The following is a 288,358-nucleotide window of genomic DNA, read 5'->3' as shown; positions in this document are numbered from 1 at the left end:
TCTAGCCTAAAATCACTGCTCATAAAATTGCCTTAAAATAAGCCACACAAGAATTATAAGAACATTTAGAATGAAATGTTAAGACTTTGCTACATATTAGTATGTGTGAGCTGCAGTTAAATAGTACTCAAGATTAAATTTATAGATTTAATTGTGTTTATTTAAAAAGCCAGGGACGTGTGAACTATATCTCAGTTAGAGGAAAAAAAAACCCTAGAGAGAACATAAATCACAAGCCACAAAGAATGAAGTCACAGTGAGAGTTAGAAGATAAACAAAAAGGCAGAATCATATGTGAGAAGTCTGCAGATATGAAAACTCTCATTACAGAGATAAGGGATGTCACTATGTTATAATTAAAAGCTTATTATTTGAGGGAAATGAAATAACTCTGAACTTTTATGCACCCAATAACGTGGCTTTAAATGATATAAAGCAAATAATTGGAAAAAAATGTAAGAGGTAATCAACAAATCCCCCATTATCAATTATTTGCATTTTTTTTCTGGAGGTCAAACCAATGTAATAATGTGAGAAAACAGAAATGGTATCTAAGTTTTGGAGATAAAAAGACACATTTATTTTATTTGCAGTGATATGATCCCTTACAAAGAAAATGAAACCAAGTCTTCAGACAAATTATAAAAATAAATTAGATAGTTTGAAACAACAAAGAAACAACATAAATTAAGTTAAATTTCAAAAGTCAATGGTGTTCCTACATGCTAGCAAACTGCCAGTTAGAAACTGACTAGACAAGCAGAGAGAGTCAATTATCATATGGTTTCACTTACTTGTGGAACATAAGGAACAGCACTGAGGATATTAGGAGAAGGAAGGGAAAAATGAAGGGGGGTAAATCAGAGGGGGAGATGAACCATGAGAGACTGTGGATTCTGAGAAATGAACTGAGGGTTTTAGCGGAGGTGGGGGGGAGGATGTGTTGGCCTGGTGATGGGTATTAAGGGGGGCACATATTGCACGGAGCACTGGGTGTTATATGCAAACAATGAATCTTGGAACACTACATCAAAAACTAATGATGTACTGTATGCTGATGAACATACCATAAAAAAAACCACACACACATGGGATACAGATACAAGGGAATACTACTCAGCCATCGAAAAGAATGAAATCTTGCCATTTGCAATAATGTGGATGGAACTGATGAGTATTATGCTAAGTGAAAAAAGTCAGTCATAGAAAGACAAATACTGTATGATTTCACTCATGTGGAATTTAAGAAACAGAATTGAGGAACATAGGGGAAGGGAAGGAAAAATAAGATAAAAACAGGGAGACAAGTCATAAGAGACTCTTAACTATACAGAACAGACTGAGGATTGCCAGAGGGGAAATTAGTGGGGGAAGGAGGAATTGGGTGATGGGCATTAAGGAGAACACTTGAACTAATGAGCACTGGGTATTGTGTGAAACTGATCAATCATTAAATTCTACCTCTGAAACTAACAACAACAAAAAGGAAACTGACTAGAAAATAGAATATGTAATGGAACATAGAAAAAAATCAGGTTTGTAATTATAGCATGAAGGTACTTGAATAAATTAATGAATGATATGAAAATTTTTCACAGAGAAAGTTATAAAATATTGTGGAAATATTATATTAATATGTGTCTCCAAAGCAACTTTAATAAAAATCCCCAAGATAATTTTTATTTTTAGATTGAAATTAATATATTATAGCTCTTTGAGGAAGAAAAATATGGAATTGGAAATTGTACTCTCTCTTTGGGAAGAAAAAAGTTAAAGGAGAATTATAAAAACAAAACTTTGGTCATGAAACTAATTTATTGCATTCTGGACTGTTGAATGTTCTAGTCTCTGTTGTTTTTTAATCTTAAACTAATAAGCAAAAAAAAATTTTTTTTGGTAAAAGATACCTAATGAGATTGAAGCAAAGATCTCATATAAAATTAAATGTGACTAAACTCTGTTATCTTTAATAAGTTAAGGATTTCTCTAGAAAATAAACACAGTACAGAGTGTCTAAAAATCTTGGCAACATAAGGAAAATAGTACATTTATTGTACTATTTTCAGATTGATAATTAGATTCATTGCTTTATATGTAAAGATATAAAATAGCCGGTATCAGCTGAAGGCTGATAACAAATAAATTGAGCATATGATTTGAAGAATGCAATGAATCTATTATTTAAAAATTAATTTATTTTTGGACACCTGAATGGCTCAGTAGGTTAGGTGTCGGATTCTTGATCTCAGCTCAGGTCTTAATCTCAGGAACACGAGTTAAAGCTCTGTTTTGGGCTCCACACTGGGTATGGATCCTACTTAAAAAAAAAAGAGAGAGAAATAAATAAATATATTTCATGTTTCTTAATTTTTCAGACATGCTGTAAATGACATAACAGGATAAAGAGACTAGAAACAGATTTACACAAAATTGGGCACTTGATATATGATGGAGATGACTGTGGGAAGAGGACTATTTCATAAGTGTTTAAAATGTAGAGTTGTTGGAATTAGCTTGTCAGAAGGAAAAAATGGATTCCTTCTTTGCACTATTTATAGAAAACAAATTCCAGAAGGTTTGAAACTCTCAATGTAGAAAAGCAAAATTTTTATAACTTGAAAAGCAGACATAGGAGAATAAGTTTTAGATTCAGTGTGATATCTAGTAAGTGAGGGCTAGGCTCTATTGAGATTACAAATAAAATATCTGACGATGGGGGTCTAAAACAAGTGTTTCTTTTTTCTCTCTTTTTTAAAGTTTATTTATTTATTTATTTATTTATTTATTTATTTATATTTTCAGCTTAACAGTATTCATTGTTTTTGCACCACACCCAGTGCTCCATGCAGTACGTACCCTCCCTATTACCCACCACCGGGTTCCTCAACCTCCCACTCCCCGCCCCATCAAAACCCTCTGGTTGTTTTTCAGAGTCCATAGTCTCTCATGGTTCATCTCCCCTTCCAGTTTCCCTCAACTCCCTTCTCCTCTCCATCTCCCCATGTCCTCCATGTTCTTTGTTATGCTCCATAAATAAGTGAGACCATATGATACTTGACTCTCTCTGCTTAACTTATTTCGCTCAGCATAATCTCTTCCAGTCCCATCCATGTTGCTACAAAAGTTGGGTATTCATCCCTTCTCATGGAGGCATAATACTCCATTGTGTATATGGACCACATCTTCCTTATCCATTCGTCCCTTGAAGGTCATCTTGGTTCTTTCCACAGTTTGGCGACCATGGCCATTTCTGCAATAAGCATTGGGGTACAGATGGCTCTTCTTTTCACTATATCTGTATCTTTGGGTTAAATACCCTGTAGTGCAATTGCAGGGTCATAAGGAAGCTCTATTTTTAATTTCTTGAGGAATCTCCACACTGTTCTCCAAAGTGGCTGTACCAACTTGCATTCCCACCAACAGTGTAAGAGGGTTCCCTTTCTCCACATCCTCTCCAACACACGTTGTTTCCTGTCTTGCTAATTTTGGCCATTCTAACTGGTGTACGGTGGTATCTCAATGCGGTTTTAATTTGAATCTCCCTGATGACTTGTTATGATGAACATTTTTTCATGTGTCTGATAGCCATTTGTATGTCTTCATTGGAGAAGTGTCTGTTCATATCTTCTGCCCATTTTTCGATATGATTATCTCTTGTGTGTGTTGAGTTTGAGGAGTTCTTTATAGATCCTGGATATCAACCTTTTGTCTGTACTGTCATTTGCAAATATCTTCTCCCATTCCGTGGGTTGCCTTTTTGTTTTGTTGACTGTTTCCTTTGCTGTGCGAAGCTTCTGATCTTGATGAAGTCCCACAAGTGTTTCTTACTCATACTACAGTTCAGCTGGGTGTTCATGAGAAGCCTTCCAGCGGGTGATCCAGGATATTTTTTGTCTGTTGGCTCCATCATACCCTAGGGCCTGGCGTCCTCTCTGGCTTTTCTGCATTTTCCTTACTGAGGAAGGAAGAACGAGCATGGGGAACTACACAGGAGGTTTTAGAGGCCAGGCCTGGAAGTGAGACAGCACCCTCCTACCAGCACACTAGCCAATGACAGAGGGGGGGTAACTGGAAAAGAGAACATGAGTTCTGGTCAATGGTTAGCCAGAGTGTCCCAAGGAGAGAATATGCTTTTAAGTAAGATACAAAAATCTGGAATTATAAATGAAACCTTTGAGATGTTTGACTATGTCAAAAGTTAAAGTTCTTAATGGGAAAGGCAATGTGTGCAAAATTAAAATTAAGCGAAGACTGAAAGCAGCAACATGTATTATAGACTTAGTAGTCAGGGTAAGCACATACACACATTCTTCTTTTTTGTTTTTGGATAAATTTAAAAAATTCGAGTATAGTTAACACACAATGTTACATTAATTTCCGGTGTACAACATAGTGATTCAACATCTTTATGTTATGTCATGCTTACAGGTGTGGCTGCCACCTGTTGCCACACAATGCTGTTACAATATCATTGACTATAGTCCCTATGCTGTACGTCTTATGCCCATGATTTATTCATTCCCAAACTGGAAGCTTGTATCTTCTACTCCCCTTTGACCATTTTGCCCATTCCCCACCTCCTGTCCCTCTGGCAACCATCAGTTTATTCTCTGTATTTATAGGTCTAATTCTGCTTTTTATTTGTTTATTTATTCATTTTTTAGATTCACACTTACTCATTTTTTAGATTTACCTTTGAGTGAAATCATATGGTATTTGTCTTTCTCTGACTTGTTTCACTTAGCCTAATACTCTCTAGGTCCCCCTCATGTTGTTTCATTCTTTTTTATGGCTGGCTGTATGTGTCTATACATATATACACATATTCCACATATGCTTTATCCATATAAATGTGTGTGTGTAATACGTGTATACATATACACACACCACAATTCTTTATACATTCATCTACTGATGGACACTTATGTTGCTTCCATATCTTGGTTATTGTAAATGATGTTGCAGTAAACATAAGGATGCATGTATCTTTTTTTTAAAAATTTTATTTATTTATTTGACACAGAGAGAGAGAGAGAGATCACAAGTAGGCAGAGAGGCAGGCAGAGAGAGAGAGGGGGAAGCAGGCTCCTGCTGAGCAGAAAGCCCAATGCAGGTCTTGATCCCAGGACCCTGAGATCATGACCTGAGCCGAAGGCAGAGGCTTAACCCACTGAGCCACCCAGGTGCCCCCACACACATTCTTTGAGTCAACAATATATAGGCAACATAATAGAAACATGTACGTAATCCTATCACAGGCATTCCGGAATTGTATTCACATATAAATATGAGACAAGATGTTCACCTTTACCAGTAAATCATGGGGATGCAAATTAAACAACAAAATAAGACACCATTCTAACTGGTGTCAGGTGGTATCTCAATGTAGTTTTAATTTGAATTTCCCTGATGGCTAGTGATGATGAATATTTTTTCATGTGTCTGATAGCCATTTGTATGTCTTCGTTGGAGAAGTGTCTGTTCATATCTTCTGCCCCTTTTTTGATATGATTATCTGTTTTGTGTGTGTTGAGTTTGAGAAGTTCTTTATAGATCCTGGATATCAACCTTTTGTCTCTACTGTCATTTGCAAATATCTTCTCCCATTCTGTGGGTTGCCTTTTTGTTTTGTTGACTGTTTCCTTTGCTGTGTAGAAGCTTTTGATCTTGATGAAGTCCCAAAAGTTCATTTTCGATTTTGTTTCCTTGGCCTTTGGAGACATATCTTGAAAGAAGTTGCTGTGGCTGATATCGAAGAGGTTACTGCCTATGTTCTCCTCTAGGATTCTGATAGATTCCTGTCTCATGTTGAGGTCTTTTATCCATTTCGAGTTTATCTTTATGTACGGTGTAAGAGAATGGTCGAGTTTCATTCTTCTACATATCGCTGTCCAGTTTTCCCAGCACCATTTATTGAAGAGATTGTCTTTTTTCCATTGAATATTTTTTCCTGTTTTGTCGAAGCACTGCTGGGTATTTACCGCAAAGATACAGATATAGTGAAAAGAAGGGCCATCTGTACCCCAATGTTTATTGCAGCAATGGCTACGGTTGCCAAACTGTGGAAAGAACAAAGATGCCCTTCAACGGATGAATGGATAAGGAAGATGTGGTACATATACACAATGGAGTATTATGCCTCCATCAGAAAGGATGAATACCCAACTTTTGTAGCAACATGGACGGGACTGGAAGAGATTATGCTGAGCGAAATAAGTCAAGGAGAGAGAGTCAAGTATCATATGGTCTCACTTATTTGTGGAGCATAACAAAGAACATGGAGGACATGGGGAGATGGAGAGGAGAGGGAGTTGAGGGAAACTGGAAGGGGAGATGAACCATGAGAGACTATGGACTCTGAAAAACAACCAGAGGGTTTTGAAGGGGCGGGGGGGTGGGAGGTTGAGGAACCAGGTGGTGGGTAATAGGGAGGGCACGTACTGCATGGAGCACTGGGTGTGATGCCAAAACAATGAACACTGTAATGCTGTAAATAAACAAACAAAAAAAATAAGACACCATTTCACACCCATAAGCTTGGCAAAATTTTAAAAATTCTGAAAATACTAAGTTTTGCCCAAGGTGGGAGGAAGCAAAAAATTTCATGTATTGCTGGTGGGATTGTAAATTGCAACCACCACCTTGGAAAACAGTTTGATAATATCTAGAAAAACTGAGTATGTGCACATCCTAGAGAACATACTTTGCATTTCCAACTATATCCTTAATGAATGGTTCATATATAGTTACAGGGAGAGTTACATAAGGTTAGTTGTTGAAGCAAAGTTATTAATGGCACCAATCTAGAGACAATCTATTTGCCCATCAGTGGGTTAAGTGGAGAAAGGAGTACATTCATAGTAGTTAGAATGAATAAAATAGATCTATATGTATGGATATATTTTAATAATGTTGAGTAAAATAAGGTTATAGAGGAATTAATATAATGTATTATTTACATAAATTAGGAAAACAAACACTTATATACATTTATGGATTGATCTTGTAGCAGAATTATGTCTGTATAGACTGAAAGGTCCCACATGAAATTCATGATAATGGGTACTTTGGGGGAAGAAGGATAAAGAATTAGAATAGGGAGGGTGACATAAGGGGTTTTGACTTATTTGCATATTTTTACATCTTTTTTTTTAGAAAAGTAAGGAAACTGGAAGTAAGCCTAATATAATTTGTTAATTATGGGTGCTTATTATAATAGTCATTGTATTTTTGTGTATTTCAACATTATAACTTGCAAAAAGAAATCCTCGCCTCACCCCCATTTGCCATATGCCTCACCAGTGATATTATTTGGTTTTAACACTGAAATCATTTGCTTGCTTAGAGAAAACAATAAATGGGGTGTGTTCATGAAACATTAATAAACCATTGTATTGTCGTGTCTTAAACATTACTCTGTTGGTAAGTCATGACCAAAGGCCTTATCCTGACCAAAGAAGACAAGAGGAAGAAATTAAGGGATATTTTAACAAGTAAATGTGTGATATCTGAGCAAAACAAAATTCCAAATTAGCATGATAGCAGAATACATTAGACCTGAAGAACATAAAGCCATAGCTGCAGTTTTCTTGATCTGCTAGGAAGAAAGGGCTCCTTTGACATTGGAGTCAAAGCGAACTTGACTAGAAGCTCTCCTCTCTGCCTCCCCAAGTACCAGGCAGACGGGGGACTTTTGGAGGATGGAAACCCTGCTGTAGCAGTCAGGGTTCAAGTATATCCAACAAACCACTTCAGTGATTTTGATTAGAAAAGGATTTGATCGGGGTGCCTGGGTGGCTCAGTCAATTAAGCCGCTGCCTTCGGCTCAGGTCATGATCCCAGGGTTCTGGGATAGAGTCCCACATTGGGCTCCTTGATCAGAGGGTAGCCTGCTTCTCCCTCTGCCTCTGCCTGCCACTCTGCCTGCTTGTGTGTTCTCTTTCTCTCTCTCTCTCTCAACAAATAAATAAAGAAATGAAAAGAAAAAAAAGGATTTGGTGCAAGGAATTACTGCTTGAAGAATTTTTGTTAGTGCTACAGGAGCTGGGTCTGGGCTGGGTCTCCAGAATGACTCCCAGAAAAATAGTGCAGAAGTGGTCTGGTAAGGGAATAATTACATCCGGCTGATTCTGCATGCTGGGTGTCTTAATTTGGCCTTCTGAAAAGCAGAATCTGAGATCAAACTGGTGGTTTACTTGGAAGGTTATTCCAGAAAACTAGGATGAGGGACCAGGGAGAGCAAAACAGAGAAGGGAAAGCCAGTAGTGTGCAATCGTGGGTAGGTTACCACTGTGGTCATCTGGGGTATTCCTCTGGGGACCCTAAAAGGAAACAAGCGGAATGTACCTTGGTATTATCCTTCCTAAGGTGAGAAGCTGGGGCATTTACTCATGGCATGTGTTCCTTATTGGTTGAGGGTGGGCCCCCAGGATGTGAACACCTTATAACTGGTGGGTTGCATCTTTATGGACTGAGCAAACTTCAGTGACTTTGGATGAAGTGCTGAGGCAGAGAAACAGAGACATGCCATGGTGGGGACTTGGGGTGGGATAAGGGCAACATGCACAGAACTGGCCACCAAAGTCATGCTAAACCTAGCTAGGCTGAGGGGACATGGCAGAGGGCACACAAAATGGCTGCTACTACTACTTTGGGATATCAATATCTCTTTCTCAACACTTGGTTCCAAACTCTTACTCTACCTAGATCTTCTACTGGTCTTGAGCTAGAGTTCGGTAAGACACTTTTGCCACTACTGGCTCAGAGCTGTGCCATCCCCTCTAGATCAGCTCCAGCAAGATGACGTCTTCCCCACTGCCTTCTCTTTCCCCCACGAACTTGGTTCTGGACTTGTGTCCTGAGTTGCCGCCAAAACCCTTGTGGCAAGGGAGACTGAGAAATGTGCTGCTCAGATTTCCAGCTGCAGGAGTACCAGAAGTGACCGTAGAAAGTTGAGAGAGAGGTTGAGTCAGTTGGGCTTATCGCATCTGCTTCATATAGCTGACCTGAAGAGGCTTCCCTCCCAGTTCCCTTGCTTCATGACTTTGGTTGGGCAGCATTGTCTTTGAAGCTATCCCTGCACACCAGGCTCTTCTCCACGTCCAGCTCAATGAATGAGGGAGAGAGCATCAACCTTCAGGGACTATACTGGCGACTTGTTCAACACCTAAAGCCCCTCAATTCATTCACTCAGCTCTTATCACAATTGCAGTTACACAATCATTTAAAAAATAGTGATTTACTATCTCTGTGTTAGACCAGAGGTCTATGCAGGTAGAAGCCATGTCCCTGACTTGCTCACTCTTGTTCCTCGTGCCTAGCACACACCTGGCACTGACATGTACGCACTCAATACGTGTTATTTGTACACATGAATAGAAGAAAGTGAACACTAGGGGTGGTGTTTCCCTTATCTGGATATGGACATTTCATCAACATGTAAGGAATAAAACCTGTATGTAACATTGCTTTTGAAAATGAGGATAGGAAAAGAAGGGTCTGGTCTAAAGTGGCTAAATCATTTCACTGAGGGAATGTGATATTTTTCGCTCCTGCTATTAACTAAGGGCTGCTATTTTTCCAGTCCTGGGCTGGAACAGACATTAATGAGCCAGGCAGGTGGTCACAGACAGTATTTGAGAAGAAAAAGCAATGTGACAATCTCCTACTCTGACTGGTCTGGGGAACCTAGAAAATGTTTTGTGATACAAGAAAATATCAAGAAAGAAGGAATGCTCTTGTTTATGAGATTTAACTGAAAGAAAGTGTCAAAATAATTGGATTTAAAGGAAAAAAAATATGACCTTTGAAATTGGGAGGCTTATTTTACTAGATCTCCTCTAAGTTCTACTCCAGTTTCAATCTAGCTGACTCTCTGAATAGCTACAGACCTTCTTCAATATTAGGGTGGGGCCATTGTTATGTAATACTAGCTACCATTATTTGAGCTGTTTCCAGGAACTATTTTAGACATCTTCTCTTTTCTAATTCTTGGAATAGGTCTACATGGCCGGTGTCATTAATATCCTCATTTTATAAAGAAAAACACTGAGGCTTGGAAAGGTTAATGACCTGCCCAATGTCACATAGCTAGCAAGTGAGGATTTCTAATTCAGGTTAACCTGAGTCCAGAGCTCATGCTCTTAATCACCGCATAGTGCGGAGAAGAGCCCCAGGCTTCAGGGCTAGCAGACCTGGGTTCAAATTTAGAGTTTTCTCTTTCTTTACTGGTTGTGTGGCTAAAAATGACAGCTTCAGTTGCCCAGCAGCAAAATGTAGACAACATCATTCTTGCAGACAATGAATGTAGAACACCTAGTACACAGCGGGTGTTCCATCTGTAGCACTGCCTCTTTGGGAAGACCACTAGGCTAGACAGTGAAAAGATAGACTGGAATCTGGGGTGAGAACTTATGAATGGGAGGGAAAGGGAAGGAAAACCCACTTGTCTGCTGATTCTCAACAAGTAGGCTGTGAGCTTTTTACCTTTTATGTACTCTTGCCTCCCCCAAATTTGCAAGTGGTGGTCATGCATTTGGAGTGTGGGGCTAATTTCAAGGTGCTTCTTTAACCATTCAACCACTGATGGACATTTAGATTTTCCTATCTTGTTTACTATGAATAATCCTGCACTAAACATGGGAGTCAGATATCTTTTCCATATCTTGTTTTCATTTCCTTTGGATATAAACCCAGAAACGGAATTGCTGGATTTTACAAAAGCTCTATTTGTATTTTTTGAGGAAACACCATATTGTTTTCCATAGTGGACGCACCAACTTACATTCCCATCAACAGTGAGCAAGGGGTCCCTTTTTCCCATTCCCTTGCCAAGACTTACCTCTCGTCTTCTTGATGACAGCCATTCTAATAGGTATAATGTGATATCTCATGGTAGTTTTTATTTGCATTTTCCTGATGATTAGTGATGAGCAGCTTTTCATGTGAGTTGTTTTAATTCATTTTACTTTTTTATTATTTTATTTTAATTTTAACTAAGGGCATTGTAAATTCTAAAGCTCTCTCTACTAATTATTGTTACTACCAGGAAGCGAATATAAAATACGTCACATAATCATGACAACTGAATCTTGAATTCCTTCCTTCATCATTGCCCTATGAAGCCCACTTCATAGTACCTGGCACACAGTAGGTCCTCAGAAATATATGGTCAACTAATCTGAAAGGATGCAACCAGACACCTTCATTTTACAGACGGGGGAAGGCCAGAAATTAACTTCTTCAGTCATTTAGAACATCACTGTCATTTTTTTCTGAACTTCTCTCACATCCAGAGACCTATGAGGTCTTTGATATTTAATTGCATGCATCAAGGCTGGGAGGTGAGGAGGGTGGAGAAATGGCAGAAGCTCTTATCTTTGGCAATCCAGAGTCAGAGCAGCATATTTGTAGGCCTGGGACCTTGATTTTATTGGTTCATCCAGGTGGAACCAGATCCAGGGCCTGCTCCACACCACCCAAATGGCCAAGAGCCTGATAGGTGGACCAGTGTGCCCATGTGTAATGTTCTCAATGACTGGAGCACTGGCACAATGGGTGCTCGTGGAACACTTCCTCTTGGAGAAATGTCATCTCCGGAGACGAAACCACCGATCAGAAGGATGTTTAAGAGGTGTGAAATTGAACACATAGAGAGATTTATGAAGGCCTGTGCACCAGGCCATTGATTTCTTTTTTGGCTTTAGGGACATTTTTGTTCATCTGTCCATGTATTTATTCATCTCATATCTTTTGACCCTGCTCTGTGCTAGGAACTGTGAATAACAGAATGAATATATTTCTACCTCAAGGTTTCATTTACTGGGGAAGATGGACAAAGAAAGAAACAGCACATTTGGATCTCCTTGGTCCTAAGATGCTATTGAATTAACACATACTGTTAATCCAGTTACTCTAGTTTATGAGGACAAAAGAAACACTATATTAAATGCACAAGTGCTTTTAAGACACATCCCAATTTTAGAAACATTTCAATATGGAAGAATTTGTGGATCTTAGAATTGGGGGTACAGCATTCTTGCTGGAGCATGTGACATGTGCTAAGATGAAAGTATGAACCCCAAAAGGGAAGATGGGAGGGGATTCCATCCTAGGAGAGTGTCCCTCATGAACACTAGGGATGATTCTACATGGTGACCATTTACATTCATGCTTGTATGACCTCTGTCTAAAGGCTTGGACTCTCATCCTGGAAGACAGTGCTGGGGAAACACAGACAAACACTTTCCCTCCATGGCCTCTTTCTAACATCCAGAATCTAACTTCAGAAACAAGCTAGGGCATAACTTAAATGGTCACTTCAGCATGTTGCTAGGCAGGCCAGGCAGCTCTCTGTACATATTTCAATCTCTACCTTGACACCAGCTCTGGGAGTTTGAGCAGGTCAGAGGAGGAGAAAGACGATTACCCCGGAGTTCTGCTGTGAGATACATGCAGTACACGGTCTGTTTTAAGACCCGGTAGATGTTTCTCCCATGACCCTCTGTCATGTGCTTTTCAGGGTGCTGGTTCTCTTATTAGCTCCTCCAGGTAAGCCACAAGAAATTCCCCTCACTCTGCTCTGAGTTGCTTACCATGCTTTGGAAGCAGGATGTGGATCCCACCGAAATACCACCATGTTGAGAACACTCTGTTCAAGTCTGGCCCATGACACTTCCCTCCAGGTCCTATCAGCCACAATGACTCATGAGGGAGAAGCAGAACTTATTTTGATGCCTCAGTGCTGAGATCAAGCCCCATAAAGCAATAATCTGAGAGAGATCCTTGTTCTCTGATGCTCTTGGGAGCACAGCAGCTGTGTTCTCTAGGAAAGGTAGAGACCAAAGAATCTTAGAATCCTAGGGGTGGAAGGGACTTCAAGGACCCTCTGTTAGATCTCCATTCCATGAAGGAGGCCAGCCAGGGAGTTGCCATGTTTGGATCCTTCTGATTTGGAGAGTTCCCTCCTCCTAAAGCTTAATTGGGTCATCTGGTCAGAATCTCTCAAGGCTGGACCACGTTCTTTTCAGGAGCTTGGGGTTTATTTTAGTGCATTCAGGCTCCTATAAAAAAAATACCAGAGGCTGAGTGGCTTATAAACAACAGGAATTTATTTCTCACAGTTCTGGAGGCTGAAAGTCTAAGATAAGGTGATGGCAGGTTCAGTATCTGGTGATAGCCACTTCCTGGTTCAACAATGGCTATTTTCTACCCGTGTCCTCACATGGTGAAAGTGATGAGGGAGCTCTCTGGGGGTCCCTTTTATAAGGACACTGAATCCATTCCTGAGAGCCCCACCCTCACGACCTAATTACCTCCTAAAGGCTACATCTCTTAATACCATGCCTTGGGGGACTAAGATTCCAATACAAATTTTGTGGGGGCCCAAAGGTTCAGTCCATTTTAGGGTCCCCTTCCAAGATTACCTGGTTGTTGGCTGAATACAGTTCCTTGCAGCTATAGGACTGAGGTCCCTGCTTCCATGCTGGCTGTCAGCCTGGGTCTGATCTCAGATCCTAGAAGCTGCCCTGATTCCCTGCCATATGACCCTTCCACAACATGGCTGCTCACTTCTTCAAGGTGGCAGGAGAACCTCTTGCTCCTGTTTGCTAAGGTGGAGTCTTACATAATGAAATGTAATCATGGGAGTGACCATGCCATCGTTTTTGCTGCACTCTGTTGGTTATATTGGCTAAACGCAAGTCACAGATTCCACCCGCACTCCAGGAGGGGGGAATCTGCACAGACAGGACTAATGGAGGGTCACCTTAATGTGATCATGGATACATGATCAGGGTTTTAATTTTTTAAATAGCAAAGACTCTGAAATATTGTATTTCAAACAGAGTCTGTTGAGTAGAGCTGAGTTTCAAACATCAGAGTTAACCTATTTAAATTCAGAGGGCCATGTAGCTATCAAGATAGAGTTCATAGATATGAGTGGAGAACAAGTAAGAGTCAAGACTGATGGGCAAGGAGAAGAAGCTGATGACTTGATAATTTTCTCAGATAGCTTCTTGTGTTCCTGACTGTATCAGGTATCCAATGATGGATAACAAATTCCCCTGAACCACGTGAGTTAAAATACCCACAAATTACTGTTGCTCATGGGTCTATGCTTCAGCTGGATAGTTCTGGTTTCAGAGTCATTCCCATCTGTCTGCCATCAGCTGAAGGTCATCTGGAAGCTCTGCTTCTGCACGTTGGTTGGTGTTCCTCGGCCTTCCTCTACATGGTTTCCCATCTTCCAGTGGGCTAGTATGCATTTGTTCACAAAGCAATTATGGATTTCCCAAAGGATAGTGAAGGTGTGCAGGGGTTCTTGAAACCTAACCTTGGAACTGGGAGCCCATTGCTTTAACCATATTCCATTGGCCTAAGCAAGTCACAAGGCTAGCCCAGACAAAAAGGTCTCAGAAACTGAGTTCCTTTTTTTTGATGGGAGGATTTGCAAAGTGACATCTGCAAGTGGACAGATGCAAGGAGAAGTGAAGAACGTTAGTAGCTATCTGCTGTTGATGGTTGAGGTTGGCTGACTTTCAGGACCCTGGGGCAGGAAGGAAAGTTTGATAATTGAAAAAAATAAGGTTATAAAACACCTCATTAAATAATGTGTTATCACGCTTCTCTTACGTGTTTTTCTAAAGCCCTAGAGCCAATCTGGGAAGGACAGTGAGACATAGAGGTCGGTTTCGCCTGGCCAACCTGACATGATGGCCTTTACAGGAAGACTGTGATGAGGGGATTAACCTCCAGGACACAGATCCTCATCAATGTCTGGGAGTAGGTGCAGGCTGGGGGAGAGAGGAGAAAGGTTTTCAAGTTGTCAGCAAGTTGGGACAGCAGAGCTGGACACGATCTAGAGATTCGAACTCGGGGCTGGAAAATAGATGGTTAGGTAAGATGACATTTGAATAAGCTGAGGACTGAATTTTTGTAAATTCCAAGCAACCACCGTATTGTTTTTCCTGTGTGTGGCTTGCAGCATTTTGCTGTGCGGGGGACACCTGCTAAGGTTCCAGTGTAATAACTTGGCAATGAGTCGGTGAGACATTTCAGTACTTTTAAAAGTACTTTTTTTTTTTTTTTTTTTTTTTTTTTTTTTTTTTTTTTTTAGCTTTTCATTTTATTTATTTTTTCAGCGTAACAGTATTCATTCTTTTTGCACAACACCCAGTGCTCCATGCAAAACGTGCCCTCCCCATTACCCACCACCTGTTCCCCCAACCTCCCACCCCTGACCCTTCAAAACCCTCAGGTTGTTTTTCAGAGTCCATAGTCTCTTATGGTTCGCCTCCCCTCCCCAATGTCCATAGCCCGCTCCCCCTCTCCCAATCCCACCTCCCCCCAGCAACCCCCAGTTTGTTTTGTGAGATTAAGAGTCATTTATGGTTTGTCTCCCTCCCAATCCCATCTTGTTTCATTTATTCTTCTCCTATCCCCCTACCCCCCCATGTTGCTTCTCCATGTCCTCATATCAGGGAGATCATATGATAGTTGTCTTTCTCCGATTGACTTATTTCACTAAGCATGATACGCTCTAGTTCCATCCACGTCGTCGCAAATGGCAAGATTTCATTTCTTTTGATGGCTGCATAGTATTCCATTGTGTATATATACCACATCTTCTTGATCCATTCATCTGTTGATGGACATCTAGGTTCTTTCCATAGTCTGGCTATTGTAGACATTGCTGCTATAAACATTCGGGTACACGTGCCCCTTCGGATCACTATGTTTGTATCTTTAGGGTAAATACCCAGTAGTGCAATTGCTGGGTCATAGGGTAGTTCTATTTTCAACATTTTGAGGAACCTCCATGCTGTTTTCCAGAGTGGTTGCACCAGCTTGCATTCCCACCAACAGTGGAGGAGGGTTCCCCTTTCTCCACATCCTCTCCAGCATCTGTCATTTCCTGACTTGTTAATTTTAGCCATTCTGACTGGTGTGAGGTGATATCTCATTGTGGTTTTGATTTGTATTTCCCTGATGCCGAGTGACGTGGAGCACTTTTTCATGTGTCTGTTGGCCATCTGGATGTCTTCTTTGCAGAAATGTCTGTTCATGTCCTCTGCCCATTTCTTGATTGGATTGTTTGTTCTTTGGGTGTTGAGTTTGCTAAGTTCCTTATAGATTTTGGATACTAGCCCTTTATCTGATATGTCGTTTGCAAATATCTTCTCCCATTCTGTCAGCTGTCTTTTGGTTTTGTTAACTGTTTCCTTTGCTGTGCAAAAGCTTTTGATCTTGATGAAATCCCAATAGTTCATTTTCGCCCTTGCTTCCCTTGCCTTTGCCGTTGTTCCTAGGAAGATGTTGCTGCGGCTGAGGTCGAAGAGGTTGCTGCCTGCATTCTCCTCAAGGATTTTGATGGATTCCTTTCTCACATTGAGGTCCTTCATCCATTTGGAGTCTATTTTCGTGTGTGGTGTAAGGAAGTGGTCCAATTTCATTTTTCTGCATGTGGCTGTCCAATTTTCCCAGCACCATTTATTGAAGAGGCTGTCTTTTTTCCATTGGACATTCTTTCCTGCTTTGTCGAAGATGAGTTGGCCATAGAGTTGAGGGTCGATTTCTGGGCTCTCTATTCTGTTCCACTGATCTATGTGTCTGTTTTTGTGCCAGTACCATGCTGTCTTGATGATGACAGCTTTGTAATAGAGCTTGAAGTCCGGAATTGTGATGCCACCAACTTTGGCTTTGTTCTTCAATATTCCTTTGGCTATTCGAGGTCTTTTCTGGTTCCATATAAATTTTAGGATTATTTGTTCCATTTCTTTGAAAAAAATGGATGGTATTTTGATAGGGATTGCATTAAATGTGTAGATTGCTTTAGGTAGCATAGACATTTTCACAATATTTATTCTTCCAATCCAGGAGCATGGAACATTTTTCCATTTTTTTGTGTCTTCCTCAATTTCTTTCATGAGTACTTTATAATTTTCTGCGTATAGATTCTTAGTCTCTTTGGTTAGGTTTATTCCTAGGTATCTTATAGTTTTGGGTACAATTGTGAATGGGATTGACTCCTTAATTTCTCTTTCTTCTGTCTTGTTGTTGGTGTACAGAAATGCAACTGATTTCTGTGCATTGATTTTATATCCTGACACTTTACTGAATTCCTGTACAAGTTCTAGCAGTTTTGGAGTGGAGTCTTTTGGGTTTTCCACATATAGTATCATATCATCTGCGAAGAGTGATAGTTTGACTTCTTCTTTACCAATTTGGATGCCTTTAATTTCTTTTTGTTGTCTGATTGCTGAGGCTAGGACTTCTAATACTATGTTGAATAGCAATGGTGATAATGGACATCCCTGCCGTGTTCCTGACCTTAATGGAAAAGCTTTCAGTTTTTCTCCATTGAGAATGATATTTGCGGTGGGTTTTTCATAGATGGCTTTGATAATATTGAGGTATGTGCCCTCTATCCCTACACTTTGAAGAGTTTTGATCAGGAAGGGATGCTGTACTTTGTCAAATGCTTTTTCAGCATCTATTGAGAGTATCATATGGTTCTTGTTCTTTCTTTTATTAATGTGTTCTATCACATTGATTGATTTGCGGATGTTGAACCAACCCTGCAGCCCTGGAATAAATCCCACTTGATCGTGGTGAATAATCCTTTTAATGTACTGTTGAATCCTATTGGCTAGGATTTTGGCGAGAATTTTTGCGTCTGTGTTCATCAAGGATATTGGTCTGTAGTTCTCTTTTTTGGTGGGATCCTTGTCTGGTTTTGGGATCAAGGTGATGCTGGCCTCGTAGAATGAGTTTGGAAGTTTTCCTTCCATTTCTATTTTTTGGAACAGTTTCAGGAGAATAGGAATGAGTTCTTCTTTAAATGTTTGGTAGAATTCCCCTGGGAAGCCATCTGGCCCTGGGCTTTTGTTTGTTTGGAGATTTTTGATGACTGTTTCAATCTCCTTACTGGTTATGGGCCTGTTCAGGTTTTCTATTTCTTCCTGGTTCAGTTGTGGTAGTTTATATGTCTCTAGGAATGCATCCATTTCTTCCAGATTGTCCAATTTGTTGGCGTAGAGTTGCTCATAGTATGTTCTTATAATTGTCTGTATTTCTTTGGTGTTAGTTGTGATCTCTCCTCTTTCATTCATGATTTTATTGATTTGGGTCCTTTCTCTTTTCTTTTTGATGAGTCTGGCCAGGGGTTTATCAATCCTATTGATTCTTTCAAAGAACCAGCTCCTAGTTTCATTGATTTTTTCTATTGTTTTTTTGGTTTCTATTTCATTGATTTCTGCTCTGATCTTTATGATTTCTCTTCTCCTGCTGGGTTTAGGGTTTCTTTCTTGTTCTTTCTCCAGCTCCTTTACGCGTAGGGTTAGGTTGTGTACTTGAGACCTTTCTTGTTTCTTGAGAAAGGCTTGTACCGCTATATATTTTCCTCTCAGGACTGCCTTTGCTGTGTCCCACAGATTTTGAACTGTTGTGTTTTCATTATCATTTGTTTCCATGAATTTTTTCAATTCTTCTTTAATTTCCTGGTTAGCCCATTCATTCTTTAGAAGGATGCTGTTTAGTCTCCATGTATTTGGGTTCTTTCCAGCTTTCGTCTTGTGATTGAGTTCTAGCATCAGAGCATTGTGGTCTGAAAATATGCAGGGAATAATCCTAATCTTTTGATACCGGTTGAGACCTGATTTGTGACCCAGGATGTGATCTATTCTGGAGAAGGTTCCATGTGCACTAGAGAAGAATGTGTATTCTGTTGCTTTGGGATGAAATGTTCTGAATATATCTGTGATGTCCATCTGGTCCAGTGTGTCATTTAAGGCCTTTATTTCCTTGTTGATCTTTTGCTTGGATGATCTGTCCATTTCAGTGAGGGGAGTGTTAAAGTCCCCTACTATTATTGTATTATTATTGATGTGTTTCTTTGATTTTGTTATTAATTGGTTGATATAGTTGGCTGCTCCCACGTTAGGGGCATAGATATTTAAAATTGTTAGATCTTCTTGTTGGACAGACCCTTTGAGTAGGATATAGTGTCCTTCCTCATCTCTTATTATAGTCTTTGGCTTAAAATCTAATTGATCTGATATAAGGATTGCCACCCCAGCTTTCTTCTGATGCCCATTAGCATGGTAAATGGTTTTCCACCCCCTCACTTTAAATCTGGAGGTGTCTTCGCGTCTAAAATGAGTTTCTTGTAGGCAACATACTGATGGGTTTTGTTTTTTTATCCATTCTGATACCCTGTGTCTTTTGATTGGGGCATTTAGCCCATTAACATTCAGGGTAACTATTGAGAGATATGAATTTAGTGCCATTATTAGCCTGTAAGGTGACTGTTACTATATATTGTCTCTGTACCTTTCTGATCTACTACTTTTAGGCTCTCTCTTTGCTTAGAGGACCCCTTTCAATATTTCCTGGAGACCTGGTTTGGTGTTTGCAAATTCTTTCAGTTTTTGTTTGTCCTGGAAGATTTTGATCTCTCCTTCTATTTTCAATGATAGCCTAGCTGGATAGAGTATTCTTGGCTGCATGTTTTTCTCGTTGAGTGCTCTGAATATATCATGCCAGCTCTTCCTGGCCTGCCAGGTCTCTGTGGATAAGTCTGCTGCCAATCTAATATTTTTACCATTGTATGTTACAGACTTCTTTTCTCGGGCTGCTTTCAGGATTTTCTCTTTGTCACTAAGACTTGTCAATTTTACTATTAGGTGACGGGGTGTGGACCTATTCTTGTTGACTTTGAGGGGGGTTCTCTGCATCTCCTGGATTTTGATGCTTGTTCCCTTTGCCATATTAGGGAAATTCTCTCCAATGATTCTCTCCAATAGACCTTCTGCTCCCCTCTCTGTTTCTTCTTCTTCTGGAATCCCAATTATTCTAATGTTGTTTCGTCTTATGGTGTCACTTATCTCTCGAATTCTCCCCTCATGGTCCAGTAGCTGTTTGTCCCTCTTTTGCTCGGCTTCCTTATTCTCTGTCATTTGGTCTTCTATATCACTAATTCTTTCTTCTGCCTCATTTATCCTAGCAGTGAGAGCCTCCATTTTTGATTGCACCTCATTAATAGCTTTTTTGATTTCAACTTGGTTAGATTTTAGTTCTTTAATTTCTCCAGAAAGGGCTTTAATATCTCCAGAGAGGGTTTCTCTAATATCTTCCATGCCTTTTTCGAGCCCGGCTAGAATGTTCAGAATCGTCATTCTGAACTCTTGATCTGACATAGTACCAATGTCTGTGTTGATTAGGTCCCTAGCCTTCGGTACTGTCTCTTGTTCTTTTGTTTGTGGTGATTTTTTCCGCCTTGTCATTTTGTCCAGATAAGAGGATATGAAGGAGCAAATAAACTACTAATAGGGTGGCAAAGACCCCGGAAAAATGCGCTGTAACCAAATCAGAAGAGACCCCAAATTGTGGGGGGGAGAAAGGGGATAAAAAACAGGTTCTGAAAAAAAAAGGAAAAAAAAGAAAAGAAAAAAATTTAAAAAATAAAACAAATAAAAAAATATAAAAAAGAAAGAAAAAATATATATATTTAGATGAACTAGTCAAAAAATGTTAAAAAAGAAAAGGGTAAAAGTTTTAAAAAAATTTAGCAGAAGAAGAAAAAAGAAAAAAGAAAAAAAAAATTGAAAAAAGAAAAAAAAATTGAAAAAAGAAAAAAAAATTGAAGTAGCCGCAAGACTAAAGAATCATGGGGAGAAAGCCATGAGTTCCGTGCTTTGCTTTCTCCTCCTCTGGAATTGCTCTGCTGTCTTAGGAATTGAATCTGCTTTCTCCTTGATAGATGAACTTCGTCCTGGCTGGATATTTTGTTGATCTTCTGGGGGAGGGGCCTGTTGTAGTGATTCTCAAGTGTCTTTGCCCGAGGCGGGATTGCACCGCCCTTACCGGCGGCCGGACTAAGTAATCGGCTCGGGTTCGCTTTTGGGAGCTTCTGTTCCCTGAACGCTTTCCGTAGAGTTCCGGAGGACGGGAATGAAAATGGCGGCCTCCCAGTCTCCGGCCCGGAGGAGCCGAGAGCCTGGGGCCCCACTCCTCAGTGCGCCCCCAGAGGACAGCACCCAATCACTCCCGTATCCCCAGCCTCTAGCCGCGCTCCGAGCTCACCCAGCCCGCGACCAGTTCAAGGTAACCCCGAGCTGAGAGTTCAGTCCTCGGCTCTGTCTTTGCAGCCGGTTTTCCGTTCTAATACCTGCGAGCTCTCCGACACTCTGACACCCCCGATCCTTCTGTGACCTTGCGGGGCCTGGGGCCACGCTGGCCCCGCGTGGGCTTCACCCCGGTTTAGCCCCTGGAGCAATGTCCCTCAGTGGAACAGACTTTTAAAAGTCCTGATTTTGTGCTCCGTTCCTCCGCCGCTTGCCGGGAGCCGGCCCCTCCCCCCGCGGTCTATCTTCCCGTCGTTTTAGATTCACTTCTCCGCCAGTCCTACCTTTCAGAAAGTGGTTGATTTTCTGTTTCTAGAGTTGCTGTTCTTCTTCTCTTCGCTCTCCCGTTGTATTTGTAGGTGTTTGCAATGTTTAGATAAGCTATCGAGCTGATCTCCTGTTACCTGATTTAGTCTCAGGCTGCTACTTCTCCGCCATCTTGACTCCCTCTAAAAGTACTTTTTAAGAGTACTTTTTAAAAGAGTACTTTTAAAAGTACTCTTTTCATAGTGCCTGGCCCATAGCAAGCTCTCAATAAGTGATACCTATTATGTTGTTATTACTATTTTCTGCTTAGGTACAATTCTGCATATTGGATGTTTTTGGTTTTCATCATTCTCCTCACCAAGATGCTCCGTCCCCATGAGAACTGCTGTCAGTCAGGTGAGTGGAGACTCAGCTTGAGAAAGCAGCTGGGAGGGGGTGGAATGGAGGAGGTAGAGTAAGACACAATCTGTATCCTTCCTAAAAATGGCTCTCATGGGAGAAAATTACTAATCACTGCCATTATTCTGCATCTGGTGTTAATTATTCCAGGTAACCGACACTATAAATGGAATGTTCAGTCCTTAAATTAGAGAGTTTAGGCCAGGGTGAGGGAGTTGTTAATGTTATTAGTCATTATTCAGGGCATTGAAAAGAGCAAACATTTTGATGTTAAAGGAAATTGCTAACTTTGAAGGGCGATAAGGTTGTTCTTTTGCATACCCCGCCCTATGTTTAGAAATAGTTGTGCCCTTGTGGGTTTTATGAATGGTTTGCTCTAATATGAGAAGGGTAAGATTGGAGGAAGGAAGGTAAGTAACATGGATGAACACAGTTACATGGACTATTGCAGTAGCCCTCCACCCATATGTGACCACTTTATTCCTGTCCAACCTAGTCTGTATATGGTAGCCAGAGTGGTCCTCTTAAAATCAGATGTGGACACTTCTCATCAAAAGCAAATTTCCATTACATCGAGTAAAAGCCCAGTCCTTATTTAAGACTTCAGAGCCTGGTCTGCAATTACTCCTATCTTCAAATGCTTTGTTGCCTGTCTCCTCTTGGTTTACTAAGTTCTACCCAAATTGGTCTCCTTTTAGCTTTGTTTCTGCACCTGTAATCCTCCTTCTCATACCTGCCTTCTTCATATTCTTTAGTCCTCAGTTTATATCATCTTCTTAGAGAGATTTTCCCTGTGCACCATTTTCAAAGTAGAACCTCTTTGTTATTTTGAATCTTACCCACAGTGCGTTTCCCTCTCCCAAATAGAAAGGAAAGCTACCAATGGGTAATGATTTTAATTGTTAAATTGTACGGTGTCTCTCTATCCCACTAGACTTTATGTTCCGTTTTGGAAGAAATGGTATTTGTCTTATTATAGCCTAGCAACAGAAACCCCATAGCCAGACTGCCTGGGTTCAAATCCCAGTACTCCCCATTACTAGCTGTGCACCTGATCTTGGAGCAAGTTATACAACTTCCTGATTGCTTTAATTTCCTCATTTGTAAAGTGGGGACATAGAACCTGGCTTGACCTGTGAAAGAACCTCAATTAGCATTTATTGAAAATAATAATAATTAAAATATAGTAAGAAAGAAACAAAAAAGTATTTATTATAAAGTTTTTTAAATGTAGGTAGGGGATGAGTGGGTGTTCAGAAGGGAAGTCCTTTAGGTTACAAAATCCCTGGGCATAAAACAGGAGGCCTCTATGGGGAATACAAAGACAAGTGTTGAGTCATTGTCATTATCACTGGCTGACAGACATAAGGTAACAGGTGCGGTACCTGTTTTTAAGCATATTGAGACCTCAGTCAGGTGGCTTGATTATTTATTTTGATCTATCTATCTATCTATCTAACAGAAAACATTTTTTGATGGCTTTTTATAAGCTGAATACTGTGCAGCTGTTAAATAAATATACTTCTTGTCCTAGAGCTGTTGAGTGTGGATATATAGAGGAGAAAGTGGTACATTTGGATGAGTGCTGCAGTTGGGGTCTGAGCCCTGTCTGGGAATGATGAAGGATGGAGGGATGAACCCTGCTCAGGATGAGAACTGCCAAGGAACTGGATTTCCAGTATGGTAGGAATCCACTGCCTATCTTTCCATGCCTGGATTCCTCCAGCTGCTGGGAGTGTTGGTTGCTGAGGATGGTGTCAGTGTCCTTCTCTGGGAACCATCTACGGCCTCATCCTCATTTCCCCCCGCTCCCATCCCAGGGAAGCCTGCATCCAGTGATATCAATATGATGAAGGCTGGGGTCCCTCTCCTCCATTTGGGGCAACCTTGAAGGACCATCCTAATTCCAGGCTGCAGGACAAGCAGCTCAGTGATTTGGGTCATATAATCTGATAGCCCTTAAGGTATGGGGAGTATTTGCATGAGAAGACTCCGTGAAGAGTTTATGGGAAGCCACAGTAGGACAGTCACAATGTAATGCTTTGAAGTAAGATTATGTCATCTACAGCAGAGAACCACATGCTGTTCAAAAAGCATAATCTGACTCTTGATGACTTGGGAGAGCAAGTGACCCCTGTGGCCGGGATCTCTAAACACATAGAGTCCAGGGTTACAGGCATGGGAAGGAAAAATGGCCCCGAGGATCACTGAGAGTGATGCAATCATGACCTTCCCTACTTCTACTCCTGTGCTGCTGGTCCCCTGGATCCTAACTACTGGGACCACACACTATATAATGATTGTTGATTTATGGTGTATCCTGGAGACCGGCACTCGCTTCTTAGAAGGCATTTCCCCAAACTGGTGCTTCCTTTGTATCTTCAACAGGCCATTTCATTTATCTGTTAGGATGTAAGATTCTGGGTGGGATGGTATGGGAAAAGAGCAGTGGGTCCCATGGTCTTGTGTCCACTGATACCCTTCCTTTGCTGTAGAGTGGGTACTCTGGTCCATGTTGATGTTATGAAGCATTTTATGTTAGTGGATCAATTCTTTTATAAGCTCTTAGACTGTGGTGCTGTCCTATATCTGATGGGTGAGAAAAACACATAGCCAAGGAGATGGGATTCCATTGTAAGCATCAGTATTGTACTTGGCAACTAGTCAGCACTTGGTAAATGTTAGATGCACTGATATTTTTAAAAATATATATATTTTTAAAGATTTTATTTATTTATTTGACAGATAGAGATCACAAGGAGGCGGAGAGAGAGCGGGGGAAGCAGCCTCCTGCTGAGCAGAGAGCCCGATGTGGGGCTCAATCCCAGGACCCTGGAATCATGACTTGAGCCGAAGGCAGAGGCTTAACCCACTGAGCCATGCAGGCGCCCCATAGCTACACTGATACTTTATCCATCATAGGTAGCTGTCAAAATGGTAATTTGCCCTGAAGTAGGTAGAATTGATTGAATCTATCTATCCTCCCTGTGGGGTGGCTGTTAATAAATGTCTTTGTTGAGATCTTCAAACAGACAAAAACGGATAATTTAATGGTGAAGTCAATGGTTTAAATTTGCCCGCTGTATTTCCAACATAAGAGACAGAGGGCTCCTGCATGAAAAGCAGCTCCAGATATGAACCTGTTTTCCTTTCACAGGTCCAGAGTGCTAGAGAAAGGCTGGACTGATCAAAATGGGGATGATACAAAATTAACATTTAGTCAGGGGACTTATGGTCACTAAATTAATTTAAATGCTTCAGGATCCACAAATTTTTTTTTTATTTTTTATAATTTTTTTTTTTAGATTTTATCTATTTATTTGACAGAGATCACAAGTAGGCAGAAAGGCAGGCAGAGAGAGAGGAGGAAGCAGGTTCCATGCTGAGCAGAGAGCTTGATGTGGGGCTCGATCCCAGGACCCTGGGATCATGACCCGAGCCGAAAGGCACAGGCTTTAACCCACTGAGCCACCCAGGCGCCCCGAGGATCCACAAATTCTTATTCAGAGTCCAAGCTATTTGGCAAATATATGAATCCATCAATGAAAAACTTCCAGGATATATATAGATCTATATAGATACATACCCATCTATCTATATCTATACTTTTTTTTACTTTGAACATGTTTGGAGAGTTCCTGTGAGGAACTTAACATGACAAGAATCAGTGACCTGAGGGGGTTGACCTACCTGGAGTCTCTGTCTGTTGTTGGAATGGCTTTTAGCTTTCACTGGTCCTGTGAAACAAACAAAAAAATTGACCATATCTAAGAATATGGAAAGCTAGGGCAATGCTTTGTCAGTTACAAAGGAAGCATTTTGTACTTGAGAACTGTGAGAAATAAATAAATCATTTGTCTTCTATCATTTTAACAGCACCTTGCCCTCTGTTTTCTTCCCTTGAATGACTTCAACCTAATCTGATTGTTTTTGTTGCCAGAATCAGCACTAATGTTGGACTGGGGTTTTTAATCCATCCTATAAGATCAGGGGACATGAAGTTGGAAGAGAAACCACGCTCGCCAGCACTCTTAATTTTGCAGTGAAGGAAATTGAGTCCAGAACAGGTTAGCTGGTGGCCCAAATCTATGTGCGAGTTGGCCAAGGGACTGGGATCTGAATAGGACGATGTCTCATCTTGTCATGTGCTTTCTGCTACATCAGCGCTCCTGTTCCTGTTCTAGAAGAATGGAAGGAGAGACGAGCAGAGACTGAAAGGAAGAGGTGGCAGTGGAAACCACCCAAAAGGTCAGGTCCCTGTTCTGGTCATACTTGCACACGACTCCCCAGTTGATGCATCAGTGCTCCATTTTGGGGGTGCAGTCACGAGGCCATCTCAGAGGGACTGTCTGTTGGCATGTCTTAATTAAGATCCCTTGACAAGAATCAAGATAATGATTAATAACTAGCTAATATTTTTGGAATACTGACTATGAGCCAGCTGTCTACAAACTGTACCCCTTAATCCTTCATGACAGCTTTGTGAGGCGAGTGCTCTGATGATCCCATGGACGGGTAAGAAACTGAGGCACAGAAGTGAATAACTGCCCAAGGTCGCCCCAATGAAAAATAACAGAGCTGAGATACAAGTTCTGCCCTGTTGTCCCTGGGACTTTATGGAGGTTCACATTGTCACTGGTGCCAATCAGGAGCTGAAGGGACATAGGGACAGTGAGTACACCCCTCAGCTCCAATTCCCTGTGTCACAATGTCCGCCCCAGACATAACTGCCAGCATAAACATCTGCCCTAGAAACACAGTGTGATGTTAAGGGACACTCCACCGGCTCTGCCCTCTTTTGCTTTCTATTTTTGATAACGAAAAACATGCACTTTTAAAGACAACTAAACATGCCGTGGGATAATTAATTCACTGTTAGATTTTTTTAAAAAAGCAAAAACAAAACAAAAAAGGAAACCAGAGTTTTAAGACATTACTAAGACAATTGGGGAGATTTAAATATGGATTGTGTATTAGATAACACGATTAGATCCATATTAAATTTCTCGAACATGTTAATTGTGCTGTGGTTATGCTCCGGGTCTTAGGAGTTGGAAGAACTTTGAGGTAAAGGGCCACCATGGCTGGCCCTAATTGGAGAATCTAGGGTATAGATATACCCTATATTATATACCAAAGGGTATAGAGGAGGAGGGTCTTAGGAGTTGGAAGAACTTTGAGATAAAGGGCCACCATGGCTGGCCCTAATTGGAGAATCTAGGGTATAGATATACCCTATATTATATACCAAAGGGTATAGAGGAGGAGGGTCTTAGGAGTTGGAAGAACTTTGAGGTAAAGGGCCACCATGGCTGGCCCTAACTGGAGAATCTAACTGAAGGGTATAGAGGGTTGATCATATTCTTTCAATTTATTTGTACAACAGAATATTTTTCAAAATGAAAAATGAAAAAAAACCCCCTCTTTTTATGGTTGTCACAAAAGCAAAAAAACTTTGTTGTAGAAAATTCAGAACCCTCGCGAAGAAAAATGAGTAACAGAAACACAAAATCCTGTTACCTAAAGCACTGGTTTTCAAAATTCGAAACAGCTCCTTGCAGATAGAAACAGACGCTACATGATGACTCTGTACTGCTCATGTTGTGTATTTGTGTTTGTTGACTCAAATAAAAGTGTGACAAAATTATACCCGTTCTCCCTGTTTGCACTGCTGTCCACATTTCCACCCAATTTCCTTAAAAAATGCTTGATTTGCAAACCCTCTAGGTAGTTTAAAACACACCATCTAGAATGAATTGCTCTTAGGTGGAAAGAGTCCTGGACTCCAGCTTTCCCCTCCACAAACTTCCCCTTCTCTGTTCTTTTATCTGAGGACTTCCTGAACTTCCTAGGCTAATTTAGGACAGAAACCGTTTGCCTTTCCAAATCTCCAGAGATTTTTTTGACTTCATGATGCCTGGAGGCAATGTGTCTCTGGTGGGCTTGGCTGCCCTCCAGCGAAAGAACCTTTATCAAATCTTACAGAAACTATGTCCCCCTCCAGATGGCAAACTCTTCCTTCCCCTCCCCTTCCTGCCAGCATCACCAGAACAACACAGGGCTCATTACAGGCTGATGGAAGCTTAGCAGGAAAAACCAGAGAAAGGAGCCAGCATCATCCACTCTTCTCTTTAGACGTATTTGCCCCTATGGATCCAATTTGGCGATTTCCAAGGAACTTGGACAGTCTGAGCCCGAAAGCTGGGCCAGCATGTTTCTTGCTTCTTGATGCCCTGGTACGGCTTGAGCCATAGAGTGTCCTCGAAATATACAGCATCAAAAGTTGGAGTAGAACAGCAAGATTACGTAAATGCTCCATGGCAAATATGGGGAGGATGACTAATCCCAGCTCTCTTTACATGTCTAAAGGTGGCCCAAGCATAGAGGAGGGTTTCTTCCTCCCTTCCTCCTTCCCCTCTTCCCTTCCCCCATCCCTTCTTCTCTCCTTCCCTCTTCTCCCTTCCTCCCTTCCTCCTTATCTTTCTTTCTTTCCCTTCCTTTTCTTTCTTTCTTTCTTCCTCCCTCCTTCCTTCCCACCTTCCCTCACTTCCTTCCTTCTTTCCTCCTCTCTCTCCCTCTTTCTCTTTCTTCCTGTCTTTCTTCCAGTCTTCCTTTCTTTCTTTCTTCCTTCCTTTCTCTCTTTCTCCCTCCTTCCCTCTCTCCCTCCCTTCCTTCCTCTTTTTCTTTTTTCTTTCTTCCTATCTTTCTTTTAGAACATAGCTTGACATCCTGCATTCTCTCACTGTGGCAATCATCCCATTCAATTATCATTACTTGCCTTTTCTGCTAATATGTAGGTTTGGGAAAAGGAGGGATGCTGTGAATGGCCCCCTGCCCCATATTCTGAATACCTAACACAGATTCAAGTCATTTGTCAAATGAAAAAATGAACGAGTCTTGGATGTAGTGACACATTTTCAAGGATATATAAAGAAACACAGGCCACCGGGGAGATTTTGCAGCACCAGCTAGTTGAACAAAGGGGAGAGAAGTGCTAACTTAACATTGCTGGCTGGGAGGTCCTCAAGCAAAGTGCTCAGGATGGCCCTTTCCCTTTCCATTTGCAGGTCCCTCTCTGTTTGCTCAACAGGAACATTTTGATGGGCACAAACTTTCAGAAGTGAGCACTGGTCATGGTCCTAGCTTTCTCCATCACAACCCTGACTCTAGTCTCAAACTCTGGTCTTTACATAGACATGGCAAGAATTGGTTGATGCTGTGGAATAAACTATATCGTGGTGGTTAATTGATGGTTTAGGCAAGAGAGTGTACATGCACACACATAATGAATCTGTATATCTTCTTCAAGGGACTTTGAGGCCTTCCAGTTGTGGTGGCTTGAAGAGAAGGGGAAATCCTCTTGGCCAAAAACAAGTATGAAACTGACAAAAATCATCAAACAGTCCATTTCAGGGCTCTGAAAACCAACCATAGAAAGACAAGAAATTGAAAAGTTTATTTTTTAACAGCTTTATTGAGATGTCATTTACATACCATAAAGTTAACCTGCTTAAAGCCTTGGATGTAATAATTATTTTTGGCATGTGAATGGAATTGTGCAAGAGAAATGTTGATTTTGAAAGCCTGTACACTTGGAAAAGAGGGTGTGAGTCAGTGGCCTTCCCACCTGGAGCTGTCCCCTGGGCTCCTCCAGTTTGGGGCTGGCCTCAAACACCCACAGCTGTGCTGAAACAGGGGCCGTGTGAGTTGGGATAGTGGCTGAACACCTGTCCTGTGCCAAGGGACAGTGGCAGACATAAATGGAAGAGGAAACCGCACCATTAATTTACGAGCCACCAAGAAGGAAAACAAATCCCATTAATGAAACCTGACATTGATGTATGATGCATCTGGATTTCAGAGATGTTAACGTGTGGATCTTGGAATGGGTGGAATTGTGCTATGGAATCACGGTCAAGAACACGCAAGGGGCAGAGAAGGCTGACTTTGAGTTACCTGCAGGACAGACCAGTGGAGATGTTGCTCAAGTTGTCCAAAGCTCAGAAGATGGAGTCTTCTCATCCAACATCTGTTTGAATACAGAGTTGGTGTGTCACCTAGAGGGGGTTTTTTGAACCATAGGCTAGGACAACCCAGGGGAATGTGGGGAGCAGGGACTAACACTAACCACTACTGCCACTCTCACCCCCAGCATCCTGCAAACTGGGACAAACAAACATTTCTGTAGATGCTGCCAACTGTCCTTGAGGGGTAGATTTGCCCCTGCCCCACTCTTTTTGAGAACTACTGGGGTAGAGGCAGACAAGAAGAAGGAAGAATGAGCCCCGAGGATGCTAATGTATAAGAGAAACTTATGCGGGTAGTGGACACACGGAGACCGAGAAGAAACTTGGTGTTGATTAAAAAATGGCAAGTTGGGGCACCTGGGTGGCTCAGCGGGTTAAGCCGCTGCCTTCAGCTCAGGTCATGATCTCGGGGTCCTGGGATCGAGTCCCGCATTGGGGTCTCTGCTCAGCAGGGAGCCTGCTTCCCTCTCTCTCTCTCTGCCTGCCTCTCTACTTTGGATCTCTCTCTGTCAAATAAATAAAATCTTTAAAAAAAATGGCAAGCTGAGTTTGTTTGATTTCTGTTTTCATTTCACCTGGCAAGGGTTTTCTGGCCTTACAGTAAACAAGCGGGGCTGCATTTCTGTTAGTGGTCTGGAGCCCGGCTTCCAGGTGCCACTTCCCAAGCTGGACCACCCATGGCTGCATGGCCCTAACCACTGTCCAGCTGCATGGCCTTGACTACTCAGCATTGCATGGCCTTGACCACTGTCCAGTCGCATGGTCATGACCACCCAAGGCTGCATAACCTAGACCACTGTCCAGTCGTATGGTTGTGACCACCCATGGCCGTCCATGGGAAGACCATGACGATGTGATCATACAAATGAATGTATTATTAGCCGTTGTAATAATGGCTATGAAGGAAACCTACTCCTGATACCCTCAAAAATCCCCATTAATTCTCAGTTCCATGAATAACATATATTTAAGTGACTTCATGACCTCTCAGGATTGACTTGTTGATATAGTGTCTCTGTCAGTGAGTTTCAGAGGATGCATGTTATGCATAGGAGGGAAGTTTTGGAGATAGAGTGCCCCACTTATGAGTTTTGTGACCTTGGCTGAGCTCCTCAGTCTTATCTGGGATAAGCCTAAACTGGGATATAATAGCATACCATCCTTATAATAGGATTGTTGAGAGGCATAGATGAGACAACTGAAGAGAGATGCTCAGATCAGAGCCAAGAATGTAGTCTGTATTCAGTAAATGCTATGCAACCAGAAGGGTCTTAGAACACATTGCTAAGGACTGGGGTCAGGAGTGGGTGTCAGGCAGGGGAAAACCTAGACTACAGGCATGGGATTGAACTTCTCAGCAGAGCTATTTGACCAGGCTCCTCATACAAACAGTGAATCAGGGCAGAGTGTTCGAGACAAGAGAATATGATGGGCTTGGAGCCAGGGAGGAGAAGCTATCAAGATGTTGCAGGCAGGCTGGGTGGAGTTATGTACAGCAAGAGTATCAAGGGGACTTTGTACCAAGGAGGAGACAAGGAAAGATAAGTCAGCTTGCAGAGAACCCTCAGTGAGGCAGTGAGACTAGGAGAGTGGACAGCTCCAGCCAGAGGTGTATGTGGGCGAGGAGTGATCCAGATTCAGTGGCTTAAGGGGATGGTGCCTATAGGGATGGGGAAAGGAGGACATATTTCAGATAGAGCTGGTAGGTAAGAATGGGGCCAAAGGAGTGTGGAGATAAGAAGTCTGGATAGGCACAGCATCAGCAACGATGGTGTTCAGTCAGGGTTGATGCCCGGGGCAGGACAAGTGTAAGGGTGGGAGCTGTTACTTTGACTGATCATGGAAATCATGCAAAGGGCAAGCACATGATGATAGGAGGAGGCAGCCAGACTGGGAGCTCCTGGAGGGGCCAAAAGGGCCAGCAGCCCTGGAACAACACAGAGAGGGTGAGCTCTGGGGGGCTGGGTTTAGGACTGAGGCTGTTTCAGCATGGGAAGGGACCTGGAGGAAGCAAAGACTCAACCAGCTTTGGGGTCAACTCCCAGCACAATCCCACCTTATGCTCGGTGCTCAAAAAAAAGCAGGCAACGGAATGAAGAAACCATAGACGGACTAGGTAACATAGGTCCTGCTTTTCTCACTTTGTAGACGATCAGAGACAGCGTTTTGCTCAAGGTCACAGGGCAAGAAAGTGGTAGGGCCAAGACTCAAATTCAGGTCCTCAGGGTCCTGGCCTGGTGCTCTTTCCTGGCCTGGAGCACATTGTGGTTCCCTTAGGATTTGTTGTCTGGCCCCCGACTCAGAAACAACCTACCATCCTCCTGACAGACTATGGGAAGGCAAAACAGTGCTGGGTCAAAGGGGTTCTCAGCTCTAATTCTACGTTTCCATGTACAAGGTGTGTGGTCTGGGCAAAAATGTTTTCCTCAAAATCTTGTCACTTCCTCTGTCAAATGGGAATGATTCCACCTTTATGTAGCAGGATCTGGCAGCCAGCTAGAATGCAAACCCCGTGAGGTCAGGGACTTTGCCTACTGCTCTATGTCCCTCACCAGCACCTAGAACAGTGCCTGGTCCTTGCTCAAGTCAACCATAGTTGAGCGCCCCACACTTTAGGCTTTTGTTCCCAAATTCAACCACAAGATGGCAGCAAAGGAAAGCGGGTCCCAATGACAAGGCCCTGGTGGTTCCAAAGACCTCTCAGACTTCTAGGCTGTTGGTCTCCCAGAATTAGGAAAGGGAGGGCTCTCACTGCTCCATGAGCTCCCCTGACCTGGGGGCCGTGCAGAGCCTAATCACTACTCTGTCTGAAGAGTCCTGGTGCTGCTCACATGTGAAAGGTCAGCTTTCTGAACTTGGTCTTCTGGAGCCTTCAACCGGAGCTTGTGTTTTAACTGGTCCCCACTGGGGCATTGGGGGCGGGGACGAGGTCAGACTGGGACTGTGGGCTAGATGCCCACATGAGGAATGTCATCGCGGCTTATATGGATTGATTACGGATCTTTACACCATCATCTCATTTGGAGTCAGGTGTCACTATTATGGCCGTGTCCTTCAGGTTTCAGCTCAAATATTTGTTCCTCCATGATGACTCCCCTTATTTAAAGTAGCCCCTGCTTTCTACCTCACTTCTTCAAGGCGCTCACCTATATCAGGTGCAATTTTGTTTGTACTTTCTAAGTTGTTGTTGTGTTTCTGTGGTTTCCAACTCACGAGGACTTTAGGAAAGAGTCGGTCATGATTCTCATGGTATTTCCAGAGGTAGAGTGGCTCCTGGCGCACACAGAAGTGCCCAGACGAGAACCAGTGAGTGCGGCTCGTGGTCCCCAGTGTGTGGCCATCCCTCTTGATTGTGACATCCTGAACGTTCCGGTGGGCGCATGGATCCCATTGTTCTCTGGGCATTCATTTGTCTCTTGGGTCTGCAAACTCAAGGAGGGAAGGACCACCCCCATATAATTCAGTTCCCTGACTGGTTTCTTGCAGAGCGCCTGGCACATGACATGGCCAAAACACATTTGGGGGCTGAATTTGGCAAGGACTTGTTAAGGTAGACATGGTCAAGTTTGGGTCTGGGATGATCTTATACTTTTCTCTCCTTCCTTCCTTCCTTCTCTCTATTCCATCCCTCCTTCCTTTCTTTTACATTTTTAAAAAAATCAGGATAGTTGACACAATGTTACATTAGTTTCAGATGTACAACTTAGAGATTGGATAAGTTTATCCATTATTCTATGCGCAGCACAAGGGTGGCTACCATCCGTCTGGTCACATCACTACTATAATGTCATTGATGGTATTCCCTGTGATGTACCTTTTATTCCCATGAGTTATTCATTCCACAACTGAAAGCCTGTATCTCCCACTCCCGTTCACCCATACACCCCTCTCCTTCCTCCCGGCAGCCATAAGTTTGTTCTCTGTATTTATAAGGTCTGCTTCTGCTTTTTGTTTTATTCATTTCCTTTTTTTTTTTGATTCCACTTATGAGTGGAATCATATGGTATTTGTCTCTCTCAGTCTGACTTATTTTACTTAGCGTAATATGTTCTAGGTCCATCCATGTTGTCTCAGATGGCAGGATATCATCCTTTTTTATGACTGTGTAATAGTCCATTGTACATACACACCAGTTTTCCTTAACAGTTTGTCTATTTGTGAACACTTGGGTTGTTTCCGTATTTTGGTTATTGCAAGTAATGTTACGATGAACAAAAGCCTACACTTCCTTTTCTGTCCAGGGATGATCCCCGCACTCCTGGAGAGGTTCTGGGAGCCAGAAGAGCATCCACCTGCCAATCTTCATGGGAAACTTGCCTCTGGACCAGTTTGCTCTCGTCCTGGCTCAGGAGCTAAGCAGCTGGGCGTGGTTACCGGTGGCTTTCTACACAGGATCATGTTGAACTGACATACGAATCTCACGAGAGAGGAACAGCTAGTCCCTTTCTACATATGGGAAACTGAGGCTTGGAAATATTAAGTAACTATCCCAAACATTGCCGCTCGGAAGAGGTGAAGGCAGCCTTTGAACCTGGGACTCCATTGCCTCTGAGTGCAGCTGTGAGGCGAGGCAAAAAAAGATAAACAGAAGAATTCTGACTTCTGCTCATTCTCTCTCTTTTCTTGGCTCCTTTTACTGTGTCTCTTCACCTTACCTCAATCCTATTATCTGCAATTTTGATCTCCAAAGAGGATTCAGATCTTCTTGTCTCTCAAGCATTTTCATCAAGATACCGCACTCCCTGTAATTGGTAGTTACGTGCACACTTGAAATAGCCTTCCTTCTCCCCTGCCTGCTCTCTGTCTGTCCCCTTTTTCTGTGCTGGGCAGGAGTGCTCTGCCAGCTCCCAGCCTCCTCAGGGACTGGATTCAGGTGCCCCAGGCTTTCCTGTCCCCTGCTGATCCCCGGGCCCCTCCCCTCAGGGAGCTTAGCCTTGGGTGGCCCAGGCCAGCCTCCCTTCCTGCCTATGGCTCTGCAGCTAGCGGCATTTCCTCTGCGGCTCTGGAGGTGTGCCAAGCCGACCCCATGCTGCTCTCCGCAGTCTCTCCGCCCAGCCCTCACACAACGGGTGGAGAAAAAGAAATGAAATTGTGGCCAGCCGAGAGCGAATTTAATGAGCAGGGGAAAGACTGCAATCTGAGACTGAGGCTTGAGCTAAATGGGGCTGTGGGATCTTAAAGCAACAAAGAAAATGAGCAGCCTGAGCACAGCAAAGGGTAACAGAACCCAGAAGCCCAGGGCTGTGGCCAGGGGCCATCTTGAACATGCAAGGTTGCCTCTGAAAGAGATGCTGGACTGGGCTCTCACCAAGGACAGGGACTGGGGGCTCCAAGTCCAGGGTGGGGTGGGTTATCTACATTCCTTCCTCAGCTTCCCTGCTCTCGCGCCCAGGATGCCTCCTTGGAAGACTTTTTGGATCCATATGTCATCCATATGGTTGGAAGACTGTCACGGATGGTGTGGAACACTCTGTCTCTCTTCCCCATCCGCTTGCTCTCCCTGTTCCCAAGAGGAAAGAAGGGTCGCCATTTGAAAGAGTTCAGAACGCCCACTGGGCAATGACTGACTAGCTGCAGAGTGGCATCCATGATGCAGGAGCCTATTCTCTAGCCTGAGACTTTCTGTCCCACTCCATGTGGCAAATTTGGTCAACTGAACCAGGACCCGCCCCTCAGCCCCTTCCAGCTTGAGATCTGGCCCTCTCTTTCTTCCGTCACTCTGCCCTACTCTGCTGGTCCCCACGTTTCCACTGTTTGGAGAAGCAGGAGGCTAGGTGCTAAAGCTGCCAGCACACCCCAGCTTTACCCAGAGGGCAGTCCTCTGGGGTCACTGCCGGCTGGACCAGCAGCTAAGAAAGCCGTACTGTGACTCCTCTGCTGCTATGATGTGTGTGTGTGTGTGTGTGTGTGTGTGTGTGCACATGCATGTTGACTTTCCTTGACGACAATCTCTTATGGCTCCTCTGAGCCTTCGTCTCCACTGGGACTGCACCTCGACCGTTGGTGTCTGTCCTGTCCTTGCTGCATTTGCATAGGGAAGGGTTAGCAAGATTCCTGCTAAGTCATCACTCTCATCCTCGATACATGATCGGGTTCCTCCATTCCACACTTGTGTCTATGTCCTCAGCCCGTCTCTGGCAAGAACACTTTTATGTCAGCTTTGCAGAAACCCTCCTGCCCAACACCCCGCCCCCACCCCCCCCAGCCCTTCATATCCCTTGGTTGTAAATCCTCACCTGTCTTGTCCTGTTTGGAGTGGAGTCCCTTCTCTCTCTCTCCCTATTGCAATAGTCTTGAATAAAGCCTTCCTTACCATTTTAATACATGTCAGAATAATTTTCCTTTAATACTGTGTGTTCGTGTGTTAAGTCTGTGTAGACAGTTTTCTCAGCTTATCCTTGGGGAGGAAGGTGAAAAGGGAAAGACAGGATTAGGGCACCTCTGGGTCCTCTGCTCTAAGAGCATCATTTTGAAATTCAAATATATTCAAACAATTCTAACAGGTCACACTGATCCGTACAGTGCAAGTTCCACGAAGGTGGAAGCTGTAGGTTTTGTTTGCCATTACATCCTCACTACCTAGAAGAGAATGAATACTTCTTTGAAGAGAGAATAACTATATGTGCAAGGGCCAACACAAAGGGTGGAGTGTCAGCTGGGTTGGGGGGGGGTGTCCATGGTGTTTTTGCAGGTGGGACAACATGGGGTACTGTCAGGCATGGAGTGACCTGAGCATAAATTGGATGGAAGGAACTGCCAGGAAGGAGGACCCTCCTTCCTGGCAGTTACGGTCTACTGGAAGGAAGTCAACAATGAAACAAGCAATGATGCAAAGTCTGGCAATGTTGTATAGGCAAAGGACAGCAAGATTGGAAGCCCACATGACTACAGCTAATCCAGTGTGGCAGGGTGGATGAGGAGGGTGCCCCAGAGGAATTAACTTCTGGAGTAAATCCTGGACCCAGCGTCAGCAGCCCAGGGAAAGGAGTGAAAGTACAAAGAAAGCAGGGAGCGATCCTAGCAGATTGGAGGGAAGGAGTGGTTTCTGTCTTCCTGGGGCATGGAAGGAATGTTTGAATAGAGAGATGGCTGGAGAGGGGTCTGGGACCAGGTCTGGAAGGGCTTTCTGGAGAGTTTGGGCTATATCCTCTGAGCAGGCATACCTGGATCTTATTCATTTACGTGTTCTCTCCTGTGTTCATTTAGTGGTTCGTTTGTTCATTCATTCACTCAACAAATGAAGTTGAGGACCTACCATGGCTAGCCACTGCATTAGCCACAGTGTTAGGAGCAAGAACGTGACAAGGTCCTAGTCTCAAGGAATTCATATCTGATGCGGAATCTTGGGGTGCCATCAATTAGTTATTTGGGCTCTGCACCTCCAATGTATCCATTCCTATATGAGGTCTGGATGCTATTGGCCTTGATGTTGGCCAAGGTACTGTTTTCAGTGGTTGGATTCTCTATAAGAGATTGATTCCTTCTATTTAAGCAAGGGAGACTCAGAACATCACATTTTAAGCTGTTAATGTGAACTATGATCTCATCTGTAATTAGCAGATGGGGAAGTCACAGACAATTAGCAGTAAAGTGTGAGAGCATATACACCTGGGCTGAGAAGCAGTGGGATGAATTACAGTGCACACTGGAGAGCTGCAGAGGACAGGCCTGCTGTGCTGGTTGTCGGTGTTAACTTGGCACCACTCTCACCCTCTTCTAAGGTCTTCTCTGCATCACAGAGAAACCAGGGGCTGCACCCCAAAATTGCCTTCCTCATGCAGTTCTGGGCTATCGTTTACTAAGATGCACAGTGTTTGAGGGATTTGGGGTCTGCTCCAGCAAAATAAGTGATCACAAAATGGTAATAGTTTGCACAGGCTTTGTATGGGCAACATGTGGATAAGTTTGCAAAACAGTTCACCTGGGCCCCAAAGTCCACACATTTAACCTCTAGATGACACAGTTTTACTGGCTTCCAAGAAGGTAGACTTAAAGTCAAAGTTATTATGGGCGGAGAAACAAGCCTATTCACTGCAGGTTCTTAATCAGGAATAATTCTCTGTGTGTGTGTGTGTGTGTGTGTGTGTGTGTGTTTAGTTGTGTCAGTAAGGGAAGGAGAAGGGGAAGGGAGGTTAGAGAACCAGCTGGATGGGCCACAGCTAAGCTGGGATTCAGGGAGGTGCTTTTAGGGCCACAGAGCAAAAAGAAGCTAGAGGAATGGAAGATGGGCTCCTTCACAGATGATTTGACCAGAAGCTCATGGGCATCCAGGTGATGGCGCCTGGAAACACTTGGATGTCTGATTTCCCAGTTCAGGAGAGAGGTCTGGGCTTACTATCTAGGTTTGAGAATCATCAGCAGAGGTGTGGATGATGTCACGGGAAGTTTATGATGGATCTGGGTAGAGTGGAAGGGAAGAAGGCAGCTTAGGCTCATGGAGTCAGACAACAGCTCTAAGAAGCTTGACTGAGGTCGGAGAGGCCAAAGTAACACCAGCAGGGGTGGGCTGTGGCTGCAAATAGCAAGGGAGGCCAGTGGTCCACAGGGAGAGAGTAGTGGCCTGGGTCAAAATCTCCATCAGGGTCAAGCATCATGACTGTATTTCCAGCTTGGACCTTTCCTCTGAACTCCATTCAGATGGAATCCAGTGGACAGTAGACATCTCAGCTATACCTGTGTGGGAGCAAACCTGTGCCCTCCCCTCCTCTCTACCCAAACTTGGTTCCCCCTTTCGTCCTCTGTATCTCAGCACCCTTTCCAGTTCCCTAGGCCTCAAACTTTGGGAATCACCCTGGCCTCTTCTCTTCCATATCTTGCATCCAATCCATCATAACTATCATGAGCTCGGTGCTAATCTATCCAGATATACCCAGAATCTGACCACTTCTCACCCCCACATCTACCAGCCTGGTGCAGGCACATCAATGTTCACAGTTATTGTACTGGTCTCCTGACTCGTCACTCTGCTTCCACCCTTGTCCCTAAGCTGTATCACAACATGGCAGACAGATGCTACCTCAAAAGCTTAAACCCAAACATGTGACTCCTTTGCCCCAAACCCTTCATTGGCAGCCCATCTCATTTGGAGGAAAGTCCTTAGTGTTGAGGAGGCCAGATGGTGTGGGCAGGTGAGGCAGTCTCTTTCTGACCCAGCTGCTGAGGGATTTGTTTCAAACCTCAGGATTTGCCCAGTTGCTTGCCTTCTTACCCATGCCTTCACCAAATACAATTGAACAATCCCAAGTACAGGTCTTCTGAACAAAAGAGATGTATTATTTTCAATGAAGACGATATTTATTTCAACAGGAACGTGGGAAGTGTCAGGGGAGATAAGTCCCCGTTTGTGAGGTCTTCTATAGACAGTGGGGGTTTCCCTTGCTAGGTCCGCATACTCATCAAAGACCACCCTGCAGCCCCCAAGTGCCAGCAAGAGAGAACACTTCTCTCAGAGGCTGGTGCCCAAGGGAAGGTGTTCTAAAGGGTCCATAACTTGGGCAACTTCAACAGTTTCTTTTTGGGTTAGTTTGGTCATTTCTGCAGAATAGCAAGTTGTCACTCAAAAGATCCTCAGTCCGTTGTTTGCTGGTTACTTCCGGCATATAATTGAACTGTCCCTCCAGTTGTTAATAATCTCTACCCACTGGGGATGGTGAACGTGGTTCCTGGTGGGACTTGAGGTGTTAAGGAAAGATGGTTGGCTGCATTTGTAATAATCACCAGTTTGATAAAGTTGTGTAGGAGGGAAGGAGTTAAGACGAGTGACAAGAACTGCTTTCCAAGGAACAGCATTACCTTATTTTTCTCATATTGCTGAAATGTTTCTTTGGACTGAGAACCAGAACCACTCTCCTGGTTATAGAGGAAGCATGAGTGCACTGGACAAGTCCTTTGAAGTGGCAGGTGCCCTGTGTGTGTATGTGTCTTGGGGGTGGTGCAGGGATGCTAATCCTTGGACACAGGCCTTGCAGAGTTCCTCTGTGAGGGGTCTGGGTGGAACTCTGAAGGAGTATATAGGCAGAGTTCAGTATGGATTGTTCTGCTAGGTTCTTTCTAAAAATCTTCTGTGCAAAAAGAGAAACACCATCCTAATGGAATAGCTTGGGAATTTCCAGTCCTTTGGATTATAAGGAGAATTTGGTACACACCATAATGAATTTAAAATTTTATTGTACATCTAGCTGGGATCAGCATTCTTCGCCTGAAGGGCACAGTTTTTCAGAAAATACTTTAAGTAACTTGGAGCTAAGAACTTTGGAGGTGAGATAGTTGACTGGAGCTCAAACAAATGAATTAAAAATGACTTGTCAGGGTGGGCTCCTGGCCCCTACTCTGACCTCATCTCACACACACTCACTCTCCCTAACTCTGCTTCAGTTCCAGGCCTCATATGTCCTGCCACACGGCCCTGGAACCTGTTCTTGAAATGGAGAGGGAGGGAGGAGTGAGGAAGGGCAGAGAAGGGAAGAGAAGGGTGAGCAAATAGGGTGATGAGGGAAGTCTGGGTGGATGGGAAGTGGCCTGGGGGGGATGATTAAAAGACTCTTTAAGAGGGAGGATACTTAATATTTCTTTTGAGGTTAATTTTTATTTCAAGAGTGTTAACCACTCCTTTGTCTTCTGTCTCTAAATTTTCAGTCTATTGTATGCATGGATGCTTTGTTCAGGTTGTGTGTATGAGTGTGTGTATGTGTGTGGGGAAGTGTATACGCACGTGAGTGTGTGCAAGTGTATGTGCATGTGTTTAGTAAGTGTATGTGTACACAAGTGGGTGGATGTTAGTATAAGTACATGTGAGTGTGTGTGGAAATGTATGTGTGTGCAAGTGTGTGTGTATGGAGATGTACGTGCATTGCACGTGCTGAAGTGTATGTGCATATGAGCGTATATGGGTGTGTGTGTGGAAGTGAGTGGGTATATGGGTGTGTGAGCATGTACGCATGTGAGTGTGTGTTAGGCGTATATGCATGTGTGTGTATGTGGAAGTGTACGTGCGTGTGAGCATGTGTGGGTGTGGAAGTGTAAAGGCATGTGAGAGTGTGGGTGTGTGCAAGGGTATGTGTATATGCATGCATGTAAGTGTGCATGCATGCAAGCGGGTGGTTGTGAGTGTGAGTATATGTGCACATGTGTGGGAGTGTATGCATGTGAGTGTGTATGGGTATGTATGGAAGTGTCATGTGTATGTATGTGTGTCTGCATGTGCATGTTTACACAAACCGAGGAGGGGCCGAGTTTCGGGTTAGGTCCCCATGGCGTGGAGCAGAAATGGACTGTGGAACAGTGGGCACCAGAAGTAGGGTTATGACGAGCACTGTGGGGGCTGGAAGTAGGGTACGACGAGCGTTGTGGGAGCTGCAGGCACTGTGGGTCTCAGGGGACTTCGAGCCAACCTCATTTAGGCTCACGGGGTGGGGAGAACCGATAGTGACAGGGTGGACTTATTTATAGTGAGCAAAGGAGAGGAGGTCAGAGTGCGAGTCAAAGGACATGAGACTGGGATCTGGTTCTCTGCACTGGCTCTATTTCGACTTCTGCTTGTTGGATCTTGGCCAAACGTGTCTCCCCACTTTAGGCTTTCATTTTCACATGTGCGAAATCAAGTCTTTGGACCACGTACGATCTTTAAGCTCTTTCCAGTTTTAATGCTGTATTTTTAGAGGTTTTTAAAAATTTATTTTTATTCATTTTCATGAGCCCTGGATTGCTGGAACATTGAGATAATAAAATTTCTCCCCGAGAGTTGTCATGAAGATCGACTGAAATCATTTTTGGAAATGGACTTTATAAACTGTAAAGCACTCTGAAAATGGTTCTCATTACCATTATTGTTACAATCATGTCAAGATAGGAGTCGGTGCATTACGAAAGAACCACATTTGAAATTATTTCCAAACAGAAGCTGATTGCACTCGAGTCAAGCTGTCTGTTTTTATAAAAGGAAAAGGCAGGGGCATGGCGTTGACTCAGGTCGTTCATCAGAATGGTGACTCGGAATGATGATATTATCATCCTGGGGCCAGAGGGGCAGGATGGTGGCGGGAGGTGTGTGGCTGACATACAATTAATAATTCAGATTGGCACAGGGCACTGTTCTGTAGGGAACCCTGCCCCCCCGGTAACTCATCAATAAAATATTGGGTTCAGTTGTTTGGAGCCCACAGCTCATCTAAGAGCAACGTTCTCACTTGGAAATGCTGGTTGGCAAGGAAGCAGAGTGTCAGAAAAGCCTGCAGGTCTGGAATAAAAATGTCAGGGGAGGAAATGAGTCTCCGGCACCCCTTCTCTCACTGCATCCAAAAGGACAGCCTTGAAATCTGGGTCAGCAGTGGGGACTGCATCACTGGGAAAATTCTGCATTGGGGCAGGGGAATGCCACACACCCTATCGAGCTGACCCCTTCGGTGAGGTGTCCACCTCTATTCTGGGAGTGGTCCAGACCCTCTGGCTCAGCGTGCAATCTCCAAGGGTCCCGTGAAATCCTTTGCCTGCCTTTAAGGCAATCCACATTCTTTACTTTTGCTGAATTATCCATTTTTTCATGATTAAAGTAACATACTTTCTTTAAAGAAAATTTTATAAATGTGGACAAATAACCAAGACTTAAAGATAAAGGTAAAGGGCAGATGCCCATTGTTTCAGAAAAGCCGGCGTGTGTAATAATAGCAACAAACTGTGCTGGGTGGGGCAGAGGGCCAGGCTGCTGGGCAAGGAGACGCGTTGTCACGTGTCGTCCACACGGCAGCCTTGTGAGGCGTTGTGAGGTGTGGAGGACCATTGTTTATCGACACTTCAAATCCCGCAGTGCTCTAAAAACTGATGTTTGTTTTATGAAGAATTTGGGGGCAAAACACGCCCTACAGCAAGTCCTATTTACAGACTCTAGTTAGGGTACTTGGTGTGAATATTCGTGTATGGTGAGAACATTTTTATGAACAGATTTAATTACTGCCTCAGACCCCTCTGGGGATGTTCCCTAGGACACGATATTTTAACCATAGTTCTCAAATCTAAAAACTTCAAAATTCGAAATCACAGTGGCTTCCATGACTATCCCCATGCGGCAGGGAAGAATCCGTGGTATCCACAGTTGATGCTGCCGACCCAACACCATATCACCGATAGGTGGGGGATTCAAACCTCAGTCTCCACACCTGGAGGAACGGAGCTCGGAACTCTCAATGCAGTACGTCGGGACCTTTTCCACATCACACCCCACTGAGAGAATGAGAAGCTGTCTGACCTCTTGGGGACAGGGAGGCTGATTAGGATCAGGGCAGTGGTGCTGGGCTGTCCTGCCTGTTGCCGTTTCAGACTTCTGCCCTGGTCCTCCTGTCTTCTCAGCCTTCAGGCTGTTGGCAGAGAGTCTGCTCACACTTTCAGCTCTCATTCAATGACTATTACGCAGCCACCGAAGGGCTGGGCTGTGATGCTGCAGGGCAGGACTCCGGAACGAGAGCTCCTGGACTTGAATGCTATCACCCCTATTTCCCAGCTTTAAGATCTTACCAGGGAAGCTGCTCAGATCTCTGGACCTCAGTTTCTTCATCTGTGAAATGGGGATGATAACACACTGCTAACTTCCAACAGAGAGCAGCTATGCTTACATGGTCCTTAAGAAGAAGGGAAGCAGTGGAGATGGTGTGGAGCATTTCTGAGCTCCCGGCCATCCACCTGACTTTACAGGAGGGCAGAATGGTAGGCAATAGGTTCTCAGATCCAGCCCTTGGAGGAATGCCTTACTTCTTCTCTAAGAAGGGCTGTGCTCATCTCATAGGAAGCTGTGCATCATTTACACAGGCTGAAAAACGTGGTTGGGGGGCAACTGGGATCAACATCTAGAAGATGTCAAGACTGTCAAGAATACAGAGTTATTGAGAAAGCCCCTCTCTTGGGCTTGAACACATGGAGACTAAGCAGTCCCTATTCTGTGTTTCTCTTTGTATTTCACTGTTTGGGGCATGGTTCTCTCTGCCAGAGTTTACACCTGGCATTAACAAGATCAAACCTAAAACTGTCACAAGCAGAATCCAGTGGGGGACACATGAGTTTGAAGCCCCTGGTTGGAGTATTATGCCGGGTTTGTTTCTGAGTTACACCAGGTTTCTAGAAATCACGTGACATTTGAAGTTCTTTTAATAAATGAGATCAACAGACCAAGAAGTAGGCAAAGAGAAAACATTATCTCCAACACCAGGAAGACTGCCTTTCTTGCCGCCCCTCTAGCCTTATACAAAACCCAAGAAGCGGTGTGTTTCTTAGCTAGTCAACCGCAGGCCAGCTTCCTGGCTCTGTCTCTTACTCTTTACCCTTTATGGGAAGACTGAGTACCCACCAGTGCCACAGAATGGGCTGACCCAGGGGCAGGGACTCAGTGATTTGGGGATGTATAGGAGCAGAGACCAGAAGCCAACATGGTAGGGTTCTTGATGATCAAATGAAGATATTTGGCACCATCTTGCCCTGTTGCTCCTCTGTTTGATAGAGCCCATACGGAGCCACACCATCCAGACTCAGGATGGGGTCTCCATCACCTCCATCTATTTCAGACCCTGTCATCACTGAGCCAGGGATAGGTTCTGGGTGAAGTTTGACAGCAGCAGCCCCACCATCACCCCTAAACTGGCAGCATGAGACAGGGGCTGGCCCAATGCCTCCTACCTTGGTTTCTGCCCAGTTATCTTACTTAGAACCACATTCTGCTTCTAGCCCAGGGACTCTGTCCGAAGTCCTAGCCCAGGGTTTAGTGACAATGACTATGCTTAGTAAACTCTCTCCTTGGGGCTGAATCCATCTCCCCATAGCCTGTCTGCTTCCTGGGGCCTCTTCTGAACATGGCCCATTGATTCCAGAAGGACCCTGTGCTGTGGATCAGACCAAAGCTTGATGGCCCACACGAAGTTTCCTCTGTCTTTGGGGTGTCAGAACCTGATGACCATCTCTGAGGCTGGACTCATTGCTGGGACGTTTGTGGAGTCTCTAGCCAACCTGAACTCAGCTTCCCCCCATCTTTCCTGTGGTTCCAAGTCTTAGCACACTCTGAGATTGACTTTGTTTAAATGTCCTCAGCAGCCTCCACTGAATACATCTGGTGGGTTTCTCTGTGTCTATGGAGGTAATAATGAAGCCTGGTGTTTGGGAGGCTTTATATTTGACAAAGGCTTTCACTTGATACCCTCTTCTCACTCCATTGGGACCTCGAGTATTTATTTGATACATGTATAGTTTCTGAGAGCAAAGGCCATTCCAAACATGGCTCAGAGTTCAAGCCCCCATCCCCACCCTGTGCTTTGGGCTTCTCTGGATACGATAGTCTCTCTTCTACTGGGACCGGGGTGGGTGGTGCTCTTACCTGAGATACATCAAGTAGGTATTTCCTTGACAGCGTGTCCCCTGAGCTAAGTTTCTTCTAAGTGGCCAGCTGTTAAGAGTCAAGAATTTAGAGAATGGTTGGGATTTCATACTTTTCCTTCCATTGCTTCAACCTTGTACATTCTCCTAACACAGAACTTACCAGAATATCTCAGGGTTTGCAAAGGTGGACTTAGAGAAGTGTAGATTTTTATGGAAGAGATAATGGGTCTCACTACATTTCGCTTTCCTTTGCATAGTAAACACAGGAAGAATCCTTTCCCTAACCTCCCCTGTAGTGAGTGGGGCCAGTGACTGAGCTCTGGCCGAGGACAGAGCAAGAATGTGCCACTTCCAGGGGGGGCTAAGACCTCTGAGCCACACCCCTTCCTTCCTGTCTTCTCTTCAGCTGGCTGGATGTCAAGGATCAAGCAGAGTGCTCTACATCCCCAGAAACAGGAGGTTAAGTCCTGAAATCATGGCATGGAGGCACTCCCCTACCACCACCATATGCCCAATGTGTGATGGATGTGAATGAGAGAAATCTGTGTTTTAGCCACTAAAGTGGGAGTTTTCTTTGATAGCAAAATGCTGACTGATCAATAGAATTCTGATCTTAGTCTGGCAACTAACTACGTGACCTCGGGAAGATCCTTTAGTTTTCTGAGCTCTCTTGTCTGCCCAAAGCTTTCCCAGGAATCTTTGTGGTCAGGGGAGAAGAGCACAGGTTGCAGTCTTCTCAGGAGAGGGTATAACCTGCCTGCAACTGCTTCCCCACCCATGACTTTGTCACTGTTCCTCTAACAGGTCTCCTCGGCTTGATCCCACTTCTGGGCCTTTCTGAGTCTTTCTGACTCCTTCACTTTTCCCCAGCGTGCTCCTTTCCCATTGTTTAAAGTGAATCTTCAACATGAAGGCCTCGAAGAAGTCTTCCTTGTGGATTCCAGCTCAACAGCCTCCCTGACCCCCCAATTCTTTTTCCCCACTGTCTTACCTGATTTTCTTTACTGTCTCTACCCCTACCTGGAGGTAGACCATTATAAGAACATGATCTATTATCCCCACTCTGAATTCTAGCTCTGTGAGGGTAAGACTTATGCCAGGATTTCTCTGGAGCTTAGGAAAGCAGGGGCACATTGTAGGCGCTCAGTATATGCTGGTTGAAGGGACGTACCAAGTACTGTGGGGATTACATGAGGTCATTATGGAAAGAGTTGGGCATTGGGCCCTGAACACTGCAGGAGTTCAATAAAAGGCAGGTGTGTCAAATGTCTAATTACAAGTCCCTCTTTCACACTCAACTGTGAACCTCTCAACGTCAGGGACTGGGCCTTATTTATCTGTGCTTCTCAAAGAACCTTGCACATAAGAGGTGGTCAGTAAAGTTCTGTGATGGAAGAGAAACTCAACTCCTATCTTCAGTTTAGTGTAGCCAAAGACTAATGAACCATCCTTGTTTTAAAAAAAATTAAACCTTTTTATTAGTATATTTATTTTATATATAAAAGAAATACAAAAAAAGAAACACAAAGAAAATGCTTTTATGGCAAATCAGACTTGTCGGTGCCTTCGGCTTGGGCTCCAGGCTCTGGCCCACTGGGTGTCAACAAAGTCCGCCGGTTGTAATGACCCTTGATAATCCCCGTGTTGTTGTTCTCGTTGAGTAGCTGCTTCTGCCTTTGCCTATTGAGAGACTGGACAAGGCCCAGGACGACTGCGGCCAAGGAGTATTGCCCGGGCAGTCTTCTTGGGGGCAGGATGAATGGATTGGGTTGGACTCTTCCCAGCAGAAAGTATGTTTTGATTTTTCCTTCCTGTTCACTGATGCCCTTCACATAGATCTCCCCTCGGTAGTCAAAGGCAAAGCCCTGGTCCTTCAGGATGAGATAGGTCTCCTCGGGGACTTGGATCCTGCCACTGACCCCTGTGCTGTCCATTCGACTTGCCAGGTTCACGGTTTTGCCCCAAATGTCATATTGTGGTTTCTTAGCGCCGATAACGCCAGCTACCACGGAGCCATGGCTGATGCCTGCAGGTGACCAAAGGAGGAGAGATGAGAGAAGAGGGACAACCCTGAGATGGCTGCACCCCTGCCTGGGACAGTGACCAGTGAGGGGGTCTTCCCTGAGGATACATCATAGGGTCCAGATCCTGCCTCAGTCACTCATTACATATATGGCCAGTGTCCATTCTTTAGCCTATGTGGACCTCACTTTTCCCATCTGCAATATAGAAGATGAATTGACATTATGGAAGTAAGGCCTTGGCATGGTGCCTGAAAACGAAGGAGGACTCAAGAAGAAACTGTTATTATTATTCTCACGTGGACAATGACTTATTTCAGCTACTGGGACAGACAGAGCACTGGACCATGAGTCAGGATGTTGAGTGTCCTCCAGCCTCTGCTACTACAGAGCTCTGAGAACTTGGGTAGGCATTTTCCTTCTCTGTCTGCTTTCAGGTCCTGAGTTTCATTCCCTTGGTTCATGGCAAAAGACTCCCAACTGGCTTCCCCACCCCTGTCTTGTCTTCCTGCAGACTGTCCTCCATACCGCTGCTGAAGGGCATCTGACCAAGCTCCAGCCCACTTCAACACCTGCCATGGCTCCTTTGGCCTATAGGATGATGCCCAGGAACCTTGGAATCGCAGCCAAGGGCCTCTTGAATCTGGCTCTTGCCTGCTTTGTCAGCCTCCTTCACTACCACTCTCCCCTTCACCTTCACCTTCTCATCCTTCACCTTGCCTTGATTGCTGGAGTTGCCCTCACCTGCCAGCTCTTACGCACCTCCGTGCCTTTGTCCCTGCTCATCTCCTGGCTTGGACTGTCATGTCTGCCCAATCCCATGGTTAATTTGGCAAATGTCTTTGAAGTCAGTTTCAATGACTCCTCTTTTATGCAGCATGGGCTTCTTCTAGGAATGACAGCATTTTACTAATCACGTTGGTGGGCATGTCTGTCTCCTTCTAGTAGACTTGGAATTTCTCATGTGTTCTACCAAACTGACTAGACACCTGCTCAGGACCAACACTATTCCTGGCATGGGGGATATGCTGGAAAGGAAAAGAGACATAGTCCCAGCCCTCATGGAGCTTACCTTCTACTGGAGAGAGACAGAAACAAACAAACAAAAAAGTAATTTATCGGGGTGCCTGGGTGGCTCAGTGGGTTAAAGCCTCTGCCTTTCGCTCAGGTCATGATCCCAGGGTCCTGGCATCGAGCCCCGCTTCGGGCTCTCTGCTTGGCAGGGAGCTGCTTCTTCCTCTCTCTCTCTCTGCCTGCCTCTCTCCCTACTTGTGATCTCTATCTGTCAAATAAATCAAATAAAATCTTTTAAAAAAAAGTAATTTATCAATGAATCATAAGGGCTGTAAAGAAGAACCAGTTGGGTTAGAGGGAGAGAGGTGGGAGGGGACATTCTGGGAGAGGGTAGTGAGGAAAGGCCTATCTGAGTGGACATCTGAAGACAGTGACAGGACAAACCATGCAGATATCTGGGTTAGATCATTCCAGGCAGAGGCAAGAGCAAACCCCTCCCTGCCCTATACAAAATCAGATAGAACTGACTAAGAAATTGGGGATGCAGACATTTTGGACCACATGGGAACTACAGTGACGGAGATATCTCTATGATTTGAAGACCACCTCACAGGCATCTGATTCCACGTTACTACCCTGAGGTGGGGGTGATGGGTGGGGGTAAATAATATGCCCAGTTTGCACATGAGGAAACTGACATTCAGAGGGTTCAAATGGCTTGCCCAATGTTGTAGAACCAGCCTCAGTGGACCCCAAACACAAACTGAGATGCCCAGGGAAGCTAGCAAAATGATCTTCTAAGCCCTGAACGATGCCAGAACTCTGAATTTCACACCAAGGGTCAGCCCTGATCCCAGCGACATCTCCTGCTTTGTTCAAGGTTGATGTTCTGCTTTTTCAGTCCTCGTTCAAGTGTGTGGTCAATGATTTCAGAAAGGACATGTAGGGTCGATGGAACATGTGGGAACAAGACCCGAGCATCCCAGCCATAGATCCAAAACATAAAACAGAACTTCTTTTTATTTTGGTGAACAAAGGTGCATGGCATTTGCTAGCTCTGACAAGTCAGATATTGGCATTTCTTGACCCTTGTTTCTTGAAAGCTATTCAGAGAAAGCTACGTCAGTCAGATGGGATGCTGGCCAGAGGACATCTAAAATCTGAACACTACAGCAAAGGCTGTGTTAGCCTGGAGCCTGGCAGCCAGAATGTCATTGATCTGTCCTGACGTCTTGGAGCCCCTTCTCGAGTGGCCATTTGGCTGTGTGATCATAAGCTATTACTCTCCTTCTCCAGGCCTGAATTGACTATGAAATAAGGATGTGGGCTAGAGTAGGGGTGCTTCCACTGCTGGAGGAGGCCTTCGAGAATCAGCAGGGATGCTGAAGACATCGACGAGTTATACACATCATAAAGGGTCACTAGTCACATTGCTATGATTTCCATTGCACTGTTGCATTACTCCCGGATGTCTCTAAGCGTAAGGAAGGGTGAGCTGTGTGACCAAGGGAAGATCTAAAAGGCTTTCTGTCTGTCCCTGAGCAATACAGCATCTGACGAACTTAGGAGTCAAATCCTGCTTTCGTTTCAGGGCATTATCCAGAAGCACTGGGGAGCAGCACACTGACCAACAGCATCAGAAGACATGAAGTCATAATGAAAGGACAGATGACTCAGCTCTCTCCCTCAGCAGGGCCTTGTGTGGGTAGGGTACTGCACAAGTAACTTGGAGGAAAGGTAACTTGTAGTGTTTGCTGTCTATTTCTGCACATACGCCAGCATTGTTCCCTGGCTTCTGGCACCCTAAGTGACAAGAAGTCCAGACTGGCCTGAGCTGATGCTGTCCCTGTCCTTGGTAAGGTCACACCGAGCCTGCTGCATTTTGCAGGAGAAAGCTACCCATGGCCCAGGGCATGAGAGGTTCTGATGGAGCCAGGCCAGCCTGCTTTATGGGACTCCATTCACCACACCTCCAGCACCTACTCACCAATCCGGAGTTCGAAATTGTTGAAGGAATGCTTGTTGATCTCCTGTATGCTCTCAGTCAGGGCGAGGGAGAAGTCAGCCAGGGCGCACAAATGTCCCCACTTGTCTTCACATTGCTGGAGCAGAGGGGAGAGAAGAATTCATTCACTGTGGCGAACATGAACCTTTCTGCAGCAGGGGCCTGTCCTATGTACCCACCCACCTGTGTGCTCCTGAGATGGAGATAACCAGGTATGTGAGCCTCTGTACACTCAAGCTAGCAGCATCCCCGAAACGCAGGATGACGGGAGATTTGCTGAAGCGAGTGTAATATGCATGGCTCATCATATTCCTTTCCCCACATCTACACTTGTTGGGTAGACATGCCATGCATTCCTGAGTACAATTACAGGGTGTGTGTGTGTGTGTGTGTGTGTGTGTGTGTGTGTGTGTTTAAGTGCTAGGAAATCTGTATATTTCCTTTGCAGCACTCACACCATCTGTTTAAGGGATGTCTCATATAGACCTTTGCTCACAGAACTCCTGAGGGAAGAGCAGAGTAAGCCTCAGGGCCTCTCTGAACCTCAATCTCCTCATCTATAAAATGGAGATTTGCACACGTGCCAGGGATTGCATGAGATTGAGTATTTGAAAGCACTTTGTGCTCCTCCAGAGCAGAGCAGAGCAGAGCAAAGCAAAGCAGATCGAATCATTTCAGTGGTGGGCCAGGTAGTAATATTTTAGGCTTTGTCATGGTTGCTCAACGCCGCCATTTTAGCTTGAAAGGAGCCAAAGATAAACTATGTATATATGGGTATGGCTGTGTTTCAGTAAAGTTTTATTGACAAAAACTAATTTGTCAGATCTGGCAGGCAGACCATACTTTGTGGACCCTGTGCATCCAGTGACTAGTGTGTGTGTCTTCCCAGGTAAGTGCTCGTGGAATGCTTCTAGGTTTTTAGTTGGAAAGCAAGTGAAGGAAGGATGAGAAGAAGAAATGAGGATTCCTTCTTCCTAGTAATGTAGACTCCTATCCATGTAGGCTTTTGTGTGGGAGCATGACACAGTCTCAGGTCTCATCTATTAACACTGGAAGGTAGATGCTAGTGTCCCTACTTGATACTGGTGCCCAGCCCACCGTCAGCCCTCACCAGAGTGGGAGATATTATTAATATTCTTACATATCGTACGAATAAGAAAACAGGCTTGCATCAGGGCTTGCTAATACCCACGACTAACTCATACCCAGGTTAATTTTGTGGCCCTGAAGTCAACAACAAGGTTCAGAATGGAGCCTAGAGGTTTCTTAGTCATAAAGAAGCATTGTCTCATCCACTAGACCCCATTGCTCATGGGAGCAAATGTACGTCACACAACTAGAATATCCCGTTCATCAGAGTCTCTCCCCACCAGCCCGCATGCAGCCTGGTGATGGTGGCTTCACTGCCTTCACCAGCATGACCACAGTGAGGCATCTGCCATGCAGTGTGGCTGAGAGCAAGGAGTTTCTTTACCTGTTTTTCGGGGGACAGGCCTGACACGGCCATGTAGGTGCTGCCAATGGTCTTAATCTTTTCAATGTCTTGGAACCGGTCTTCGCCGAGGAGCTAGAATAGATCCAGGCAATGTTAGTCCTGGTGTTTATTCTTCCAGAAGATGCCGGTACTTTCCTGAAACAGGCCCCTGGCTCACAATGAGGACTACCTGTGCCTGGTTTAGCATCCTTGAGACAGCTACTTTTCTTTCTGAGAAGCATGCCTTAATGCAGTCAACCTATGTTTACTGAGCACCTGCTAAGTGCCAGGCGTCACAATGGGTGTGCCCAGATACTCTTTAAGGAGTAGATCTGTTTCAGTGAATCTTCAAAATATATGGTTATTTTATTGGTTCACAAAAGAAATCACAAATGTTCCCGATCCACCAACAAATCTTTTTGGCTATACCTTCAACATGTATTTGGAATCTTAACACTTGCTGTCAGCATCCTGGTCTGAGCCATTGTTGGCTTATACCTGGTTGTTGTACTCCCATGACCTACCTGCTCTCTCCTCACCCCCACATTCCCATGCCAGCAGCCAGAGTGATTCCATTCCATTGCAAGTCAGATCATGTCCCCAGTCCATGCAAAACCCTCCTGTGGCTTCCCATTCTACTCCCCCCAACAGATGCCCATGTCCTCATCCTTGGAACCCGAGGATATGTTACCTTCCATGGCAGAAAGGACTTTGTAGATGTGATGAAGTTAATGATTCTGAGATAGGGAGATTCCCTAGATTAGCTGGGTGTGCCCCCAAGTAATCACAAGCATCCTTATAAGAGAAAGGAGGCAGGAAAGTTAGAGAAAGCAATGTGGGGGCAGAAGCAGAAGTCAGAGGTGTGACTGACGGCTCTACAGATGGAGGAAGGAGCCACAAGGCAAGGAACGCAGGTGACCTTTAGAAGCTATAATGACATGGATTCTCCCTTGAGCCTCCAGAAGGAACACAGCCCCGCTGACACCTTGATTTAACCTGTGAGATCCATTTTGGACTTCTGACCTCTAAACTATAACATAATAAATTTCTGTTGTTTCAAGTCACTAAATTGGTGGTGATTTGTTACAGCAATGGTAGTGACTAATACAGGAACTATCTATTGAGCTTCTGGGATATCTCATGAACATGATGGGAGGTCCCAGCCATCCATCAGAGGGCTGACAACCCAGGCAGGGGTGGGGACCACATGTTAAAGAAATTGCACAAAATGTGCTCCAGTTCAATTCTACTAAAGTGCATGATGGAAATATACTGGGTGTAGGAAGGGGGAGAATGGAGCATTTTAATAACATTTGGAGGCCTCCCTAAGCAAATGATCTCTAGCTTCACTTTTAAGAGTGGGGAAGGAAGGGTCTTTTAGTGTGTGTGCCTGGTTTTGTATGCTGGGAAACTGGAGCCTGGAAAGGATTGGGAGGAGCATCGGGACAGAGGGGACAACACAAATGATGGCTGGAGATTGGGGAAATGCACAGTAGGTTCAAAGAAGCAAGAAGAGGGCTGTGGTTATTTTTCCCATCTTAAGAAAAGTCCTTGTGGACACCACATTTCTTTTGCTATAAAAATACTCAAAGAGTTGTGTCTCCTCACTGCCTCCAACTTCTTCCCTGTTTTTTTTCTAAATCCACTCTAGACTGGCATCCTGAGTTCCCCCCTTGACAGTTATATTACTCTTGCCTGGACTTTTCCCATTGGCTGACCACTGGCCTCACCCTGCTTGGCCCACTGGCAGGATCTGACAATGGATTGTCACACCTTTCCCAAACACATGGTTTCTGCCCACTCATGGCTTTTCTTCCATGTCACTGGCAATTCCTCAGTCCCCTTTGCTAGTTCCTTCTTATTTTCCTTAACTCATGGTGTTGGTGGCCCCAAGGCTCAGGCCTCATACCTCTTCTCTTTTCCATTTTAACTCACCTGGGGTGCCTGGGTGGCTCAGTCAGGAGTTAACTCAGTCTAGAGTTAAGCGGCCAACTCTAGATTTCTGCTCAGGTCACGATCTAAGAGTCATGGGATTGAGCCTGTGTCCTGTTCCATGTTCAATGGGGGAGTCTGATTAAGATTCTCTCCCTCCCTCTCCCTCTATTCCTCTCTCTATTACCAGATGGACATCACAGATATATTCAGAACATTTCATCCCAAAGCAACAGAATACACATTCTTCTCTAGTGCACATGGAACATTCTCCAGAATAGATCATATCCTGGGTCACAAATCAGGTCTTAACTGGTATCAAAAGATTAGGATCATTCCCTGCATATTTTCAGACCACAACGCTCTGAAGCTAGAACTCAATCACAAGAGGAAAGCTGGAAAGAACCCAAATACATGGAAACTAAACAGCATCCTTCTAAAGAATGAATGGGTCAACCAGGAAATTAAAGAAGAATTGAAAAAATTCATGGAAACAAATGATAATGAAAACACAACGATTCAAAATCTTTGGGACACAGCAAAGGCAGTCCTGAGAGGAAAATATATAGCAGTACAAGCCTTTCTCAAGAAACAAGAAAGGTCTCAAGTACACAACCTAACCCTACACGTAAAGGAGCTGGAGAAAGAACAAGAAAGAAACCCAAAACCCAGCAGGAGAAGAGAAATCATAAAGATTAGAGCAGAAATCAATGAAATAGAAACAAAAAAAAAAATAGAAAAAATCAATGAAACTAGGAGCTGGTTCTTTGAAAGAATCAATAAGATTGATAAACCCCTGGCCAGACTTATCAAAAAGAAAAGAGAAAGGACCCAAATCAATAAAATCATGAATGAAAGAGGAGAGATCACAACTAACACCAAAGAAATACAGACAATTATAAGAACATACTATGAGCAACTAACTCTACGCCAGCAAATTTGACAATCTGGAAGAAATGGATGCATTCCTAGAGACATATAAACTACCACAACTGAACCAGGAAGAAATAGAAAACCTGAACAGGCCCATAACCAGTAAGGAGATTGAAACAGTCATCAAAAATCTCCAAACAAACAAAAGCCCAGGGCCAGACGGCTTCCCAGGGGAATTCTACCAAACATTTAAAGAAGAACTCATTCCTATTCTCCTGAAACTGTTCCAAAAAATAGAAATGGAAGGAAAACTTCCAAACTCATTTTATGAGGCCAGCATCACCTTGATCCCCAAACCAGACAAGGATCCCACCAAAAAAGAGAACTACAGACCAATATCCTTGATGAACACAGATGCAAAAATTCTCACCAAAATACTAGCCAATAGGATTCAACAGTACATTAAAAGGATTATTCACCACGATCAAGTGAGATTTATTCCAGGGCTGCAGGGTTGGTTCAACATCCGCAAATCAATCAATGTGATAGAACACATTAATAAAAGAAAGAACAAGAACCATATGATACTCTCAATAGATGCTGAAAAAGCATTTGACAAAGTACAGCATCCCTTCCTGATCAAAACTCTTCAAAGTGTAGGGATAGAGGGCACATACCTCAATATTATCAAAGCCATCTATGAAAAACCCACCGCAAATATCATTCTCAATGGAGAAAAACTGAAAGCTTTCCGTTAAGGTCAGGAACACGGCAGGGATGTCCATTATCACCACTGCTATACTAGAAGTCCTAGCCTCAGCAATCAGACAACAAAAAGAAATTAAAGGCATCCAAATTGGCAAAGAAGAAGTCAAACTATCACTCTTTGCAGATGATATGATACTATATGTGGAAAACCCAAAAGACTCCACTCCAAAACTGCTAGAACTTGTACAGGAATTCAGTAAGGTGTCAGGATATAAAATCAATGCACAGAAATCAGTTGCATTTCTCTACACCAACAACAAGACAGAAGAAAGAGAAATTAAGGAGTCTATTACATAAATTTAAAAAAAAAACAAACTTAAAAAATAACTTACTCCCTTGTGATCTCTTTGCTGAAGATTCCTAAATGTATGTGCTTTCTCTTGACCATCAGACTCTTTCTGCACAAAGTTGCTCAATGACATCCCCGTCACAGGCCTCAGAGGCGTCACTAGCCTGCCATTCCTAAAACTACACCCTTGGTCCTCTCTACCCACCTACTATCTTGAGTAACAGTCTCTCCACTTTTCCGACTGTTCTGGACAAATACATAACTGTAAGGGCCTACTTAGCCAGAGGGAGCCATTTTGTGTTTATGCAGTGAACTTAGATTGACTCTGCCCCTCGCAGAGGAACTTACTTGCAAAGCCCAGATACAAGGGCGGGTCAGGCCAGGTGGAAACATCCAATCAGTGGGGCATGCATATATTTACTAGGGTAAATTGAAATTCAATTGGCCACCCGTGTGTGACCTAGCATGACTGTGCAGTTCTCTCTATGTATTGAATCTCATTGGCCACCTGTGTACAGACAGGCTCAACCACCTCTATAAAAGTTAGTCTGTGAGGCTGGGAGGGGTCGCCTCTTTGTAAGAGACAGCCCTGACCGGTCAGTTTGATTCTTGATGCTTGGTGTGAAATAAAGCTTTGCTTGACCTTTGCTTTGTATCAGTCTCATTCCTTTGATCATGGACCCAACAATAACCCACATCCAACCCTTCAGGAAATCCTTAGGTCACCTTGACAGATATCCAGATTCTGACTGTTTCTCACTACCTGCCCCATGCAGGTCACACATCCATGAAACCAGCCCTGGGTGGAGGATGTAGGTTCAAAACTCAAACCCCCCTGGTTCCCAGGGCTAAGCTCTAACCTCCGATTCCCATATGTTGGTAGGGATTTAGATACAACTTTTGATTCTCCAACTCTCTGTCTCCCTTTAAGCCTATAATATGCTCAGGGGCTCATGCCACAGGTGCTTCAGATAAAGAAGATGAGATGGGTTTTCTACACAAGACTTGCTACAGGCATCCTCTCAAAATTAATCTGGAACTAAGAAAATGTGAAAAATTCCAGCTGGAGAGAAATTCTTCTGGGAAACAAGGAAAACACTGGCAGGTGCTTTTGTGATTTGGTTTGGGGTGTGTGTTTGTGTGTGTGTGTGTGTAGTCTGATTCACAGCTGAGACATGCTTTGTTTATTATTTTTGTTTCTTGAGCTAATGTGAAGCCAACTGTTATGCCCTGGTGAAGGTTCCACCAACTGCACCCAGGAAGGGAAGTGGCTGGAGCAACCTGCATATCCTTAGCCTGGAATCACGTCTGACATTTGCCCTTGCACACAACCAAGCAGGTTTGGTCTCTTAGCAGCCTTGTGGCTGTTAAAATATTAGCTTGGGGATCTTGGCATATCTTCAGTTGTCCCTCTCCCTCCCTCTGCCTCCTTATAATTGCCTTTCCCCAGCTTCCTACAGGGAAGGGGGACTCTTCTTTCCTCTTCTCTTGGAATGACTTGACAGAGGGCCAATTTCAGGCTCAGACAAAGCTGCCTCCTCCTCAGAAGTCGATCAGAAGGCAGCAAGAGGCTTCATTATTTCAATGAATGTCCCTGCAGCAAATGTATCTGCCATATAGCTAAAAACATAACATGGTTCCTAATCAACCCCTTTATTAATTCACTCATCCGCATGGAGCACTGAGATGTGGGAGCACATCTTTGGCCTTCAACAAGCAGGGGCCATGGGGTGAGGAGGCCCAGCATGGGGTTATTTCAAACCCAGTTTTGGAGCATGCAGTCCATGCAATGTTCTGTTTTCCTCTGAGGCAAGAATGAGTGTCTCACGCTCTCAGATTCCCATGGTACTTTTATCAGTAAGAAGAGCAGCATCATTACTAAAGTCAGCATTGGGGCATCTGGCTGCAGCTTAGCCAGGGCAGAATGTGGAGGGTCTCTCTTGACACAAAGAAAGAAGCCATGTCTGGGTGTCCCCATGTGGGGAAAGCTGAGTGCTTAGGGTTGGCAGGCCAGGGAATGTTCCTGCTGACTGCATGCTCTTCCCTCTTCCTCCTCTGCCCCTTCTGTTCTACTTCTTCCCCTTTCCTCCCCTTCTTCCCTTCTAAAAAATTTTTAATTTAAAATTGGAATTTAATTAGTTAACATATAGTGTATTATAATTAGTAGATATATACTGCATTAACATATACCGTGATTGATTAGTTGCATATAACACCCAGTGCTCATTATATCACACACCCTCTTTCATGCCCCTCACCCAGTTACCAATGTCCCCACCCACGTCCCTTCCAGCAACCCTGTTTGTTTTCTAGAGTTAAGAGGCTCTATGGTTTGTTCCCCCTCTCTGATTTTGTCTTATTTTATTTTTCCTTCCCTTCCTCTATTTCATCTGTTTTGTTGTTCATCTGTTTTAAATTCCACATATGAGTGAAGTCATATGGTATTTGTTGTTCTCTGACATACTTCGCTTAGTATTATGCTAAGTTTCATCTATATCATTGCAAATGGCAAGAGTCCACCCTTTTTGATGGCTAAGTAATATTCCATTGTGTATGTGTATATATGGATATGTATATATCTATATATAGATATATATCTATACATATTCATCAGTCAATGGACATTTGGATTCTTTCCATAGTTTGGCTATTGTGGGGGACATTGTTGCTATAAACATTGGGGTGCAGGTGCCCCTTTGAATCACTATGCTTGTATCTTTTGGATAAATACATACTAGTGTAATTGCAGATCGTACAGCAGATCTGTTTTTAGCTTTTTGTGGAAACTCCATATTGTCTTCCAGAATTGCTATACCGGTTTGCATTCCCACTAGTAGTGAGAGGGTTCCCCTTTCTCCACATCCTCCCTTACATCTTCTTTTCAATTCTCCCTCTCATTTCTGCCCTCTTCTCTTCTCTCACTTTCCTCCAGTTCCTCCCCCTCTCCTCCTCCTGGTCTAAAACCCAGCTCCAGGACCAATCTTCCCCTCTCTTAGCCAATGCAACTTCCCTCTGCAAAAACCCACCTCTGCCACTAGGGGCGCTGTCTTAATTTTTGTGAGACACCAGGTGTAAACAAATTGGGGCATGGAGAAGGAAATTTAGTTCATATTTATTACAATTTATAAATATGCTCTTGAGTACTTTTGGGAGCTAGGGGGCTATAGAGTTTAAAATAAAACTGCCTGATGGCTCAACCTTCAGACAGTTTTTTAAGAAAAATACAGCTATATTATTATTTTTTTAATTTAAAGATATGTTTTGGATTGCACTAGTTTATCTTCACCTTGCTAATTTCCAGCTTGTTTATGTCCCCTATTAATTAATTGATTGGTTGATCAATTGATTGATTTATCCCTTTAGCAAATACTTAGTAAGCATCTGTTATGAACATCTCCTATGTTCTACGTACAGTGCTAGTCCATGGGGACTTAACAGGTTACATTAGAGTATAATTTTTATCTTTATGAGCGTATGGCCTGCCACGAAGAGATGGAATAAAGGTACTATTATCATGGAATCACTCTCCACTCTCCACAATGCAAAGCCTTCTGTATGAGTACACTTAACCGCTGACTTCCTGAGTAAAGGTAATTCAGTCTTCTTGTCCCTCACTAGACTGTGAGGCTATGGAAACAAGGAGTGACCATGTCTTATTTATCTTGATCCCCACTTCCATCCCTAGAACAACTAAAATGATCACTGTTGCCTTTTTGACTACAGAACTAGAACCATAAATGCCAGTTAATGGTTAAAAACCAAGACAGTACGGTGGACCTGGGTTCAAATGTTAGCAGCACTACTCATTGGTGGCAAAAGCCTGGGCTCTCTTGGTATCCCAGAGCCTCAGTGTTACTTCTTTATAAAACAAAAGTTAGGGGCACCTGGGTGGCTCAGTGGGTTAAGCCTCTGCCTTCGGCTCAGGTCATGATCTCAAGGTCCTGGGATCGAGCCCTGCGTCGGGCTCTCTGCTCAGCGGGGAGCCTGCTTCCCCCTTTCTCTCTGCCTGCCTCTCTTCCTGCTTGTGATCTCTCTGTCTGTAGAAAATGAATAAAATCTTAAAAAAACCCCAAAAGTTAATAATTCCTACCCTGTGGGTTTTGTCGAGGGATAAGTAACAACTGAATGTTATATATTAAAATTGTTTTGCATTTGTGGCAACACATGGTAAACACCTATACTAATAAGGTGGGTCTCTTTCCCAGAACTTAGTGGCTAGTCGGGGCTGCAGATCTGTACACTTAAGGGTTTCAGGCTCCATAATGGACAGTTTCAGAGTATAAGTTTTTCATGGAAATAGGAGTGACAACATTTATGTGGCTAGAAAGGAGATTAGAAGAGGTTCAGCACTAGAGAAGATATTTGAAAGGAGTGTTCAGTATTAGGTTTTCTGCTGGCCATGATATTGAGGGAGACAAGACAGAGTAAGGTAAGGATGGCATAATTCTGGAGCAGAAAGAGCAGAGTGTGGAATAGCCAGGTGGGCATAATGGCTTGTAAGCAACTGGTTGGTGGGTAGGGGGCTAGGTGGCATGCAGTGGGAGGAAAGGCCGGAGAGGGTACAGGAACGGCAAGTGCAAAGACTCAGGTGACCTTATGAGGAGTTGACAAATGGAGCCACTGACGGGCTTTAGGTTTCAAAGGGAGGTGAAAAGATAGTCATGTTTTTGGTGATAGCTGAGATAAGGTGCAGGAAGGGGCAGCTAGGGAATGCTGCAGTCATCCAGGGGAGAAGGAAGATGGCCAAGAGCAAGAAGAGGGAAGTACTGATGCTGATGAAGGGACGGACCGAAGAGTCATCAAGAAGGAACCCACAGAACTCAGTAGCTAACTGGAACATGGGGATCAAGGGAGAGGACATTGAATGATGTCCCAAATGCTCTTGGTGCCCCATCTACATCTCCATTATGGGGTCATTCTCAAGAATGCCATGAGGTCTGGCTGCTGACAATGCACCGCTGCACCTTTTTTTGGAGAACTGCTCTGAACCATTGAGAACCCCCTTGCTGGAAATGCCTGGGGAGTGAGGCAACTTCCTCCACCAAGGGGCAGCCCACAGCCAATGGCTGACAAACACAGGTGTACACTTGGCCCCCTTGCCTCAGTGTGAAACAACCCTGTGGTCCACTTATGCTGCTGAGCTCCCCAGGGATCAGGCTAGGAGGCTAGACCTCCGCCGAATCCCATCTTTGCATGGCTTCTTCCTTAGCATTTTTCTCGATGAATCACTTCCCTTCTCAGGTCCGGGCAAATGGATAGACAATGGTGCTCTACTTGAAGGTAGAAGATGGGGGTGGCAGAGGATCACTCCTGCCAAGTCTGTTCATGTAAACACAGTATAAGGACATCCCCCTACGTCATGTGTTCTTTACACTCATGGAGCCTAAAAGGAGAAAGCAGGATCTGGAACATGTGCATACTTGATTTTGGTCTTTGACCAAATGTGAATTGATGGTTTTATCTCTGGCACTTTGAGGAGATGGAGAAATGTCCCCATCAGTCCCAAATATCTGCGATGCCAGTGTCTGTGTAGCAGCGGTCTCCAATCAAGTGCTGGTTTTGCCATTTGATGGTCATTTGCCATTGGGTCAGATCGCCCTGCCTCACTGAGACTTCTGATCTCGATCCCCCAGATGGAAATACAATGGTGTTTATCTCACATGATACTTAAATTAGCTAATACATGTTTGTGTTCATACTGCAGCCTGTGGTTCTGTGAGTACAAGCTACTGCCACAGCGAACGTGATGCTAGGACAACAGTGATGCCCACTGGGGACTGTAGGTTTCTGAGGCTTTGATTTACCTCATCAAAGTCAGCAATGATTTCATTCAGTAGGCGCAGGCACTCCACTCCTTGGTTATTCATTTCAGTCTGAGAGTAAAAGTCTGCAAACCCAGGGATGGAGGCAAACATCACCCCGACGGCATCATAGGATTGAGAGTACAGCTCCTGCACAGGAAGACACACAGAGGGAGCCAAAAACGGTCATCAGAGGTGAGGTTCTGTGGTGATGCTCCCCCATGAACATGTGCACCTGCACCCACGTATAGGTGTCCACGGAGAGGACAGAGAATGAGGCTCTGACATTGTCATGTCAACACAGTAGCCACATGTCCTGGGGCCATTGACAATTCATGATCTCCAGCCTTGGCTGGGCCCCGCGTTCTGACTGCAGATCCTTTGGCCTTGGTCAGTTTCCTTCTCTGTTCTCCTAGCAACGAGTCCAAACCCTCACCATTGTCCCTAACTTCACTCCCCACTCGATTCCTTTCAAGAAATGATCTCATCTCTTACCTCTGTGGCAAAAACTAGGGCTCTTGGCAGTGACCCAGCTCTGTCCAATACTTATACTTGTGTCTATGTTCATATTTATTTTCATTCCTTCTGCTTCCGTTGCAGACAGTGCATTCTCCTTCTGCTGAAGGTCAGTGTTTCTACCGGATGTCGTGGCAGTTCCTGCTTCTAACTTCTTCAGCAACCTCCTCCTGCAGTGATCTTTTTCTTTATTCCTTCTCTTCCTCCACCTCTTTCTCCTCTGCACCCCTCCCCCTTCAAATGTCCCCTATATGGAATACTACGGCAGGCTCTGGAACCTGAACAAACCTGTGGCCACCGACCCATCTCTCTTTCTCTTTGTGCAAACTTCCCAAGCGAGTTCCCTCCATTGCCTCTCCCCACTCTGGCAGTGTTCACTCACATGTCAGGCTGAGATGAAGTGACTCTGGAGTGGGTTAAACTGCCAGCCAAAGTGGAAAAAAATCACTACAGGGGTATCGTCTCATGTGTTCTGGGAAACCTGTGCAGGTCAGTGGGGTCATCCCTCCCAAGATCACGAGTCTCTCGACTTCCCTTGTTCAGTGATGCCGCATTTGTGTTCCTTATGTCTGGCTCCTTCAGAGATGCCTTTTTGGGGGCTGACCTTCCGTCTGAAATGTTGATGATGGCTGTGGTTCTGTCCTTGACCCACAGCCAGGTCCAAAGTTCACACACTCACCCAGGCCATCTTGTTTACTCTTAACCTTTCTCCAACATTCAGGTGGGACAACCTCTGAACTTCTGTCTTCAAGTCAGCTCCCACTCTTGGGCTTCCAGCTGCTGGGCCCCACACTGGGTTGTCTTCATACTCCTCAAGCTATAAATGCCACACCCAAATGCATCTCCTCTCTGCCTAAACCTGCCCCCTCAGGCTCTCAGTGGGTGGCACCAGTGTCTCTGAGTCATCAAGGTTAGAGATGCTTTGACACCTTCTTCCCCATCATGTCCAGATTCAGTAAGTTGCCAGATTCTGCTGGCTTTCTTTTTATCTCAGATATTTTTTCTGCCCCTCCTGCCCAATGGCTACCCATCTTCCTCCCCACGCTGGGTTCCCTGACTTGTCTTGTCCCATCCCAAAGCATGTTTCCCATGGTGGCCGCAGTGATCTTTTAAAGACAGAATATTGACCATGCCTCTCCCATTCTTAAAACCTGCCGGTGGCCCACAACTGCCCTCAGGATGAAGCTCAAACACCATGCCCTTGCCTCCACCTTTCTCTTCAGCCTCATTGCCTGTGACTCCCTGCATCGGACCTCATGTTCCAGAAACAGTGAAGCATTGTATTCCTATGTACTCACCATAGTAGATGCTGCAGGTTTCCTGACTGACGACTTCTCTCCCCCAGTCCAGCTGTGGGCTCTTGCGTAGCTTTGCATGGAGCCTTTCTCTGACCACTAGAGGGCACTCTTCCCCCGTGAGCAGGGGGCTCACGGCTCCAGGAAATTAATGTCCCTGGGGAGCTGCTCTCAACCAGTGACTGATGGCAATTGCCTTACGGTCCTCAGCTCCTTCACTCCTTGGGTCAGGCAGCTGTGAGGTATGCTTCTGACTTGTCCCTGAATTCCCAGTGGGATTGAGCTCCGGTCCTTCACAGAGGTAACTAGTCTGATAGTGCCCCATTTAGCCCTTCTCTTGCTTCTCACTGTCCTGCCTGTCTGGGCTTCCTGGAACCACCTCCAAGTGAAATAGTTTCACTCAAATCCTTGTCTCAAGGTCTGCTTTTGGAAGTGCGCGCACACACACACACTTCACACTTGAATGCTTTGATTCCTACCGTCTGTCTCTTCATTTAGTGTGAATTCTATGAGGCAAAGACCCCATGCCATTCATCCTAGTGTCCTCTAATCACCCAGTTCATATTTTCTGGAGGCCTGCACTATCATGCGTGCTATCTCTTGCATCTGGTACAAGGTAAATGCTCTAACCTGTTGAAATTAATGCCTCCCTGGTCTTTGCAGGAAACAATAAAGTTAACCACGTGCTTTCATATGAATTCAATGATGTAATCCTTGCAGTGATCCTGTGAAATGGGCACTGATTCTTATTGCCACTTTACAGATAAGGAAAATGAGAGAGAGAGAGAGAGAGAGAGATTGAGGAGTTAAACTGCTGTTTTGTTCTAGATCATACCATTAGCAGTGGAAGAGCTGGGGTTGGAAGACCTCCAGGACCCGCCCCACTCTGCACACTTGGGCTCTTCTCCTCTGGCTTTCATGCCCTTGGTCTGAGAAAGATGGTGTCCCTGATTCAAGATCAATCAGTCTTGGGCTTCACGTGTGGATGAATCTGAGTGAATACTTTCACAAGTCCTTGTCCAAAAGAGCACAGGCTGGTGGTGACTCGCTGCACTGAGTTGGGCTGCGCAGGGTATGAGGAGAGCAGATTGTGGTCAAGGAGCTGAGCCATGGCACCTGGCTTTCTAAGGGGTATCCATTCACCTTGGCCTTGGGCAATGGAGTGATACCCCGGAAGGAGACTTACTCTCTGTTGTATCTGACTCCTCCAACTGGCTGTGATTTGGAGCACAAAAAATCCATTTGTTACATATTGTGTTAATTTGTTCAGGCTACCATCACAAAGTGCCACAGATTGGGTGGCTTAAACCCAGAAATTGATTCTCTCACTGTTCTAGATTCTCCAAAGTCTAAGATCAAGGGTCAGCAGGGCTGTTTTTTCCTGCGGGCTCTCTCCTTAACTTGGAGATGCTATCTTCTTCCCATGTCCTCACAAGGTCTCCCCTCTGCCTGTGCATCCTAATCTCCTCTTACAAAGACATGGTCAGAGTGGATTAGGGTCCTGCCCTAATGGCCTCATTGGAACGTAATCACCTCTTTAAAAATCTTATCTCTAAATACAGTTGCATTCAGAGGTACTGGGGATTAGGACTTGGGCATATGAATCGTGGGAGATACAGTTCAGCCCATAACACTCATTATTTTTATTTTCTGTTTAAAACAGAGAGAAAATAGAAAACCCTACCAGCACCTTCTGAAATCCAGTCCATAATGACCCTGCGGGCCAGCTTGCCTCCCACTTCTGCCTGGTGATCTATAAATGCCACTGTGATATAAAGGCGGGTCTCCAGGGGTTTCTCATCAATCATTTATCTGCCTGAGTGTTCTCACAAATCCTAGCTTCTCCCTGCCTCTTCTTGGTTTTTCTTTCTCAGCTTCTGCCGACAACCAGCATGTTCCGATTGCTTATATAACACAAATAATGCTAATAATGTCAGCTGCATCTATGGGGAGCTTCCTGTGTGACAAGCCTTGCATAGAAGGCTGCACACACATCACCGTGTCGCGTGCTCACAATCCCAGGACTTAGATATAGTTAAGACCCTGGTGTACTTGAAGGAAACTGAGGCACATAGCCGTAGGTAATTTTCCCAAGACCCGCGGTTAAGAGACAGAGGCGGAATTCACCCCCTGCCCAGGCAGTCTGACTCCAGAGTGAGGCTGCCACTGCTGCTATTAATGCTAATAAGCAGACACCAGGACTCCAACCACCACCCCAATAACAATACTAATAATCAGGGTAATGCCTAGGAATAAATATCACTGGGACTGGAAACTGGATCTGGTAAGTCCTTCTGAATGACTTGACATGTGGTGTTGGGGTTCCCGGAGCATAAACTTCAAGACTTAGGACCTGAGTTCAGATCTTGACTCTGTTGCAACCTATTGGAGTGGGGTGGGAGGAGGCTCAGTCCTCTCTGTCCGATGCTAACTGGTGAAGAAAGTGGCTATAAGGAGCCAAATCTAGGGCAGTGGCCTTTCAAGTGCACCAGGTGGCCTATCTATACTGAACCCACCTTGCACTGGGCTGCATTGGGCACTTCATGTGTTCTGCTCCAATTTAATTCCCACATTGACTCAGCAAGGTCTGTATTATTTCCTATGAATCAGATGAGGAACTCAGAGAGGCTGGGTAAGCTGCCCTAGGTCACACAGCTAGTTAATAACAGAGATGGAATTTGTGTGCACACAAAGGAGGTGAGGGGTGGGGGCATGGAAGAGTGCCAGCCACCTGCCTACACCTTTAAAGACAATCCCATTGTTCAACACTCCCCACTCAACCACTTTGAGTATGCCATCTGTTTCTTGCTATTTTGGGCTCAAAGAACATAAGAGCACTGTAAACTGGGGAGGGCTTGATGAGTATAGAAAAGCTATTATTTTTCTATTGTCCTCTGGTCTGGGCTTCAGAGAGGATTTGGAGCATATGCACAGTCCCTGTTCTGCCCAGATATCAGGATGAAGACTCAGTAGGTTCTTGGCTCTGGCACCTAGGCCTGCCTGGTTCCAGGTCCTCGGTTTCTTATACTGAGTTAAGCCACCTCGCTGCAGGGGAGGAACAATGTCTGAGGCCGGTTGACTTTATTAGTAGCCTCAGGTGTCTGTGAGAACATCACTGCCTTGGAGAGCAACTCCACCCCCTTCACCTACTCTGTTTTCTTACTCAGCTTCTTCTGTCCGCCAAGGACTGATCACTACTGGGCACTATCCTGTATATTTATTCATGTTCATGTCTATCTGTCCATGAAAATGCATGCTCCATACTGGCAAGGAGTTTTCTTCTTCTTTGTTCTCTGTTTGATCCCCAGGACTAGAACAACACCTGGTACATGGTTTCCCTCAATAAATACATGCTGAGTGACTGAGTGACTAAGTGAATGAGACAGTGGGTGGGGGATTGGGATTGCAAAGGAGCAAAAAGATAATCATGGCTCACCTTTATCAAAAACAATGGCAACAACTCAGTGTGCTCCTAAAATGGGCCAAGCACCATTTAGAGGCTTTATGCATAATTACTCATGGAAACATTGTAGCAATTGGACCAAGTTGCAAAAGATTGTTACTTTGTAGGTGAGGAAAGTGAGGTCCAGAGGGATTCATCCCTTGCTCAGTTCCAGAGGTAGTGGGAAGAGGAGATGGGATTGAATCGAGGGCATCAGGCTTTTGAGAACACCACACAACCTTTCTATACTGAACCCACTGCACCAGGTTGTGCTGGGTGCTTAATATGTTCTTTCTCAATTGAATTCTCACATTGAAGTCATGAGGAATTATTTCATCACAAATCTGATGGAAAAAAAAATGGATTCAGAGAGGTTGGGTAAGCTACCCTAGGTCACACAGCTGGTGAGTGACAGAGACGGAATATGTGCTGTATGCACTTTGCCGCACCCAGGACACCTGCCCTCATTAGTGTCCATTCTGCAGGTCTTCGAAAAGCTACAAAGAGCAAGTGGGCTTCCTGGGACTCAGCAATAACCTACTCAACACTGATGACCCAGCCCAGGGGGCCTCATCTGTGAGAAAGTCCCTGTCCTGGGTTGGTGAGCACTAATCTAAGCCAAAAGTCCAGCAGACTAGCAGAAGCTGCCAGAACCTTTGTGGGGGGACATAGCCAGGACCAACCAGACAGTGTGTCCCGGGGGCAAGGCTCTGTCCACCACCCTGTGTTCAAATGGTTTGAATCAGTGCTTGTCACTGCTGCCCCTTCCCTCCTGCTCATGCCCTAATAGCAACGTGGGACAAAACCTGAGACTTAGCTCTGCCGTTGCACAGACCTGCGTATGAATTCAAGCCCAGTACTCACTAACTTTGTGTTCTCACTTCTCAGAGCTTCACTTTCTTCTACAAAATGGGGATCATCATTCTTAGCTGTGAGCAGAGCTGTGGCTGCAAACTCACAATGTCCAGACCCCAGCCTTGCAGAGGTTCATATCATAGCTCAGATTTGTAGCAAGAAGAGGAGCTAAAGAGGCCTCTCACAAGAACAAAACAGGATGTCGGGAATTCCCGCAGGTTACAGCATTCCTGCCTCTGTCTGTGTCACCCCTTTTCATGTGACTCTGTCTGTCTGTCTGTCTGTCTGTCTGTGTCTCTCTCTCTCTCTCTCTCACACACACACACACACACACACACACACGTACACACTGGTTTTGCCAACCCCCAGAGGCATGGTAGGGGCAGCGCAGCACAGAGGCAAGGAATCCTCGTGGCTGGATTTGACTCACAACATCGCTTACATATAGGGAGGCACGTCACGGCCCTCTCGGGGCTCTGAGTCCTCATCAGTAATATGGGGTGATGAACTCTCCTCTTAAGACTGTAGCTAGAACGAAAGATCATTTACTTCAACAGCCTATCTCAGTACCTGGCATGCAGCAGGTGTTCCGTAAATGGTTATTTATAGAGTGAGAATTCTCTAGGCCATGTCAAAACTTTGTGGTTAAGCCTGGCCAACTGTGAACATTTAAGTATTTAAAACCTCAAATATGAATCTCAGATCTGTGCCACCGAAACAATACATTACATGTTAATAAAAAAAATAAAACCTCGAATAAGCATGGCAAGACATTGGAATTGAACCTGTCTTCTATGATTAAGGCTGAACCTGTCACTTATTTTGCTCAGTGGAGGTTCGGCCTGGACCACAGCTGATGACCTCAGCATCTCTGGGTGGTTTCCTTCCTTTCAGGATAAAGCCAGTATATTCTTGCTCTTCCCCCTTGGTCCCAGATATCGCATTGTTTGGGTGTTTTAACTGAAAAGCAGCTTTCTTTTCATTTCTCTTCCGGCTTTTCCTCTGAGACCTCCAGGTTTCCACCTGCTCCTTCTGGTGGTCATGGTGAGTGCACAGCAATAGTTTCTTTGCTTTCTTTGATTTGTCAAGAAGTTCTTGCAACAAAGCCCTGATCTTAGGGAGCCTTGAGAAAAGCAGGCCTGAAGCTGATTCCAGAGAACTCCATCTGTTGAGGAGGGTGGGCAGTGCTTGGATGTGCATGCAGGAGACCTCCAGGGTCCCGGTGCATCAAGATTGTTCAAGCAGCATCTTATTCATTGCCTTTACTTCTCTTCCACTGATCTTGCTGTGGTGGCTTGGGTGGGAAATGGACCCTGGGGGGAGGGGCCTTCTCCTAGTTCTACCCTCAGGCAAGGTTCACAAACCCACTTGTCTTCAGCAGATGAGCAGATAAAGTCAAGGGTAACATCTTACCCACAGAGTGAGAGGACATTGGAGAGCCGACTCCATGGAAACACATAAAGACGTGCATAAACGTATGTAAAACTCAAATTTCAATCATCCATTCTCATGATGGAGCTTGCAGGAAGTCCATTTTACAGATGAGGTACCCGAGGCTGGAGAGGTCCTGCGTAGACTTCATGGTGCTAGGCCGTCTGGGTGGCCTGGCACTCTGGGGTAGCATGGTCTCCATTCTCTGGTGCTCATGCAAGGGCAGTGGGATTCTCTCAGAGCTCAGGACCAGTGTGTCCAACTGCACCCCTCCCACCACCACTGTTCCCACCACTGTTCCTCCCAGCTGGACAAGCCTGGGCTCACCTCATTGTCTCGGTCTTTCTCCAGGAAGTGGCGGGCCACGTGGCTGGGTAGAATGTTCCGGAGCATGTTCTCGTTGTGTTCCCTCAGCTCCTTCATCTCATTGATCTCCTCTTTGGCCTGTACTCGCCAAAGGAAGTCAAGGCGGGCTGTGTACTCCAGCTGCCGTGTGTAAGAGAGAAAGAGAAGGAACGGGTGAGCTCCCGGGGTACAGGCTCAGGCACACAGGGTGAGAGGGGGAGAATGCTTCTGTGGAACCCTTCACCAACAAAACAGAGCCTGAGCTGAACATGCTGGGGGCAATTTTCCCGATGCCAAGAGACTGGAGGGTGATTTGACTCCACAGGGCTGTGGACCTTTCCTTCCTACCATTAAGACACCTATGATTTTGTGATTGTGTGACTTTCTGGGGATGACTGTGACATCTACTAGATTATAGGTGTGTTGAGTTCAGGAGTCCCTTCACCTGCTCAATGATCTCCTTACCATGGAGCACCGTGGCAGGCGCAAGGGAAGTGCTCCGTCAGTATGTGTGGACTCCACAAGTAAATTCTTTTTTTTTTTTTCCACAAGTAAATTCTGATAATAAAGCCAGCCAACACGTAGATGGTGCTTGCTAGATACCAGCAACATTTATTGTCTATTCGAAACAATAAATATCCATTCATTCCCTTCATCACACAACAACCCTGATAGGGAGGTATCATTATCAACCCTTATCTTATAGATGAGAAAATCAAAGCCAGCAGGGTTGAGTGACTTGACCAAAATCGCACACTTGTGAGTGGGGAATCCAGGGCTGGAATGAACTCCAGAGTTTGAGCTCTTCATCACGAGGCAAGAAGAAGAAGTGAATGAGAGGATCGTGGATTCTAAGTTGAGAGACAGATGTGGCTTAGGGTCCCAGTCCCACATTCAAACATTGTAACCTGGACTCATGACTTCATCACAGACTCTTTATCTCTACAACTGGGATGAACACCCATGAGCACGTGGGACTGGAAGAAGAACTACTTAGGGGGTTACAGAGAGGGCACGTGGCTCACAGTAGGTCCTCCACGTACATTGTTAGCTTCCCCATGTCTTAGTTTCCCTGCACTGAAGAGCAGACAACTTCCTTTTAAAGGATCTCCTAAACCATATTCACAACAGTTTGGGGATACCATTATTGCCAACTCTTTTTTTTTTTTTTAAGAATTTATTCATTTAGGGGCACCTGGGTGGCTCAGTGGGTTAAAGCCTCTGCCTTCGGTTCAGGTCATGATCCCAGGGTCCTGGGATTGAGCCCCACATCGGGCTCTCTGCTCAGCAGGGAGCTTGCTTCCTTACCACCCCCCCCCGCCCGGCCACCTCTCTGCCTGCCTTTCTGCCTACTTGTGATCTCTGTCTGACTTGTGATCTCTGTCTGTGAAATAAATAAATAAAATCTTAAAAAAAAGATTTTATTCATTTATTTGTCAGAGACAGAGAGAGAGAGAGAGAGAGGAGGAGAGAGCACAAGCAGAGGGAGAGGCAGGCAGAGAAAGAAGCAGGCTCCCCTCTGAGCAAGGAGCCTGATACTGGGCTTAATCTCAGGACTCTGGGATCATGACCTGAACCCAAGTCAGACTCTTAACTGACTGAACCACCCAGGCATCCCTATTTCCAAGTCTTTTTAACTGTTGAAATGGACAATATGTTGCGCAGCCAAACATATGATGAGATGCCCTGAATTCAAGGGTTTTAAAACATTCAGCTAGTTTCTTTCCTTTGTCTTACATGAAAGTCTCAGTGAGTGGTAAAAATATGGAAAGACAGAGGCACAAGATTACCCCTTCAGCAGAATTTGTAATAGCAAAAGCTGGAAACAACCCAGGTGTTCATTTTGTTGGCTGAAGAAACTATTGTATATGACTACAAAGAAGAAAAAAGAAAGGAAAACTATTTCTCTATACTTTGATGAACTAGTCTCCAAGGTAGAGAAAAGCATGTAGAATATTCCACCTTTGATCTACAAAAGGATTGTCTATGTCATGGATGGAACTGGAGGGGATTAAGCTAAGTGACAGAAGTCAGTCAGAGAATGACAAATATCATATGTGGAGTTTAAGAAACAAGACAGATGGGGGCGCCTGGGTGGCTCAGTGGATTAAGCCGCTGCCTTCGGCTCAGGTCATGATCTCAGGGTCCTGGGATCGAGCCCCGCATCGGGCTCTCTGCTCTGCAGGGAGACTGCTTCCTCCTCTCTCTCTGCCTGCCTCTCTGCCTACTTGTGATCTCTCTCTCTGTCAAATAAATAAATAAAATCTTTAAAAAAAAAAAAAGACAGATGAAAGTGTGGGATGGGAAAGAAAAATAAAATAAGATGAAAATATAGAGAGAGGCAAACTTTAAGAGATGCTAGACTATAGGAAATAAACTGAGGGTTGCTGGAGGGGAGCTGGGTCGGGGGAATGAGATAACTGGGGGGTGGGCATGAAGAATGATGTAATGAGCACTGGGTGTTATATACAACTGATGTATCTCTAAATTCCACCCCTGAAACTAATAATACACTATATGCTAATGAAATTGAATTTAAATAAATAATTAAAAATAGAAAAGGGAGCATCAACTTCTCTCTCTGTCCACATGTATATATTTTCTTCATTTATTGAAAAATAGAAGAATAAAAGGTCAAACATGAAAAAATCATTACCGAGGAGATGAGAAAGGGAGGGAATCGAGTGGAGAAATAGGGATAGAATCTAAAGTTTTAAAATTAAATCTTGTTTTATAAACTTGGCTGTTGAATCGTGGAAACATTTTACTAAGTATAAAATGAAACAGATGTTTAAAAAAACTCGGTAAAAAATACCAAACAGACAGAAGACAAACAAATGAATCTATGCATATAACCACACCAAGAGGAGATATTCCAAATGTCTTTAACACAATAATTTGATGACCCATTTGTAGAAGGAAATATTCTGAGGATAAAAAGAACTCAGAAAGAATCTCAAAACCATTTATAGCAATTTTATTGTTGGTGGTAGTGTCTATCATTACTCTTAGACTCCTAGAAGTGAATTGCTGGATAAAGCAAATAGGTAATTGTATTGGTGTCACTGAGACCTGGTATTTCTGGGAAGGGAAAAAGGAGATGCATACTTGAAATTGATGGGTCTAAGCCAAAAGTCAATAAGTACCACTATGAACTCATGGTATGTACATATTTCCTACCTTGGCCCACTGATAAAAAAGCCTAGAAATAATGAAAATCTAAGAGTAGCAGACACTCCCATTGTCTAGATTGTGGTTTCAAAACATCAATTCTTACAAAAATGACCTCACAATCTTTCAGAAATGGCCAAAGTTTAGGTAGGAAACGTACGATCCCGGACCATTTTTTCACATCAGAAAGTAAGAACATCCCCAGAGATGACGGGGGTTGTGTGAACAGGTTCCCATGTGTCAAAGATGTGACAAATCAAGCTTTAATAAGGATAGTGATTGCAATGGATTGAAACACAGGGACTGTGGTAGCATGCATCAGTTCACAATGACACTCAATACACGACCGCATTGATCATCTCTAGATGGTGCTTGTGGACAGACTGACTGGGAAACTTACAGGAAATGCAGTTACAGGGAAAGAATTAAGCATTTATCCTGCCTTTGCCTTATGAGCTGTGCCTGGAGGAGTAAGCTCTTCTTCACACTGTATCTGGCTAATGACTTATGGACATTATGGACTTATGGATAGAATCGAGCTATTACTACGTATAGAATTAATGAATAGAGGCTATTCTTATCAATAGCTAGCTGCTAATAGAAAAAAAAAAGATAAGCAGATATTACATGGCTGTTAAAAGTAACTCACAATACCAGCCAACAATGTATATTTTTTTCTCACCAAGTTTCTAAACATAACTACCACTACAGGAAAAACAATGGGCAGAGGAATGTGTTAAAAGCCCCGAGAGATGCAATCAACAAAGTCTAAACTGGGAAGCATTATAGAAGTCAATGACTCTCACAAAATGTTGCCAGAAAGAAAAGATGGAGAGTAATCTTATAAATTAACAGACTTAAGAGATGTCAACCAATGGCAATACACGGATTTTATTTATGTATTTGTGACCCAAATCACATAAACAAACTTAAAATATAATTATGAGCTAATTATGAAATTGAAACAGTGTCTAGAGGCTTGACAATGTTAAAGAGACACCATTTTCTTTTTAAAAGTGTCTAATAGCATTGTGATTAGGTTAAAATTCTATCTTGATTGGAAGCATATTGAAGCATTCGCAGATGAAATGACAGGACATCTGGAATTTGCTTCAAAATAATTGGGAAGGAGTGATGAGCAAAATGAATAGGGAGGTAGGTGAGAAAAGACACAAGATTTAATGATTGTTGAAGTTGCGAGACTACTAGACATTTCATAAACTTTTATATATGTTTGAGCTTTTCCATAAGATCAAAAAATGATTAGAGGCAGCCGGTTGCAGAAGAGAAAGCTGGTCTTGTCCATTTTGCTGTGTGAATTGGGAAAGTCATTCCACTTCTTGTGTTTGGTTCCCCTTCTAAAAAAAATAAGGATAATCATCTCCATGATGTCTAGTCCAAGAGGTACAGATTATTATATGGATCTATTATATGGACCAAATTGCATGATGCATGCAAAAAATCCTGAAATGTCTAAATTATAGATTTATAAGGTACTACTGCAGCTTAAGGCAGCAGGGGATAAGATCACATCAAGACTGTGCATTAGCTTTTTTCTTTCCAGATTCAAGAGCATGGAATTGTAATTTTTCAAGTTTCAGCACAGTATTTTCTTATCCAAATGAAATGTATTTTTATTTCCCTTAAAAGTACATGCTTGGTTGAAGCAGGAGATCATTTTTTAATGTATTTTCTATTGAGAAACTTTTGTCTAGTTGAATTCAGCTCGGAAACACAGGTGGGGAAGTCTGGAGTCCTGCAGTTGATTTCAGCCAGGATTTTCCTGTTACAAGTTAAAAATGCACTTTGCATGTCAGCCAGGCAATGGCTGGTCACTGCATTGAAGGCATTTCCATACAGAGACTCTAATTTGAGGACAGCTCTGACTCTTGCCAAAACAAATCTCATGCAGGCAGGCATTGTCTATTATTTAATCTCTGGGGGAGGAAAGTAGACCCTTCCTGTTTACAAAAGATCTAATGTACTGTGCACCTACTATGAGCATGGTGCTTGGCATACAAAGATGATTTGCTCTCAGCTCAGTGGTGAAGGGAGAACAAAAGACAGAGGAACGTGTTAAGGAAAGAGCATTTCAGCACAGTGGTTAGAGCAGGCATGGACAGCAAGGCAAAGCACACAGAAGGCACACAGAAGCTTTGAAAGGGAAAATCTTCACATTTGCTCAAGAACTGGCAAGGTTTTGGAAGTGTAATCTCTTTCTTGATTTTCACCAGACAATAGGGAACTGGCTCTATGAGAAGGGTACCAAGGGAACCAGCACATGTTGTTCAGAAGCTTTGTGCCAGGCTCTCAGCACGGAGTGAGAGTTAACACTGGCCCAGCTCTTGCCCTGGACCAGGCCCTGTTCTCAGCACTTCCTCTGCTGAAGCTCATCCAGTCGCATGACTCAACAAGGTGGGTATTTTGTTATTCCCACTTCACAGGTGAAGAAATGGAGTCACACTAAGGCAAAGTCAATTGCCCAAGGGCTCACAAGCAGAGACTGGCTCTGAACTCAGGACATTCTGATGCCAAGCTATGACCTAACCTCTGCATTATACATACTTGACCTCATGCAGCCATTCTCCAACTCCTCATAGAGAATTTTTATCCTTCTCATTTTGTAGGTAAAGATGGGGCAGCTCTAGGGGCTTGAGTTTCTCAATGTCACCCATCCTTCCAGTGACATTACTAAGACTCAAATTTAAGACCATTTGGTTCCAGGGGCACCTGGGTGGCTCAGTTGGTTAAGCATCTGACTCTGGATTTAACCTCAGGTCATGATCTCAGGGTCATGAGATGGAGCCCTACGTCAGGCTCCATGCTGGATGTGGAGCCCGCTTGAGATTCTCTCCCTTCCTCTCCCTACACCATGCTCCCCGCCCCCTCTCTTAGTCTCTTGCAAAATAAATAAATAAATAAATATAAAAAGAATGAAAAGAAAAAGAATATTTGGTTCCAGTGCTTAGGTCTTTCCTTCTACACCACGAAGTCTTGGTGTCTCTCTTTATCTGACCTGGGAGATAGATAGATAGATAGATAGATAGATAGATAGATAGATAAGAGGAGACCTCATTAATCTCTGTCCCCATGAGCAGAGGTGGCTTCCTCTCCTATAAACAGAGCCCCTGAAGCGAAGCCCACACCTCAGGGTTGCCAGTGAACCAGGTGAGGTGGCAGGCACCTGCCTGCTCTCTCTCTCCAGTGTTTAGAACGTTCACCTGCCTTGGGGGAGGAGGAAGGGAAGGCACAGCACTTCCACATGTGTACAAGATGAAATTTCCCAAGCGTTCAGTTACATAAGTTCCTCTGTCCCTCTGGAGGTATCTCATTACACATGCTCCCACCAGGCTGCTGCTGTGTACCAGGCATCCAGGGGCATTATCCAACCTTTAAAAAAAATTGAGGGCCCCTGAGTCTCAAAAAGAGAAACTGGTGGAAGCAGGTAGCAGACCCCAGGAGTAGACAGACTTGGTTCAGAGAAACAGGAGGCTGACACAGAAGTGATGCAAGTGAGGCAGAAAGACCACTCTCATGAAGAGAGGCAGGGGTTGGGGCACCTGGGTGGCTCAGTGGGTTAAAGCCTCTGCTTTCGGCTCAGGTCATGGTCCCAGGGTCCTGGGATCGAGCCCCACATCGGGCTCTCTGCTCAGCCGGAGACCCGCTTCTCTTCCTCTCTCTCTCTGCCTGCCTCTCTGCCTACTTGTGATCTCTGTCTGTCAAATAAATAAAATCTTTAAAAAAAAAAAAAAAAAAGAGAGAGGCAGGGGCACATGGTGGAGAGAGAACAGACCCGGAAGTTTTGGATTCCTGTTTCTACCTGGTGTTTCTTGTTGGCTTTACAGCCTTAGTGACTTGGGACCAAATGCATAAAAATACTTTCCCCATTTATCTCAGAGACCGGTTTTCAAAGTAAAGCATTCATAGCTTATGATTTTTGAAAACCCATTCTATGTGCAAACACTGGGATTAGTATATTACAATTATATTCTCATCCAATCTTATAAGGACCCTATGACCTGAGACTGTTACTAGCATACCCATTTTATAGGCAAGAAAATTGAGACTCCGAAAGTTAAGTAAATTGCTGAAGGTCGCATAGCCACTAAATAGCAGAGTTGGGGTGTGAGTACTTCTCCCCCACTACAAAGCCAATTAACCTGTAACTGCTACCATTATGGGATGTGATTACGTAATTTTAGAGCCTTTTGAAAGTTAAAAAGAAGAAGGGGACATACCAGATGTCACTTAAGCACTTGGATCCTCCCTATGCACAAATATACCCTTACTTTACAAATAATCTTAACATGGTTAGGTTGTCTGTTTCCCAGGACAAATGGAGCACAGAACAAATCAAATCAGAATGTTAAAAGGGTATTAGGGAAGGGACATTGCCAGGGCACAAAATAATTCCTTAAGCTGACAGAGGAGAAAGGAACATCCTTCCTATTGTGGAATGAGTTCCCTCACTCCTTGCTCTCAGTTATCTTGGGGGAGTTGCTCGTTCATCAGTTTCAAATCTGGGGAATGGAGGGTGGGTATGTTTCTCTGTAGGATCGTCTTGTCTGATTTTATCTTCCTACCTTCGTATGGATTGCTGTTTGCATGTCAGACTAAGGGGTTCTCCTCTGTAACCAGAAGCCATCAAGACATGGAAGATATGACCCCAGCTCTAACAGAGAGCTAGAAATACCTAAATACAGGAATTCTGGAAATCGCTAGTTTTTGACTTTGCCTTATTATTTTACCATGAATTCAGCTCAAATTTAAAACCAAATCAAAGTCGCACTACAAGATTGAGTGCCTGGGACCATTGTATTGGTACGTGAACTTGTTTCTCCAGTCTAGAGAAGTAGAAAGGGTGGGCTTTGGAGAAAAATCTGGGTTTGAATCGGGTTCTCCCCCCTGACTAGATGAGTAGCATGACCTTCTTCATCTGCAAAACAGACTGCCAAGAATTACCAATCCAGGTTGTTGGGATGAGATACCAGATAACAGAGGCACAGAGCTAGAATCTGATACACACTAACACTTCCCCCTCGTCAAGTCTTTATACTTGTCTTTCTCCCCCTTGGCTCCATGTTGCCACCCCCCCCCCCCTTATTACACATAACTTCGTATGTATTTCTAGGTTCTTGGGGATTGGGGCTGTTTTAGGGTTTCTCAGGGTTGATTACTTCCCTGTTTCCATGGTGATTTCTCAGCGCTATGTTTCTATTTCTGCTCTAGCTGAGTTTTCTGTTTTGTTTTTCTCCTCTTCTGGTTACTTTTTTTGAAGTGGATGTAGACCAGAGAAAGAGGGACTGGGATCGAGGGCAGGGCAGGCAAGCTCGCAGGGGCTGGTTCCACCAGGGAGAGAAAATCTCCCCAGCTGATGAACACCACAGCAGTCATGGTCTGAGTCTGCATGGAGATGTCCTACTGACCACAGCAGGTAAGCCCCCCTGGGGCGAAGTCTGGTATCGCTCTCTCATGCAGAGTAAATTCTTGCCCCAATGACTCTAAAAGTCCTTAGACAGCCTGATCCCCATGTAGCAGGACTCTGGGAGACTAGAACCTTTGGGGTCAGGGAGGAGTTTTAGACAGAGCCCGCCAGAGTGCCCACCCCAGATGCTGGCTGAGTCGTGGTTCACAGGGAGGTGGTGCTATACGCTTTACGCCCTTTATCTTCTTGGACAAGTAAGGAATGACACACTTCCTATATTTACATAAGGCAGTGTGCAAAACAGTGCACATGATAATCTCAGACAATTCTCCAAAACGGACGCATCCAGGTGTTACTATCCTGTTTCACACCGGAGGAAGACTTCTAAGTTCAGGGAGACCAGTGACTTGCTTAAGGCTACAAACGGAGCATCAGAGGCTAGACTAGGACCCTGGCTCCGCTGATCCTCTTACCTGCATGATTCCTAGCCCAGCACACAACTTCTCCAGGAATGACTCCATGCAGGCAATAATGGAAATGGGGGAGATCCCGGTTTGCCTCCAGACAGGAATGGTAAGTTTTTATTTGTTTGTTTGTTTTTCATAACAATGATCTCTTTGAAAGAGATATACCTGAAAGGCATTAAAACATCCTGGCTTGCCAAATGATCTTCTCTAGTTTAGTTTTTTTTAGGTGGTCTTTACTAGGAACCAATTCATTAAGAATCACCACTTCCTGCAAGCAGCTGATGGGTCATTTGCTGCAAGGAAGAGCAGAGGACTCATAGATCCATTTCAGGGCAATGGGAAATGCCAGGTAGCAGAGGGGAGTTTGAGCAAAGTGTTGGATTACCTGCTGTCCATGGTAGAACACAGCAAGGAGGAACATGGCCATCAGCAGCAGTGATGCCTCCTTGGTCCCCAGGAAATCTCTGTTGGAAGAAGAAAGGAAAGGTTACAAGAAGAAAGACAAGGTTACAACCATCAAGGGACCCCAAGGAGACTCATGAGCAGACCAGGTTCAGAAAGAAGCTGGGTAAACAGAAAGGAGGGAATATTTCTTGAGCACCCACTAGGCGATAGGGGCTGCTGTCTGAAGGTTTCTACATAGGCTAATTCAGAAATCAGTTGATTCTCCAGGGTATGAGGTCACTTTTGTCACACCTGGTGGACGAATCTAGAGTCTAACATCTCAACAATGCACTCACATTGATAAAAATGTTTTCCCTTTGCAGAACACTTCCAGACTTCAAAGAGCTTTGAAACTTTCTCATCACAAAAATCCACATGAAGACCAGGATGCCTCCTTTTTCTTTAGATGTTATTCTATTTCAGAGATAGGTACATGGTGCTGACGGTATGGCTATGTCTGTTTGAGCTGCTTTCACTTAGGTTCTTAAATGGATTCAATGATTTGGACACTATTTTAATTCTTTCTAAGTTTAAAATTCTTATATTAATCCTATGAGTCAGGCGCTGTTATAATCCCCATTTTATTTCTTATACCTTTTAATAAAACCTTTGTTCTCTGTGTGTCATCTCCTCCTGGACAGACACCCCTCAACCTCCACCAAATGCTCCATTCATAGTCCTTGTTGGGGCACATGCTGAGGGGTCACTGGTCTGGCCTGTCCTGGGCTCTCCCAGAGGTCAAGCTGGAAGGCAGCTGAAGATGGGTAAGCCTATACTTAAACACTGATATGACTTTCAGTCATCCAAGGAATTCAGAGTTCCAGGGAGACCCTTGTTCGGTTCTGAATGTTTTCTCTCTTTCATTTCAGTGCAGCACGAAGCCTTTCTCAGGACAAGCTAAACCAGGAGGTAAAGGGTTTGGAAGAAGCAAGATTGGACTTTGAATATGGACACGGGCAATCTGTGGAAATCAACAGTCCTCTTGACAGGCTTCTGGGGACTAATGAAGAAAACCCAGAATAATATGTTTTAGATAAATTATCTGTGGGGACGTTGGGACTTGCTTTCCATTACCTCCTGTTCTTCCCTCACTTTTTCTCCATCTCGGGAGATGCCCCCATCATCCACTCACCCTGATGCTTGAGCCAAATACAAAACAAAACTAGGAGTCAGCCCTCACCATCCCAATATGTAAATCCTGTCTGCTCCTCCACCCAAACATATCCCCTGTCCCTCCACTCTCTCCATCTCTACCTCGAACACCTGAGGGCAGCCACCACGGCTTTCAGTAGCCCCCTGCATTGCCCTCCAACATCTATTTCCAACATGCTTCCTGGAATATTCTGTGTCACTAAAACCGGATCACGTCACTCTCTGTTTTATTGCCTCCCAACCAAAAGCACACATATACTCACTAGTGACTTAACTCTGATGAGGCTTAAAGACACAAGGTGCCATCAAAGAGGAAATGCAGCGTGTAGGTGGGGGGATAGAGTGGACGCTGACATGGCTGCACCCAGGTGGTCTCGAGCCTTCCCTTTTCTCTTCTCACTGGAGATGAGCAGTAGCACTGGACGCAGGAAATGGGGGCATGAACCCCGCTGCCAAGACCAGCATCTCATCTAGCTTTATGTCAAAGACCCTCCCAGCTGATCCAGAGTGGGCCCAGTCCAGATCTGTAGATGGAACAAGAACTCAGGAACAGAAATGTGCTTTCTCTTGGGGAGCTCTTGTGCAAAGGGGGGCCCAAGGGGACCAGGATGTCTATGGGCTGGCACAAGATTCCAATTTGTGAATTCCTAGTTCCATCTGCTTTTCCTTGGAGATAAGATGCTAATAATAGATGATACTCATTATTGTGTCTGTCATCTATAGCCCCAGCAAAGCACATAATTACTGAGCACTACTGCATGCCAGGCACATGCTGGGATATAGAAAATGAAGAAGGCACATTGTCTTTGTCCTCAAAACAGTCCAGGAAAAGAGAGAACCAAACAGATAGATAAGTTCATAACACAATGCACTCCATTGTAAAAATATGTCCTTGTTGCCATGGGAATACATGGGAAGAGAAAGTAACCCAGGATGGATGTTCTGGGAACACAGGAGCTGAGTCTTCGAGGGTGGTACACTTCAGGAGGAAAAGATAGGATGGGCTCTGTAGGTATGGGGCATGTATCTTACTTAGCTAGCTGGTTGAAACCTGCTGGTGCTTGTTTTTGCTCCTGGTGGGGATGCTTGAAACAAAGCCCTCCTTCACACAGCCTCAAGGGAATGGGAGACATCCTGCATTTAACTCCTGCTGAGTGTGCCCTCCTGGAATGCCTGCTCTCCCAGGCACTTTTGACATCCTATTCTTTGTGGCATAGAAGACTTTTGGAAGGCCAGCAATGTGTCACTTGCAACACACTTTCAAGGGAAAACACCCATACCTCTGGAAAGCAGGGGCTGACCAAAAATAAAGAGCTAGCTAGATCAGAAGAAAAAGTATGAGAAAATTACTATGAATGGTTTCCTAGTCTTTAAACTCTATTTCACCTGGAAATATTATAGCTGAAGTCAAGATTGCAAAGTATGCATAGAAAGTCAGCCAGGCCAAGGAACATCCAAAAAGAACTGTGATTTGAGTTTAGAAGGAATTTCTTTTTGCCTGGTAGCTTCTGTGATTCTTTGAAGAACTTCCAAGAGAGTCAAATGACCAAAATGTGAATGAAGTTCTAATACTTTGCTTGATATTGGGTGGCACAGACATAAAACCAGGGGCATTTTGAATTAATTTATTTATAGTAATAAAATCATGGAATTAATACAACCATATCCCTAAGCTAATAGAAAGGCACATAATTAAGTAAAAACATATGTAGAATAGTGCTGATTCTCGAGGGCTGTAACAGTCTTTAGAGAGCATCTTATCTGATGTCTCGTAAAAATTAATGTTTAATTTGAGTGTTACTCATTACAGAAGTATTTATGTTAATTGTGGTAAATTTAGAAGCTAATACAAATTCACAAATAAGAAAATAAAAATTGTCCTTATGCCTACCACCCAGTGAAAACAATTATTAATATTTTGCAGAGTCCATAGTCTCTTATGGTTCGCTTCCCCTCCCCAATGTTTTGGAGCCAACTAGGGGCACATGGGTGGCACAGTCGGTTGAGGGTCCGACTCTGGATTTTGGCTCAGGTCATGATCTCAGGCTCCTGTGATCCAGCCACTCAGTTCTGGACACAGGGGAGTCTGCTTGAGGATTTCTCTCAGTCTCCCTGTGTCCCTCCCCTAGGTTGTCCTCTCTCCCTCTTTCTCTCTCTCTAAAATAAATAAATAAATAAATCTTTAAAAAATATTTTGGGGCCAACTAAGTGTCCCTCCCTTTTCCTCCATGCAAAAAATATCTTTATACATTTAGGACTGTATGGTTCATATTATTTTTGAAACCTACTTCTGTACTTAGTACATATTATGAATAATTCCATGTAATTAAATATTTTACAATGCAAGTTGGGTGGGTCCATTCTATTCCATACTATATGTATAATAGATAATGTAATACTCCTTGCATGGCTTCTATTTTATACATTTAACATCAAGGACCAGGGAGAAGCTACTTGTCCCAGTTACACAGCTGATTTCTGTCAGAGCCAGGACGCAGTTTCACATCTTAAGCACCAAGTTCAGAGCTCTGGCCATTTGTGCATCTGATGCCAAATTCTTAGTTTAGCTATTACTCCCATTTCCCCTTTTGAATCTCAAAATGAGCCAGCCAGTTTGAATGATGCTTTATTCTGTCCCCACACTAATGACTACATTTGCTAAGTGTTGATCATATGTCCTGTCTGTAATAACACTATGTATCGGTGATGGTCTTTGGAGCTGCAAGAGGAAAGACTGGAGGAGTCATGGGGGCTGGACTGGGAGACATGTGGAGTCCTTGAGAAGCAGATTGAATTTTAGCTTCTTAGAGGTGATAAAGAGCCCCTTAAGGGATTTCAAAAAGATTTGTTTATTTTTAGAGAAAAAGAGAGAATGAGTGGGGGTGGGTTGGGAGGGAGAGGCAGAGGAAGAGAGAGAACCACAAGCAGACTCCTAGCTGAGTTCAGAGACTGGTGCAGGGCTTGATCTCACAACCCTGAGATCATGACCTGAGCCAAAATCAAGAGTCGGAAGCTCATGCGACTGAGTAACCCAAGTGCCTTGGAGCCTCTTCTGGGTTTTAAGAAGGATAATGAGTTGACCAGATGTCTCTGATGGTTTTGGGCGGGATGCATCGAGAGTGGAGGCTGGGAGGTCAGTTAGGTGACAGCAGCCCAGAGATGAGAATGAGGATCTTTCTCGGACGGCAGCATTACGGCATGGAGGGTGCATGTGGGATAATGTTAGTATCAATCAAGTGCTTGTTCTGTTCCAGGCCTTATGCTAAGTTTCCATGATCACATTTGATCTCCTGGATACTCCTACAGCATAGGATGGGTTGTTACTCTCACTTTACAGATAAGAAAAGCCGTGCTCAGAGGAATTGTCACTTTTCATGAATTCCCTTGGGAGTGCTGGGGTTTGAACTTAAGTGCCTTAACTCCTAAACCTGTACTCACACCTGTTGTGATAGAGCGCTTCCTTACAAGGCATACTGAGACAGATGAGTCTCCAGAGATTGATAAGATACTGGGGGCGAGGGTCCTGTTTTGGACTCAGAGTCATCTGCCGAGGTGGGCAGTTGTCATGGAGGGCCTCCTGAGCAGACTGGGAGATGCTGGTCTAAAGTACCTGGGACCATCTGGCTGGAGATGCAGCCAGGTTGCCAGTGGAAGGTTCTTCACACTCAGCATTACAGGTGTACCTGACCCCCAGGTACAATCAGCAGAGTGCTGCAGAACCAAGGTGAGCTCCTGAAGTGTTGACTAACCCCTGACAGCATGAGCAGGCTGTGGCTGCCAATGGGACGCACAGTGGCCACTGATCTGCTAATGTATAACTCAGCGAACGAGAAGGTTGAAAGAGCTCTTCTTATCTTCATTAGTTTAGTTCTGTGGATAGCAAAGTGTGAGTCAATACAAGACTTGCCAATAACTGACCTTGAATCAGGAAGAAGCTGAGAAAAATACTCTGACCTTGCAGAAGTGAGCTTGGGATTGGATTCACCTTCACAACCTTACTTACAATTTCACTACAAACTCTTCCCGAAGGCCTCGGAACAGAATTCAGAACTAATAAACCTCTCTCCTAAGAAGGAGGGATGGGCTAGGAATGCACTGCTATGGATCTCCTGCTGTGTACCAGGCACATCAGAGCCTCACGTGGCCCCAGGATAGAGAACAGTTATCCCATTTCACTGACAGGTAAACTGAGGTCCAGAGCTGGTTGGTTTAATTTTATTCTCACCACAAATGTGGCTTATTTTGTTCCTACATCTCTTCCCCCTCTGTTTGGCCATGGCCACACCTATTGCCACTAACTATTTTACCTAATTTGAAATGGTTTTGACTTTCTTTGAACCCTGGGCATATCGTGAGAGATTCTTCAGCTTAACTTAGAAGAAGTGTGTGCAGTATTGACAAAGGCGGACTTTGAAGCCAGGAAAACCCCCGTTTGACTCCAGATCTGTTCGTTACTAGCCATGGGCACCATGAAAACTGTTTAGCCTTTCCGAGCCCATTTTCTTCGGATGGTTGCTGTGAAGATCAAACAGGGTCATGTACATAAAGTGTCTGACGTGTAAAAAAAAATTAGCATCTGGAATTTATAAAGAACCCCCACAAATACAGTAAGAAAAAGGCAAGGAGCCTAACAGAACACCAGCCAAAGGATACGACCTGACAGTTCACTTAAAAGGAAATCCAAATGGTTAATAAACAAACAAAAATGCACAAACTTGCTCATGATCAAGGAAGTACTAATGGAAAAAACAAGATTCACACCGATGAGTGTGACAAGAATTTTGAAAGTCTAACAAGGGTGGGGTGGGAACAAGGAGCAACAGGACCATTGCTTGTGAGAGGGAAATTGTGAGAGAGACCATGAGCTGACCAGATGGCTCTGATGGCCTTGAGAGGGGTGCATCGAGAGTGGAGAGCAATTTGGCAGTACTACACAAAGTGGGAAATAGAAACACCTCACAATCCAGCGAGTGTGCTTTTAGATATAAGTTCCCAGAGACGTTTTCGACAATGGTCACTGAAGCATTTTTTAAGTAAGGAAAACTACTAACAGCCTGAATGTCTATTAGTAGGTCAAATGATAAATATATTTTGGTACGTTCCTATTATGTAATTGGAACATATTACAGCTGCCGATTGTGAAAGCAGTCTGCAGAATTACATCTGTGGCCATCAAACTAGATGCATCAAAGAAATCCAATACTGCATGACGCCAAAACAATTTTATAAGCAATTTATAATACCGACATCACTAAATGTATATAAAAAACATGGATGGAAAGGATACACAGTAAGTGCATTAGAATTGGCTGTTGTTGAGGAGGGAATAATGTTGGGGACGAGAGACCATCTGAATATCATAGCAAAATAGCATAGCAAAATATCTGAAATACTTTATCCTTTTAAAATGCAGAAGTAAGGGCACCAGGGTAGCATAGTCAGTTACACCTCTGACTCTTGATTTTGGCTCAGGTTGTGATTCCAGGGTGATGGTATAGAGCCCCGCATTGGGCTCAATGCTCAGCACAGAATCTGCTGGAGATTCTTTCTCTCCCTCGGCCCCTCCCACCCTTGTGCTCTTTCTCTCTTTACAATAAATAAATAAATCTTTAAAAAAATCTTTAAGTCTTTAAAAAATGAAGAAGTAAATACAACTCATTATTAATGTTGTTTCCAGGGGTTGGTTCATAGATGTTGATATAATTAGTATCCAGTACATTTTCTGAGGTTTTTTTGGACAATCTTTGCCTCGTATTTTTTCTCATTTGGTGGGCCCCTTACTATGATCCCAGTGAGCTCTAAGCTTCCTACACCTGAGGCCACTGCCTATTCCACTGCTGGCTCGGGTGAAGCTCCGTGTTGCAGGAGTGGGGTCTGGCCTCCCCATGGGGCTGTGTGAAGGACCACGGGCTGTCACCAGGAAGTTGATCTGGAGACTGAGCTATGACTCATGAGAGACAGGAAAGGGATGGATCCAGGAGAGAAATCTCTCTCCCTTTCTGTGTCTGAGCCAGCTTTCCTCACTTCACTGCCCATCCAGAGACATTCCAACTGAGTGGTTCCTTTCTGTTTCTTTTTCTTTCTTTCTTTCTTCTTTTCTTAAAAGATTTTATTTATTTATTTGAGAGAGTAAAAGAGCACAAGCAGGGGGAGTCACAGGCAGAGGCAGAAGGAGAAGCAGGTTCCCTGCTGAGCAGGGAGCCCCATGTGGGACTCAATCCCAGGACCCCAGGATTATGGCCTGAGCTGAAGGCAGGTGCTTCACTAACTAAGCCACCCAGGTGTCCCTGAGTGGCTCTTTCCAATCTTCTCCTGACCGATGAGACCAAAAAATACCATGTCAGCTTATGGTTGTCTCCAGACCTCTTCTCCCTCTCTTTCACGGTGCTGGAGTTGTGCTGGCTCTTCTACCTTGTTTCCAGCTCTGCTGCAAGAAATCTGGGGTGAGACATTATTTTTTGTACTTTTCTGTATTTCACAAATAATCCAGGGCAAGGAGCATAGTAAGTGTTCAATGTTACTATTAATATTGTCACAGCCAAATTATAATCAGACCTCATGCATCTCAGAGCTGTTAAATTGGAAGGAATCATAAATTATTAGGTTTGGAGGAAGGAGACTGGAGCTACTCTTTAGTTACTACTTGGTCTTTGCAACTTAACTTTACAACTGAAAACAAGGGATTTTGCCTAGACTTGTAAGCCAGAGAGCTCCTGAGCTGAGAAACAGAAGTCAATATCCAATGGTCCCCAAGTTTTGGTGATGCCACCTCAATCATCTTCCCCAAGGCTCCATTTCCAACTAGGAGTTGAGCCCTTTTCGAGCATGTGATGGTGAGGACTTACTCTCCACTGTGGTTCAGGTTGTCGTAGCGCAGAAAGAGGCCCGCATAGATGGTCTCGGTCAGCAGAGCGTAGATGGCGATCATAATCAGCAGCACAGCCAGCTTCAGGACAGAGTTCAGGCGGAGGAAAACGGCACAGGTCACCATGGCAAGCACCCCGGTGAAGACGAAGTACTGGAAACAGAGAGAGGGGAGGTGGTCAGAATCCAACAGGAATTGGGAGGGCCAGTCCCCTCAGCACGGATGCCAGTGGGTCTCCTGACGCAGACAGCAGCTGAGCACCTCCATTTGGAGACCTCAGGCTGCCCTCAAGCTCAACAGGCCTCCAATAGAACTCATAGCTTCCGTACCACCTCCCGAGTCTCTGTTCCCTGGCCTTTGGGGACCATTTATGCCAGTCCTAAGACAAAGAACCCTTGGTCTCTTCTTTGCTGCCTTTCTCTTCCCCACACTCCACAGCCAGGCCACCCTAAGTCTGTAGCCTCCACTTCTTTCATGGAGCTCACACCCAGGCAGCCCTCCTCTCCCGAGCATTTTCTGTTCTGGTTCCCGAACAGTTTCCGGCAGCTCTGTCTGCTTGCAGCCCCCAACCCCCACTGAACACACACTGTCTTTCTCTCTCCAGAATTTCTAAAACACAGACCTTATCATGCCACTCCTCAGCTTGAAGGTCTTTCATGGCTCACCAGTCCCCTCAAACCCGAGTGGGAAGCTCCCAAGGCCAGCACAGATCAGATTTTCCTTCACTTTCTAAACCCAACATATGCTTCAGCCTCCCTATCTACCTGCGCCTCCCATGGCTGTTTCCCAACTCTCCTGGGCCTCCGAGCTCTGCATCTCGTGGTTCAGAGTCATCCATGTGACTAAGCCTCCATTCTCTGAAGAGCATCTTCTCCTCTGAGAAGCCTTAGTGCTCATTTCCAGGTGCCCTGGAAGCTGGCTTGTTCCTCCATAGCACCACCCACATCCAGAATAAGATCTATCTCCTTGTATAAGAAGCAGCTGTTCAAAAGGCCAGACTGGTGCCATTCAAGCTGGAATCCTGGTACAGGCCTCGCAGCTCAGTCTGCCCAGTCATAGTTCAGCCCTTTGTAGGATGGTGCCCAGCCTCTTACCCTGCCCACTGTAGCATTCTGAATGGCAGGTTTGGATTCTGACTCTCCAGTGAGAAAAAAGAACAAAAGTCACATTATTAAGGCCCACGTGGTTCTCTTGTAATTTTCAAAATAACTGGCCAAGATGGGAATCATATATTCCCACTTTACTGGTGAAGAGACTGAGGCTCACAGAGATCATGTGAATTGTTCCAATTCTCACAACTGGAAAATGGCACCTAGGACCCTTGGAAGCAATATATCCATGTACGTGTGACTGCAGTGGGCACATTGAACTTGGTAATCCCTAAAATCCACTCCAGCCCTCTTACGCATGGCTCTTTGTAGCAATTTGATGTCTCCTTTCTCCTATTACAGAAAGAGTTTCTGGATGGGCAGAGGAGACCATAAGAACTTCTAGACATCTCCAAGTGACTATGGAAGACACGTTTATTGAGTTCCTAAGTCAAACTGACTCATTAATGTACATTTTCAACAGCGATATCAACAAATGTGGATAGCACCCTGATGAGACCCCACTGAGCATGAACATGCCTTTATTGTGCATGTAGTAGACTTGGAAATGAATAAGGCAGTGTCCTTATCCCTAAAGACCCCTGTGTCTGGGACACCCTTCACTTTTGTCTTTCTTTCTTAGTAAATCCAATCGTGACCATGTCTGAAATGGATGATGAGCTTTCTTCAACTCTCCTTTAAGGTCTTCCCTTGGCAATATTTTCAGGTAACTCATCTTGATGCTCTGAAGCCATCATTTTAACAGATAGAGGAGAGTTGGGTAGACCTGAAGCATCTTGTTTCATTGTTACCTGCATCATAATGAAGGGTTGTACACGGTTTTGTCAATGCAAATTACGAATTGTGTATTAAATTAAAGCTGGCACCAGGTGGTGGGTAATAGGGAGGGCACGTGTTGCATGGAGCACTGGGTGTTGTGCAAAAACAATGAATACTGTTATGCTGAAAAAATAAATAAATTATATATTAAAAAAACTAAAAAAATAAATTAATTAAAGCTGTCAAAATGATTATGCCCTTGAGCAAAGGTTAATGAAGGCACAACAGTTAAGTTTAAGAAGTGTGATAAGGACTTACTGTGTGGCTGTTGCAATCAAGGCATGTTACTAGGCACTGGGAATTCCAAGGAATGGAATGGTCCAAATGGCCTGGACCACACCCGGTGGTCTAAGATGTAAAGCCAATATGGAGAGACCGACATCAATGTGCTGGACGTTCTCTGCCAGCAATATTAAACTTATGGTGATGCTGTAAACTACAGGGAATCAGCAGCATAAGGACCCTGGGTAGATAACACCAGGAGCTTTTCCTCTGTCTCTTTTCTAGCTTGAATGAATAATGGGAGTGAGACCAGGGAATGGAGAGGAACAGGAAGCAACTGAAGTATTATAACTTTGAAAAACCTCTCTTTCAGCTGCATCTGGACCCATAAATTGAATGTTTCCTACAACTTGGGAGGATGCTGGCCCAACATAATGATTAAATTTCCTTCAAACACCCAATAGTCTCTGTGTTCTTTTAAGTTAGCCAAGGACCTCAGAGCCCCATAGCTTCTAGAGTGCCCCCTGAATGGGTCCTGGGCATTAGGGTTTCACAGGTGTGGCAGGGCAGAGATAGGAGGCAAAGCCACGTTGCAAAAACTCTTGTATATGCTGCTGAGAAGTCTGCATTTTATTCCGCAAGGAGCCACAGGTGGGTTTCAGGTTTATAATGGATTCAACAGGTCAGTGGTCTAGGAATAAACTGTGGGGTAGATAAGTACAGGGGGGATTGTAAATTGTGGAGAAAAAGTGAAGGTTTAATGACAAGTTTGGGGACAAACCCAATCGATGGGGCAAGAAACATGTAACTTTACATGAAGGTTGGGGAGGGGAGGAGTCAGAACTGGTGGTAAGCATTCCAGCAGGGATCAATCTATTAACTAAGAGGAAAAACCAACTACAGAATGAGGATGAGAAAAGGAAATGCATTCAGCTTTAGGGCTTTCAAGCTTCAGGGATGGAGGATGATTCAGAAAGGACAACTGAGGGCTACCACAAGTGTGAGGCTGGGGCTCATAAGAGAGATGGGTCTGGAGACATGTTTGACATGGTTCAGCTGACCCCACAGTGTGGAGATTGTCCAGGAAGAACATGAAAAGTAATGACAGAAGATACAGAAACTAACGTGTAGAGTCTCCCATGTTTGAGGGGCTGTGGGAGAAAAGAAATAAGAACATTCATTAGGGATTGTTGAGGGTACGAGAGGACAATGAGGAGACAAGTGTGAAAAAATAGGTAGCCCCCCAAAATTAAAAATCTCTATAGACAAATATTTTTAGAAGAGCACTTCAAAGGCAATGTACAGAAAATATTCTCAAAATAACTTAATGCCAAAAAGCAGGATATAAAATTTTATATGCACTATAATCACAACAGTGCAAAGTATGGACACATAGGACATGGCTCTGGTGTGGATAATTTGCATCTGTAAAGTCCTTTAATCTGATACCAAATACCAAATGAGGCAGGGATAAATGTACTGTTCTGCAGGGAGTCCCTCTATTCCCGAGAAGTCTGCATCCCATATCATCATGGGGTTCTCTACTTCTTCCTAGGTTTTAAATGATGAAACATAGTCCCACCAGGATATGTATGAGAAATGGTAGGGACTGGTCAGTTTCTAGCAAATTTTAATAGAGAACACAGACATTTTAAGGGGATAAGAGACCTAATCATGATATGGCAGTTTTGACCAGGAAAATAAAAGATTGACTGCCCCAATGAGTGCCAGCACCTTGGTGCCCAAGTTAGGAAAAAAGAGGTGAGAGGTATTTCAGTAGTGAGGTTGATATGCGGTAGGAGAAGAGGGACAGGCACTGAGGAGGTGTAGGTGGCAGGCAGCCCAGGTCCTCACACTAGATGAACACCCGGTAACGTGAGGGGATCAATGGGAGTGGCAAAGCCTGTGCATCGGGGGTAAGTTGGTGGGAGGTGGAAGTAGTGATCATAACCAAACATTTGCTGGGCACGAATTCTGTGTAAGGTGCTTTATGAGTGACTTCATATGCTTCCACTTACTTAACTCTTAAAATGATCCAGGGATAGGTACTATTCTTATAGTCATTTTACAGAAGAGGGAAGCACATAGAACACATTTGTGCTTCTGAATAATCAAGATTTTCTTCTGTCAGATAATACACTGACTTGGGAAATGACAAATAAAGCAAAATCTTCTAAGTCTGTACTGAAAAAAAGTTGGACTCCCATGCCATGGCAAAGGGCTCAGAGGATCAACAGTTGAGGATTGTGTTTGCATGAAATAAGTATTTTGCCCCAATTCTACAATTGTTGAATGAGGACCTACTGGGGACCAAGAACGGTGCCAGGCTGGAAGGCACTGTCAGGACACTCTCACAAAGTATCATAAGTGACCTTGGCATTGGTGCACATTCTCCTCCTGGAAGAGGAGGAAGCAGAAGAATATCACACCATGGTAACATGAAGAAGGACTCGAGCTCAGCCCCACACAAGTCATGCATGCTGGGCTGTCAGCCCCCTTTAGGTTGCTGCCAAATCCCATGACATTGTAAACTCACAGAAGAAAAAGGAAAGACAACTGACAATTTTCAGAAGTCACAGTCCACCAAGGAAAGAATCCAAACTTTCTGATTCACACAGAACCTGGTTTTCTATGATAACTCTTGGTTCCATCAGCACAGTGGAGTGCATATGGACCAAAGACAGAGGCTTCTCTGCTTCATCCTGAGCCTCCCCTTTCCACACGGTCCAGGAGTGACAGTATCAGGACCCGGGGGTCACCACGGGTGCAGGTGAGAAGAATAACCTGACGTTCCTCGCTCTTTACTGGATTGTGTGAGGCAGAGGAGAAGGGCATTTTGTTTAGGCTGGATGCTCTGCTACAATCTGACTGTACATTGTCTTCTTCTAGATCCTCGTTTTGATGGCTGGCCTTTTTTCCACCCCCATACGGGGGGAAGAATGGTGAATGTTCTCTTGGTTATTATAGTTGTTAGCTTAGATCTGTCAAATCTGCATTTAAAGTCCGCAAGTAGATGTGGAAGTTTATATCTGGCTTGGGTTGAGGAGAGATAAACTATTCTAGATATTTCCTAGAAGCAACTACATTCACAGTTGATACTCTAACCTCATAATCCTTCCTGGAAAGACATACCTGCATTAATGATGTGTACAAATAATGACTATGCCAGGAAAGCTGTGAAGCAAAACATAATAAAAAAAACCCTACACAGTATCTATATTTTATGGAAAGGAATTATAACACAATATTTTCAAAAGTGGGATCGTGCTTAGCTTGGTGGTGCTTATTAGACGATTCAACACAGTCACTTGCAAGATTATGCCCTTGTCTTGGCTGTGCTTCTTTGATGACTGAGCTCAGATCTTTGTAAATCATCATCAGAGTCCATTTTTAAAAAACATCAAAGATGCAGTCTGTGTTTGATTCCTGAACAGTGATGTCCAGCCAGATCATGCATCTCAGCAACTTTCAAAAACTAAAATTAAATGTTCCTCCAGGGGATGGCAATTTGACATTGTGAAACATGTGTCTAGGAAGTATACGCTGTCAGTTAAGGATGACCAGCAGAGAGGAACACGGTGACACTGTGGGAATTAAGTGTGTGCTCTCCAAGGCCACTCCCTCAGCATGGGCAACAAGTACAGAGTCTTGATGGATCTGGCTCCCTTTGAATGATGCAATGCAAGGTGGTTACCATCTTGGAAACAATTGGTGAGGCCAGAAGAGCGAGATTCTGAAAGGGAAACAGGCTATGAAAATATGGCCTGTTCAAGTTTGTAGTCTGGACACATGGTCATGTAGATAATCTCATGTTTGGAGCAGAGGATCTTGTGCATTTAAGAAATTTGTAATGTTCCTATCTTCCTCAAATTCAGATCTCCACTTGGGCAGGCACTATTTTGCCCTAGTTGCCGAAGGCTTCAAGAAAGAAACTAACATTTAATGAAGGTTTTATTGATGTCATCTCTCTTTGTCATCCCAACAATCTTATGAGATAGGTATTATTAATAATCCCATTATAAGGGTGAGTGGGTGGCTCAGTTAAGCAACTGACTCTTAATCTCGACTTAGATCTTGATCTCAAGGTCATGAGTTCCAGCCCCGCATTAGGCTCCACAAAACAAAACAAAACAACAATAACAACAAATAATCCCAATATATAGCTGAAAAAACTAAGGCTCAGAGAATTTAAGCGACTTGTTCAAGGCTTCAAAGCAAGTAAATGCCAGAAGAGTCCTCGTGCACTCGAGGTCACCAAGCAACCTCTATCACCCACCTCCCCTGTTCTGTTAATGTCCTTAAAGACTTGAACCCTGAGGTTCAGCATGATGGAGTCTGTTGGTTTTTAGATCACCCTTTGCCTGCATGGCTTTTGGGCTCTTTATGGGGAAAGGCAATTCCAAAAACTGATTATCATTTGGAAAAAACCACATCAATATTCTTTATATATTTAGCCATAACATCTAATTGGTTCTGTGCAGAAACAAAATGAGCTCCTATAACAGCCCTCTGTTCAACTGGAAAAAATTCTGAATTTCCTGCAAAGCCATTTGATACTCCTTCTTCATTTGAATGTTTTGGTGGGGCTATTGCTGCGGGAACATGGGAAAACCTGATTTTATCCTGAATAGCAGCGGGGGATTTCTGACCACCCTCAATAAAATTTCCTCCCAAACCACTCAGGGTTCAGACTCCCACCCGAGGAATTCACCAGAGAAATGAAGGCACTAGTTTTTATCGTCACTTTTGAAGTTTAAAAAATATTCCTATTTCCTTGGTCACATATTCTCTTTCTTTTCATTGTTTTTCTTCTTCTTTCTGCCTCCTTCTTGCTTTTTCTCCACCTTGTCTTCCTCTTTCCATACCACCCACCTTTCTTCTCTCATCTTCATCATGAAAGCTAATATCTAATGAGCAAAGACACAGATAATGACACCCTATGGGAGATCAGCTTTCAGGGACACTTCAAAACATTAGCAAGCTCTAACTGCTCCTGCAAGTACGGTTGACTATTATTCAAATGTGCCAGCGCATTGATAGGGACTCGCAGCATAAAGGGCTCAGCTCGAAAATGAAGGTCTTCCTCCTGAGCCTGCTGAGAACCCGTTGCAAGTGTTTGAGATAATGACACTCGGTTTGTGCATGTGATCTGCGTTCATTTTTGCAAACCCATGTCTCTTCCCTCCCCTAGACGATTTCTCACATCGAAGTTGGAATGCGGCTTTCTTCACTGTCATTTACTATATCTTCATCCATTTTGAGTAATAGGCAAGCTCCAGTTCAAGACTAAATTATACTCAATACCATATATTAAAACAGCCTCTTATGCTTACAACACATCATCCATGTTTATATGACATGTTTATATCACAGGCTTTCGGACTGAGTCCTGTTTCTCATGGGGTGAGGTAGAAAGGTCAGGTACACAGATGAGGAAGCCAAAGCTCAGAGAGATGAAGGGATTTGGGGTCACATGTGTGTGAGTACTGGGAGGCATTGTATGTGAATTAAGTCTTTTACAAAGTCTGAATATCTAATTCCTTCTCATTTGGTGGACAAATCTCTAGGTAGGGAGGCACGTATATCAAGATGGCAACTGGTCTGTCAAATCAGGCTGTTGGTGGTAGATGGTGATGGAAAGAGTTCAGGTTCCCATCACTTTGGCCAGTGGGATTCCTGCAATCGGGGGGGATTGCCAAAAGTTGGCAAACTCTGTAAAGGGTCAGCTAGTAAATATTTTGGCTCGGTGGCCGCACACCATCTCTTGCAGCTACTCAACTCTGCCAAATGTTACTATCAAAGTAGCCACAGACAGGGAACCTGGGGGGTTCAGTCAGTTGAGCGGCCAATTCTTGATTTCGGCTCAGGTCATGATCTTGGGGTCCTGGGATCTTGGAGCCATTAGGCTCCATGCTCAGTGTGGAATCTACTTGAGGACGGTTTTTCCCTCTCTTTCTGCCCCTCCCCATTCTCGGGTGTGCTCTCTTCCTCTCTCTCTAATTAAAAAAATAAATCTTCACCCTCAAAAAGTAGCTATAGACAATTGGTACTAAGTGGGTGTGGCTAAGCTCCAATAAAACTTCACTTACAAAACAGGTGGCAGGTAGAATTTGGCTGGAGGCCACAGTTTGCTCACCCCTGAGCAAGATGATCCTTCGATTGTGGGAGGAAAGTATTGAAACTCTTATTTAATTTATCTCATTTTTAAACATTTCTATGTTTTGAATATGTTCTACAATGTACACAATACATTAGCACAGTGATAGAGGAATGTAACTTAGAGATAAATGTGTATCAGTGGTGCAGGCTCAAAACCTTCTTATAGGAAATCATAAATACATCATGGCTGACGTTTAATGAGAAGCTACTTTGTGCTAGATGCTACTCTGGACACTTTACATGGATTAATGCACTTAATCCTCATAACTACTCTTGAAGAAGGTACTACTTTCCTTCTTTTTTTATAGATAAGGAAACTGAGGCACAGAGATGACATTATGTGATCCAAAAGCCACTTTCTTAGGATGGGCTAACCCATGAACGCTGTGGTCCTGAGTTTGGGAGTTTAGATTTGGGGTCAAGAGTATGTGCTGTTCTAGAGTGATGTGGAAGTCCAGACGAACAGCTCATGACCACCAGCTCCACGTCAGATGATACGTTGGAGCTACACATCAGCAAACTCATCTAGGTATGCACCACGACAATATGATATTCCCTAACTCCACAAAAGCCATGTGAAGAAGATATTATTTTTCCTACTTTACAGATAAGGAAGTTCAGGTTCAGGGAGAAGAAGAGCTGACTCAAGATTCCATTGCTAGCAGGTGAAGGAGCTCAGCCGGGATTGAAATCCAGCTTTACCTAGGTCTCTATAGTTGATGGGTGGCCAGTTCACTGCCTCTTGGGACACTCCTCATGCCCTCCAATCTGAGACATTCTCAGGGAGCTGGTGTCCCACAGCGTCCACAAAGTCTGTGCTCTCTCAGTCCTTGGTGGGAGGAGGTCCCCCAACAAGAGCTAGTTCCATCTTGCCCTGGACTTCCTTAAGAAAAGCTTAGTTCCTCCCTAGGAATGGAGGACCAAGCCTGGATGCAGAAGCACAAGATCAAGAACAAGCCAGATAGGGTTTGAATTGCAGTTCCAAGTCTTGACCACTGAATTAAGAAGAAAAGGACAGAAAGAAAGAAGGAAGGAAAAAAGTGAGGAAGGATGGCAGGCAAGCAGAAGTGGTGTGGAGTGGCAATGAGCAAGTTACTCTCTGGGCCTCTGTTGCATTATCTAGGGAATGGAGATGACAACCATCTGGAGTATTGAATGAAGCCATGTGTACCAAATAGGCACTCTACACCTTACACAGGGCAGAAGGCTTTCTCTCCTTTCCAGAACATTTCTCATACTGATTCTGGAGCCTAGGTGAGACAACACAGAGCCTTTCCCTCACCCAGGTGGTGGAGGAGTCTTAGAGAACAAGAGTCTACCTGGGTCCCCAGGGTGTGAGGTTGGCTGGGGTCTGCTGGGACAACCCAGCTGTCCTCTCTCCTGACCCCGAATTTCTGTCCCTGAATGTAAAGTTTTGGGCTATAGCTAACACAGCCTAAGACTGTCCTTTGCCCAGTACCATAGGCTGACCCCAAGGCCCAGGGCAAACCTCTGGTTCTGTGGCCAAGGGAGGGTGAGACTTACATAATGATGGTGGGTATCCGCTGAGACACCTCCTGACCCTGTGGTGCTGTTTTTTGTTTTACATTTAGTTGTGTTTCTGCATTTGTGACTTTTTAGCTTTTTTCTTTCTATTTCTCCCACCACTTTCCTCTTTTCCTCCCTTCCCTTCTTTCTTCCTTCTCTCCCTCCCTCCCTCCCTTCCCTTCTTATCCTTCCTTCCTCCCCTCTTTCCTTCTCTCTTCTCCCTTCCTTCCCTTCCTTCTCCCCTACCTCCCTCCTTCCCCCTCTTCCTTCCTTTTTCCTTTCCATCTTTCCTTCTCCTCTCCCTCCCCCTTCCCTTCCTTCTTTCCTCCTTTCCCCCTACCTCTCTTCCTTCCTTCCCTCCTTCTTGAATGCAGCAAAAGCCATTTGAGCCATAACTTTGCCCTAGACTGGGAACAACAGCACATTCTGCTCTAGGATTTCGAGATGAGACGGGGAAATGAAAGGGGGAGGGGGAAGGGGAAGAGGAACATGGATAGAGGTACAGGTGAAGAAGGAAGAAAGGAAGAGGAAGAAGAAGGGAAAATCAGGAAAGGCTGGAGGTAAGGGCAGGAAAGAGAAAGGGGAGAGAGAGAAAGGCAGAGAAGGGGCAGGAGGAAGAGGAGGAGCAGGAGGAGGAGGAGACAGAAGAAGAAAGCAGGCCTCTGGAACGCTTTCTGAGACCCTTCAGGCAGTTGTGCTTGTGCAGAGCTGGCGGAGATACCTAGGCCCAAGTCTTGCCAAGGGGAGCTCGAGAATAAATACCTCTGGGTAGGAGCAGATATCTGTAAACACAGCTGAGGAATTGAAAGTCAGGTTCTTCAAGGGTATCGACTTGTCAAAATCACACCACAGCTGCGGATTAAAAAAAAAAAAGAAGAAGAAGAAGAAGAACAACAACAACAAAAAACAAAACAAAACAAAACACAGGAACAACAAAGTCAGTGTGAGTGCTGGGAACAAAGCAGTGTGCCTCCTCTGCTGAGCCTAGGCAGAAGCCTGGGCAGACCAGGCCCTACAAGGGGCTTCATTCCAGAATGGAAGGGCCAGCTGGGATCTCCTTTTCCATTTTAAAGAAGGTACTGGCTCAGAAAAAGCTTTTGCAAGCCAGCGCCGAAGCCAGGTTAAGACAGCTCTGCTTGCCCCGTCACATAGGGCCAGTGGAGAGTGCCTGTGGGGCTCTGAAGAGAGCCAGATGGCATGAGAAAAGGTCTGGGGTATGCTCGCATCCTGTCTCTCATCAACAGCTGGGAGGATTCCAGGGATCTGAGGGGGGCACGTTCTCCAGAAAGACTCTTAGCATGGGACAGGGGATGTGAGGGCATTCCCTCGGCCAGAAACTGCTGCAGATTTTGTGGTGCTCAGGAAAGAGTAGCTACCATTGGCTGAATGCCTCCTCTGTGCCAGACACTTTGGACAAAAAAGCCTCACAACCACCTTGTGATGTAGCTACTATTTTTATCCCCATTTTACAATGAAAATATATGAAACTCTGAGAAGTAAAGTAACTTGTCTAGGGTCACCTAGCTGGTAAGCGGTACAGCTGAGATTTGATGGCAGGTCTATCTGACTCCAAAGCCTCTGAACTTCCTGCCGCACCACCATGGCATGGATGGTCCAGACGTAACCTTGACCTCGAGTCACTGAATGTATTTCCAAATCCTGCACCCCAGAAATACCCAATTCGTCAAGACTTGAGATCCTGGGTACGCCTCCATAGGCCATGATAAATGTTCCTAAATACTTCCATTTCAATTGCAATAATCTATAAAATATTCATTAGATGGCGACTTAGGTTAGGATTATCCTTTTTCTTTATCCCATAGAATCCTTTCCTACAAGGCCAACCACAGAGTTTGGGCAACATAGCTCTAAGTAATTACTGGGCCATTCTGGACAACAAATTTCAGGCAGTATATGCCTCTGACTCACAGGCTGACAACTGACAAGCTGACAAGTTTGAGTCCCTGAACACGTGGAGGCCCTCCCTCAGGCCCCAAGGGCACACTGATGGGTTCAACCACAAGACGGATGCCTCCACTAGCCTCTCTCAACATGCCAAGTTCAAAACCTGGAAGGAGACAGATCACTCTTATAATCTAGAGTAACTAAGCCATGGACAACACAGACTGTTTGTATGTACACAGAAAATGCTGTCGCTATCATGTTACCATTTTAGAGAGAAAATGAAATAATTAAAACATGGATCACCAAATTAAAAACAATGATAAATATGGCAGCTGGAGAGTCAGCTGAGTTCAATGTGTTACATCCAGTGTGAACTCTTAGAAAGTCACAGGCAAGACCTCAAGCTTCCTGAAGCACATTTCCCTTACCCATTGCATGGGAACGGTAATACCTACCTGTAGCACATAGTAGGTGCTCAAGAAATGATGGTTCTTTTATTTCCAACCCCCTACCCCCACTTTCAGAGATAAAATTTAGCGTTTGAGGATGAGCATGAGTCGTGGAGTCAGACAGACCTTATTAGCAAGTTATTTCATGTCTCTGAGCCTCAGTTTCCTTAGCCATAAAGTGGGGATAAGGAGACTTACCTCACGGGGTTTATGTGAGGATTTAATAAGAAAAACACGTACAGCTTCTCCTTCAGTGCATGGCACATAGCAGGTAGGTACTTAAAGGGAACTCTGATTCACGATTATAATTGGTTAGCCAGTGACAATACAGAAACTTTAGGATGTTTATGCTCCCTTGGAGCAGATAATTTCCCCCACTGGGAAGAGACAATTTGTCACCAGTAAAATACACAGCTCTGACAGTAGCTGCATTTCTGTTCTCTGTCCCTAAGCTTGGGGCTGCACCAGGCACTTGAAGGTAAGTGGTACCAACAAAGGCAATGCAAGAAGCTACAGACTCCATAAACCCTTCATTCTTGCCTGCACATGAGAAGTCAGAGGGTTGGTGGGTTTGGAATGCTTACGATATTCAAGATGGCACCCAGGAAGTTGATCAAGATGGATGCAAAGATGATGACGTTCCGGGCCAAATAGGTCTCATTAATCCAACAGCAAGTTTTCCGGAGGACGAGGGGCAAACACTTATAATCCTCTGCCGTGGTGATGAGGACGAGAGCCGAGTGCAGCATAATCAGGATGGAAAACTGGATGGCCATTGGCATCACCCTGCAGGGAAACCCAGAATGTTGGGTCACATGGCATCATTCATGACTGCCCTTCCCCACCCCTGGAACCCAATAATTCTCTAAAGCTCTGTTTGTTCAAGAAAAATCAGCAGGAGATCTTTTCTTAATTATATCCGTCCCTAGAATATTCTATCAAGAAACTTTGAAATGACCATCAAATTTGGCTTTATTTATTGTTCCTGTCCACCCTGCCCCCCCCCCTTTTTTTTGCTTCCTATATCATTATCTTTCTCATTAGGCAACTGCTGCAAAGGCAACATACCACTGGAATTTTATCTCTATATCCCACTGTGGGAGGGACCCATATGCTCTTTCTCTTTTGAGGGGGCTTTTATGAAACACTTTACCTCTTGGTCTACTCTGATGCCAAGATCTGAATTTGGCACCTGTTTCAAGTTGCTCAGTTTGGTTAGTAATCCAAGATTTGCGGGGAATATACCATGTGTCCCCTTGAGATGGGTAAGGGTGCAATTTGAGTTGTAGGTAAGGGGAACTCATCCTTGCCCAAGGCTTCAACATCGCTCCCAAGTACACATCTTGAGCTTCAAGGTCTCACCAAAGCTCTGTCCCATGGTAGCCCCTGTCTACAGACATTTCTGTTGGGTGTCAGGTTGTTTCCAGCAACTTGGTGATCTCAAAGCCCATCTCTGGAGGTATCTTTGACTGCTTCCTCTCCTTACCAACCAACCTCTCAGCAGGCATATTTCTTCTCCTTGGGAATTCATCCCTCATTCTCTGTTCTCTGTCCAGCCATTTGTGTCTCACTTCTCTACCTTTCTTTCGCCAGCCAACTGTTGCACATTGAAGGGTACCTGTGGCTCCTCCATCTCTATAGTGAAGTCCATCCATTTGTCTTTAGCATCTTCCAGCTGTCGATGCTCAATCAACATACACTTAGTGAATGAAGTTAGGCCCAACTTCTAACAATGCCTTACTATCATTCTGCCTGGATTTCCCCATGTTTATTATTAATAACATTAGTGTCAGTAATACACAGAGCTCTGACTATGTGCTAGACCCAATGCTAAGCACTTTATATAATAGCTGATTTCTATTCCTTGGTACAGACTTATGAAGTCTCTTGATCTCTCTTTTTTCAGGTGAAGATTTAAGGTTCAGAGAAAAGCAACTTCCTAGAGGTCACTGAGTTGGTTAATGTTAGAGCTAGGATTTAAAGTCCACTGTGCCATTGATGAGTGACAGACCTCCCATTTGTGCTCTCATGTCATCTTTTTTGGGATTCTGTGGTGTCATTTACTTATTCATTCAATAATCTTCTTCCCAGATACAGTGGTAGGCACCAGGACACATCTTCCCCATCCTCTAGGAGATCATAATCTAGAGGAGAATATGGACATATACACGATGAACTATTGGAGAATATGCTATGATCTATAAAGGGGTTTGAGCAACCATCAGTTAGAAAACAGGAAAAGGAATCAAGGGAGGCTTCACAAAAGGGGTAACATTTGGGTCATGACTTGGAGGTTAAAGAGAGGGTTTTAGGGAAGGAAAAGCAAGGAGCAGGAGAGTAAGAGTGATCCGCATGTTTAGAACTTCCACTAACCCAGGCAGCGAGGCTGTGGGGCTGGAGAGTGCTGGGCTCTCATACATGCTATGTAGAATGTTCCACATGGAGGGATACACAGATATACCAAATGCTTTATCAGGAAGAACATAGTCATATCTGTGTATCTGAAGGACAACCGTGGTAGGAGGTGAAGGATGGAGTGAAGAAAAGAGAAAGAATTTGGCAGAGGTTTAGATAGTTGGGGCCCAAGTTACCAAGGGAAGGACATTAGGTAGCAGCATGGATAACTGGGAAAGACACAGTGTTAATCTCAGTAAGTGTTTTCTGTATGTGTGTGGAGGTGTGGGGCAGAGTGACGTCATTAAGGGTGACACTCATGTTTTTACCATCTGAACTGGTAAATGCAGGAAGAGAAGCTGGACCATAGAGTATAATGATGATGAATTTGATTTGGGACCAGTTAAATTTCTGGTGCTTGTGGATTATCCATCTAGAGACATGCAGAGAGCTAGGCAGTTGGAGGGATGGTTGTGGAACTCTGGGTCTGGAGTGAACAGGTGCCGGTTGAAGATCTAAGAAAGGAGGAGCTTGTCCAAGGAGGATAAGAAGTAAGGGCACCACAGATGAAACTACAGAAGTTGATGGGCTGGAAGGAGAGAAAGCAGCAAAAAGAATTTAGGAAATGTAGTCAAATGAGCAGGAGAGAAGGAGTGCATGGCATCAGGACAGCCAGGAGGTAAGACATTTGCAAGGGTGGGGCTGGGTAACTAAGACTGGCAAATCCCTTTGCATGCTCACGCATCACAAAGGCTGGAAATTCACTCTCCCCACAGCTCCAGCTTTTATTGTTGAAGGTTTTATATTTCCTTTTTTTAAAAATACTTGCATGGTTTTGGTTTTATATATCACCTTGACAGGAAGTCTCTACAGGAGTTCTAGATAAGAACAGAAGGTTTGTGCAGCAGTGGGTTCCCAGGGGGTTCTGGGCAGATAGGAAACTTCCCCCCAAACAGGCTGGAAAAACATTCCTGGAACAGCACACCATTATTCTGGGGCACCCAAGGGAGGCAAATGAAGGAGGATCGCTTTTGTCAGACAGTCCCTGGAGAAAAGGGGCCAATTTCAAGGCTTATGCCTCTCAATACTGTGAGGCAGCCCCCAGGAATACGAATGCTTTGTTTCAAAGTGTGAGGCAGAAGCAAAGCTGGCAAAGGGGTTGTTGAGAGCCACTCAGCAGGAGCCTCAGACTCTTCTGTGGCCCCCCACTGACAGCCACATAGTCTGCGGACCTCCATGGACCTCCATGGTGATGTGCAGGGCCATGGGGGCTGCTCTGGGCTCCCTCTCTAGCCGCTCTGCCCTCCACCGGCAACACTCAGGCATGTGCTCTGTGCTTCTCCTTCTGTGCTCTCTCCTGGGGGAATGTCTCATTCATCCTTCAAGGCTGTTTTTCCCTGGGTTCTGCTATGACACCTGCTATAGAGCTGAGCACACAGATGGTGCTCAATAAATGCTCAGTGACTTACACTTTTTGTGGGGAGAGAAGATGTTCCTCCTCCCCTCACCAGCCTTCTTAGGGAAAGAGATTCTCATTGGCCCTCCAGCCCCTCCTGCCTCCAGGAGGAGTCTGCCACCTATCTGGAATGTTCAGGGGACCTGGTTCTTCCTGGAAGGCAGGGCCAGTGTTAAAGCTCAATGTTTATGTGAAGTTCAGCTGCTGGCCCGTCTGTCCTTGTACATCCGCTAAGATGGTTGGGAAGCCAGAGCCAGGACCTTCTCTGTAAGAAGAAGACTGGCCATCTCCTCCTGAGCAATGAAGCTCAGGTATCCCAGTACCAACAGGCAACTGCCCAGGTTTTCTTCATTCCTTTGGCGCTGGGGTGAGGGTCTTTCTCAGTATTGCAGCAGTGAGACCCACACTGGCGTGGGAAGGCGGAGTAGGAGACACAAGCAGAGATCCAGGAGATTCAGAATGGACACGATGTGGTCTCTTGACTTCAACCACATTCTGTATACCAGTATGTACCATACGTTTGGCACAGGCAAAGCAAACATTTGCTTGGCAATGTACCAAACTGACCCTTTGTTGCCCATTTTAGCTATTGCACTTCTGGGTCGACTTCTAGTGGGGTGTTTTGGTATGCTGGAGGGCTGTGTGTGGGACTAGCACCCAGAACTCACCTTTGCTCCTAACACCATTTTAAGTGATGAGCACCTCTTTCTAGGTTTACTGAAACAAAGGAAAGGGAGGAGCTATGGGCTAAGGGCTTGTGTTTCTTCAAATTTGGATACTGAATTGTAATGCACAATGTGGTCGTATTTGGAGGTGGGGCATTGGGGAAGCAATGAGGTCAGGATGGTGGAGCCCTCATGAATGAGGCCAGTGCGCTCATAAGAGAGGTCCCCCCCCACCCCAAGAGCTCCCTGGCCCTGTCTTCCATATGAGAACACACGTAAAAGCTAGGCAGAGAGGGTTCTCACTAGACATTGAATGTGCCAGTGCCTTGATGTTGGACTTCCAGCCTCGAGAACTGTGAGAACTGTGTGAGCTGTTTATAAGCCTGCAGTCTGTAGTATTTTGTAACAGCAGCCTGAAAGAGCTAAGGCAGGAGGTGAAAGGCGGGCATGTGGGTCACTGAGTGGCAAGAGCAAACAAAACCCTAGGTGTGTGAACCCATAGCTCCAAAACCTCACCAGTGGTACAACCTTGGGCAAGGTAACTGACTCTTCTGAGTATCATATTTTTAATCTGCAAAACCAGAATCGTTAAGCCCACCTTTTATGAAGGCTCTGAGGTTAAAATAATAAGGCAGTATGCTTAGCACATAAGATGAACTCAAAGAAACATTAGTTCTCTATTCACAGTGGAATCCAGAAAACCAAACGCATTTCCAAAATTGATGGGAAGAGTATTAATTACAAGATGCAAGGTGCTGGCGCTGCCTATAAAATTCCTCTAAGAATCTCTGCAGCAGCTCCTCCGCACTCATCTCCTTCTGCACACATAAACATTGTAGCAACCAATTATAGTTTTTTAATCTAATTATAGAGCTACTCAGGCATCCAGGGATTCTGAATTTGCTTTGCATTGTTGGTGTCCATAAGAGGCAAGGAAACCTCTCATTTCTGAAATTGAGTCTGAAAGAAATGACAAGGGATTTGCAAACAGCTCTCTCCAAATCATTTCTAGACATTAAGTTCTAATTGCTCTCCATAACCCGTCTTTAAAACAGAGTCTGGGTTGGTATCACACACAACTGGGTGTTTGCTGGGGAGGCAGGGATCAATGGGGATGAGTGAACAGCTTCTAGCAGCTTGGGGTGCAGTAGGAAACAGAAAGTCGGGTCATACCCAAAGATGACATTTATACCACCTTTCAGAATCTGCAAAGAGCCTGAGTCCAATAGTACATCTGAGCCCCATGGCAACACTGAGAGGTAGGTATTCTTAGCCACTTCAACAGATGAAAATACTAGGGCTCAGGAAAGGGAACCAGAATTTATCAAAATGGACATGGTTCTTTTAATTCTTACAACAACCTTGGGGAATGGGCATTGTTATTCCCATTTTAAAGATGAGAAAATCAAGGCTATAGAGAGGTCAAGTATGTACATGCAACTAGTGAGATACATAGAAAGGAATAAGACCCAGGACCTCTTTCTTCCTTTTTTTCCTAGCCTCCCTCTCTTGCTTGCATATTTTCTCTTTCCTCTTCTTTCCTTCCTTCTTCCGCACCTTCCTCTCTGTCCTCCATCCCCTCATCACCATGCTTGCAGACTGAGCTACACCGTTCTATAATCACAAAAGATATTTTCTGTTCTTTCCTCAGTTTACCCCTCTGGGAGAGGAACATCTGTGTGCACGAGGAAATTAGAGCAAAGAGCAGAGCAAGCACTTTCCGTGCCAGGGTCCATTACACTTTGCTTTGGGGGCTGGGAGTCAGCTGTGGTCATATGAGCAGAGCCTGCCTCGTCTGCTAAAAATTCCGTGACGGAAGAAATGCCAGTGAAAGGCACCTGCCATCTGTTTAGTTGCAAAGAATCAATCAGACACAAAATGAGTTGGAGAGGAAACAAGCACACACTTATGCGGTATCTGGGGCAAAGTGGCACCTCAGTCCCCACAACATGTGGCCTGTCTGGTCAGAGATCAGCTTGGGATGTTTTCTTCACTGCCAGTATTTTCCTCTTCAATTGTGCAAGTGAGCTTGGGATTCTGGCTGGTATTTCAGCCCAGCAGCTGCTGCCGGAGGAGCCGGGTCTCTTCCCCTGAAGCCAGGAATCAAGCAGCAGGGCTGGCTCACCTTCCCTGGTCAAGACCTTTGGGAGGGGAGTCTGCCCAGGCTGTGAGGAGTGCCACACTCCCTTTCTCTTTGGCACAGTGACCTTTTCTATCCCAGGGCTAGTCTAGACCCTCAGCTCGGCCTGGGCTTCTCTCTGTTTTCCTATTCCCCATAACCCAGTCCGTCTCCACCTTAACTATCTAGCAAATTCTTCCTCTCTGGTCCAACACCCCACCACCTCCACGGCCACCACCACTATCTTGTCCCTACCACTTCTCACCCCAGAGTTTTGCACCTGCCTTCTACTGGTCTTCCCGACTATAGGCCCTTCCATCTTTCCATTTTCTATGTTAGTGTGATCCTTTAAACACAAAATCGACCCCATCACTGCTTTGATGAAAAGTTTCGATAATGTCTTCACTACCAACCAGTCACAATTCCTCAGCAAGGCTTACAAAATGCTCGTCTCCAGACACTCACTTTCCAGTCTCCCCGCCACCTCCATCTTAGTCCTCTCCCATGACCTGGCAAGTCCTTCAGGAGGGGGTTAAGATGTCACTGTCACCTCCTCTGGGAAGACTGCCTTGATCTGTTTTCCTCACCTTACTCTACACACCCTCTTCCACCATGGACTTGCCTGATCTTCAGAGTCTTTGGACCATATTCTAGCTGTTCCGCTAACTGCCTTTCCCCCGGTTAGACTGTGAGCTTTATGATGTTAGGAATCAGGAGTGTGTACCTCCAGTGTCCAGCACGGTGTCCAGCACAAAGAGCCACATAAAGGACATCTGTTGGGAATCCAGGAGTCAGGAGGGAACATGCAGCAGATGGGGCCCTTCTTGGCCCCCAACTCTCCACTGGCAGGAGTCAAGAGGGAATCCAGGAAGTTTGGGTGAATCTGACAAGACTCTGCCATCACTCACAGCTCAACACCCTGAGACCATCCCTGAGAACGGAGGGCCCAAATAGTTCTTGGGGAGTCAGGATACCCAGCCTCTTATGGCACTCCCTGGTACCTTTCCTGATTCATTCATTCACTGCAATAGCAAATACAGATCTGCGTGCATGGTGTATACGTTATCTATATGCAGAGCATACGTGTATCTACATATGTATCTCTATAAGGCATACAAGTAGCTACGTAGATGGCATCCACATCTAGACATTTGCATATATTTTGATTATTTCTTTGACTCCTACCACTAGATTATAAGATCCAGGAGGGCACCTTTTTTTTTTTTTTGTCTTTTTTGTTCACTGATAGATTCCCAGCATCTAACACAGGTCTGATTCATAATAGGCATTCAATTTAGCAGAGGTACACAGTCTTTCCTCCTCTCTCTCACTGAAGACTTTAAATTGTAAAATGAATCGTAAGCACAGGAAACCACACCAAAGTATAGCTTAATTAGCTATTATAACATGCCTGTCTTTGTAATGACCACTGAGTTCACAAAACAGAACTTTGTGGGGCACTCTGAAAGCCCATCCCCAGGTTCCATTACAACCCTCTCTCCTACTCCCAATCATTCATTTCCCTTTCCTTTATAGTTTTATCATCTATATTTAGACACTAATTTAGTTGTGCCCATTTTTTATATTAATTTTTTTTATCTTTTTACTCTTTGAAAAAATCTGCAGGTTCTCTCTTTATCCCTTTATTTTCTTCACAATGTCTTTATGGAAGAATATGTGCCCTTGACCTATAGCATTTCCCCCTGCCTGGATTTTACTTTTTCAGACTCATTCAACATTCTTTATCCTCCATGATTTCTATAGATTGGAAGCTGGATTCAAAGGGATGAGCAGACTTAGGTTTAATCCTTTTGGTAAGACTATAGACATGTTCTGTTCTCCCATCAGGAGACATGGCTGTCTCTCCTTTTGTGTTAATAATGTCCTCTGATGCTCAATTCCTAGATCCATTAATTCATTGGGATGTTGGAAAATGACAATATTTTAATTATATAGCTTCTTTAAAAACTATTAGTATGAATAATTTTATGATGTTTCATTCACTTACTATTTGGTGAGTTTGTGGTACACTTCATGCAGGAAGGATAGAAAACATCTTCCTTCCTTTTTCCTTTTTTTACTTGTTTCCAAGATAACCTATCAATTCTCTATCATCTATTCAACTTCTAAAAATGTCATTATAAACTCATAAAGTTAAAAATATTTTCTGGGTTTTCATTGAATGTTTTAACAATTACCCATACTGAAGCTCAAGTTATTCCGTCTTGGGACTATGGGAACTTCTTCAATGTGGCTTCTGAGTCCTTTAGACATGGCGAACAAACGTGATAGCTTCCTTATTTTCTAGTAGGACAAGATGTTCCAGGCTTGTCTTGCATATTTCCTGCCCCAGCCATGGAATCATACATATCTCCAAAAATTTTTTTAAATAAAAACTGGAATATTATTTCAACAGCACAGTCTAGCCCTTCATTAGGCTCATAGATACTGGGTTGGACATTCTTGATAGGATTTTCCATATTCATATCACCAGTTCCGAATACAACTTTCAATTTTAGTTTTCATATCTCCTTAGGCTCTACTCACTGTGATGGATTTCTTAGACTTCCTTTGCTTTGAATGACCTTGACAGTTGTGAGGAGTATTGACCAGGTATATTGTAGAATGTTTTTCAGCTGGAATTTGTCTTTTGCTTTCTCTATGATTAAGTTATGGGTTTTTGAGAGGAAGACCACAGAGGTTACATGCCATTCTCATTCAACATGACTTATCACTGTTGATGTTAGTCTTCATCAGCTGACTGGGAGCATTTGTCATGTTTCTTCAGGCTTTCTCTCCATCCATACTATCCTCTTCAGAAGGAAGTTCTGTTTAGCATAGCCACACGACCCCACAGGAATGGGGAGTTAAATTCTACCATTGAGGACAGAGTATCTACATATATTATTTGGGATTTTTCTGAGTAGGATATTTCCCTACTCTTAATTAATTTATTCATTCAATCATTTATTTCTATCAGTATCCACCCACGATATTTATTTTATATTTTGTGTTATAGCCCAATTCTATTTGATTTGTCTTCTTATTCAAGTTGTTCCATCTCTGGGTTCTGGGAGCTCTTTCAGTATACACCTGTGTCCCTTTGACATTCTTCCATCATTGTGTGTGTGTGTGTGTGTGTGTGTGTGTGTGTGTGTGTGTGTCTGTGTATTTTAATACTTTCCTATTTTCTGGCCCTCATTGTTAATAGGTATGTGGTGGTGTAGTTCATTGTTTAATTTGCATTTCTCTAGTGGAAAATGGTATTGAGCATCTTCTCATATGCTCTTTTGATATTTGTGTATCTACTTTGGAGAAGTGTCTGTTCAGATCTTTTGCCTATTTTTAATATTGGTTGTTTGTTTTGTTATTGTTGAGTTTTAAGAGTTCTCTGTGTATCTTGGATACAAGTTCATTATCAGATATGTGAGTTAAAAATGTTTTCTTCTAATCTGTGACTTGAGTTTTTATTCTCTTAACAGTGTTTTTCACACAGCAGAAATTTAAATTTTAATTAAGTCCAACTTGTCAGTTTTTTCTTTCATGGATCATGATTTTGGCATTATATCTAAAAACTCACAACCAAATGCAAGATCATAGATTTCTCCTATGTTCTCTTCTAGAAATTTTATAATTTTGCATTTAGGTATGTGAACTATTTCCACTGATTTTTGTGAAAGGTATAAGATTTGTGTATAGGAATTTTTGGTTTTCATATGGACATCTAATTTTTCTAGTACCATTTGTTGAAAAAAATATGTTTTCTCCATTGAATTGACTCTGTACCTTGTCACAACCCAGTTCATTATTATGTATATTAGTGAGTCTATTTCTGTGCTCACTCTTCTATGTCCTTTCTTCAATATCACACGCTCTTGATTAATATAGCTTTATTAATATAGCTTTATATTATCTTAAAATTAAGTAATGTGAATACTCTATTTTTTTTTTTTTGGTATTTTATTGGTTGTGCTATAGCCTTTGTGTTCTCATAGAAACTTTAGGATTAGTTTGTTGATATCTACAAACTAGTTTGCTGGGATTTTGAATGATACTGAATTGAATCTATAGATGAAGCTGGGAAGAACTGACATCTTAGTAATATCAAGTCTTTCAATCCATGAACAAAGAATTTATTTACATCTTTTTTTGTCTTATTCCATTGATTTTTTAGTTTTATGTATATAGATCCTGTACATATGTTGTTAGATCTATACATAAGTATTTAATTTTTGGTGATTTAAAAATAGTTAACTTTAAATGCTAATTTTTAATTAGTTATATATGAGAAAGCAATTTACTTTTTTTCACTTTTCTAAAAGATTTTATTTATTTGAGATAGAGAGAAAGAGAGAGGGAGCACAGGCAGGGGGAGGGAGAGGGAAAAGCAGACTGCAGGCTCAGTTCAGAGTCCAATGCAAGGCTCAATCCCAAGACCTTGAGATCCTGATCTGAGCAGAAATCGAGTTGGATGCTTAACCAACTGAGCTACTCAGGTGCCCCTGTTGAAGCACCTATGATATTTCAGACAAATATTTTTTTAAAAAAATGAATGCTCAAAAAAATTGTAGTTATTGCTTCCACATATATTTATAAGCAGAGGGAAATGAAATATGAATATGTTAAGAGTGCTAGTTCACATAAATACTAAAAATTTACTCCATACTTTTCTTGTTAACTTCTCTGTAATGGGCATTATTAATTTTCTTTCTTTCTTTCTTTTTTTCTTTCTTTCTTTCTTTTTTTTTTGGTATCAACATGGGTGGATTGGAGGAGATTATGCTGAGTGAAATAAGTCAAGTAGGGAGAGTCAATTATCATACGGTTTCATTTACTTGTGGAGCATAAGGAAGAATGTGGAGGACATTGGGGAAAGCAATTGACTTTTGTACATTGACTTTGTATACTGTGAGCTTGCTACACTTGCTCATTAGTTTTAGGAGTTTTTTGGATTTTCTACATAGACAGTCATGTCATTTGTAGATACACCTAGTTTTATTTCTTCCTTCCCATATGTATTATTTTTTTCCCTTTTTGATGTCTTATTTTACTAGCAAGGATGTGTAACACGATGTTCAGCAGTTGTAGTGAGATAGTACATTCTTGTCTTGTTTCTGATATTCAGGGGAAATTTTCTTGTCTATCCGCCACTAAGGATGATGCTAGCAATGGGTTCTTTGTAGATTGTGTATATCAAATTAAGGAAATTCCCTTCTATTCCTGGTTTTCTGAGAGTTTATACTTTAAATGGGCATTGGATTTTGTCAAATACTTTTTCTGTGTCAATTGATGTGATTATATGGTTTTTCTTCTTTAACTTGTTGATGGGGGATTACCCTTTTTGATTTTCAATTGTTGAATAAGTCTTAACTATCTGGAATATATTCTATTTGGTCATGGTGTGTAATTATTTTCATACATTATTGGATTTGATTTGCTAAGATTTTGTTGAGAATTTTTGTGTCTCTGTTTATGAAAGATATTGGGCTGTAGTTTTCCTTTAAGTAGCTTTTCTTTAAGTAGTAGTTTTCTTTTCCTTAAAGGCTGATTTATTCAGTCTTTACTGAATTTTAGCATTAGGGTAATTCTGACCTCATAAAATGAGTTAGGAACTGTTCCTTCGACTTCTAATTTCTGGAAGAGGTTGTGTAGAATTGGTATTAATTTTTTCTCTAAATCTTTAGTAGAATTCACCAGTGAAGCCATATAGGTCTGGTGTTTCATTTTTTAGGCAGTTTTTAAATCAACTGACTCCATTTCTTAATCGATATAGAGCTTTTCATGTTAACCTTTTCTTCTTGTGTAGATGTGGGTAGTTTGTGTCTCGTTCAGCAACTTGGTCTATTTCATCTCACTCATTAAATTTATGGGCATATATTCTTATTTTTTATCATTTTAATGTCTGTGAGATCAGTAGTCCTTTCACCTGTGATGTTGGTAATTTGTGTATGTGTCACTCTCTCTGCTTCTCTCTTCTGTTTACTTGGCCAGGGATTATTGATTTTATTGATCTTTTCAAAGAGTCAGATTTCAGTTTTATTGATTCTTCTATTATTTTCCTATTTCCAAATTCATTGATTTCTGCCCCATTTTTTTTATTTCTTTTCTATTTCTGCCCTAATTTATATAATTTCTTATCTTCTACTTGTTTTAGGTTTAGATTCCTTTTCTTTCTCAGGTTTCTGAGATTATCTAAGTTCTGAGACTTAGATTATCGGTTTTAGATTTTTCTCTTGTAATATATACATTGATTACTGTAAATTTCCTTCTAAACACTGTTTTTATTGCATCTTACAAATTTTGATAAATTGTATTTTTATTTTCACTTGAGTGAAAACATTTTGAAATTTCTCTTGAGAGTTCTTTTTTGGTTCATGTGTTATTTAATCTTCATGTATTTTGATACTCTCTTCATAGGTAGATACAAGAAATAACATACATATTGTTATGTCTTCTTTGAGAATTGATTTTTTAAAATCATGATGTAATGTCCTCTTCACTGCTGATAATTTTCCTTGTTCTGAGTCTACTTGATGGAAATTAGTATGGTTACTACAGCTTTCTTTTGATTAGTGTTAACATAGCATATCTTTCTCCATCCCTTTAAACATATTTGAGTTTTTATGTTTAAAGTAGATTCTTAAATGCTTTGACCTGTTTTTTCCCCACTTATTTTTTTCTTTGTATTTAGTTTGAGAAATTCTTGACCTATATTCAAGCTCCCTGATTCTTTCTTTAGCCTTGTTGAGTCTACTAATGAGCCCATCCATTATTTCTATTGCAGTGTTTTTATTTCTAGCATTTACTTTTGATTCTTTCTTAGAGTTTCTCTCTACTTCTGTTGCCCATCTGCTCTTGCATAGTGTCTAATTTTTCCATTAGAACACTTAATATATTGTGCTTGCTTCCGCAGCACATATACTAAAATTGGAATGATACAGAGAAGATTAGCATGGCCTCCGTGCAAGGATGATGGGCAAATTTGTGAAGAACACTTATTACTCTAAAAATAGTCATTTTAAATTGTTTCTGATAATTTCAGCATCTTTGTTATCCCTGAGTCTGATTCTAATGATTGCTTTGTCTCTTATTTCCTTTAGGCATACCTTGTAATTTTTGTTGAAAACCAGTCACATTATATCAGGTTCAAGAAACCGATAATCTCTACTGTGGATTTAAGTAAATCTCCCTTGGAGTTGGGCTACATTTAGTGTTTTCAGTAGCTATATATGTACAAGTGGCTTCAAATTCCTTGTGTGCTGGTTTTCGTCTCCCCTCTTGAACTGGGCTCCTCTGAGAATTCCTCCTCAGAAACAGTTTGTGTCTCACAGTTCTTTTAGCTATAGTCCACCATTAATTTTCTGGATTCTTGTCAGTGTGGTGGGAAGGTGTGGGAAAGGGGGCTCTGCCTTTTACTCTTCTTTTTGATTAAAAAAAATTCTTTTTACCTTCTGTTCCTCTTAAGGCATTATTTGCTGTGTTTATGTGCTATATATTCCCTCTTCTTAGGTCTTCATTTCTGAAATGTATCTTTCTTCTCATTTTTATTTCCTTCCTGAGCTCTCTTGTTGAATTTCTGTTTTTCTACTTCTGGTTTAGGTTGTTAGTTCAGGTCTTGAACCACATGAAGTGCTTCAATTCTTTTGAGGTAGTGGGTTATAGATTTGACACATGTTACAGGCCTGTCTTTTGGAATGTTTTCATTGACTGTAAGGAAATCGACCTACCTTCCCCCCCATTTTTCTGATAATAACTTGGTATTGAATTGCCACCAATATGATTTGTTGCTCATTTTTTGTGTCAGATTAACTTTACTGAACTTCTAGAAATGGGTGTGGTTTAGGAGAATTTTTTTTTTACCTCTGTGGAGCTCTCTCTTTAGTTGCTTTCATGTGGTGTTCAAAAGCGTGATGGCTACATTCTCTTTCCACTTTTACAATGACCCTGGTGTTTCTTCTTCACTACTGTGAGTCCTCTTGATTTCCCTCACACAGATCCTTCCAAGGTGCTATCCTGGGAGGGAGATGGGGTGGTTGGTCTGGTGGACTCCCAGCATGTGACAGTTCCAGCCTTTCAGGACTTACTGTGGGTCTTTGCACTCACTGGATGCTGCATTAGGCAAACCCCTCCCCTTTCCAGCTCCTTCCTCAATTTGCCCTGCGGTACTTCCCAGTGAATATCTATTGGCTATACTGGGGCTTTTTTGTTCACAGACATGACAGATGTCTACTTGCTTCTTTCTGTTTCCACCCACATGGATGCTGATGTCACACAATCCTGGGGCTGTTGGGAGACTGTCACTACCCACTTCCATTTGGGAACTTATGGGGCTATCATCTCAGCTGTTTTTGTTGTAAATACAGTCCATGAAGTGTTTGGTTTTGCTATCTAGCTGTTTAGATATGTAGGAATTTTGAGAGGTTCTGAAATGCACCACCTTCGGCCACCATCTCCCCTTTCTCTTTCTCCTAGTATCCTTGCTAATCCGGAGAATGTCAAGCATGGTCATTCCCAGACTGTTACTTAGCTTGAACACCTTTCATCATTGCAGACACTGAGCCTGTGCTAGCTCACTCCTTCATCTGTGGCGTCCACCATATCATATCCTCACACAAACGCTTTACTCTGGACTCTCCCAAGTGCCCACTACTCTGCAAACACAAAGTTTAGCACAGCCCTGTGCCTTTGCCTGTGCAGTTTCATAAACTGGGAATGGCTTTCCACTTACTCTTCCTATCTCATCCTGCTCAGCTCCAAATATTACCTTTTCTGCAAACTCTTCTTTAATCCATCTGGTCAAAATGAATTACTGATTTTGGAACAGAGTTGGTAGGTAGTTAAAAGCACAGACTCTATCTCTGGGTTCAATTCCCAGCTCAGCCATTATAGAGACATGTGACCTTGGATAAATCCTCATCTACAAAATGGGAATCAGAGTGTTCTCTCACAGGAGGAGCATAAAGCATGGCCCCTGGACTAACCCAGAACTAAGCTCAAATGCTGACTCTGGCACTGACGACCCATACAATGTAAGTCCGTTTCTGATAGAATGTCAAGAGCCCAGACTCCGGAGGGAGACTTCCTGGGTTTGAGTGTAGGCTCTAACTTTTCAGTGGTAAGACCAGGGACAAATTATTTCATGACTCTAGGTCTCAACGCTCTCCTCTTTAAAATGAGGACAATAGCAGTACCTACCTCATAGGGTTGCCATGAGGATTTCATGAGTTATTGCATGGAAAGTATGTGGAACAGTTTCTGGCCACATGTAGGTTTTTGTGCTATTATTAAAGGGCCAGTTTTGCTGGCCCAGGAAGCTTTGGTGCTATATCCATGAACAACAAAGAGGTGGTTAATGGAGACACAAGACTGTGGTGGCAGAGGCTCTAATACTTACTTGCTGCATTCAAAGGTCCAGGGTCAAATAAGAGTGGGGCCTATTTTGATTTTGGTTGTTGTTTTTAATTAAGATCATGAGAAAGACTCATTGCGGAGCAATGAGAGGATGCAGAGTAAGACAACTGGGATAGACACTGATATTATCAAATGATTTGGTGTGGATCCTGGGTCCCATCATTTTAAATTCTGATCCCTTGGGAAAGTCAGCTGACTGACTTCAGGTGAGGGACCATCAACTCACAAAGACGTTTCACCTGAAAACTTATCCTTTCATATTTACCTTGAAGAAGGAAGCAAACTTTGTATCGCCGTGATAAATAGAAGAACGATAAATGCACAGACCAAGTTTGACTTGAATACTTCATCCCTCATTTGAGAATACTGTAATTAAAAAAGAAGGAGAAGAAGAAGAAAGAGAATAAATTACTTCACAGCAAAGCTGCAATTCTGGAAGAATTAAGTTTTTCCCAGTGTTTGGAGTGGAGGGAAAACAACAAGAAGAAACAAAGCATTAAAACATCTTTTTTTTAAAAGGAGGAATCCATCTCTTAATTAATCCTTCACAGAGCATTATCTCCATCCCTCCCTCCAACCTTCCAGTGAGAGCCCAGGACTGAATCTTGTTGTCTTCCCAGCAAAAAGGAATGGGAGGGGACTCTGTGCAAGCGTCTCCAGCTCTCCTCCCTCTGAACTAGCATCACTTAAACAAAACAGAAGAGCACACAGCCGTATAGGTCACAAATCAAATTCACATGGACTTTCTTCATGAGTAAACTTAAGTCATTGAAGGGTCTTGCTCTATTTCTTTTTAGGTGGGGGATACAGGGAAAGGTTTCCCCCCAAGTCTTCCTGCCTCCTTTTTTTGTGAAAACTATTAAAAAATAAGATCACAGAATCTTAGAAGAGAGAGCAGCCTAAGAGAACTCCAGTGAGTGCAAAGCCCTTTCATTTCACACAGAGAAACCCAACTGTTCGTCCAATGTATTCCATGCCCTTTTCTTTTCTGCTCCAGGCAACCCTGGGTAATGGTACAAACTTTATTTTGGTTATCCAGCGAGCTCAGTGATTTCACTGTCTAGCCTTAAAAACTTCTGGAAGGTCAGCACTGAATAGGCACTTGCCTTAGTCCTGTCTAATTTCCTGAAACTATGTTGGAGTCACTGAATGAAGTAGAGTCCAATTCCTTCAGAAGGAAGAAAGGATTTTTTAAAACTGAAGAAGAACTTAATATCAGCCTTCCTAGGACAAGCCCCTCATTTTCCCTCAATGCCAGAGAGGTCAAACAACTTGCCATAGATCACTGAGCGTGCAGATCATTTTTAGGGTAGGGGAACAGGAAGCTAAGCCTGGCTTTGGAACTTTGTATTCCTTGACTTGAAATTCACAGTTACTTTATAAGGGAAACAAGTAAATGGAACTCTGGCAATACTGTGGGCTTGTCCCCAGTACTGAGAGAAGGTTTGGGTCACGTCAATGAAATACTAAAATCAGTCCAATTTGTTGTTGGTGTGGTAGTCACGATCAACAGTTACATGATTTTTATTCTCTTGCTTACTTCTTGGTGTGGTCTGGGTTTTAGACTGAATGGACTATTCAGCGTCCTGGCTGAGATGTGGGGGAATGGCAATGTCCCGCGGCCAGCAAGCTCCACAGTGGGGAGCATAAGGTTGTTTAGAGAGTGCACTTTCATGCTGCTTCAGGGCAATGCTTTTTCTGTTCCTCAGGACTGAGGGTCTGTCTGCTTGCTGCCCACCTGCTCGGTATCTGGAGGGGAAACTGGACTGCTCCCCTGAAACATCACGATAAGCCACCCTCACTCCCGATAAAACTACAGAAAATCCGTATTACCGGGAGCACTACCTAAGGATGGGGCACAATCAGAGAGAGGCATATACATACCAGCTTAGAAATCAGCAAGTTAGCCACAAAGCAGTTAAGTCAAGGAAAGATAAATGTCTGAATTTCTTTTAACAACTAATTGTACAAAATCTAATGATTCTTTGTTAGCTGACTGGTGAATGTCAAACGAGCTTGGTTATATAGATTTGGTCATGAGATTTTTTAAAACAACAATAATTTTTAGTTTGTCGAATCCCTGTCTTCCTCATTTTCTGCATCTTTATCTTCCCCACCATTATCACAGCAGCTTGGAGTTGTAATGGAAGGCGACCTTCAGGAATCCTTTCCATGACATTCCTGACGTCTATTCAAACACCTGCTGATTATCATCAGATGCCTTTCCTGCTTTGTTGAGGCAACTGGGTTTCTTTCCACTGAGTGGGGGCAGAAATCCTAGGGAGATTGTCTGCCCTTGACTTGGATACTCCTGGTGTCTGAGAACTCACTCCTTTGCAAAGCGTTCCTTTCCATGTTGGGTCCATTTTTACTGTGAAGAAGTCTTTCCTATAGATCAAAAGCCCGAGTCTCTGCCTCCTTTCCTTTCCTGAATGCTTCTCAGGGATGACCTTAAAAATGTCACATAGTCACTACTGGTCCAGCCTAAAGTTGCACATGGCTTTAGGTTTTTCACTTGCCTCTGCTGGCAGGCGGGAAAGACTTCTTCTGACTCAAGATTGTCCACTCTCTCTGTGGCTCGCCGTGAGTGAAGCCAGTTTCTTTGAACTTCCCTTTTCTGATCTGTCATATGGGAGCATGAATACAATTCATAGGTTCCCAATGCTATTATATTATTTGTGCTAGGATTGGATAATAAATTCTATTATTCATGCTTGAACTCCAGGTCCAACACTGTCACAAGGAAGAGCCTTATAATATTGGGAAGCTGATGTCAATCGAGTATAAAATACTGGGTTTCAGCACAGAGTGCATTGTTACTTTGGAAGCACAAAGGAGAACAGAACTATGGAAAGAACATTCCTAATTGGCTCAGGATGATAGGGTACTGACATTGGGTGGTGATTCATTTCACTTCCTCTTGACTTGTGAAGGTCTGAACACTCGGGCTCGCAGCTATAATAAGTTACATGTACGTTCTCTCCTGCCATTGTTAGAGCTCTCTCCTGCTCACCTCATGTCTGTTCTGTCCTCACTTGGCCTCACTCATCCTTTTAAGTCTTAGTGGTGAGCAAAATGAACTAACCTAGAGCTAGACTACCTGGATTTGAACCTTAGCTCCAACACCTACTATCTATGGAACGAATCCTGGACAAGTTGACTAAGCATTGTATGCCACAGTTTGCTCACCAGGAAAATAAGGATAATAATAGGAACTATCTTATTATGGTTGCTGGGAGAATGAAATAATTAATATATGTAAAACACCCGGAGCAGGTTCTTAGGGCATAGGGCAACCTCATACAGGTGTTTCCTGTAATCAATTAATTATACTTCGTGTATTTCTATGCTCATTACTTTTCCAAAGCCTGCTTTTCAACCTCAGTGTTGCCTTCTAGAATGCTGTCTTCCATCCCTCTGTGCAAAATGGTACCTTGTACTCAGTAGGGGACCCTACAGTGTGGCTGACTGTTTGGTCCATCATGTTAGAAAGGGTTCTTTTAAAAGGAATTGTAAGCTAGTATGTGTGTGTGGGTTTTGTTTATTTGTTTGTTTGTTTTGTTTTGTCTTAGGAAAAGACCCTGCCTTGATTCCTTTCCCTGCCTCCTAAAAGATCTTCCACCAGCAGGTGGAATTCTCCACTTCTCCAGAGACCTTTAGGAAAGGTGTCATTGGAAATGACGCCTGGGCCTTTATAATTCACTGATCTTGGACTTCAAGAGAATATATACATATATGTATATGTATATATTTAGATGAGAAAAACTTGAGAATCAGATATGGAGAAAGAGTTTGCCAAGGTCAGTTGGGGGATTGGTGGCCAAGTTCAGACAATAAGCCACACCTCTTAGCTCTCAGTGGTGTGTTCACTCTGTCGGACCACTGTCTGAGAGCAGAAAAAGCCTGAAGCTAGTACCTGAGCCAACTCTACTGGGATTAATACTAATTAAAAGAGCATGCCACTTGGAACAAGTTACAAGTGCTTTCCTTGAGATCTTAGGTTAGAGTTAAATTACATTTTTTTTTTTTAATCCATAGGGCTCTGGTTGACTCAGGAAATGGTCAGAATCTTGTAATGTATTTGAATAATAATAACTAACGCCTGGTGAAAGGTAAGCCCCATGCCATGTGCTTTATGTGAACAATCTCTTTTAGTTAATACAACAATGCTTTGAGGAAGATAATGTTTATCATATCATATCTTATCCCCATTTTGCAGATAATGAAACCGAGGATTCTAGAACTTCACGGCTTCTAAGTAGGAAATCCAGAGTTTAGCCCTGCAATGCCATGTGTCATTGGCTGTACTATCTGCTGCTATGGTGATGTTTTCAAGGCATGGTTATCTTCTGCATAGGGCGCTGTATAACATGTTCTGCTCTATTTCAGTGATATGGTTCATGACACAAAGAAAGGGAATGTGTTAAAAATTTGAGTTTATGTAAATCGTGGTTAGAATGAGAGTAAATCATAATCTGGGCCAAGCGTGGTCCTTAGAAACACCCTATGAATGAGTTTAACAAACTGGCAGTCCTGAATTTTCATGATTGATGCATGGATCACCAGCACAAAGCAATACAAAGGAAAGAGCCCTTTTCTCAAGGCCTGTAGGAGTGAACCACTAGCAGGGAAGAAAGGAAACGGCACAGTGGGTTTTATGTAAGAGTAACAGAATAAGAAGAACCACAGCCTCCAAGTGATTAAAATGTTGTTTTAAAAATAAAACTTTCCTACTTGTTTGACCAGGTTGAGACATGGGGTCCCTTCCAAGGAACTGGGGTCAGGAAGAACGTGTGTTTCATTTTGTTCATGTCTGGGGGTATTGCCCTACCTTCTCTTGAAAGGCATCTTCAGAAATGACATCAGAGCCACGAGTCTTTGGGGTTCCTAGATCTGTCACAAGGAAGCACGCAACCCGAGTTTGGTCACACAGGACAAGGTTATTCTAGAATCTTCATCCACGAAGTTGTGACCAGGAAGCTAGCTTTCAGAGGTGATGAACAGAGCTTCTAATTGTCTGTTTCTGTGTCTGAGTCAGGCCTGGAGAACCTTCCTATACGTGTGGGAGGAAAATTACCCTTTTCTCCTAGATTGGCCACTTCAACCATGAGCTAAAGAGCACTGATGAAATTCTTGCATCTCTGTAAGATGTAAAGAATAGTTCTAACCAAAGGAGTGACCTAGTTAGTTAATTGTCCAAACTACAGCCATACTGTCTTTTCACCCAATTGTGTATGTGAGATCACACAATTTTTTAAAAGGGTGGATTGTATTTGCCACCTTGGGACAATGCTTACTCATGCCAATTTTACTCAACAAAATCCCTCAGAAATGAGCTATTAACTCATGCCTGAAGATTTCCAATGATGGGGGAAATCAGTCCCTCACTTGAGAACCCATTCCATCTTCGGATAAATCTAATTGGAAAAAAGATCGTTTTCTAGCACATGTCTCATTAGAATAAATTAATATGTTTGTTAAGTTAAAGAAGAATCTCAACTGGATGATCTGCTCCATTTTGCATGAGTGAGTGAAGGAATTTAGCTTCTGTTGTTAAACTCATGCATTACATAGCATGACAATGGCTAGAGCACCCTTAATGGATCATTTGAGGAAAAGGCATAATTGCAATAAAAGAGGGAAGGACTCATTTTCAATAATTTCGTATTTTGAAATAGACAGTTTTCCCTATCTTGGTTTTAGTGTCTAACCAAATCATTATCAGTCATAAGTCTATGAGTGACAGATGTGTCTGAGAAACGTCTCACAGCCATACTTCTTCCCAAGTAACCCGACCTTTGAACAAAAGTAAATTTCCGCATTTTTAGTAAACTCATAAGGAATCATGTGAACACATATTTAAGATGGACGGCTTCAGAAGACGGAGGCCAGGAGGACACTATACCAGGCATGACAGAAGTTCCTTAAGGACAATACAGTATCAATAGTGTGTTATGATAATATGTTATGGTCTTCCTATGTAAGGAGATTGACTGACATATGAGAATTCCAAGCAAGACTTTACAAAGCTTCCCACCCAAATCTTGTAGATCACCCTTTCTCAAATCTCTCATCCTTGGGAGGACACTCTTCTTTTCTTTACTGGCCCAGTTCCCCAAGCTACAATAAGCCCAAAGGTGTGGTAACTACTCCTGTGTTCCTTGCCTAGAAGCCACTGGTTGTAGGTGTTAGTGAGGTCTACACATGAGGCATTAGGATTGCGCTAAGGACTGAGCCAATATCCTTTGGGTTGAAATCACCATAATTCTACCATCCTACACTGCACTTATGGATGAAATTTGTACTTTTGACTCTGAAAATACTGACTTTGTGGGACTAAAGCTAGCTAATTGGTCTGATAAAAAGAGATAAGTGAAATGACCCTTGATATCATTTGATTGCCTAGAAGTTGTTAGAAATAACAGTAATTTTACAGGGTAATATCACAAATATAAAGGAATCTCACAAAGCTACTGTTTGAATAAGGGATGGATTCTCTTGCTAAGCTTCTTTGAAATCTCTTCTTCCCACCTGAAGGAGGTGGCCTAAACAGTCTCGCAGTTTTGGGCCTTACAAGAATAAAACTCAAAAGTAACCCATGAGCACAGAAGGATATTCTTTTAAAACACTACAACAAAAACTTACAGTGTACTATATGCTGGCTATTATGCTAAACATAATAATAAAAAAAGTAAAAAAATAAAAATAATTAAAAAATAAAATCATGAAAATGATCAGGAAGGGTCTGATTTGGAAAAACAAGAAAAAAGACCTGAGACCATTTGGTTCAGGCTCCAGATTCCTACATCTCTGCACCTAAATAAGAAATGGAAATAACAAATTCTGCACACCATCCTGAAAAAAAATGCATGCATATTTTTCATTCCCTAATTCCAGAGTCCAACATCCTAATCCATTAGAAAATTCATTCATCTGGCCAGCTTTCTTGGCTTTGCCACAAGTCCTCCTTAATGATGTCATTCCACTTGTCATTACTGCAACAGGAGTGGGTGGGGAAAAAAAGAAAGAGAAATGTCAAAGTTTATGAAGTATTTTTCCAGAACTTGTTCAAGCTCCTACTTAAATTGATTTCTTTATGAAGTCTAGAGGAAAACTGAGAGAAATTCTGAACGCAGGTAAGAACCACCTGTACTCAGCCAAGGGATTATCTAAAGGCTCCCTTGTGTAACAAGCCCTTGTTTTTATGTGGTTGGTGACAGAGAAAAGAGTAATGTCAAATGAATGTTTTGAAAGGACTCAGCAACAGACTTGGTTCACTGCAAGTACTGTCTATGACAAGTATTATTATTTTTACCTAAAAAGTGGGCCAAAGCTCATGGCTGACTTGGGTGTGAAGAGGACGCTCACACTTCATCTGTCTGATGTGCCTCTGGCCTGCGAGGTGGCTCTTGCCTGGTTTGCCTTTCTCTCAGACCAACTGGCTCACATAGCTCTGTCCTCGACAGCTCACACCACCCAGCTTTCTGCCTTGTTACACAACTCAGGGGTAACTCAACGGCTCAGTGTGCCCACCCCCACAGCCCTAAGACAGAGTCTCATGTGTCTGTTTAGTCACTTACTGGGTTTTCACAGGCACATGGACAGTGAGAGTGATGGGATTATCCTTGTCGTATCTCGGTGCTGCCAGGAATATGTGACAGATTGTCTGCGCGTGTACATGTGTGTACCTCTTTCTCTGTGTGTAATGTATGCACGTGTACCCGTCTACATGCATATGTATGCATTCGTACGTGTGTGCACACGTGTGTGTACACGTACACAGGCATATACACGTATGCACTGTACCAGTCTATGCATGTACACGCGTGTGCATGTGCCTGTACACCCGCAGTGTGTACATCTGTGCATGTGTGTCTATGCAAGCACACACACATGTCTGCATATGTGTGTCCGTGCATGTGTACATGCCTGTGTGTGCATGTGTGCACACATGTATATATGAGTGCCCATGCCTGCATATGTACCTGCCCGTGCATGGGGATGTGTACATACATGCATGTATACATACACGTGCTTGTGCAGGGAACATGCATATACGCGTTATATGTGCCTGTGCATGTGTATGTGTCTACACGCATGCATGTGTATATGTCTGAGCATGTGCATGGATGTGTGTTCATGTGTGCACGTCTGTGCATGAGTGTGTATACATGTGTGCATCTGTATGTGTCCGTGCGCGTGTATATGTTGACATCCATGCAATATGTACATGTCTGTGTATGCGCGTGGGTGTGGGGGGGAGTAAACAAAGGTTGAGAGAAAATTTCATGGTTTAATTTTGTTTTTTTTTCTGCCTCCAAGGTATTTGCCACATGCATAGCGATATAATCCCCCTGGCACACCCCATCAACCTCATCTTCAACACAATTCCAAACTATATGAAAAAGAGAAACCTTGAAAATAATAAGCTCTTGCAAAGTGTGGTAGAAAAACATCTGAGTTTTGGGGAAAAGAGTTAGATTTGAATCCCTGCCCTGCTATCTTCTATATGCTGAAGACTTGAGAAAGTTACTCCAAATCTCTGAGCCTCCCTTGTTTATCAAACAATAATACCTACATGAAAGGACTGCCGTAAAAATTAAATGAGGTAACAAATATAAAATGCTTGTGGTAGGGCCTGACAGAGTAGCAAGCGATCAACGAATGTCAGTGTCTTTGCAACGCTGCTGCCTCGAGGCACTCCATGTGAGTTATCTGCCTTTCATCTGCACAGCAGTCTTGTGGGGATGGGAAGTTCAACGACTTGCCCGAGATCACAAGCTGGAGTGTAAGTTTGAAGGGAGTGGAAGCCACGTCTTTCCGTCTTCTGACAGCACCTGTCCTGGTGTATGTCTGAAGCAGTCAGTGAGCAGCAAATGCTCTGCACTGGGCTGGAGGGACTTCCCAGGGATCATGAGCACGGACAGAAAGGACAGTCCTTGCAGGAGCAGAAAGACACCCATCTGTGAAATCTAAAATCCTGAGCTGGCTTGGTCTCTTCGGAAGAAGGGCATGGCCTTTGGGGATGATCAAACACCAAATGTCCTTAAAGAGAGCCAATCTTTCTCATCTTATTTGGAAGACGGTGATAATAGAGAATTTGGAATAATAAAATCATTTAGAGAAAAGGCAACAGAATGACTCTTACATATTTAAATACATCCCAGGGGGCCACAATGGCTGCTGCTGCTGCTCTGACTGGGATGCAGGGCCATGAAGGCCTCCCAGAGTGGGCTGTTGGTGTGTATTTGGCTAGTATGCACCATAACGTTCTTATGTGATTATGTATTTGCGAAGACTGTGACCCTGGTATACAGGCCACAGGAACACTGTTTCTTCCCACCATTTTTAAGGAAGTCATTTCTTTACGGAAGCTCTATACATCTGAGATTTATGTTAAGTGAGGGTTTAGCCTGGCCCAGATGTGGACTGACATAGGATCAATCTCAAGGAAAGGGAAAAGAATAAATAATGCCTTTATTCAAACCTCTATTCCGTGAGTATTAGGTCAACTAAACTTCACAACAACCCAGTGAAGGGGCAGGTATTATGATCATTATCCCCTCAGCGAGATCACCTTTTCCTGTGTCGTTCAGTCAGTAATTGGTAGGAACTGGATTCAAGCACGTCTACCCAGTAATCAAGTGTGTGTTCTTTCTCTGTCTTTTAACAAAGACTGGGCACTTTTGAGATCAAGGAGATGCATGAATGTCCACCTGCATGATGGAAGGCTCTCAATGTGTCAGCACCCACTCACAACCCATAAATTCGTTAACCACTCTTTGCACCCACTTCTATTTCCAAAGTGGGATTTGAACCAAGGTCTGCTTGACTCTAGAGTCTGAGCTCCTAGGAACACTGTGAGCCTTACAGAGACATTCCCGAGGCCATATTGGCATCCAGTGTGGATCTAGGACCTTCTGATATGAGCTGATCTCTGAGGGTGTTTGTCAAGTAACAACCCCAAATCCTAATGTATAGCCAAGGACAGAGAAGGTTGGCCACCAACTTGGGACAAAGGAATCCTAGAATCCTAGCTCCCCTTGGAACATCAGAATCTTGGGGATAGAGTGATGGGTGGGTACCTGTATTTTTAACAAGATCCCCAAATGTCATTCTACTTGAAAAAATATCAGTCTGGGACAAAGAGGCTTTTTATCCTTAAAATTTTCACAATCACATAAGGAGGATTTTTCTCAACAGAAAACATTTTGAAATTTAGCTCAAGGATGTCAGCATCGAAAAAAAGAGAAGGAAATCTGGTCATCATTGATATGGTTTGATTTCAGTACTTAGCCTCTTAAAATGCACACATCAAAAGCATAAATTCCCATAAACCAGTTCTGAAGTATATACTAAACATAGCCCAACCTTTCTTGTGATGAGGAAGTTGACTCGTTTGGAAATGGTGATACTGTTTTGGAAAACTAAGCTTATCAAAGTCCATCCAGGTATGTGTCCCTATGTTACTGAACTCTCTTCAGGAACTACAGGTAGTGGGCTGGTTTATTTGGCCTAGAAACATCCATAAGTAATTGTAATTAATTGCCTACACCCTCCTAAGCTTCACAAATAATAAATATATGAAAAGCCTTGTTCTAAAAGAGAAATGAGGACCAGAGGCTGATGAATACCCCTTTCCTGTAAGTCTTATGGGAGTAAGTCTCTCCCTATATACATACAGAATACTCACACATCAATAACACTGAGATGAGTACCACAATGAAAGACAACAATCAAGATGAATGTGCAAACCACAAAAGGAGAAACAGAAAGACCAAAACGTAAAAGCATCTACAGATACACTTTCAACCTCAAGAATAATTAAAAAAAATAAAACTGACAAGGAGATGCTGTTTCTTATCCAAGTGGCCAATTTAAAAGTATGGGCACAATTTTGAGAGCAATTTCGGAACGCACATCAAGTATTTTTAAATGTACATTCTCTTGCAGCCATTTTTAGGATATTATTCCTAAGGAAAGAATTAAGCATGGGTGTATGATTTAACTAAGACAATGGTTACTGCAATGCAGTTTATAATTTGTAAGAGTGAAGAACTGAGAAAAAAAGCCCCAAATGGTTAAAACATGCAACGAAGTAGTATGTAGTTACAATTTATTTTGTAACTGCATATTTAATAATATGGGGAAAAGTTCAAGCAAAGAGGGCTTAACACTGTATCACAAATTATTATGTACAAAACGGTCCCATTTTAATTAAAAAATTGCACAGATGAGCATAAGGAATTACAAGCATGAAGGTGTAGGGAGACAGATACCGAAATGTTCACAGTGGTTACCCTGGTTTGTAACGTCACAGGAGATGTTACTTTCTTCTTTTTGTCTTATGGGATGGGCATAAACTTTTGTTAGTGAACATGCATCCATTTTTTCTGATAAGAAAAAGTCACATGTAAGAAAGGGGAAAAAATCCAATATGATTGTCAGTATTGACAAACATATCATGTTTCTTCATTCCTTTTACCATAATTCTAATTTTTTATTTGCCCCTGAGATCTGTAAGCTGTCTCAGGAAGTATTTAGCTTGAGGCTAAAGAACGGCAGAGGATTTTTCTGTGAAATTTGGGAGGACCTGGAGGAGACCTACAATGACTGGGTTATGCTCCCCACCCCACCCAGAGGTCTGCTCAGAAAGTCCTCACGGGGATGCTGGGAACTAGAGATGCTAAGAACCATGAATTCTAATCTGGTTAAGGACCAAGCCTGGGCTCATGTTTCTTGTAATCCACACCAGTGAGTTTTGAAAGTGAAGGGAGGTACTACTAATAATCACATTGAAAGAATCAATGTCTTGGGGCACCTGGGTGGCTCGGTCATGTCTGCCTTCACTCAGATTATGATCCCAGGGTCCTGGGATGGAGCTCCATGTCTGGCTCCCTGCTCAGTGGGGAGTCTGATTCTCCCTCTGCCTCTGTCCCTTCTCCCTTGCTTGGACTCTCTCAAATAAAATCTTAAAAAAAAAAAAAGAAAAGAAACGTCTTGGACAAACCAGGACATATGGTCACCATGCTCATAGGGAATTCAGGGACACATGGCATCGATTGCTGAAAGATGCCAGGGGCTGTTAGACTCTTCACAGATGCAGAAACAGAGGACCAGAGAGGGGAGAGAGGGAGGAGGACCAGAGAGGGACATGAACACATGCTGCACAATATTGGTGATGCCACGAGTCACGAACATGCTGCTTAACTCAAAAGATTCCTCTATGTGTACATGTGTGAGAGTGCAAGTGTTTAAGTGTGCGAGAAAGTGAGTGTGTGAGTGCGTGAGTGTGCAAGCATGTGTGCGTGTAAGTGCGTGTGTACCACCATGAAGTGACATGGAAGGACGTGAGCAGAACTTCACAGTCTTCTCTCCTGAAGCTCCACTGCTTAGAGTCACATCAACACTGACTCATGCCTTTTGGCTCTTAGAGTTCTAAAAATATCCCGAGACCAGCTTACCAGGAGTCAGGACAGTCTCCTCCAAACTGCTCCTTAGCCTGAGTCTTCATTCATTTAACAGGTATTTGTGCAACACCACGAGGTAGTGAAGGTCCTATTTCACAGAACACTCTTTGTAGAGGTGCCCATTTTTATAAGCGAATGTGATCACGAAATGTCCGAATGACATTTTGAAGGAGTTTTACGTTCTCTAACTCACTACAAAGGCGGAGAGGGAAAAAATTCCCTTGTTCACACATCTTCTTATTGTTCAAACAGAATGGAGTCTTTTCTTCCCCACAAAATTCCAATGGTAAAAATCAATGTTTTTCTTTCCTGTTTTCCCTTCAGAAAACATGTTTTTAGGGTGCAAACTTGCTCTGAAGAAGCGGGGTAGGGCAGTGGGAGAAAGAGATCTTTGGAGTCACAAACGCTGTATACATTACAACAATCCTATGATGCACAATTTTAAACATCTCTGAAACCAGAATGCATCTTATTCATGGAGTAGTAAAGCCTTGAGTTCTTTCAGAGTCATTTGTGATTGCTTCTGCTGGTCAGCAGGGGGCAGTATCAACCCGGGACCACTTCACATTCAATTCCCTGGCTTAGGTTTTTTAAAGATCACATTCAGTGTGTGAAATCAGGCGGCAAAGCTATGTGGATTCCATTTTGGAGCTTAAATTCTTGGAGAGTTTTTTTTTTTTTTTCCCCTAACCAGTCCCAGGGGATGGCTGTGAGGGTGGGATTTTTTTCTGTCCATCCTTACCTCCAGGGTAAGCCCAGCTTACTGGGAACAGTTCCTTCTGGACTCCCCATACTGCGTTTTTCTTTCTTAGTGCTCCATAGAAAATGGGGCATCTCACGGATGATGGTACCTTAGAGTCAACAGAATACGGCAGCCAGATTTTGAGATCTATGACCTCTATTTAACCTCTAGACGGCTGGTTTTCTTTTTTGTGAGCAGGATAGCAATTTTCTCTGAGGATACCATAAACTGATACACATAAACACCAGGCACAGAGTAGATGAACATTATTCTCCAGTTCTAGAACCTTATGGCCTTGAAGATGCCTGGCCCCTGCCTCCTGCCCCATCCAAAGTTCAAAGAGGAGTGAATGAGGATAGCACAGGATTGTCGCCTTTCTACGAGGGCCTGGGAGAGAACAAGCCCCAGGGCTCTTGGGGGAGGCAGTGTGGTGAACAGACCAGGCAGCAGCTGGGGGCTCCCAGAAGGCTCAGATTGAAGTCCCTCTACTGACAGGTGGAGTTTGGGTGGGCCACCTAATCATTTCTCCGTGTCTCCACTTCCTCAAGTCTAAGGTGAGGCTCCTAAGAACACTTACCTCACGATGTCATTATAAGTGAATTTGTGCTAACAGCTTAGAAGGGTTCTTGGTATTTGGTAAATACTTAATGGTTATTACTTATTATACATTCTCTGCTTGACAACAGTGCAGCCCCTAGAGAGACTCTCAGAACGAGATTCAATGAGGAGTGTCTCTGTGACAGGAGGGGAGAGAACATTTTCTGATGTGCCCAACTGTCCTTACTGGGGGAACCCATGAAAGGCAGAGACAGAGCTGGATAGTGCAAGGCTGGACAGTCAGTGAGCAAATCCCCACATGTCATTTCAGGATGCTACCCTTTGCTTCTCCTAGAAGAACCCCTCCTGGACCTGGAAATCAACCTCAGACACACTGTGGCTCCTCCCGCCCCCACATCCACTCCTGCTCCAACACCAGGTCCCCCAGATGAGATGCAGCTGCCATTGAATAAAACACATTAAAAATTATCTACAGTTTGCAGGGTCAGGTCATTAGTGAAGCAAGTACTTCTTTAGCAAGAATGAACCAAAGGGTTTTGTACAGCTCTGGACCTAGGTATTTACCCAGGCTAACTGAGAAGATTCTCTGCTAGACCTCCCAGCTCTTCCTAACTCCTTCGATGCGGGAACCAGGATATAAACTGCATTTAATTTGGACTTCAAGCCCCTTAAATATATTACAAATAAGAAAAGCCTACTTTTTATTTGGGGAGAGGGTATTGAGTGAGACAAAATGTTTCTTCTTTTTGTTAGTACACAGACACAATCCATTTCAAGTTGTGAACTAGAGGGGAAGATATGAATTTTGAAGTTTGCAACCTTTAGTTAGTTAATAACAGAAACACACTGGGAATGGTTATGTGCACAGAAGTGTGAATTCTCCAAATTGAGGAAAGCAGAATGTCCCAGGAAGCTGAGCAAAGTAACAAAAAATCGCTCACTGGAGCTTTGCAGAGTATTGAATCAAACTCCTGAAATTTGCTTGCAAATTCCCTGCTGTTTTTGCCCGAGGCTCCTGTAGAGGCCGGGCACCTCCTGTGCTCAGTCAAGGAAGGTCTGTCAACTTCCATCGGTGCAGAGGAGCAGCCCAGTTAAGCCTCCCCACAACTTTTTACAGTTTAGAGCTAGGGTGGGGGAGATGCATGGGAAACTATTATTATCAGTATGGTGATGGCTGCCATTTTTGAACACTTAACCTCATCAAGGCGTTGCCTGGAGCCTCTCATAATAATAGCCCAAGTAGGAGGCACATCCATGATTCTCATTGTGCACTGAGGAACTCGTGCTCAGAGAGGCTACCTCACTTACTGAAGGTCACATGGGAAGGAAGTGGCAGAGTTGAAATTCCAACCCAATGCTGAACCCACCACCCATCGCCTTTCCACTATGCCTACATCAGGGGGCCTCTGAGACAGCAGACAACTAGGAAAATGGGAGAAGGGTTATCTGTAATCTAAGAAAGGCAGTCTTTATCACTAATGCTTGTGTCCGGTTATTGGGTGTTTTCATAAATTATGTGACAAGGGTTACAACTGACATGAGTTCTCCTAAAAGCAAAAACAAGTGAGTGCTAATGTCCCTTAGGGTTAAAAATCTCAAAGTCGAGGAAACTCCTCTGGTCTTTTAGTTATCTTCTCCTTAAAAAGCAAAGCTGAGGCTCTCTTTCTCTAACCAGCATCTCCGTTCACGCCTTCAGTCTACTCATGATTTGCAAAGAGAAAAAGAAAAGACAGTACCGAACTGAACCAAACCAACGACAAACACACCACCAACACCGCAGCCCCTGGGCTCTCTCTCTGGTCCCACGAACATTTATGACAAGTAACTTCAGAAAAAGAGCCACTATGGAGACCCAGCTCTACCTTGTGCTCCAGGCTGGAGTCTTTAAACATCAGTGAGAATGGCTTGATATGCTCTCTTCTCAATTTATCGCCACTCCGCAAGTCGATGGTATGTTCTATTCTCTTGTTAATTTCCTCAGGCCCAGACTGGACATGCAAAGCTTGTGCAAGATGGTTTGGAAGTAGATTTATTGAATTTCTTGTTAGGGCAGCCAGAGTCTAGGGGGAAAGCACATGCAAACACGATAAACCTGCTAGTCCCCTTTGGATTAAAAAGAAAGGCAATGTTTTTAGATCAGGTTGCATTGCAAACAGTAATAGCACTCCATGCAGGCAGTTGTATTCAGTGAAACCTACAGAAGTTGATCAGTTAGCATTCACTTCAGAGAAACACAAAATAGCACATTAGGAGGGACACTTGCCTTTCCTCTAGGTAGGCACACTGAATTCCTTTGGTTCAGGTATTTAAAGAGCTGTTGGCTTGGAGATGTTAACCAAGACCCTTTCTCTAACCAGGCACATGGCTGGTATGAGAGAAAGAGAACCACCAGAAATAACAGAAATTAAAATAGCTAGAAAGCCCACAGAAAAGATCATCTCTCACCAAGCAGAGTCCACACTTTCATGTGGTCTTTCCTTTAATGGTGGTGGAGAGACTGGGAGACCCAGGGCTTGCATTTTTTTAATTTTTGGCATTCCTCGTGGACAAAGAGCCAAACGTGCCAGGATCTCCTCCTTAAATTAGAAGATTGTTAGATTTTGCACAGATATGTTTTTTCCTCCATCGATCATTATATATCTATATACTGATATAGATATATGTGCTTCATTCCTTTTAGGCAAAAAAATGCAAGCAGCGGCATCCTCTCACCATTTCCCAAGGGTTCAACAGCAGGAGGTGGGGAAAGGCATGGCCATCCTGGTTGGTCACAGCGGCGTAGCTACAGCACTGGCTTGTGAAGTCCACCAGGTGTGACACGGAGGTCTCTGTCTCCTGCTGTTTCAGCTGCAGGTAATAACACCAACTCGCTGGACTGAGCCAAATGCAATGCTTGCTCACAGCTCCAATTTAAGACAACTGCTTTGACAAACTAGTGGGAGTCGGAGCTGAAGGGATATGGGGACAGGGATGCTGATCTCCTCCCCCAGGAGATTTCCTGGGGGAAAAGTCTAGGATAAGGTGCATTTGTAGAGTCAGGAAACAAAAACTCCCTTCCTCTCTGTACACACTCACCTCATCTGCTTTTCTTTGGCAGCCTCTCACCCTGGTCCACTTAGCCCACAGACTAGACTGGGATCAGGTGATAGAGCCATTAAACGACAGCCTGTAGGAACTGACAGAGCACCTGGGATGCCCTCTTGTCCGAACCCTTCATGTATCCTTGAGCTTCAGAGACATGTGCTCAAGAGTCATCAGCTTGTCTACAGTTGGGTCAGGTCCTCTGACTCCAGAGCCAGTGGTCAGGGGCTTTGAGCTCATAGAGAACTTCTAGCCCATTCCATAAGGGTTCTTCTTCTGGCACTGTTAGACTCTTCATTTTAACTTTCATGTGGATATTTAATGTAACCTGAATTCAAGGTCTCTAAGAAATTCCACAGTAGGGCTTCATCACTAGTAGAATTTACCGAAACCCATTCTCTGGCCCCAGGATAAAGGATGGAGTTGCATGTGCCAACATAAAAAAGTAAGGTACATGCTTGTAGGACACTGAAACAGTTAATCTCCGCTCTGAATACCAAGGAGGCTATTGCAGAGAAAAAGATAGATGTTAGAGGGAGCAATGGCAGGATGAGAGGTGAGGAGAGCTGGAGCAGGAGAAGGAAGCAGGGACCAATGTTCCAGAAAATTGAACAGCAGGAACCATGCAGGGCCAGAGGGCTTGAGACCCTGGGACTAAATGCTGTTCCAACAGCATCTCGGAAGGCAAAGGCATCTGCACTGTCAGCCACACTGTGCACCCCCACTGGTTTCTTGGGCAGAAATTCTTCCCACATAGTTTGGAAAATGACAAGATTTAGTTCTCCATCTTGGAGAGGAGGAGGGAAAATGCCCATGCTGCTGTTGTCTGGGGATGCACTTTTACCCTCTGGCTTTGGGATGCCAAGATGCTCCCCACCCCCACCCCAGCAAGTGCCTGGAGCTGGGGTCGAACAGCTGGATGTGGAATTCACTAAATACTGGCTCAGTACCTTCATCATTGCGTATTTCTTTCTCTCCCTCTCATTTTTATTTTTATCACTTTTCCTTCCTGGAACGAAATTGATCCGACCTACACTTTCAGTCCCTCAGGCCTTTGCTGGCTGTCGAACCTCTGGATTTCACAGAGAAGGGGAATTTCACAAATACTTTTGGGACTGATTTATATAAATTACAACAGCAGCCACCAGTGCCATGACAGCTCTCTGAGGTGACCACCACTTCCTAAAACAAAGGACATTTTTTTTTTCAACAAGAATGCTATACTCTTGGAAAAAAAGAACAGTCCTTTACATCGGATGCATTTAAATTAATGGATAACTCTGTGCATTTTTTCTTACGTTGATCGGGACTGGTGAACACGTCATGAGAGATCAACTTTGGTCTATAAGCAGGCATTTCAAAAACCAGAAATACATGTTGCTCCCTGGCTGCCTGTATCATTGGCCACTTCTGAAGGCAAAGACCAGTTGAGTGACCTGTCAGAGCTTTCCAACCCCCCACAAAATTCTACCAGCTTTGTGCCTCCTTCAAATAAAAGAGAAGTCTGGAAGCACCTCTCTCTTTTTCATCATGGCTACCAGATTATAGTTCAGAGCTGGGAATGAGCCCTTGTATCAACATGTCTGTGGTGCTGTGCTGGAGAATTCTTTTCTTCTCCAGACAATTATTTTTATTCTTTGCAGGTATACCCCTAGAATTTTATCGTAGCAGTCAGTGTTCAGTGGACCCTTTCCTAATTGTTCATTTTGTCAATGACATAGGACATCATACCTACTGTTTGACCAGCAGTCTCTCTGGTACCCACCTCACAGCTTCAGGATGTATAGGCTCATGGGAAGACCAGCATTAACTCAAGAAATGAAGCAAACTGGAATTAGGGAAGGAAACCATCTGCTTTTGCTCACCCCCTCATGCACCACTATAAAGCATGACTGGCTTTGGAGTTGACTGTGGTTTGAGATGATCTGGTATACCTCTCCTCCTCTGTTAGTGATGACTACTAAGATTTGTCCAAGTGGGATATGGTTGCCAACACCAAAAATCCATATGCTGATACTTCATGGGAATTCATTTGTGATAGTACCGGGGAAATGAGTAATGGGTCTCATTTGCAGATTTAGAGTCATTATGGAGCCAGTTGTTTTTAACAGAATATGCCTTTTTCTCTTTTTAAGATTGACAGCTGCAGTGGGAGCAAGATTAGGATCATATTAAAAAATAGCATAAGCTTTCCAATAGGATTCCAACTGCAACTGACCTCCTACATGTCGAGATTGCTCTTTTCTGTAAACAACTTAAGCAGTTGGCTAGGAGGCTAGGAATAGGAAAACAAACGGATGAAATGGAAGGAAATGGAAAATGCCTGAGAATAACACACACACACACACACACACACACACACACACACAATTGAATACATATATCTGAATATATGTTTCAACGTATAACTGAAATACATATTATGCTTATATACAGTCGTAAGTGTGTAGTATACTCATTTATTTACCTTGGCTGCTATTTCCAGATATTTGGGAGCTCCGACTGGAGCAACAATGTTGGGAAACATCAAAGGTTGCTACTGGTCTGGCCTCTCATACCTGAGTCACTTCACAAAAAGGCACCACAGGCCTGAGATTTATCCTAGGTGAGATCCATGCTCTCCTAGTGCATTTCAATGACTTCTTTACTCATAGGAACTTAGGACAGATCAAAGCCCAGATGAGAACCAGAGCCCCTTCTCCCAAGTTTCTGAACATAGGGTCTGCCCGAGAATCTGGGGGTTCAGGAGAAAATCAGCATCACAAGTCCCAGGTGTGCTTTTGTAAACTGCATCAGAATGGTGGGCGGTGGGGTGGGGAGAGACAAGCATAGACCCTGTTAAACTCACAGTCGTTTTGGCCTGTGACTTTTCTTTGGGAATTGTCTTATATGACACACAGAGTAAAAATCTATTATTTTCTACTGTCCTCTCATTTCGTGGATGCCACAAACTTTGGTATTCCTTCATCAGGTTGTGGCAGCAAATACATCCTTTCCAGGAAGATTTCTGGCTGAGGTGTACGCTCCAGAAACAGCAAGTTGAGTCAGAAACATTGTAGCTCTTATGGATCACATACTCCAATTGCAAAACACTCTCTAAAGCATCCTTGGAGATACTGCAAATCCAATGATGTAGTTGTGATGTAGTTGTGATATAGTTGTAATGGTAGCATCTGGGGAGATCATCACTAATTCTCCTAGTTAACTCCTGTCCAAAAACCTTGCTTAAAAAACAAGTTTTTTGAATGAAGGAATGAAGGAATGAAGGGATGCTTCTTTACAAAATGGTTCTGTGGACCAATTGGTTTAGGAAATATGGATCCATTATGGTTCATTGCCATCGTAGTCACTAAGGACATGTTTTGTTGAGAGACTCACAGTACGCGTTACTGAACTGAAGGTAATGATAAGTTCTGCGGAAATGAGATTTAAAACTCTGCATTTTCCAAACTTCCAAACATTTCCAAACACAAAATGCTTTTTGGCTCGAATCACCTCTACATGTTCCATGAAATGTCATTTGGGAAACACTGGTCTGAAGTTCTTCCCTGTTTTTGTTCACAACATCACCTGGGGTCCTGCCTCTGATTACTGAGTAAGATTCTATTAACTTCTTTCCACATGTCCGCCTTCTAGTGTATAGAATCAGACCTAATGCAAATGACATGTGACCTTGTGTTGGAGCCTAGACAACTGCCATAATATGACCTACTAAACGATTACTCAGCCCATTCTAGTTTATACCTTTGAACATGGAGCGTCTAAGCTGCATGCCCTACCACTGTTTTAAAAACCAATTAGATATCACCTTCTCCAGAAAACCTGCTTGAGCCTGCACTTATTCTCAGCACAGCAGTTACTGTGGTGTATGGGGGTTGCCTAACTCTGTGTTGATCTATTCCTCTAGGCTCTGATCCCCTTGAGAGTCAGGCACTGTGTTTTATCTGTAACTGAATCTCGAGCATCTGGAACATTTGGTAGGTTCTTAATAAGTATGTGTGGAGTGAATGCATGCCTGCATGCATGAATGAGTGGTATAAGGTTGAGAGACTATCTAGAGCATTAATAAGGGCATTGGTTCCAAACTCTTGCTATCAAAAGTTCTGTTATTTTTTTCTTATTCTCTCCCAAGTGGACCCCAATTGGGAAAGATTCTGTTTAGCAAACTGTATTTATTAAATGAAACGTGGTTTCTTTTTCTACCATTCAATCAAATGCCTAGTATTTGATGAGCAGGAGGTAAAAGTCATTAGGACATGGTTGAATATAATTCCAGCCAAGAGCAAGATCATTGAAATGAAGCCTTATGATGCTTGTCAACATGAGGGGTTTTTTTTTGTTGCTGTTTTTTGTTTTTTAAGATTTTATCCATTCTTTTGATGAGACAGAGAGGCAGGCAGAGAGGCAGGCAGAGAGAGGAAGGGAAGCAGGCTCGCCGCTGAGCAGAGAACCCAACGCAGGGCTCCATCCCAGGACCCTGAGATCATGATCTGAGCCGAAGGCAGAGGCTTTAACCCACTGAGCCCCCCAGGTGCTCCTCAACATGAGGTTTTATTCAGGTTCTTGGAATTCAGAGAATGCAACACCCCCTCACTATCTCACAGTGCTGGCCACTGAGGCACCAGAGGTCACAGATGACCAAGATCAAAGCCTGGATTCACGTCAGCTTGAGTGTTTACCACAGGACAGACTGAAGTGGAGGTTGAAGTCATCACTGAGAGTGCCTCTGGGAGATGGACATGGCAGTCCTGAGACTGAGCTGCAGGACCTTGTGACTGGGGCTCTACAGTATGGGCCAGCTTGTTGCTGATCTGGGAAAAGACCCAGAGAAAATGCTACGTCCAGCAGGCTCAGTGCCTTCCCCTCTTGTGCTGAGAGGCTTTATCTTTTCCCAAGACCTTACTTGCTTCCAGGCTCAGGCTGGAGCCTGCCACTCAGAAGCAAGTAGGGCGGAGGCTTCCTCAGCCAGCTCCTGCTTCCCCCCTGCTTTGCCTCCCTGGCAACATCTCCCTGTGCCTGCCCTCGAGGTCTCTCCAGCTCTATGTCAAACTTGCCACCTGCACAGTTTGAATTGTGCAAAAGGCAGAGGTTTCTGCCTCACTCAGTTCCAACCCCACTTCCTGGGTCCTACAACCAGCCAAAAGTGAGAAGAAATGGCCAGGGACAAACACTAAGCCTGAATAAGAGCACCCAGCTGCACGTATTAGGGCTATTTTTTTTTCTGTGTTTATTAAAACCCTGATCCCAACCCCAGAAGAGAACGCACCTGCCTTTTTACAAAAGAAAGGTATTTTTTTTCCAAAGCTCACTTCTTAGGAAAATTTGAGGTGATCTAATCCAAAATGATTTGCACTCAGGACTTTGGGGGTAATGTTTGTTGTGTTTGAAAGAGACACAAGTTTTTCCCCTGGAATCTAGGGATAGGGAACAGAGATTTCCCCGGAATGTGGTACTTATTGTTTTCCTGGTAAGGAGGCTCTAAGTGGCATCTTGGTAAGTACTGATTTGGGGGACTCTTGGGAAAATATCCTTATGGGGCTTCCTGGAACCTACTACTAACACTTCTTCCTTCTTACAGGAACGTTAGTGTTAGCAAACTGGGAATAGGAAATAAGTATTATAAATGTGAGTTGCTGATAAATGACTCATGTTTGGTGTTTTAAGAAGTCTATCTGTCTTAGTTTTTGTTCAGACTCTTTTCTGAACCATCCTCCCTAAGTGAGGTTATGCAGTGTTAGTCAAGATTGTTGTAACTTTTCCCATCTGTACTGAGAGAAAATGAAAAATCACATTCAGATTACATGCCCGACAGTGTTTTGGTTAGGGATAACATTTACTTCTCTTTCATATTTGGGATATTTATGTCACTATAATCTGTCTTCCAAACAAAGCCAACTAATGGCCAATGAGATATTCTTGCAGGAAAGATCTATGTAGTATCGCTATGGGGAAAGATTTCAGTAATTTTCATAGACTCCTAGCTTCTGCTCGAAGAAGTGAAATAACAAGGGGGCAGAATTCTGTTTGGTGAAATAATAGTCCAGAAGTTTCCAGTCAGACTGTGCTGAATTCCAGCAACCGTGTGGAACTTGGTTCCTAAACCTCAATCATGAGCACTCAGACATGAGTCTGGAGCCCAGACAATCTGGACAATCATTGCTTTCCAGGTTTGGGCTGAACTGAAAGCTTGTGAATATTGTCCAGATCGTACATTTGATGAGGAACTAACATTGTATGAAATTCTTTCATTGGCCTTTGTCAATTTGTGTCCTGAAATCTATGATTGAGAGACTAAAACAATGATGCGGGAGGTGTCCCTACTTCTGGTAGATCCCACAAGAAGAATTTTCTTGCTGCTTATATGAAGCCCACAGCCTCACTCTTGACCTGTCAAAGAATATTGATAAACCAGATCATTAAGACAGTTTCTTCATTTGGGGGTTTAGGTCTTAGGCATGCTAAGCTCTCTTCCCAGTATGCTTTGTCTGACACTTAATGCTTTGCTTCTTGCCTCAGTTTATCTTACCAGAGGCTCATGGTCTTGGACACTTAGTGGTTTTGTTTCTCTTTGGACGAGGTGTGGGCAAATGGTCAGTTGTGGCCGAACTTTCAGATAAATCCAGGTGACAGGGCAGAGCTTTCAGGATTAGAGTGCTCAGGGTCCACAGAGGGAATCACAGGCATCCCAGATTTTGTTCCCAGGCCTCAGAGCCAGGTTAGCTGAGGACAAGTGATGTCTGATAAGGATTCTGTCCTGCCTGAGAAGCTTGTCTGGCTCTCTTCAGCTGATCCTCTATTAAGCTAATTCAGGATTTCTTACTTGATAATATCCATTGAGTTTCTCAGATAGATGTTCATCTCAGGTTGGGAAAGTGACGGTGCTTGAGTCACTGAACTTGGGCCATTTTCAATCAAAAAGGTCTCTAAACTTATGTAGAACTGGCTGAAAGAGAACTTGGCACAACTGTTCAGATGGGGTCACTTTGAAGCCACATGATTTGAGGCAAGCTGCCAATCGAAGTTTTAGCTTTTAAAATATCTCATCTGTTGTGATGTGTGGATTATAGATGTAAACCCCAGCACTGACCTCATCTCAAGGTCAAGCTGGAATGAATGAGAGAGATGGGGTAAGTCCAGGCAGAGAGGCAGGATTCTTGCTCAGGACATGACTCACGAGTTGGGAAGACTCTGACACATTAGTGGTTTGTGTATAGGGCCACAGGGCAGGTGTGGCTCAAAGGACTTGTAGCGCTATAACAACTGGACCAAAATGTCAACTAGGTTGCGTCTGGAGAGGTAACTGCCATGCACTGACCAAATGACCTTCGGGGTTAGCAAGATGGGTACGTAAAGCTCAGGAAATGAATCAACAAACATATCAGGACCTAAGTTACTCAGTTGTGTGTGTGTGTGTGTGTGTGTGTGTACATTTAAGACGTAGATTTTTCAGAAATGTCAATGCCACAGGGGAAAATGAAAGTGTGTGTGGGTTGGGGCATGTTTGTGGTGGGAGTGTGTATGTGTGGGCTCTTATAAATTTGAAGACAATGGAAATATAAGCATTACCAAAACGTTTATCTTTAGTAAGGTTCTGAAGTAACCCTTTTCATGTAGGAATAGGAAATAAGTATTATAAATGCGAGTTGCTGATAAATGACTCATGCTTGGTGTTTTAAAAAGTCTATCTGTCTTTTTTTTCCAGACTCCTTTCTGCAAAGGATTAAGTCTGGTTATTGATGTTTTCCTTAATTTGGCTCCAGTGGTGCTACCATTACTGGCCTTCGAGAACCCAGCTTCCCTTACTTCTCATCAGGTATGGCAGGACAGAACCCAGAAAAGCAGCTACTCAGGACATGCTATGTCTTTGAGACTTTCTCTTAAATTCTCTGCCATACACTTTTCTGTTGGAATTGTCTCATTAATTTAGCTTTTCTGGCCCATTATTATTGCCAGTGTTTGTTTTTGAGTTTATCACTCTGAGATATGGAGTCCTGAGTGGATGTTACTCATAAAATGTCTGCAAAGGCCTTATGTGTCATGGTGGGAGATCCTTTTGGGGAATAAAAGTGTCACAGAGTAGGAAAAATGCAATGGTACCTCCTAGAGGCTCCTCATGTGGAATTCACAACAGTAGTTTGGGACTTTGGGATGTGAGAAAACCTTTTAAAAAGTTCCATCAATACCCAAGAAAGTGCAAGGCAGGGCAATACCTTTATGACCCTAAGTGAAGTAAAAATAAGCACATGCATGAATAGCCAGGAGGAGCCTGTTAGGGCCACTAGCAATGTCAAGTGTCTGCTCTGGCCTGGAATGAAGTCCCTGGAGAATGATAACCCTCATCTTCCTATGCAGAGCTGCAGCCATGGTGGTGGGCTATGTCACATGCTACCCCACTTCTGTAAAAAGTGGGCGTGCACACTCATTCAGGTCAAACACACCTTCGTGTGGAAAGAAGAACCTTCATACATACATATGCCTTGCACTGGGTAAAAATAATACAAAGTATCCTTGGTGGCGAAAAGAGGAAAAAATCCGATGTAACTCAATGAAGAAATTTTACATTGAAGAATCTTATCCCAGTCATTGGTCAAATTAGTTCCAAGGTTAATGTAACTGAGATCCCGGTTCAAGGATATAAAGGAGTCAGGGGGAAAGTATCCAGATTTTTGTTCTTTCTTTCAGTACGTGTCTCCATATATTTAAAATATCATACATTAACCTTCTCCTGTGTAAGATACCACGCGTTCATTGTTTCTGTTTCCTCAGGCCACAGTTATGTGACTCCACGAACAATGAGTCAGTCCCTGGTGAAAGTCAAGTCCTGCCAATTTGTTTAGAAAAGTTAATCTGGGTATTAAGCATTGGGGAAGCACAGGGTGTGTGTCGTATACTAACCAACACACATTTGCGGGCCTGCAATCTTGCGGGAGCCACAAGCTCACCTCTACCTTTCTCTCTCCCACCTTAGGCTAGCTCTGGAACTTCAGAGGAAAGAAGGATGATTAGTCAAAGTTAATGGATTAAATTGCCTACTTAATTCACTCAACACTCCCTGAAGGCTTCAAATCCACTTGCTTGTCTGAAAAGAGTGAAAAACCAGACCCCTCTAATGACTCTCGCTGGCTCAGCTCAGCGGCTATCTTCGGAGTCAGAGCTAAGGAGAGCCTGGGGAGATTCGTTGTCAGAAAAAGCTATGTTACGGGAAGAGTGCAGATGCACTGCGGGGAAATGGACAAAGCCCTCCATGTTCTCTGCCCCAAAAGCCTGCAGATGTCCCGTCCAGGGAACATCAAGACTTAATCTGATGTTAAAATGGTTAAAAATAAATTGCAGATGGGGAAAAATGTGCCTGTGATTTCCTGCATACAAGACTGAATATGGACAATTAGATATTTGGCTGCTTATCACAGAAGCAGTAAGGTCTGAGAACATACCTTGTTTCTCTTTAAAACCAATACCCAATATTTCAGGCATCTTGAGTGGGAATTTCAGATCAGAGTTATTGGTGGGGGTTGGGAGGAAGAAGCAGGTGCTTCTTCTTGAGCAGCAGAAACCCAGGCTGAGATGGTGGACTTGCCATCCCTCTCCTCCTGGGGTCTTGCTCCCTCACCCTTGGCCTATCTTATCTGTGGATCTCAGCTTCATAATCACTTCTTTAGGAAGACCTTCCCCAATTACCCTGGCTCATTTTTCTCTACTTTTCTAATGCTATCCTGCTATAAAGATAGCAAGTTCACATTGAGCCTGGTGGCGATCCCAGGAACAATGAGGTCTTTGAAAGTCTGCATCTCCTTTCTCTTCTCTTTCTCCAACCCCCAGCTCAGTGCCTGGCACCTGGCCTTTACCCAAGGAGCAGCTGAATCATGCATGACTGAATGAGTGAACAAATGAACGTCTTGTTGGGGAGTGACTTGGTGTCATCAGGTGAATGACAGAGGTAAAATGAGATTGAATTTAGAGAGTTCTTCTCGTGGACATCGGTTTGCACAAAAAAGGCACTGCCCATTGAGAGCAGAAACCCAAGAGAAGAAACCAAACCCCAGAGATCACTACTACTCAACAGAACACAATGACCATGTTGAAAGTGGGATTCTGAAGGAAGAGGAAGTGTGAAGATGTTTGTAATGATGTTTAGCTCATATAACCAAAACTCAACTATCTGGAGTGCTGTGAGAGGGAGTAGATTGCATTGTCTAGTTAGGTAAGGTTTTACTTCAAATACCTTTTCAATCTTTTGCTTTAACTTGTTGCTGAGTTTGATATTGATATTTTAAGATAGTTCATTGGATGATAATTATGCTAAACTATTCTCCTATATTAGGGTAACCTTAAACAGTGGGAGTCCTCATTACTTCCTGATGAATTATGTGTTTCTTTGGAGGGTGGGATTCTGAAGTGTGGGTAACTTACTGGTACAGCCATGGACTCCCAGCATGCGTTGGGGACTGGGAAATGGAATGGGCGAATGCCAGTGCTGAAAGGAAGTGAAGGGATCCTTCAGGCAGACCTGCTCTGGTGTAGTTGAGAACACTGGGAACTGGAGGTGAGAAGTGGCTGTCCAAGACCTTAAGGCAGTCAGTGGAGCAATTAGGGCTCTAACTGCATTCTCTGGAGTTTCCATTCAGGCCCTTCCCACTCTCATTTGGAAAAATTTTGGGTCCTGCAGAGATCTGTCCCAGGATCATGAGACTCACTATCTACAAGACTAGCCAGTTTAGTATGAGGAATCTGTGATCCTCGGCCTCAGTTCCACATGAGGGTTTTGATCATCAGGGCAATCAGATGAGAATTCTTTCTTTTCTCCCTATGGACACAGAGAGCAGGATCTAAGAAAAGTCCCAGCTGGGATTGATGAAGATGCAATAACCCACTATGGTTTTTTGTTCTGCTTCCTGCCCAGGCAGCTTCACTCCCTCCACATCTCCTTGTCTCCTGGGCTTAACATTCCCCATTGCAAGTGGGACCGCATCAAATGGTGGGTTGTCATTTTATCATGAGGTAGATATGGCATGCTGCCCAGCTTAGGCTTTGCTATGCAAACAGTGATCACATTAGGACACTCATGGGATGAGATGCTACCTGGGACATGAGGACAAGCTGGAGGAAAATCTGGTCATTTCCTGGAGTTTTCACAGAAAATTCCTAAATTTCAGTGGCTACCAATCTTTAGAGGGTGCACGCTTGTGTGTACATGTATACACACGTGTGCACATGTGCGTGTGCACGCGTGCACACACACATACACACAGAGTTTTGAGACTGACTGACCCAGAAACAAAGTAGAAGGTAGACACCCAGCATCTATCCTCAGGCCACAAAGCAGAGGCAGTTTGGCCTGAAATCAGACATAACTGGGTTCTAATTGCAGCCCTGCTATTACTGGTTACACGTCCTCTAGGGAATTAATTAATCTCTATGAATCACAATTTCCTCATTTGTAAGACAGGCATAGAACACTTACCCTGTAAGCTTGGTACAGAAATTAAATGGGAAGGATAAGAACAACACTCCCAACATGGCACCCGACCCCAGACTCTTGATCTTGTTAGCGTTAACAATGCTGTGGATATTTAGCTATACCCCCAGCAATGAAGCACACTCACGTTCTGCTTTGTCGTGTGGAATACCGAAATTCTACCTAGGATTTTGGTCTTCACAGAGCTGGCACTATTTTCATGGTAACAATGATGATCAAAGTCAGTCTATGGTGTTGAAATGACTAATATATACAATGAAGTAGAAATGTATACTTTTCTCCAGGTGATTCTTCTAAACACCTTGAGGAGTAATAGCAAAGTGTCAGGATTGGGATGTCATGGTGAATGTGAAGGAGATGGATGGACAGGGCTGAGGATTTCAAAATATATGAGGGACAGACCCCATCACTGAGAATCTGAGAGAGCAGGTGCACCTCCCCTGGCCTATCTCTTGTCATAAAAATCAAGTTAATGACCTCACACAATACTTTTTACAGTGACATGAAAGCTTCACTCCTTGGTATCCTCTTATAAATTGTAAGTCTAAGATTCAGCCTCTCCCTGATAAGTCCATTGTTGCCCCCAGAATCCATTCTCCAGAAGGCAGCTGAAGTGATCTCCTACAAATCTCAATCTGATCATGTCCCTGCCCTGCTTAAAATCTTTCTATCATTTCCGTTGGAATAAAATCTAAAACCAGCAGCCATGTTGCACTTGCTCCTGTCTCTGCTCCTGTCTCCTTTAACTTCATCTCATACCCCTTTCTTCCCTGCTTGTGAGGTTCTATCCATGTGGGCCTTATTGCTTTTTCTAACACACCAAACCTTTTCCTACCTCAGGGTCTTTGCACTAGCTGTTTTCTCTGTCTGCAAAGCTCTTTTTCTGGTTATTTGCATCTATAGTCCTCTCAGGACTCAAATAGAATCTTCAGAGACCTCCATAATCCTTCTGCAGTAATTCTATCCACCTCCTATTCATGGATCTCTACTTCCTTTGTAGAACTTACATGTTTTAGTTCATTGTCTGCATACCCCATTCTCTTAAAAGGCAAACTCCTGGAAGATAGGGAGCAATTAAGTCTGCTTACTACTGGACCCCAGGATCTAGAACATAGAGTGCCCACTAAATAATGAAATGAGTAAGAGCTCAAGCCCACAAACAGATTTTTAGATACAGCATGCAACCAACAGGGAAATGCGATCTTTAATGTGAGAACCATTTTCCTAGGTCTTCAATTCACATCTCATGTTTTGTCTTTATTCTGAGAGAGCCAATGACCTTGTTGATGACTCACCCAATCATCTCACCTTGAAGTTTCTGGACACCCTCCCCTAAATGTCAACATTTTAATTTTTGGTCTATTTCAATGACCTACTTCTGATATTACAATCTCAACTTTCAATAGTCCACCTGGGATTTAAACTTCTTGGCTTTCTATTTTTCTAACTTTCATTCCACCCATAGGCTCAGAGCATAGGAAGCTTCATTGGTAACTGATACTTGGCTTCAGGAAGCCAAGACACCAAATCAATGAGCAGAACACCTATGCCATGTGAAGAGTTAGGGATGCAAAGTGTAAATGCTCAGCATGTCCAAGCACAACCCAGATACCAGGAACCAGAGAACTGAACCAGCAAGTTTAACACAAATGGATACAGATATAGGGGCAGGGAAGGTTCAGGACATCAAAATCAAGAGATTATCTACAGGCATAGACAAGGACTGGAAGATTCATACAAGGGTCCAAGAGAAGTCTTAGTGACTTCTCTTGCTCTTCCAAACCACTGATAGATTCCTGAAATGGGCATTGGGATGGCCAGAGAGATTGCATTGGAGTTATTCTTGAAAATCCAGAACTCTATGGATTTTCGTGACAATCTGGCTTCTTTTTTTTTTTTTTTAAAGATTTTATTCATTTATTTGACAGCGCGCACGCGAGAGAGATCACAAGTAGGCAGAGAGGCAGGCAGAGAGAGAGAGAGAGGGAAGCAGGCTCCCCGCCGAGCAGAGAGCCCGATGCGGGACTCGATCCCAGGACCCCGAGATCATGACCCGAGCTGAAGGCAGCGGCCCAACCCACTGAGCCACCCAGGCGCCCCGACAATCTGGCTTCTTACTTCTCATCAAACCTGTCTCCTGCCAGTGATGTTTTTCAGTCTAATTCCAATTTGTAGTTTTTAGTCTTCATCTTACTGGGCCTTCTGGTTATAGTTGACATCGTTGATCACCCCTTCCTTCTCAGAATGCTCTGTTCTCTAGGCTTCCATGACATCACATTACCTAATTCTCTCCTGATCATTCAGATTGTGTCCTGTCTGATTCCCATCACGGGATCCTTACTCTCTTTCACCTCTCATCTGGTGCCTCTGAGTATCTGCTCTGTGCCTTCTTATTGGTTTATGTTATATATTCCCTACAGTGATCTCTGCCATTCTCATACCTTCAATGATCATGCAAATCCTGATGACTACCAGATTGCTCTCTTGCACTGTTCTTTCACACCAGAGCTTTAGAAGTGTGTGTCCAGTAGCCTTCTGGAGATCTTTCTCTGATCCATCCCAGGCACCTCAATCTCCACATGTCCCCAGCTGACTGTTTCCCTCCCAGTCTCCTACCATTCCAGTAGGGCCTATTTTAAAGGGCAGTTCTCTCATTGACCCAGTCACTGAAGAAAGAAACCTGGAGGTCAAACTTGACTGGTTCCTCTCCCTTGCCACCTTTCGTATCATTTTATTCATTCATTCATTCATTCATTCATACATTCAACAAACTTTATTCAAGCCCTTCTATTTAGCAGGTAGTGTTCTAACTGCAGGCTAAACAGTGGGTAAGTGAAATACGTAATTTCTGTCTGCATGATGCATAAAAACCACTCTGACTTCACCTCTAAAGTGTCTTTTTCCTCTGTATCCCCTTCTCTTTTATTCCTAGCAGTACTTGGCATATAATAGATGCTCAATTAATCTTTATCAAATGAATGACTGAATACGTGCTAATGTAACTATCTGAACATCTGTTGTCTGCATAGCACAGATTAGGGCTCAGCATACCGAAGTCATTAACACCATTTCTAAGCACACATTATGAATTAATAGATGTCAAAACATCTGGCCAATTTAGCTGGAAACCACCCAACCCCAGTGAAGCATTAGTATGTTTCATCTGTGTTATGTAAACACTCAGATGGTCTGGGCTGTCTGTGGAACTGACTGGGGGTCTGGCGGAGTTCGGGTTCAGCCAAACCACTGCTGATCTCTTCCAGATGCAAGTCTTATCTCTGAATCACACACACAACTCACTGACTTCTAGAGCTAAGCCTAAGTACAAACTCTGAGAGCTTGTGGGCATTTCCATCGATTCAGTCATTTCCGCTTGGTAATTTGTGAATATCAATACAATTCACTGGCTTGTAGGTCTGATGGCATCAAAATGAATTGAGATTATGCACACTGAACATGGCACAGATGGGTTATATCCAGGCAGAACTCAGGCATCACAAGAAATGCATGGTATGGTTAAACACCGAGTTAATAATCTTTGACTGATAATGGCATATCATCCCAACTATTTCATGACACCAGCAAATATCTTTAGGAAATCCTCAAAGACAATATTTCCACTCTTCCTATCCAATTTTGCCAGATGGCTCAATCATGAAATAAAACCAAGCATCTTTACCTTTTTCTTCTTGGTGCTCAACAATTAGTGGCAAGGTTAGGTACAACTGAGAGGAGAAAAATTAGGAATTTTCCCAATTTCTGCATCAGCTTAAATAGGAAATTTTTTTTTCAAATGGAAAGAGCAAAAAGGAAAAACAGAAACACTAAAACCAAGAAAGAGAATTTTATGCAGTTACTGAGGTATCCCGTGTGAGGCACACATCTCCTCTCAATAACCAGCATTCAGGCTTGAGCTACAACAAGCAGAGGGAGCAGGGAGGACACTGTCGGCTGGTCATGCATCCACGGCAGCAAGTGCAGAAGACTGTTATTTTATATAACATCAAACTGCACCATGCATACCAATCCAAGGATGGAAAGAAGTAGACACTGAACTCAGTGATGACTTGCATGGACATATAATTTGGGGGCAAATTAAACACTCACAAAAAACAACTGAAGACCTAAACGTAAGACTCTTACAAGGCATATGGGCTTAGCTGGACCTACACCCTTCCCCACTGGAATTTGATTCATGGATTGTTCATAGCTTCTTTGCACAGAACTGGAAAGAAACAGGTTAACTTGGTTTTGGGGCACCCCACATCCATCTTTCAAAAGCAGAAGAAAGAGGGAAAGCTTTCTACCATTTTAACCTGCTCCATTTTAAATGCTTTTAAGCAGATAGATTTGTCTTATCGGTGAGTTGATGAGAAACTTGTAGGTCTGTGGATGAGGACAATTAACCCATTTATGCCCTCATAAAGCTGCGGACACTCTTCACACTGCTTTCAGCTTTTGCTTGGCTCAGGAGACTGTCAGAAACTATTTGAAAGTCTTATATACTGGCTTCTGTTTGTTCCTTTTAAAAGGTATGGTGGAATTACACCATGAATTTGCATGAATTTGACTCTCTGTACTTAGCGTAAAGGATTAAAAGTAAACTCTTAGGTGAGCAGGTGATTTTGCCCATGCTCTGGACAAGCACGCTGGGGACAAGAGCATCTCTGAATCCCTCTGGTTTTCTCCCTGATCAGCCTCACCTCTCCAGTGCATCTTGGACTCTGAGCATCTCACTGGATTTAGTGTGACGTTGGGATTTGGAAAAAAAAATTAAAAATAACTTGATTATTGATGATTTATACCTATGTATTGACTCTGTAGCCCTATCCCTCATTTAAGATGCAAATCCACACTAAATAGGAATAGAACTATATTTGTGGGGGCTTTGAAATTGCCGGGTCCTCCTAAAGTGCTCACACTCACCCTTGGTCTCTCTTGGTGCTGCTTTTATATTCCCAGATCAACAGTGCCCTCCTGGTTTTAAATTTCAGAGGGTAACTCAGAACTTCTGGCCTGCCAGCTCCCTAAGAAATGGTTTTCATGGACTTGGCCTTCTACCTTTGTTGCTTCTTTAATCATGTCATGTTCTCCAACATGAGTAATTTTGTGGGGTGGGGGTGGGGCAGGGATTATAATCCACCTTCACATGATGTTTATTTTCAGCTAGATTTGAGAGAGAGAGAGAGGGAATGGGGAGGGGGTGCTGAGAACCCTCTGATATTTCTTGCATTTCCTGAGAATGCATACCTAGATTAATTCTGTCCTGAAGAGAGACGTTTAATCATTTGCAATTACGGTGCTCAGCAGAGAAAAGGTTAAAGATGAATCGGTTTTCTCTGAGGCCTCTGGACGGGGGGTGCACTCGAGCATGCATTCTTGGCTAACCAGAAGAAGGAAGCCAGGACTTACGTTCTGTTTCCCCACTATGTTATCAAAGGGCAGTTCGGGGCTCCACGATCCTTCTGTGAATGTCGCCCCACTGTTTCTCCTGTCTGAGGAGCTCACCGATTCCTTGACAATGTCTTCGGGCAATGACAGCAGACTCTCCTCAGGCTGCTTAATCAAGTAGGTCTCTATATTATGCTTCCTCAAGAATTCGTTTCTCTCTTTACCATGACCCTCTTCCACATTATAGTCACCGTTGAGGCAGTCCAGCGTGGCTTTGGAAATGTGAATCCTCCTGTGTGCACAAAGCATAGGTCATTATACATTCCCGAGATGGCCTGCAAAGGCCATTGCTGTTTGTCATCCTGTGCAAAACCAACATCAGGGCTACACATGGGTACTGTGAAGACAATACTGTCAAGGACAATATGCACTCCCCTGAAAAAGCAGAAAGAATGAAAGAAAACAGAAGTACAGATGTAAATCAATGAGCAGCGCATCACTGACTTCACCCCGAGGGACACTGCAGCCTCTGATAAAATCCAGCATTGCTGGGCCATACCAAAGCACCTCTTTGGGCTTTTGTGACTCTCTGCCTGATCCCAGCAACCTTCAAGAATTGGTGACTTTTTGGTGTTGTTGATTGGATTGGAAAAACAAGCTCCATAAATGTTTCTGAACCCAAAATCAATTATTGTACAAATCACCGTGCAACCATGGCAGTTCCCTTAGCATTTCAGGACTTTTCTCATCATTTTCATTTTCATATATTTGTGCCTGGATTCTTCAACTTTTCTATAATCTTCTTAAAAACAAAGGCAGGTCTTATGAGTTCAGGTTTTATGCACGGAGGGTCCTTTGGGAAAATGACTCTAAGATGTAATTTCTTCTAGAAGATATTATGGCAAAGAGAAGGGAACAGAGCTGTGAACACAGGTAGGCAGGTGGCTGCCTAGGCTCACTCACAGGGTAAGTGACTCATTCCTGCATCATCATTGCATCACAGCTCATGATCCAAGTTGTATCGTTGTTGCTTTTGTTTTAGCAAAACGACAGATGACATCAAGAGCCTTAAGGTTCAGACTTGAATTGTGGAAACTTCGTATGGTAAATTCTTTGGGGAAGAGTTTTTCTGTCCTCTTAAGTCTAATTCAACCAGATTATTTATTGTAGCTGTATTGTGGTCTGGGTAGATTAGTATGATGATGATGAGCATGGGCTGTTGAGCCACATTGCCTGGATTGAAATCCTACCATTACCACTTGCTAGCTGAGCGATCTTGGGCAAGCTACTTAAACTTTCAGTAAGACTGTTTTCTCACCATGAATATGGGAAAATAAAAGTACCTATCTCTTAGGATCATTGTATTCCAAAGTTGATTTGTGTAAAGTAGTCAAGATTACTTTAGTGTGCATGGTACACTGAACATACTATAAAAGAACATGCTTACATGATTAGGAATATTCACAAAAATGCCACTGTGATATTACTGTTTTCTATTCCATGCCTCCTCAAGGCTTATAGGATACAGCCTAAGCCCTGGAGAAGGCCTCTCTACTCTGGGCTTTACCACTTCAAAGCTCATTCTCTGATGCTCTTACCCTCCTATACCCAATGTTTTCTCCTGCTAACCAAGTTATTGGCATTTCTTTAAAGTCAAGGTACCATCTCATGCCTATTAAACTCAGAACAAGCTACGCTCTCTGCCTAGAATGCTCACCCCACATTTTCTACAGGACATTCTCCGACTCCCCAATTCAGCTCAAAGTCTTTTCCCTTAGGCTGACTTTATTGCTCCTCTGAATGAATGGATGGATGAATAAGGGAGATGCTTCATTTTTTGCTTGGCTTTTGTAATCATAGAGGAAGTATATCCAAGGAAACAATAAAATTATTTAAAAGGAGCATTTCCAAATGAATTTTACTTTTAGTACTATCTCTATTTCCCTGTCACCCTTTTTACCCATCCTGCTAAGCTCCTGCTTACAGAGAATTACTCACTGCAAAGGACACAGAAAGAAATTTCTAAAATGCATTTTTGTAAAAAATGCATTTCTGGTCACATAGCATGCATTCTCTATGTTTTCCAAATAAGTATCATCATACATAGTCATTGATTTCAAGGGCAAGATATTAAAAATAAGAGCATGCGAAACATGTTTTGAGCTTCCTTGAGAAATGTGAGAAATGTGTGTAAGTGCAAATTATTCTGTGATGAATTTTGTTAACACCTGGGAACTCAGTCATGTTAACCTAGGGAAATGGAAAAGTCATTGACCTTCATGAAATGGATGCTCCAGTCTTCTTTCTCAGATCAAGTTTAGAGCTGGGGGCTAGAAAGCTGTCTTTTCCTCCCAGGCAAAACAATACTCTTGGAAGGGTTTTGTTAAGTCCGATGGCTGATTTTCTCTTAAAATAATTAAGTTAAATATACCAATCTCATTTGATATTTTATCTGGGTTCTACATTTTATTATTCTGCTGTCTGTGTTTAGGGAGACTAATATTTGCATATACTAAATCAATATTGTGTTTTCCGCAGTGGAAGACATCCTCACTTTTATTTATTGCTGATTGTTCTGCTGAAGTTCTAATCAATATACACTTAAATGTTTTGATAGAAACCGGGCTTCAGATGTTCGTTTTCATCTTTGCTAGTGCCTTGAGCTCGGGAGCGAAGCATGTGCAGTTGACAGTGTGGTAATTACATTTCCCCTGAAAGAAATGAATACGTCCTCAGACAATATTTTCATATATGGAATGTCAGGTCAACATCTTCTGGTAATTTCAAATGCCAGTATATAATAATAACAGTTATGATAGGAAATAAGATGTAATAATTGGGTGACACTTATTTTGCATAAACGTTATTTTTTAGCCAAAGGCATTACTAGATAGCTTGGTTCTGTGGATCATCTCATATAATTTCCATTCTTCCCAACAACTCTTGGGGATAGGCATTTCTTCACCTCCTTTTGCAGATGGTGAGATTGACCCAGAGATAATGAGTAAGTAACTGGCCTGGGGCTCTATCAGTGGCAGATGATGGTGCAGGATTGAGACAAGGACTTGCATTTTCAGAGTCTTCTCAAGACCCTATAGCTGTATCATATGGCCACCATGACAGCCACGACCATAGTGACTATGTCCTGAGCACAGGACAAGGTACTTTATATGCATTATCTCACTTAACAAAAGCTCAGGAACAGTGGTCCTCAAAGTGTGGTACCAAGGCCAACAGCATCAATATCACCTGCGACCTTATTAGGAAGACCTATTCTGAGATCCTCTCCAGACATATGGATCAGAAACCCTGAAGGTGGGGCCCAATTACCCATGGTTTAACAAGCCCTCAGGTGATTCAGATGCATGCCAAAATTTGAGAAGCTCTGCTTATTTGGGGGCACGTGGCCAGGGAAAGGATTTTCATCCAATTCTGCATGACCTCAGGGTCAAGGTATTAAACTTGCATATGCCATAGTGGCATAATGGTTAGTATCTCTCTCTTCTGTTCTAGGCATCGTGTTAGCCCCAGGGACACAGTGAGGGCCCGGAGAGTCACAATAAGAAGATAGCCACGAGCAAGCTGGATACATTAGAGAGTATAGTGATTTAACAGCGATGCATAGTGAGGCACTTACAAGCTGTTTTTATGTGACATCTTTCATTTCTTTGAGCTTCAAGTTCCTTATGAACATAAGAAAGCTAAGACTGGTACACCTCCTTCAGTGCTCTTTGCTTTACTGCATTTTGCAGATATTCCATCTTTTCCAGTTGAAGGTCTGGGGTGACCCTCCATTGAACAAATTCATCAGCCTCATTTCTCCAACAGCATCTCCTCAAGTCGGGTCTCTGTGTCACATTTTGGTAATTCTCACGATATTTCAATCAGTTTCATTATGATTGGATTTGTGATGCTGATCTGTGATCACTGATTAGGACTTTCTGAAAGCTCTGATGATGGTTTACATTTTTTAGCAATAAAATATTTTAAAACTAAGGAATGCACTTTGTTTTTTAAGACATAATGGTACTGCACACTAAGAGACTATAGTAGAGTGCAAACATAGCTTTGATAGGCACCAGAAAACCAAAATATTCATTTGACTCATTTTATTGCAATATTAGCTTTATTGTGGGAGGCTGGAACTGAACCCACAATATCTGTAAGGTATGTCTGTATTTACCATGTGGAGTGTCATTAGATAGAATGATGTAACATACTGATGGTAGTTAGCTGACTTGTGAGTGTGTGGCAGGTACCCAGTACATGTTTGGAATTGGGAGCTAATTATTACTGAAAGGGAAAGTAAACTGGGTTTATTCCTACATGACTTGATGGACAGGAAAAGGAAGTAGAAATTTGAAAAGCAAATAAAACGTAGGTATTTCAAACCATGGAGAATTTGGAGACATGGAGAATTTGGAGACGTGTCTTGGCTTTACTGCATTTCTGCACAGAAAGGCACGTCCTATACCTCAGCAGACCTAAGTAATGTACATAAGACTGGATACTTTGTAATTACTATCTTCTTGGAAGCCAAGTTTTTGAGGTCAGTAGCATTCTTAGCTCAATTTTACAGTGAAGAAACCAGGCAAGGAGATTCAGAAACGTACCCTAGCCTCTATCACAGGTAAGTAGTAAATCCGTTCAAATACCTCACCAAATTTAAACTCAGCCATTCTTGTGTTCCTTGGTGTGGTGAGGACATTAGGTACACTGGCCTCCAGAAGTCATAGCATTATGTCACATACCCTCAAAGCTGTGTTCTGAGGTTTGCAAAGGGAATTTACTGAGCATACGGCAACTCTTCATGCAACAACACATTTAAGACACAGAACATAGGTGGATTAGGAGTCTGGTTTGTTGGAATATAACAGGCAGTTATTTGTAGGAAAATCCGGAGAATGTAAGGACTTAAGAAACCCAGTGGTGACATGTTAGGGTTATCTTATTCTAAGTCTGCATGGCAAGGAGTGGTGACCATTAAAGACAGTGATGCCTCCCTTAAAAGGATGGCAATGTGCCCACGGACATCACTGCATGGTTTACAAAGTGCTTCACACCCACTGCCCAACATAGCCTCAGACAATATCCGTGAGGTGAACTGTGCCCATTTGGCAGATGGGAAAAACCCTCATGCAGAAGGGGCATAAAATCACAAGGTATGATATCATTATTACCACCTCTCTTTTTGTAGTGAGGAAAGTGAGACTCAGAGAAGTTAAGTATTGGCCTGAGGTCATATAGACATCGCAACAAAACCCAAATCTGTGCTAAAATCACATGCCAGGTGCTAAACATGTTTTACATGACTTGCTTAGGTAATAGAGCTTAGTATGGGGCAGAGTGGAAATCCTAGTTTCTCTGATACCACCTTCTACAGTTTATTTCCCATGATACTATGTTACCTGATATTAAATATAATTAGCAAGGAATGACGGCAGACTCCAGAGAACTCTGTGACTCCATAGGTAGGGTTGGGGATGAGGCATGGGGAAAGGAATATGCATACATGTTCTGTCTGTCTTAGCTTTCTGTCTGCCCCTTGGTCTGTCTATCACTCTATACCATCTATCTACCTTCTATTATTTATCATCTGTTAGAGAGAGAGTATATGCAAGAACTCAGTACAACCTACTGGTTCACATGTACCCAAAATCTTATTAGGCCCAGTCTGCATAAGCAGAATCTCACTACAACTTTTAAGGGTTCAGTGAACCCTTCCAGGCCACTGGTAACACTAGAGAGTCGATACCGATTGGTCTTGCCAGCCAAATTCAGAGAGCTGAGATCTCTGAATTTCATACAGAAGATCAGGAGGTCTTAACCCTGACTGCCCATGAGAATTGCTTTAAGAAGTTATAGACTCTGCATAGATTCTGCTTTATATGAACTGGCACAGGTCTGGACACCATTGATTTCAAAATATTCCTCTGCTGATTCCAATAGAGGTCAAGTCTGGAAACCAATGTTTTGCAGGGCTGGGTTCTGAATACCTGCCTGCTGTCCCACCATCCTCACTGCCTGTGATGAATTTCACTAGACTTTTGAGGCCAATATTTGTATAATGTTTTAATGTCTTGTATCCTCCCGAACAACTGCTTCTATAGACGGATGCCTCTGAATTCTGCACACAGGAAACCAACCGTCACAAAGTGAGCAAATGACGAGAGTTAAACAAGAAGAGGGCTTTGCTTTGACTTACCCGGGGATTCCTCCAGATTCAAGTTTGTTCGCGATGTCCACATCCCAGGACCAGACATCAAACTGCCACTTCCGCAGGCCTAGCACTCCACACAGAACTGAGCCTGAGTGGATTCCAATCCGCATGTCCACATCATGCTTCGTTCTTGACCTCACATACCTGTTGACACAGGAGAATGGAGACACATGCATAAGGCGAGAGTGAGTACTCCTGGCTTTGGTAGCAGCCCCCTTCTTCCCAGCTCCATAAGTTCAGCTCCATCCTGTTCATATGCAACCTCTTCCATGAAGCCTTCTTAGATTTTTCTGGTAATGGGAAAAAAAAATTTCTTACTCTCCTGAACTCACCTACTCTTCTATCTGAAATTTTAAGTGCTCTTGTCACCCTTCTCCCCAATCCTGCTCATGCTGTACAACCTGTCCCAGAGAATGGCATCAACATCTTTCTCTGCCCACTACTGCATAAACCTGGGATCGGCTATAGATTCAGCCCTCCATGGCATACACCATTTCCAAGCCAAGTATTTTCATTTTCACTCTGTTTCCTTCTCTCTCCACCGACACTCCAGTTCAGCAGGCTTCAGTCCAGGGTCCCTGCCCTAATACGAACTTCTTCCAGCTCATGCTCTGCCAGTTTATCACAAACACAAATGTGACATTGTCACTCCATCACTCCCTCATTGACGACTCCTTGCTGACCTCCTACCCAGAGGGCAGTGGACGGTGGAGCAGAGTGCTTGTGTCTCAGGGCTAAATGGGTCCATCCATGGCATGAAGGAAGAAAGTGTTAGACCCTCCCTTTATAGCTCTTTAAAAACCTTTACCTAAATTTGATATATGGGTTTCTCACATTGACTTCACAGTGTCCATGCCAGATTGTAAGCAGGGAGGAAGCCTCTTGAGGAAAGAAAGGACTTTTACTGTTGGAAGGTTTCTGCAGGCACCCACAACCTTTCGTCACTTTCAAAGCAGTTCAAACAATTTTAGTTTGAGTTAAATGATGTCATTTTCATAGAAAGAAATTCAAATGGTAGAATATAATATGGTCAACCCTTGAAACCACATCTGGAGCTTCATGCCTTGCTGATAGTTGGGCTTAAAAACATGACCTCCCTGCGCTGCCCACCTCCAGCCTTTATTTGAGAGACTAAATGAGTGAATGATTCCATGTACAAAACTGAATCTTTGTCTTCAATGCTCCTCACAAGTGGGAAGATAACACAAAGTTAGTTAAATAAGAATGTAAAATTGCAGTGGGTTGAAAATATAAAAATATTGAAATAGACCAGACACTAGGAAGGCAGTCATGAGAAGATGTTTGTGGCTAAAGAAAGAGTTCTTGTCCCTGGTGCAGATTCCATTTTCTGGGCCAATGTTTTAACTTTAACTTTTACGTTAAAATTACATAGTATCCTTCATCCACCAGTGAAGCGGATGGTAGAAGGCATGTGGAAAACCTGAACAAGGCAAGAGGAGGGACAGCCTCCAACAGTGAAAGGAGCACTTCAGCTCTGACACAGTCACCCAGTGTGTGTGTGGGGGGGGGGGCAGGTTGTTGGGAGAGGTCGTCTGTGATGTTGGCCAGCTGGGTCAAGTACCACAATACCAAGCACATGGCAGGATTGTATTTTTCTGTCGATTTCATGTTTTTTTTTGGCCAACAAAATGTGAACAGAAGTGACATGTGTGATTTGCTTCTGGGCAGAAGCTTTAAGAGCCTGAGCAATCACACAATCTATTTTTTTCCTTTTCCTTCTATGTTAATTGTCACTCAAGGACACTTGGGAGGAAACTTGAAAACTGGGGCTCTTGAATGAGGATGCTGTCTAGTGGTACATTGCCACTCCCCCCAACCCTACCACAGGGACAGAAAATGTGAGTGAAAAAGAAATCTTTGGTGTTTTAAGCCACTGAGATTTGGGAGGATGTTTGTTACTTCGGCATAACTAGGACTGTGCTGACTGGTACAATCATCAGTCCCAATCTACCTTCTTCCCATTGCCCCTGCAGTGTAGGGCTCAATGTGAACTCTAGCACCAAACTACCTGGATTTATATCTTGCTCTGCCACTGCCCAGCTGTATGACCTTGAACCAACTACTTAGCCCCCATCCATAAAATGGGAATAATAATAGCACTGTCAGGAATAAGTGATTGGATAAATGTGGAGTTGAGAAAGTGTCTGGCACAGGCAAAGGATGACTTGGTTGCTCATCACATACAAGGGAACTGCAGCCCGGAAGCAAAAGGAAATAAAACTTGTCACATAGCTGGTAAGTGGGATTCTAGGACCAAAGTGGGGCTGTTGAGTCTTTACCCCCTCACCCCCACTGCAACATATGATGCATGATCTATGGCATGTGATTCTGGGCAAATGGCTTGGTCTGACCCCGAGTTTCAAGAGCTATAAAATAAAACTCTAGCAGATTGCTTCATTCACGGGGACTTTGTGAGCCCCAAAGGAGGTAATGGATGTTAAAATGCTTTGCCAACTAATTGTGAGGGACTATTGAACGGCACACTGTGCTCCTGCCATTAGGTAATTAACAAGATACAGGGAATGCATTGGAACCTCTTAATGAAAAGGCATTTAGATTTTTTAAAAATTTTCTTCTACAAGGCAAACATCATTATAAGACAAAATTTCCTTATTGTACTTCCCCCTCCTTTCTTTTTGTTATGTCTGGGATTTGACCTAAGTGAAAGATAGGAATAAACAGTATAAAGTAATGAATGATCTGCAGGTATTGCTCATCCTTGGAAAGACGACCCAGTGGTTGCACCGACCTACAAACACACACCATGTGTTTCAAGATAAGCTCCTGTGGGGAGTACCTGTGAGCGTCCTTGAAGCTAAAATGAGGGAATTCTGCTCTGCCTTACAAGTCTTCTTCATTTCTGCCAAGGCAGAGCCCCAGGGATGCTTTGCTGTGCCTCATCAGCCACAAATAAAGAGAATATGGCTAGAGATCCTTGCATTGTACCCTCTCTTTCCTCCCCACAAACTCTGAGCCTCTGGAAGGCAGGGGTACTTACTATCTTTGATTTCCACTTTCCCAGACCGTAGCACAGCGCTGAGCACATAGGTATAGCCAGTGCTCAAAGGTATTTACTTAATTAATGGACAAGGCTCAAAGGCTTTCTTGCTCTATGGCTCCATGTTGTCCCAGGATGCTTCTGAGAATCCCAGGAAACCACAGGGGTATCTTTGAACCTGCCGCATCTTCCCCCTTCAAATAAGGCAGCTTTGCTCTCATCTGTTTTTCATGGCAGGGTTCCAGCTAAGATTTTTTTTAAAGTAAAGAATGCCTTAATTATTATTAGTTTTTGCAGCTGTATGTCAAGCTGGGGACCAAAAACATAACAGTCAACCTGCAAAATAACTGAAGGTGTCTTTTTTTTTTCCATTAGAACCATTAAAGAGGAGAGTGCTTGGTATATGGTAAAACATGAAAACCCTGGGAATTTGTCTTTTGATTTCAATGCTTCAAACGGTTCCTTTTTAGCCAATTAATCAATCTGTAGAAAGTGCTGGAGGAATGAAAGGAAGCATAATCTAGTAGCCATCATTGATCTGTTAATCAGACTCTCTGTACTGATGAATGAATGGATGAATAAAAAGACCAACTTCAGGGGCACCTGGGTGGTTTAGTCAGTTAAGCGTCTGAGTCTTGATTTCAGCTCAGACCATGATCTTCAGGGTCGTGAGACTGAGCCCCATGTGGGGCTCTCCCCTGAGTGTGGAGCCTGCTTAATATGCTCTCTCCCCCTCTCTGCCCAAACTCCCTCTACACACACCTCATGCTGTCACTCTTTCTTAAAAAAAAAAAAAGAGAGGGGCACCTGGGTGGCTCAGTGGGTTAAGCCGCTGCCTTCTGCTCAGGTCATGATCTCAGGGTCCTGGGATCGAGTCCCACATCGGGCTCTCTGCTCAGCAGAGAGCCTGCTTCCCTTCCTCTCTCTCTGCCTGCCTCTCTGTGATTTCTCTCTGTCAAATAAATAAAATCTTAAAAAAAAAAAAAAGAGAGAGAGAGAGAGAGAGACCAGCTTCAGCACTGAGCAGTTGGTACTGTGGGAGGAAGGATACCCAACTCCTCCACTTTGGGGGCAGAAACCAGAGTTCCAGTGTTGGCTCTATCCCTTGCTGTCTGTGGGAGCTAGAACAAACACATATATTCATTCCTCTGTCTCCTCTGCCAGTGGGAATGATATCAGCTCCTCAATGCAAATCACTCTCAAAGGGGCGCCTGGGTGGCTCAGTGGGTTAAGCCTCTGCCTTCAGCTCAGGTCATGATCTCAGGGTCCTGGGATCGAGCCCCGTATCGGGCTCTCTGCTTGGCAGGGAGCCTGCTTCCTCCCCTCTCTGGCTGCTGCTCTGCCTACTTGTAATCTCTCTCTCTCTCTCAATCTGTAAAAAAGAAAAAAAAAATTAAAAAAAAAATCACTCTCAAAGCCACCGAAGGGCAGAGTGTGCATTGAAGCAGGCCAGGATGTGAAGTTAGGCTTCTCCACTTGCTGCCGGTGGCCCTTGGACTGGGTGCATGAGGCCCCAAGTCCTACTCTCTTAGGTACAATGGGAAAGAGAACGGGTCCCTTGCAGAACTGTTAGGATGCTTTATAAACTCATATATACAAAGCACTTAACCTGCTATATGCAATCATGCAAAAATAATAACAAGCACTAATTTTTGTTAGTAATAACAAATTTTAACTACACATGTTGAATCGGATAGAAAATTATAAACTGATCACACAAACTTTTCCTGCTTAAACTGTGCCTACATTCTCTCTATTTACAACAAAACCCATTTCATATAGCAGGTAGGCAGTTCCTAGGCATAAATTGTCTCCAAAAGGACAAACCAATTTATAATTTAATAAAAACTTGGGTCATCCTCAGCTACCTGGAAGAAACAGTGCCCTTGAACATTCTGGAAAAAGGGAGAGGGGACAGAGTTAGTTATGGAATCATCTACGATCACTGTGTCATACCTTATCTTTAAAATAACCCTGCGTATTATTACTACCTACACCTTTCCCAAATGAGGAAATGGAGCCTCAAGTATTTCCTTTCTTTAGGTCACATAGCTACAGGTGAAACAGCTGGAATTTCGCCCCAGATGTGTGAGCCTAATCCCAACAAGCCATATTCAGAGGTATATGGAGACTGGGGTCTGATTTGGTTCCACTCTATAGGCCCACGACAGTCTCTACCAATTAATTTCAAAGGCATCAGAATTCTTAAAATGTTCAAAAGCCACCATGTCTTAACCTAGCATAGAAGTTCCACAAAGTCCTTCCTTTTGGTGGCCACAGTGATTCTGAGAGGTAGGTAACCATAAGGGTTATAAGTTTCCATTTTACAGATGTGGGAATTGAGACTCCAAGAGAATTCAGGTGAGTCTATTACCTTTTTTAAAAAATGTTTTATTTATTTATATGAGAGAGAGTGAGAGAGACAGAGAGAGAGCATGAGAGGGGGCAGGAGCAGAGGGAGAAGCAGACTACCCCTGAGCAGGGAGCCCAATGCGAGGCTCTATCCCAGGACTCTGGGATCATGACCTGAGCTGAAGGCAGATGCGTAACCGACTGAGCCACTCAGGCACACGTTCTATTACTATTATGTAATGTTTATGATCTCATTGCATCCTCAGAACTATCCGATGCCACTAGAGTTCATTCACTCGTTCATTCATTCAATAAGCATCTCTTGAAGACCTCTGCAGATAAAGGAGATATAAGCGGTAAACCAAAGCACAAGTCAGGAAGTTAGTGTCCGTATCCATAGAGCTCCATGAGGAGGGTTTACTACACTGCACAGCTAAGAAAGCATGAGCAAGAGAGAGGCTAAGTCATCCAGTCAAGGTCATTAAGTAATGGCCCCCATTGGTCCTCACTGTGCCAGGCTCCAAGCTGAGGGCTCTGCAGACACTTACTTGACTGCGGCCTGCACTCCCTTTAGCATTAGACTCCTGTGTTTTGTGGAAAGTAATGGAAAGACACAATATTGCGTTCCTGTTCCCAAACAGTGTGGACCTAGTGAGAGAAACGATCTGCCCAACCATTTTCAATAACAGAGCTTTATGCCCTTCTCTTTTTTTTGGCAAAATAGATTAAAAAAAAAAAAAAACTGAGGTTGCCCAGATGTGTGTGTGTGTGTGTGTGTGAGAGAGAGAGAGAGAGAGGGAGGTCCATAAAGCATACTTCTTTAAACTCCTGTCTTCTTGTGCCATTGAATATTAATGTAAACCATGATATTTCATAGTTTCCAATTCTCCTATTTTGTAGTATGCCAAAATTTATCTAAATATTTCTTTGCCTTTGCACATTTAGATAGTACAGTGAACTGGCTTAAGGTCTTTCCCTGCCACTTACAAGCTGTATGTCATTGCTCAGAATTTACTTATCCTGTCAAAGCTTCAGGTTCCTTCTCTGAAGAGTGGGGTAAGTAATAGTAGTATCCTCACAGGGTTTAGCTGAGGTAAATCAGAAACTTTAGTCTAATGGCTGGCACAGGGTGAGCCTCACTTAAAAATAACTTTATCAACTATTATTACTAGAGAGATTTAATTTTCATCATTATAAATAGTGTTACAAAAAAAAATCCTGTCTATGGACCGAGGACCACTCTGACTGCTCTGTCTTTAAGAGGAGAGGGGACTTTATGGATCTTATAGTAAATGGCATTTCAGAACAACATAAGAAAGGGGGGGTCTTACGGAGCCAGGATGAGACAAACAGTGATTGCTGGGGGAGGGAAAAAGGAGGAAAGAAGGAAGGAAGAAAATAAGGAAATAAGAAGGGAAGAAGGAAGAGAGAGAGGGAGCGAGGGAAGGAGGGAGGGAGAACATTGAGGCGTGAAGAAACAGAGCTAAAAAGAAGTACAAAAAAGAGAGAAAGAGAAATGGCAGGAGACACCAAGAAGGGGCTTGGGCATTCTTGCCTCAAATGAAGGCAACAGAATCTCCTGTGTTTCATTCCTTGTCCTGCTATGTTGCTAGGTTGCTTCGCAGGGCAACCTGGCCACAAGGATTGAGATCTTTGCTCCAATTAACTGTTGGGGACCAGCCTGTTACTGCTTGGCATTCTGGTGTCATTCTATGAGTTTTTTACAACTGCACTGAAAAGACCAGGCACTGCAATTTTCATTAAGATTCACCAAGGACGCCTTTTGAGATCATTAATAAAGATCCTGCCTGTAACGGCCCACCTTAACTCCTCTCAGCTATCAAACCGCCCCAAAATAGACCTAAGGCATGTGAAGAGGAGCCACCTGCAGCCACTTCTCAATCTATTTAATGGAACTATTATCTAAGCCGATTTTAATTAATTTAATTTTACGAACAGACATGCATGAGATGGTATTAAATACTACATTAGAAATAAAGCTACACTCAATCACTTTTCTTTGCCATTCGTCTAGTTTACGTCATGTTCCTAAAATCAAGTATTTTGGGGGTGCCTGGGTGACTCAATGGGTTAAAGCCTCTGCCTTCACCCAGGTCGTGATCCCAGGGTCCTGGGATTGAGCCCCGCATCTGGCTCTCTGCTCAGCAGGGAGCCTGCTTCCTCCTCTCTCTCTCTGCCTGCCTCTCTGCCTACCTGTGATCTCTGTCTGTCAAATAAATAAATAAAATCTTTAAAAAGATCAAGTATTTTTGATGGAATGGATTTACTATGAGGCTTACTTAGAGCTTTCTGTTGCTCTCAATATCAGTTCTGCTAATTTTTCAGGGATGTATGGAGAATCTTCTCAGCTGTGTGTTGACCCTTTGGCTATTGATGGCAGACTTCGGGCCATCAGAAGCGAAAAAGCAATCGTAGAAACCTGATGCTGAGAGGCAGGGTACCATGACTGGATTTGGATTCAGATGGCTCCAGATAGGTGTTCCTTGTTTTGCCATTGACTAGTTGTGTCCTCTTGTGCAATTACACAAACTCTGTAAGCTCCAGATTCCTCCTTGGTAAAGGAGAGGCCAACTTCCAGAGCTTCAGTTAGTCAGGATGAACCCATAAAGCTGTGCTTGTTGCTAACGGCTGACATGGACTGCCCTGGACTATTCTGATTAGTAGGTACTTTGGCCACACCTGGTTGTTCCATACTTTGCTTACCACCCCTGCCTACCTCTTAGAATTGCTGTGAGGACTTAATGAGATGATACACGTAAACCCTTGCCTCAGTGCTTGGCAAGTAGCATAGCAAGCGTTCAGCAAACTCTAGCTATTATCATTATTTTACTGGAATAAAATAGAAACCATGAAAAAGAAACAAGCTTCTATAACTTAACTGAGCCCAATATCCCAGTGTCCAAACTCAGCCCTAAGTATGAGATTCTATTAAATACTTATATGGTCATCATGTACCTGCCATCAATTTGAATTTTCAAAAGAATACTTTGAAGTTTGGATCTTATGATCCCCAGTTAGAGAAGAGGCCACATAGGCTCGAAGAAATGATGTCACACTTGTCTCTAGCCACGCACCTAAGAACAAGAAGAAGCAGAAACCAGGTGAGGTCTGCTGACTGCAGGCCAGGGGCTCCCTCCATGCACACCCTCTGCACATTCCCCAGAAGTCACCATTCAGGGTACACAGCCTTGTCAGCAAGATCTAGCAATGAATTCTCTCTTCAATAAAATGGAATCCTGCCCCAAAATTCTTAGAGCATCGTGAACTGATATGTAAGATCACTGTACGGACAAATGTTTTCTTTAATTTAAATGTCCATGTATTGTTTCTTAAAGAGGCTCCCAGGCTCTCGGGTTGGAGGGAATATTATCACCCTCCCTCTTCTGCTCCACAGCTCCTGCTCTATTCAGGCCCTGACTTCTCTTCCCTGAATTGCTACAAAAATAACTTCCAACCCGCTCTCTTCCTTTGGCATCTGCCTACTCTCCTCTCCAGTCAACTGGAGAGAGAGTTAGTTATGTCCACGGTTACCTTCTTCATGCCCCAGCTGGGAAATGACGTCTCCCTACTTTAAGTCTTAGTGGGTCCCTATGGCCCGAGGGATAAAGCCACAGTTGTCTCACAAGGTAATCACCGAACTGTGCGTTAAACCAGCTGTTTGAATTTAGAATTGTGATCACAAAGACCTGCTTGAAATGGTTAATATACACACGCTTGCGCAAATATACACGTGTACACACATGTCTGCACATGGGTAAGCACACACGCATGCACACACACACTCATGCACTCACGGCCACGTTCCCCACATCTGTGCATACACACGCCACATACACACGCCACACACACATATATAGACATAATTACCACATTTATATACACGCACACATGCACACGCATTTATACACACACACAGCTTCTGCTGTTCTTAACAGGGAGGATGGCATATTCTTTATGCCTCTGTTTCCAGGAAAACACCTCTGTTTCTCAGTCAAAAAGACTACTGCAGAGAAACCTCTGAAGACAAAATGCAGGGAAAACTACTTCTGTCATGCTTATTCTTCTGTCTGCCTTGACTCTTGCTCACTTGTGAATCCTGCTGGTGCTCTAAGCGGTGGCAGGTGACCTCGGGGTTGGCTTGGCACCTGTCCTCACCTGCCTACGATTGCAGGAGGACCTCCATCTAATGTTCAGACTCATTTGTGACTGAGGCACAGGGTCATTTTGAGTGCTGACTTGACATTTGTGCCAAAATTGTAAATCCCACCCAACGAAGAAACCAGTGGAGCTCCTGAGATCTAGAGACCCCAAATCCAGATGCCATCTCACCAACAAAACACCAGCCCCTCACTGCCAGTCTGCACTCTGGGCACCAGCGTAGGACCCTAACTCTCTGAGGAAATGCCAAAAAAAAAAAAAAAGAACAAGGAAAGACCCTGACAAGGTGGGGATAACGCCTCAAATAGGGACCCATCTCTGATGACAAGTATTCAGGACAGCCATCCAGTCTGGGCAAACCAGTCAAGAAATGGCTTATTTTCATTATGTAACAGCACACATAGTGTCATGTTATGTACGGTTCCAGACTTCACGGGTTCTCTTAAGTTTCCCAGTTGGAACAAGTGTCTTTGGGTCTGAAGAAGAAAATCACGTCTTGTGTAAGTGAGGGTTAAGACTGTGATAAAGTTATGTGAATGGGATTCTCTTCTGCATGCATTCAGGTAGAAATTCTCTTTGCCAATCCTTCCGCAGGCTGCAACGCTTGACTGAAAGAGGGGGAGCTCTAGAGTCTGAGCCCATTGTAACTGAAGTTGCCTCACTCCAGGGTTCTTATGTATTCCTCTGCATCATGTTTTGTTGTTAACTGGAAGAATTAATGCTGGACCTCCGGTCACCTACATTATAATTAAGGGTGTTTGAGTATTAATAGACTCTGATTCATGCAGTTAAAAAATATCCTACTGAACTGTCTTATTCTCAGAGAATAAAAGCAGCCCTTAAGCAACGGATGAGAGAAAGTCCTTGAGTCATTTCAACCTAACCACGTCTCACCTCTCACTGACCTACTCTAGAACTTGAGACAGGAGCCCTTTAATTAGACAAAATGGTCAGGAGAATAAGGTCCCCTCTGGAGAGATAAATGATAATGTCCTAAGCATCTTAAGCATTTTGATAATCATTGTTCTTTTCTTCTGCAATATCATCTCTGCAGCATTTCTTCTAAGCTCAAGATACAAACTCCTATGGAAAGTCTGTGGATGAATGGATAAAGAAGATGTGAGATATATATATATATATATACACACACACACATACATACATACCAGCTTTAAAAAAGAAGGAAATCCTTGTACACACACACACACACACAATGGAATATTAATTAGCTTTAAAAAATAAGGAAATCCCACCATTTGCTTCAACAAAGATGATCCTGGAGTGCATTATGCTAAATGACAGAAGCCAGACAAAGAAAGACAAATACTGTGTATGTGAAATCTAAGAAAACCCAAAGCCAAAAACCAAAAAGTCACATTCATAGAAACAAAGTAGAAGGGTAGTTGCCAGGGTTAGGGGGAGTGGGGGAAATAAGGTGATATTGGTTGAAGGGTACAAACTTTTCATTATAAGTAAGTTCTGAGAGCTGATATATAGAATGGTGATTATAGTTAATAAGCTGTGCTTGAAATTTGCCTGAAGAGTAGATCTTAAATGCTCTCACCAAAAAAAGAGACAAAGATTGCTACGTGTGCTACGTGAGGCAATGGATGCATTAATTGATGATATAATTTTTCTACAATGTATCCATATATCAAACCATCATACTGCACTTTAAATACATACTTTTTTGGTCAATTATATCACCATAAAAATAAAAATATTAAAAAGAAAGCCTGTGACAAGTTTTGCTACTTAAACTTGATTTTGATGTGGTTGATCAAAAATCACAGATTTTCAGAACTGGCAGAGACTTCAGAGCTGGCCCAATTTCAGCATTTCACAAACAGCAAATCCAAGTCATCTCCCTAATGGACACCCATGGGCAAGAGAAAGACACTCTGTGACCTGTTTATCACTGTACTTCCAGGGACTAGTATGGCAGCATCTAACACTTGGTAGAGCTCTGCAGATTTTTTTGTTATTGTTGATCTACCTACCAATCAGCTGGTAGAATAAAGTTCACACACCTAATTATCTGTAGAATGCAAATAAGACAGCAAGCCTTCTGGGTGTCAGGCCCATTGTCTCCCTTGAAGCTAGTTAACATATTACAATTCATCCCAGTTTTCAGGGCAAGACTCGCAAGTGTCCAAATTAACAGCTAAGAAGTGTCTGCAGTCTTTTCCATATACCTAGAGGAAACTCTGGGTTGGAATTTGTGGGCTCCTTTCTCCACAATTCTTAGAAATGAGAACTTCTGCATTTCTGTCAGAAAGGGGGCATGTCCTATCTCTTTCTCCACCTCTCTACTTGGTCTCAGGGATAGTGATGGTGGGGTTTTCATCATATCCCCCACAGCAAAGCACAATGCCATCTTGACTGGGCCCTGGTGATGTGTTGGCTCCAGAGGTGAGACCCTGAGGGTCTGCCAGGGTATGTCTACCCACCAGGAACGTGGTATCTGGCTAAGTCTTGAAATGACCAGTATCACATCAATGAAACAAAATCATATTTAGGGAAAGAGCTTCCATCCTTTTCTTAATTAGGGGACAACATAGTCTTTCCTGATGTCAACAGAGCTCTGTCCCAAACTTGAATGAGGTCGGGGATCTGTCAGCAAGTTGAAGGAGTCAGGCACACTGTGTTGGTCATGGCCGCAATTGCTTACATCCCTCTTGCCCACTCTAGGATTGGTTTTGGAAGCTATCAGGTGATCTGAACCTTCAGTGGAGGATGTGTGTGGGGTGCACAAGTTGCTCTCCTGCTGGTCTTTAAACCAGACTGACACAGCCAAGGATCACAAACATACCTATTAGACCACACAACCAAGGCTGAGTTCCTTGGAAGATTTTTCCGGCCTCTTAATGGCAGGATTCTTCCCTTATAAGATGAAGGCATAAGCCACAGAAAAGATTTCTGCCCATGTACCCTCTTTACTGTTTTTGCTGTGGTCAGGGAAGGCTGCAGTGCCTGGAGGCTTGATTTGGAGCTTCCTATCTGGATCATCAAGCTCTAACACCACTGAGCTTCTGTCCTAAAGCCACAAGCAGTCTAATCCCAAAATCCTTGACCTCATGATTAAGCTTCTATTTGCCGGATACACTGACCAAAGCCAAAGGCACTTGTCACACACTCATGAAACCAACCCTGGTGGTGGCCCTATGATGATTTCCTGTTGGCCTCAGGCTAAAACACAACCCTTACCATGGCTGAGAAGGCCTGGAAGCTCTGCCTGCTCCCAGCCTGCAATCCATCTGTCACCACCCTTTCCTCCCCAGGCTCTACCAGCTGTCACTGTAACACATCCTGACCTCCTGCATGTCCAGCCACACTCTCCACTTCCCCAGGATCTAAGGTTTGCTCACCTTTTAGAAAACAGCTGAGACAGCTCTACTCTGGAGAGCCTTCTCCAGCACCCTGGCCCAAATGAGCTGTTGTTCCTCTATCTCCCTCTGCACATCTTGGGTTGGATTCATCTTAGAACTTACTGTACCATACTGAGTTTTCTCTCACTGCACTGCACTCCCTGAAGGCAATCACCACACTTGACTTGGTTCTTGCTGTATCCCCACAAGGACACTGGTAATACAAATATGCTGGACAAAGGAAGGTATACCAGGAACGTAACGAAGCTGGCAGGTTCATTGGTTCATACGGGAGAGTTAATGGGCATGCAGTTTTTGTGCCCTAAGTCAAACAACAAACATATCATCCACCTCAAAGGACAGATGGGGCGGTGTGTCTTCACACACATTGAAGGCATGGGTATTATGGAGGAGAAGCCAGATTACCTGATGGTTTTGATCATGCTGAGGCCCATTTCAACGCAGCAGTGGGCGTGGTCCTGGCGGGGCTCAGGAAGCCCTGAAACACAGTAGTAACAGTCCCCCAGGATTTTAATGCGAAGGCAGTGATGCTCCTGGAAGGAACAGGGTGGAGAGGAGAGGACTAAGTCAGTAGACAGGTAAGTGCTTCTGAAAGGCTTGGGAAGGCAGGCAGTAGGGTCAGGCAGTCTTCACCCTGGGTGTTGGGGAACACCTACCTTTGAAATACACTTCTATCATCTTCCTAAGAGATTGGAGGGGTACCTTAAATAAAAGTTTGAAGGGCTCAGAGGTAGAATGGAGTCACAGAAAAACACTGGGGTTTGAACTCAACAAACACAGGGCTGTATCCCAGCCCTGCCACCTACTAGCCTTCTGATGAACACCCATCGGGTGGTGGCATTTAAAACACATGTTCAGTGTTGCCCTGTGAATCCTGCTCATCAGTGTCTTTTTTTCACAGGACAGATTTCTGGATTCATAGTTTTTAGCAGTCTTAGCTCAAGAATAAGCAATTAAAAGTACAAATCACCCAGGGATGCCTACTATTTCAACTCTGTTTTAGGCCCTTTCACAACTAGGGTACTGACACCTTAAGAAGAGGGTCTGACTCTTCTCACATATCATTTTATTCATGTGTGAGTTCATATGTTTGTTCATTGAAAAAAAAGTCAATAGGGAAATATGATTAAATCAAACATTGTCCCTGACATGAAATTATTAATAATAACCACTCTGATGTACCCTATATTAAACAGCATTAACCCTAACCCTAACAACAACCCTATCAAGTAGGTACAATTTTTATCCTCGTTAAGGTAAGGGTAGTACCGTCAGTACCTCATAGGTATGGAGGATGGCACAGATGTTTGACAGATTCACAGTCTTGAGGACATGATTCTTACTGAGTCTCAAAGAGCAACAAGCACCAGGGAAAAGGTGCATTTTCACACTGGGTGGGAAGAGGTTGGATGATGCAGGTTTTCAAGGAAAGAGACCTTCAGGCAGCATAACGTAGGGGCTACGAGCACTGGCTAAAGAGTCACACTGCACTGGATTAAATCCTACATCCCTACAGCCAACTTAACTTCTGAGCCTCTGTTGCCTCATCGGTAAAATGGTAAAAGAATGGGACCTCGTCTTTGACCGTGAGGACGGTAAGATGAGGTGTGTGGAGGCTTAATATGGGGTCCAGCAGACAGGGTGCTATATCAGGGTCGCCTGTCTCTGTGATGAGGTGTGGGACTCTTTACCCAGTTTTCTCACATGTGACTGTGATCGTGGGCAGATGACTTTCTCTTTTGGCTTCCTTGGTTACATGGGTGGAACTGAATGGCCTCTGAGATGCATCCCAGATCTGAAGTCCTAAAAGCTTACGGGGTTTGTGAGTGCGAGGCTCTTCTTGGGGGAAGCAGGATCCCAGGACAGAGGAGAGGAGGCATGCACAGAGACACAAGCAGCACAGTGGACACCTTGTCCTGCCAACCTATATAGCACCATGCTGGTTTCCTGATCGGATCAGGGGATTCAGTCATTGTGTTTGGGTAACAAATGAATGAAATCATTCTCACAATACAAAACACAAATATCAGACAGAGAAAAGAGAAGGAGAACTGGCACAAGTGCTTTCCCGCCTGGATCAGATTGGCAGGATGTTGCCAACCTTCCCAAATGGGCTCAGATGCAATCTTCAGAACTCTGATGGCATGCACAGCTGTCCCAAGGTTATTTTTGGGAGCTTGTGGTTCCTGTCTTTTGGCTGCTTTGTTGCAGCTAATTCTGCAAGAGACCTTCTGATTGGGAGTCTGATCAACAAGGTAAACTCCAGACCTTCAGCTGTGTCTCCTCAGATCCTAGTATATGGCTGGAACAGAGCCAGAGAGCACTTGGCCTACAGTTCCTGGCATTTTCCAGATCTGTGGCATCTATGGGACAGTTATAAAAACAAAACAAAACAAGAAGGCCCAAGGGACTGCTATAGAGTTCAATTTTGTATTTTGCCAAAGAGAAGTATGAAAAATCCATCAACAAACAAACAAAAAAGACCCAAGTACCATCCACAATCCCCATGATTTTATGAAAAAAAGGGCATTTTTAACTCCTAAAAAGTAAAAAAGACATTCTTAAAAGAATGTTTTTTGAACTAAATAAAATTAATCATAAAAACTTAACTACATTGCAGATAAGTATGTGTATATTTTCTCTCATGGCCACAAATTGAACTTTCTGATACTTGATTATGAAAGAGCATTTGAGAACCACTGATAAAATAAGTCAGATTGAGATTTTGCTGAGAACACTGAGGCTGAGAGGCTCAGTAGGTGCATTCAGTCAACCACTCTTTGGGGGCAGAAACTGCTCTGAGTGACTCAAGCTAATGGTAGTCTGGAGCACTGAGGGCTGGCAGTGGGGAGGGTGGAGGGGAAGGGTGGAGAGGAAATGCTTTAAACTAAGAATACAACATCTGGATTCTGGTCACATTTACCAGCCGTTTGACCTTGGCTGAAAGACTGACATCACTGAGATGTGAGTTTCAATTCCCCATCTAGGAAATGTGTCAAAGTAACCCACTGTGTTCTCAATACATAATAAAGTAAGCATGACCATCAGTTAGCAATGGAAGCAATGACCACAAACACCTGGAACAGCCATCCCAATGTTCAGTGATCTTTCTTCTTTTGAGTCTTGTCATAATAGCCCTGAACAAGGAGGACAGGAAGGATTTATACCTGTCTTTATATATGAAGGTTTTCATATGAGAGATAGGAAATGATGTGAAAAATTTCCTGTGCTACAGATAAGCTGGCTAAAAGTAATGATATGGCAAGATTTTATTCTTTTTTGTGGCTCAGTTATATATATATATCTTCTTTATCCATTCATCAGTTGATGGATACTTAAGCTGTTTCCATAATTTGGCTGTTGTAAATAATGCTGCTATAGACATTGGGGTACATGTATCCTTTTGAACTAGTATTTTTGTAATTTTAGAATAAATACCCAATAGCGCTTTTGCTGGATTGTGGGGTAATTCTATTTTTAACTTTTTGAGGAAACTCCATACTGTTTCTAGAGTGGCTGTGCCAGTCTGCATTCCTACCAACAATGCATGAGGGTTCCCCTTTCTCCACATGCTCACCACCATCTGTTGTTACTTGTGTTGTTGATTTTAGCCATTCATACAAGTGTGAGATGATATCTCATTGTAGTTTTGATTTGCATTTTCCTGATGATGAGTGATGTTGAGCATCTTTTCATGTGTCTGTTGGCCATCTGCATGTCTCCTTTGGAATAATGTCTATTCACATCTTCTGCCCATTTTTTAATTGGATTATTTGTTTTTTTGAGTGTTGAGTTTTGTAAGTGCTTTATATATTTTGGATACTAACCCTTTATCAGATATGTCATTTACAAATATCTTCTTCCATTCTATAGGTTATCTTATGGTTTTGTTGATTTTTCCTCTGTTGTGCAGAAGGCTTTTCTTTTGATAACTGTTGAATGGATAAAGAAGAGGTGGCATGACTGGGTGTTGTGCAAAAAGAATGAATACTGTTACGCTGAAAAAATAAATAAAATGGAAAAAAAAAAAGAAGAGGTGGCATGCACGCACACACACACACACACACACACACACACACACACACAGGAATATTACTCAGCCATAAAAAAGAATAAAATCTCGCCACTTGCACAACATGGATGGAACTAGAGAGTGTAATTCTAAGCAAAATAAGTCAGTCAGAGGAAGACACATACCATATTACTTCATTCATGTGGAATTTAAGAAGCAAAACAAATAAGCAAAGGGGAAAAAGAGAGAGGAGAGAAACCAAGAAACAGACTCTTGATTGTAGAGAACAAACTGATGGTTACCAGAGGGGGGGAGGAGGGTGGGGACAGTGGTGAAATAGAGGATGGGGATTAAGGAATGCACTTGGGATGAGCACTGGGTGATGGATGGAGTTGCCGAATCACCGTATTGAATACCTGAAATTAATATCACACTGTATGTTAACTAACTGGAATTTAAATAAAAATGTAAAAAAAAAAGCGTTATGGACTACATGTGATATTCACCAACTCTTAATCAGTGATTTTCCATGAAAACAGCTATAAGAGCATTTTAGAAAAAGTTAAGTCGGGAAAAGAAGTAGTATTTATTGAGCATATACTATGTGCCAGGAGATGTGTTAACTGCATTCCATTTATCTTGGTGAGTCTTCATGAGCACACTTCGAGTCACGTGCCGTTCCGCAGACGGCTTAAGTAAGCGAAGGTCCCAAAGCAAGTAAGCGGCAGAACTGAATTCGCACCCATGTCTATCTGACCTTTGCCGAACTCCATGCTCTTTCTCCAGGAAACTGAAGACATGACGACAGAGTCCAGAATGGTAGCTCTCCTGACAAAAATGTGTTTTGGACACAAATGGTGTAAAATGGTGTATCATCCTTCTGGAGGAGACGCACATAATAGGGTGAATGTGTTTGTGCCCTGGGTCCATTTTTCTTATAAACAAAGGTGAGGCTGGCAGCCTCTTTGAAAAACGTTGAGCTCAACACAAATGTGTGTGTGTGTGTAAAACATATACACATGAAAGACCTGTCTGATCTGTCAAGTTCTGTCAATTTGCAGGCACGTTTTTCTGATCAGTTCCTGTGAGCTGTCAGCTGACTTGACAGTAATATCCAAGCAACTTCTTTTTACCAGAAACTGCTTCAGGAAGTTTATATTAAGGAAGCAGGTTGCTTTGAAAAAAGATACTGAAAAAGAAAAATAAAGTAGGGTGAGGGTCTTCTTGCAAATTTTATTGAGTGAGTCTTTTTTTTTTTTTTTAAAGATTTATTTATTTATTTATTTGACAGAGATCACAAGCAGGCAGAGAGGCAGGCAGAGAGAGGAGGAAGCAGGCTCCCTGTGGAGCAGAGAGACAGATGTGGGGCTGCATCCCAGGACGCTGGGATCATGACCTGAGCCGAAGGCAGAGGCTTTAACCCACTGAGCCACACAGGCGCCCCTTGAGTGAGTCTTAATATAATACTTTTCTTCCCATCTCGATGGCTGTGATATAGGATAATGATTTTGGAAGTTTAAGAAATCATGTTGATCATAGATGATAATGAAATAATAAAAGCACCAAATTATCAAAGATGGTTATATTGTTGAGGAGGGATAGGATTACAGGGATGTACACTTGCTGCATTTTCTACTCCTTTGATGTTTGAATTTTACATAATGAGTAAGTATGGCTTCAGTAATCGGAAAAAAGTCAGTAAAAAGTGAAAGACTATGGGAAGCCTGTTGAGCATCTGCCTTCTGCTCAGGTCATGATTCCAGGACCTGGTCTAGGATCTGGCTCTTTGCTCAGCAGGGAGCCTGCTTCTCCCTCTGCCCCTCCCCCACTTTTGCGCTCTCTCTGACAAATAAAATAAAATCTTAAAAAAAATAAAAGATTCTCAGAACAAAAACATGTGCTTTTTAAAAAGCTGTATTAGAAACCATAACAATTTTATGAGTCTATTTAATTGTAACTGCACAAGTGACATGAATATACTGTCCTAGTAGATAAATCCCCCTGGGCAGTCCCTCCTCGTAAGACACAAGGGCACCTGGAAGCCTGGCTCCCTTCCCCACCTCAGACGCTGCTTTGCATCCAAATGTACCTTACATGTTTATATATATGTACTATTCTTCATGCTCTGCAGCCGTATTCTAAACATCTATTATATCACATATATTATATAACATAAACATGTAAATGTATTATATGTTTATGGATCTGTGACATGCTTTTTTCAGGCAAAACAGGTCTTGAATTTCTATGTCAGTACAAAAATGGCTAGCTCATTCTTTTTAATCTGTTTATTCACTTTCCATAACGCTGGATTTATTCCTTCCTGCAATAATTTAGGTTGCTTTCAGTTTGTCAGCAATGTAAAATAAGGTTTAAGATGCATTCTTGTCAACTGTGTAACCGTAAATATGTTCTTTGTTTTACAATTTTAAAGCCTTCATAATAGTATGCAAATTCTTCATTCCTAATTCCAATGGGGGAGGGGTAGGCAGAGATTGTTTAAAAAAAAAAGATCAAAGACAGAAAGCTATAAAATTTGCCATGGGCACTATCAAGGGTCAAAAAACAAAAACAGGGGCACCTGGGTGGTTCAGTTGCTTAAGCATCTGCCTTAGGCTCATGTCATGATCCCTGGGTCCTGGGATTGAATCCCTCAACTGTCCACTTGCTCAAGGGGGAATCTGCGTCTCTCTCTCCCTCTCCCCCTCCCCCCCCACTCATGCGAGCTCTCTCTATCTCAAATAAATAAATAAAATCTTAAAAAAAGAAAAAGAAAACAAATAAACAAAAGCTGTATTCTGAGCAGCCTGAACCACAAGGGCTCTCAGGAGTTCAATCAAACTAAAAGGAATTTTTAGAGGAAGCTTTGAAGTTTCCTGCATTTCAGTAATGCAGTAGGGAAACAGGTACAGTGTGTGAAATTCACATGCAAGGTGAATTCTCTCTGATACGCAACGTAAACAAAATCTACAGCGAAAAATCATGGTGAGGCAGAGAGAGAATCTTTATAAATCCACAGAATTTTGATGCTAGAAAAATGCAAAAAGGGCCCTCTCTAAAACCCTTTTATACAGAAGCAGAATTTAACACTGCTGGTTAAGCGGTCCACCGCTGGGGGCAAAAAAACCCTGAAAGTAGGTTTTCTCATTCCCAGGTGAGTGGAATTGTTTTCACTGGTAGCATCTGTCAAACCCTTCCAGGGAGGTCCCTGAGAGTAGTAGATACTGATGCACCCAGGGTGGGGGTCAGAGCTACAGAGCACTGACGGGTGCTGGGTACTTATTTGGAGACAGACTCTAGGTTAAGAGACATTTCATGTGTTTTGTTTTGTCTTTTTTTCCCCCTCATTTATCCTCCGTTGCAATTCTGATAGAAAACGCAGACACATAGAGAGATTTGCACAGGTACAACAATCAAGTCCAGCCCACACCTGAGGTCCCATGAGTCTAACCCTTCAAGCACCCGCAAGGGTAGCAACACATCTGCGAATGTCTTCTGTTCTGTCTCGTAAAATGCCTGTGGCATTGCTGGGGGTCACGAGGGAGCACTTCTGGCACTTGTGGGTGGCCCAGAGTCCTGGGATTGAGCCCTGAGTTGGGCTCCCTGATCAGCGGGGAACATGCTTTTCCCTCTCACTCTCCTCCTGTGCTCTTGATCTCTCTCAAATGAATGAATAAAATCTTTAAAAAAAAATCAAACACCTGGCCCAGTTGTCCAGAATCACAGATATACCCACCTACCAGTGGTTCTAGGAAGATTACTTCTTTGAGCCTCAGTCATTCATTCTGTAAAATGGGAACAATAAGTTCCATCGGTCTGTTGTGAGAACTGAATTAGGGTTCCAGGGCAAAGACCCATAACAGTAAGTAGCATACACCAGGCAGTTGATGAACATTTAATCTTATCAAATTGATAATAATTTTACTTCATCATGGATCTGTACTTAATTTGGTTTTTTTTTCCTCCAAAAAGTTTATCTTAAAATTTCAGTAAGACTCATCCCAGAAGATGGATGATAGCTTCTTGCACCCCCTGGGGACCAACAGGCTGTGTACCCTGTCTCCCTCCTCCCCCCACACCGTGTGTAAAGTGACCAGGGAGAAAGCTCGGTTACAGGGGTTACTGGACAAAGATCACATCCCTTAAAAGTTGCACCATGCCCTCCAAATGTACTTCTGCTTCCTCTCCAAGCTCCTTTCTCACTACAGTTTCCTTGCCCTTGATGTTCTAGTAATCTTTAGCTTCTTTTTTTATTTTTTAAGATTTTATTTATTTATTTGAGAGAGAGAGAGCACAGGTTCATGTGCAAAGGCAGGGAGAGAAGGAGAAGCAGACTCCCGGCTAAGCAGGGAGCCCAATGCAAGGCTCCATCCCAGGACCCTGAGATCATGACCTGAGCATAAGGCAGAAACCTAACTGACTAAGCCACCCAGGAGCCCCAATCTTTAGCTTCTTAGAGCTCCTCAAACAAGCAGCATGTTCTTGAATGTTCACACTTTCCTATATGTACACCACAGCTTAGCCTAGAAGATATTTCTGTTTGTTCTCTTTGGTCCACTCTGATACCAGGAAAGCTTCTGCTCTTCCTCAAGACCAAGCCTACACATGGCTACTTCTCTGGGTGCTACCAAATCACCACTGTGCTCCGCCCCCATCCCCCACCACCCAAGCACTGGCTGCTCCTTCCTTCCTCCCCCAGGACTTCTGCACCTGTTATTGCCTGAACACATTGCCCTGCAGTTCCTATGGATCAGCTCTCCCTTTACCAGACGTGAGCTTCCTGAGGTCCCGGATGGGTTTTGTCCTGCCAGAGTTTTGCATGGTACCTAGCAATAAATGTTAGTTGAACAACCTGAGTTAGATTTCGCTTAGCAACCCTTTCCCGGGGTCAGTGGAGTTTATCATGACACTAAAAATTGACCCTGATCACATTTGTTGGTTCTCACTGGAGGGCCATTTTTGGTCATCTTAGGTCTTTGAGCAGAAATAGTCAGAACCATAATATGAAGTAGAATACCTATTGTAACTGCACCAAGCCCCCAGAGGTAAAACAGTAAAAGAAATGGGATACATTCTTCCCCACCTCCAAATTCCCAGTCCTTCTGGTAAACCCAACCCTTCTCCTTGGGAGAGTTCAGGGCGGAGTAGGGAGGGGGTTCGGTTTTCCCCTCCTCCTCTGCCAGGTCAAGCCTCTTAGCCTGGAGTCTGCTTGAGATTCTCTCCCTCTGCTCCTCCTGCTCATGCTCCCAAATAAATAAAGAGATCTTCAAAAAAATGACTATCCCTGTCTTCTTCACTTCGCTAATCGGTGTATAATGTATATATAATAATTTTTTATAAATAATAAATGATAAATATATATATAAAACAAACGATAAATTTATAAATAATAAATAAATATAAATAATATAAATAATAAATGATGATTTTGATGAAGTGTACAGTCCTGCTCACTTGTGGAGAGCTACATCACTCCCCAACTCACTGCACCCATGCTTTTGTGCAAACAATCTGCTCCATCCACCTCCAACGCATGGCCACCATTTGTCTCTTTTTGCCCTTATATTTTTGCCTTTTCTAGAGTGTCTTATAAATGAAATCATAAAGTATCTAGGCTTTTTGGTCTGTCTTCTTTCACCTGGCTTATTGCTTTGGAGATTCCATGATATTGCTGTGTGTCTTGGTGCTTTACTCCTTTTTGTTGCTGAATACCATTCTACTGTATTCCTTTTCCCATTTTTGAGACTCAGTCTAAGAATCACTTTATCTGGAAAGTCTTCTTTGATTCAAGGGTTATTGAAGAGTCTGCCTTCCTACAACATCCCATACTTAACCCTCATCATACACACAACACATTGTGCATTGATCATTTATCGATGTGTCTCTGGCTAGACTTAATTCCAGGAAGGACAAAGTGTGTTTTGTTATTCCCACGCTCACAACACATAGCACAGTGCACAACACTGAGCAGGTACTCAGATGCAAATCTGAGTGGTTCTCCTTGGAGGCAGGCAGCCTTAAATTCAGACATTTGGATGCTCTGAAAAATGAACTCCCACTTGATGTGGTTGCACGGAATTCTCTCGAGAGCCCGGTGAAGTTGGCACTGATAGAAACATACTTTACAAAGAAGGAAATTAAGGCATGCCTGTTTGGACCTAAAGCCCACTCTGAAACACAGTGTGACAATGATGTTCTTCTGCAACTTGCATGCTTTGGGACTAGGAATCTGTGTTCTGAGAGCAAATGTCCATCTCCTTTAGCCTGTTCTCTTGAGCCAGCTGAAAAATATAGTGTCCTATTGGCTAAAAACAAAGCTGTTAGGTTAGGCCAAACAAAATGGTGGTCCAGTGGATTACTGGCTCTCAAGAACAGGCTAATTCGTTTCAGATGGCTGGAGTTGGCTGGAAAGCTGCAGGCAGCCATCACTGCCTGAACCAAACTGAGGTGGCAGCTGGGTGGCACCTAGCCTCACGAAGGGGGACGTAATGGGGGGAGGGACCAGAAAACAGATAAAAAGGGCTTTGGCTTAACTGTCACTCAACCAGCTATCACTTAATTGGGAAAATTAATCTGAGATCTCCCATCTCAGATCTGTATTAATTAATCTACAGATCTCCCATCTGAGATCTGTAAAGAACTAACATTGCTCCCTAGAAGGTGCGGGGCTTGGGGGTCCATGCCAGGGAAAAGGAAGCAGGACAGGAGATATTGCTGAGAAGCCTGAGTTCTCCTCTCCCTAATTTCACATGCAGTCCCTCACTCCCACAAAAGACTTGAAGGGAATTAAATTCAACTCACATGAGCCAGTCGATCAAATCTGGCAAAGAGCTCGTTGAGCATCCGGACCAGCTCCTGGGCAGACAAGGTCGTGGAGAGGTTGGTAAATCCTTTAACATCTGCAAAAAGAATACTAGACAACAGGGGAGGGGCGGGGTGGGGAGAAAGCATATTAATATTTTACTCCATCCTGGAAGACATCAACACCATCCAAATAACTCAACTGTGTCTGAGATTCTAGCTCTCCCTGCCATGAGAGTCAGGAGGAACGTGTTAGCATTTTACAAATATCTCAGCAGACAGAGTCCACCCAGGGGTTCAGGAAGGACAAAGGGGCAAAGGAAAGCCCTTCTTCCTGTGCAGGACCATGGAGTGTGGGCAATGTAAACAACCCCAAAGGGAATTTGTCACTATGAACAGATCAGTTTGTTGTGGAAAGCAAAATGAAGCTTTATGAATTACCTATTTTAGCAATGAACAACAATGCAGGTGACGTGAACACAGTGTGAAATTAAAAGAGGGGAACAAAGAATTAAAAAAAAATCTCATTCTCTCCAACAAATGACATACTTAAAATTGCAGGCAAATAGAAGGTGGCATTTTTCAAAAATTATGGGACTAGGTAGCAGAGCTGGGAGACCTCAGGCAGAATCATTCATGGCCTAAAACTCTCACATTGACTAAGGATTTAAGTGAGGTCAGGTCATAACTCTGCATATGTTTGGCATAAGGGAAGGGGGTAGTGCTTGAAAGCCTTCTGAAAGCAAAGAGCTGTATGAGCATTGCTTTAGTTCATCCATCCAGTGAGTATGTGAGGATACCACTCCACCATGAAGATGAGCAAACTGGGGCTCGGAGAGGCAAGGAGACTTGCTTAATAGTCCCCACATAGCATGTGGCAGAGTTGGGGTTGTCCACTTAAACTGTAGGGCAGTGCTGCATCCCACCTCACTGCACCAGCTCAGGGACCCAGGCAAGAGTGGAGGCCCCTCTGTGTGGAGCAAAAGGAAGCCTCGTGCCCTGTTGCTATGATTGCAAACTGGTGCAGCCACTGTGGAAAACAGTATGGAGTCCTCAAAAATTTAAATGATCCAGTAATTTCACAACTGGGTATTTATCAAAAGAACAGGAAAACATTAATTTGAAAAAATATAGACCCTTATGTTTATTGCAGTATAATTTACAATACCCAAATTATAGAAGTAGCCCAAATGTCCATCAATGGATGACTGGATAAAGAAGATGTGGTGTATATATGCAATAGAACATTATTCAGCCCTTAAAAAGAGCAAAATCTTGTCATTCGCAATGACGTGGTTGGAGATGGAAAGTATAATGCTAAGTGAAATATGTCAGAGAAAGACCAATACCATATGATCTCACTCATATGTTGAATTTAAGAAACAATCAAAAAATGAGCAAAGGGGAAAAAGAGAGAGAGACAAACCAAGAAACAGACTGTTAACCATAGAGAACAAACTGGCGGTCACCAGAGGGTAGGTGGGTGGGGGATGGGTGAAATAGGTGAAGGGGAGTAAGAGTACATTTACTGTGATGAGCACTGAGTCATGTATAGAATTGTTGAATCACTATATTGTATGCCTGAAACTAATATAACACTATGTGTTAACTATATTGGAATTAAAATTTTAAAACAAAGAAGAAGAATATAAAAAACAGCAGAGCAACTTTTCATGTTGTATCACCTTTGAAGTTAGGATACCATCTTAGCTGTGTGTCAATTTTTTTTGTTTTTATTTTTCTTAGTGTTGCATAAAATAATGGCAAGTCTTGCAATCAATGTAACTTAGTTTTAATGAGATAGGTTAATTAGCCGGAAGACATTGTAGAATGTGTGTTGACTTACACTGGTTACTAGCCTCAGTATTTGGTGGTTCTTAAATTTATCTCCATTACAAATGCTTTTAAGAATGTGATAGAGACTATGAATTCTCTCTCTTAAAAATGCAGAAGTATTCACAATTTTACACTTCATTTCAAGGAATTTGCACTTTCCCTGAAACCCATTTATGGACTGATTAGGAATCCTCCAGCCCTGATTTTAAAAAAACGACAGCTATTGCTTGAATTAATTATGTAATGCCTCCATTATTTTAGCAAATCTTTGCACATCTACCATGTGTCTAGCTACACATTGCACTAGGAAGTTCGATTAAATGATTAAAAAAGATGCAGTGTGTGTCCTCAAGATGCTCACAGTGTAGGGACTTCGGCCAGACAAGGAGACAAACAGAAACAACCCAGGAGATGAATACAGCAGCCCCCTCCTTATCCGGGAATGGTGGGGTAGGGGAGGAGGATCCATTCTAACACTCCCAGGGGATTCCTGAAACTGCAGATAGTAAGTACTGAACTCTATAGAGACTGTTTTTTTCCCCCCCATACATGCATATTTAATTTAATTTCTTTTTTTTTTTTTTTAAAGAAAGAGTATGTGCATGAGCAGGGCAGGGGCAGGGCACAGAGAGAGAGGGAGAGAGGCAATCTTTTTTTTTTAATTTTATTTTCTTTATTTGACAGAGAGAGAGATCACAAGTAGGCAGAGAGGCAGGCAGAGAGAGAGGAGGAAGCAGGCTCCCTGCGGAGCAGAGAGCCTGATGCAGGGCTTGATCCCAGGACCCTGAGATCATGACCTGAGCCGAAGGCAGCGGCTTAATCCACTGAGCCACCCAGGCGCCCCTTTAATTTAATTTCTAAATTAGGCACAGCAAGAGATTACAACAATAGTAATTAAATAGAACAATTGTAGCAATATACTGTAACAAAAGTTATGTGACTGTGGTCTCTCTCTGAAAACATCTGTACCCACTGTTCTTGTGTTGAGAGATGATAAAATGCCCACATAATCAGATGAAGCGAGAGGGGAATGATGGAAGGAGCAGGCACTGCCTTCTAGGGTGAGGCTACTGTTTACCTTCTGACATTGAGTCAGAGCCGGGTCATCTGCTTCTGGACTGCCATGAACTGTGGGAAACTGAAACCATGGATAACAGGGGGACCATTGTACTCTGACAGAAGGACACACTGGGGGATGACCAGTCACAGAGGATCAAGAATTTCCTGATGCAGCAAATTCTCAGCTGAGTTTTGAAGGGCCTATGTCACCAGACAGATGGGAAAGTGAGTAGGATGGGCGGTCTGAGCAGAGCAATCGGCACCTGTTAGGGTCTGGTAGAAGTGGGGCAAACGTACCACAGATCTGCAAGAATTTAAGGGTAGCTGGTCAGAGGGTAACACTGAGCAACAGGGTGGGGAAAAGAAGAAGGGAGAGAAAAAGTGTGTGTGTTAGAGACGTGGGGCAGGGCAATGTTGGAAATGGGCTGGTAAGCCAGGTTCAAGAATACAGACTGTCCGGAAAGTGATGGAAAGCCAGTGAAGGGGTGTAAGCATGGGCTCGATGCCTTTAGATTTCTAGTGTATACAGTTTCCTCTGGGCAAGTCACTCCATGGTCACTGTCCTATACGAGGTTCCGATAGCACAACATCTTCCCAGTACATAGGACAAAATGCATAAGATTTGAGTCCAGACAGTTCAGAGTTCAGAGTGCAGCTCACCACTTATGAATACCAGGACTTTAGGTAGCTTCCTGAATTTCTCTAAACCTTTGATATTTGAGCCGGAGATAATTCTAGTACCTGCCTTGTTGGTGGATAACAAGTTCTTATTAGTACAGTTCCTGGCACAGTAGGTTCTCCATAAGTGTGTTAGCTCTTTTTATTATTTCACAAAAAGGTACTAGAATTGAATGATCACATTTGAGAGATAATGAGAGAAGAGAGATATCAGAGGAGAAGGTATGACCAGTGATTAGATCATTTGTTACCTACAGCTGAAAGAATTCCTAACTGTTGACACAAATGGGAATAAGAGGAGCAACAATACTTACAGAGTATCTACTGTGCATTGTCCTAAGTCCACAAGGATTAACCTGTTGGTTCCTCATAACAATCCATGAGGTAGGACCTACTGTGACCATCTCCATTTTACAGATAAGGATACTGAGTCCTGAGTAACTTGCCCATGGACACAAAAAGCTTGGATTTGAACCAGGCAGCCTGGCTTTGGAATCTGTACTCTATCACTCTGGTATGCTACATTTGAAGTAAGGATGGTCTTTGCCATGGCAGGTGGAAGTAGAAGGGCCTATAGGTCATCTAGTCCAACCCACTCAATAGATCCATTCACCCAAAACTATTAATATCTATCTGTCTATTCTAAAAACAGTTCATTTTCATTCGGTGACTAATTAGTGGAATGCCTACTTGTGCAAGGTGGTGGAATGACATTGGTGAGTAGATAAAACCATCACAGCCCTTATGGGGCATGCAACTTACTGACAGTAGAAATGGATTTGCAGAGACCAAAGGTCAAAAGAGTTTCAGATATGCTCAGTGATCCAATATCATCAAATTTCTTGTGGTCTCTTGAATACACAGTACTTCATGCAACGGTGTCTGAACAAGTGGTGAGTTCCAGGTCAGATCTCTTGACTCTAGGTATGAACTTGGAACTTCCCATGGTAATCATCTTAGAGTGTATTCATTTTAGCATGTATTGAAGATGCCATGTTAATTTTCAAATCTAATTTGCTGATGTAAGTTTTTATTTGGCTAAAAATAAGTGTTATTACCTAATAGTCACTCTGCAAATAGAGAGACTTCAAGAAAGCTTCAGCACAGTTCTAAAGAATCGTTAGGAACATGGGTCCTGGGTAGATACTTCTTTCTAACTGTGTGCCCTTGGGAAATTTATTTAACCTCTCTGAGCTTCCATTTTCTTGATAATAAAGAAGAGATTACTGAAGCAACTCTGCATCATTACGTACAAGTGGGTAACTTCTAAATCATAACATAGTCCTTGATAAGTGGAGGGTGTGTTACTCTTTGGGGAAATTTTTGGGAATCAGGGAGTGTTTACTAGATTGCCATGCAGACTGGTCTTTCCAGCCAACAGGTTCTCTGGGCCCATTCACTTTCATTTTGCGTGTACTTGAAACTCTGGTCTACATGGCCAGTATGGTGGCCTCACATGTGGACACGGTTGGCTGGAAAGAACAGTCAGCCCAGAAAGCAGGTAGACTGAGTAAGCCTCTAAAATTGAGGGTTTTCTGATCCCTGATGAAGGTTCTCCTGTCTACTCGAACTGTCCACTCCATCACTGAGAGAGGTAAAGACAAATCTGCCTCCTGAGTAGATCCAAACAATGTGCGGCAGCAAATGTGCCAATGTACGTGGTGTGGGCTGGGCGAGAGGAAGGAGAAGGGAGCTTTGGGAGGGACGCTAACATCCCCCAAATCCATGTTCCCCATCACTAGGAAACACCACTGAGCTGGGGACTCTGTTCTCCTCTCATGTCTGGGTAGGGCCATGCGATCGTGGTCTCATCAATGGAATCTGAACAGAAGTGACACGTGTCATCTCTGGGCCAGGGTGGTGAAGAAGCAGGTGTGCCTTTTCTACACTTTTTCCTCCAGGAGCCGAATGCCAAAAACTCTGAGGCCTAGGTGAGGGCACAAATATAAAACTCAGGGACCTTTGTCCCCGAGTCACTGGCCAACCAGGAACATCAGAAGTGGGCTGTTGTGTGAAAAAATGTTATTGAATTTAAATCAGTGGAATTGAGAAGTGATTTGTTAGAGCAGACAATATTACCCTGAATAATGTAAGTGCCTTAAATACATAGGAAAAATAAGAGAAATAAATAGAATGGGGCTGGGGTGGGAGGGACCAGAAGCCCAAAAGGCATCCAGTGAAACATCAAGTGGCCAAGTGGGTCTCCAGAGAGAATCTAGGGAAGTCTCAGATGCACAGAGCTGAAATCAACATGAGAATCCAAATTGTCTGTTTATTGCAAACAGTGTGGTTTTTGGATTAGGAATATGAGGCCCCAAAAGATGAAATGATGCAGCCAAAGTCTAGCAGGAGATGTGGCTCAGAGAATGTGCTCTGAAATGAGAAGCCTAACCAACTGGCTCCCAGTCCCCTGGGTCAGGAAAGGCCCTGCACATGCCTCACCATACCCTGTACTGATACATGTACACCTGTATACCCATCATAGGAATTGTAACCCAGAGTCAGATGCTTACAGCAGACCGTTTTTGGGGAAGGGTCACTAAACGACAAACAACAAAAGCAACAGAGAAGAAAGAATGAACTCGGTGTGTTGTCCTGAAGAGACAGACACAGGATGGGAAATAATTAAAAATACGTTCCCTCCATGGCAGTTGGTGTGCTCTGGGGGCTTGAACAGGGCAGAGCAGCCAGTCTAGTTCTCATCTCTGGTCTTATTTTAGCACTAACAGCCTTGCAGTGGGCTGGAGAGGCTCCACTGCCCCTCCCAGAGGTCATCTTCCCAAAACCAGAAGGAGCTGTGGGCATCCTGCTGCCATCCACCACCCCCCTGCCCACCGCCTCTGTGATGGCCAGAGAGGCCCATTGTGGCAGCAGGTATCTGCAGACTCTTCTGCTACGAACGGCTTCTTTGCCGGAGGGTGAAGCCGCTGAGAAATTCAGGGCAGCAAACCGAATTCTTTTTTTTTTTTTTTCTTTTTTTTTTTCCCTTTTTATTTATTTATTTATTTTTTCAGCGTAACAGTATTCATTCTTTTTGCACAACACCCAGTGCTCCATGCAAAACGTGCCCTCCCCATCACCCACCACCTGTTCCCCCAACCTCCCACCCCTGACCCTTCAAAACCCTCAGGTTGTTTTTCAGAGTCCATAGTCTCTTATGGTTCGCCTCGCCTCCCCAATGTCCATAGCCCGCTCCCCCTCTCCCAATCCCACCTCCCCCCAGCAACCCCCAGTTTGTTTTGTGAGATTAAGAGTCATTTATGGTTTGTCTCCCTCCCAATCCCATCTTGTTTCATTTATTCTTCTCCTATCCCCCTACCCCCCCATGTTGCTTCTCCATGTCCTCATATCAGGGAGATCATATGATAGTTGTCTTTCTCCGATTGACTTATTTCACTAAGCATGATACGCTCTAGTTCCATCCACGTCGTCGCAAATGGCAAGATTTCATTTCTTTTGATGGCTGCATAGTATTCCATTGTGTATATATACCACATCTTCTTGATCCATTCATCTGTTGATGGACATCTAGGTTCTTTCCATAGTCTGGCTATTGTAGACATTGCTGCTATAAACATTCGGGTACACGTGCCCCTTCGGATCACTATGTTTGTATCTTTAGGGTAAATACCCAGTAGTGCAATTGCTGGGTCATAGGGTAGTTCTATTTTCAACATTTTGAGGAACCTCCATGCTGTTTTCCAGAGTGGTTGCACCAGCTTGCATTCCCACCAACAGTGGAGGAGGGTTCCCCTTTCTCCACATCCTCTCCAGCATCTGTCATTTCCTGACTTGTTAATTTTAGCCATTCTGACTGGTGTGAGGTGATATCTCATTGTGGTTTTGATTTGTATTTCCCTGATGCCGAGTGACATGGAGCACTTTTTCATGTGTCTGTTGGCCATCTGGATGTCTTCTTTGCAGAAATGTCTGTTCATGTCCTCTGCCCATTTCTTGATTGGATTGTTTGTTCTTTGGGTGTTGAGTTTGCTAAGTTCCTTATAGATTTTGGATACTAGCCCTTTATCTGATATGTCGTTTGCAAATATCTTCTCCCATTCTGTCAGCTGTCTTTTGGTTTTGTTAACTGTTTCCTTTGCTGTGCAAAAGCTTTTGATCTTGATGAAATCCCAATAGTTCATTTTCGCCCTTGCTTCCCTTGCCTTTGCCGTTGTTCCTAGGAAGATGTTGCTGCGGCTGAGGTCGAAGAGGTTGCTGCCTGCATTCTCCTCAAGGATTTTGATGGATTCCTTTCTCACATTGAGGTCCTTCATCCATTTGGAGTCTATTTTCGTGTGTGGTGTAAGGAAGTGGTCCAATTGCATTTTTCTGCATGTGGCTGTCCAATTTTCCCAGCACCATTTATTGAAGAGGCTGTCTTTTTTCCATTGGACATTCTTTCCTGCTTTGTCGAAGACTAGTTGACCATAGAGTTGAGGGTCGATTTCTGGGCTCTCTATTCTGTTCCACTGGTCTATGTGTCTGTTTTTGTGCCAGTACCATGCTGTCTTGATGATGACAGCTTTGTAATAGAGCTTGAAGTCCGGAATTGTGATGCCACCAACTTTGGCTTTGTTCTTCAATATTCCTTTGGCTATTCGAGGTCTTTTCTGGTTCCATATAAATTTTAGGATTATTTGTTCCATTTCTTTGAAAAAAATGGATGGTATTTTGATAGGGATTGCATTAAATGTGTAGATTGCTTTAGGTAGCATAGACATTTTCACAATATTTATTCTTCCAATCCAGGAGCATGGAACATTTTTCCATTTTTTTGTGTCTTCCTCAATTTCTTTCATGAGTACTTTATAATTTTCTGTGTATAGATTCTTAGTCTCTTTGGTTAGGTTTATTCCTAGGTATCTTATAGTTTTGGGTACAATTGTGAATGGGATTGACTCCTTAATTTCTCTTTCTTCAGTCTTGTTGTTGGTGTACAGAAATGCAACTGATTTCTGTGCATTGATTTTATATCCTGACACTTTACTGAATTCCTGGACAAGTTCTAGCAGTTTTGGAGTGGAGTCTTTTGGGTTTTCCACATATAGTATCATATCATCTGCGAAGAGTGAGAGTTTGACTTCTTCTTTACTAATTTGGATGCCTTTAATTTCTTTTTGTTGTCTGATTGCTGAGGCTAGGACTTCTAATACTATGTTGAATAGCAGTGGTGATAATGGACATCCCTGCCGTCTTCCTGACCTTAATGGAAAAGCTTTCAGTTTTTCTCCATTGAGAATGATATTTGCGGTGGGTTTTTCATAGATGGCTTTGATAATATTGAGGTATGTGCCCTCTATCCCTACACTTTGAAGAGTTTTGATCAGGAAGGGATGCTGTACTTTGTCAAATGCTTTTTCAGCATCTATTGAGAGTATCATATGGTTCTTGTTCTTTCTTTTATTAATGTGTTCTATCACATTGATTGATTTGCGGATGTTGAACCAACCCTGCAGCCCTGGAATAAATCCCACTTGATCGTGGTGAATAATCCTTTTAATGTACTGTTGAATCCTATTGGCTAGTATTTTGGCGAGAATTTTTGCGTCTGTGTTCATCAAGGATATTGGTCTGTAGTTCTCTTTTTTGGTGGGATCCTTGTCTGGTTTTGGGATCAAGGTGATGCTGGCCTCATAGAATGAGTTTGGAAGTTTTCCTTCCATTTCTATTTTTTGGAACAGTTTCAGGAGAATAGGAATGAGTTCTTCTTTAAATGTTTGGTAGAATTCCCCTGGGAAGCCGTCTGGCCCTGGGCTTTTGTTTGTTTGGAGATTTTTGATGACTGTTTCAATCTCCTTACTGGTTATGGGCCTGTTCAGGTTTTCTATTTCTTCCTGGTTCAGTTGTGGTAGTTTATATGTCTCTAGGAATGCATCCATTTCTTCCAGATTGGCCAATTTGTTGGCGTAGAGTTGCTCATAGTATGTTCTTATAATTGTCTGTATTTCTTTGGTGTTAGTTGTGATCTCTCCTCTTTCATTCATGATTTTATTGATTTGGGTCCTTTCTCTTTTCTTTTTGATTAGTCTGGCCAGGGGTTTATCAATCCTATTGATTCTTTCAAAGAACCAGCTCCTAGTTTCATTGATTTTTTCTATTGTTTTTTTGGTTTCTATTTCATTGATTTCTGCTCTGATCTTTATGATTTCTCTTCTCCTGCTGGGTTTAGGGTTTCTTTCTTGTTCTTTCTCCAGCTCCTTTATGCGTAGGGTTAGGTTGTGTACTTGAGACCTTTCTTGTTTCTTGAGAAAGGCTTGTACCGCTATATATTTTCCTCTCAGGACTGCCTTTGCTGTGTCCCACAGATTTTGAACTGTTGTGTTTTCATTATCATTTGTTTCCATGAATTTTTTCAATTCTTCTTTAATTTCCTGGTTGACCCATTCATTCTTTAGAAGGATGCTGTTTAGTCTCCATGTATTTGGGTTCTTTCCAGCTTTCGTCTTGTGATTGAGTTCTAGCTTCAGAGCTTTGTGGTCTGAAAATATGCAGGGAATAATCCTAATCTTTTGATACCGGTTGAGACCTGATTTGTGACCCAGGATGTGATCTATTCTGGAGAAGGTTCCATGTGCACTAGAGAAGAATGTGTATTCTGTTGCTTTGGGATGAAATGTTCTGAATATATCTGTGATGTCCATCTGGTCCAGTGTGCCATTTAAGGCCTTTATTTCCTTGTTGATCTTTTGCTTGGATGATCTGTCCATTTCAGTGAGGGGAGTGTTAAAGTCCCCTACTATTATTGTATTATTATTGATGTGTTTCTTTGATTTTGTTATTAATTGGTTGATATAGTTGGCTGCTCCCACGTTAGGGGCATAGATATTTAAAATTGTTAGATCTTCTTGTTGGACAGACCCTTTGAGTAGGATATAGTGTCCTTCCTCATCTCTTATTATAGTCTTTGGCTTAAAATCTAATTGATCTGATATAAGGATTGCCACCCCAGCTTTCTTCTGATGCCCATTAGCATGGTAAATTGTTTTCCACCCCCTCACTTTAAATCTGGAGGTGTCTTCGCGTCTAAAATGAGTTTCTTGTAGGCAACATACTGATGGGTTCTGTTTTTTTATCCATTCTGATACCCTGTGTCTTTTGATTGGGGCATTTAGCCCATTAACATTCAGGGTAACTATTGAGAGATATGAATTTAGTGCCATTAGTAGCCTGTAAGGTGACTGTTACTGTATATTGTCTCTGTACCTTTCTGATCTACTACTTTTAGGCTCTCTCTTTGCTTAGAGGACCCCTTTCAATATTTCCTGGAGAGCTGGTTTGGTGTTTGCAAATTCTTTCAGTTTTTGTTTGTCCTGGAAGCTTTTGATCTCTCCTTCTATTTTCAATGATAGCCTAGCTGGATAGAGTATTCTTGGCTGCATGTTTTTCTCGTTGAGTGCTCTGAATATATCATGCCAGCTCTTTCTGGCCTGCCAGGTCTCTGTGGATAAGTCTGCCGCCAATCTAATATTTTTACCATTGTATGTTACTGATTTCTTTTCTCGGGCTGCTTTCAGGCTTTTCTCTTTGTCACTAAGACTTGTAAATTTTACTATTAGGTGACGGGGTGTGGACCTATTCTTGTTGACTTTGAGGGGGGTTCTCTGCATCTCCTGGATTTTAATGCTTGTTCCCTTTGCCATATTAGGGAAATTCTCTCCAATGATTCTCTCCAATAGACCCTCTGCTCCCCTCTCTGTTTCTTCTTCTTCTGGAATCCCAATTATTCTAATGTTGTTTCGTCTTATGGTGTCACTTATCTCTCGAATTCTCCCCTCATGGTCCAGTAGCTGTTTGTCCCTCTTTTGCTCGGCTTCCTTATTCTCTGTCATTTGGTCTTCTATATCACTAATTCTTTCTTCTGCCTCATTGATCCTAGCAGTGAGAGCCTCCATTTTTGATTGCACCTCATTAATAGCTTTTTTGATTTCAACTTGGTTAGACTTTAGTTCTTTAATTTCTCCAGAAAGGGCTTTAATATCTCCAGAGAGGGTTTCTCTAATATCTTCCATGCCTTTTTCGAGCCCGGCTAGAATGTTCAGAATCGTCATTCTGAACTCTTGATCTGACATAGTACCAATGTCTGTGTTGATTAGGTCCCTAGCCTTCGGTACTGTCTCTTGTTCTTTTGTTTGTGGTGATTTTTTCCGCCTTGTCATTTTGTCCAGATAAGAGGATATGAAGGAGCAAATAAACTACTAATAGGGTGGCAAAGACCCCGGAAAAATGCGCTGTAACCAAATCAGAAGAGACCCCAAATTGTGGGGGGGGGGGGGGAAGGGGATAAAAAACAGGTTCTGAAAAAAAAGAAAGAAAAAAAAAAAAGAAAAGAAAAAAATTTAAAAAATAAAACAAATAAAAAAATATAAAAAAGAAAGAAAAAATATATATATTTAGATGAACTAGTCAAAAAACGTTAAAAAAGAAAAGGGTAAAAGTTTTTTAAAAAATTTAGCGAAGAAGAAAAAAGAAAAAAGAAAAAAAAATTGAAAAAAGAAAAAAAAATAAAAAATTGAAAAAAGAAAAAAAAATTGAAGTAGCCGCAAGACTAAAGAATCATGGGGAGAAAGCCATGAGTTCCGTGCTTTGCTTTCTCCTCCTCTGGAATTGCTCTGCTGTCTTAGGAATTGAATCTGCTTTCTCCTTGATAGATGAACTTCGTCCTGGCTGGATATTTTGTTGATCTTCTGGGGGAGGGGCCTGTTGTAGTGACTCTCAAGTGTCTTTGCCCGAGGCGGGATTGCACCGCCCTTACCGGCGGCCGGACTAAGTAATCGGCTCGGGTTCGCTTTTGGGAGCTTCTGTTCCCTGAACGCTTTCCGTAGAGTTCCGGAGGACGGGAATGAAAATGGCGGCCTCCCAGTCTCCGGCCCGGAGGAGCCGAGAGCCTGGGGCCCCACTCCTCAGTGCGCCCCCAGAGGACAGCACCCAATCACTCCCGTATCCCCAGCCTCTAGCCGCGCTCCGAGCTCACCCAGCCCGCGACCAGTTCAAGGTAACCCCGAGCTGAGAGTTCAGTCCTCGGCTCTGTCTTTGCAGCCGGTTTCTCCGTTCTAATACCTGCGAGCTCTCCGACACTCTGACACCCCCGATCCTTCTGTGACCTTGCGGGGCCTGGGGCCACGCTGGCCCCGCGTGGGCTTCACCCCGGTTTAGCCCCTGGAGCAATGTCCCTCAGTGGAACAGACTTTTAAAAGTCCTGATTTTGGGCTCCGTTGCTCCGCCGCTTGCCGGGAGCCGGCCCCTCCCCCCGCGGTCTATCTTCCCGTCGTTTTAGATTCACTTCTCCGCCAGTCCTACCTTTCAGAAAGTGGTTGATTTTCTGTTTCTAGAGTTGCTGTTCTTCTTCTCTTCGCTCTCCCGTTGGATTTGTAGGTGTTTGCTATGTTTAGATAAGCTATCGAGCTGATCTCCTGTTACCTGATGTAGTCTCAGGCTGCTACTTCTCCGCCATCTTGACTCCTCCTCCTAGCAAACCGAATTCTAATTTAGTGCAGCGTGCACGTCTGCGAGAGGGTGAGTCTCAAGATTAAGAACTCTGTTTAATGGTTTAAAATAAATGGGTGAGGTAGGGAAGAGAGAAGCCACTTCAGTTGTTCTTGACTAAGGGAAGCACTGAAAATGGATTGATGCAAAAAGAAAGCCAAACATGTCATTTATTGAACTTAAGGCTCCTAAGTATGTTGGTGTGGGTGTATAGTCTTATTTGTTTTTGTCCTTTATTTTCTTTATTAAGGGTAATTATTCCTCCCGTACCATCACTTTCTCTATGGTGCACTTTCATAATATTCTTTTCATACATACATATATATGTATATATAATGATAATCATTAATATCAGATAATAATAACCATATATACATAATTAATGTTATATGTTATATAGAGATACAGATATAGACAGATAGATCTCACTTTCAGCCTTCACTTGTATTAATCCCTTGGTTTAGGATTCCTTTTCTTTTATATTTTTCACTAAACTGACTCAATTTTCAATAAGGCAAATAAGAATCATCTCTTTTAGGAAGATTTCCCTTATTCTCTCACCCTGACCCCCTTCCTCACTCTAGGTTTTCTTCTTTTAATGATCTATTTGTACCCTTTGCTTACTTTAGCAGAGGTGGAGATGAATCATGAGAGACTGCGGACTCTGAGAAACAAACTGAGGGTTTTGGAGGGGAGGGGGTTGAGGGGATGGGTAAGCCTGGTGGTGGGTATTAAGGAGGGCATGTATAGCTTGGAGCACTGGGTGTGGTGCATAAACAATGAATCTTGGAACACTGCATCAAAAACTAATGATGTATTTTATGGTGATTAACCTAACACAATTAAAAAAAAATAAAAATAGAATCCCACACTGTATTATAATTATAGATACTTCCTGTTGTCTACAATTGGTCTTAATGAGTTTGCATTATCAATTGGACCAATTGGTGGACCTGGGGAGTATCTTTTATGGGAGTGGCTATTTGACAAAAGGCTGCTTTACAAACCCAGGCATCTTAACCAGTAAAGCTCTATTTTTGGACAAAACTCTGATAATGATCTCTACGGATACCCCTGCTGGGTTAGAACCATGCCTTCTGCTGGAATTCCTTTCAAATGAGTGTCCCAGCATGCCAGCTGAATGCCCAGAGAGGCTGGTAAGAAGGAAAAGTTGTTCTTCCCTCTGACCAAAGTCAGGAAGAAAGGAACCAAGAAGGTACATTGGTCAGTTTTAGAGCTGTTTAACATATAAGTTTTCCCCCGACGTTTGGGAATTTTCACCCTATAATATTTAGTGGAAGGGAGATATAATTCTACTGTGCAAGCTGAAATGTCAGCTATCTGTTTTCCAGGCATTTTTAAAAAGATGTTCTTAGTTTATTAATCCTCTCATGAAAAATCTGCACTTCTGGTGAGTGACTGGGCTAAGCCAATCAGCCACAACTGCCCCAGGCTTTAACTCACAGTGCAAAGAGGCAGGGGGAGCAGGGGGTTGGGGCAGGGCAGAGGCAGCCACATCCAGGTCCTGGGGGACTGCAGGAGGAATCCAAGAGGTGACAGCTGTGTGGGGGTAGGCAACAGAGTCGGTGGCATAAGCAGTGGATTCTGCAGGAGCAGTGAAGGCAGGATCCTCACTGGCCTAGGGCTCTGCTGTGATTCTGGCCCATCTGCTGAGCCCGCCTCTCCATCCTTCCCCAATTATTCTGTGAGCCACTACTCAGCCTTTCTACAGAATTTTTCTTTTTTCTTTTTTTCTTTTCCTTTTTTAATTTAATTTTATTTTTTCAGTGTTCCCAGATTCATTGTTTATGCATCACGCCCAGTGCTCCACACAATACAGGCTTCTTTTAAATCAACCAGGGTTAGCTTGTTTTACTTATAATTAGGAGCCATGTCTGAAGCCATCTACACTATGGCCAATGTTCTACTATAGGCTTACCCCTGTTCTGTGCTTCTTATATATCTTCACGCCTAACATCTGCATCAACCTCTGCAAGGTGGTTATTAAAATGCCATTTTACAGGGAAGGGTCCGGAGATTCAGCTATGTAAATCACCCAAGGTCACACACAAGGAAGAAGAAGAACTGGAATTTTAAATCTGGCCTGCTTCATCAAGGAACCCCCACCTCTGATTTTTCAGTTCATACCATATTGGCAGTTCTGGGCACAGAGGGCACTGATGGATGGATGGATAGAAGGGTGGGTGGGTTCAAGGATGGGTGGATGGATGGATGAGTGGGTGGATGGATAATTTGGTGGATGGGTTGGTGGATGGTTGGATGAGTGGGTGGGTAGATGGGTGGATGACTGGGTGGGTGGGTATTTGGGTGGAAGGGTACGGGGATGGTTGGATGGGTGCGTAGGTGGGTAGTTGGGTGCAAGTGTGGATAGTTGAATGGATGAGTAGGTTGGGTGGATGGGTGGGTGGGAGGGTGGGTAGTTGGATTGACGGGTAGATGGATGGATGGATGGTTAGGCAAAAATATGTTTACAAAATAAAAATCAGCTGTGATCATTTTCATATTGGTTTGAAGAAAGTTATAAGTGATATAAAGGGAAGAGCTATGTGATCATTCCTGAGGTCTCCAGATCACATCTGGGAATTATTTTTTTTCAATCATAATGTAAAAGGCTTTTGTTTTTCCACTTAAAATATAAAGGCAAGGCAAGCCAATATAATTACATTTCCCTGACATTCTCCTTGAGTCTTAATTTGGAAAGGTATTCTGTGATGAATAATCACTGGTTAATGAATTAATCAACCAAATGTAGAAAGGCTTTGACATTCAGGCAGACAGAAGTCATGGCAGTCAGATGGGAGCATCCAGGGGCACACCCAGATCACACATGGAGCTGGGGGGAGGGTGCCGCGGTTCCTACCTGACGTTCTCATAACGGTGGATGTAGATCCGATGGAACTGGTGCTGCAAGTGCTCATCTTCAACATTGGTCATGTCATTGATCATTTCCAGGACGACAAAGCGGGGGAGCACAGACAGCACAAGCCGTTCCTGGAACGAAGCAATGCAGAAGGACAGGCTTGTTAAGGCTGACCAGCAAGTCTGAGATGGGGGGTGGGGTGTGCACCACACAGAAGTCTTGGGGCCCTTGGATGACTTTCTTGACGAATGGCTAACTTCATGCCATTCTTGAACACAACCAATACCTACCAAGTATGTGTTATGTACCAGGCACCATGTAGGATGTTGGGTAGATAGTGGTGATCCAAATGGAAGGGTGCCCTACTATGGGGAGCTTACATGCGAACAGGGATACAAGCATTCAATAATACCCACTCAAATGTACCCATACACATTCACAAAACGTGACAAGTGCCAGACAAGAACAGGTCATGATCAGAGCATGACATGATTCAAACCAGGATAGAAAGGACCTTTGGGATGGACTGATGCTTATGCTGATAGCCGAAAGCTTAGAATGAGCCAGCCCTGTGTAGTGTAAGGAGAGAGTAGAGGGAGAGGAGGAAATCCTTTATCACCTTATTCTCTGATGGGACTTTGGTGGGGGGGTAGTTGGGACGGCCCTGGTTTTGGGGGGGTTATCGGGGTTTGGATCCTGTCTCCATTATGAACAATCACAGCATTAGGTGAGCTTGGGCATCTCTGTGCCTTAGTTTCTAATTTGGCAAATAGCAATAAAATCATCTGCTCCCCAGAGTTGCTGTGAACATTCTATGAAATAAAACCTGTGATGGGCCTGGCGTGAACTCCCACCCTCCTCTCTGCTCTCCTTGACTCTGCTCCCATGCAAAAGACTTTATCAGCGAAGTGCCCCAGGAGCTTCATATGATGAGGCTTCTCCTCTCTTGAAAGCTGCCTCATTGTGAGACTAAGAAACATGGTTCTTGAAAATGACCCTGCATCATGTCCATTTTGTCCTCATTAGCGCTATTTGCCAGTTTCCCCGGTATCCATGGCCCTGCTCATGCATTGTTGCTGGATGGGAGTAGGTGCTAATCACAGCTTTGAGGCGGAACTCAGTGCCTGAAAATAGTAGGCGCTCAATAAATGCTTCCTAATCAAACAGTGAACAAAGAGATGGCAGCGATTGTGCCCAGCTCATGACTGGATTCTCTACTGTGACCAGCAGAGTCTGTGCAGATGAAAGATGGTGAGGGATTCAGGAGATTATCTTATGCAGATGCTTGTCCTGCGGGAGGAAAAGGCAGGCATCCCATGTAGGCAGCACTTCTGGGCTTACAAACAGCAGTGATTCCTAACAGCTTTGGGAAGAACTCACCACTCCCCTAGACTCTTGCAAATGGAAAGACATCTCACTGACCTGTCTCTACTGCAGGCAAAGTGAAGGTGTAAGCCCTGGTAAGAGACCAACTCTGGGGTTATAGACAGTGTCTTCTTTTTACTGACAACTCACACTGTAGCACACCAAATGCTTTGTACCTACTGTTGATCAAAACCTGGTATTAATTGTAGGAGGCAGTAAGTTACAATGTTCATCCCATTTTACATATTAGGAACCCGAGAGCCAAAGAATGCATGTGAAATCCAACGGTCCAAAGTCAGGCACTTGGCAAATGCTTCGTGAAACCTCACACCATGCCTGTGGTCCCCCTCCCAACACTCCACTGGAACTTGGATCGTAATTCAGCCATTTATTCATTCAGTTACCATATTAAGGGAAAGGTGCCATGTGACAGGTGCAGTGCTGGGCATGGAGGATCAGTAAGAAACCAAAAACCAACATGGCACTTGCCTCTGGAGAGCCAGAGTTCTAGAGCTAATAAATAGACCCCGGAAGAGTGATGAAGGGGAGCTGGTGGCTGCTTTAGCTGAACAGTCAGTGAAGGACCCTACGTGGTGACTGGAGTGGGAATCTGAAGGGCAGGAGGAGCAGTCTTGTAGAAAGCTAGAGAGGGTGCCACAGCCACGGGGGGATGGACACAGCAAGTACTGAGGTTATGGGACACGGTCTCTTTTGAAATTCACTCATTCATTCACTCCACACATGTTTACTGAGATTCTGCTGTAGACCAATCTGTTAGCTACTATGAATACATGACTGAACAAACAGATGTGATCCTGAATTCCCTGGGGGGCTTACAGGCTCTGTCTCAGAATGACAGGCTCAAGAAGTGATAGTCATGGTATCAGAGAGGTCCCACAAGGGCAGGAGCTTGACAAACACTATGACAGTAAGTCTGGGCAGCCCCTCACTAGCAGTGTGGACAGAGAACCCAGTGACTTGGGGCAGACTGTTCCATACACCACAGATAAGGTCCTGGGAGCCTTGCAAGAGCCACAGAGGTAAAGGAGAAAGGCTGGGCTTCTACTCAGACTGTCTTCAAGACTCAGAGTCAGGCACAGAACAAGTGAGGAGAACTCAGATCTGCAGAGCCTAAACATTTAGTGGCAAGTCTCAGGAAGAAGGCATATACTCACTCCTGGTCCAGAGGCTGGCCACCTGAGCGTTCTAAAACAGGTGGTTATTCACATAAGCCACGCGTTCCTCCGATCGTCCTAGACCTGCCCCTGGGATGCCTTCTCCAATTGCTCTGCTGAAGTGACAACAGTTCTGTGAAGTACCCCTTAATCCTTTGCCATGGTGACCTACTGGTTTCTGCCCTGATGGTAACCTCCACCAACCTCTGATTCAGTTCCTGTACTGCCTGAATGAAGGAACAGTTCTCTTGGATGACCTCCACTTACCAGCGCTCTGAATTACCTGACTCAGTGGGTACTCAGAGGGACTGCCCTCCCTCACACCTGTCAGCTGGGCACTTACGGGGCTGAAAGTCCCCAGCTCATAAGAAGCTCTCTAAATGCCCACAGCTTCTATTCCACACCAGCCCCATGCTGGCCAGGAGCCCGTGGGCTTGCTCCCAAACGCAGTTATGTCGGTTTATTTGTGAGTGTGCTCACTCTAATTAGATATTAAAATTTTTAAACAAGTAGGAATGAGTGTTGCTGTTTGTATGAAAATGGAATCGAATGCTTTGGGAAAGCTTGGTAATGCTGACTAACCAAAACATCACCACTGAATTAAAAGGTGGATGAAGTGGCCATGAACCTTTGTGGAAAAAAATGATAAAAAATTCCAAAGTCACTCTGATAATGTTGCAAGTACTTTTAAATTCCTGCTCCATTTTTAAGGAACTAGAAGTCTTGGCTGGTGCACAATTAGCTATGGTCTCAATAAGAAACAATACATCAAAGCTAAAAATAAATGCCCTGGCCTTATTTTAAAAGACCAGATAATACATTTACTATTTCATGTTTAAGTTATAAGTAAAATGTTCAAGTATAATTTTTCAATAGTTCCCCATTTTCACCAGCGTATCCAATGAATCAAGCAACCATGTATCCTGATAACTTCTACTGTAGGGGTTTTACAATTCTTTCTTATTTTATTTTATTTTATTTATTTAACAGAGAGAAATCACAACTAGGCAGAGAGGCAGGCAGAGACAGTGGGGAAGCAGGCTCCCTGCTGAGCAGAGAGCCCGATGTGGGGCTCGATCCCAGCACCCTGGGATCCTGACCTGAGCCGAAGGCAGAGGCTTTAACCCACTGAGCCACCCAGGCGCCCCAGGTTTTACAATTCTTGTTTGGATGGCTGTCACCCTCCCTAGACTGTGAAACCTTGAGAGCTAAAGCAGTGTCCTGTCCACCTCCAGAACCCAACACAGGCTTAGGAAGGAAGGGGTGGCCATATTTATTTGGATTTCTCTGGTGGCAGATTGATGCCCAACTCAACATAGCTTCAGAAAACTCAGACTTTATCCTAGGATACTGCAGTGTCTCATGGAAGCTAAGAGCAAAACTGAGGCTGAGTTTTGGGAACAAAAGGAACTTGCCCTTGAACTTGGATTTCTACTTCTGCAAGTTAGTAAGAAGGCTCTCCCACTTCTCCTTTATTGAAAGCTCTTATGCCTTTTATCTTCGTATGCCTTGTATCTTATGCCCTCTCTCTTTGGCTATTTTGAGGAGATTCCTGCTCAGTTCAAGACTCACCATGTGTGCATAAGGAATCTGGTTGGGTCAAACATCCAGTCTTGCCCAAGGCTCATGGTTAGGTGCAGGGACACACTAAAGAATGTGGTCATCACCAAAGTGACTATTCAGAGTGGGTGGTGAGGGTTGGGTACAGAGGGGAGAAAGTAAGTTAACCAAATGGGGACATGGCAGAAAACAAAGATGAGCAAAACAGTAGCCAGTGCATGTTTGTGGAAGGAACAGATGAGTAAAAGATAAGTAGCTGTCCCTAAAAGGGGTCCAGCTTTGACCACCAGGGTGGGGAGAAGGAAACCTACAGAGAAGGTCAGTAAGCAGAAGCAACCGTGCAGGCTGGCAGTCACATGAACTGTCCCAGAGGTAGGCTCTGGCTTTGAACCTTAACTCGGCCTGTCCTTAACTCTGTGACTTGGGGGGCCACATCATTTAGCTTCTCTGTAGCATCAGTTTCTCCATCTGTAACCTGGAGCTGATCATAACCACAGGTCTTTGGCAGGGCTGAAGGATGAAGGGAGTTAGTATTGGTAAAAGAATTAGATGGTGTCTAGCATGCTGTGACCACATCCCAAATGTTGATGAAATTCACTGGCAAGCATGCTCTATTTTAAGCATTGTTTTAGAACTCGAATTGTACATGGGTGCAAATGTTTTAGCTTTTAAAGTAGGAATGTTACACAGGAAGTATGGGGAGGATGAACAGGCAGAATATAAAAAGGCCATCGTACTGCATAGTGAAAAGCTTCAGTCACACTTGTAAAAATGAAAATTCTTCTATTTTTATTACCAAAATCTTGACTGGCAGTTGAGTTTGTATCTGAAAGGGAATTATGGAACTGTCATCGGGAACTGTTACTGTTTCTGAAAGCTAAGCATGGCCCCAACCATGCAAAAGGTGTTGTTGAACTGGCTCCTACAAGCATAGTCCATACACGCTCCTCAGGCTTATTCAGAATAGTGAGGGGGCTCACAGTCCAGATAATGTCTGTGTCTACTTGGGGAGGGGGGGTCTAAGACCACCAGTAACTTTAGTTCTTCCCAGAAATGCTAAGACCAAAAGTTTTGGAGTCAGGCAAGCTTGAGTTAAGTCCTGACTGAGCCCAACACCTGGCTCGGCTTGTGACCATGATAACCTATATGACCCCTTTGTGGTTCAGTTTCTTCATCTATAAGATGGGAGCAATACTGTCTGCCTCCCAGGATTGTGGTTTACCCTCAAGCCCTTTTCATAGATGCTGGCATACAGTAGGTGCCTATTAAATAGCAGTAGTCATCAGGGATGCTTTAATTCATTCCGCTGGCTGGTTCATAGATGATAGCTTGTATTACTCTATAGTCTATAGTCCACGATAAAGAACAGAACTTAAAGGATGAGTAATAAAATTCAGATTTCAGGGAACTTTTTCTTCCTTTTCTCTTTTCAAGGAGTTAAGGTTTTCCCAGTTCCCTTCATTTAGCATTTGCCAGACAAAGCTCTTTCTTCATTCTTTGATTTGTTTAAGCATTGCTGAATGCTTACTGTATACTGGGACCCCAACATACAAGGCCAACCTTCACAGACCTCGCCTTCACAGACCAGGGCTCAGATCCTGTAACTTAGCTATGTGTCCCTAGGAAGTGACTTAACTTCTCCAAACCTATTATTCTCATGTACAAAATGATAATAGTAGCTCCTTTCTGGGGTTATCCTCAGAAGCCAGTGAGATACATTTGATCAACATGCTTAGCATCCATGTTATGTCTGGGAGTGGGGGGAGGAAGTGGGGAGTGGTCCTTCCCAGGTGCAGGCAATAATGGGGTCCTGGTACTGGGTATTTACCCCAAAGATACAGATGTACTGAAAAGAAGGGCCATTTGTACCCCAGTGTTTATAGCAGCAATGGCCACAGTCGCCAAACTGTGGAAAGAACCAAGATGCCCTTCAACGGACGAATGGATAAGGAAGATGTGGTCCATATACACGATGGAGTATTATGCCTCTATCAGAAAGGAAGAATACCCAACTTTTGTAGCAACATGGACGGGACTGGAAGAGATTATGCTGAGTGAAATAAATCAAGCAGAGAGAGTCAAGTATCATATGGTCTCACTTATTTGTGGAGCATAACAAATAACATGGAGGACATGGGGAGATGGAGAGGAGAAGGGAGTTGAGGGAAATTGGAAAGGGAGATGAACCATGAGAGACTATGGACTCTGAAAAACAACCTGAGGGTTTTGAAGGGACGGGGGGTGGGAGGTTGGGGAACCAGGTGGTGGGTAATAGGGAGGGCACGTATTGCATGGAGCACTGGGTGTGGTGCAAAAACAATGAATACCGTTACTCTGAAAATAAATAAAAGAAAAAATGAAAAAAAATAATGGGGTCCTGGTCTGTGGAGGATTTAAAACAATAGTAAGAGGACTTAAAGTTGCTTTGCTTTTTACTATCATCACCCTTCACTGACTATTTGAAACAATGCAGTGACACAATACTCCTCCCCACTCCCAGGATAATGATAATCAAATAAAAGGGAAGGCACTTCTTTTGCTCTGGTAATAAAATAACAAACCAAAAGCAATATGACACTCGGGCACAATGCTGAGTTCTCCTGAAAGGAATTTAGTCAAATGTGAGGGACAAAGAGCATACTTGCTGTATGCGGAAGACTTTAGACGCCCAATCTGCTGCCAAGCATCCCCTCTTGAAAAATACTCTTTCTAAGCACTTCTTATGGCTTGAGGATTCCAGTCCTTTCAGAGAGTGCCGAAAGGTTCCTTCACGCAAGGTTTGCCAGTTTCCTCCGGCACAGAAAAGCACTGCACCATTTTCAATACAGAGACGTTGATATACAGGTCAGAAATCACAATTGGAAGATCTGAACTTGAGTCTTCTTCTGGCATGTGCTTACTCACTGTCTGATCTTGGACCAGATCCTTCATCCCTCTGAATCTGTTTCTGACGTGTAAAGGCAGTACTGAACTTCGTTCTGCCTACTTTTAGAGGGGCTTTATTGAGGGTGAGACATTCCCGCTGAATATTATCGTGTCTTAAAAAATAGGGGTGGGGCGCCTGGGGGGCTCAGTGGGTAAAGCCTCTGCCTTCAGCTCAAGCCATGATCCCAGGTTCCTGGGATCAAGCCCCACATTGGGCTCTCTGCTCAGCTGGGAGACTGCTTCCCCCTCTCCCTCTCTCTCTGCACACTTGTGATCTCCATCTGTCAAATAAATAAAAAAAATCTTTAAAAAAAATAAGGGTTCACCATTTGGGGAGGATCATTCAGGCAACAATCAAAGACGAAGGGGATGGATAGCAGATGGCAAGTTTGTGGGTGGGTTCACCATGGTTTAAGGTTCTCTGTGTGAAGGACTGGTCAGAATTGACACTTGAGAATTCCCCTGGAAGTAGTTTGGAATGGTCCTTGTATACTATGGTAAGGAATTCGGTCTTCAGCTAATAGGGAAATAGGGAGCCAGCGATTTTTTAAGTGGGGATGGAGAAGGGAGGTGACATCATTATTTATGTCACTCTAGGGAATGGCCTGCAAGGCTATAGGACAGACAGAAAATTCGTGACATAGTTGTTGCCATTTCTCCAGCAAGAAGAGCAGATCTGAAGGTGGGCCAGTGCAGCGGGCAAAGAGAAGGGTTAGATTGGAGAGACAAAGAGAAGGTACTGCGATTGTATATGGGCTGGAAAATTAAATTCTCCAAGGGATGAAACAGTACAAAACAGAGGGAAAATGGTGTGTATATATGTATATAAACATATATATGCAGAGATAATATATATATATATAAATTATATATTAAATTATAAATATATGTAAACATATAGAGAGACAGATACAGATAGAGATTGATCAACTGATTGAAAGACAGATTCCCTACTTATACAGTAGCCTAAGAACCCAAAGTGTTCCATCTTCTCTATTTCGCGGTGGTCATTTCAGTGATGCCCAGCAATGCCGGCTGACCTACTGAACAACACAGAGCGCCGGAGTTTTACGGTCTCTGTACACTGCAGTGGAAACAAGATGCAGTGCTAGCAGGGACTGCTTACCTGCCGCCAGGGCTCAAGGAAGAGTGCAGATAATTGCCTTAGTACAAATCCCTCAAAATCTTAACCACCCCAGAGCAGCACCCACTGTCTCTTACATAGCATGCACCACAAGGAATTTGCTTGCAAAGGGCTGCTTCTGGTTTTCAAAACTCCTCATGTGGGGCTTGGCAAGGGAGAGCATGGTAAAGAAAGGGCCATGGGTCTTTCTCTAATCTGAGAAAGACTAGGCTCGGAGCTCTCTGCCTCTTCCTTCAGCATCCGCTGATCCCCAGCCCCCAAAACACTCAGCATACTGACTAGCTCCCACTGCTCTGCTGAAGAAGTGGCATCCACGGGATGGGAGAACCTGGATTTTAGAGGTGAAGGGACTTCTGTACTGCTTGTCCTTCTACTAGTTGTGTGATTACACAGCTGCATCTCTCTCTCTCTCTTTTTTAAGATTTTATTTATTTATTTGACAGAGAGAGAGATCACAAGTAGGCAGAGAGGCAGGCAGAGAGAGAGGAAGGGAAGCAGGCTCCCTGCTCAGCAGAGAGCCTGATGCGGGCTTGATCCCAGGACCCTGAGATCAAGGACCTGAGCTGAAGGCAGAGGATTTAACCCACTGAGCCACCCAGCTTTATGTACCTAATACATAGAGGGACTCCATGAAAGTCACTTCAGTTTTTCCTTCCAGAGTTGCTGAACATGTAAGTCTGAATTCCACCTGGATAGTGCATATTATGGTATACAGTAGGAACTCAGTAAATGCTTACTATATATCTTGCTAACAGATGGCCATTGTCATGTTAATTATTCCATGTTAGTAATAAGCTACTGGTCACAGAGTCAGCTATGTCCTTTGCATTCAATACTCCCATTTAGGTTGTTTAGAATTAAAAGTGTTGGTCTCAGTGAGAGGGCACTTCTTACAACTGAGTTAGGTGGATAAAATAGAGACTGGTCATGATATTCATGTGTATCCTCAGAGAAACCCATGTTAACCTGTACTAAAGAAATTCCAGCTCTGTCTTTTTCTACCTTCCCATGGACATAAATCTGAAAAGGGGTTCCTTTTAATATTATTCATCCATTTATTTAAGTAATCAGTATTTATTTTTCAAGCTCTTTCTTACTCAAAATGACACAATTTAATGAAAAAAGAAAAGGTTGCTACTGTCATCGAACTTCAGACAAGTACATAAAAACAGTAGGATTGTCAATGCAATGATGAATGGAAGTGCAGGGGCAGTGTGAGTCCCGTTAAGGACATCTTGACGCAGTCAGTGAAGTCTTCCCGGAAGAGGTGGTACTTGACCTGAGTTCTGGTTCTGAGTAGAGGAAACTGTAAGAGTGAAGCCATGATGAGGTAACAGAGTTGATATATTTATAGCACTTCAAAGAGTTGGGTGTGGAGAAGATAAGGGCCTGGTCTTAAAGGCACTTCTGTGCTAGGCTAAGAAATAGTAACGTCATCTTGAAAGCTAAGGAAAGCCCCCAAAGGATCTTTTTCTTATTTGTATTGAAGTGTAATTCACAAAAGAAACATGTTCATATCCTAGATGGACAGCTGTATGAGTTTTCACAAACTAAACACTTTCATGAACAGAGCCCAGACTTGGAAGCAGAACATGACATCACCCCAAAAGCCCTTTGTGTCCCAACAAGTCACTACTCCTTCCAGAGTAGGGGACACATTGTTTAACAGAGGCAATGCCTAGGAAGAGCAGCAATCATATCCCCAAAGTATAATTCTGTCCACCACTACCATCACCACCAACACCAGCTCTTACTGATTACTACCATGTGTCAGACTCTGTAGATGAATCATTTCCTTTTGTCCTCACGGCAGCTCATGAAGACGATACTTCTAGTGTCCCTGCTTTAGAGTTGGAGAAACTGAAGCACACAGAGATTAGAGAACTGGGCTAAAAGTGCAGAACAAGAACATGGCAGCACCTGGATGCAAATCCGGGTGTCTCGATCCATTTGTGAGTTCTATTCATCAGGATTATGGATTATGCATTACGGAGCCTGACTTGGGGTTCATTCTTTTCTTGAATGCAGTGGACCACCTGGGGCTCCCTCTCCTGTCACAAGCTTTTCCACATCTTCGTATAATCTATTGTGGAATATCACCCGCTACTCACTCACGTGTCTGATGAAATGGTATGTGGCAAGCAGGTGCTAAGGAAGGATTGGGTGGTGAGCTCTTGCTTTGCACTTCATTGGGCAAAACAAGAGATGCCCTTCTCTTCTGCCTTCCCTGTGTTTGTGGTCTATTTGGCTGGGAAAGTGAAAAGGGCTCCAATAAAATATTAACAACATTACAGTTAACATCAGCACAGGGCACCACCCGGTTTTTGCGTGTTCCAAAGAGATGCCAGGATAACAGATGTGAAAGATGAAATGATTTGAACTATCGGAGTCAGAACTCCCAGTGCCATAGACCAGTTTTTCCTGTTCTTGAGCTTCGTATAATGGAATCACATAGTATGTTCCCTTTTGTGTCTGGTTTCTATCACTCTACATCTAGGAAGACTGCGTCACTTGTGGGTCTCATGTTTCTTGACTTTCTGGCAGCCACTGAAGTGAGTTGCCCACGACTCCTTCTTGAGACACTTTTTGGTTCTGCTCTGTGCACCTGCTCTTTTGATTTTTTGTTGTTGTTGTTGTTGGCATGGTTTTCATTTTATTATTATTATTATTTTACCTTTTAAACATCTTTGCTGATTGTTTCACATCTTTTTACCCCTTTAAATGTTGGGGAACTCCAGAGTTCAGTACTGCAACTTCTTTCTTTTTTTATTAACACTAAGTTCCTGGATTAACTCTTCTAGAACATGGCTTTCTACAGCGAATATAAGTTAACCCACTCCATAGACTGTATTTCAACCCTAACCTCTCTGCTGGACTCTAAGCTCTATTGTTGGGTGCCCACTTGACAGCTCCACTGGGATGAACAATAGTAATCTAAATTCACATGTCCCAGATACGTGCTTTGGCCGTTTCCCATTTCTCAATCCAATAAATACCATCCTCCAGCCACATGAACCTTTCTTCTCCTTTGCGAACTTGTTCCCATCTTACGGTCTTTGCGTTAGGTATTCCTTCTTCCTGGAATGTTCTTCCCCCAGTTTCTTGCTGATTCACCTTTTCCATGGGGCGCCTGGGTGACTCAGTGGGTTAAAGCCTCTGTCTTTGGCTCAGGTCATGATCCTGGGGTCCTGGGATCGAGCCCTGCATTGGGCTCTCCACTCGGCAGAGAGCCTGCTTCCTCCTCTCTCTCTGCCTGCCTCTCTGCCTACTTGTGATCTTTGTCTGTCAAATAAATTAATAAAATCTTAAAAAAAACTTAAAGAAGGAGCTTCTTGCATGCAGCCTTATCAGGAGATTGTATACCCTCCTCAAAGACAACATTTAAAAAATGAAGAACTAGTCACTTACATCTGAAATGTGGTTTTAGTTAAAAACTTACCTTCATGTGTACTAGCTCAGTGAAGGGTCACAAGAATCCAGTGAGGTAGGAATTATTTTTTAAGGATTTATTTTAGATAGAAAGGGAGAGGTACAGAGAGAATATATGGGTGAGGGGCAGAGGAACAGGGACAGGGAGAGTCCCAACCAGACTCCCTGCTGAGCATGGAGCCAGGCACAGGTCTCCCTCCCAGGGTGCCAAGATCATGATCTGAGCCAAAATCAAGAGTTGGCCGCTGAACAGACTGAGTCACCCGGGAACCCCAGGTATGAATTATTAAAAGGATTTTACAGTGAAGAAACGAAGGCTCAGAGAAGTAAACAACTTGAGGCAACCTATGTATTAATGCAGGATCCAAACTGCATTTCCCGCTTCTGTTGCATCTCAGAAAGCATGGCTGTCAATACCTGAGGTTCAAAAAAGGAACCGAGTCAGAGGCTGGAGGCCACAGCAGGGGCCATGAGGCTGGTGGGCCCTCAGCGGCTACCTCCACAAACTGCCTGGAGAAATTGTTCAGATCAGGTGTAGGCATGTGGTCTCTGTGACCCCCTCCTCCAAGCCTATAAAACCCACTGGCTGTTGAGCTGAATTTTTACTTTTACCCCAGTGTTTAATTATGAGCGTATGCCAATTTGCTGCTCATGGAAGAAAAAAAAAACAACCCTTCCTCATTTATATTTCAAAAAACAGAAATTATCATCATCAATAAGGTTACATTACATGCAACTCCCACTCATTAGCTCCCTTGAACTCAGGGCAAACATAAGCTACTCCTTTCAACATGAAGTGTAATTCGATTGCCTGCCTTTGATTTCTCCATCTTCTCACACTGCCAGCATCTCAGTGTGTCTCTCCCTCTACTTACGTAAAATCAGTTCAGCCTGGGGTAGTCCAAAGATTTCATTTTCTGTTCAATGTACTACTTTATGATTAAAACAAATGCAATGTTTGTAACCAATACAATGTACCAATACAATGACAATGACATTGAGTAACCAATACAATGACAACCCCTCTGCTGACAACAGATCTTAGCTGACATTTAGACTGTAGGTCAAGCTCTGTCCATGATTCATCTCATTTCAACCTCACAACAACTCATGAGGCATCCACACAGTAAGACACCTTTCTTGCTGAGGTTTAGAGAAGTCTGGTGGTTGTCCCAAAGGCATGGAGCCAGTAAGTGGCAGTCCCTGGATACAAATCCAGGCATCTTGATTTATTAGTGAGTTCTATCCACCAGGCTCTGTGTGGGTGCAATGGAACACATGGGGCTGACTCCTTTCAGCAGCTTTTCCACCTGTTATTATAATCTAATGTGGAATATCATCTGCTATTCATTCACGCATGCACTGAGCAAAGCAAGGGATGACCTTCACTTCTGCCCTCACTGTGCTTGCAGTCTACTTGACTCAGAGACTAAAAATGACTGCAGTGAAATATTAATGACATTAGGATAAAAGTTGGTACAGAGCACTACCTGCCTCTTGTGTGTTTCAAAGAGATATCAAGATAATAGTTGTGAAAAATGAAATTCTTTGTCAAGATAATAGTTGTGAAAAATGAAATTCTTTGAGCTGTTGGAGAGTCAAGAGGTGTAAGATGAAGTATTTACATTCCAGTGATTAATAGAAGAGATGGCTTCCACTGAGTTAAATTGTAGACTCTTGGACAATGGGAAGGAAGAGGAGCTGATGGAGAAAAAAGCTGAGTAGGAACATCTTCTGTTATAAAAGAAACCCTCTGAAGATTTTATCATCAAAGTGATTAAGGAGGAAAAGGAAATTACTCCTCAATATTTATCAATAATACTCATATTTGGGGAAGGGGCTTCATGGGAAATGCTCCTTAATTCAGTCATTATCTTATTTATTTGGTACAATGTCACTAAGAGTTTAATGCCAGGTTAAATATTAGGGGGGAAAACAAGTCTTCCGTTGATCAAGAAACTTGGATTCTAGTGAAGAGATATAAGACATGCCACATATAACTAAAAGCTGGGAAGTGCCAAGCTTACCAAACTCTAGTTAATTATGAGAAATTCTATCTAAAAAATCTCATTTTATTCCTGGCATCTAACTCAGGGTTTGGTCTATATTCCCTAATGCACTAACCTAAATAGGGATAATACATGTGTTACCATTACGAAAGCTCTGAGGAAGGCTCTGAGAAAGAGCCAATTAATGTGGAATCTTAATTGGATTTTTTTTTAAAGATTTATTTATTTGACAGATAGAGATTACAAGTAGGCAAGTAGGCAGAGAGGCAGGCAGACAGAGAGAGAGGAGGAAGCAGGCTCCCAGCCAAGCAGAGAGCCCGATGCGGGGCTCGATCCCAGGACCCTGGGATCATGACCTGAGCCGAAGGCAGAGGCTTTAACCCGCTGAGCCACCCAGGTGCCCCTCTTAATTGGATTTTGATGACTTAGCTGAGTCCTAAATAAGGAAGTCAACCAAACATACTGAATGACCCCTGGATCAATCTGTGGTTAAAGCCCGTTAGGAATCAAACTCAGGTAGATCAAAGCTGTTCTGAGAGTAAGACCACACACCTTGGAAGATGACCTTCTGAGGTCATTATCAGTTTGTTGCACATGGCGGCAGGTAGGTATGAAGCTGGAGCCTTTAGAATAGTTGGGAGGACTCAGGATGCTTTTGCTGTGAGAAAAGCAAACGGAATTTGCTGAAAACCCAATACTATCCTTGGCCTGGCCAGGCTCTCCCATTGGCAGTAAGAGCCTTCATGGAGCTTTCATCGGAAGTTGGCATCTCCACAGTTTACAGGGTCTCCTTCTCTGAGTAGAAGGTGGACTCACTGTGTTGTTCAAGAAGGGTCACCTACATATGTAAGAGCATCACAATACAGCATCCAACACACAATAAATGCTATATAAGGACTGGTTGTTGTTAATTCTATCCAGGTAATATTTAAGGTGAAGAGAGGGGGTAAGAAGTGGACTGGATTCCAAAGGCAATGGAAATTGGCACTGGATTCCTAATCATCACAAAATTAGGTGGCTTAACAGCAGCAATTTATTCTCTCACAATTCTGGAGGTCAGAAGTCTGGCATCAAGGTGTAGGCAGGTTAGTGCCTTCCAGGAGCTCTCAGGGAGAGACCGCCCCATACCATTCTCCTAGCTTCTGCTGGCTACCAGCGGTCCTTGGCATTCCTTGGCTTGTGCATCTCTCCAGTCTCAAGTCCAAATAGAGTCCTAGATCTGTCAATCCCAGTCTCCACCTCCTTCTGCACTTGGTGCTTGCCCCAGGGGTCTCTCCTCTCTGTCTCTGCGTCTCTTCTTGCCTTGAGACCAGAGTTCTCAGCCTGTCTCAACTTTGTAAGCTCTGTCCTCTAATCAAGAGTGATTTCAATATTTTTAAAAGTTCAGTTTGGATTGTTTTGATTTTTTAAAAATAATTTTTTAAAAATGTCATTGCATTACAGTAGAACTCCCCTTGACCAATTGATGGAGGCTTCCAACAGGCTAAATGGTCATAGCTATCTGACCCCTGGCCATCCACCACCCATGTCTGCTCCCTCAGGTATGTCCTGTCTCTATGAATAGGCAGTAGTGTTTGTTCCCAAATCTGCTTATTTGAGTTGTACTTGCCATTGCTATCACCAAATTAAATAAAGTGCAAATAACAAAATATAAGCGTGAAAAGAAAGCAAGTGTTTGTTTCTATGAAAAATAAATGGAACACTTTGTAAATACTTAATTTCCTTCCAAAATATTGTTCTCAAACTAGGTATGGGCAAGACATTTGCAATTAGAAACAAATGCAATTCTAGAATAGTTCTGTACTCAGACTGCTCTGAAACATTCTTAAATTATTTGTCCTCTTTTATGGTCAATCCATTTTGGCTGCAGTTTATGCAAAATAGAGCCTGCAGAATTCCCATCAATGGACCTCTACTCAAATCCAGCTGAAATAAGCTATTCTAGGCATGAATTGTTTTTTTTAAAAAACACTTATTTTATTTTTCCCCTGCTCTATTCTCCTACCACTTTTGAGATGTGCCTTTAACTATACCCAGGCAACAGAGCATGCCTTCCCTTTCAGCATTTTATAGCTGAGCTGTATTGGGTTTCCAATTCCATTTTCTTTAGTCAAAATTCCCTGAACAGGTTTATGAGATAAAAGGGGCTCATTTGGCTCTCTGGCTGCTCCTCAGCTTCTCTGGGCTGGATCAAAGGTATTAAGGGCAGTGATGGTGATTGATTCCTTCCATCTGAAGTGCCTTTGGAAATGTTAATTGTATGCAGATGAGTGCAGGGTGATGGCCTCTCTTTGAAGAGGGAGATTATTTAAAATCTGTGCTGCCTAGGGATGGCAAATATGAATAAGAACACAAACTGCAAGAAGAAAAGCTATAGTTACTAGAATCAGAGTGTGTTCTGCTATGAAGTTCAGCATATGACTCAGGTGGTCCAATAGTTCAAGGACCAGCAGTGACATCCAACTTTCACCCACATGCTTGATTTTCTCACAGCAACCTTGTGATAGACGATTATTTTGATAGATGAAAGATCCAAAATTCAGAGAGTTGAACTGATGCACCCAACGTCACCCAAACATGGAGCTGGAACTAGCAATCAAATCCAAGTTTGTTCTACAGAGCTCACACTCTTTCCACCAAGACAGAAAATGCAAACAATGTACTGGAAAGATCACAAAGAACAAGGGAGCCAGATGGAATGCAAGAGTTGGTGTTCCACCCACAGAGGGTAAACACAGACGCTTGAGTGAAATCAACTCTTCCAGGAGGGTCAAAGCCATTAACACTAGGTATCTATTCACTGCTCAGCATCTTCTAGCACTTCAAGGGAATCATGGTGCTAATCAAGACACCAGGCAAAGTGTAAAAAAAAAAAAAAAAACAAAAAACAAAACCCGATGCTAACTAAAAATCAAAGATCTCTGAATGTCAGTCATAGCTCATGACTGGAAAGAGCAGAGGGAGCTTCCTAGAGCAGACATCTGAGCGTTCACTTCCTAGAGGGGGTGTTGGTGAGATTTCATAGACAGAGACCTAACATTTGTAGAGTTCTTTGCAGTTGAAATGACACTTTTCAAGCATTATGTTTTTGTCTCTCAGAACACCCCCATGGGTTAGAGCAGGAATTATCATTTCTTTTTTTTTTATAGTTTTTTTTTTTATTTCTTTTCAGCGTAACAGTCAGTATTCATTGCTTTTGCACCACACCCAGTGCTCCATGCAATACATGCCCTCCCTATTACCCACAACCTGGTTCCCCAACCTCCCACCCCCCGCCCCTTCAAAACCCTCAGGTTGTTTTTCCGAGTCCATAGTCTCTCATGGTTCATCTCCCCTTCCAGTTTCCCTCAACTCCCTTCTCCTTTCCATCTCCCCATGTCCTCCATGTCCTTTGTTATGCTCTACAAATAAGTGAAACCATATGATACTTGACTCTCTAATTGAGAGATGGGAAAGCTCATACACAAAGTGGTTCAACAACTTGCTCAGTCACATCATGGAAATGGGAGGAGCATCGAGGGCAGCCCTGTCCAGTGGAAACATCATGTGAGACACATTTCAAAATCCCTAGTGCACACATTTTAAAAAGTGGAAAGGAACAGATGAAATTCATGTCAATAGTGTATTCTATTTAATCAAACATAACCCAAATATTATTTTGATGTATAATTGATATGTAACCAATAGTTAAAAAGTTATTAAGGAGACAGCTTGTATTCCTTTTGTTTTTGGTATTGTCTTCAAACTGGTGTGTATTTTACTCTATAGCATGTCTCAGTTTAGATGAAGTATATTTTAGGTGCTCAATAGTTGCAGGTGGCTGGTGGTTACCATGTTGTGCAGGGCAGTTTTTCTGACTCCTTGTCTTTCTAGCTCTAGTAAACTGCCTCACATGTACAGAGAGTGAGGGAGGGCAGCAGGACATCTGATGCAAACGGAGCAACAGGAACATGTAATTCAGTGTCCCAGCAAGACACAATTGGTACCTCAAAAAGGGTAAGAGAAGAGTCGTTAATGAAGAGTTAAGCTATCCAACAGTGGATGGTAAAACATCTGAAGGCTAGAAAGAGTGAATCTACAAATATTCATGGAACCTAACAAATCCTGTAGATGGAGGAGAGGGGGCCTGAGAGAAGCTGTGGTCCTTGGTAGAGAAATGCAGCCATTGTCATTCCATAGTTTGGCCAGTATGATGGGGACATAAAACCATTGACCTCGTTGCCCTCCCATCTTCTAGTCTTCATTCTGTACTTCCCATTGGTCAAACCCAATCAGAAGCTAGAAGGTGATGAGCTTGTTGATACATTCATAAATGTTCGCCTGGGGGCACTGAGAAAGCAGAGAGGGTAGAGGCCAGATGTGGAGGGTGAGCAGGGGATATCCAGCAAAAAGTCAAAGGCACAGAAATGTGGGGCATGTGTGCTGGTCTGGGTGGAGTATAAGAATGGAGTTAGTAAGTAAAACAACTGAAAAGTCGGGCTGGGCCAGGTAGAGGATGGGCTATAATGTTGGATAAATGAGATTGGATTGTATTCTGTGGGTAGTAGCAATCCATGGTTGGCTTTACTGTACAGTCTTATGTAATCAAAATGGGGGAAAAAGGAGTTCCTAGGTGACTTAGCCAGTAAAACATCTGCCCTCAGCCTGGGTCTTGATCCCAACGTAATGAGAGGGAGCCCTGTGTGGGGCTCCCTACTAAGCAGAAAGTCTGCTTTTCCCTCTTCCCCTCCCTCTTGCTTCTGTGCTTCTTCTCTCTCTCTCTCTCTCAAATAAATAAAATCTTTTTTAAAAAATGGGGCACTAAGATGATGATCCTGACAAACACGACACTGGAGTAGAGTTCTGAGATGTGAATTAGTCACATGTCTCACCGCTTAGAAGAACCAGCTGAGAAACAGACACTGGAGGTATACAGAAATCGTAATAGATACTGGTCTTACTGGAGGGGGACCGTGGCTGCAAAGGGAGTGAACATGGGGTTCTATGCCTTCTTTCCGTACTGGCTACAGTTCTCCAGCCAGAGAGAAAGCAGCTGGGCCACTGTGGGGTTCACTGCCTCAGTGGGCTAACTGTAGGGAGGAGAATAGCCTTCAGGGGTGGGCTTCCTGCTAGAGGCGAGGACCCGCATTGTCACCCCACAAAGGGACCTAGAAAATAAATATATTACACAGGAATCCTGCTCTCTGCAAGATGGGCAGGGACAAGAAGAGATGGAGAGAAAACTGGGTCATGCTTCATTCATTTCCATGAGGTGTCTTATGGTTGCAGTGTCTTTGATTTTATAGGTCATAAAGAAAATGGAAAGACAACTTCTTTCTCAAGAGGAACCTCAGGATGGAGTGACTATGGGTGGCTAGACAAGTTCACATCAGTTGGAAACTGGTTAGCACCCATTAGAAAGCTAGCCAGTGTTGGAGGACTTAAGCAGGATTAGGAAAAGAAATACAGGGACAGTTCGTACATATATGGTGGAGACAGCATCAACATGAATTGGTGCCACAGTTGATGTGGAAGGATCAGGTCAAACAACTGTGTCATGTCAGAAGAAAGTACATTTTAGTGGGGGGGGATGAGAAGATCCTGAACAGGCTGAGCCAGTGGCACCATGGGGACATGCAGATGACGCTGCCCAGCAGGATACTGATGATGAGCACGTGAAGCTTGGAAAAGATGATGTTAGGATATTGACATGGAACAATCCAGAAGTGATGGTTGAAGTCATGATAAATCACCACAAGAGAGACAATAGACAAAAGTGGTGATTCAATTGTTATTTAAATTAAATTAAAATTTTAGAATCAATTGCTCAGTCACACTAATCACACTGTATGTGCTGCACAGTGGTCTTATGTGGCTGGTGGTTTCTGGATGACACAGCTCTAAAATTTTCCTGTCATCACAGGAACTGGACAACAGAGTTGCAGAGCATTATATATTGGGGGAAAATGGGTGACTGGAATAACATTTCACTTTTTATCCTCCAAATTCCTGAGGGAAATGAAAGTGAAACCATGAAAAAAAATGAAATGATGCATGGAGATAGAGATAGAGATAGAGATAGAGAAACTTGCAGGAGTCAGACAATTAAGAAGGTGCCTCAAAGTGAGATTTACTTTTTAAAATTTGAGGCACAATTTTGTTTAGGCTGAAGTCATTTATGTGAAAGAATAATGGAAGGAGAAGCTGGATGAGATCCAGAAGATGGAGTTGTTAACTTTAAAAGAGGTTGGACTCCTGGTTTTGGAGGATGAAGACCCTGGAAACCATAACACAAGAGGAGAGCATTTCCCAGGTCTATTTATTCACAAGCATTTTTTCTTGAAAGACTACTGGGAAACCACAATGACAACATTGATGATTATGTTCATTGTCTCTGCATTTCTTCCCATCTTGAGTGTCTCCCATTCTGGATCCAGAGTTATTGTGAAGCACACAGATGGAGCATATCTTCAATCTCCAATGAATTTACAGTGTAGAAGGAAAAATAAAGCAAGAGCATAGCAGAATGTAGAAAGCAATTAATGCCAGAAAGAAATACCACACACACACACACACACACACACACACACACACACTCAATGGAGGTCACATTTGGGGAGAACAGAGAGGGTCTTTGCGGAGGAGGTTGACATTTGAACTGAACATTTAAGAATAGATGACGTTTAGGGATGAAAGGAATGTTGGACCAGGTGGGGAGAAGGGCAGAAGCAAAGCCATGAATGTAAAAATGCAGTAAGAATGTTTAGGAGACCAAGAATATTACAGTATATGCTGGGAAACAGTTACAATGAAATACATTAATAACAGATAAGGATGAGCATAGCTGATGGTACATGGGTAGTCTTGAATGCAAAAGATGGGAAACAGTGGAAAAATGGCTTGATGACATGAGACTTGAGAGGTTTTTTGGAAAATAATAAGAAGACAGCAAAATTGGAGCAGAAAATCCAAATATTTTGAGATTCTGCCATTTTCAGGTCAACCTTCAATGAATGAATGAATGAATGAATGAATGAACAAATGACAAGGGGTTACCTTACTTAGTTACCTGTAACTTTAAAAACAATTCTCTAGATTCTGTAGGGTACAAATACGAATCAAACTAACTCAGAACTCAGTGGAAACTAAACTTTCTCAGCCAAACTATTGTCCTAAAAATTAGTTTACACCAATGTTGTCTAACGAAGATGTCTCAGTTAAACAGAATTGCTGTAAAACAGCTAAAACATCTGCTGCATTTAATGATACTCTTCCTGCTGCTGCAGGAAGATGCAGCAACATATGGCTGATGATGCTGCAGCATATGGCATCATCAGAAACTTTATTCCAGTGCTCCCGGAGCTTCTGAGACACCTCGAAATGCCATGATTACCATAAGCAGGTTTTGGTACTTCTCAAACTAATAGAAACACAATTAATTTATTTTAAGATTTTAAATAAACACAGCCATTAGATCATTTGAGAGGAGAAGTGGGATTATAGTAACTATAATAAGTAGAATTCAGCTCCCCAAAGATAGATGTTCTAAGAAGATTCAGCTTCTAGATGGAAAATTCCCCCTAACAGGTCTGTGAAAGACATGTGCTCAGGTTGTCCGGGTATATCCTGAATTGGATAAGAGTCCTCCTCCTACCATTCTTCATGGGGGTCACAAGGAGCACAAGTCCCTTTCCTTTTATATAGGAAAATTATTGCAACATAATCCTTGTGTAGGTAGATGTAAGGCCAGGAGCTGAAGTTTGAAGTCAATATAAATGGGTTAAATAGACATTTATCAAAAGATCTTATATTCCAGCCATTGTGCTGGATAAATGCCAAGAGAATCAGATGAATTGGAAAAAGCAAATGCCTTTAGACAGTCTGTACTGGCCATGGAGGACAGAGAGAAACTCAGGCTAGTGAATAAAGTGTGACAAGTTCTAACAGAGTTAACTTTAAGGTATTCTGGAAGCAGGAACAATGCATTTCCATACAACTTGGAAAGACGAAAAGCAAGCCTCACGGAGGAAGGGATGCTGGTGCAGAATTTCCAGGGTGAAGACATTAGGAAGGAGGTGGATTTTCCAGGCCAAGAAAACCCCAGAGCACAGAGCTATTGAACAGCAGTTCAGGGAGCCGATGATCATATGGTATTGCAAGAGTGGAGAGGGAGTGGAGAAGAATCCAGGGGGAGACAATAGGGTTAGAAGGTGGAGGGCCTGTTGGGTCATGTGTGGAGGTTTAGATTTTATCTGGGAGGGAACGTGGCTACTGAAGGGTTTTCTTGCAGGCAAGAGTGATATTAATGTCATTATCATCATAGCATACTCTCATATAGCTTGAGTACATCATCTGCCTTGGGCTAAGAAGTGTTCATCCCTATCCCTAATCACAACCCTTGGAGAAAGGCAGAATCATCATGCTCACCTTACACCCACAAAGTCAAGGTCTCCTGAGGGAGTAGTTTACCTACATTACCACAGCCAGGAAGCACAGAAAATAGGATTGGAATCCAGATCTTCCAGACACTGAAGGTTTGGTTCTTAACACCTATCCTATACTGGCTCTGAACCAGACCAGGATTTGGGCAAGAACAACAGATTGGAGGAAGAGAAGCTGGAGACCAGGAGGCCAGCTAGATGTTTTGTATGTGCTGTGCTGGTTACAACTGGGAATAAAATTATATAGGGGTGGGTGGTGGGAGGTTCGGGGAGTCAGGTGGTGGGGGGTTTTACGGAGGACACGTATTTCATGGAGCACTGGGTGTGGTGCATAAACAATAAATTCTGTTACACTGAAAAGAAATTAAATAAAAAATATAATTTAAAAAAGAAAATAAATAAATAAATAGTATTTTTAAAATACTATATATATATATATGTAATATAGGCAACATCCTTGCCTCCCCAAAAGAAAGAGCCAATATGTGCTCAATCTCTTGATGTCAATCTAAATGAAACATGTCAACATTCAGACCGATTCAGTAGTTTCTGCCTGGCATTGTGGCAGAGGCTATGGGAGGAAAATATGTTGAGAGCCACCTTCAAGAAGCTAAAATGTAGTTTGAAGAAACCTGCCTGCCTGCTCTCAACTGTAGACCCACACATGCAACCTCAGGTTATCCCAGGAAAATGCCTCTTTCCTGGACCTCAAACATCTCATCATGCTTTGGGATCTGCCAAGCAAGAGGGCTCAGGTGCCATTTAGCCTCTAGCTACTGCTTGGCAATTTTCTTTGGAAAAATTATTGGTAACCACTACTAAATATTGACAATCTCAGTAATTTTTAAAGATTTTTTATTTGTTAATTTGACAGACAGAGATCACAAGTAGGCAGAGAGGAAGGCAGAGGGAGAGAGGGGGAAACAGGCTCCCCGCCAAGCAGAGCACTCGATGTGGGGCTTGATCCCGGGACCCTAGGACCATGACCCGAGCCGAAGGCAGAGGCTTTAACCCACTCAGCCACCCAGGCACCCCGGCGATCTCAGTAATTTTATAATCATTTATTCCATGCTGCTTTTCAGTCATTGCTGGTAGTCTATACAGAGGAATGAGCCATGGGTCACTCTTAAGAGGTCAGTTACCCTAACACGGTATAGGCATGCAACGATTGAGGTCCAGTGCCCTGTGGCAGAAAGGAGATGGGCAATAGATTTTCTTCATTTCGGTATTCCCAGCAATGAGCTATGTCCGTGCATATTAAGACTCAGTAAATATATACTGAATGGAAAAATGAGTGCAGTGGTATGCCACTGAAGAAAGAGTATAACTTTGCTAGGGGCCATCAGTAACTTCTATTTTCTCATGTTGCTATCCTTCATTACACCATATATATCATATCATTAGTGTTTTTGCTAATTCTTTCTTCCCTTTCTTCCAATAGTTCAAGTTTGACTCATCCTCCAGGCCCACTCCAGAGTGCAGACTGAGACTGACTTATCTCTGTAACCCCACCATGAATGGATGAATGGAATGATGAGTAAATAGAGGAATGATGGGAGAAGTCATCATGAGATGACTCATAACTGTCTGATGGCTCATAACTGTCCCAACAAACTGTGTTCTCCCTTCTTTCGGGATGTTTGTGTAGTAGACACTTATATGGCGTTCTTCACGCCTTCTCCGTTGAGGTAAATCCTACTCATATGTCAACTGAGGCATCATTTCTTTTAGGTAGGCTCCCATCAGACTGCTTCTAAGGTTTGACCCATGCATTATTGCCAGAGGCATCTGTGTAACCATCCCTTTCCATACCTGGTAAACTCTGGAAGACCAGGAACCAACTGCTAGTCACTGTTAAGTTCCCAGTGTCTAGCAAAGTTCACGGCACATAAGAGGTCCTCAAATAAATTAATTCATGATTAAATAAAACTAGTCATATAAGTATTTCCTTTGTATCCTAACATGAGATAAAGCCAGCTCTTGAAAAAGCCCACAAACTTGAATGTTTCTGTGAAATAAGACCTCTTGATTCTGTATTTTATAAATTAAAAAAAATGCAGTTTATTTACCTCTGGGAAAATTTCTCAAGGAAAAATGATCTGCTGTCCCTTAGGCCCTTACAGTATCTCCTTTGCATGGTACAGAATTTCTAAAAGTTATGGTATTATAATTAGCTCTTATAAGAGGTAAATGGGGGTGGATTTGTTAATGTCATATGATATTTTAACAGATTTGGAGCCTAATGTTGAGCTCTGGCTGCTGGAAACCAAAGGCAAACCACCATCCTGATTTCCCTCCAAATGAGTAACTTTCACTTGGGGTTTCAAGTAAGACAAGCCAATCTCTAATGTGCTCTTATAGGAGTCCTCCTAGGATTGAAATCTATTGGATGACTCATAGAAATCATTCTGCACAATCGTGCTGATAGAAACTCCTCATTGAGCTACAAGAGCACTACACACCGTACTTCTCATTAAGGTGCTTCTTCAGGAAGTCTATTATTATTCCCATGCTACGGATGGAGAGACTAAAGTCCAGAGCTTGCTTGAGCTCACTAAGACAGCAACTAATGTACCAAAGATGTCAAATCCTGAGCAGTTCATTGGAAAGCCTTCTCTGCCTATCTACCACTGAAGAAGTTCTCAGAGACAACGGAGACCTGAAGCAGAGACCACATGTCAATGGAGAGGAACTTTAGCTTTGAATGATACAGAACCAACTATCTTACCTACTGGCTCTGGGGGCAGGGGCTGGTCAATATACCAGAAATACATTATTATAATGGTTAGCACAGGGTTACAACAACCTATATATAGCTTATTTTGCTGAATATTTAGAACAAAGAATAGTCCACCAAAAGACAGTCTTTTCTTTTAATGAGCTTGACTTATAAACTTTTAAAAAGATTTTATTATTGAGAGAGGGAGGGAGGGGCAGAGGGAGAGGGAGAGAGAAACCCAAGTGGACTCTGTGCTGAGATGAAGCCCAATGCTGGGCTTGATCTCACTACCCTGAGCTCATGACCTGAGCTGACCCCGAAGAGTTGGTCACTCAAGCAACTGGGCCACTGAGGCACCCCCTGACTTTTAATTTTGTATTGATTTATGCACATTATCTCACTTGAGGGAAACACAAAACTGTAAAGAAAGATCTTGCCCCATGTATGGATGAAGAACCAGGGCAGAGAGTTCACTGGCTTTGGTGACCCAACCAGGAGGTAAGATGGGTGTGGATGAACTCTAGCCACTGTTCCCTACATTCCAGCTGCCACTTGTTCTCACCTCTGTATGGTATTCTTTCCTTACTCCTTCCATCAACTTAAAAAAAATTAAGCTTATAAAGGATGGAGGAAGGTCCCTCTATCATGTGGAATGACTACATCACAGTGAGTCCAAGGCATTCAACTTGAAGGATGGGATGAAGAAAAGTCTTATGGGTATGATACAGCAATCATTTTCAGGACCTCCAGTGTTTCATAAACACTAAATAAAAGCCTAAGCTTCCCAGACATCTCACCCACAACTGTCTTTCTCTTTGCTTTAGGGCATCAAGAACAGTCAAATAAATTATTAATGCAGCAGTATTCTCTGAATTGGCACATATCCCATGGAAAGAATGACGTGCCAGTCTGGCAACTGCTCTATTTTGCAAAGGAACACAACATTTCGTCCTGGGAGATACTCATGTTGATTGCACAAGGTGATTTCAAGTTATTTTCCTAAATGATTTTACAGGGATAGTCAGGACAACTATATAAATCTATTATAGTGTAGCATAATTGTTGTAGACATTAATTTTGAAATTTCCTAGCTCTGATTCCTATGAAGTCCATGAAGGATCTGGAAATTCAATAATTTCCTCTGTGCCTCTGGCAATGACATATGGCAGTGAGACTTGAGTTTCAGCCAGTTGCACCTACCTCTCTGCCTCATTCATGATCACACAGATCTTGCTTCACTCAGTTCAAAGATCCATGTTTTACTGATGATTTGATCAAATTAAGATGAAGACAATGTGGTACTTTTTGGTAAATTCTCAAACTATTATTGCAGAAAGCTTAATATAACAAGTGATTATCCAGGGGTACCTGGGTGGCTCAGTTGATAAGCATCTGCCTTCAGCTCAGGTCATGATCCCAGGGTCCTAGGATCGAGTCCCTCAGTGGGCTCTCTGCTCACTAGGAAGCCTGCTTCTCCCTCTCCCACCCCCACTTGCTTGTGTTCCCTCTCTTGCGGTCGTTTTCTCTGTCAAATAAATAAATAAAATCTTTAAAAATAAGGGGATATCCATAGATGTAACATTTTAAGAGAGCCTTGGATGATAGAACTAATATATCTATTGAACATAGAATTCCCAAGAGCATATACATTTAGGAGATTATATGTTGATGCCATACCCAATTTTCCATATATTCCTACTATTCCTTTTTGAAAACTGCCTTCAGAGGCAAAGATAAGCATGAATTTTGAATATCATATGAATAATTTTCATGGGGCAAATCTTTTTTTTTTTTTTTTTGAAAGCTGATTTCATTTTGGGGAAACATATTGTTTGGGGCCAAGGCTATTTTTAAAATTCTTACATCTTATGTTATAACATCTTATGTCCAAGAAACTTCATTTCAGTCTCTTCAAACTGAAAACGCATGACCTTTGATCCAACCCAAATTGTTTTCCCTACTGCATCCCCTCTCCTAGGATTGGTATCGTGTTCCACAAACATTTTTACGTTCTATAATCTCTTCTGAAAATCAGCATGATGTATTAAGAGCTACACATATACAAGATTCTTCCATAAGCTTACTGTAATTTGGTATGTAATGAAAATATTTATTTCAAGTAACCGTTCACAGTTTCAAAAAAGGAGGGTCAAAAATGAGACTCTTAATGGCTTTTAGGAACCATGGCCTTGTTCATAAACACAGCTGTCAGTCAAAGTGTCAGAAAAGCACTTGATGACAAATCATTTTATTTCTTGTAGACAACATTTAATTGAATGTGGGAAACAAGACCAACCTACTTTGAGCTATATGTTTAACACAGCTATTTTAGACTCTGGAATCCATGACACAAACTTGAAGAAAACACTTGAAGTCAGGATGTGTTTGGGGAGGAGAAAAGCTCCATGTAACTCAGACACTAGGCTTTTCCAATTGGTACCTGTCTTTGGTTTTCCGTCTCCAGGCGTAGCCTGGCCTCCACACACCTCCGCGTCTCCAGGAAGGCTTGGCGCTGGGCCCGGTCTGACAGGTAACTGATGAAGATTCCAGCTGTGTTCATACACATGAATAACACTGCCTGGGCCACAACCTAAAACACATTTGCAAACATAAGCTGGTCAGATGATTAAAGCAAGAGCTGTTTGGAGACGAAGAGGGAAACATAAAGAAAGATTTCCAAATAAATCTTAAGGTAGTAATCCAAACATTTAGCATTAGGTTAAAAGAACCATTTGGGTCTTGGGTGAAATGTCATCCCCGCGGAGAGGCCTCCCTTGACTTTCCCATCCAATTTTAACCTTCTCCTACTGCAAGTGTGGATTTGAACTTGAATTAGAAACTTGAGGTTAGATAGGAGCATTTCACTCTTTCTCACTGCCTCACTTCTCCCTCCTCACGAGCTGAAGTTTTTAGCCTTCTAGATGGTTGGAGAAGCAGGTCAGAAGAAGGGAAAATGACTCATAAGAAATAGGTAATAGTACTACTATTATATCTAGTAGCACTTACAGCTTTTTTTCCAATGATAAAAAGGTAAACATGCTAGCAATGAACACAAAGGAAATCTTAGAAAAACAGAAACCATGCACACAATATGGAAATTCTAGAAGTGGAAAACACAGCAGTGAAAATTAAAACAGTCACTGGAGGATAGTAATAGCATAATGAAGATGACAGAAGAAAAAATCCAATAAACTTAAAGATAAATCAATAAACCAAGAATAACCTTGAAAGCAGCCAGAGAAAATGTTACAGACGGAGGACATGTTCTCCAGTTATGATAATGATTTTCAGGGAAAATAAAAAAGAAAGACATTTCTAAAATACCCTGAAATGAGGGGCATCTGGGTGGTTCAGTTGGTTGAGCATCTGACTCTTGATTTCAGCTCAGGTCATGATCTCGGTGTTGTGAGACCAAGTACCACATCAGGCTCATACTCAGTGTGGAGTCTGCTTGACATTCTCTCTTTCCCTCTCCCTTTGCCCCTCATCCTGCTCATACTTTCTAAATAAATAATAAGCTTAAAAAATAATAAAATACACTGAAAATAAAAGTTTGCAAGTCAAAACAAAATAAAGCTGGTTTTGGTGTATAAATTCTATATGAAAGGGAATTGAAGGAAAAAAAATACTGGTGAAACATAAGGTCACTATATAATGATAAGAGCTTTAATTCACCAGAAAGATCTAAAAAATATGAACTTGAGCACATTCAGCAACATAGCTCAGAATACACAATACCAAGTGTGACATAAGTCTGTGGCATTATTTACGAATCTATCATCACAGTGATCTATTTTTTACACAATGTTCAGCAGTTAATAGATCAAACAGATTTCAAAAAGCAGCAAAGGCAGAGATAATTTCAATAGCTCATACAACTAACAAACTTGAAATGGAATGCAGTAGCCAACAACTAGATGGTACAAATTCTTTTAAGGCACATATTGAATATTTATAAATAGGATTTTATGATAAAACCCGAAGGTAGCCTCAGCGGATTTCAAAGAACTAGTATCATATAACTACAGTCAATTACTACAGTAGAAACAATTTACAAAGAAATTTAAAAAGATAACTAAGACAACATCATATGTTTGGAAATTAAAAATATTTCTAAATGACTCATGGATCTAAGAATATATTAAAATGGAAATATGAATAGTTAAAGAATAATATGAAAATACTACTGAACAAACTTTAGTAGTCCTCACAGAGGAATGTATAGTAATAAATGCTTTATTTTTTTTAAAAGGCTGAAAATTAAAGTGCTAGCCATTCAACTTAAGGATTTAGCAAAAAACAAAAGGCAGAATAGATCCAAAGTATGAAAAAGGAAAAAAAAATAAACAGGAGCAAAGTAAATAAAAAACAAATACACAAGAAAGACAAATATATCAATAAAGTCAAAAGTTCATTTTCTGAAAAGACTAAAAAAGGATAACAATTCTTATAAGCTTAATTTAAAAAGAAAGAGAGAGAGAGAGAAGGTCCAAATAGGCAAGATTAAGAATAGGAAATGGGACAAAGATATTGCAGAAATTAATAGGTAATAAGAATATGTTATGAAGTTTAATGCTACAAAAAATTTGAGATGGAATTGATGTACTTCTCAAAATACATCTTTACCAGAACTGACTCAAGGGAAAGGAGAAAAAGTCAATAAATAGAACCATAATTAAAAATCTTTTCACAAGGAAAGCAATGGGCCCAGATGCATTCATTGGAGCACTTTATAAAGAATTGTGGAAGAAAGAATTTAAATATTTCATGTCTCTTCTAGAGAACAGAAAATTGCAAACTCAGTTTATAAGGCTGACATAACCTTGATACCAACACCAGTATGGTTGGTGGGTAAAGGTGAGTAACTAGTAAATCTCATTCATGAGCAGGGAGAGAAACGCCTACACATGATATTAACAAATCAAATCCATCAACGTATAGAAAAAATAATTCAAGTTGACAACAGGGAATTTCCCCTAGAAATCCAATAATGGTTTAACATTATCAACTCAACTAATGTAATTCACATTTATAGCTTTTAAAAAACATATAGTCATTCCACTGACATGAAACAGCATTGATGAAATTTGTATGTTTTCACTAAAGAAACCTCCTGAGATTAAAAATAAACTTTAAAAATCATTATATAGAATATGTGCAGAAACAAAACAAAAAATACATAAAGCAAACATCCTGCTCAATGGAAAAATGTCAAGAGCATTTGCTTAAAGACCAGAATAGCAGTTACCATCAAATGTATTCAACACCATTCTCAAATTCTAGCCATCTCAATAGGACAAACACAAAAACAAAATAAAAGTGATAAAGTTTGGAAAGGAAGAAATATACTTTCATTATTTGCAGATGATTATCCATGTTGAATATCCAGAAAATCTCCACAGAAAAATGACTAAAATTAATAATAATTTAGCAAAGATGCTGGATATAAAATCAAAATAAAATGTCAATTGCATTTCTGTGCACCCATAACAAACAGAAGGAAATGAATTTAGTGAAGAAAATAATGGAATTTAATTTAAAATAATCAAATAAGACCTACGTAGATGGAAGGTTATATACCATGTTATGGATGGGGAAGAATTGTTATAGTAAAGTTTTCAAATCTCAGTAGGTATTTTTTACCCCCACTAGAATTCAGATGATTCTAAAATTTATATGGAAGGTCAAAGGGTCAAAAATACACAAGATATTTTTAAAGAACAAAATAGAAAGAGTTGCGGTACCAGATACTGAGACTTATTATAATTTTTTAGCAATCAAAGCATCATGGTATTGATATAGGTATCCAAAAATTGCTCAGTGGATGTCAGTAGAGAACCCAGAAGCACAAAGGCACAAAGTTGGGCACCACAGGTCTAAGGAGAAAAGAGGGATTTTTCAAAAAAGGGTGTCAGGACAGTTTGTTACCCATTTAGAAAATAAAGTAAAGTAACCCCTTGCCTAATACCACCCATGGAAACACACTGCAGATGGATTAAAGTCTTCCCTATAAAAGGCAAAAATATTAAATTTTGTAAGATAGTCTAGGGGATAATTTTTATTACCTTGATGGATATTTTACAATAAACCACAGGAGCACCTGGATGGCTCAGTCAGTTAAGGGTCTGTCTTTGGCTCGGTCATAATCTTGGGGTCCTGGGATCGAGCCCCAAGTTGGCATCCCTGCTCAGCAGGAAGTCTGCTTCTCCCTCTCCTACTCCCCCCTGCTCAGGCACTCTCTCGATTTCTCCCTCTCTCTCTCTTAAATAACTAAAAATACTTTAAAAATCAAAAATAAAATAAAACACAAAGAATACAAACTAGAAAGAATAGATGTGAATATTTGATTAGATTAAAATTAAGAATTTCTATAGATTTAAAAAAAACACAAATAAAGCAGAAAGAGAAAAATTACACATAAACTAAGAAAATATATTTGTGATGCTTATAACCAGCAAAGAATTAATTTTAGCTTATATTAACTTGTGCAAATGTATAAGAAAACAAACAATCCTATAGAAAACAAGGACAAAAGATAAGCAGATATTTCAAAGACAAGAAAAGACCAATATGAAACTGAGTGCAAAAATCTAGAAACTGTAGGATGAATACCCAACTTTTGTAGCAACATGGACGGGACTGGAAGAAATTATGCTGAGCGAAATAAGTCAAGCAGAGAGAGTCAAGTGTCATATGGTCTCACTTATTTGTGGAGCATAACAAAGAACATGGAGGACATGGGGAGATGGAGAGGAGAGGGAGTTGAGGGAAACTGGAAAGGGAGATGAACCATGAGAGACTATGGACTGAAAAACAACCAGAGGGTTTTGAAGGGGCGGGGGGGGGGAGGGGTGGGAGGTTGAGGAACCAGGTGGTGGGTAATAGGGAGGGCACGTACTGCATGGAGCACTGGGTGTGATGCCGAAACAATGAACACTGTTATGCTGTAAATAAACAAATAAACGAATAAAAAAAAATCTAGAAACTGTAAGGTAAAACCCACACCCATTCCACACCTACAAGGTTGGCTGTAAAAAGAAAAAAAAATATACAGTGGAGCATCATCAAATTGGCAAGGATGCCAGTGGGAATGTGAAATGACGCAACTACTTTGACTCTACATATTATTGTTTAATTTGCACCACCCCAGAACTTCGCTTTTTCACTCCACAGACACCTTTGTATGTGTGGCCTGGAGACACATCCAGAAATGTTCAGAAGAGCATTCTTCACAAGGGCTTGAAACTGGAAATAATCTGAATGTCCACCAATAGTGGAATGGATACATATTCTGTGATGAACTAAAACAATAAAATACTACTCAGCATTGAAAATACATAAACTATCACTGCATGCATCCAAATGGATAAGTACAGAAAATGATATTTTAAAAAGCATAATCCAGTGACAATGAGTTAAAAAGCAATAAAACCAGACAATATATTGTTTATGGACACATGAGATAGCATCTGATGGCATTTTTTCCTTACCCATCAAATTGTCAATGATCAAAAATTTTGGTGACACACTCCTCTGGCTAGGTTGTGGGGTAAAGTCATTTCATGCCTAATTGTTGAAGATATGAATTTTGCAATGCTTATCAAAGTTGACAGTATTCATGCTTATCAGCCCAGTGATTCCACTTTAATGGGCTTATAAATATGACCACCAGGTGTAAGCACCAAAGGATAACACAGCATCATTTGCATGTAATGAGAAAGAAACTAAATGCCCATGAACAGAAGATTTAAATTTTAAGGCCATACAATGGAATCATATGAAGATAAATCAAGTTTATTTTCCGCATGGGTACTGAACATTCTAGTACATACTGCTGGGTGAAGAGAAAGATCAAAGGTCTAACATTTGTTCTCATTTTTATATGCACAGACTCCTTCAGTAAGGCAGTGGATAATTCTGGAGACAGAAACTGAAGTCTGGTTTATAATATCTACCTTTCATATTTTGAATATGTGTAAGTAGTACCTATCTTAGTGCTTGGATTTTTTGAAAAATTGATAAATTTATTGCTAAAAAATAAAAAAAAATGTCAACTCCTCATCATGACCATAAAGCTGGCTTGATCATCTTCAAGGTTGTTTCATACCATTTCTCCCCTTACTCATCTTTTTCCAACCAACCTGGTTTAGTTTCTGTTCTTCCAGTAAGCCTGTCCCACCTCTGGGCCATTGTTAATGTTGTTCCCTTTGCCTGAAACACACTTCCCCATATTTCTTGCCTTGCTGATTCCTCTTCCTTTGTTCTTAATTTTATTATAGTTTTTTTTTTCAAAGAGATGCTCCCTGATCACTATATCAAGGTAGGAGTTCCCTTCTATTCTTTGTTCCTGCACACTGTGCACTTATCACAGATTGTAATAGTGTATTTATTTGCTTGGTTGTTTGACGCCTGTCATGCTGGATTATTAGTTCTAATAATGCAAGAATGGTGCTTGTTTTAGACATTGATTGACACCTAGTACCTAGCATAGTGGATGTGCTTAGCACAGTACCTGTTAAGTGCTCAGCAACCACTAAGTACTAGGTAAGTACTAGGATAAACAGCTTTCTTATGTACCACTAATCATCATTTACAAGATATGATGAAACAATGTTCTTATTCACAATAGCAATGATAATGGAAAACATCAAAGAATATCCTTGACAACAATAATAGCAAAGGTGTGAGAGCTAGGTGGGTGGGTGGGGACTAAATTATGCAATGCTACAGAGGATAAAGGAGGGAGATATTTCTGGTAAAGGGATGCTAACTATTATTAACTATGTAAATAGTATCCAAATCACTTCATAGCTTCAATATTATACTCCCAAGTGGAAGGCAGTGTAGCTGGTTGAGAACCTGAATCTTTGGTTTGACTCACATCATGATCTCGGGGTCATGAGATCAAGTGCCAAATCGGTCTTGAGCTCAGAGGGGAGTCTGCTTGAGATTTTCTCTCTCCCACTCCCTCTGCTCCATGCTCCTGTGCCCTCTCTGTCTCTGAAATGAATAAATAAGTCTTTTTAAAAAAACAATACATGAGTTAGAATACTAAAAACATTTTTACAAAAGGGATTTAGGAGTGGAGAGCATGGGGGGCTTGCCCAGCCAAAAGGTAATACAAATCATCATGCTTTGGTGTGTAAAATTCTGTGACAGTGGAGGAAATCTCAACTGAAAAATTAATAGAATAAAATGGAGTACACCACCCAGAAATAGACAAAAGAGAGGACAAGTTTTTATTATGATACATATAGCTCAACAATTCAGTGGGAAAAATATTTGTCAGTAAAGGGATTGGTTGACTACTGGTCAACTACTGGACAAAAAAGATGGCCGGTCGCCTCATGCTATGTATGCATACAGATGCCATTGGGTTAGAGTTACATGTGGAAAATGAGCCATTAAGCACAAAAGCATGACCCAAATCTCAAAGATAACTAAATTTTTAAATTAAAACAACCTGATTATTATCAATGAAGTAGAAAGCAAATTGGCAAAATTTTGCAAAGTTTTACTCATTTTGTTTTGACCCTCTGACCCAACTTTTGGTTGTCTATTTTAAGGAAATAATCTGGTTTAGGACCAGAAACTTCTGTTAAGGGATTTTCACTGCAGCTTTCTTATGAGGAGAAAAAGAAATTTGCATAGGGAAATGGCTGAATGCATTGAAGGTATGCATCCACAAAAGAACATAAAATCTCAGGAAAATATTAAATGGCATGAGCCAATCTGTATGATACTTTAAGTAAAGTGTAATTTTACTCTAATCCAAAACTTTTAAGATTAAGTTTAAACTAACTTTAATCTTAAAAGTTTTCAATTTAAAACTGTATTAAAACACAAACCTATAAATCCAATGTAATCCTCATGCTTAAAATAAAAGGAAATATATATGTGTACACACATATGAAAGGAAATGCATGTATATGTTTGTGTGTGTATGCTCATGCTTATGTGTAAATGTGTCTGTATATCTGTGTGCACTGAATGAGGACAAACTCATTTGTGAAGATCTAACAAGATGGCACCAGGGAAATAAAAGGGGAGGAGAGACAATTGTGCAGAGGTGCTGGAGAACAAAGCCCAGAAGCACACACTCCTATACGTACTTGATTCTTAGTCAGTAACTGACTTCCCAAATATCTTTACTTCTGCATTTTAGCATCAGCTAAGTGCTCCCCTCCTAACCCTATACTGTTCAGCTACTGTTCCTTTTTGTAACCAAATTTTATGAAGGAAATAGTATTCCATTGTGGCAGCTGCAGATCTGTGGTTCCATGGGGAAGCGGCGTGTATTGTGATGACTCTTTCGGATTGGTCATATTCTGTAATCATCCAAACTACCTAATTCTGCCTAGGTCCCCATGAGACCCTTTTGTAATCCAGCTCTGCCCTGGAGCTGACATGCTCAGTGTGAGATGTTTAAGAAGCACTTGTTGACCAATGCTCTATTTTTCTACATTTATAGATATGTAAACTTCCATGGATAAGACTTTCTAACCCCTCAGTCCTATTAATTAATGTAACCATACAAAATTATTTATGGAGCAAGTTCTACATCAGGTATAGTTTCATAAACTGGCAGTGTGCAAAGCAGATAAGGGCCTGCTCTCACTTTAGTAGTGGGAGACAGACAATCAACAAATAAACCAAGGAATATTTAATAAGTGGTGGATGTATGTGATAAATGCTATGATGAGAAATATAGCAGCATAAGCAGGATAGAAAGTGATAATGAGGGGTGGGACTACTCATTCATGGGGAGTTCAGAGATGCCCTCTCTGATATGAAGGCCTTTGAGCAGAAACCTGAAAGAAGTGAGTTCATGAGTCATGAGGACATCTGGGAAGAACATTCCAGGCAGAGGGAATAGAAAGTGCAGAGGCTCTGCAGCAGGAGAAGGAAGACACACATTCCGCCCAGCATGAAGCCCACTGAGGTTGCCACAGAGAGGGGTGCATGAGGATGGAGACAAGTTTAGGAGGTGAGCTCTGAAGGGAACAAAGGGTCAGACCTGGTAGGGATGCAGGTATGTCCCTCGTTTTGAAAGTTCATGTTATGCCACTTTGCTTTTACAAAAGACCTATATTAGCACATGTTTTTTTCACCTGAAAGAAATCTAAAGAGGATTTTTCCTTTAACCATAAGTAAAAATAGTGTCCAGTATGGGTATGTTATGGAAGCCACAGGCACCCCGAACAGGAAGATCGGCAATGTCCATCTCCTTCCCAGGGACCACACAGCATCTCAGCAGCAATTACCAGAGCTCTGTGTCTGGAAGCACCTGTCCTTCATCTCAACTTAATGTATGCATCTATTAGCCACACATGCACTAAGTAGATCAGAAAAGCTTAAGAGGTGATTTTTGGATCTGAGAATGCTCAACAAATTTTCCATATAAGTCAGTGTGAATTGCTTCTTGACTGTACACCATTTTCAGCCTATGAGAAGTTTCACAGGGGCATCCTACTTTCAGAAAGCAAGGGAAACCTGCATTGGCTTTTCTCTCTGTGAGATGGGAAGGGACTGGAGAGTTCTGAGATCTGGGTACTCAGATGGGATAACCCATCTCCCATGTTGTAAACATCATACTGGTTGCCGGAAACAGAAAAGACTGCAGCAAGGGCAAGGCCGGAGTCAAGGAGACACGTTAGAGGCCTCTTACAAAAGTCCCATTGGAATGAAAGTTTGGCTCAGGATGGCAATCATGAAAGTATTGCGATAAGGTTGGACCCTGAATATGTTCTTCAAAGGAAGAGACAGCCCAGTTTACAGATTTGTTTTGTATGGAGTATCAGAAAAAGAATGGAGACCAAATGACCTCCAGACATGCCATCACTGTGACTGCACAGGAGAAGCACCTAGGGTCTTACAAAGATGCTGGTCCTGTAGGCCTGTTCATCCAGAACAGGACGAGTTCCTCCCCACCTCCCCCTACAAATTCCCCCAACCCCTGACTTGGAAGGGTTCTCTGTGGGCCTTGGGTGCCTCCTTCCACCCTGGGATGGTGACCATGTGTGGACACTGCTGTTTGAGGCCAGGGGACTCAGAGTTGGAAGGGCTCCCAAAGTCAGCTTCCCCATTTGATACAGGATTCGCATTTTGTTACTGAAGAAAGATTTATGGCTATTCATTGCCAAGTAGCCAGATTGGAGGTGGGGAAAGAGGATCTGGTCCCTGGGGGCCTCACAGTCATAAACATTTCTGGTGTCACAGGAGGAAGCACTGCATTTTGTCTGTGGCTTACTATGTACAGGAAACATCACCATGGTCTGCAGCCCAGGCGGCTGATGCCCAGAGGAAGCCTGCTTTATAAAGAACAGGGGAAAGAGGGGTGTCTGGGTGGCTCAGTTGATTCAGCATCTGCCTTGGGCTCAGGTAATAATCCCAGGGTCCTGGGATGAAGCCCTGCAGAGGGCTCCCTGCTCAGCAAGGAGCCTCCTTCTCCCTCTCCCTCTGCCTGTAGCTCCCCTTGCTTATGCTCCCCCTCTCTCTGTCAAATAAATAAATAAAATCTTAAAAAAAAAAGAACAGGGAAAAACCCTCCTTCCACTTGTTTCTGGGTCTCCGGAAGCATCCACTCAAGTGTCAATGCTATTGTATTTGGAAAGATCAGTTCTGGAAAAGTGATTCTGTCCTTGGAGATAGTTTTACTTCTAAACTTTAGAAAGAAAATGAAGGAGAGATGTGTCTTCATCCTGGGGATTGATTTGTATTTGGATAATTTCCAATATTTTAATGGAAACCAGAAATTTAAAAGGTGTTATTAAACTACCTTGGTGAAAGCACCCTGTAGTTTAATTTATATAAATGCTGAAAACTAATATTTAAAGGATTTCCACCTTGATTTGTCCTTTGCATTAATGGTGCATCATAAATTTTGGAGGATATGCAGGCTGAAATTGGGAATCGACCTAATGGCAAGTATAACTTACTTTTTTGAGTTCATATTAAGCACAGCATATCTTACAAAGTAATTTTCATATATGCTCTTCCATAATCTCAACGGGGAAGGAAGTACTGTTATGTCCAGTGAGGAGGCTGAAGTTCAGAGAGGTTAAGGAACTTGTCTAAGGTTAAACAGCCCTCCTGGGGATAGGGCAGGGAACTGAATGCAGGAAGTCTGACTTTGCAGGATCCAAGCAAGGGTTGGCTAGGACCTGAAGGAGACCTTGGATATTCAAAACAAATGGAGCCCTTTCAGGAGTCTAGGGTAAAATTTAGCAACAAATACTGCACCACAAATGAGGTAGGTTGGATGTTTTGCCACATAGTGGGCATAAGTGAATGATGCAGGTAGAGGCCTGGTATCTGCAGGTGAGTGAGCCTGGCTGATGAGGGTCTGGCATCTTTCTCTAGTCGATACCTAGCATTTAGTGAGCACTTAGTATATGCGAGGCATCATCCTAAGCACCTGGTAGGTTTTCATTCATGTGTGAGCCAGGTGTCTACTTTCTTAGCTCTTTTCCTGACAAAGATGTTCTCAGCCACCAGTTACTTCTGTCCATAAATCTTAAAACCAGGGCTCTGAGAGTAACTTGCCCGAAGGCAAACAGCTTAGGAGATTCAGGAGCTGTGAGCAGCACCAGGGTCTTTAACTACCGCTTGTGCTCTCAGCAAGCTGTGTGTGTTTTTACAAGTCTTTCTTACAATTGGAGAAGTGCCCCAGTGTTTGGGCCTACCTGTTTTAGGACTGGGGGCTGTCCTCACAGGCATTGACAGTTGTACCCTGAGGAGAAGGAAAAGCTGTAGAAGTGGGGAGCATGAACACAGGGGCCAATGATGAAAATGATGCTTCAGAATCCCCAGGGGGTTCAGGTTTGATAGAAGGGGTCCCGACATGTGAGTGAGGCAGCTATCCACCAGAGGCTTTTGCACCTTCCTGTACTGGAGTTTCTGCAGCCAGACACTTGGGTTTGCAGCCCTCATCTTCACCATTTGCTAGACATATGATCTTGGGAAAGTCACCTTTTGCCTTTTTGAGCCTCAAGCTTCTCATCTGAATAATGGGAATAAAACTGCCTCATAGAAGTAATGTATATGTCTATCTATCTATCTATCTATCTGACCTAACAGATAGCAGATATGCAAAGAATGTTCTCTATATATTAAATATGAGGCGATCTTTTTATTTCCAAATTTGTTCTATGGTGTAAAACAATTTTTTATCTGAATAAATGATGTTTTACAAATTTTCTTCCTCCAGATTAAGAAACTCCCCAGAGGACCACAAAATATTAAAATCTTTTGTAGTTGTGCTACTTTATGAAGAATGTTTATTTCCCCTTATTTACTCTCAGAGAAGACAGTGGAGGTGGGGATTAGGGAACTAACTCAGGAGTCAGAGTGGGCCTTAAATCACCACATACCTCCAGGGTGATCAATGCAAACCATTCCTCTCACTAAGGACCAGATACTAAATAGCTCAGTTTGCTTTGCTGTGTAGAGCTCAGCAGTTCAGTCCAGTGGTTAAGGATCTTGGCTCCCAGTAACGCCACTTCCTTGTCTTATGACCTTGACCCAGTTAGTTAATTTCTCTAGCCCTCCAATTTCCTCACCTGTAAAATAGGAATACTTTCCTAGAAATATCATTGGACAATTGATGACAAGCAAGTAACAAAGGGCCTGTAGCATAGTAATTACTCAGTGAGTATTGACTGTGTTTGTGGTGGTGGTCATTACTCCTTTGTTGTCTTTTATGTCCTAGTGGTGACTCAGTGAGGGTCTGAGTGAGTAGGCAAACAGGTCTGTGTTTCAGAAAGATCACCCATGACGAGGCATGTAGAATGCATGCATCCAGGTTAAACTCCATCTGTGAGGCTTTGGTGAAGAATGGCACAGAGGAAGGATTAGCTGGATTCCCAGCAGTGCTTGAGCAAATGGGAGAGACAGTACCACCAACATCCTCTGCCAGGGTCGTAGGCTCTCCCACAGCTGCCAGCCCATGACCAGGCTTCCTGCCTGTCCTTTGTAAATAGTACACACTGAACTGGAAAAATAAATCATGAAGGGAATGGAATGAAGTTTGAAAAAAAAAAAAGTAACAGAGCCATCAGGTAGTAAACTTAAGTGAATATCTAGGAAAAAGATTTAAAAAATGAGTCCTTCTGAACTCAGATAGCAAACCATAAGAAGTCGCACAGACTGATGAAAAACTTACCTGTAAAAACCTGACTTCCACAACTGGTATTCTGAGAAATGACAGTGTAATGAGGAGACAGTGTAGTCTTTTCAGAAAACCACAAAACAGAGGGTTTTGAAGAAAAAAAAGTAAAAGAATAAAAGAACAGAGATAGAAGACTTTTCTCACATTGTTAAACTGTGACATAAGGAAGAAGTAAAAATTGAAAAGGCTAACCACAGGATGGACTGGAAGTAAGGAAAAATAAGGAATAAATAAGTAAGGAAAAATAAGGAAAAATAACCCCTTAAAACTGGACAAAGCACAAAATGATGGAGTTAATTATTTCTTAAGTAGGAGAAACATACCAGGTGGCAGCCCAAATTTTAAAGATAAATCATGCTAATAATGCAAAGCAGGTAAGATATTAATGTCGTTACAATGTCTACTCCACTGTCTTCAGAGAGATGAACAAAACAAGTAGCCCTAATTCTTCCAAGAGTGTTTTGCAGCCTGAGGTGACTTCACCACTTAGAATCTCCTGTCCACCTCTTATTAAGGGGATTTTAGGAGAACTTCTGTTTCCATGCCCCTATTGTGTACCAGACACTGTCCTTTGGCCTTCAAATGTGCCATTTATAGACAATTCAGTAGCAATCCTGCTTGGTCTTATTAGCCCCATTTTACAGAAATCTGAGGCTCAGAGACGTTAAGTAATTACTCGTGGTCACAGAGATTGGAAGAGGTACCAGGGTGGCCAACTGTCCTGGCTTGCCTGGGACACAGACCTTAATTTTCAAATATGGACAGTTCTGGGAAAAGCAGGAAGAGTTTTCATCCATGTTCTTCTTCACAGTGCACAAACTACAGGCCAGACAAATCAGTCCAGTACCTGTTTTTGTAGAGCCAGTGAGCTAAGAGTGCTTTTCATCTTTTTTAAAGAAATAATGAAAGAAGGGTGCCTGGGTGGCTCAGTGGGTTAAAGCCTCTGCCTTCAGCTCAGGTCATGATCCCAGGGTCCTGGGATTGAGCTCCGCATTGGGCTCTCTGCTCCTCAGGGAGCCTGCTGCTTCTTCCCCTCCCGTCTCTCTGTCTACTTGTGATCTCTGTCTGTCAAATAAATGAATTAAATATTTTTTTTTAAAAAAAGAAATAATGAAAGAAGAAGGAGGAGGGGAAGGACGAGGAGGTGGAGAGAGAGGAGGATTTCATTGTGTGGTTCACAAAACCTGAATTATTTAACCATTTATTGTCTGGTCCTTTTTTTTTTTTTAAGATTTTATTTATTTATTTGACAGAGAGAGATCACAAGTAGGCAGAGAGGCAGACAGAGAGAGTGAGAGGGAAGCAGGCTCCCTGCCAAGCAGAGAGCCCGATGCGGGACTCGATCCCAGGACCCTGAGATCATGACCCGAGCTGAAGGCAGCGGCTTAAACCACTGAGCCACCCAGGCGCCCCGTGTTCCTTTTTTTAAAAAGATTATATTTATTTACTTATTAGAGATAGAGACAGAGTGCACACAAGAATGGGGAGGGGCAAAGGGAGAGGAAGAGAATCTCAAACAGATGCCCTACTGAGTGCAGAGGCCAAAACAGGGCTTGATCCCAGGACCCCAAGCTCGTGACTGGAGTTGACGTCAAGAGTCAGACACTAAACCGACTGAGCCACTCAGGTGCCCCTATTGTCTGGTCCTTTGCAGAATTTTTTTGCTGAGCCCTGCCTCCCCCATCATTCTGGGGTAATTTCAGGGAAAGGTGAGTCCTTTTGGTCTTCATGCTTGTCTCGGGGCAACAGCTTATGTGTGTGAGTACGTGTACATGTGCGAGTGTGGGAGGTAGAAGGTGAAGGTGGGACACGTCATGGGTGACATTGGCTCACCAACCTGTCAGTGGTCGAAAAAATGGGGAATTTACTAGAATACATGTTTTCTGGTTTCTAGTCCAGTCTTCTTCCCCATGAAGTAGGAGAAAATCTACAGAGGGTGTTTCCACATTGTCACAATTCCTGGTGGCATAGTGAGCAAATCACTTCCTTTGCAAATGGTGGCCAATGTTGCAAAAAAGGAAAGGTGCTTCAGAAGATACAAATCACCATAACCAGTTCTCTCACAACCCTGTTTAGCTCTCCATGAGAAATGTCAGAACTGATGTTTTCTGTAAGACCTATGATAATTCCCCAGAAAGACATGGGGGAGTGCCAAAACCAGATGACAACACTTCCATGGAGGTATTTTTTTCAAAGAGAAGATTTTTCATTTTTGATGAGACTGATCTTTGAAAACCATTCATGACTCTTATTTGCAACAATCGTAGAAGACTTTCAGATTACCAGACCAAAGAAGGGAAGAGAAAGGTATCCTATCCAACACAGATAAAGGCCAAGGTGAAGAGAAGCCACATCTGGCAAACAGTAGGTGCATGATAATGAGTGAATGTACAAACAGTAGAAAACATGAGATATTTCATGCAGAAATATCTCTATTAAATTGATGGCCTGATTAACTCTTTCCTCCAAAAAAGAATGAGTGTTACTGAATTAACTAGTCCTAAATATTAATGACTCATGGAGAAAATCATAGGCCCATGTCTATGCTGCATCGGATCGCATTCATACAAAACCAACAAGTACCAGACCTCCAAGCTTCCCCACACTATTATGAAGGTGAAGGCAGGTCCTAACCTTAGAGCAGTGGGTCTCAAACGGAAGATTTTGTGCAGTTGGAGGCTTTCAACAATGTCTGGAGATACTTTAGAATGTCCCTTCTGGAGGGGCAACACTGGTATTTGGTGATGGGTCAGTGATGCTGCTAAACATCTTAACTCTATACAGCACAGCCTCCCTGCCCTAACCCTACTCAACAATAAACAGTGTTGAGGGGTAGAAACCCTTCCCAGGAGTTCTGCAGTCACCAGTACACAGTAGATGCTCAGTAAAGTACTGCTGGATAAGTGGGAGGTGCACAGCTTCATTTTCAAAACCTGCTTTGCTTACAGAGGGATTCTCTTTCAAGTATCTCCACATTTGTAACCTTGTTACTTGGATTTATTTTCTTTGTGTAACTAATCTTGAGCTATCTACTGAGTGGAGCACTGGGAGGTACAAAAATAACAGATGATATCCTTGCCCACAAGGGGTTCATTCTGGCAGGGAAGAGATAGGACGAGATGTGTGATTCTCACAGAGGGTGTCAGGTGTCAGGACAAAGACACCCCAAAGGCAACTGACGGCTGTCATGACAACACCTGACATCATTAACTAATAAACAGTATTGAGCGCCTGCTATGGCATAGGCAATGCTTTAAACAGTGTGTCTGTAACAACTCATTTAATTCACACAGTAATCCAATGAAGTGGGTGCTATGATTACTATTATTAGGTGACCCTATAATAATTATTCAAATAAAACAATTTGACAGTGAAGGGGATCATTCGATGATCCTGGGATCAGAGGCATGAACCTCAACCACCCTAGGAAAACAGGGATGCATGACCTCCTGATCTCCACTTACAGATGGGGAAACTGAGGCAAGGGCAATTTAAGGGCTCACGTCCACTTACCCCTCTGTAAAGGGAAGGGCCAGGCTTGGAATCCAGCCAGTCAGCCTTCAGATCCTGCTCTTTTAAGTACTAACAACATTATGCTGTAAAGACGGTGCATAATAGTGGAGTCTAATAGAGAGTAGGGGACCCAGGAAGGCTCTCTGGAGGAGGTGACCTTTAAGCTGAAGTTTGAATGATGCATAGGAGTTGGATAAGTCAAGAATGTGGAAAGGGGTATTGAAATAGCAGTATGTGGAAGGGCCTAGTGGCAAGAATGAGCAGGGATCATTTAGGAAGCTGAAAAGTGCCCAGAATTGTTGGAGGGTAGGGCTATAAGCTTGGATAGCTGGATATGGGGAGTGGGAACAGTGGAGGCATCTGCTACTGAAGGGCTTCATGCAACAGGGCTATTGGTTCATTAAAGCTTCATCTTAGAGGCGCCTGGGTGGCGCAGTCAGTTAAGCATCTGACTCTTGGTTTCAGCTCAGATCATGATCTCGGGGTCGTGGGATCGAGAGTCGTATCAGGCTCCGCACTCAGTGCTTAAGATTCTCCCTCCATCTTTCCTGCTGTTCCTGCTCTCTCTCAAATAAATAAATAAATTTTCATCTTAATCCTCCAAAGCAGAACTTTTACCATTTCATACAAATAAGGAAATAGAGTCTTAGCCCCCCTTCTACCCCAAAGCCTACATTTGGCAGGCGAGCTGGGAGTATGTCTGATGTCAAAATCCATTCCATGTCACTACATCTAATCCTTTGACTGCAGAACACTTGTCCCTCTTTATTTTAGGAGTCTGCAACACTTCCTCGAGCATCCCAGTTAGAGATGGCTTCATCGAGGAACTGTTACGGGCATCACTGCTAATGGTTTTCATGACGGGAGGACGTGTTTCTTCTAGGGGCCTAGGCACAATGCCCACTTAGCTGGCATTTTATAAGGAAAACCAAGAGCCAGATCTGGAAAAGTTTTGTCCAATGTGCATGGAGCACTGGAGCAAGGTTCTCGATTTGACCCTGAGTTCCACAAGGTGAGACATTAGAACAGTGGAGTTTTCACATATGTGCATCTAGTTTGTGTGTATTTGTTACAAGTTGTGGGTGAGAAAGAGGGAGGGAGGGAGAGAGAAGGAGGAGAAGAAAAGGGGACAGAAATTAAAGGATAAAGCATTCTAAATGGCTTTCAAATGTTCTCTCATGAGCACTCATGACCTGGCATGAGGTGATGAGTCTCTACAGTCTGTTTCAGGCCTGTGGACTCCAGCAGCATGCCCACCTGACTGGACTGAGTGTACGAGGCTTAAAGTTCCTTCTTTTTCACACAGCATGGTCTCAACACACCAACAGCTTCACTTGGAGCTTGCTCCCACCAGGGGAGAGCCTGGCTGTGTTGGGTTCTGGAGATGATACATACATTCACTAACTCTTCTGGCATTTCAGGGATTTTATTTTACAGCAGGATTTCTGACTAAGTTGTTAGCCTTCAAACCTCACCCCAGCGTAAGCTGTGACTCCAACATGGGGTAGGCTCCACACAAGCAGCAACGGGGCCGATTACAACACGGTACAGAGAAATGGAGGTGCTAACCAAAGAAGCAGCCGCAGGAGAAGCCAACCTCTTGATTCACACAACCGCTGGCAGAGTAGTTGGTGATGGCGGGGGCATCATAAATGTTTCTAGAGTAAAGAAATGAATTCATGACCCATGCACTGCTGCCAGTCAGAAGAGAACCAGGAGGACTTTCTGGAAAGGCTCCTCGTGCATGGGCATTTGCCACACTGCATAGGAAATGAAGTCTATAAATATGCCCTGGCAGGTGGTCAGCTATGGTTTGAAGACCCACGTGGACACTGATTCACTTCTCTTCCCTCCTCACCCGGGGCCCGTCAGGCAGCACATCGAAAGTGCTTTGTGGATGTGGCTGGAAGGAGGCAAAGGGCCTGCTTGGCTGAGACTCAGGTGATCCCCACCCCCTCACTCCCTGTCAGGTCACTGAGGAAATGCCACATCCTTCCTCTCTTCGTTCCTGACACCCAGGGCAGGGAAGAGCTGGGAAGTCTGCTCCAGGTGCTCTCAAGTGTTTATTCTTCCCAGGAGAGCTTTACAAATCTAGAAATGGAGGGGACAGTGTGAGCCTAGAGTAGTTCTGTTAGAGCCTTGGGGATAAATGTGTGGGGGAGAGCCCGGCTCGAGGGGTCTCACGTCAGACCAATGGACCTCCTTTATGGCAGAGAGGTATGGGACGGGACAGGGCATAAGGGTGCAGGGCCCAGTGACTGCAACATTTAACCACTCCCAGAAGCTGATCCCATGAGAGAACGAGGGAGTTCCCTGGTGCCATATTGTAGTCAACACCCTCCAAGGATGGGATGTCACCCCCTAGGATCCAATGGCCATTTTCCATCAAAGATCACATATGGTGCTGTGCTTCCATAGGAAGGATGCACGAGTCTGGGAAAAAAAGGGGTTTCCAGCTTTAGTTGCCATCACTCCTGGTCATGGACCTGGGGAGCCAGTGATTACAGAGCCTGAGTCTTGGGTTCTATAACTTTGGAGTTCCAGCTTTCCCTAGACTGATCATGTCCTCCAGGTGAGGCAGCAAGAGTCCCACTGAATTATAACATATGGCATGTTGTGCTCCTCATGCCAAGTGGCCATTAGATAGGAAGAGTCACCATCCAGGTAGGAGTTACGCCCTGGCCTGAGAAAGGCATGGTTAGAATATACATGATGCCACCAGGTAAATGACCAATATCAGCAGAGGTACTAGCTGAGGGAGAGGAGAATCTAGAACAAAGCAGAGAAGAGGGAGACAATGTACATCAGTAGGGTCCCCAGCAGTAAGGACTACAATTTAACCCATTAACTGCCTTCCCAGGATCACAGAAGAGCTCCCAGAACTTCAGTGATGAATTAAGTCCTAGAGGCACAAGGGGTAGACGGTGGTGGGACCAGATCCCCCTCTGGAATGGACGATGCATCTTCCCATGGTAACTGTGGGCAGACAGCCCTCAGCTGACCACTGCCTTGGCAGATCAACTAGTAAAGAGGACCTTCTCACCAAGGTCATGCCCAGGACTGATCACCTGGAAGGACGCCTGGAGTACACTTATAATTTATCTCAGAAGGACCATTCCGGCCTCAGAACTCCCCACTGCAGCGACAGGTCTCTGTGGAAATTCCATTACAGCTCAGCTTGTCCATTTGCCTACTTCTGCCTCCACATCTTCTTGGTCCATGGGTACTCATCCCCAAAGCATCCCCTAATAAACTTCTTACCCACTAACCTCTTTCCCAGAGTCTGCTTCTTGGAGGATCGAACCTGTAATAGCCAGAAAGTGTAAATTGCCCTTCCTAATGTTGTCAGTCTCTAGTATTTGTGGAATGGGTGATTAACTAATGAATACAATTAGTTTGTACCATCCAGACCATCAGATGGATGATGATGATGATGACTATCTAGTAGGTAGTTTCCCCTTTTTTCATTGCTTTTATAAATATTTCCTGAGTCCCAAGTAGGATCTAGGCACTGCTCTAGATTCCAGTGACAAATAAGATAACTAATGTACCTTCCCTGTGAGACATCCTGTGGAGACCTTAATTTAGATCAAGTGGTGCAGAGAAAGCCTCTCTGGAGATGAAATATTTCCATGAAACTTGAGGAATGAGGAAGAGTCAGTCAAGGAAAGAGCCAGGGAATACCTATTGTAGACACAGTGATGAGAAAGAGGGGGGCCTTATTTAAGGTCTAATCTTATTTCTTCTGATGCTCTTGGGTTGACCCACTCTAAGTCTGGTGTGAAAACCACCAGACTTCCACAAAAAAGGATCTTTCTACCTATATGTCTCTGCCCCAAGACCCCCTTTCCCTGCAATGATTTCACAAGTCAGAATTACCTTTCCTTCCTTAGACATTCCCCCTATTTCTCCTTCTCACTACACAGCAGATGCTGGTGTCAAGAAGGTGGTGGTAGTGGTTCCTAATGAAGTTGGTGGTGTGAGCATGAGGATGTGTTGTGTAATGTGATGGTTACTATGGCAATTTTTATTGGGTAATTGGGTTTGAAGAAACATTTTGATTCATCATTAGTTACTGAGCTAAAAACAGCATCTTACCAAGAGCTTGTTTTCTCTTAAAATGCATCTGTTTTGGAGGGTTAATAAAGTACAGTTACACGCACCAAAAATCAGAGCCTTTTCCCCAAGTCATCCATGTCTTGATCTGGACTTCTCAAAAGAAGGCCAAATTACCTTCTGCTTTACTTCACCCCCCCCCAAAGGATTTATTGTTACAAATGAATATCACATTGACCAAAGAGAGTAGAAAGAAAATAGTTTATTATGTCCAAATTGAGTAGCCTAATTCATAAGGAAAGTGACTTCACAATCTTCACAATGTTTCTCAACTGTCTTATTTTATGGAGTTGGAGGGCAAAGAAGTCTTGCAGAATTCCTTTTCTCTGAGGAGTACAGACCAGAGAATGGTTTAAAAAGGATTATCTAAGGGCAAACATTCCTCGACATCTGCAGGAGGGAAGAAACATGAGTGAATATATGTATCAACAAGGCTTTCGTTTGCCCTTGTTTTGTCAAGTGAACTCATTTAATGTCGGAATCAAATAAAATGTTCTTCCAAAATTTAACACATGGTAGTTATGAGTAAGTGCCACGTGGTTTGGCCAATATGGATGAAGTATAGACCTCGTGACACAGTAGGAAATACAAGTATCACGGAAGCCAGGAATGTACAATGTCTTATGTCTTCAGCCCATGGTGACGACTAGCTCCCACCATGCTGTGTGCCATTTTCTCATAAACATGCTTATTTTAACTTTGAAACCTCATTCTGCCACTGAACGCAATAAAGCTGATTTTACTGATTTAAAGAAGTGGGATCGTTCCAGGATTGTCACAGAAGACAAGGAGTTCCCATTTGGAAATGCCCCATTGAGGCACCTGCTATACTTACCTGGCAGAGCACAGGTCTGCTTCTGGGATTTGAAGCCCAGCTCAGCCTCTTACTAGTTGTGGGAAGGGGAGGCATTTATCGAACCTCTCTAAGCCTCAGACTACTCATCTTAAAAGGGAATAATAACTGTTCCTACTTCACACGTTGTTGTGACTGAAAGAGGTAATTACACAGAGCCCTTGACATAGGAGGGTTTCACTCCCGTTAGCTGCTCCTACCTATAGTGATTGCTTTCCCCTTCTCATCAAGCCCATAAGTTCCTCTAATGAGGGATTCTGTGTCATGCCTAATTCTTTTGGACCTCATAGCTATCGTGACAATGTTACTCATTTAGCAAACTGGGACGCTCTGGAGAGTGAGAGAAAACAGGCATCGATCTGGAGAGTCCTGGGCATGCTATGATGTGGGGTCATCCTACCCATGGCACACACCGCTGGATGAGGTGGAGGCCAAGTATATAAATCCTCAGACTATATTCCTGGGCAGCTGCTGAATGAAGAGCAGTCACTTCAGTTGATAGAATATGTCCAAGGAATCTCTGGGTGTGTGTCAATAAACGACATAGACTAGATCTCTCCCTCATGATATGGGGACATAGACAATAAACAAAAACATACAAAATGACAGCACTTCCTGCTCATTGGCAAAAAAATGCTATGGAGAGGATTAAAGGTGATGAAGGGGAGAAAGAAATGACCCCTTATTTTATATAAGGTACTTCTGATAGGTTGTATTTGAACAAAGACTCAAAAAGGTGAGCAAACCGCACAGCAATCCAAAGGAATAATGTCAAGTGTATCTTCCACTATCAAGAATATTCACAGTGATGCCTTGACACACAGAAAAGGTTAAAATAAAGGATGATAGGTAAGATCTAAGTTACCCAGTGCTGTAGACTAAAAACTCATTTCAGATATACCTAACGTCTTCTCTATAATTTTGGCTATCGGATCTCTAATAATTCATCATCTATATCTTTATCCAGATATTGCCAATACAAAACAACAGTTGAATTCATTAATTCTCTCCCGGTTGCTTGGTACTTTATAAACACTATGTCCACAAGTTAGTATGGAGAAGACAACCACTTTCCAGGTGAGAAATCTGTGGCTCACAGAGGTGGAAAACTTTCCGTGCACTTAGTTAGGGTCCTGGGACTGGTTCTGAAATGCCAATCTGAATCGTTTGTTTTCCAATGTCTGGCCCCCTTTATCAGGACTCCGCTTCTAATACTAACACATAGATGAGAAGCCCGTGGCCATGAGAGAATGACAGCAGCTATCAAGAAGCAGTTTTTGAGGGAAATCTGTCCCTTCATTCACCTTTCCCAAGTGCTTCCTATGTGCCAGGAACCCTTCTAGACTCCAGGGATTCACTGATGGAAAATGGATACAATTTTCTATCTGTGTGTCTGCCTTCTGACAGAGGTAAACAATAAAACTCAGTAAATTACTTGGGGCAGTAGAAGGTAAAAAGTGATTTTAAAGAAAAAGGTAGGACAATGTAACATGGAGAGGGGGATGGGGGTGGGGACATGGCATGAGAGGGAGATTACTCATGAGAAGCTCCGGGGTGGAGGCTGAGACAAAGGTGGCTTTCCTTCCAAAACCTGGAGAAAGAGAGTGAATAGATCATGGAGCAATCTGGGTGAAGGACACTCCAGGCAGGAGGAATACCAGTGGTAGGTCCAGGAAGGTGCATTCAGAGAAATTCCAACAGGCAAGGTTGGAGCAGAGTGAACAAAGGAGAGAGGAGGAGGAGACAGGGCAGAAGATGGAGGGACACCAGTGTGACCTAGCATGAAATGGGGATTCATGCTAGGTTGGGAGCTGAAGAGAGGTGCCTTGATGACATACTCCAGGGTTATCCTCCCAAAAGCTCTTGGGCCATATGCTGGAACTGAGAGTACAAAACGGCATGTTGCTGCCTCCTGAACTCCTCCCAAAATTTCTTTAGGTCCAAGAGTTGCTGCCCTCCCCCATCCAGAAAACTGGATAAAGGACACCTGCTTTGATCTGAAGGGGCCTTCAGTGGCCTTGAACACCCCTTGCCATTGGAATGCCAATGATTCTAAAGGGAAAGCAGGTAAAAATCCAAGCCAGCTGAGCAGAGGCATTCGGATTAGAGTTCCTTGCTCCCACTCAGAATCCTTCAGTGGATAATTGTCTTGGCTTTTGCATTTAAGTACAGAAAATATGTTTGCATAACCACTCTTTATGATCTAGGAGAGAAATGCCTGGAAGCCACGGAGCATCAAGTGCTGGATTCAAAGAACAGACGCCTCCTGTCCTGGTGTCTGCGGGGGGACGGCCACCAGGGGTCGCTGCTCTCACCTGTACCCACCAAGTGGATGCGATCCCACTGCTCAGGCAGGCATGGCGCTGGAGCCCATTGGCGGTCACAGCCCGTGAACAGTTAATTCCCTTTGTCCGTCAGAGTTTTAGAAATGGCATCAGAGAAGTATGACATGCAAGAGGAAAAAAAAAAAAGTAGGAAGTGAACTAAAAGATGAATAACCAAGGATTATAGTCTGCCCAGGGTTTGGATATTAAGAAATATTTCAGGCCTGAGCTTCCTCAACCAACAGGCATCGGGTCTAGAAATTGGCCTTCTATGACCAAGTTATTATACCATCTGGTACATTAAATATCAGAAAAATTTATTTATTTATTTTTTATTATGTTAAGGTAGTCACCATACAGTACATCATTAGTGTTCCATGATTCATTGTTTGCATATAACACCCAGTGCTCCATGCAATCCATGTCCTCCCTAATACCCATCATGGGGTTAACCCATCACCCCACTCCTCCCTTCTAAAATGCTCAGTTTGTTTCTCGGAGTCCACGGTCTCTCGTGGTTCATCTGCCCCTCCGATTTCCCCCAATTCACTTTTCCTTTCCTTCTCCTAACATCCTACCTGTTATTCCTTATGCTCCACAAATAAGTGAAACCATAAAATAATTGACTTTCTCTGCTTGACTTATTTCACTGAGCATAATCTCCTCCAGTAAGTATCAGAAAACTTTAAAATATAAATTGTATTACAAATGCCAAGTATATTTTTTGGTAGGAGTGCTCTGAGTGGATCATTTGGAGTAAGTATTGGTTCAAGTGAAAGAAGTGGGCTTCAAAATACATGTTCTCCTTCAATATTTAATCAAAACAGTGACTCAATGCTAGTTTCAATACTATCTTCTTTAGCTATTATTATGTTTTAAAGGTCAAAGAAAACACTCAAAGATAGAGAAGTGGTTCTTTCTCTTTCTTTTTCTTTTGGTAAAATATACACCACCTCGGTGCAGTGATGTTTACATTACACATATTCTTCCAGCTTTCAAAGGATTTGGAAATATCCATTAGAAATATCAAAGGCAGGGGCAGATGGGTGGCTCAGTTGGTTGAGTGTCCGACTCCTGATTTCAGCTCAGGTCATGATCTCAGGATCCTGAGATCAGGCTTCACGCTCAGTTGGCTTGAGATTCTCCTCCCTCTCTCCCTCTCAACTGCTCATGTGCTCTGTCCCCACCTCACCTCTCAAATAAATAAATAAATCTTTTAAAAAATCAGGGGCTTGCTTTTCATAAGTCAGGCTATTTGCAAGGGCTTTGACCTGAGCCTACTCCCAACCTTTTCAGTTAGGTTACAATATTCTCCCTAGTAGCTGTTTCTCCCTTCATAATCACTGTGGAGCACCAGCTCTGTGCAAGGCATTGTTCTAGCAGATTCGGCAGTTAATCAGAGAATCAAGGTCTCTGCCCTCATGGTTTACCCTGCAGCCTGCATAATTAACAGATGATACTTACAGGCTTCATGCTGTTCCAAGACGTTACCCGCATCACTTCTGTGTAAGTTCACACGTCCCTTATGAGATATATACCATAACCAGCCCCATTCTACAGATGAAGGCACTGAGGCTTATGGAGGTTGAGTAACTTGCCGGCTCAGAAACTAATCCAAATGCAAGCCCTCGGGCTCCAGAGAGTGAGTTCTCACTCACTTGGCCAAAACCCTGTCTTCTATTTGAAACGAAATACAGGAGAGTGTTTCCTGAAGATTAAGATCTAGCGAAGGGCAGAAATGTGGGCCTCTCATCTTCTCACAGTGGAGGTCTAATTTAATCACCACATCTTTTGAGGGTATCTCCATATACTACCCTTGAATTTAATTTTTTTTTAAGATTTCATTTATTTATTTATTTGAAACAGAGAGAGAGAAAGAGAGAGAAAAGGACACAAGTGGGTAGGAAGTGGGAGAAGCAGGCTCCTGGCTGAGCAGGGAGCCCAACACAGGGGTTGGTCCAGACCCCAAGGGTCATGACCTGAGCCAAATGCAGACACTTAACCAACTGAACAACCCAGGCACCCCTTAACCTTGAATTTCAAATTCACCCACCACCTCCATAATGAAATCTTCCTTAGTCAGAATTAATGACACTTGCCTTCTAGCTTAAAATACTCCGGAAATGTTAGGGACTCTTGTGAGGACGATGAAAGGGGAAGAGAAAGGAGACGGAGGGAGTGATGAAACCAATGGTAATGCTGAAAGTCATAAAAATGATAATGTGTGCTATCTTAGGCAGCACTGACCTTTTGTAACACACAATTATGGCAGCTGCCTAGATCATATCTATAGAAAACATTATTTTCCTTAAGTAGGGTTGTCACATAAGGCGAAGAGCTCCTTTGGATGAGACTGAGTTCACATCATTGGGGTATTCAAGCAGAATTGGGATAAAAATTTGGCAGGAAATTTATAGATTAAATAGGTTAATCTGTTTTTTACTCCTCCCAGACCCTTTTCCAAAATTGAGAAGATAAATGAACAGTGGCATGACTCAAAAATCCTCCTCAGTAGTCAATCTATTCTGACCTAATCTTAGTGTCAATTTCCTCTTCATGAAGTCCTTTGTATTTATTTGATTAAGCCAGCCATAAAGAGATCCATCATAAGAAAAAAGCAATAAGGTAAGAGTAACTGTGTTTTATAAAATTGTTGTTTGCCTCTTTAATGATACCATCTATTTAAAGATTGTGGAAGCCACAAGTATTTTTACCAGAACATAGACTATTAAAAGAAAAGCATCACCCTGGCATCACAATTTTGTGTAGGATCACTGGAGTTACAATTTGGCAGATTCATTAGGTCATCTTCTCCTGGTAGGATTCCTGTTTAGCCTCTGGTGCGAAAAATATTTTAAACTACAAACTTTAGCCTTAACTAAGGTTTAAGCCACAGAGAAATGAGCCAGAAGTCCAACAGAAACACTAATCCCCACCCGGGTCCGAACCAGCATCATTTCACCTTCTTGGATGGTTGAAATCTATTGTTAGACATCCTCTAGAGAAACCAGAAGTACCAGCCCCGGCCATTCCCATTCATTTATTCATATATATATATATATATATATATATATATATATATCTTTTAAAAAAATTTTTTTACTTTCATTGTTAATAAATGGTATTGGTGAATTTCTTTTTTTTAATTCTTAAATACATATTTATCAAACATGGGATGTTGAGAATATTCTGGTGGACAAGCAAACCGGACTCCCATTTTCATCACAGTTACTATCTGGTAGGAAAGACAGACTTGGAAAAAAATACTCTCTCTTTCTCTCTCTCTCTCTCACACACACACACACACACACACAGATAGAGAGAGAGAGAGTGGGATGTGTTTGCTAAGAAAATATGAGGGGATTTGATAACGTTATTAAGCGGTGACCTAAGAGAGGGCAGAGGAAGCTTCCCTGAGAAAGGCTCTCTGAGCTGAGAAAGAGGGAAGAGCACCTCAGGCAAGGGAGGAACAGAAACTCAGACAGCTCAAAGGCAGCAAAGACAGGAGTCTTTCAAGGAATTGAATGAAGGTCATGTGACTTAAAGAAGGACCAGGGAAGAATGGCAGATCTGCAGGTGGGTCATTGAGGGGATTCTGCCTTAGTCTTAAGAGCAAGGGAAGCTGCTAACATTTACTGAAGGATTGTAAGCCATCATCATAGGGACTGGAAAATGTTGAAAGCAGATGCAGGAAGGCCTCTGTGATTCAGATGAGGAACAGTGTCTCCTGCACCAAAGGGGAAGGAGCATAGACAAAATGGGTGGCCTTGAGGATATTCCAGAGGCAAACTTGTCAGGAACTTGCAGTAGACTGGCCATAGGGACTGACAGAGAGAGAAGTGCTGGGGTGCCTTTGGGCTTTCTGGCTCAGGCAGCAGCAAGGATGGACCCCAGACCCCTAACTTCCCTGAGGTGGAGATCCACAAAGAGGACAAGGACAGGGGAGCTGCTAGATGTAAATACCCAGCACTCCTTTACGAGACTGAGGTTTCTGGGACTTCTCTCCTTTTTAGAGTCCAATTATTCTACAGCTAACCAATTATTTATAACATTGAGCCACAGAGTCATAAACTTCAAACTAGAAGGGATCTCAAAAATCGTTTAGCTTCACCCCTTTCCCTTTGCCCCAAACCCCTGAAGATGGGCAGCTGGCCTTTGCAGGACACCTCCAGCGATGACTTTTTAATCTGACAAGGCCTTGTGCAATTTCAAAGAGCTATAAATAGGAGAACATTGGTGTCTTCCCTTAGGAAATAGTCCCTCATGTCTCCTCCAGCCATAATTATTGCCTGCCATTTACTCTAGTCCTATAAATTATATATCAGATGACACAACATGGGATCTGTGTCTTTCCATTCCCCAAATCTGAACTACAGAGCAAAAAAAAAAAATCACAAAAATAAAATGGGTCTCTTGTCTTAGACGATCAGCTCATCAAGTGTAAGAGTTGCAATGTTATCTTGAAGAGCAGACATTAATTTATTGGCTGATATACCATGAATATATCTCACAGTATTGATTTAGATGCTGTAATGGAGAGCAAAGATAACAGTGGATTAAGCACATTTGGAGTCCATTTTATGTCACATAAAAAAATACCTAAGGATGAGTAGGCTACGGGTGGTATAATGACCTCAGAGCATTGGTAGTGTCCTAGGATTCTGATTTCCTTGTGGTCCACCATTCTACTCTGTGGCTTGCATCCTCAACAGCTCCTCATGAGCCAAGATGGCTGGTGAAGGTGCCATCATATCTGTTCACAGGCAGTAAGATGGCTAAAGGAGGTGGGGTGGGCAAAAAAAAAGCAGTCCTCCCAGACGAATCAGGCATCTTTTCAAATCCTTCCAAAATCATCCAGTAATGAGTACCTCTATTTTATTGGCTACCCTTAGGTACAAAGGAGGCATGTCTGTGTGCATGCATACACCTATACTCATACACATACACACACTCCTGCCAACTTCCCCCCATATATAAATGCACATTATATACATTACCTCCCAAGATACAAATGTGGCTCTACATACAGGGAAGAAAGGACAATGCATATTGCAACCGCCCAGCAGTCTCTATGCAGCTCTATGCAGAAACCTGCCCAGATAGAAAGATAATATCCTCAAATGGCTTATCATCTTAAAGCATGTGAAACAATATAGGGTAACTCAGAATCACACAGGCAACTAGGTCTAGATTACTCTCTGGAAGCTATTTATTTTTATTTTTTTATTTATTTCTTTTCAGCATAACAGAATTCATTGTTTATGCACCACACCCAGTGCTCCATGCAATACATGCTCTCCATAATACCCACCACCTGGCTCCCCCAACCTCCCACCCCCGCTCCTTCAAAACCCTCAGATTGTTTTTCAGAGTCTCTGAAAAACATGGTTCATCTCTCATGGTTCATCTCCCCTTCGAGATACCACCTTACACCAGTTAGAATGGCCAAAATTAGCAAGACAGGAAACAACGTGTGTTGGAGAGGATTGGAGAAAGGGGAACAGAAGCTATTTATTTTTGCTAGGAGGGACTTGGGTAAAAGGGCTTGTTCTGCATATTTTAATAAATTGTGTAATGATCCTCTGCTTTTCCTTCTGGTGTAGCCACTAATCCAGTCTTGAAGACAAATGTTGAACTGTGAAGTTATCAAAACTTTAAGTTCTTCTGTCTTGGTTTCTTCCCTAAAAGTTAGTTCTACTTTGGGCACATAAGGTGTGCACAGAAGACCAGGTACGGAAGTGTACCATTTCTCGTATCCTTATAGTTTCAGGGTATGAAACCCATTGCAAGTGCTTGTAGAGACCATACTGGAGGCAACCAGGTATCAATGGATAAAGTTTTCTTTCTTGCCTTCTTGCCCTGAAAATACAAACGGCTTGAGGATAGGTAACGGATCTTATTTGAAATTGCAGTCTTCAAGTTCAGCACATGGTGGACAGTTAAATGAAAGAAAAGTGCTCTATTATGTGTGGAGAACACATTTACTTCAATGGCAGCACGTTTACTTCAATGTGCAGAGGTGTGGAGGTGGGAGTCAGCAGGAACCCATGTATGGTTAGAAACAAACAAACTTGAAGCTGAATCCTCACTTGGCCACACACATTCTGAATGACTTCAGTGAAAATAACCTCTGAACCTCATTTTCTTCATTTGAAGTGGAGATTACAATTCTACTACAGTGCAGGAATACCCTTAGGAGTGGATAGGTTGTGTGTGAAACCATATAATGGCTCTGCCTTTTGAAACATCTAAGTTAAGTTCTCAAAAGTCAGAGGCCTGGAAGAGGTCTTCTAAAGGACTGGTCCTCAGATGGTGTTGGGGGGCAATCTTGGTGGTGTCTTACCTGGTGGGACAGAACAATGCAGGAAGGAGACAGAAAGAATGGAACTCCCTCCCCAACAATGCCATGGCTCCTTCCTTATTTTCATGTTTTATTGCTTAGTCTAGTTTGAAAAAGGGATTCCACCTATTCTAAAATTCTTTTTTTCCTAATTGTTGGAGGGAACTTGATGTTTACTATGAGTTTTCCTACTAATTTTATTGACAATTGATTCATTCTGCTGTCATTTAATGGTTGTTTAATATTGGAATATGTTCACAGTTTGAATCCTGTCTGTGTGCATGAAAAAGTAGCTTATTAACTAGGTTTTAAAATGGTCTTCTCAGCCTTTTTTACCTTCAGATTACCTTGAACCAAGGTCTTTTTGCAGGATATCAAATGAGTATTTGTTTCCCCCTTCCATAAAATTAGGAAGAAATTTCCATAAGAGAAGTTTGAGTGTGGTTATCTGTAGGGAGACACAGCAGCAACAAGGGGAAGATGGCTTCTCTTCTTAAAAGAATGTTCTAAATACACGGCAATAGGGTGATCTCTAATGACTGGTGGTTTTGTTCACGAAAGGAACATAGGAGTAGCAGTGGGTAGCCTGAAAGTCAGTGGACATCCCCTCATCCCGGGTCCAGTTTTGCTCCCAATTATTGCTCCTAATTTTTGCTATGATCATTACTGATGGAAGTGGCAGGGCCCTCCAATTTCACCCACCATTCAGGCAGCCAACCTGCAGCTGCTGTCCTGTGATGGGCAGAGCTCCAAACCAACCCCAGAGCAAGACAGTCGGCTGCCTGTGACTACAGCAAGCAGACCCATCTGTGTTACAGAAGCAATACTACTACCACTCAGTGCTTGTTGACTATTGTTTCTCTGTTCATGACCTTTCATATTCTCCAGCTCCCCCCATATGGAAAAACACTGAAATTCTTGACAAGAGGAATCTCATTCTCATCTTGTTACTGATGAAATGACTAATGGACAGCAAGATTAAGTGAATTCCTCCAGGCCCCAGTGTCTATTTCCTGGGGTCTACAGACAAAGAAGAGGGAGCCACAAAAGCCAGACCCTCCAGTTTGTGGATACTCAGGCCGCTAAGTGTCTAGTTCAATTGCTTCTGGGTAATACCAACATAAAATGGCTTGTTGATCACAGCAGACATTCCCATTTTGCAAAAGCCAGATAGGCAATTGTGACAAGCACCACAAAGTCACTAATTAAATATTCAAAAGAAACAATTGTCTGTCAATTAAATATCTCCATCACTATTCCCTTTGAAACAAATTGAATTACTAAATGACATGCAATTTTACAACTCATGGTGTCAATGTAATTAAACCATGAGGAGAAATTAAATATTAAATACCACCTAATAAGTAATTCTCTCAGTATGTGCTAAATCATTATTCATCATAGTCCTCTCCCTTCTCACAGGTCACAGACCTCGGCAAGCTATGTTTTCTATAAGAATGGCCATTATCTGATCTTGGGAGCCAAACAAATCAGAAAAGCGTACAAATCCCCACATTTGCATTTACTGTAACTCATGGGAATAAAAATTTTACAGTTGAGAGGAACCTCAAAAATCATTTCATGGTGACAGACTTAGAGCTGTGAGGAATTCATTCTGAGGCCGAGACAGGTGGAGTGGTCTGCACAAAGTTTCACCACCACGCCACACCAAAAACCACACAATTATACATTGGATGCAAAAATCTGAGGTCAGTCTTTCGACCATGGTTACATCAATCAATACAATGCGTGTTCCCCTGGCTCCACGGAGCAAGAACATTGTTATAAGCATTGCTACCATTTGGAATACAAATTTCGCTTTTCCTCTTCTTTATTACTTTTAACTCCTTGCCTTTGAAACCAGCAGTGTTAATTGAGATAAAGTAGCCTTAAAAGACCATCAAATCCAGGGGTAGCTTTGAAATGAGACAGATGTGGCTGAGAATCCCTTATTAGTGCTATGACCCAAAGGGAAATGATGTAATACTCTGAGCTCATCATCTTTTGCTACAAGAAGGGAAGCAGCCATACTCATGCTAAGGCAATGGTTCAGGCATTTATTTGGGATGTCTCTGCTGAGAGCTTGCCTTGGAATGTGCCAATGTCTAGCCCAGGAATATACGCAAGGATGGAACCCGTCCTCAGAGAGCACATGTTTTAGTAGTAGAAACAAATAAAGACGCCATAGTTCCAATTTTACCCACCAACTCCCATTCCCCTTTCAGGTCTTAATCAGGAATAATTTCCTTATCTCAGCCCAAGTCAGAAACCAGGGTCAGGAGAGGCTGAGCCAAGCTAGATGCCTAAGATTCACTATGTCACAGGGTTGGCTCCTGACAGCAAGTGCGTCTTTAAACTGTACCCTGGATGCCTTCCTAGCCTCATCCTAGTCATAGCCTCGCACCAAACATGTCACCTGGCTTAAAAGTACTTAACTCAGTTTGAAATGAGCCACATGCTTAGGTCATTATTTGATTGATGGCTGGCTTTCACTCTAGATTAAAACCCATTTAGGGGCTCCTGGGTGGCTCAGTGGGTTAAAGCCTCTGCCTTCGGCTCAGGTCCTGATCCCGGAGTTCTGGGATCGAGCCCCGCATTGGGCTTTCTGCTCTGTGGACAGCCTGCTTCCTCCTCTCTCTCTCTCTGCCTGCCTCTCTGCCTGCCTGTGATCTCTGTCAAATAAATAAATAAAATCTTATAAAAAAAACCCATTTAATAGCAGGACCATGTGTTCTTGTCCTCACCACCCTACCCCACTGCTTGCATCCCCTGCCCCCCACAGTGGTACTCTGTACGTATCTGTCAGAGGAGATGCTAAATAGAAGTAAGAACCGACAAATGATGGGTGGGGAGGGGGGGCATGTAAAGAGAATGAGGAGAGCCCAGACTCAGGGACCTAAGCCCACCAGTGGGGTGTCAGGGAAACCATTGCAGAAAAGATGGTGTCTGTGCTGAATTCCAAAGCCTTTCTCCCCAAACTAGATCTACAGGCTGGCAGCACACAGCAAGAACCTGGGCACTCACTGGAAATGCATACTCTTGGGACCCCCTCCCTAATTCCAAAGGATGTACCAAGATCTCCAGGTGATTTCTATGCATTTTGAAATTTGCAAGCATTGGTCTGCCTTGCACAGGTGTTTAGAAAGGTAAAGCCCAGGAAAGGACCCCTCAGGGCAGAGGACTCCACAGAAAAGGTGGTCAGTTTTAAAAATTAAGTTGCAAAAAAAAAAGTTGTGTAACTCTATGAACCAGTCCAGATCCAAATATTCTAAATATTCCAAATATTCCCCATCTCCTTCATCTCCTCAACAAGCTTCTGGGCTAGTGTTGTCATAATTCCTATTTACAGCTGAAGAAAGTGAGGTGCAGAAAGATTAAGCATCTTACTGGTGTTCTTAAGTTACCAGTGGCAATCAACCCTCATCTTACCCTGGGCTCGCACTCAAGTTCTCTCCTGTGATTTGGGTGGGTCTGGCTCATGGCAGCTTTCAATACATGTACTTCCCCCTTTGAAAGAGTCTTGCCAAATTCCGTAGTGTCTGTCCACCCCTTCTCCTTTAAATACCTCATCTGAGCTCCGATTTTCAAACAAACAAGCACACGTGATTCTCTGATGAAACAAATGACGTTTGTTTTTAAGCTGGCACATGTCTTGGAGGAGGGCCATAGGGGAAGTTTCCTCAGCTGGTGACCCCTGGGTAAGTTCTGGCAGACAGAAAAGGGACAATATGATGGAGGAGCTGCCCCAGAGAGCAGACGCAGGGGTAAGCCAGCACAAGGTGTCAGGGAACTGGGGATGGGTTCAAATGTGGACCTTACCCTCAGGCACGAGGGGTGAGACTACTTGAATTTGTTAGGCCTACTCCCTGGTGGGTGGAGGGGTAGCTTGGAGGAGCACAGGGAATGACATAGTTGGGTGATCATGGGGGCTTCCCTAGAACGACAAGGAGGAGGAGGAAGGAGAGCTGTAGACAGAACCCAGTAACGGAAGACAGTACCATCAGGAATTCACACAGGAGTTGGGTGGGAGTCTGATGATTTTTGATTTGTTGAGATTGAGCTGCCTGCGAGACCCTTAACTGGAGGTGCCCAGAAGGTCACTAGATAGCCTGGTCTTAAACTTAGCTGAGAAAACTGGGCTAGAGATACAGGCTTAGGAGTAAGCAGCACCTAGATCCATCCATGGTCAGTAATGGAGGGAGGGAGGGAGGGATGGTGCAGGGGAATGTGTGGAGTGAGGTGACGAGGAGATACATGGAATGGAAATTTAATGAGTCCCAACACGGAAGAAGAGAATTGAAATCTGAGAAGGAAGAGAACATAAGCCATACTAGACTGTATCATAGAGACACAACCATGACTCAGGTATAACCTCTGCCTTAGAGAAGATCATGACCCAGCTGGCGAGAAAAACATGGAGACCAATGACAGCAGCACGTGGTAGGACAGACGGGCAGGGAAAGGGTGATGGGGTCAGAAGAGCAGGAATACCTAACTTGGTCTGGGGTCCTGGGAACGCTTCATGATCCTGGAATTTCTCTTTGCTACTTACAAAACTCTTTTAGGCATAAAGATACTTGTGGCTGGGTGCCTGGGTGGCTCAGTGGGTTAAAGCCTCTGCCTTCATCTCACGCCATGATCCCAGGATTCTGGGATCAAGCCCCGTGTCAGGCTCTCTGCTCAGCGGGGAGCCTGCTTCCCTTCCTGTCTCTCTGCCTGCCTCTCTGCCTACTTGTGATCTCTGTCTGTCAAATAAATAAATAAAAATCTTAAAAAAAAAAAAAAAGATACTTGTGGCTGAAGAAGCCAAGGCCATTTGGCCAAAGTCGCTGGAAAAAAATCATGGTAAAAATAGGATGAGAATTTGTTTAAGGAAATGTACTTACAAGGTTTCAAAAATATCCCTAACTGTCCATTGGCAGTGCTCAGAGTTGGTCTCTGGCTGAAATGGTGTGGCAGGACCCCAAGGACTGCTTATGATGCCATTATTCACTTGGTAAAAGGCAAGACCTGTATCTGTCTCTTAAATAGAGAAGGAGGGGGACTATGTTCATTGGAAACTGACTGTTGGGGCCATGAACACATGTGCTGCCCACCACCAACAGGTGAGGAAAGATCACCCAAATAATGAGGGGAGTTTGACTTTGAACTTAAAAGAAAATAAGCTTGGTGTTCTTGATTTTGGCTTTGTTTCTTGAACTAATTGACAGTATAAAGAGGAATCAAGTGGGATAATGCCAAAAATGGAAGACTTAACTCATAGCCTTTTTGGGAACTTCAAGAAGACTGGTTTTTTTTTTAAGATTTTATTTATTCATTTGACAGACAGAGATCACAAGTAGGCAGAGAGGCAGGCAGAGAGACAGGAAGGGAAGCAGGCTCCCTGCTGAGCAGAGGGCCCAATGCTGGGCTCAATCCCAGGACCCTGGGATCATGACCTGAGTTGAAGGCAGAGGCTTTAACCCACTGAGCCACCCAGATGCCCCAAGAAGACTGTTTTAACTGCATTGGGTTCCAGTATCTAAAATCAGGCTTGATCTAAGCAATGATCTATATACCATGCTCAGAAAAGTTAACCAGTTTTGTACAATTCTCTCCCCTTAAAATGAAGCAGACCTGCCCTGCTGGTGTGGAGTGTCAGAAATGAGGTCTGAAAGTGGGAGAGCCTCTTGCCCATAGCTGTACCTGTATGAAGCAGGTGAACATTGACTAGAAACCAGAAGTCAGGCTAAAGGGGCCATCTGGGGTGTGCTCAAGAACACTTGAGCAAGGTGTTGATGTTGGGATTCAGAGCCAAGGTACTGAAGAACCAAGAAGGAAGTGAATGAGGTTAGCCCTGTCTTAGGACTCTTATTTTGGGGGATGGGCCTGACCCATTTAAAATTTTCACGAATGGACAGACACTAAATGGATATTCTAGGTGTCTAACTCTCCCACCTCTTTCTCCTTTTTCTTTCTTTTTTGACTTAAATGATCGAGACGATCACTTGGGATTTTTCTTCATGTTGTCTACTATAACCTTTTTAACACACATCTAACAAAAACTCGGCTTGGGGCTTCCAGCCCAAAACACTTCAGAAGGAGGTAACTTTTGATGTGTTTTCTTGTTTCTCACTGACCTCCTCTTCTGAGTTCTGTCTTATTTTTTAGAGAAACTAATTTCTCTTCTCTCACTGATTACTCATTTCCTGCTGATAACTGTGTGATTCAGGGGGTGGACAGGGGAAAGGAGGGAGCCATGTAGCATTCATTCATTCCATTCGTTTAAAAGTACTGTGCTCAGAACTGTTTCATGGGCCAAGTTCTCTGCTGCATGCTAGAAACACAGAGGTAAGACACTGCCTTTGACTTCAAGGGGCTCCCAGGGAATGTTATGACATTGCTCTGACAGGGGACAAAGGCAGGGTGTACAATATACGAACGAGAGGTTATTGAGCTTTGCCTAAGCACCTGGTCTGCCTACCTATGGGTGAGGATGGGTTTCCTGGAGCTCCCAAATTTTTAGCTGGGGTCACTGTAAACACAGACCAACTGGGCATGCCCAGAGCCACAGACCAGCCTGACCCTTGCCAGCATGAGGCAGACACTCCCTCCTGCCACATCGTCCAGTCCAGGCGTGGGATGTATTCAGTTTGTGGTAAGAAACTACTTAAGTAATTGATCCTTTAGCCCTTTCTTGGGTCCCTGTACACTCTCTTCACTAAGATGGAACATCCATACCCATCCACAACGTCTTCTAGAGTCTGACCTTTCCTTTCACACAACCCCTAAAAGAAACTCACCACACCTTTGATTTTTCATGCTTTAGAGGTCTGTAGGAAAAAAAAAAGCCAGAGACTTGTATCTATATAAAATATTTACAGAATGCAGTGTTCTAGATGCGTATTTTCTAAAAGATTTATTTATTTATTTGAGATAGAGGAAGAGAAAGAGAGAGAGCAGGGGAGAGGCAGAGGGAGAATCTTTCAGGCAGACTCTCCATTGAGCAATGAACCTGAGGCAGGACTTGATCTCACCTCCCCTGAGATCATGACCTGAGCTGAAACCAAGAGCTGGGTGATTAACTGGCTGAGCCACCCAGATGCCCCTCCAGACGTATTTTAAGAACCAAGTACAAACCTCCCTACCTCTGCACCCAGAGTCACAAACTCCCTCCCAAATTCCCTTCAAGTATTCCCTCATTAGAGCAACAGCCTTGACTATCCAGAACACAGCTATGTCCCAGAACCTAGAACCCAACAGGCAGTCTACAAATATTTGTTGAACAACTAACCTATTCAATCCTTATTCTCCCCTTCTTCCTATGCAATCCTGAGTTTTTGAGACGCAGTAAAATCTCATCTATTTTTGCCACCCTCTCTTACCCATGGAGTGGCTATGTGTCAGTATTCTGGTTTCAGAAATGTAAGCAGATGTTATTGGGCAGTGATCCCAGAAGAGCTCCTAAAAGGGAAACCTATTCAGTTGGCAAATGTTTGTTGACCATCTTAACCTTTGCCTTTTGCCCTCTCCTTTTTCCTGCCTGTAAAGAGGCCATGATGGCTTGGAGAAGAACACCCAGTGGCTTTCAACTGACCTTAAGGAAAAGTCCTTCTGGTATGGAATCTACTTTAGGCCATCCCTAATGGGTTGTTGTACAAATCTCCTTTGAAGAGTCCCCATGACAGGGAGGTCATCACTTAAAAAAGCAGCCCCCCAGGCAGGTCTATTTGTTATAAAATCTTGGCTTTAGATGAACCCAAATCTCTCACACTACAGTGACCATCAGTTGATCTTTATTCTGTCCCAGGGGAGACATGTAAAATAATGATACATCACTGTGATAGCACCCCAGATATCTAAGAACACCCACCATATCTCTTCTACATCCTATATCCCTAGGCTTCTGATGGTTCTTCCTTTTTACATGGTCTTGTTCTGTAAATTGTTTATGCTGAATCTCATCTTCCCGTGTTCTAAGTTTAAGAAATACATATATTTTGATTATGCACCCCCTAATCCTTGGTCATCCCTGTTTTATAAGCAATCGTGTGTATTCAGCACGTAACTGTAAAAAGAAAAAAAAAAGATTTTGAAATGGTTTCCTCCAGTCAGCTGGAAAGCTAGCTGACACAGGATAAGATGTGTTGTTTACCCAAGGAAATGGTGGCACTTCTTGTTTCATGTGAAAATTTCATACCGGTAAACACTACATCGAGAGGGCAGTTTTTAAAATTTCCTCCTAAAAAACCCCATAAATGCGATTTGACTTCCCATCTAGCTCATGTCCCTCACCATGTAGAATTTTATCATTTCCTGCTTTGGGGGAATTTTGTGCCTCAAAGACATTATGGCATAGGGGCGCCTGGGTGGCTCAGTGGGTTAAGCCTCTGCCTTCAGCTCAGGTCGTGATCTCAGGGTCCTGGGATCAAGCCCCGCATCGGCATTGGGCTCTCTGCTCAGCAGGGAGCCTGGTTCCCCCTCTCTCTCTGCCTACTGCTCTGCCTACTTGTGATCTCTCTCTGTCAAATAAATAAATAAATAAAATCTTTAAAAAAAAGACATTATGGCATAAAAGGCAGGGGGACGTGGGACAGAAGGGGAAGAAACTCCCAGGAGGCAAGGAACGTGTAAGATACTGCACATATGAAAATACATGATCCTGCGAGTTGAAATTCAAATATCAAATCACAGATATCCAAGAAACAAGGACTGGCAGGTTTATCTGACAATGCACTGAGTTATAACCCCAGTTCATTGGTTGGGGAGGTGGTCACACGGCTGCATTTACAGATAGCATAGCTTTTATTCCTACCAGCCTGTGGCCTGGCCTCCCTCGGAATGTCTGGCACCTCAGTGGTTAATTAATCTACCTTGCTCTTTTTGTACCCTGCAGGGCTGACGGTGACATCTTGCAGTGAGAAGAGCTGGCTTCCAAGAGCTGCTTAACTGACCTGACTCCTTAAAATAGGCTTTCATAAACAAAACGCACATGACATAATTTGACTGTGTAAGTCCAATTACATTTCCTGGGAAAGCATAGGGCAGATGGTCGGGGTGTCCACGGCTCTGCTGTGGCTGGCTGGGTGAGGTGGCATTCCTACACTCAGGCCCCGAGAAAAGTCAGGCACAAAATTACTTCCAGGAGCCATCCTCTTGCTTAACTAAGGTTCAAACCTATGTACCATAGAAATCTGCCAACCTTCAGTTTCTGTTACCTTGATTTCCAGCCCAGAGAAAACAAAGAATATGCTTCAAAATCCATACGTCAGGTGAACTGATAAATGGTCCAACTGACGATTCTGGACCTGCTGGTTTCTCGAAGGGTTACTATTGTGCCCACTTGTGGGGAAGAGGAAAGGTTTGAGAGGAATATTGCAAGTGTCTCTTATGTTCTGAAAATAAACCCATGTAGGATCAACTAAAAGAGATACACTTGTGAAATGAATAAATTAGCATCCCAAGAAATATTTAGACAACAGTGAAATGTCACGGCAGCATGATTGTAGTAGTATCCTCTGATTACACGTTACCAGCAGCGCGGAACGCTGAACGTGGAATAAGCTTTTTTTTTTTTTTAATCTTTCCTTTTTATACTCGGTTTCACTTATTTGTGAAGAGCTCTTACAATGCCATCAATCATCAAGGTGTAAATATGATGAATGCATTTGGCCTACTTAGCATGACATTGCAGAAGCTGCACCAGAAGGAAAAGTCCTCCCCGTCTTCCCGGTTATGATCTAATTATGCTCTGACCCACGATACCAGTCAGGTGACATTACCGGATATGAAGGAAAACAAATTCATCATTCAATCTTGCAGTGCACACAACTTACAGTCATTTTACAACTGTCTCTAAATACACAGGCACCAAGCCTATTTGCAACTCTAGGACCAAGGTGGGGACAGGACAGGGCTGAAGGGATTTAACTGGTCCCTCCAGCAGTCATTAAAAATATCCTGTGCAAAGCCTACATCTCTATCACCGAAAAAAAGGGGGGTGGGGAGGAAGGAAGAGATTAAAGGAGGAAAGGAAGGGTTGGGGGAGGGAGGGAGGATTAGAAGCAAAAAGGACAGTCTCTGGGCATTTTTCACAAGAAAGAAAAAGTAGTATTTCCATTTCCTTGCATTCAGAGGAAACTCTTGGGAATGGTGACAGTCAAATCTCATGTTGAAACACATTTTCTGAGACATGGTGGGGACACTGCAATTAGTTTTTTAAGCCTATATGAATTTGCTGAAGGAAAATGTACAGAAACAGATGTGTTCGGAGTTTTTTAAAAAATGCACACCATAACTAGCAAGGTGCATTAAATAGAAGCCCAGTTACACTCATTTAATCGATATTTTATGTTTTGAAGTAAGCACTTACCTTGATACTAACCACCAAATTGAGGTGATTTAAATTACGTGCCATTTGGTGTATGTGCATTAAGTAGTCCTACAATTCCGTTGATTTGATCTGAGTTAGCGGATTTAGAGAAAGAACACAGAATATACACTTATGTTTAAATTTTACAAATGAGGGGAGAGATATTGATGATTCTATTATACTGACTCTATGTTTACTGTGAAGCCAATCCTTCATGTAAATAATCAGAAATACATTCTTTACATGTTTTAAAGATTTATTTATTTTGAGGGAGAGAGTGACAGCATGTGCGTGAACACCCAGGGGGAGAGGCAGGGGAGGAGCGAGAGAGAGAATCTCAAGCAGACTGCCCCCCCGCTGAATGAGGAGCCACTGTGGGGCTAAATCTCCCAACCTTGAGACCATGACCTGAGCAGAAGTCAACAGTCAGACACTCAACCAACCGAGCTACCCAGGCTCCCCTAAATCAGCAGGAATGCATTCGAAAGCATGTACAAAGGCCACATCTCACCTGACCCCCACCAGCTCGAACCATTAACTACTATATTACCCAGTACAAAATGAATTTTCTCCCAAAGGATTTTTTAAAGGCCAAATGAAGCTAAAAGTCCCTCATTATTAGTTAAATTTAATGATCATGATTTAATTAGTATTTTTTTCTGACTCTAGTCTCCACTGTTTGACGGGATTTGTGTAAGACAGTAAAGAAAATGCGGCATGGAAATTCAGATCTGACAGCATGACCTTGAGCACTACCTAACCTGGGTTTGCATACCTCGCTGCGTTTGCTTCTAGAGTTATCTTGGAGAAATCACCTTTACTCTGACACTTCTGCTTATCGGCCTCGCCAAGAGGTACAGAAGACTAATTAGCCACAAGCTTTAACATTTCAGAATCCCCGAGGGGAAATATAATGCAGCTATCTTTCTGGTTAAATATTGCTGCCTCTCAGTTTTCCAATAACTAAATGATCCTCACCATTTTATCACTAATGAGCTGAAGAATGAGAACAAGATGAGTTTCAAATGTTAGGTCGCTCACATTACCATCACCGGCAATTAAGATGGAGTAAAATGCAAATAACAGCGACAGTTTTTAGGATTTACCTGAGCCACGAAAGAACCTAGCAAATAAGACCTTAGTATTAATTTTATCCGTACATATTCCCTGATTTTGTAATCAGGTTTTAGATGGATAAAGTGAACTGGCAGGATAAACAATTTAAGAGGTGGAGAAAAAAATCTGTGTCATCTCTGGACAAAGGCACTACTATTGGCGACCGGAATGATGTCCATGAAGCAGATTTAACTTGAGGTAGATGAAGCATCCCGAGGAAGGAATGGCTGCAGCCCTCTTGTTACTTATAACTGAGCTTTGTCAGGGTGGATAGAAAAGTAACCCTTTGAACTGAGCTCTGAACCTTCTGAAAGTTCCTCATATCTCCAATCCACTTGGGACCTAGAACATACATGGGTGATCCTATATATCTGCCACAGATAATACCTCTTAGTTTGGGTGAGAAGTCTATGAATTAAGTCTAACGGTTCACTGAATGGAGAAAACATAAGCTATCTCTGTGCTGATGGCAAGGAACCTTCTGGGTGACCCTTTTCCAGTTGTATCTTGTGTTCACAGTGGAAAGCACATGATGATTTAAGTGAACACAAGGACCTGTCTCTTACCATAGGGCATCTGCAGAGATCTGCAGCTTGGTTGTTACCCTGTCAAATCACGGATGTAGTTTCCACCAGGATGAAAAGAACAGAAACAGATTCTCATAGCTTGGGTTAGGCAAGGGAAGGCAATCATTGACTCATTTGTTACTTTTGAAAATGGCATTTTCAGTAAGTGAAACAGTTGCTGAGGTGTGTTCATTTTACACTCTGATGTAGCTTCTTGCTTCTTGAAAATGCTAAGTTAAATGTGAGCCATTCTCTGGTGGGAATCAAGATGAATGTGGAGAAAGATGATATACCAGTGTCAACGGCCTTCACCTGACACGTTTGTATCCCACTGAGCAAGATGATGAGCTAGCCGCAAAAAGCCTATGCCTAGAAATTCAGACATTTTTCTCTCATGGTTTCCCTTTGGCTTTTTTCATTAAATGCTCATTCGTGTGCCCTACTGGGTATTGCCCTCTCGAGTAGTGAAACAGGTACTCCTCCGTCTTGAGTCAATTCAAATGTGGGTTTGGAAAGAAACACTCAGAAGGTTTCTTAAGAAAGAATGACTTTGGAGCTAGGATTTGAATCATGTTCTCACCACTTGTTGGGCTCACCGTCTTTGGGATATCTCTTTAAAGTTCCCAGGAATTTGTTCTTTCTTCTATGAAATGAAAATGAAGGCTACCATCTGTTTGTCATCATTAGATGTGATAATGTATGTATAGGCCCTTAGTTACATGTAAAGCATTGGGCCAGTGTGAAGGATTATCATTGGGCCTTGGTTTTGCCAAAAGCGTTTCTATATAAAATACTGCTTAATGCACATATAACTCACATGTGATTGTGCAATAGAAAGCTTTTACCAGCGCAATGTGAGGGGGCTTGGATATTTTGTAATATTACCTTTGCATTGGACAGTCTTGTTCATTCAGTGTGTGTGTGTGCTGAGTGCCTGCTGGCTGTCTGGCATTTTTCTAGGTGCTGAGGATAAATATGGTAAATACATAGATGTCTATGCCCTTACGTGGCGTTTATGTTCCTGTGGGGGTGGGAGTGGGGGAAAACAGCAAATAAAAACAAATGAGATAATTTCAGATAGTGAACGTGCTCAGGAGAAAACAGAACAAGCCAAGCACTAGGGAGCGGCATGTAAACGGAGTCCAGAATAATGAGAATGGCTCAGTCATGGAAAGACCTGGGAAAAATCATTTTAAGTGGCAGGCACAAAGGCTAAGAAGTGGGGAAAGAGCTCAGGATCTCTGAAAGCGTAGATAGGTACTGTGTATTTGAAGCCTGAGAAGAGAAGGAAACATAACTAGAGAGAGAAGGAGCAACTTGTTTGTAAGGGGACTGGGTGACTCTGGTAAAGAGTTAGGGTGTTAATCTAATTGCTATAAGAGGTCATTAGCAGGGCATGCCTTGTATGTTCCCAAACAGGGAAAACTAAAAGATACCTATTCAAAAATCAGAGACGTTTTAAAAAGCAATTAATTCTCCACTTCACCCACCTGCAAGATCCAAGTTTTGACCTCTAGAGGGCGCCAAAGGAAAACATTTTGTAGCCAAACCCACCAAGGTCTTTTCAGCACCTGAACCAAGAGAAGAGCGCTCAGGCTGTTGGCTAGGAGTCTGGTAAAAGCCGACTCCACTGGGAAACCATAGTTCATCTACAATTTCTACCCAAACAGAGAGACAAAGGAGCTTGGTTTGCATGTACCTGGACCTTGCTTTTCAAGGGAAGGACAGTTTATCATGGGATGGGAGTGGGAAGACATTTGGGGGTTATTTTTAATCTTCTCCCATCTGGTAGTATTTGAGTAGAGCATAAAACAAATATGAAGCCAAAATTTACTTTCTGGATTCATTTGGCAAGCAAAGCGTCTCTATACTTAGAACCTTGAAAATATTCATCATTTGCCACTTGGGATGTTGTTATTCTAAATACTATCCCAAACTTACTTGATGCAGTCTCTGCGATGTGTGCTAAGGAAGGTTACCGCATGGAAAGTGGTGGGTGATGACCAATGGGATTTTCTGCAAATGAGCAGATACCTATCCTATATCATGAAAACAACTCACAGTGAAAAAAATAAAGGGAAAGAAGGAGGAGAAGGAAAAAGAGGTGGATGAGATGCGGAAGAAGAGTCTGATGATGCGGAGATATATAAAGAAGAAAATGCAAAAAGAGGGCTTGGAAGAAATTGAGACTTTCAAAGGCTTGAGGGGTTCAGAGCCACGTGTGAAGACTGAGAAACACAGTTCTGAAGACATATTTTACACAATCACAAATTGAGACTTTATCAGATGAAGGTATTAAAGGTTCACGGTAATTTCAAGAAAGCATTCATTACCATCTTATTAAGGCCAAGTTCAGCTGGTCAGCCTTACTCACTGAGGCTCTCATCTTCCCATTTCATGCTTGATGATCACAGCCATGTACTTTATTTTATAATACTCTGCTCTACCCAGGGAGACTTCAAAAAGCACTGTAAAAGCAGCCAACCAGATACATAACCTGAGCAAATGGATACAGAGCCATCAGAGATAAGAGTAAGAATCCCAAATCCACTGGAAGCTCAAGAGGTCGATGATGGGTAAAGGGCTCTATAGGTGCCAGTGTTCCAGAAACCACGAGCAAATTTCAGAGGTGTTGTACCTGGTTATTGAACGATGTCTTCAAACCCGAAACAAGGAAGAGGAGTTTTTAAGCTTCCAATAGAGCAAAGTGGCTGAGGCTGAGCCTGGAAAAGGAACATGCAAAGCAGGCCCCCATCCAAGCACCCGTGTCAACCTCCTGTGTGGAAACACTTCAGCTGACATGTTTCTCTCATTTTTATGGAGAAACCCCCAAATTTAATTCCTGCTACCTATCAGACATTTGGCAAACGAAGTGTCAGACCATTAATTATCTATTGATTTTAATGAATTTCAACAATAAAGTCATCATCCATCTTCTCCTTCACAGACAATGGGAACTCTGTTCCCAGAAACACATCCCTATTTAATGGGAAAGACAGGAAGAAAGGAAGAAAAGAGATCGGAGGTCAGGTTCCACTTAAATATTTCAGACCATCTATATCAAAATACACTTTATCAATTAAGCAAAACTTGCATTCTTTGCCAAAGACACTTCCCTCCCACCCTACTGGCCCCAGATGAGGCTGACCTATGCAACGCACTGGGTTCAGATCCTATAATAAGAGAAGATATCCTCTTAGGACCCCAAAGCAGTAAAGAATTCCCAAGTAAAATACGTATCTTGGAACTATCTGAAGGACTGGATGATACAACATAGGTAGGGTCCCCACCAGCAATTGCTATGTGTTCAGCAAATGCTATTGCCTTCCAGAACTGAGGGTTTGTGGCACAGAGATACACAGAAACCCAACTCTGAATCCCAGAGTCCCTTACAACATCCTACTGTGACTCTTGTGAGTAAAAGCTATTAAATGAACGGGTCGCCTTCTAAATCAGGATGCTTCTCCTCCTCTCTAGAGACTACAGACCCTGGGGGACGTGTGCAGAGGAGAAAGAAGACTGTTTCTTAGCTGATTGTCAGAGAAGAATTACTCATAGAAGCAGAAGAGAAGGGCAGGGCTGGAAGAAACTTTAGAGGTCATTTAGTTCCAACTCTAAGATAAGCGAAATACCATCCCACCAACACCGAGGACCTCCCAAGTAGGAGGCACTGTGCCAGGCTAGGAGAGGGGCTTCTCGGAAAGCTACTTCTAAATAACCCCGGGGAGTGGGCAGGGGAGGGGGAGAGCAAGGCAGGCAGGAGTTACCTGGTTGATGGAAATGACAGCTAGCCGAGGGATGACCACCTGCAGGACCACCTGCAGCAGAGAGGTACCCAGGCCGGCCAGGATGGCCCAGGTGAGTGGCAGCGGCAGCATGCTGTAGGTAGCGAACAGTGTGAAGAGAACGTAACCGATGCCATCACCCAGAAGCCCGTAGCCAAGGCCTGCTGCCAAGATCTGGGTGGTCATGGCTACCCAAGTGACCACGCCACTGTACTGCAGGTACGTGTGCGAGGTGGTGTCCTTCCTGACCACCACCAGGGCGCAGATCACCACCTCGATGCCAGTGAAGAAGCCCAGGAGGATGCCCTTGAGAGGGTCCATCGGGGCCGAAGCCAGGCTCAAGTGGAGGACCAACAAGGTGAGTTTGGTCAGCACGTCCAGCACATTCATCACCACCTCGGATTTGCGCCTCTGGCCCAGGAAATAGCGCTGGTAGAGGCGCTCCAGATCTCGGGACTTGAAGGAGTTGCGCAGAGTGGGGAAAATGACCCCTCGGTAGCTGTAGCCCCCGTTGAGGAAGAAATCCGAGTTGCTTGGGGCACAGTCGAGGTGCAGGAAGCCCAGATCACCCCCGCCCCCGCTGCCGCTGCCGCTGCCGCTCCCGCTGCGTTCCGGGAAGACTTTGGTGCCACTGGTACTGTGAGCTCTCTCCCCGGGGCCCAGCGAGTAGAGGGGCAGCGCCGATTCGCCGGACAGCTGCGCCGCGTGATGGTTGGGGCCGCCTCCTGCAGGGTCCGAGGCTTTGCCGGAGCCTCTACTCCCGCTGCCGCCGCCGCTACCCCGGTGCCCGTGAATGAAGCGCTGCTCGGTGATATGCCTCACCGCCGTCTGCCACAGCAGCCGCTGCGGCCGAGAGCCGCTCCCGCCGTCGCCGGCCGGGGGCGTCGGGTGGATGGTGTAGAGTTCCTCGCTGCCGCTCAGGCAGCGCACATCGGAGAGCTCCATGGCGCCGGGCCGCAGGCGGCGAGGCGCAGAGCAGGAAGGAGGCAGCTGGGGGGGAAGGGTCCCAAAGACCCCACCGCGGCCTGGCGCGAGCTCCGCGGCGAGCCCTGGTATCCCCGGCCGCCCGGTCGCGCGAGCCTTGAACAGGAGGCCCGCGCGTCAGGTCATAGTGCGCCCCGGGGCAAAGGGCTTCTGGAAGATCGCCGCAGACCCCTGCGTCCTTGCGCGCCGCCCTCCCGACAAACCGCGCAGCTGGGGTGCGCGGGTGCGGTGGCTCTGTGTCCGCAGAAGCCGCGGCGCTTTGAGCCACGTAGCCCCCTTCTCGGGTTCAGGCTTCTCGGCCACTCCTCGGCTCAGCGTCTTGGCGCAGCCTTTGCTCTCCAAGAGGCGCCTGGGCGCCGTGCTCCTTTCTGCTGCGCGCCGGGTGGGTCCTGGCTGCGGCACTGGGCTCGGGACACCCACGACTCGGCGGCTGCAAGAGGACTGGCTGAGGGTAACCCGTTGCGGCTGCGGGTGCGAAGTTAGCAGCTGTGGCTGGAGCAGAGACCTTCGGAGAACTCCATTGCGCCGGGATGGGGAGCTGGGCGGAGCTGGGGGCGGGGGCAAAGAAGGGGAAGGCGTGGGGGACCAGGAGGTGGCGGGGTGCCCCGCGGAAGGTTGAAGAGGTGGTATCCTCGGGACTCAAAAGTCACCAAACAGTTAATTTGGAGCAGGGGGTGTGCTGAGGCTCCCTCCTCGGCTCATCTCTGGCTGTCTCCTCTTCCAGCCCGTGGACTGACAGCGCGGCGCTGGCTCTGGCCCGTCGCATCCCCCGGGGAAGGGGGAGGGCGGCAGGGTCCCAGTCGCGGTTGGAAAGCGAGGTCAGCCCTTCCAGTTGTGCTTCCGAGGGGTCGGAGCCCACAGTTCCTATTCTTCACTAAGCTCTTCGGAGTCCATTTGGCCCGGAGCTGGGAGGCGGGGGCAGGGAAAGTGGGGAGGGCTCCGAAGCCAACAGCTCTGAGATCGCGGAGAAGCCACCGGTGCGGATCCCTGACGCTAAGAACCGAAGGTTGTAGGGTGCGGCGCGTGTAAGGTTTGGACGAGGAGGGAGGCCGGAAACGGCGGGGAAGTCGACTGAGACGCCGCGGGGCCCACAGACGCGCCTCGTGCCACCCTGGCGCTCTGAAGCGCGCGGCGGGCACCGGGCAGTGGGGAGGAATTTGGAGACCTGTCGGCTGGGTCAGACACCCGCGGGGCCTTAAACCCGCCCTCACGCAAGCCACGCCCCCGGAACCGGGTCGGGGTGGTGGAGGGAAGCTGGCACCCAGATCTGTCCAGGACGCCTCAGGTCTTGGAGGTAGCAACACGCACAGGCCAGCGTGAGTGAGGACGACCGCGGGCGCCCCGGCCTCCCCCCGCGCGAGTATCCAGCGCTCCAGCTGGCCGCGCGGGCCGGTTCCTGCGCTATTCTTTTTTAGGCACTGGCTCCGGTCCTCGGCAGGTGCAGAGCCAGGACTCGTAGGCCGCTCTGCCCACGGACTCCTAAAGCCCAACGCGATGAAATAGAGGGTATCCTTTCCGTCCTCCCCACCTGGGCATCTTTTGGTGATACCAGCTATCTGGCTTAAAGCAAGAAGCCGCAATTGTAGACGGCTTCTAGCAAGAGCATTTGCTACACCAATCCCGAGGACTGGAGGGCTCGTCCTCTGAGTGCCGCGCTCTCCAAGTTTCTCCCTGCTTACAATAGGAGGAGAGGGGGAGGACGTGGGGAAAACATTTCCAGCAGCCGGCTCAAGCCAGGGTTTCGCGCCCTCCCGGTTCCGCGCCCGGCCAAGCGGAAGCGCCCGGTCCGGGTCGCGGCAGTCCCGAGCCCGGCTGCAGGTGGTGGAACCGCGGTGGCCGCCACGTCTGCCACCGCAACTGCGGCTGCAGTCGGTGGAGCCCGGGCCCTGAGCACAGTCAGCTGATGGCCAATGACGTCAGGCCCTGGGCGCTTTCTCGGCTCCCCGTGGCGTCCAGTGAAAGCCCAGAAGACCGCCTGGCTGCCCCCCTCAGCCCTGCAGAATGAGAGATTTCCCTTGCTGTCCCGAGGAGAAACTCCCCTCTCTCTGCCTGCCCTGAGTGGGGAATAGCTTTGAAAGGCTCCCTTCCCCAACCGCATGCTCTATCTCCAGGGTTATTTGGGTTCACTGTGTCCCAGAAACACGAGATTTAATTCTTTCCTTTTTATTCTTTCTTATTCACACACATGGGTTTCGCTTTAAATCCAGAACTGGTCCACTGCCTTGTACAGAGAATCCCAAGAGAGAAGACGACTGACATTTCCCCCTATCCCTTAACAGTAGATTTCTGGGATGTAATATACACCCTGAAAAACTCCTTTAATACTAGGCCTTTAGAGTTGCAGTTGACCATCTCTGAAGGGAAAATGCTCAATTTTAAGCAGAAAGGTCGGTTCTACTTTTAAGCCGGTCTGTGGGTGAATTAATTTAACTATAAAGATCTCCCATAGTTAGCTGTCCCACTCTCAAGGGGCTGGAGGTAAAGAGGAAAATGCACTCCAGAACTCAGTTTAGAAGTTATCTAGACATTAATGAAATCAGTCCAGAACAGAAACACTGCTTGCTTCTCCCTTTCTAAATTGCTTGGACTCACCTGCATCCCCAGGTCTCCTGAAATTCTGGCAGGTAATAGGTGTCTTGACTTGAGGAGGGAGCCCAAAGAGGGCAGAAGGCTGGTGGGGGAGAGAGGCGGGTTTCTGCAGACCCTATGTCAGAATGTGTGCCCAGCTGTATCCTCTCTCAGGCATTGCCCCAAGTCATTTGTGCTAATGACCCTATTAGTAAACTTGGCAGTGGAAAACATCTCTTTATTTTCTCAGTCTTTCTCCTTGGGAGCCTGAGAACTCAGCCTGAATAAATGAGGGGTTGAATGCAGATGGAACTTTCCTATGAAAATCTTCCTCCTGGACATATCCCAGGATGATTTATTCAGCAACAAAGAAGGCATGTCAAGGAGGGGGAGATTGGACCCAATCAGATAAAATGACTCAGGCTAATGAATGAGCATAGCACACTACAGACAAAAAACAAAACAAAACAAAACAAAAACCCAAAAAACAAACAAACAAACAAAAAAACCCAAATAATTTAATGAACTCAGGTTGAAACTAACGTATCAGGGAGAAAACATTGCCTCTGGTCAACTGAGTCCTCTGAAATTTCCTTTGCTGTTAAGGGATGTTAGAACAGGTTATTTTAAAGGAACAGCACAGAAGACACTTGGATTCAATTCTTCTTCTTTTGGGGGCAACACAGTGCCATTCAGTCCCCAAAACATTTTGTTTTCCAATGACAACTTTGGCTTTACACAAATATTGAAAAGTTTTTTGAAAGCTGCAAACCACCAAATGATTATCACTTAAAACAAATTAACATACTGCTTTGAGGCTGTAATGGGCCTCTCATCATGCTTTCACTTGTCCCCTGTCTATTTATTATGAGTGTGTGTCGGCTGTGTTCAGGGACAGTACTTCTCAACTTCACTATCCTTTTGTACACGGAGGATGCCTTCTCTTGGAAAGGCCCCGTGTCTTCCTCCCTCCCCCTACCATTTACTTCCTTCAAAATACTCATCTCATCCTGCAAAGCCTGGGCAATGTCTCTGTGCAAATCGTTTCCTGATATTCCCAGTGAAAATTAAGAACTGCCTTCTGTGAAAGAAGCTTCCAACATGAGGAGGCATTGCTAAAAGGGTCACTCAAAATAGAGTCAGAAGAATCTCAAGGAAGTAGAGCCTAGCCCATCCCCTGTTGTAGTTCTCAGAACTTTTGGTGGTTGTCAATTGCAGGTCTACCACCTCTTGGAACACATCCTCCTACTTTGGACTGAAATAGAAATAATGTAACACCTGTTAGCCAAATATCCAGCCAGGTATAGAAAGTCCCTTCAAACTCTACCAGCAAGCAATCATAATTCTTTCAAATCAACTTATATAGGCTTGTGGGTTTATAAACCTGTACACCACTCTCACATTTTAGGGCACATGTTTGACTCCTGTGGATTCTGTGTCTTATGTATCTCTTGGATTGCAATTCGTAAGACTGAAAATAAACATGTTTGGTTGCTTTACATCTTGTTGTCTTCTCGGTGGACACTTCTCTTTTGTCAGCCAGTCTATTCTGGTACTGCTAGTGTGGCACTTAATGTAGGGACTGGCTCTGTCCCATTTGTTCACGCATTTGTCTCTCACCTCTCCCCATGAAGCAGTGAACTCATTGAAGGAGAGAACTGATTTTCCTTGGGCTTATAACTTCCAGTTTCTAGCAACTAGAGTATTAACCTTAAATATAAAGCCATGAGTTATTTTACCAGGAGAAAATGGGTTTATTTAGGAATAACAATTTGGGACATGCGGACTATGGAAAAACTGTAGGCCAGTCCAGCATACAAAGGAGAGGAACATTATTTTATGGAGGAGAAGGAGGAAATTGGGAAGGGCTGTTTTGAAAGCAAGTCCATTGGAGAAAGGCAAGAGGTTAGGGTGATGCTAGTTTCTTACAGGTAAGTTGCTAGGGTAGTGGATTTCTTGAAGATTCAGTGTAGGTCTTTCCAGGTTGTGGGCTTGGAACTGATCATTCTTTCCTGTTGATGAGTCTTCTGTTGGAGCCCATTATTACAATTCTTTCTATAATTCTGTCTTCCTGGTATGGCTCCCCCCTCTAACCTCCCTAGTCAACTTTAGTGAGGTTTCCCTTTATTAATTTTCCCAAGTGTACATGAAGATAATAAGATTAACAACAATTTACTGAGCACTTAAGATCTTTATGAACATCTTATTTAAGCATCGCAGCAATTCTCTGAGTTAAAGAGAATAAAATGCTATTTCCATTTTACTGACTAAGATACCCAGGCTCCATGCAGCTAAGTAACTTGCCTGAGAACTCATGGTTAATAGATAACAAAATTCCAGCGATTAAATTTAGATAGTATAATTCTAGCTTTCACATGCTTAATAAAAATGCTGTCACAAGTAGTCAACAAATGTTGACCTAATTTAAATAGGACTGATAGAAATGAAACTGTCAAATACATTTGGACTTTCCAAATGCAAATTAAGTAAGGGATTGCTGAGAAATTCAGCCTTTGAGAATTCTGGTAGCATGACTGGAATGGCAGATACAAGTAAGAGAACTAATTCTTGTTTGGGTAGAGGATCTGTTAGTTTTATGTGCAGTTCAAGTCACAGACACTATTTTTATGGTTTGTGAAAAAGCAGTTTTTCATATAACGGATTTAACCAAAATAATTACTTTGGTCTATTTTACTTCCTCTGGGTGGTCCTGGGGGAAACATCCTCTTGCCCTATTAGAAAATAGTATTGTTGGCTTTGTGATGCTGATGCATACCACTGGCCTGTTTACAGTAGATATGTTTAAGAAAAGGAAATTTATTTCCCTCCAATGCATCTTTGACTTGATAGGTTAAGTATAGTAATATATAGATTTAAGTTTTATAAACGCTGGGCCCTTTGCAAAATAACCTTAGGAACACTGACACTCACTGAAGACATAAAATATTCACATGTAAAAGAAAAGATGGACTCAGTTCAGGAAGGGGACCTGAAACCAGAGTGATCCTGTTTCCAAGGGGAAGGAGGGTGTTTGTGACAGGGCAGCTTCCAAAGCTGGAAATCCTTAAAGGAAAAGTACATGAAATTAGCTAAGAGGTACATCTTAAATGCACACCACACACAAAGAAAAAACAAAGCAAATGGTAAAAGCATGAGGCGATGGATGTATTAACTACTGATTGTGGTGGTGAACTCACATTTTATATCAATTTTTACAATTTTTGAATATGCACATTTTTTATTTTCAATTATACCTCAATAAAACTGTAGGTGGGGGAAGACATGCCTGTCTTGCCTGGAAGCTCTGCTCTTAGGAAATATCAAAGGCATTAACTGCTTTGATGGAACTTCAGGAAAAGTCAATGACTAAAGTAAGTAAGGCTTACTTTTTATCATGGCAATTATTTCAAAGTGTATATAAATGTCAAATTATTATGGTGCGCCCTAGAACTAGTATAATGCTGCATGTCAACTATACTTCAATAAAAAAATAAAATAAGTAGGGCTCATCCATGAAAACAGTGTATGAATTATAAACCTTGGACTCACATTTCATCTGGAATGCAACATGGTGTACAGTAGAAAAAACAACATGTCTATTTTGCTCCTATCATGTATTTTCTTTGCCTTGAAAAATCCAAGGCAGGGGCGGGGGGCGGGGAGGGTGTGGGTTGGTGAACCTCTTTGTATACATTTTGGATCTTCACAGGAACTAGTTTATATTGGATTCTAGTGCCTGGAAAGAGAAGACAGTCTCATCAGTGGGAAAATAATGTTGAAACAATAGATCTACACGTGGAATTCATCAGTTAAGTGAGAGGAAGATATCTTGCAGTGACTTAAACATGTTTTTCTTCTTAAAGGTGATTCACCAGGCACATGAGTGGCTGGAATGGTTAAGTGTTGGACTCTTGGTTTTGGCTCAGGTCATGATCTCAGGGTGGTGGGATGGAGCCCCACAAGAGGCTCCTGGTGTGGGGAATCTGCATGAGCTTCTCTTCCTCTGACCCTCCCCCACTCACATATAAATAAATAAATAAATGAATGAATAAATAATATTTTCTGAAAAAAGATGATTCCCTTGTCTCTCATTTCACTACAGCCTGAGCTTACTATGATATCACTTACTAAGGCTTCACTTATTGAAAGCATAAGATTAACAACACACACATACACAGCCCATTGGAGGAACCATTAAGAAGTTAATTAAAAGAAGTCATAATGAAAGAAAAAAATACGAGAGTTTCCAGCTAGTTCACCCATAGGACCAAAACCTCTTTTAGTTGTGGTTTAAGACCTGTTCTTTAATTTGACATACGTATGAAGTTTTGGGACAAAATAATCAGACTCAGTGAGAAATAAAGCAGATAATTTTCCTCACTGTCTTTGGGAAAACAAAAATAAAAACAAAAACAAAACCCAAGCCATACCTGAGTGCTATTTCAGTAAAACAAAACATCTTATTTTGTAAGTATTTCATCCACTACCAACCCCTCTACCCAAGGAGACCTTTGGGATTTATGTAGAATATTCAAGCTAAAAATTTATAGATGACATTATAATGTAGGTATTTTTACACATTTATGTAATTGTATGTATGGATCTCTGTCCATTAAATAAGCATAAAAGAAATACATTTCTTCACATTTCAAAAAACAATATATTTCTGTTTTCACCCAATTGATGAGACATGTAACTCACATCTAGGGCTTTCATTTGTACCCTTCTGATCCTGGGGAGATGCCCTGGTTCTTGGCTCTTACTCAGTGCCCAGTGCCCAGTGCACTCAGGAAGGCGTACATTTGTGAATGTGCATGCCTTCTGGTCTTTGGCTCTCCCTTCATAAAGGTCACCCCGATGCAGTGGGTCTTTTGTCTGACTTTCATGGTCCCAGTGGGAGAGTCTTCATAGATCTGCTTATGGTCCCATGTGCTCGATATAGCACATTGCCCTTCCTCTCTGGGGTGATGAACCCTCTCCAGGGCACTATGAAAAGTCATTAGTTAAGACTTGTGAACTTTCTCTGTGTCTGTCTGTCTTCTGTCTGTCTCTCTTCCTGCTCCAGATTGGGGATATCTCCTTTAGACTGACGAAACTCCTTTATGTTTCCTCCAAGGCCATCTGAATTTCCCCCATGCACATGCATTCTTCCTTATACTTCATACTCCTCATACCTCTAAAATCTTTTTTTTTTTCCATTTTATTTATTTTTTCAGTGTAACAGTATTCATTCTTTTTGCACAACACCCAGTGCTCCATGCAAAACGTGCCCTCCCCATTACCCACCACCTGTTCCCCCAACCTCCCACCCCTGACCCTTCAAAACCCTCAGGTTGCCCCAACCTCCCACCCCTGACCCTTCAAAACCCTCAGGTTGTTTTTCAGAGTCCATAGTCTCTTATGGTTCGCCTCCCCTCCCCAATGTCCATAGCCCGCTCCCCCTCTCCCAATCCCACCTCCCCCCAGCAACCCCCAGTTTGTTTTGTGAGATTAAGAGTCATTTATGCTCATACCTCTAAAATCTTTAAGGTCTCCTCCAGGATTATATTTTTATAAAAACAAAAGATGAAAATATTACTTTTGATTTCTGTTCCTTCCTTATGGAAGTGATTTAAAGGAAGCTTGAATGAAGGCAAGGACAAAGAGGAAAACCCAAAAGCAAACCCCATGAATTAATATCTCAAAATATGGTTTACATATACAAATGTATGAGATTCATTCTTCCTTCCAATCAATGCTTTCTTTTTTTTTTTTTTTTTTTTTTTTACACTGTGGGTTCCAACCAAATTGGACATTGCAAAATTACTTGGTGGATCATAATTAGCATTTAAGGGATAAATTAATGAAAGAGAGTAAAATAGAATAACAAGGACACTTATGTCTTGCTATACTCCATACTAAGGCGTTCTTTAGCATCCAAATTCTTCCTCTCTGAAGTAAAGAACAGAAGAAAATTTGATAAAATTTCAGTAAAATACCTTATCAAGTTTCAGTATCTGAAATTCACAAAACATAAAGTTCAGTTTAACATGGTATTTCTCACTCTCCAAATTGATTTTTGAACTTTTGTTACACAAATAGGAATCAAATAGATTTAGATAGTGTGAGCGACACATACACAATAAACACACACAAACATACTGCATGTACTGGGCATCCTGTAAAGTGTAAAGTAGATTTCTTAATACAGATAGGAGCAAACAAAATGTTTGGTCTACTCTTCAGATGCTTACTAGAATCATTAAATATTTTGTTTACCTAAAGTCATGGTTTAGTGACATGAGTTGATTTTTTACTCAGGAAGACTCATTCTTGAGTTCTACCTTTACAAGGTGGTATCTCTGTGACCTTGACCAATTCCTTAACACTTTGGAACTTTCTGAACAAGGGAAACAATGCATTTGCTAGGTTTTGAGAAGACTCCAGGCAATCCATCATAAAGCACCTGGTATGGTACAACACAGGCCGTGAATCCTTAATATTTATGAGCTCGTCCTATTCCATTCACTCAATCAATAAGACCTGTTAATTACTGACAGAGTAGACGACAACGTTCTTATAGTTCTCCCACCTCCACTGCTGTCTTCTTATTTCTGGACACCATCCTCTCCCCTAGTGATGGTAGTAGACTGAACAGGTCTTTCTAGTTATAACCAGCCTCTTTTCATCAGCTGCTGTGATCATTCTAAATGAAAACTATGAATGCATCACTCTTTTTTATTGTGAAAAAAACACATGACATAAAACACCCCCTCCCAGAGGGAGTTGAGGGAAACTGGAAGGGGAGATGAACCATGAGAGACTGTGGACTCTGAAAAACAACCAGAGGGTTATGAAGGGGCAGCGGGAGGGGGTGGGGTGTGGTGGGAGGTTGAGGAACCAGGTGGTGGGTAATAGGGAGGGCACGTACTGCATGGAGCACTGGGTGTGATGCCAGAACAATGAACACTGTTATGCTGTAAATAAGCAAATAAAAATAAATAAATAAATTAAAAAAAAAAAAACACCCCCTCCCAGGTTCCTCAGAAAGTGGGAGATAGAGCCACCCTATGACCCAGCAACTGCACTACTGGGTATTTACCCTGGAGATAGAAATGTAGTGACCCAAAGGGGCACGTGCACCCGAATGTTTATAGCCGCAATGTCCCCAATAGCCAAACTATGGAAAGAACCTAGATGTCCATCAACAGATGAATGGATAAAGAAGAGGTGGTATATATACACAATGGGATACTATGCAGCCATCAAAAGAAACGAACTCTTGCCATTTGCAATGACGTGGATGGAACTAGAGGGTATTATGCTCAGTGAAATAAGTCAACCAGAGAAAGACAATTATTATATGATCTCCTTGATATGAAGAATTTGAGAGGCAGAGCGGGGGTTTTGGGGGGTAGGGAAGGAAAAAATGAAACAAGATGGGATCAGGAGGGAGACAAACTATAAGAGACTCCTAATCTCATTAAACAAACTGAGGGTTGCTGGGGGTGGTGGTGGGGGGGATGAGGTGGCTGGGTTATGGACATTGGGGAGAGTATGTGATAGGGTGAGTGCTATGGAATGTGTAAGCCTGATGATTCACAGACCTGTACCCCCGACACAAATAATACACTATATGTTAATTAAAAAAAATCTCCTTCCCAGCAGTCTCCAAGTTTTCAGTACCATATTGCCAACTGCACATACACTATTGTGCAGCATGCCCCCAGAACCCCTTCCATGACTGAAACCTTATATCCATGAAAGAACAACTTCCCACCTCACTTCGTCTATGCCAATATGTCTTTTCCTTGCTTAAAACATTCCAATGACTCTTCTTTGCCCTCCTAAGTCTTGAAATCAAAGACAAATAGCTCTAGGACTGCCCCTCTTCAGTCTCCTCTCTGATTGCTGCCTATTTTTCCCTCGGCCGTTAGCCACCCTCAACTACATTCAGCTCTCTCCAAACATATCTTGCTCTCCTTCTCTCTGAATCTAGAGATTTGCTGCTCCTGTTCCGTGGAGCCTCTTCCTACATATCTGGCTCTTAGCATGGATATCACTTTCTCCAAGAAAGCTCTCCCTGGCCTCCTATGTCTGGGTTAGATGCCTTTATAAGTTAGAGTGACAAGATATAATGGGAAAACCCAAATAAGTGTGGCTTAAGCCAATAAGAGTTTATTTTTATTACTCAAAAAGAAGTGGGAAATGTAGAAATTTGCTGGTTTGGTTCAGGAAATCAGTTATATCTGGGGCTTTGTATTGGTGGCTCTAGAATTCCTTTGATCTTTTCTTCATGGTTGCAAGATGGTTACAGCCTCTTAGCATTCATTCTCTTGCACCATATGGAAAGATCAAAGCAGAAGTGCGAGCTCTGCTCAGAGTTTCTACTGAGTACCTCCTCCCTGTAAGAGACGAAAAAGTCTTTCCAGAATCCCCTAGAAGACTTTCAATATGTGTCCTTGGCCAGCACTGTATCTCTTGCTTACACCTAAAGCCAGGACCTGGTCACCTTTCCAGTGATCAAGGCATCTGATACAAAGAAGCATGTGGCGGAGATTATCTTATAGTCCCTATTAGCTCTTTGCTTAGCAAGCTGTACATCTCCATCTTGACTCTACTCAGTCATCTCCCTTTCCCTTTGTTCATCTGTGGTAGTCAGACTTTGAGATGACCCCCAAGAATCCCCCACATCCTGCTGTTCATGCCTTGGCATTGTCCCCTCCAACATCATATGGCAGTAAGTTTGTTGGATCAATAGGATGCAACAGAAATGGTGGTATGTCATTTTTAAGCCTAGACCATTCTTCTTGCTCTCCCTTGCATTGTCTACTCTTGGGGAAGTCAGCCACCAGGTTGTGAGGACACTCACAGTCATCTTATATATTGAGGAGGTGAGACCTCCTACCAAAAGTCAACCAAGAACTGAGGCCCCCTTCCAGCAGCTATTTGGAAGTGAAATTTCCTGCCCCAGTCAAGCCTTCAGGTGATGCAGCTCCAGATGAAGGTCCATGAACAAGAATCACCCAGTTAAGTTGCTTTTGAGTTAGTGATCCACAGCACCTGTGAAAAAATAGAGTTTTATTGTTTGAACCCCCCCAAATTTTGCAGTTATTTATCATGCAGCTATAGATAACTGATACATTATCTGGCTGTCCCCAGTAAAGTATGCTTCTTTTTTAAAAAATATGTTATTTATTTATTTGAGAGAGAGAGAGAGAGAGAGAGAGAGTGAACAGAGGGAGCAGCAGAGGGAAAAGGAGAGGGAGAGAATCTAGAGCAGACTCCATGCTAAGTGGAGCCTGTTGTGGGGCTTGATCTCACAACCCTGAGATCAAGACCTGAGCCAAAATCAAGAGTTGGACACCTAACTGACTAAACCACCCAAGTGCCCCAAAGTATGTTTCTTAAAACAAAAACCAAACCAAAGCCATAGCAATGATGAAACAGTTGCACACTAATCAGAATGGCAGAAAAGCATTTTTCTTTTTCATTCATAAAAATACAGGAAAAAATCCCAAGATATGGGAAGGGGAAGTCTTGTAATAAGTCTCAGTGAAATTTTTTATATTTTTATGAAGTCATCAGTGATATGAGGTAGGGATTATTACATAAATGAAATAATATCACTCCTTAGTTTAAAATTATTCATTAGCTTCCTATTATACTAGGAGTATTTCATACTTCTTGCAATTCATTCATTCATTCATTCATGGACTAAAGGATATATGCTTTAGACATATCAAGACAAGACATTTGCACCAGGTCCTGTGACAAATAGGCAGGGATGGTCAATTATTAGCTAAGAAGAAAGGGTAAAGAGGACAAACTTTTCTCACTCATGCTTGATGTTCCCTCTGTCTGGAGTCCCTTTCCATATCATCCCTTGCCTGACTCATTCTGGTCTCACTCAGAAGTCACCTCCTCAGAGGAGTGATCCTTGACCATCTCAGTCAAGTTACCCACTCCCAGAGTTTTCCAACCCAAAATATCTGTTTAATTCCTTTAGAGGACATCCTGTCATCACCAATGATCCTGTTTCCTTGCTCATTGACTTATTTTCTGCCTTTTCTGACTACAACATTTTCTCCTCAGGGGTGAGGACCATTCTGCCCTATTCACCCCTCTCTCCTCAGGGTTTGGCATATAACAGAAGCTTAACAAACAGCTTTGGATGAATTAATGACCAGCTGGCTAGTGACTGATAGAGGGAAACCACGCAAGCAGTGTTAGCCAGGCCAGGAGAAAACCTACGCTGTTTATGAGCTGGAGCAAGCACTTCAACATCAGAAAAGGGGAGCCTATAGCCCTGAGAATGTTAAATTGGATTCTAACTGGGGCACTTCCTCATCGAGCAATCCCTCTCAAAATTTATGAGCTCGGTGGTTAAGAAAGCCTACCAAATAGCAGGGTTAGTGCCACTCCGTAAGGGGGTCAGGAGAATGTATCTGCATGCATCCAGAAAAACTCCCCCACTCAGATATGGATTGTGGAAGAGTTGGGACTCTAATTTCTTTCCAAAGGCCAAGAGGTTATTAATTATCATTATTTTCAGCTGCAAGTTACAACACACCTGTGTTAGTCTGTGAGGTCTGCCAAAACAAAATACCACAGGCTGGGGGGCTTCTACAACAGACATTTATTGCTCATAATTCTGGAGACTGGGGAGTCCAAGATTAAGGTGCCTATTGATCCAGGTCCCGGTGAAAGCCTACCTCCTGGCTTGCAGATGGCTGCCTTGCTGTTATGTGTGATCTCTCTCTCTTCTTCCTATAAAGCCATTAATTCCACTGTGAAGTTCCAACCCTCCTGATTTCCTCTAACCCAAATTACCTTCTGAAGACCTCACCTCCAAACACTAGCTCACTGGGGGTTAGGGCTTCAACATATGGATTTCGTTGGGGGAGCAGGGACAGGATTCAATTCATAACAATGCATGCATAACTAGATTAGTGGTTTCTTTTTCTTAGGGTAGGTAGTTGCAAGCATTGAGCCTGAATCTCCAAGATGTTTGGGTGGAGAATCTCCTGGCCTCCTCAATCTCCTGTTTCATTGCATATTCCTCGCCAGTCAAGAAGGTGAGAGAAAGACAGTCTTATAGCAATAACAAACAATCAACACCTCTCTCTGCTTTGCCACTTCAAGTGCTATTCCTGTGCTTTAGACTTTTACAAATCTGCCAGCCTTGCCAGACATCCAGAGAAGTCTCAAGTTGACTGTGCCTGTGATGACTTCTGGCCATAAAAGGAGAGAGGGTGAGCGAAGAGGGTGAGAAAGCCTAGAAAAGGAAAGGAAAAGCAGGAGGGAGGAAATAAAGAAGGAAATTTTAAAAAGGAGGAAGGAAGAAAGGAAGGGGAGTAAGGGAAGAAAGGTGATAAAGGTTTTGAAAAGAGCAATGTCATAAAGGGGAAGAAGAAGGAAGAATAGAGAAGTGAGAGACACAGGAGGGAGAGAAGGAGGGTGAGCCCACTGTGCACTTTGTTGTATGGAGCCCATGCAAGAACCCTGCTAGGAAGACATCATCACCCCTCTGCATACTACAGATGGGGAAACTGAGGCCTTATCAAGGTAACACAGCAATTCCTCTGCATGATTCAGGAATAGGACTCAGTATCAGCAGAGGCTTTGAAAGTCATGTGTGTGTCACTAAGTCACAGGAGAAAAGGCAGGAGTATGACAGGAAATGAGTGTGGACTGGGAGGAACCAGGCAAGGAAGGGATAGGACAGTATGGAGGAGACAAAGTAGTTCAAGTTATGATCAAAGGGGACATCTGGTGCGCTTTTGTCTTCATTAAAGCTGTGGTTACTCTTTAACGACTGTGCACACTGTTAGTCAGGTTGATTAATTAGACTCAAGTGTACTCCTTACAAACCCCAGGGGGGTTGCCAATAAATAGTGTCTAGACACTGTGGCTGTGGAACCAGGAAGGAAGTCGTCACAAATAAATCTGTGTCCTTCTTCAGTTCCTCATGAGTTTGATTGGCCGGAAGGCAGGATGTCCTTACACATTCTCCACGTGCCCAGAGCTAAGACACCACTGCACCCAGCTTCATCTGAGAGCCCCCACGATGACGAGATGGCTTGGGGTTGTGATGTGGCCCTGAGTAGGGATCCCAACATCCAAGGCCCATTTGTCCCAGGCTTCAAACTGACCAAGGACCACAGATCTACCCTTTGGCATTATTCTCCCTTTTTCTCACCCTCCTTCCCCTCCCCACCCCCCTTCTCCTCCTCCTAATTCTTCTTCCTCCTCCTCCTTTCTTTCTCTTACTCTCCTTCTCCTCATCCTTTCCTTCCTCTCTCTCTCCATCTTTTCTTTCCTTCTCTCTCTCTGCTTCTGTATTACATCATGGAACAACTCAGCTCCAAGGCCCTTCAGTCTCTGGAAACTTCCAGGTTTCTAATTTCTAGAGGGTAGAAATGCTTCACTGACAAACTGGTCAGATGTTTTTACCTGGAATACCATCTTTAGTCAAGTAGGCTTGGTCCCATAGTACCCCACGTGGATGATATGAATTACTGTTTACTGCATACATCAAGCATTGAGTATCTACTGTATGCCAAGGAACACTTGAATGCAACATGGTTCCTGTCTTCAGTGGTATATAGTAATCTTGAGGAATGAATCTTCACATTTTACTAGCTTTCCATAAACCTGTTCCCATTTAATGTACTCACAGATTTGGATTCTTGACACTATTGTCCTCTTTTACTGATGTGTAGGATTAGAATTAAGAGCTCTAGCTCTAGAGTTGGACCTGAGTTCAACTTGGCTTAATTGTGGCCCAGAGCACGTTATTTCTCTTTTTTGAGTTTCGGCATCATTTTTTTTTTTAGATATTATTTATTTATTTGACAGACAGAGATCACAAGCAGGCAGAGAGAGAGGAAGGGAAGCAGATTCCCTGCTGAGCAGAGAGCCCGATGTGGGGCTAGATCCCAGGACCCTGGGATCATGACCTGAGATGAAGGCAGAGGCCTTAACCCACTGGGCCACCCAGGTGCCCCTTGACATCCTTAACCACAGTAGGATACTAGCGCCAGTCAATAGTGTATATGTATGGGTGTGTGTGTTTATAAGAATGAGAATAAATTAAGGTAATGCATGCACATAGATGCCCAATGGTTGTAAGCTATTACTGTTGTTATTATTATTATGACCCTGGTGCTATTGATGACTAGAGTTACAAAATCGAGTTTCAGAAAAATTAAATGACTTGCTAAATATCACTCAGTATCCACTGGTGGAACTAGATTTTATTTTAAATGGAGGGGAAGAAACTCCTACATGGCCCTGAAACCTAGTTCTTACGCAATATGACTGCCCAGATAGCAGAACACCAGGCAATCACCTCTTTCCCGAAGACATGGCGGTTAGCACTGGTGACTACAGGACTTTAAGCTTTTGTGATAGTTCAGCACTAGTTTTTGAAAGTTGTGGGAATACCTCAATACACACATGTGTATTGTGTGTGTGTGTGTGTGTGTGTGCAGACCTTTTCTCCCCATTCTACGTGGCTTTTGAAATATATTTACAGGGATTGTTCTCATAGAAATTCTAATCACATGGGAAACTGAGAATTTAATGAGAAATTAGAAAATGGGGCCATTGAGAATCCTCTAGCCAAGCCGGTTCAGGCATTCAAGTTCCCTTCTCTCTGTGGTGGAAACTGAGGAATCAGGTGTCAAGAGGAGCCTGTGACTTCTCGAGTTCCCAGAACTATAATGAGAAGATCCCCTAGCTGAGCTTGGTTGAACATGTCCTACAAATGACTGTTATATTTGTGTTAAGCCACTGAAATTTGGGAATGTTTGTTTTTACGGAACAATCGAGCTTCTCTTGACTCATACTAGAAATTCAAACATCACAGTGGGAGCCAGTTACGCCTGGATTTTCAGCACCAAGGAGATCCCAGCTGACTACGCAATAAACATTCATTGAGCACCTACTTGTTCCAGGTCATGTAGGAATATGATGTGTAGATATGGAATTGTTTCCCTTCTCAGGGAGGGTGCAGTAGAGAAGGCAGGACAAAGCAGTGAGAGTTAGCAGCTACAGGTCAAGGGGGTTCAGTATGTTACTGGACTATGAGAGAGCGGCAAGTAGTACTGGCTGAGTCACATCCTGATAATTCACTTGATAAAAGGGAGTTAAGACAAGAAGGACATGGAGGGTATTTCGAGTAGAGGGAACAGTGGTGTGAGGCAGGGACAAATGGAAAATCCTGGCACATTTAAGGATCTGTGAGGACACATTATATTTAGCTCAAAGATGAAGGAGGGAAAATAGGCTGACGTGAAGCTAGAAATGAAGGTCCAGACCACCTGGGGTGCTATGGCAGGAGATTTGCTCATTTGGCAGACCATGGGTCGGTGCTGAAAGACTTTTTTGCTCCCTGTAATCCTTCTGGCAATCCTATGAGGCAATATTATCATCCCTAGTACATAGGGATAAACCGGGGTTCAAGAAGGTCACATGAGACTTTTGATTTTTCATTCTCAGCTTTATTTATCTATTTATGTATGAATGAATGACATCAGTGACATATATCACTGTGTAAGCTTAAGGTGTACAGTGTGTTGACTCGATATTTTTCTGTTGCAATAGGATTAGCACCATATGGGCAGCTAACGCCACTCTCACGTCTATAATTATCATCTCTTTTTTGGTGGTGAAAACATTTAAGGTCTAGTCTCTTAGCAACTTTGAAGTATACAATACAGTATTGTTGACTGTAATCACCATGCTGTGTGTGACAAACTCATAGTTAGAAGATGAATAAGTTCCGGAGATCAAATGAGATGTTTTGATTCCACACAACCGGTAAGCCAACAGCCGAGACTTGGATAGCCTTGTCTGACTCCCCCTGCTTCTCATGGTGTTTGCCCTTGGCTCTGGCAGCCCTCTGGGTCCCAGATCTTCCACTGGCTGCCTTAATTTTGTCCTATGATGTCTCCTAAAATATCTCTTCAGACCCACCCTACCCGAAGTGCCTCCTTACCCCAATTTCCCCATCCCTCCTACTCTTAATTCTTTTTTCCATAATTTATTACAGCCTAGAGGTTTTCTTTGTCATATACTCTTCCTTGTGTTTCTCCTTGATAATATAAGCTCCATGAAAACTGGATTGTTGCTCATTTTATTTACCACCATATCCCTTGCACCCAGCATAGGTATTCAGGGTAGATCCCTAAGGAATATTCATGAGAGGGATGAATTGTCCAAAGAATGACTGCCTTGAGGGCATACTCTGGGAAGACAGCCCTGTGCACTTTGCTGAAGGTAAGGAGGTCACGTGTTGTGATGAACACTGGGTGTTATGTGCAACTAATGACTCACTGAACACTACATCAAAAACTAATGATGTACCATACGCTGGCTAAATGAACATTAGAAAAAAGTGCAGAAGCAAGAAAAAGATTTTTTCAGGAGTTTACCCATTATGAGACCCCCTTAATTCCTTTACCTTATCCAGCATTAGTATTGAGGTTGAAGCAAAGGAATTCTTTTTCAAAAAACAAAAACAAAGCAAACAAACATAAGGAAAAAATATCTTCCAAAAACAATTGAGGAAGGCCATATGTTTCACAAGGATCTTTTGAATTTATCAAAGACATGTTGAGCACTGAGTCTATATCCAGCATTCCCAAGGATGCTAGCACATGTTATCTTAACTGGCATCTTTTTCACCATTATTTTATGTTGTTGACTTTCAATGATCATCTCAATGACGTTTTATATCTGAAAAACACATAGTTTCTGAGTTAAAGCATCCTAATTGATGGAGCACCATGAGGAAATAAAGAGAAAATTTCTAGAATTTTAAAGTTCTGTGGCCTCATATATAATTTCAGTTCATGTCTCTGGTTTATAGCTGGAAAAACTGAATTGCAGATTTTAAGTGACATGTCTGAGGGGACACGTAAGGTAACTGAGAGATCTAGATCCTCTGATTCCTATTTAAAGTTTTTCCCATGCAGAAAATTCCTGTGTGACAACTAAAATCGAAAAGAAATAGAGGGGGTTTCTTCCCTTCAAAGACATATTTAACCACTTGAGCAGGGCATAACTGATGGGATTTGTAATGAATCATGATTTCTGCTTCATGACTGCTTTACCAAACAGAAGTTACCAATTGAATGAGATGCTGAACTCTTTATTACCTGAAAAGAGCCATATGATATGAACTAGCTTTACTTTTCCTTTTTAAAAAAATATATATATGTATGTGTATATATATATATATATATTTATATAATTTCTTTTCAGTGTAACAGTATTCATTGTTTTTGCAACCACACCCAGTGCTCCATGCAACACGTGCCCTCACTAATACCCACCACCTGGTTACCCAACTTCCTACCCCTACCCCTTCAAAACCCTCAGGTTGTTTTTCAGAGTCCACAGTCTCTCATGGTTCACCTCCCCTTCCAATTTCCCTCAACTCCCTTCTCCTCTCCATCTCCCCTTGTCCTCCATGTTCTTTGTTATGCTCCACAAATATTTGTGAAGCTTTACTTTTTCTATCTGTTTCTGAGGTGTTTGGATGCAATTGCACCTTTAGTCATGATTTTCAACATACACATATGATGCTCTGTTGACTCATGTTGGGTTTTGTCCTTGCTAATTAAAACAAGCCCATCACTTAAACGGGACAGAAGATAGAGTTGTATTCCACTGCTTAGCAGATGTGATCTTTTGTGGAAGCACCAGACCCTGTTTATTTGAATTGGATTACCATGCCCTCAGGAATGCCCACACACTTGAGACACCAATACTGGGGTTTATAAATTTCTCCTATGCACATGTTCGTACCTTCCTCTTACTGAGGGTAGAAGAGGTTGCTTTAATTTGAAATTTCTCAAACGTGGTTGGAATGGGGTGTGTTACTGGGACACTTTGGTCATACTGATCCCTGTGGGTACCAGGAGCCCTTGGCCATGGGCTTCACCAATTCATGGGAGAGTTTGATGAAAAGTGGGGCCTGATAACTTGACTGGTGAGGTCAAGTGAGGCCACTGCAGGCAGTGAGTAGAAGAAGTAATAGCCGGGGGAGCCTGGGGGATGCAGTCAGTTAAGCATCTGCTTTCAGCTCAGGTCATGAGCCCAGGGCTCTGGGTTTGAACCCCACATCAGGCTCTCTGCTCAGAAGGGGGCCTACTTCTCCCCCTCCCTCTGCCCCCCCACTTCTGCTCATTTTTTTCTCTTTCTTGCTGTCAATAAACAAACAAACAAACAAACAAATAAATAAATAAATAAAATCTCAACAACAAAAGAGGTAACATCTGGATCTTCCCATCCAACTGTGAAACGTGAAATATGTCCACGGCAG

General features: G+C 43.1%; 1 protein-coding gene and 1 non-coding gene across 2 annotated transcripts; one reads left to right on the top strand and one right to left on the bottom strand.

The window, feature by feature from the left end:
* Positions 1–46,704: 46,704 nt before the first annotated feature.
* ADCY8 (adenylate cyclase 8) lies at positions 46,705–268,563 on the bottom strand. Its single transcript, XM_045978186.1, has 18 exons — positions 267,475–268,563; positions 221,800–221,949; positions 194,614–194,744; positions 178,677–178,788; positions 168,269–168,396; positions 154,910–155,068; positions 148,726–148,996; positions 130,619–130,816; positions 115,252–115,352; positions 99,526–99,727; positions 97,350–97,439; positions 86,732–86,904; positions 78,676–78,754; positions 69,210–69,368; positions 61,347–61,493; positions 51,681–51,773; positions 50,189–50,303; positions 46,705–47,192 (listed from the first exon to the last, which is right to left on the bottom strand). The coding sequence occupies exons 1-18, from the start codon at positions 268,435–268,437 to the stop codon at positions 46,705–46,707; spliced, it is 3,759 nt and encodes a 1,252-aa protein (XP_045834142.1). The 5' UTR covers positions 268,438–268,563.
* Positions 112,473–112,579, top strand: LOC123928153. The gene has a single exon (XR_006815629.1). It is a non-coding gene; the product is annotated as a U6 spliceosomal RNA (small nuclear RNA).
* Positions 268,564–288,358: the final 19,795 nt, after the last annotated feature.

The sequence above is a fragment of the Meles meles genome, chromosome 1 (genome assembly GCF_922984935.1).
Source record: "Meles meles chromosome 1, mMelMel3.1 paternal haplotype, whole genome shotgun sequence".
Classification (NCBI taxonomy): domain Eukaryota; kingdom Metazoa; phylum Chordata; class Mammalia; order Carnivora; family Mustelidae; genus Meles; species Meles meles.
The sequence above is the reverse complement of the archived record's forward strand: the minus strand, read 5'-3'. Positions and strand labels throughout refer to the sequence as shown.

What these genes read in the sequence shown, in the direction of transcription:
- ADCY8 (XM_045978186.1), bottom strand. Translation starts at nt 268,437, where the DNA reads ATGGAGCTCTCCGATGTGCGCTGCCTGAGCGGCAGCGAGGAACTCTAC. An exon ending in ACATAGTGGGGAAACAGAAC is followed by an intron (nt 130,817 to 148,725) that starts GTAAGTCCTGGC and finishes CTTTCCCCCTAG; the next exon opens with ACTCTGGCTGCCCTAACAAG. An exon ending in TGTTCTACCATGGACAGCAG is followed by an intron (nt 69,369 to 78,675) that starts GTAATCCAACAC and finishes TACACACGGCAG; the next exon opens with CTGGAGTACACAGCCCGCCT.